This window comes from Leucopleurus acutus, assembly GCF_964270905.1.
Source record: "Leucopleurus acutus genome assembly, chromosome: 13".
NCBI lineage: Eukaryota > Metazoa > Chordata > Mammalia > Artiodactyla > Delphinidae > Leucopleurus > Leucopleurus acutus.
The window spans coordinates 40717698-40982347 of NC_139155.1; the positions used below are offsets into that span (position 1 = coordinate 40717698).

A 264650-nucleotide genomic window follows, 5' to 3' on the forward strand; every position below is an offset into this window, starting at 1 on the left:
ATCATCATTACAATCAAGATAATGAACATATCCATCACCTCCCAAAAGTTTCCGTATGACCCTTTGCAATCTCTCCCTCCTGAGAGATCTGAGGCAACCACGTTGATCTGTTTTCTGTCCCTGTAGATTAGTTTTCTAGCGTTTCATATAAATGGAATCATATTTTTTATATATATATATTTGTCTTTTTTTATTCAGCATAATTATTTTAAGATTCCTCCTTGTGTTACATGTATCATTACTTCATTCTTTTTATTTCTCAGGAATATTCCATCATATGGATATATTACAATTTGTTTAACAATTCACCTGTGAGTGTGCATCTGGGTTGTTTCCAGGTTTTGGTTATTACAAATAGAACTGCTATGAACATTTGTGTACAAATCTTTGGGTGGAATGGCTGGATCATATGGCAGGTGTATATTTTACTTTTTAAGATGTTAACAAATTGTTTTCCAAACTGGGTATACCATTCTACATTCTCACCAGCAGTGTATGAGTGTTTAAAGTTGCTCAGTTTACTGTCACCAACACTTGTTCCTGTGAATCTTCGTAATTTTAGCCATTCTAATAGGTGTGTAGTGGTGTCTCTTTGCTATTTTAATTTGTACTTCCCTAATTACTAATGATGTTGAGCATCCTTTCATGTACTTACTTGCTACTTGTATATCTTCTTTGATGATATCTGTTCACATCTTTTGTCTATATGTTTGTTGGATTGTTTGTGCTGTCATTTTGGAATTTTGAGAATTCTTTATATATTCTGGATACAAATCTTTTATAAGATAAATGCTTTGTAGGTATTTTCTTCCAGTCCGAGGACTGTCCTTTCATCTCTTAACAGGTTTTAGTTTTCATGAAGTCCAGTTTATCAATTTGTTTTCTTATGAATCATGCTTTTGACGTTGTAGCTAAGAAATCTTTGCCTAACCCAAGGTCATAAAGGTTTTCATATATGTTTTGTTTCTGAAGCTTTATCATTTTAGGTTTTACATTTAGGTCTGTGATACATTTAAAATTAACCTTTGTATATGGTGTGAAGTATTGATCTAAGTTCACTTTCTATGCATATTCTAGCACCATTTGTTGAAAAGATCCTTCCTCCACTGAATTGCTTTCACATCTTTGTTGAAAGTCAGTTGGCCATATATGTTTGGGCCTTTTTTATAAGCTCTTTAGGCATTTCCATCGATGCATTTGTTTATCTTCATGACAAAGCACACCATCTTTATTACTGTAGCTTTATAACACCTTTTTTTAAAATTTTTTTAAGGGAATTCCTTTATTTTTATTTTTTATTTATTTATTTTTGGCTGTGTTGGGTCTTCGTTTCTGTGCAAGGGCTTTCTCTAGTTGCGGCAAGCGGGGGCCACTCTTCATCGCGGTGCGCGGGCCTCTCACTGTTGTGGCCTCTCCCGTTGCGGAGCACAGGCTCCGGACGCGCAGGCTCAGCGGCCATGGCTCACGGGCCCAGCCGCTCCGCGGCATGTGGGATCTTCCCGGACCAGGGCTACGAACTCGTGTCCCCTGCATCGGCAGGCGGACTCCCAACCACTGCGCCACCAGAGAAGCCCTGTAACACCTTTTGAAATCAAGTAGTGTTAGTCCTTTAACTTTGTTCTTTAAAAACACTTCTTCTATTGTTATTCTGGATCCTTTGCAGTTCCATATGAATTTTATAATCATCTTGTCCTCGTCTGCAAAAAGTCAGCTGGGATTTTGATAGGAATTATGCTGAATCTATAGATCAATTTGGGGAGAGCTGCCTTCTGAATAGTATTGAGTCTTTTGACCCATAAACAATGAGCAGATTTCCAATCATTTAAGTGTTCTTTAATTTTTTCCAGCAATGTTTTATAGTTTCAGTGTATATATCTTTCAATGTATATCTTTTATCATTGTGTAAAAGATGTTTATATACATCTTTTTTCATATTTTTGATGCTATTGTAAATGATATTTTATTTCAATTTCCAATTATTCATCACTAGTCTATAGGTACATAGAAATACAATTGATTTTGTACATTGCTTGTATCCTGCAGTGTTGTTAAATTCACCTATTAATTCTTGTAGCTTTAAAAAGTATTCCTTAGGATTTTCTACATAGAAAATTATGTCATATGCAAATTTTTGCTTTTTAAGCCAGATGCCTTTTATTCCTTTTCTTGCCTTATTAAACTGGCCAACATCTCCTGGGACATCCCACAAATGGATTTCCACTTGGAATTTCCCCCAGTCAGTAAGCTAGGTAAATCATAGGGCTCACCTCATTTGTTTCCTATTTCTCAGGAATCACTGTCCACCACTGTGTGATATGCAGTATCTTGAAAACCATTGTTTCATACAATTTGTCTGTTTTTTGCTTTTATTTTTTAACCTTTCAGGTAGAAGGGTAAATCTGATCCTTGTTACTCTATGATGCTTGGAAGTGGAAGTTCTTATGTATTCTTCAAAAAAAAAGAAATTCATTTACAGGCTTTACTTTGACAGTAGAGTTCAGTGTTCAGTTTACTTAGCCTAAAATTTATCTTCTCTTTCACCCTTCAGACACCAGACCTGACATTACTTTCACTAAGAGAGAGAGTGTTGTAATTAAAAGCTCAGATTTTCTTCCTCTTCATGAGACTTATCAACTTTCTGATATACTATATAGTTTGGTTATTTATTTTATTTATTTACTTTCTGCCCCTCCCCCCCCCAAACAAGTGCTGTGAAGAAAAGGATTTTTGTCTGTTTGATTTCTGCTGAGAGTCAGATCCTAACTTTGCCACTTTTACTAACTGGACTATATACTTCACCTCTCTCTGCCTCAGAATCATCATTTATAAAGTGGGAATAACAGTGCCCATTCTCAATGTGTTGTTGTGAGGATTAAATGTGTTATGTATATCACTTAGAACAGCGCATGGAATATAGTAAGTCATTTTTCTTAGAGATGCTACTGAATATTCCTCGCTAGAGATTGGACAGGGTAACAGGAGGTGATAAATGCAAGCTCAGCTCTCTCAGGTCAGCCACCAGCCAGTAGCTCTTAACACAGTTTGGATGGGGGTGTATATTGGAATGATCCATTTACGTACGACTATTAGATTATGTGCAGACGTAATAGCTATTCTTTTCTGAATTAAAAAAATTGAACATTGACTATTAAATTAGTAAAAGGGCTCTGATGACCTAAAGGAAGTAAATAGTAAAATTGTGTTCTTTGTGACTCTCTGTTTCTCATCAGAAAAGTAGAGATATCTGAAATTCTTGTGTCTAGGTATGTTTTAGAATTCAGATATTTTTAGATTTTAGAAAGAAAAAGGTGCATATGTAGTCTATAATACATAGTATGTTACATCCCAGTAGAGCCTGGGACTGTGCCCTCAAATCCAACACATTAACTCATTTGGCAGCAAAATGTATGGACGTTCACACCAAGTGGATAAATAAAGACTGTAAAAACCCAGTTTTGGTTCACATTAGGTTTTGCCACAAAAAGAGTTTCCTGTATACTTAGGAAAATACATTTGGGTTTTCAGAACTTTTAAATTTTAGAATTGTGGATGTGAATTATGGACCTTTTATCATAAGATTTGGGAGAGGATTAAATATATAAAGCACCTGGAATATAATAGGAACTCAATCAGTTATTATTACCATTGTTATTCATTGCCTCAATATTATTAGTAGGAAAATGTTGTAGTAGGATAGTATTGTAGTAGTAATTATTTCAAGATTGTATAAGTATGCAAATATAAAGAAAAATAGACAAATGGGATCTAATTAAACTCAAAAGCTTTTACACAGCAAAGGAAACCATAAATAAAATGAAAAGACAACCCACAGAATGGGAGAAAATATTTGCAAATGATGCAACTGACAAAGGATTAGTCTTCAAAATTTACCAATGGCTTATGTGGCTCAATACCATAAAACAAACAACCTGGACTTCCCTGGTGGCGTAGTGGTTGAGAATCTGCCTGCCAATGCAGGGGACATGGGTTCGATCCCTGGTCGGGGAAGATCCCACATACTGTGGAGCAACTAAGCCCACGCACCACAACTAGTGGGCCTGCACTCTAGAGCCCGCGAGCCACAGCTACTGAAGCCCACGCGGATAGAGCCCGTGCTCCGCAACAAAAGAAGCCGCCGCAGTGAGAAGCCAGTGCACCACAACAAAGAGTAGCCCACACTCGCTGCAACTAGAAAGCCTGTGCGTGCAGCAACGAAGACCCAATGCAGCCAAAAAATTAATTAATTAATTTTAAAAAAAACCCTCATAAAAAACAAAAAACAACCCAATCAAAAAATGGGCAGAGTGGGGCTTCCCTGGTGGCAGAGTGGTTGAGAGTCTGCCTACCAATGCAGGGGACACGAGTTCGTGCCCCGGTCTGGGAAGATCCCACATGCCGCAGAGCGGCTGGGCCGGTGAGCCATGGCTGCTGAGCCTGCGCGTCCGGAGCCTGTGCTCCACAACGGAAGAGGCCATAGCAGTGAGAGGCCCGCATACCGCACAAAAAAAAAAAAAAAAAATGAAAGAAAAAAATGGGCAGAGGCCGTAAATAGACATTTCTCCAAAGAAGATATACAGATGGCCAAGAGGCACATGAAAAGATGTTCAACATCGCTAATTATTAGAGAAATGCAAATCAAAACTACAATAAGGTATCACCTCACACCAGTCAGAATGGTCATCATCAAAAAATCTACAAACAATAAATGCTGGAGAGGGTGTGGAAAAAAGGGAACCCTCCTACACTGTTGATGGGAATGTAAATTGGTGCAGTCACTATGGAGAACAGTGTGGAGGTTCCTTAAAGAACGAAAAATAGAGCTACCATATGATCCAGCAATCCTACTCCTGGGCATATATCTGGAGAAAAACTTGGTTCGAAAGTATGTATGCACCCCAAGGTTCATTGCAGCACTGTTTACAATAACCCAAGACATGGAAGCAACCTAAATGTCCATTGACAGATGAATATATAAAGAAGATGTGGTACATATATACAATGGAATATTACTCAGCCATTAAAAAGAATGAAATACTGCCATTTGCAGCAACATGGATGGACCTGGAGATTATCATACTAAGCGAAGTAAGTCACACAGAGAAAGACAGATATCATACAGTATCACTTATATGCAGAATCTGAAAAAAAATGATACAAATGAACTTATTTACAACACAGAAACAGATTCACAGAACCTAGGGAATGAATTTATGGTTACCAGGGGAAGGGTGGGGGGAAGAGATAGATTGGGAATTTGGGATTGATATGTATACACTGCTATATTTAAAATAGACCACCAACAAGGACCTACTGTATAGCGCGCACACACACACACACACACACACACACACACAAGACCATAAAAGTAAAGCCCTGTTAGAAATGTTACCCAGTTTCCTTGTTCATTCAAGCCAGGTTGAAACTATGGGTGGTGTTTTAGGGAGGGTTTAGATAGAAATAAAGGGACTGGGAAGCCCATTCTTCGTGGTCTTTCATACGTTTACTGGGGATGAGGCAGAGAGGCTGGTGATAAGTGTACATAGTGGAGGTGAGCAGGAGCTCTAGGTAGCATTGGTTCCCCAGATACTGGGAACTGCCTTTTTCCTCCTCCTCTTCCTCCTCCCCTTTCCCCTTCTCATTCTCCTTCTTTTATGTACTCAGTCTCATGACTGTCATCTCATGAGACAAAGCAAATTACTTTAGCCATGGGCTAGAGGTTGAGGTTCACATGTAGGTGATGGAAGCCTTGAACAAAGCGTTCTTGATCCTCTGAGAGTAAAGAGATCATTCATTATTGCCTGCATGGGGGAAGGTGAGACTCAAACTTAATATGAGTTTGCATATTAATGAGTCTGCATATTAATGAGTCTGCATATTAATGCTAACAGCTTTCCAGTTACATTTCGGTCATTCACTGATTCAGTAGCACCTTGTTTTGCTCTTCTTTCCTGGATTTAGGTAATGAACAAACTGACCAACTTGGGGATTGCTAGGTTGGGGTAGGTTCCTAAGGAAGCTGGTAGACTTACGATTTTTCTAGTAGTCATCTTGCCTTAACTGGAGGGTAGGGTGGTTTATGAAGGCTGATGCCTGGTGCCTCAGAAATATCATAGACTTTGGAGTACTTTGAATCCTACCTACCTCCTCCTTTGTAAGCATGGGCAAGTCATTTAGCCTCTCTGAGCCTCAGTTTCATGAGACATAAAAATAAAAAGAACAACAGCTTCCTTAGAGTTGTGAGAGTTAAATGTGCAAATACCTAGTATATTCTCCAGTGCATAAAAAGTAGCTACATTATCTGTATACTTTCTTAATTTTTATCTAGTAAGAACGTGCTAAGAATGATCATTTGAATTTTCTTTATAGTTAAAAAATGATGATGAATTGTAACAAATGTGTTACTCTGGTGAGGGATGTTGATAATGGGTGAGGCTATGCATGTGTGGGGACAGAGGGTATATGGGACATCTCTGTACTTTCTGCTCAGTTTTGCTGTGAACCTAAAACTGCTCGTAAAAAAATAAAGTCTATCAAACAGTAATAAAAATATGATGATGATGTGGTAACTGCAATAGCAGCTGTAGAGATATTCAGCATTATACAGTAAAACAGGTTATTTCTCAAATAATTTAGAACATGATGCTGCTGTGGAAAGAACCTGAGGTTCAGTAACAGAATACCTGGCTTCCAGCCTGAGTTTTACTGATTGTATGAACTTGAACAAATCACTTAATTGAATTTATCTTTACTGTCAGTAAAATGAGGATTATGATGTAGACTTTGTCTACCTCCCAGGGCTGATGTGAAGATCAAATGAGGGAATCTATATGGAAGCATTGTGTAACACTCTGATATGTCATAGAAGGGATAGGGTTTGGGTTTTGTAAACTTATTCTTTTCTTTGCCTTTTTGGCAAAAGGACCCCGGGTTCTGATCCAAGGGAGAAGGGTTAATCATAGGGTAATAGCCTGCATTCAAACGGAGTCTCCTCCTCCTCATTTCCTGCCAAAGCAACATTTTGGTTAGAAGCAGGGAATACTGTCACTGAACGCAGTGGGAAGAGGATAGGCAGGGAAGAGCCTTTAAAAATGAAGTAAAGTGAATAAAACACACAGAAATTCCCTATTTTGCCCTTTCTCATTTAATACCTAGCTCATTTCTGGCAATGTGTACCTGCTTCCCTCCTCCCGCTGGTGTTTTCATTTATGTAAATTTCCTTTTATATAAATCAAATTAACAGTGTCATTATTTGGAACATAGAGAATGCTTGCTGCTCTGTGCACTGAGTGGGCCAACTTGGCTATTGTAACCCCAGATCATAGTTTTTTCTTCCTGTACTATGTTGTCAAGTGGTTTTACTTTTATTCCAAGTGCTCTCCTTATTATAATAGCCCTTGAAAGGTAGCCTAGAGTTTCAGTGACACTGACTTAATTACTAAAAGGCCCTGGGAAAGGCGGCCTGGCACAGTGGCAGGAGCACGGGTTTGGAATCCTCAGACCTGGCTTTGAATCCTGGCTCTGCCACTTGATAGCTTTGTGACATGAAAAGTCAAGTGACCTGTCTGAACCTCACCTTCCTCACGTGGAAAGTGAGGATAATACCCCTCTGCTTTTTAGGGTGGTTTATAATGGTTATAAATATTGGTTTGGCCAAAAAGTTCATTTGGGTTTTATGGAAAAAACCCAATAGCTTAGGACAGTACTCAATACAGGGAAGTCTGGTTTTTTTTATCCAGCTATAGGCAAGTCACGTAATGTTCCTGAGTGTCAGTCCACTCAGGTGTGACAAGGGGATCACAGCAATTCCTATCTACCAGGGTTATTCTGAAAATTAAAGATAATGGAATTAAAGTTCTGGGAAGTGGTGGGAACTGGCTCTTCTTAATGCTGCTTGTTCAGTGGCTGAGTTTGCAGCCAGAAGGACCTGGGTTTAAATCCTAATTCTGCCACTTAGCTCCTTTGAACATCTTCCCCTTAGAAAAATGGAGATAACATCTTCCTTGCATAGTTTTTGTGACGATTAGAGATAATGTATAGAAAACGTCTGGCACTTTGGTAAAACAGCTCAATAGATGCTAGGGTTATATTGTAATATGCAGTATAAGTACATCACTAGGGTTTGATTTGCTAATTGTGATTCTTCCTTTACTGGAAAATATCCAGTAACTGACAGGAGTGTTTAAACTTTAACTCTTGTCTTTCTAGACCTGTGAGCATTGCAGCAATGGAAAAACCGAGTTCTTGATTTAGTTAAAGGAAGAAATGAGGCTGGGCAGATGGCATCTGGTCTGAAGGCGCAGTATGGGGAAAACAGTTCAAAGTTTTTCAGGCTCATGTGACAGTGGCCTCTGTTCTCACCCTCACACCTAGGAAAGGTCCAATAACCTGAGTCTCTCGGCCTCCAAGGGAATGAAGCTGAGTTTATTCCTGAAGTATAAACTTTCAAACAGTGGCTCTTTTTTTTTCCCCTTTTAGAATATGGTTTGGAACCTGATGCCAAAGCTAAAAGGTTGATTGTATATTGAACCAGAAAGCTAGATAGCTGGTCCAGGTAACTCAAACCAGACATTTTTCTAAAATCTGAACCAATGGATTAAATTTAGTCATATAATTTTAATGGTTTTCTAAACTGTTTTTCTCCCTGTGTGGATCCAATTCAAACATATAATTGCCAATTAATAGTGCAGCATGTTTTCTGACTTTCGGCTTTGTAGACCAGCTTGCCTGTAGAAATTACAAGGCCGTTGTGCGATCCTCCCTCGTACTCAAAAGAGAGGATCTTTTTGATTCTAGAGTAGAAAGATGATTCCCTTATCCCCAGTTGAGTATCTTATCAGTGGAATGATTGTAAAGTAATAATTACAAAGTTGCTCTGCCATCAAGACAATCGGTTAAAGAAACCTCAGTTTCGGGGCACATTGTTGCAACCTGAATAATTTGAAAATTTGGATATCTAACCAGATCTCAGCTCAATTTACTGCATCCAAATAATGGGTGCATTGGTTTCCTAGGGCTGTCATAACAACGTACCATAAACTGGGTGGCTTAAAGTAACAGAAATGTATCGCCTCAGAGTTCTGGAGACAAAAATCAAAGTGTTGGCAGGATCGTGTTCCCTCTGAAGGCGCTAGAGAAGAGTTTGTTCCAGGCCTGTCTCTTAACTTCTGGTAGCCTCAGGCATCCCTTGCCTCACAGATCATCACTCCAGTCCTCTGTCCTCACATGGTGTTTTTCCTGTGTGTCTTCACAACATTTTCCCTCTGTGTATATCTGTTTCTGTGTCCAGATTTCCCCTTTTTATAAGGACACCATTCACATTGGATTAGGGCCCACCCTAATGCCCTTGAGGTCACATTCTGAGGTACTAGGGGTGAGGACTTTGACATCTCTTTCCTGGGGGACATGATTCACCCTATAATGATGGGCTTGGGTTTCTCACCAAAGAAAGCTTGTGAACTTTTCAGTATTCACCCCGTGACTAAGGGACTCTCTGCTAATCTCTCCCTCTCCATCAGATGCATCTCTTAAAGGCATGAAACGTTCACAAATTCCAGGGGCTATAGTTCTTACAGAATTTCTTGTAAGATAAAGAACTGAGAGTTTAGCTGTATGTATATATGACTTAAAATTTACAGAGTTGGCAAACAGAGATGCTGATGCAAATTTTTTTGTTGACTAAGTACATAAAAATCCATCGTCAATAGAGCAGAGCTAATGTAGAAAAGATTTAAGAGGAGGAGGATTTAAATTGGAGCTTGAAGTGAGGAAAAGAGGAATTTATATTGCTAGAGAGGTTGGGAAAAGTCAGTCTAAAAAGGGAACTGTGACACAGATAAAACTTCAGAGAATAGAATGGGCAAGTTGGTGGTCTGGTGGACTTTAGTCAATTAATATTCACCCAGTGTGTCTATATTCTAGGCCCTTGGAATATCTCAGTGAACAAAATATAAAAATCACTGCCCTCATGGAGATTATACTCTTGGTGTGTATGTGTGTGTTGTGGGAAGAAACAAAATAAACAAGTAAGTAAATATTAGAAGGTGATAAGTACTTTAGAGAAAGAAAAAAAATGTACGGTAGGGGAAAGAGGATTGGGAGTTGGGGAGAGGGTGGCTGCAACTTTAAGCAGGCATTCAGAGTGGGCCTCACTAAGAAGGAAACTGTTGAGCAAAGACTTGAAGAAGGTGAGGGGACCCTATGGCTCTCTGAGGGAGGAACATTCTAGAAAGAGAGAAGCACCAGTGCAAAGGACCTAAGGGAGGAACGTGCCTGAGATGTTTAAGGAACAGCAGGTGGCCTTTGTGATCAGAGCAGGTTGCTCAAAGGGGAGAGGAAGGAAACCAGTCCATTCTGAGAACTTTTGTTTTTACCTGCGTGAAACAGGTAGCCTGGGTAGTCGTTACTGAGTTGATGCGGAGGAATGAAATGATATGACTGATGTTTAAAGAGGATCCCCTTGGCTATCCAGGGGACAAGGTTGGAAGCAGAGAGAGAATTTTGGAGGCCATTAGGTAACCCAGGTAAGAAATAATGGAGCCTGGATCAGGGTAGTACCTATGAAAGTGATAAGGAAACAGACTGGATCCTGGATATAAGGTTTTCTTGAGGGCTTTCTTACAGCCAATAGGATTTTTTGACAGATTGAATGTGGAGAGTGAGCGTCAAGTGTAACACTATAACTTGTCTTGAGCAACTGGAAGGATGGAGTTGTCATTAGCTGAGAACAGGAAGCCTTGTAGGGGCAGGATGTTTGTGGGATGGCGTAGGGAGAAACTGGGACTTCCATTTGGGACACAGAAGTTTGAGATGTCTATTAGACATCCAAATGGAGATATTAAACAGGCAGGTGTGTATGTAAGTCTGGAATTCAGCAGAGAGGTTGGAGCTGAAAATATAAATTTGAGAGTCTCTGGAATATGAAGACGGGATGAACTCTCCAAGGTTGTGAGTGATGATAGAAAAGACATCCAAGGACTGAGCCCTGGGACCTTCCGACGTTAAAAGGAGAAAGAGGAAAAAGAGACTGAGAAGGAGTAACCAGTGAGGTAGAAAGAACAGCAATAGGATTTGTTTGACTAGCTGAGGGTTAATAATCTGTTGAGACAGGACAAGGGATAAATTGGTAAAAGGACTTGAAGACCAAGCATAGTCCCTAGATTCTTTTAGAGGCTGAAACTAAGGCATAACTTGATAAAAGATTTGTCTAAAATGACTTCATGGTAAATATCTCCTTCTAATCCCAGTCCCTTGATTCAGTCAGAATCCTCATGGTTGAGGAAAATTTTGTAATGTGCAAGGTTTAGAGATATGTATCCCACTCTACCATGGAATTCGATAGGAGAGGCTGTTTCATTCTGAGTTGTTCAGAATAACAAATTCTTCATCTACTGGGTGTGTGTGTGTCTGTGTATGTATTTCTGATCAGTGGCATTTTAGAGAAGCATCCACAGAGCCACCAAAGTGAATAGGTCAGTATTACTTTCTTCAGACGTAGTTTTACTCACAAGCTTGATAAAGGCTAGAGGGTGCAGGCTCAAAAGCCAGACTTAAGGAAAGAGTTCCCTGCATCCTGTTTCTGGTCTCATGCTCTTTTGTTTTTGTTGAGATAATTTGTCTTGCTTGTTGATCTTTGACCTGAGACTTAGGGTTTTCTTTTTTGCAGGATGAAATTAAAGTTTGAAATTAAAGACCAGTAGATTCCAAAGGAGACTGAAATAATACCTTCGGAAGTTCAAGTGTGATGTAACAGTATACTAGAGAGGAAGATGTGGAAATTCAACAATATCACACAAGAGAGTTGAAGAATCAGAGGTGGTGGTTTGGCACCTCCTATGACACACAGATCCCAGGTGGGTCATCCCGAACTTGGAAAGAGAGCATGTAGTAGAATTTTCACTAATTTCTGTTTGTGGCTCTAGGGTAATTGCTGACTAAACTGATGCTTCAAATAAGTAACTAAGTGTTGGCATTTTATAGCCTTTGAAACTTGTTTTTAGACATTTTTTGGTCTGATTTCTCTGTTGCCTTTTTGATCTAAACTCTCAAACTCTTTCAGAACTGAAGCAGGAAATTTAGATTTAACCTCAAGAGTCAATGTTTTGTCTTGTGTCTCGTCTAATATAATACAGATGTGAGGATGGCTGTATTTTACTTGAACACTTATTGAGTTTCTGCCTTACTCCTTTCTCTTTCTAATGGGAAACAGTCTAACTCTAGTCCTCATTAAACTCAGAGAACCCAAGCTGTAATCTTGAGAATGTACATGGAGAGAAGATATATTTAGGTTATTTACTTAGGTTACAAAGCCTTAAACTGCTTCACTATTTGAGGAAAAAGATCTCCTGTCTATGAAAGACAATGAGAAACAAAGAAAAATGTTAAAGATTTAAAAAGTGTTAAAGAATTGAAAAAATGGCCCTTCAAAATGCTCTTTTCTGACTAGAATGAGTGTCAGTTCATTACCTGGGCAGTCTGTAATGTAGTGAGATGTCCCTTTTGAACACTCTACATTCTAGCTTGACAATGCCTATATTTTCTTTCTTTCTTTCTTTCTTTTTTTAAACATCTTTATTGCAGTATAATTGCTTTACAGTGTTGTGTTAGTTGCTGCTGTATAACAAAGTGAATCAACTATACGTATACATATATCCCCATATCCCTTCCCTCTTGCTTCTCCCTCCCGCCCTCCCTATTCCCACCCCTCTAGGTGGTCACAGAGCACGGAGCTGTTCTCCCTGTGCTATGCGGCTGCTTCCCACTAGCTACCTATTTTACATTTGGTAGTTCATATATGTCCATGCCACTCTCTCACTTTGTCCCAGCTTACCCTTCCCCCTCCCCATGTCCTCAAGTCCATTCTCTACATTTGTGTCTTTATTCCTGTCCTTTCCCTAGGTTCTTCAGAACCTTTTTTTTTTTTTTTTAGATTCCGTATATATGTGTTAGCATATGGTATTTGTTTTTCTCTTTCTGACTTACTTCACTCTGTACGACAGACTCTAGGTCCATCCACCTCACTACGAATAACTCAATTTCGTTTCGTTTTATGGCTGAGTAATATTCCATTGTATATACGTGCCACATCTCCTTTATCCGTTCATCTGTCGATGGACACAGGTTGCTTCCATGTCCTGGCTATTGTAAATAGTGCTGCAATGAACGTGGTGGTACATGACTCTATTTGAATTATGGTTTTCTTAGGGTATATGCCCAGTAGTGGGATTGCTGGGTCATATGGTAATTCTATTTTTAGTTTTTTAAGGAACCTCCATACTGTTCTCCATAGTGGCTGCATCAATTTACATTCCCACCGACAGTGCAAGACGGTTCCCTTTTCTCCACACCCTCTCCAGCATTTATTGTTTGTAGATTTTTTGAGGATGACAATGCCTATATTTTCTATCTACAAAGCTAGTTCTCCCAAATTGTGCTATTCCAGAGAACTGCGCAGACTGAATATTTCAGCAACTTTGAGGTCACCATCTCAGCTTCCTGTGGCATAAATCTTCTGTAGGTCAGTTGGGCAGAGAAGGGCCCAACTTGTCCAGCGACTGTGATACAGACAATGACACCCAGCTCCTTTGGCCAAAGTGCTACATTTATCTATCAGTACTGATCCAACAATCTGAATTTTTTTTTCAGGTTGGTGGCAAATGTATTTAAGAGGGAAAAAATACTTCATAGTGTAGACGTGTAATGTGAGCTCATTTATTTGGTTTAGGAATGATTTCTTCAGTGGCCCAGTGACCTGATCTGCTTCAACTAGTCTAAACATGTGTCACAATTATGTTTGTACCTCTCTTTGGATTTATTTGATTAGAGGCTTTCTTGTTGACTTGTGTTACAGGGGAAAATAAACACGTATCCCTGTCCTCAGACCAGTCACTGGTTTGTTTACTCTGATGGTTGCAACCAATCATGAAACAGAGCTCTCCAAAGATGGCATGGTGGCCTCTCCTAGGACATAGTGAGCTCTCGGTCGGTGTAACCAGGGACAGACACGACCCTGGCATGCAGCCAGGTGGCTTCATGGCTGGGGTCTTAGAAGGAGACTCATGACTGAAGGACCAGTTGGTCTAGATGGCTTCCACATCCCCTTCTCACTCCCAGCTGCTTTGATCAGTGCATTTGATTCAGTCCTTTCAGGACTGACAGTATCTGGAGAGCTTGGTTAGTAAATGAACAGTTTGGAGTCACGTTTACATCTGGTCCATTGGGTGCCAGTGAACCAGCTAATAATCACATGTGTACACTTGCCCATGGTGTGGAGAATCAGCATTCTGTGGGAGGAACATTTAAAATCACTTTTTGTTTTGGCATTGATATTTTCTTTGAAATTTACATTTTCTATCATGTCCTCATTAGAAATGCTGGGCATCTGATTTTAAAAAAAAACAAAAACCCCAAACAACCTATGTTAGCTGGCATTTCTAAAGTAATATATATTTATAAATATATAAGAGTATAATAATAAAACTAATGATCATGTCAGCAGTACCACTACTGTGGCAGAATGCAATTTGGTATATCTGGTCAAGAATTATATTATTTTCTAATAAGACAGTAAAATATTTCTATTGTTGTCACTATGGTACACCTTACCATTGTGGAATTATAACAAATCCTCATTTGTTCCCTCCTCCCGATCCTGCCATGTGTTCCTTGCTTTGCATAGACGTTGCATAACATTTACATGTAAGTTTAAACCTAGAAAGGTGAACTAGAAGGTACTAGAGGAAAGAGTACGGAGCTGTTGGTTCAGATTGTTCTGGGTTCGAAACTCCGCTGTGAAACTCATCAGCTGTGTTGCATAGTTTCCAACTTCTTCGATTCTTTGGAAAAAGACCCTGGGCTTCATGAAATTCTGCTTGATGTACATCCTGTGTCCAGAGGGACATCGTTCATAAGAGGGACCGTTATTCCCAGTTGGGCCTGGGGCATTAGCAGGAACAAGGCGCAACAAAGTAGTTGAGAAGTGACAGCATCCTTTTTCATCTGTGTTATTGGCTTGTCCCTTGTTCAGTGGTTGATTGGAGATCAAAGGTGGAAGGGAAACCAGGGTGTGCTCAACAACAAGGATCTTGATGTTCTTGAAAGACAGTATTTAGCTCAAATACTTCTGTGTGGCAAAGATGAATGCATATTAGAATTCTGAGAGTTTTTGTGATGACCAGGAAGTCTTCTAGTCAGTATTTGTTTGTTTTTCTTTATAGGGCGTATCTGAAGAAAGCCCCAAAGAAAGATGGTTTTTATGAAGCTTTGCTCCTTTTGGTGTTTCCTGCCTTGTTTTCCTTCCTTACTCCAAGGGCAGCCTTGCTCTATGTGACGTATGACCAGGCAGCCCAGACTTCTTTTTTTCTTTCTAAAGGGTTTGTTTGTTTATTTATTTATTTATGGCTGCGTTGGCTCTTCTTTGCTGCGTGCAGGCTTTCTCTAGTTGTGGCCAGTAGGGGGCTAGTCTTCAGTTGGGGTGCACAGGCTTCTCACTGTGGTGGCTTCTCTTGTTGCGGAGCACAGGTTCTAGGCATGCGGGCTTCAGTAGCTGTGGCTTGCGGGCTCTCTAGAGTGCAGGCTCAGTAGTTGTGGCTCATTGGCTTAGTTGCTCCACAGCATGTGGGATCTTCCTGGACCAGGGCTCGAACCCATGTCCCCTGCATTGGCAGGTGGATTCTTAACTGCTTTGCCACCAGGGAAACCCCAGACTTCTTATATTCATGTCTGGTGCTGCATTCTCCAGTGTGTCTGTAGAATCTCAAGGCCTTGCTAGTGTTGTTTCCCTGGCGAAGGCTCTTCCAAAGTGGAAGTGTGAGTTCTTGAACCAAGCTTGCTCTGACCAAGCCAGCCAGTATATACACTGCACATTTAGTAACGGCCTATCTTTTCAAAAGAGAGCTAGCTTCAGGCCTTCAGGTGCTGGGATGGCAAAAGTTATTTCAGGATGCCCTTCCCATATTTGATGATCCCACATCAAGACTTGGAATTTATATGGATTTATATATAGAAGATTCTCAAAACTAAAGTTCTTGGATGCGAGGAACTTGAATTTAAATCACGCGACTTATGTGTTTTGACATTCATACCTGCTGATGATCACCAGTTGTTGTGTAAGATGACTTACGGAGGATCTAGCAAAATATACTCTGAATCATGTGACATTGCTGTTCTAATTTACAATTACTTTATCATGGTATGAATGACAGATTTTAATTAGTTTGGTTAATACAGGGGATGAGAAGTCATATAGTTCAGTAGAAGCATCAGAAGGACCCTCATATATGTGATCGTTTTTGTCAGACACACTGAATCAGTGAATTCTTTCCTTCTCTTTGGGAAGATGTTGTACTTGGGTGACATAGCGGGAAGCTCAGTGATGTTGGAGAATGTCTGTAGATAAAACTGATCTGTGTCCAAACCATTCCACTTGATAGGCAAGTGGCTTGGAGTTGCAAAGACTGGGGCTCCTAGAGCTGGAGATGGGTTCAGAGGAAGGGCAGGGCTGGCCTGGCCCTTGGGCTGCAGAGCACAGAGCCTTAGGAGATTGAACAACAGCATCTAGACCAAAGCTCGAGTCGGGTGCCAGACTAGGTGAAGGAGCAAACCAGAGTAGAGAGAGGAAGACTGGGCATGAGGCTATATAGCAAGGTATCTGAGGCCACTAGACCAAGAAAGTGAGGGTACAGGGCAGGCAGGAGGCAGCACACAAGGGCCTGGGTCAGGGTCTTACAGCCTAGCTAATTGGAGAGCTATGTATAACCAGCTCACTCACTTGGCAGTGAACATGTCTTAAGGCAAATGCACTGTGCAGATCTGATCACTGGATACCCTAATTTTGGTTTCTTGGGATCCCCGGGCTTGCAGATCTGAGTCTTCTGGTTTTGGAAGAGTGAACTCTGGAAAGTGACTGGGTTATCCCCAAAGAAGCTGGGGAAATCTGACCCTTCCCTACTCTACCTTCCCTCACCAGTCAAAAAAAGTAGCAAACCTCATAGCAGGTCTCAGGAATGTTCATGGTTAATGGAAAATGCTGGAGAAGAGGTAGGAAATTTTGGTCCTTTATAACTGGTTTGAAGCTTTACATTCTGGCAGCTAAAGATGTATTGAGTCCTCATTCCCTGTCATCTGCTTTTACTATTTGGCCTGCAATATCATGCATTTAATGCATGTCTACTCTTGAATTTTTGTATGGGCCTATAAATATTAGAAGTTAACAGTGAAGGGGACAGGGACATTTTAGTGGAGTAAGCCGTTAGATGGTCTTGGTTTCCAGTTTCATTTCGTTAATTGATGGTCTGCTCATTTTAATCTGAAATACAAAGGAGCTATTGAAGTGGAGGAATGTTTTCATGTTCTCATATCAGAGCCACATGAGCAAAATATTAAAGAATAGTACTAGTTCAAATGGTTTCCAAATCAGTCACATTTCTCTATAATTTTCTCATTCTGATTCCTGTTTGTATTTTCTGTGGAGGCCAACTTGTGGTTGTCATAGCAATTCCTTTTTTCTACACGAATCTCTGATGTTTTGATTTTTATTATTTGTACCTCATAGCAAGTCAAGATCTATTAAAATCTAAATATTTTCTTTAAAATAACCAGAATAGATCTTTAACCTTCACCTCATTACTCTTAATGTCTTTTGACCTCTGATTTATAGGATTTCTTAGGATTCTCTTTTGATGTAATAAGAAATAGTCCCGTGAACAGGGTGGTTTGAAGACGATGAACGTCTGTGAGTCCTGGTACCCACCATTCTTCTCTTTGCTTTTAGCACTTTCAGCGGCTCTGAAGCCATTGGGTATTTCTGTCATGGCCGTACACAGGTGGTCCTGGCTTAAATACCAAGAGTCTTTGCTGGATTTTGTTCCCTTTTCTTTCTCCCATCCTTATTATTTCCTTCCGTATGCTTTTAGAATTTTTTCCATGCAGTTTTCATGTATTGTTTTGACTCCACTAAAATTTTTCTATTAAAAAGTTTTGTTTGAAGCTGGCAATGATCCGATTCTTGTCACATCCATAGCTTCTCAGAATTTACCATTGTACCTTTTCTGTGGCTTTGATATTGTTGACCAGCCAATCCTCCTTGAAGCTGTCTCCTCTGGGTTTTTTTTTTTTCCTCTTTTTTGTCTTTCCATCTTCCTACCCATCCAGTGGCTATGTCATGAATACCGTGCAGGGTCCTGCATTGTTCTGGTTATCTGGCTTGGCCTTTCCCAACATCTCCTAGGCTCTTCTTTAGTTCCTGCTCCAAAAAGGAGCCCCTCGTCCCAGGTTCTGCCTTGAACAGCTCCAGGTTCCACATGCACTTCCTGGGTGGGCTTATTCACCCTCTGGATGCCACCTGGCATGAGAGAAGGCTAACTAACCCTCAAATCCATATCCCTGGTTTGGACCGCTCACCTCCACTGCAGTTCTCTGTCTCCAAAGAGCGATTGAGACATTGCAGGACATCTCCACTTTCAGGACCTGCCATCTAACAGTGGGTTCATATCTTCTCTCCCAGTTCCAACCTGGCTATTCTCAACTACCAGAGGCACTAATTTCCTGCCAGTTGCCTAGCCTAAAAACCTTTAAATCTTTGACTCTTACTGTTTTGCATTTTCTATATCCAGTTTAATATGAATGGTCGCTACTATTGGGCTGGCCAAAAAGTTCGTTCGGACTTTTCCGTAAGATGCTACCCAAAACCCGAACGAACTTTTTGGCCAACCCAATAATTACTTCACAATACTTTTCCGATCCCAGCCTCTATGTTTACTGTCACCTTCTAATGTTACAGGTGAGGCCATGGAGCTTAGAGTGCTTCTTTTCCTCTTTATCAGTTACAGCATAGAAAAGCCAGGACCTGATTTCCTGATTCAAATGCAAATCCCTGGTTGAAGACCATGGGTTTAGAGCAGTGGTTCTCACACTTAATGGTCTCAGACCCTATTTAGACTCAAGAAATATTGAAGACTCCAAAGAACTTTTATTTATATGAGTTATAGTTATTGATATTTATCATTTTAGAAACTAAAACTGGGAAGTTAAAAATACTAATTCTTTTTAAAAAGCAATAATAAACATTATATATGAACAACGAATATTTTTACAAAAAATAACTTTTTTCAAAACAAAAACAGTGAGAAAAGTGATATTATTTTACATTTTTTTTGCAAATTTTCTTAAGGTCTGGTTTAGTAGAAGACAGTTGGACTGTTAAACCTGCTCTTGCTGTGATGTCATCCTGTAACCCTGGGAAAGATCCGCTGTACACTGACTGGTGAAAGGATGGGAGTGAGAAAGGCAGATAACATCTTAATATCATCATGGAAATGATTTGATTTCAAGGACTCCCTGAAGTGGTCTTGGAGATCTCCAAGGGTCTCAGGACCATATTTTGAGAATCACTGGCCTAGAGGGTTGCTAAGTCTTTTTCTGACTCAACATCTTCTTGTTCTTGTCATGACCTTTCCATTTTTGTTTTGAGGTTTATATAAGAAAAGTTCCAAGTCGAACATAATCATGTAATCAGAATCTAATATATATTGAGGAATTCAATCTCTAAAGCTTGAAAATACAGCATATGTTGAAGTGGTAGCTTTTTAAGAATCATGATGTTAAATTTCCATGCTCATGACCAAGAGGCCACACTTCATTGTTTTCTCCAATTCTGTGTTCTCATCTCTCTAGTTCTTCTGACCACCTGGATTGTAATTTTCTTTAATATAAAGCTAAATTTTTGTTATTTGTGTTAATGGAGAGCAAAATGGAGATATAGGAACTAACTCTAAACTCTATCACGGCGCCTTTCCCCTTCTTTATTTGGTAATCAATCATACACTGAGGTTTGCTCTGTGCTCAAACTGCTCAATGCTGGGATATTAAATTTGTAGCCACAGTGGTTCCATCCCTGAATTCATACCTTGGTATGAACACAGGCTTAAACACCAGTAATCACAATATAATGTGTTAAGAGAGAAGACCTAACTCCTTCGAGAGAAACCTGTGGTGACACCAAGCAAGGTCATTCTCTCTTTTAAGACACTGCTAGATGAACAATGATCTCCAGTCCCCTTTTGGTCAAAAGAAACTGTTTGGAACATGTAGATGCAACGGTTTCCAGTGTTTAGTGTTGATCAGAAAGCTTATCATCTATCAGTTAACTGTGGAAACTTTTTTTTTTTTTTTTTTGCGGTATGCGGGCCTCTCACTGTTGTGACCTCTCCCGTTGCGGAGCACAGGCTCCGGACACGCAGGCTCAGCGGCCATGGCTCACAGGCCCAGCCGCTTCGCGGCATGTGGGAACCTCCCAGACCGGGGCACGAACCCGTGTCCCCTGCATCGGCAGGCGGACTCTCAACCACTGCACCACCAGGGAAGCCCAACTGTAGAAACTTTTATTCTTCTAGAGACTGAACATAAGCCAGAAGAGTATACCATGGTGGGTAGATTGTGGAGAGAGGAGGCAGGAATTTAAAGCTAGAAATGAAAATGGTGGTAATGAGGATCTGAAAAAAGCAGTAGCGCAGGGACTGTCTCTGGATGGCTGCTTCCCTCTCTGGAGAACAGAGAGAGTATCACCTTTTCACACCACAATTCAGGCATGGATTGAGAGAAATAATACCACCACCACCACAACTGCTATTACTACTATTACTACACTACTAATTGTAGCAGGCAACAATGTACTGAGTACAGGCATACCTCAGAGATATTTTGGGTTTGCTTCTAGACCACTGCAATGAAGTAGATATAGCAATAAGGTGAGTCACACAAATGTTTTTGGTTTCCCAGGGCATATAAAAGTTATGGTTACACTACACTGTAGTCTATTAAGTGTGCAATAGCATTATGTCTAAAAAATGTACATGCTTTAAATAAAAATATTTTATTGCTAAAAAATGCTAACCGTCATCTGATAGGGTTGCCACACACCTTCAACTGTAAAATGCAATTATCTGCAAAGTGCAATAAATTGAATCACAATAAAACAAGGTATACCTGTACTGATTATGTGCCAGGCACAATGCTAAGCTCTTTGCATGTATTATTTTACTGATTGATTGAAGTATAGTTTATTTGCAATGTTGTATTAATTTCTGCTATACAGCAAAGTGATTCAATTATACATATATATATATATTCTTTTTTATATTCTTTTCCATTATGGCTTATCACAAAATACTGAATATACTTCCCTGTGCTATACAGTAGGACCTTATTCTGTATATAACAGTTTGCATCTGCTAACCCCAAACTCCCAATCCATCCCTCCCCCACACCCTCTCCCCCTTGGCAACCACAAGTCTGTTCTTTATGTCTGTGAGTCTGTTTCTGTTTTGTAGATATGTTCATTTGTGTCATATTTTAGATTCCACATATAAGTAATATCATATGGTATTTGTCTTTCTCTTTCTGACTTACTTCACTTAGTATGATAATCTCTAGGTCCATCCATGTTACTGCAAATGGCATTATTTCATTCTTTTTTATGGCTGAGTAATATTCCACTGTATATGTATACCACATCTTCTCTATCCATTCATCTGTCAATGGGCATTTAGGCTGTTTTCATGTCTTGGTTATTGTGAATAGTGCTGCTATGAACACAGGGGTGCATGTATCTTTTTGAATTATAGTTTAGTCCAGATACATGCCCAGGAGTGGGATTGCTGGATCATATGGCAACTCTATTATTAGTTTTTGAGGAACCTCCACACTGTTTTCCATAGTGGCTGCAACAACTTATATTCCCACCAACAGTGTAGGAGGGTTCCCTTTTCTCCATACCTTCCCCAGCATTTGTTATTTGTAGACTTTTTAATGATGGCCATTCTGACTGGTGTGAGGTGGTACCTCATTGGCATGCAGTATTTTATTAAATCTTCATAACAACCCTCTGTAGAGGCAGTTTTCACTCACCAATAGGTGTATTGTGCACCTCCTATGTAGCAGCTCAGGGGGCTAGATGCTAGGGCCGGAATGTTGAGCCATACAGATACAGTCTATGTGGCTATGGTGCATGGAATTTAGTAGCGATGACAAGATTAGAAATTAGCCAAATAATGACACTGATAAATATACATAGGTGATTATATACTGTGCTGAATGCTCACGTACGTAACTGTTATTTGTTGAGCACCTATGATGTGCTAGGCTGTGGCCATACAGCAGGGCTACCATTATTCTCCCTGTTCTAGATAAGCAAACTGAGTAAGTTTTAGCAAATGGCCAAAAAACTTGCCAGGCTTCAAAGATGGGTCCTTGTACACTGTTCTGGTAGATGAACCACTGAGCGCATGTTGGGGTGTCAGGGAACGGACCGCCTGCAGGGTCACCACCTTTGCCGTGGTTGTCATCAGACGTGGCTAAAGCAGAATGTGCTGGTGGGTCTCACTAGGCAGTTGGGAGCTAAGATCCTGATGAATGTGGCAAGGCTAGGTTTTCCCCCTGGACATTCAGAAGTTGGGAATACGGAGAAAGGTGGACAGTGTGATTTCTATGTTGAAAGCGAAGAGCCAGTCCAGGGAGGTATGTTTTTAAAATTATCTCTGAACTGTTTTAAAAATGTATCCAAGGGACTTCCCTGGTGGTGCAGTGGTTGAGTCCACCCGCCAATGCAGGGGACACGGGTTCAATCCCTGGTCCAGGAAGATCCCACATGCCATGGAGCAACTAAGCCCGTGCACCACAACTATTGAGCCTGTGCTCTAGAGCCCGCAAGCCACAACTACTGAGCCCGCATGCCACAACTACTGAGCCCATGTGCTGCAACTACTGAAGCCCCCACGCCTAGAGCCTGTGTTCCGCAACAAGAAAAGCCACTGCAATGAGAAGCCCATGCACCGCAACAAAGAGTAGCCCCCACTTGATGCAACTAGAGAAAGCCTGCGCACAGCAATGAAGACGCAACACAGCCAAAAATAAATAAATAAATAATAAAATTTTAAAAATCACTAAAATGTATCCAAAGTATTTCCCATAAATAGTCTTTTGGAAATAGCCCAGGTTTTCTCAGTATAAGGAAGGCAGTTTCAGGGAAAGGAAGTTTTGGGGAGAGAGCAGCACAGAAAGAACAGGAAACTTTTATAGATAATGGCGACTTTTAGCGTGCTTCCTTTAGCCATAGCTGCCTCGCTGGTTACCTGGACGTGTGCTTGTTTGTTATTTTGATAGTTAGTGATCATCACATCAGAGCCCTTTCACTGGCAATTTCTCCTGGCCCCATGGTCCTCTCTGCAGTTACAAGCCTTCTGGAAAGCCTAGAGGAATTGATACTTGTCCTGTTCACGGCGTCAAAAACTGTATCATGGGCTTCCCTGGTAGCGCAGTGGTTGAGAGTCCGCCTGCCGATGCAGGGGACGCGGGTTCGTGCCCCGGTCCAGGAAGATCCCACATGCCGCGGAGCGGCGGGGCCCCTGAGCCATGGCCGCTGAGCCTGCGCGTCCGGAGCCTGTGCTCCGCAACGGGAGAGGCCACAACAGTAAGAGGCCCGCGTACCGCAAAAAATAACAACAACAAAAAATACCTGTATCATGTCCACTGCAGAGGGTGGGATGAGTATATGATCATTTTTTTCTTCTTAGCAGTGAAAAGAGGTGCCCGAAATGAGGTGGGCGCAGGTGAGCCTCCATGTCCTTATTGTTGAGAGGGGGGTTTAGGAAGGTGGGTGTTGTATGTAAAGGGGACGTCCCTGTGGCCTCCACCTGCTCTCCTGCCCTGGGAGGGGATACCCTGAGTGGCCGCAGGTTGGGTAGATATGCCCGTTGGCTGGAAAGCTAGTAGAGGAGAGTGAAGGGAGAAAACAGAGATCATTGTTTAACTTGTGTTGAAAATTCACTTTGAACCTGTATGTATTTACTCTTCCTTATTTCATTTGCTCAGGAAGTGACCTCAGAGCATATAAGTGAGTGAGAGAAAACAAATTAAACCTAACTACCCATGAAAGTGACATTTCGATGCAAACAACATATGTTGAGCGCTGACAATGGGTAGAGGGTAGCAGCCTCTAAAAGCAGAGTTTTGTTTCACATTTGACTTTTCTCCAAATGCCTCCAAGGTAGGAACGCTAGGCCTCACTCAGGGAACTGTCCCTTCAGGGACTTGGGTTTTTGATTGTTATTTGTCGGGAGTCAGAATTTTTAAGCACCAGGTTGGTCTGGCTCGTGGTCAGGCCATGTGGTCACTGGCAACCATAGGTTGACTGCCCCTGGGTTAGACGTCCACTCTGGACCATCGGCTGTGGTGGAGAGGGGGCAGGATTCTGTGGTATAATATACGGCTGCTAGGGCTGCTCCTGCAGGGGTGATGGGAGCAGTGGGCAGTAGTGAGATGTCTAGTACCAGGGTTGGAGTAGTATAATAGCTATATTACCTCCCTCACAGGACTATCAAAGCCAAAACTAGTAACAGTAGCTACTATTTATTAACTACTATGTGTAAGGTACTTTATACATGTAATTTCATTTATTCTTCAAAACAAGTTTGCCAGGTAGGTTTTCTCTACATATTCAGAAGAGGAAATGGAGACTAAGAAATGGTATGTGGTCTGTTGAAAATCACACAGCTAGAAGTGGGGTGGCTGGGATTTGACTTCGGGTCAGAGCATTTTCAAAGCCTATTCTCTTTTTCCTCCACGCGATTATTTGGGAAACTATTTTGCAACCCGTAAAGGGTTTTATAGATACAGTTAAGATTTTTATTAAAATATTATCCCTTCTTTCCCTGCAGACTTAGGTTTGGACTTAGTCCACTGACAGATGGTGTTTCCTATCTCTAGGATAATTTTGAGGGTTATGGGAGTAACAGCCAGTAGTTTCACATTTGCAATCTACACTGAAAACTGCCTTATCGGTAAATTGCCAAGAATAATAGAAAAAACAGAAACTCACAAGTCAGATCTTACAATGCTCTGGGGAAAACTGTGACCCTGCGCATGGGCCTCCTGCCTTCTCCATGAGCGGTGGGGTGGCCTGCACTTCCAGCCGTGTCCCGGCCAGGCTCCTCAGCCTTCAGCATGAACTGCTGCCCCACACCCAAGGTGGGCTGACTGTCAGGAAAGGGACTGGGTCTTGATAGGTAGCCTTCAGTCCTAGAGCTGCCCTCTAGTGCCGGTCAGGTCACAGAAGGGCACACTCTCTGCCCTGCAGGGTCCACCTCAGCCTCCACGGCAAGGAGTTGAACCTGTAGCAGCCCCACCACGCACGCTGTTCCTCTGGATACTCTTCATCCTGGGATGAAGCCCGAAACTCCGGGGGCTAGTTCCATGCACAGACAGTTTTGGTCCCTGGTAGACTAGTCTTCACTGAACTGAGTCTTGGCATTATGTCATCAGGGATAGTACTGATGATTAATAGGGACAGGCCAGTTACACCGTTACTGTATTTGCTGTGAGATACTGTGAAAGTCAGGTTCCCTGCATCATTAATTTCTTAGGAGGAGGAGCCATGGAGAAATGTCTCTTAGGCCTAAGTATATGTACTCCTAAGCAACTGATTTGTTTTCAGCTTATGGACACTTTGGAGTGATGATTACTTCCTCTCTGTGCTGGCAAGTAGGAAGGTCAGAGATAATTTTTCCCCCTTGGTCCTTGTAAAGTCTAGAAGACCTTTAGGGCATGTGTGAGGCCACTGACATACTGCTGGCTTCATTGTTCCCTCCTTCTCTCTGATGTCCTCATTTATGTGTAATATACTGCTTTAAAAAATATGTGAACTGCTTCAGTTTCATTTCTATGGGCTGAAGCAGGTATGGATTCGGAGTGCCTCTTTAGAGTATCTGAGGGACAGTGATATGATGTTTTAGTAGCAAAAGGTCACTGGTGACTGCTGCGTTTGCCCATGCTTGGTGCTCAGCTTTTGAAAACAATTAAATTGGAGGAGAAAATGAAAACACTCTTCCCTTACCCCTGCCTTCTTTTTAGCTTAAACGTTTCTTATGGGTATATCTGAGGAAGAATTAGCAGCTTTCTTGGATATGTGTTTTACATATAAAGAGAGCTGTGTTAGGTAATTTTTTTCTCCCTCTATTTCTCTTGAGGAGACAGTTGAGTGAGCCTTTGAACATATACACCTTTCCATGTAAAAAATGTGCCCAGGAATAAACACCCTTTCTGTGAAGCAACAGCCACTTCCTGTTCTGGATTCCAGGGCATGGTTTCTCCCAAGGAGCAATGTTAATGGGCCAAATGACCAAAGGCCTTCATGGTTTTTGTTTTTTTTTTTTTAACATATGCAGATTACATTTATTTAGCACTTACTATGTGGCACATGTGATACGTGTTCTGCTTATATTTTCTTTCTTTTTTAACATCTTTATTGGACTATAATTGCTTTACAATGGTGTGTTAGTTTCTGCTTTATAACAAAGTGAGTCAGCTATACATATATCTATATCCCCATATCCCTCCCTCTTCCGTCTCCCTCTGACTCTCCCTATCCCACCCCACTAGGTGGACACAAAGCACCAAGCTGATCTCCGTTGTGCTATGCGGCTGCTTCCCACTAGCTATGTATTTTACATTTGGTAGTCTATATATGTCCATGCCACTCTCACACTTCGTCCCAGCTTACCCTTCCCCCTCGCCATGTCCTCAAGTCCGTTCTCTACATCTGTGTCTTTATTCCTGTCCTGCCCCTAGGTTTATGAGAACCTTTCTTTTTTTTTTTTTTAGATTCCATATATATGTGTTAGCATATGGTATTTTTCTCTTTCTGACTTACTTCACTCTATATGACAGTCTGTAGGTCCATCTACCTCACTACAAATAACTCAATTTCGTTTTTTTTTATGGCTGAGTAATATTCCATTGTATATATGTGCCACATCTTCTTTATCCATTCATCTGTCGATGGACACTTAGGTTGCTTCCATGTCCTGGCTATTGTAATACAGCTGCAGTGAACATTGTGGTACGTGACTCTTTTTGAATTATGGTTTTCTCAGGGTATATGCCCAGCAGTGGGATTCTTGGGTCATTTGGTAGTTCTATTTTTAGTTTTTTAAGGAACCTCCATACTGCTCTCCATAGTGGCTGTATCAGTTTACATTCCCACCAACAGTACAAGAGGGTTCCCTCTTCTCCACACCCTCTCCAGCATTTATTGTTTGTAGATTTTTTGATGATGGCCATGCTGACCAGTGTGAGGTGATACCTCATTGTAGTTTTGATTTGCATTTCTCTAATAATTAGTGATGTTGAGCATCCTTTCATGTGTTTGTTGGCAGTCTGTTTATCTTCTTTGGAGAAATGTCTATTTAGGTCTTCTGACCATTTTTGGATTGGGTTGTTTGTTTTTTTGGTATTGAGCTGCATGAGCTGCTTGTAAATTTTGGAGATTAATCCTTTGTCAGTTACTTCATTTGCAAATACTCTCTCCATTCTGAGGGTTGTCTTTTCATCTTGTTTATGGTTTCCTTTGCTGTGCAAAAGCTTTGAAGTTTCATTAGGTCCCATTTGTTTATTTTTGTTTTTATTTCCATTACTCTAGGAGGTGGGTCAAAAAGGAACTTGCTGTGATTTATGTCATAGAGTGTTCTGCCTATGTTATCCTCTAAGAGTTTTATAGTGTCTGGCCTTACATTTAAGTCTTTAATCCATTTTGAGTTTATTTTTGGGTATGTGTTAGAGAGTGTGCTAATTTCATTCTTTTACATGTAGCTGTCCAGTTTTCCTAGCACCACTTGTTGAAGAGGCTGTCTTTTCTCCATTTTATATTCTTGCCTCCTTTATCAAAAATAAGGTGACCATGTGTGGGTGGGTTTATCTCTGGGCTTTCTATCCTGTTCCATTGATCTATATTTCTGTTTTTGTGCCAGTACTACACAGTCTTGATGACTGTAGCTTTGTAGTATAGTCTGAAGTCAGGGAGCCTGATTCCTCCAGCTCTGGTTTTCTTTCTCAAGATTGCTTTGGCTATTCGGGGTCTTTTCTGTTTCCATGCAAATTGTGAAATTTTTTGTTCTAGTTGTGTGAAAAATGCCATTGGTAGTTTGATAGGGATTGCATTGAATCTGTAGATTGCTTTGGGTAGTACAGTCATTTTCATAATGTTGATTCCTCCAAGAACATGGTATATCTCTCCATGTGTTTGTATCTACTTTAATTTCTTTCATCAGTGTCTTATAGTTTTCTGCATACAGGTCTTTTGTCTCCCTAGATAGGTTTATTCCTAGGTATTTTATTATTTTTGTTGCAATGGTAAATGGGAGTGTTTCCTTAATTTCTCTTTCAGATTTTTCATCATTAGTGTATAGGATGCAAGAGATTTCTGTGCATTAATTTTATATCCTGCTACTTTACCAAATTCATTGATTAACTCTAGTAGTTTTCTGGTAGCATCTTTAGGATTCTCTATGTATAGTATCATGTCATCTGCAAACAGTGACAGTTTTACTTCTTCTATTCCAATTTGGATTCCTTTTATTTCTTTTTCTTCTCTGACTGCTGTGGCTAAAGCTTCCAAAAGTATGTTGAATAACAGTGGTGACAGTTGGCAACCTTGTCTTTTTCCTGATCTTAGTGGAAATGGTTTCAGTTTTTCACCATTGAGAACGATGTTGGCTGTGGGTTTGCCTTATATGGCCTTTATTTTGTTGCGGTAAGTTCCCTCTATGCCTACTTTCTGGAGAGTTTTTATCATAAATGGGTGTTGAATTTTGTCAAAAGCTTTTTCTGCATCTATTGAGGTGATCATATGGTTTTTCTCCTTCAATTTGTTAATATGGTTTTTCACACAGATTGATTTTCATACATTGAAGAATCCTTGCATTCCTGGGATAAACCCCACTTGATCATGGTGTATGATCCTTTTAATGTGCCGTTGGATTCTGTTTGCTAGTATTTTGTTGAGGATTTTTGCATCTATGTTCATCAGAGATATTGGCCTGTAGTTTTCTTTTTTTTGTGACATCTTTGTCTGGTTTTGGTATCAGGGTGATGGAGGCCTCATAGAATGAGTTTGGGAGTGTCCCTCCCTCTGCTATATTTTGGAAGAGTTTGAGAAGGATAGGTGTTAGCTCTTCTCTAAATGTTTGATAGAATTCGCCTGTGAAGCCATCTGGTCCTGGGCTTTTGTTTGTTGGAAAATTTTAAATCACAGTTTCAATTTCAGTGCTTGTGATTCGTCTGTTTATATTTTCTATTTCTTCCTGGTTCAGTCTCAGAAGGTTGTGCTTTTCTAAGAATGTGTCCATTTCTTCCAGGTTGTACATTTTATTGGCATATTGTTACTTGTAGTAATCTCTCATGATCCTTTGTATTTCTGCAATGTCAGTTTTTACTTCTCCTTTTTAATTTCTAATTCTGTTGATTTGAGTCTTCTCCCTTTTTTTCTTGATGAGTCTGGCTAGCGGTTTATCAATTTTGTTTATCTTCTCAAAGAACCAGCTGTTAGTTTTATTGATCTTAGCTATTGTTTTCTTCATTTCTTTTTTATTTATTCCTGATCTGATCTTTATGATTTCTTTCTTTCTGCTAACTTTGGGGGTTTTTTGTTCTTCTTTCTCTAATTGCTTTAGTTGTAAGGTTAGGTTGTTTATTTGAGATGTTTCTTGTTTGTTGAGGTAGGATTGTATTGCTATAAACTTCCCTCTTAGAACTGCTTTTGCTGCATCCCATAGGTTTTGGGTCATCGTGTTTTCATTGTCATTTGTTTTTAGATATTTTTTTGATTTCCTCTTTGATTTCTTCAGTGATCTGTTGGTTATTTAGTAGTGTATTGTTTATCCTTCATGTGTTTGTATTTTCACAGATGTTTTCCTGTAATTGATATCTAGTCTCATAGAGTTGTGGTCAGAAAAGATACTTGATACAATTTCAATTTTCTTAAATTTACCAAGGCTTGATTTGTGAACCAAGATATGATCTATCCTGGAGAATATTCCATGAGCGCCTGAGAAGAAAGTGTATTCTGTTGTTTTTGGATGGATGTCCTCTAAATATCAATTAAGTCCATCTTGTTTAATGTATCATTTAAAGCTTGTGTTTCCTTATTTATTTTCATTTTGGATGATCTGTCCGTTGGTGAAAGTGGGTCCCTTACTATGATTGTGTTACTGTCGATTTCCCCTTTTATGGCTGTTAGCGTTTGCCTTAAGTATTGAGGTGTTCCTATGTTGGGTGCATAAATATTTACAATTGTTATATATTCTTGGATTGATCCCTTGATCATTATGTAGTGTCCTTCTTTGTCTCTTGTAATAGTCTTTATTTTAAAGTCTGTTTTGTCTGACATGAGAATTGCTACTCCAGCTTTCTTTTGATTTCCATTTGCATGGAATATCTTTATCCATCCCCTCTCTTTCAGTCTGTATGTGTCCCTAGGTCTGAAGTGGGTCTCTTGAGACAGCATATATACAGGTCTTGTTTTTGTGTCCATTCAGCCAGTCTGTGTCTTTTTTTATAATTTCAGTTTTTCCTTTTCTTTTAATTCTTTTTTTTTAAACCCCACATTTGTCTATTTATTTATTTGTTTGGCTGTCTTGGGTCTTCGTTTCTGTGCGAGGGCTTTCTCTAGTTGTGGCAAGTGGGGGCCACTCTTCATCGCGGTGCGTGGGCCTCTCCCTATCACGGCCTCTCCTGTTGTGGAGCACAGGCTCCAGACACGCAGGCTCAGTAGTTGTGGCTCACGGGCCTAGTTACTCTGCAGCATGTGGGATCTTCCCAGACCAGGGCTCGAACCCGTGTCCGCTGCATTAGCAGGCAGATTCTCAACCACTGCACCACCAGGGAAGCCCCAGTCTGTGTCTTTTGGTTGGAGCATTTAATCCATTTACATTTAAGGTAGTTATTGATATGTATGTTCCTATTACCATTTTCTTAATTGTTTTGGGTTTGTTATTGTAGGTCTTTTCCTTCTCTCTGTTTCCTGCCTAGAGAAGTTCCTTTAGCATTTTTTGTAAAGCTGGTTTGGTGGTGCTGAATTCTCTTAGCTTTTGCTTGTCTGTAAAGGTTTTAATTTCTCTGTCAAATGTGAATGAGGGGCTTCCCTGGTGGCGCAGTGGTTGAGAGTAAGCCTGCCGATGCAGGGGACACGGGTTCGTGCCCTGGTCCGGGAAGATCCCACATGCCACGGAGCGGCTGGGCCCATGAGCCATGGCCGCTGAGCCTGCACGTCCGGAGCCTGTGCTCCGCCACAGGAGAGGCCACGACAGTGAGAGGCCTGCGTACCGCAAAAAAAAAAAAAAAGTGAATGAGATCCTTGCTGGGTAGAGTAATCTTGGTTGTAGGTTTTTCTCTTTTGTCACTTTGAACATGGTCCTGCCATTCCCTTCTGGCTTGCAGAGTTTCTGCTGAAAGATCAGCTCTTAACCTTATGGGGATTCCCTTGTATGTTATTTGTTGCTTTTCCCTTGCTGGTTTTAATATTCTTTCTTTGTATTTAATTTTTTTTTTTTTTTTTTTTTTGCGGTACGCGGGCCTCTCACTGTTGTGGCCTCTCCCGTTGCGGAGCACAGGCTCCGGACGCACAGGCCCAGCAGCCATGGCTCACGGGCCCAGCCGCTCCGCGGCATGTGGGATCTTCCCGGACGAGGGCACAAACCCATGTCCCCTGCATCGGCAGGGGGACTCTCAACCACTGCGCCACCAGGGAGGCCCTGTATTTAATTTTTGATAATTTGATTATTATGTGTTTTGGTGTGTTTCTCCTTGGATTTTTCCTGTATGGGACACTCTGTGTTTCCTGGACTTGATTGACTATTTCCTTTCCCATATTAGGGAAGTTTTCAACTATAATCTCTTCAAATATTTTCTCAGTCCCTTTCTTTTTCTCTTCTTCTTCTGGGACCCCTATAATTCGAATGTTGTTGTGTTTAATGTTTCCCCAGAGGTCTCTGAGACTGTCCTCAATTCTTTTCATTCTTTTTTCTTTGTTCTGCTCTGCAGTGGTTATTTCCACTATTTTACCTTCCAGGTCACTTATTCGTTCTTCTGCCTCAGTTATTCTGCTACTGTTTCCTTCTAGAGAATTTTAAGTTTCATTTATTGTGTTGTTCATCATTATTTGTTTGCTCTGTAGTTCTTGGTCCTTGTTAAATGTTTCTTGTAGTTTCTCCATTCTGTTTCCAAGGTTTTGGATCATCTTCACTATCATTACTCTGAATTCTGTTTCAGGTATCCTGCCTATTTCCTCTTCATTTGTTAGTTCTTGTGGGTTTTTACCTTGGTCTTTCATCTGCTATTTCTCTGTCTTCTCATTTTGATTAACTTACCGTGTTTGCAGTCTCCTTTCTGCAGGCTGCAGGTTCGTAGTTCCCATTGTTTTTGGTGTCTGCCCCCAGTGGGTAAGGTTGGTTCAGTGGGTTGTGTAGGCTTCTTGGTGGAGGGGACTTATGCCTGTGTTCTGGTGGATGAGGCTGGATCTTGTCTTTCTGGTGGGCAGGACTGCATCTGGTGGTGTGTTGGGGTGTCTGTAAACTTATTATGATTTTATGATTAGCAGAGATGCAGCCTCTCTGCTAATGGGTGGGGTTGTGTTCCTGTGTTGCTATTTATTTGGCATAGGGTGTCTAGCACTGTAGTTTGTTGGTCGTTGAGTGGAGCTGGGTCTTAGTGTTCAGATGGAGATCTCTGAGAGAGCTGTCGCCGTTTGATATTACGTGGGGCTGGGAGGACTCTGGTGGACCAATATCCTAAACTCGGCTCTCCCACCTCAGAGGCTCAGGCCTGACACCCGGCTGGAGCACCAAGACTGTCAGCCAGCCGGCTCAGAAGAAAAGGGAGAAAAAAAAGGAAAGAAAGAAAGAAAAAATAAAATAAAGTTATTAAAACATATATTATTAAAAATAAAAAGGTGGTTAAAAAAAAAAGGGAGAGCAACCAAACCAAAAGACAAGTCCACCAAAGTTAACAAGCGCTAAAAACTATACTAAAAAAAAAAGAGACAGAACCCTAGGATAAATGGTAAAAGCAAAGCTATATAGACAAAACCACACAAAGAAGCATACACATTCAGACCCTCAAAAGGAAAAAAAATATATATATAAAAGGAAGAGAGCCACCAAATCAATAAACAAATCTACCAATGATAATAAGCTCTAAATACTAAACGAAGGTAAACATAAAACCAGAAACAAATTAGATGCAGAAAGCAAACCCCAAGTCTACAGTTGATCCCAAAGCCCACTGCCTCAATTTTGGGATGATTCATTGTCTATTCAGGTATTCCACAGACGCAGGGTACATCGAGTTGATTGTGGAGATTTAATCCACTGCTCCTGAGGCTGCTGGGAGAAATTCCCTTTCTCTTCTTTGTTCACACAGCTCCTGGGGTTCAGCTTTGGATTTGGCCCCGCCTCTGCGTGTAGGTCGCCTTAGGGCATCTGTTACCCACCCAGACAGGGCGGGGTTAAAGTAGCAGCTGATTAGGGGGCTCTGGCTCACACAGGCTGGGGGGGGGGGCGGGGAGGGAGGGGTACGGGGTGCTGGGCGAGCCTGCAGCAGCAGAGGCTGGCGTGACATTGCAACAGCCTTAGGCACGCCATGTGTTCTCCCGGGGAAGTTGTCCCTGGAACACGGGACCCTGGCAGTGGCGGGCTGTACAGGCTCCCAGGAGGGGAGGTGTGGATAGTTACCTGTGCTCGCACACAGGCTTCTTGGTGGCGGCAGCAGCAGCCTTAGCGTCTCATGCCCGTCTCTGGGGTCCGCGCTGATAGCCGCGGCTCGCGCCCGTCTCTGGAGCTCCTTTAAGCAGTGCTCTTAATCCCTTCTCCTCGCGCACCAGGAAACAAAGAGGGAAGAGAAAGTCTCTTGCCTCTTCGGCAGGTCCAGACTTTTTCACAGACTCCCTCCTGCCTAGCTGTGGCGCACTAACCCCCCTTCAGGCTGTGTTCACGCAGCCAACTCCAGTCCTCTCCCTGGGATCCGCCCACCGAAGCCGGAGCCTCAGCTCCCAGCCCCGACCTGTCCTGGCCGGCGGGTGAGCAGACAAGCCTCTCAGGCTGGTGAGTGCTGGTCGGCACCGATCCTCTGTGCGGAATCTCTCCGCTTTGCCTTCCGCACCCCTGTTGCTGCGCTCTCCTCCGCGGCTCCGAAGATTACCCGCCCCCAGCCCACCTGCCGTCTCCGCCAGTGAAGGGGCTTCCTAGTGTGTGGAAGCTTTTCCTCCTTCACAGCTCCCTCCCAGAGGTGCAGGTCCCTTCTCTATTCTTTTGTCTCTGTTTATTCTTTTTTCTTTTGCCCTACCCAGGTACGTGGGGAGTTTCTTGCTTTTTGGGAAGTCTGAGGTCTTCTTACAGCTTTCAGTAGGTGTTCTGTAGGCGTTGTTCCATATGTAGATATATTTTTGATGTATTTGTGGGGAGGAAGTTGATCTCCGTGTCTTACTCCTCCGCCATCTTGAAGCTCTCTCTGCCTCATGGTTTTTTGTTTTAAGCTCAGGTGACTGGACAGTGTCTATGTCTACAGGACAGGAAGGTCCCTGAACCTGTCTTTGAGACGGCTTAGCTTATGAGACATTTTCTTTCTCTGACATAACTTTCATGCTGGTAAAAAACTGTTCCATTGGTAGGAGGCTACATTTCACCTGCATCATGAATGTATCAGACTGGAAGAGAGTGTCCTAGTAGTAAGCTGTGAACTTGAATTAGACTACAATTCTGAAATCATTTATGGGAACTTTTCATTACTTCTGTAATTTCTAAAGCCTCATTTAAATGGTCAGATTTGACCAATACATTTTAGTGAATAAGATAAATGTATCTTAAAAAAATTTTTTTTTATAATATACAGGTAACCTTCAAGACTGAAAGGAATACCATAGTGTAAAATATGAGGGGCTCTTGCTACACAGAAAGAAATGTGTACTTTATTTTCTGAAAAAGAATGCATTTAGGTACTGGGCTAGTTGGTTATGAATAGCATCAATTCAAAGGTACATTAATGTGCTCTTGCTCTTTAAAAACAATTTACACCCTGTCTTGATAAAATAGTTACAAAATATAAAAAGAAACCTGTTTAAGAAATTAAAACTTGGCAAAAGGTTCAACATTTTAGGTCAGTGGAAAGAGAGAAAAAGGCATTCAACAAGTAAGCTCCAGCTGGGCGTTCCATTTTTTTTGTTCCAATCCTAAACCCAACAGGAGGAGGCAAGGCCTTAGCAAATGCACCTTCTGTGTAAGCCCTACTGGGGTCCGGGTCACAGCCTGGGGGAAGGGTCTGCCCTTGGGCAGTCTTGTGAGCTGAAGTCCTGGTGCCATCTGAGGGTCAAGGGTTCAATGGATTTTACGCTTTGCCTTCTGTTAGGCAGTAAAGCCCGAGCTCTTCCGGTGAATGGAGAGTGTCTCATGAGTTCCCAGTTCAGCAAAACAGGAGCTGTTAGACATCCAGGGAGATGCTCTGTTCTCACACTTGGTGCTGTTTGGCGGCTCTGTGTTAGTGCTGAGAAGTTGGGTCAGTGACTATTTACTCATAATAGCAGCCTAAACGGTCACGGTGGCTGTGTTCTAGCCATTAAGAGGAAGCATAAGAAAGGTCAGAGAAATGAAGCTTGTGTTTAATTTTAGAGAACTGGCATCTTGTAACTCGAACTTAGTGTAACTATATTAACTTTTTTCCCTTCCCTCTGGACTCATGGGCCTACCCATAACACCAGTAGGAACACCTCAAATTTTTATCGATGATCTCAGATTTAATAAAATGGAGCAAACGTGTTATCTCACCACTTTTGAACTGTTTGTGATGTGTTTAGGGTCCACCAGTGTGCCTTTTAAGTAAAATGAATCACATGTATTCTTGAGTATTTGTGCACAAATGTCTAAGATCTAGTGTTTAAAACCCTAGGGTTGGTGAATTAAATGGAAACACGTGTGCTTTGAGTATGAGCTTTCCCAACCCAGGTAACGGCTCAGACTTCCATCACGAAAGTACCCTGTGGAGTAATGTGTAGGTGGAGAGCAGTGGTGGTAGCTTTATTTTCCTGCTTCTCTGCTTTTAAAAGGAAAGGGCCTAAAGGCAAATGAATGGAAAACAGTGGCCAGAGGACAGTATAGAAACAAAAGTGGGCTCTAGGTGGTGCTTGAAAGCAGGTTCAGTAAGGCTGGCATCCTTCAGGGTAAAAGGGTGTCCGCTGAACCTCAGTAACCTGGAGGCTCCTGGGCAAAGTCTTCAACAGACTGTCGTCACCTGTTCTACAGGGTCTCCAGGAGGGCAGTGGGCCAGTTCAAATACATTTTTTCAGTTATTCCTGTAAGGTTGGTATTCCATTTATGTCTATAAATCATCACTGTTAAAGTCAGCAAACTGGTAGGCGGGGAGGGAGGAGAATACACTTAATCAAACAGCTTTTGCCAATCACAGGTCGTTTTGCCACAAAGCTTTACATCGAAACACCTGCCTGCTTTTGCCCAGCCTTTGTGTTGTCCAGATGGAGCAGGTGAACCTGCAGGAGCGAGGCCTTTGTTTGCTTTGCAAGTGGAATGTTTCCTAAGGGAATGAATGGTGTATCTTTCTTTTTGGTAAGAAAATATTTTTGGCAGAGTTTTAGAAAGGTAGTACAGCTGCTACATCGGATATCAAATACTAACCTGTAATTCCTGTTAAAACATTTGCCGTCAATAAAAACAAGGCCCCCCACCATGTAAATCATAATAAAGTGTGGGATCTATGTGTGAATTTACATAAATAGCCAATTCGTATAACTGTGCTCACTCAAAAGGAAACCTTTAGCATAAACATTTAAGACTCTATAGATCCAGGCCGATTTTAACATATACCTTTTTTTTTATTAAATATGTAAAAAGATAAATGCAAGTCAAGTTATTCACATATTCAGAGACAAAAAACTATTCTACCATGCGACAGTAGGTGGGTAATGTAAAATGAATGTGATACATCTGAATAAGACTTTTTCATCTATTATGTCATTACTTATCTATATTTATAATTAACAATACATATGTTTACATTCCTTTCAGTTTACATTTAATATATAACAAAAGCTTTATGGTGTACTGTTTAGTAAAAGTAATTTGAATGCATATTAAACCTTAACGGAATAATGGGAATACTCACCAGGGAAGGGAGGAGTTCCTGGTTCCCTTCTGGAGTTTACTTCTCTCGGGTCAACAGGGTGTGTCTTTGTCTTTTCTTTTTCTGCTTTTCTGCTCTTTTCTCTTTACCCCCTGCTTCAATCACTTCCTACCTGATATGAGCAGTGGAAGTACTATAACCAGCTGCGGCGGGTGTGAAGGGGACTCCAAGACCGAAGTCTGGCTTCTGAGAGGGAGGAGCAGAGCACACACCAGGGGATGCGTCTCGGCCCAGCATGACGACACGTGACGGGGTCCACAGAGGAAAGCACGCACTGGCTGCCGAGATGAGAGAATGATGGGGTAAAGCCATCAGGGAGAAAGGAGCAGTCCTGGGAAATGAGAGGTGGTCTGCACAGAAGCTGGGGTGCAGCCGAAGAGGACCGGGATACTTAGCTGTCAAAGATTCCCCAAAGCATCAGTGAGGTCCCGTGCGATGCAGGGCAATGGAAGACGTTTCAGATGTTGACAGAAAGAGAAGTATATAGCTCCTCTCTAAATAAATGAATAGCCTGCCCCAAGACTCCGGGAAGGAGAAGGAAGGATGACTGGCGAAAGTTGTCTTTGCCAGATATATGGCCAGTGTGTTTGTAGCTGAGAAAGTTGGGGATTTGGGGAGGAACAGAGTGGCTGAGTGTCACTGGTGAGGCTTATGCACGTTACCCAGTAATCACGTGCACCCACATGATGGGAGTGTGGTTCCCGATCCACCTGGCACTGGGTATTACTGACATGTCCAAGGCAAGCAAAGAACTGCCCAGGAACCACTGAAGGATCACCTGCATGGAATTATTTATTGTGCCTCTTTACAAGAGCTGTTTAGAAAGAAGGAAACTCAGTGAGTGCAACAGGCTTGGCGGGGCGGGGGGGGGGGGGAGGGGGGAGGGGGAGGGAGGGGGTGGGGACGACACACTGTTAAGCACGATGCTGCGTATAGCACGACCACTCCCTGCGACCAGGTGTGGGAGGATGTCACCGCCGAGAGCCAGGCCGTATTCCAGCCTGAGAGAAACGAGCTGCCGCTGTAGTGCAGAGCAAGCAGCAGAGAGAAGAAAGGGAAACCAAACCCCATGAAACATCTGTCCAGTTCTGCACAGTGTCCTGTAATAACCTCAAAAATACAAGCAATCTTTTTCACATGTTACTCAGTAAATACCACTCTGCCACAGAAGATTTATTTTGAGAAGACTTCTTTTGGTGGAAAGCTTCAATGCTAGAATTTAGGATTAGTATGTCATCAGTTAATAAAGAAATGTCAAAGCTTTATGATACATAATTCAGAAATTTATTTTAAGCTTTTCAATTAAGAGGAAGGTGGGGTGGGCACACTTGTTTGCTGTTTTTGTTGTACCTGCTAAGTCAAATAACAAGTGAAAGAAAATCTAAAGTCAGAAACCGAGTGAAATGAATGATCCAGGAAGGGAAACCATCTGTCAAAGGGCGGGGTGGGGAAGAGGCAAAGATTTGGAAAGATACTAAGAAAATGTGCAAATATTAGTTAAAAAAAGTAAGGAATGCTTTTAATTCATTAATGTTTCCTCTGTTTATGAACTGCCACGATTTAGCGAAGGTCAATGACAAGGAGGGCCATAGTATTGAAGAGGGGGAATTCTTTATTCCACAAGGCATTGGGAGTCAGATTTTCCTGTGCTGTCATTCCAGTGTCAACAGCAGACTTCAGAACCAGGATTCTCCCTTGGGCTTACGCTCCTATTCATAAGGTCTTCACTCCCAGCCTTCCAGCATGATGCGGGACCCTGCCGCCCAGGGCTGCACACCGTGAAGTCATTCTTTAGTAGGAATCCCCTAGTGTGGATGAGAGGATCTGGGCTGAAACCCACAGGAGGAGGCAGGAGGACCTGTGCCCATGCACACCCCCTCTGACTGCAGACAACTGATGACAGCTTTTGAGGAGAGTGGCTCCCCACCAAAGAGGACCCTGAGAAAGAAAAGAGCATGAGAATCTGGGTGGGGGGGGAGGCGAGGGAAAGGGCAAGCAGTTAGTTAGAGGGCCAAGTCGAGATGGTGTTTTCCTTGAGTGAATGTCTTTCAAAACTAACAACATACTGTGTGGTTGTCTAACATGCCGATGTCTGAACACTGCTGGGCCCTGACGTCCTAGTTTTGATTCCTTTTTTTTTTTTTTTCCCTTTTGTTTGTGAGTAGAGGGAGAAACTGACTTGGTGTTTTTCCCCGTGAAATAAGTCACTGTCATATGGCTTTCATATCAAGTATCTCTTTCCCTTTGTTCCAATTTATTATCTGACCAAATTTATGTTCAGAGGTTAGACTTGCAAACATCAAAGCACCACAAATGTGTGTGACATCTAGTGACACTGGGTTGAGAAATGCCAATATAAATACCATATATCAAATTACCATTGTTTCACACCAGGATAAAAAGGGGGTGGGGTGGGGGTGGGGACAGTTGTTCTGGAAAGAAATGCAAAGAGCAGAACCAATCTCAAGCAGCCAGGTGGTGAAGTTGAAGGTATGTGACCCCGTGATGTCTTGGGGAGGCTGCCCACGGCCGCAGCTAGTGTGTCTTGGCGAAGGAAATGGGAACCGAGCGCGGTGGCTGGCATGGGCGCCGGCGCAGTGATGGGACAGCAGGCTGGGAACAACTGGTTTCTGATGAGCTTGAGGCCACAGGTGTTCCAATTCTCCAGAAGAAAAGTTCCCACCAGAACGGAAGTGTGGAGAGCTGCCGAGACGGTTCAGTACTCTTCCTGCTGCTGGGGCTGCTGTTCGTGGACTTGTTCCTCTGCTTCCGGCTCCTCCGGGTGGCCCTCCTGTGGGGCAGGGGGAGAGGTTTCAGCTGAAGCGGTTCACTGCCGGCAGCCCTGCAGCGTCCCCAGCCCCACCATCGCTGCACAGCACGGCATCGCCACGGCTTTTGCCACGCAAGTGCCTCCCCGCTCCCAGGAACGGCCCATTCTGGAGCGCGGCCAGCAGGCTTTAGGCACCACGTTTTCCTTCTGACCATTTTGGAAGGACGTCATCACAGAACATACGACATCCTTTCCCACCCGCTGTACGACAGTAAACCAGATGCAAAGACTCAAGAGCGTCACGATAACCACGAGTGAGCCTGCTGTGACACAGCACAGGGCCCCAGCCCCTGCAGTGTGTCTGATGGCTTCCTGTTTCCTGCCCTGCGGTCCTCCTCCTCACCTGGTAGCATGTCTGCTAAGCAGACTCCTTGTTATAATCTGTTACTCATCTGATGCAGAGAAGCAGCTCGTTAGAGTGGGTAGGTAAGGAAAGGACAATAACTATGGTTCTGGGTTGCCCCCAGCCAGACGGCGTCTCCAACAGGGGAGCTCAGGAGCTTGTGCTCAGGGACTTCGGGACATCTATTTTGGGTATGTGAGGACTTTTTTTGCTTACTTTCTGATGGTTGAGGTGTTCCTCTACTTGGCTTCAAATGACCTATTTACTCACTTGCGTATAACCCGGGGAAGCACATCATGAACACAAAACTCCAGGGAACATAAACCCTGGTCAGCTATATCTGCCAATTCTTTTTTTTTTTTTTAATCTCACAAAGGATAATTAGCTCTTTACTACCCAAGCAGAGGGAGCGTAGCTAATCAATAGGGCCGACTGCTCCCTCCAGAATGCACAATGCTTTTGCGATGCCGTTGGGAGCGTACGCTGGGACGTACAGACGTGCTTGCGTTCGCTTGCACTTTGCAAACCCCCCTTCTGTCTGGCCCGTATTCCCTTTAGCCAAGGACACACCCGTCAAGATCCAACTCAAATACAGCATCATGTCCCCCGATCCCTGAGCCAGGATTCTCTCCCTCCTCCTGCATTTTGCTTCTTCCTTGGCCTTAAAACTTTTGACTTGTAATCTTGTTTGTCTTGAACCTTGTGGCCTCATCCACTGGATCCTGAAGTCGGGATAGGGCCTCATCCATCTGTGTCAGACCTTGCTTACTGTACAACTCAATGACATCAGAGAGGGTGCACGAACAGATGACCGAGACTATCAGACAAGGTCACGTGCCGCTTGTCTTCTGAGAGGCAGCATAATGTCAAGGTTATAAGCATGGAACTGGAGTTCATCTCCCAGATCCATTATGTACAAGCTGGGTGACTTAACTGTTCTGTGCCTCGGTTTTCTCATCTGTACAAGTGGGAGATAGGACAAGAGTGCCCATTTACCAGAGTTTTCAATGAGTGCCATTGGTCAATGAATCAATCGATGGAGTCACTGAGTTCAACAGAGAGCCCTGAGTTAAAATAGGTGAAGTGCCTAGAACAGTGTTTGGCACATAATATAAGTGTGAGCTGTGATTCTTTTTTCTTGGTAACTCATTGGAATATGTTCTAGAAGTAAAAATAATTTTTTAAAAAATAGTCTTTTCTATGACAAGAGCAGAAAATGACATCGTATTGAAGACTTGGGCTCAAATCTAGCACCGTCCCTTACTGGCTGGGTGTCTTCAAGCAGCACATTATTTAATTTAATAAACATTAGCTCACCCCATGACCACACCCTGTCACATACCTAAAACTGCTCCACCTCTGAAATGTGAAGGCCCAAATCCTACTCTCCCTGCCCACATCCTGCTGCCCTTCGGGACACCTCGCTCCTTAATTCCTTAACCACGATGTCCTCTGACCTCAGAGCCCCAAGCCCCGCTTTGCTCCCGGCTCTGCCAGCTCGTCCCCGGGCCGGCCCTGCAGCGTCCCCCACAAGCCTCTTTGCCCACCGCTCAGCACACGTGAGGGTGGTCCTCTCGGCTCAGTTAGTGCCTCAGGGACAGAGGTGCCCTCCTGGGAGCAGGAGAGCACCTCTTGCTGGGATAGAACAAGCGAGGAAGAGCCACCAGCCTCCCTCTAGTCCAGGGGCAAAGAAGGAAAGTCACGCTCATGGGAATTGACCAGGATGGTGGACCAGGAGCTCCGGGTGTCTGCTCTGCCGCACGCTCCTCCCCACGCCTTTCTCACTGCCTTCACCCCAGAACGGATCACTCCTCTGAGCTGTACATCCTTGAGTCATGCTTCCATCCGGTTGCACACTGCAGCCCTGTGCGTGTATGGGCGCGTGCTCGTGTGTCCCCACCGGCTGGCTCCACGGCTGCCTCTTCAGCCAGGCTCTGAGCCTCTGAGTCCCTTAAGGGGTAGAGATGTTGTTGTATTCGTCATCCTAACCTTTTAATGCCAGTGTGGTGCCTTCCGTATCATATTGCCCAGACTTCAGCTGGTCTGAAGTGCACTTTTCTTACATAATCGTTTCTGTGAGTGTTAGGCTGCTGATGGGAAGATCGTCAGAAATGAGGATCTGTTTGACATTTTACAGAAAATCTTATTTGCTCACATCATGGACTGCGAGTTAACTGTGGGATAATGGATTTAATTCAGGACTGAAAGTCAGAAGATTTGGATTCAAGTAACTGTGAGCCTGTCAAACCAGCTGCGGGACGAGAAACGCACTAGATAAGGCTCCCCCCCTCAGGCCTCCTTTCCATACTTGATGAGCCAGGGGGTGGGTGTGGTGCCCTTGTCTCCAGCTGGCCAAGGGCAGCTCCCTCACTCACGGTGCACCGCTGTGAGGTCATGCATCTCATCTGCAGGAACTGTGGACCCCAGATCACTCTTATTGGGTACCGTGGCTATAAAGAACAAACGTCCTGGGTTACCAATGGATTGCTAATGCTTGGGGTTCAAATTAAGGTGCTCTGAAAGTCTGGCAGGACGCACCTGTAACTCTGAGGCAGCTGTAGCCCATCACCACTGGGAGCTCCCCACCCACACGTGGAGGCACTCACACACCAAAATGATCTTTCTCTTATGCCCCACGCAAGACTGAAGAAGAACTTAAACGCACAGGTGAGGAGGAGGCCAGGCGAAACCTAGGCCAAACATGTGACTAAAGCACTGGGGCGCCACCTACTTAATTAAGTCTAATATTTGCATATAAATCCACCCACAGCTGTGAGTGACGCTTTGGAGTTCCTTATTCTTATAAAAATCATTAGAAGGAGAAGCAAACAGGAAGACAGTACTGAAGAATGCTCTCGGCTACTGTGGGAGGAGAGCGGGGACAAAGGAGGGGAGGAGGGGGAGGGCCGTCAAGAAGCTGGGCTGCAGGGAGTGGGGAGGGGGCATGGCTCCCACCTTCCCAGATGTAGGAGGCAGCGCACAACAGGCTCATCTGCCGCCACTCACACCAGCGAGTCCGGCTGTTCTTTCCTCTCTGCTTTGTTCCTGCCATTTCCTCTGCTGAAAAGATACTCCCCCGTCTTACCTCTGTAACTGCTGACATTCCTAATCATCTTTCCACGGCCAACACAAATGTCATCTTCTCTGTGAAGTCCTTGCCTGTCCCTCCAGGCTGTCTTTATGTGCTCCTCACACAAGTTTATTTATGTCTCTATTACTGCGTTTATCACAACCTGACAAATTCCAGTTAGTGGTGTCCCTGTCTGTCTCAAGGGGACTGTGAGCTCTTCTAAGGCAGGGGCTGTGTCTGTTTTCTATAAACCCAATGCTGCGTCCAGTGACAGAAACGCAGGCTGAATTCAAAAGATGTGGGCTGAAGCGGGGAGTATCTTTAGGTCATTCGACAGTGGCTTCCGTGACAGGACCTCAGGAAACAAGTGTCTCTGTATTAGCAGGTGACCCTCAGCCTACAGATCCACAGGGCAGCAGCTAACCAACGACCTTAAGCCCAGACACCTGTGGCCCCTAGTTAAGTAGTAAAGATAATGAGAATCATAATGAGAGGCACTGGACGGCCAGCTGGCCATCTGCTCTGGAAACTTCCATTAGGTTTCTGTGACTGCAAACTGAACTGCCTCTGTTTACTTCCACACTCAAAACTCTCATCTGGATTTCTACATCTTCCAAACATGTTATCCTAGGATTGCTTGATCAAGAGAATCAAAGACCAGACATCACTAAATAAAGACTGAAGGAGGAGGCCTCTCAGCGAATGCCTCCACCTGAAGTGTCAACGTCGGGTCCATCTGTGGTGACCTGAAGAGCAGGCACTCACTGCAGCCTCTGATTCCTCAGCACCCCTCTCATCTCCAGAGGGAGGCAACCAACCAGAAATCTCTGCCTCTCAGATGTGCACAGAAGTCCGACCGGCGGCATCATGCATAAAGTACCGGCATTTTTTCCCAGACATCATGCCCCCTGTGGCTGCACGTCCACCTAGCACTGAAGTGTGTGAACGGCCTGAAAACAGGACACAGTGTCAGGGTCAAGCACAGCGAGGGAAAAAGGAGGCTCCGACAGCTTGCGGGTGGGTGCAGTGGCCCAGCAACCTCTGAGCACGTTTTTTCCCAAGTGATGCCTTTCCTAGGCAAGCATGGAAGCTTTTTAAAGGCTCACTGCCTCAATGGTAGAAGCTGGATAAGCTGGGAGGCTACCACAGAATCAGGACTCGCTACGCTTAGGGAGGGAGGCAAACGCTTGCGGCTCTAAGGTGTCTAGGATGGTTCCATGAACCTCCAGGAAGGGAAACAGAGAGCAGAGCAGGCCAGCCGCTCCTGAGCCTCTCGCCATCCGCCTCTGTAAGAAGTGTCATGTGTGTGCGTGTGCAGCATGGAAAATACCGTGCAGTGTCCAGGCACGTGGCAGACAGCCTTCGCCTTCTCTCTATAGAAACCGAAGTTTAAAAAAATGGGTCTTGTCACATTCTAAACAAGGACGCTTGGCATATTCCAGCTTATTCTCTATAGAAAACTCAGCATAGCCTGATGTGTTTCTTTTGGAGCTGTCCAGACACAGAGTTGCAATAGAAGTTATCCTGGAATGAGAAGAATTAAGGCAGCAGCTGCATTTGAAGACTTTGTACTGGTAACCCACACGTGTTACGTTTGTGTTAAGTCTGTTTTCCCTTCCAGATTCCAGTAGCCTGGTTACTGCCTCTGAATCTCTTCCTGGACTTTGGATACTCCTTAGCTTACACTCAACAGTGATGCCACTGTCTCTCTCTCCTCCCTGCCACGTTTCTCTCTATTTGATGACATCAGCACAGTGCCAGTCAGAACAACGAAGGTGGGTTTAGTGACACTACCCGCCAGAAAAAAACGGAGGTTCTTGCCGGATGCTGAATTAAACAGACTGCCCAGAGAAAGAGGCCAAGACAATACTTTTGAAGGTGTCAAACAACAAAACAAGGTGAAGGGAATTATTTGGAGAAAATCCAGGTAGGAATTTGACTGCTCCCTTCTTCACATACAGAACACGTGCAACTCAATACTGTCAATTAGACAAAGTCTGTCCTGCAGTTTCCCCCAAGAGGTACCGCCTTTACTTTTTCCCTTCCCCATGGCACCCAATATACTGAGAGGCAGGGAACATAGTCCTTAAGATTATGGGCTCTGAGTTAGAGAAACCTGGATGGTGACGGAGCTTATTAAAGATGGGTCATTGGGCTTCCCTGGTGGCGCAGTGGTTAAGAGTCCGCCTGCCAATGCAGGGGACACGGGTTCGTGACCCAGTCCGGGAAGATCCCACATGCCGCGGAGCGGCTGGGCCCGTGAGCCATGGCCGCTGAGCCTGCGTGTCCGCAGTCTGTGCTCCGCAACAGGAGAGGCCACAACAGTGAGAGGCCCGCGTACCGCAAAAATAAATAAATAAATAAATAAACGTGGGTCATTGCGCAAGTAATTTTTATCTGTAAAGCAGAGATAAGTAATAGTACACCACATAAGGATGTGGTGAGAAATATATATCTAGAACATAAACGTAATATCTAGCACATGCTAAATGCTCAAGGTTAGCTATTACTACTATCATGTTCCCCATTTAAAAGGTGGCTCAGGCTTGGAGAAGGGAGGGCACGAACTCAGGACTCGAGTTCAAATGCAAATTACGCTGCTTATTCACTCGGGAACGTTATTTAACCTCTCGGCTGCCTTAGTTTCTCTCATCTATAAATGCGCTAACACACATATCTACCTAATAGGATTCTCCAGACAATTAAAGGAGCTGATACATGTAAAGCCCTTGGCCTTCCCCCTCATCTCCCATCCCAAGAGTTCGAGGAAAGGACCTGCTAAACCCATTAGTCTTAATGACTGATGATACTCTGAAGTATTACTTCTTTGAGGGGCGTGTGCGTTAACTGCCCATACACTGCAAGAATGGCTCTCTGAATCCAGGCCGCGGTAAGCTGGTGCTGGTGTGTGTGCTGGGGGTGTCGGAGATATAAATGGTCTAACAGAAGCTGAATGTAGTCATCCAGGAAGACGCTCCTGAACTCTCAGGAGGCAAGAGCTCTTGCCGAAGGCCAGCCCCACTTGCCATTAGCTAGGAATTCAGTGGCCCTGCCAACGCTTAATTTGGAGTTCACCTAACGGCGCTACCTCACAACGACTCCTCCTTTGGGACAAGATCTGGCTCGAGGTTAGCACCAGAAGGCTAGAGGTTGGCATCAGCAGGGAGATTCCATCCTGCAAGCCGCCTTGCTCCCGCGAGCGGGCCCCGTCCCGGATGGGCAGCAGCACGGTTCACTCGGGCTCACGGGGCTGCTGCACAGACCTCATCGAATTCAGCCTCAAACAAGCTTGTGAAGAGAATAACCATAATTCGTCTAGCGCTTGACAGAGGACAAAGCACTCTCTACATACAGAACGTCATAAAAATGCCACTTTGGGTGGTGCAGATACACACACTACAAACCAACCTTTGGTTTCTTCCGTCAGATCTGAAAATATTGAGAATATTTTGTAAAGCCGTCGCTATCTCTGGGACCTGGGCAGGTGGGTCCCCAGGGCTTCAAGATCTATAGTGTGAGCTAACCGAGAAAGAGGTTTAAGAATATGTACATATCTGGGGGAAACCAAAAAAGTGCTGGAGAGTCCCCAAACTCCAGACAGTTTCTTACAGTTTAGGAAAATTTCAGGGCTAGGATTTTAATCTTACACGGAGTAAGCAACTGCCTGGTATTCGGCTGAAATAAGATAAAAGTAAACTTGCTGGTGGCTTCCTATGTTCTGTGGAAATACCAACACACGTGCAACTCGACCACAGAGCCCTCAGGGCACCTGCAGGCCTCCTAATCACACCTACCCAAACACTTCCTCAGCCCCAACCTGGCAGCAGGACGCCTGCAACCCTAGCCCGTGCTCTCCTGCCTTTCACCGCGCCGCCCTCATGAAAGTGAAGCCCCACGGGGCTCCCACTGCGGCTGCCAGGGCCTCTCCCTGCCTGTCTGGGTGGACTTGGGGTGACCTGCCTTGGGCCCTGCCGTGTATCCTGCCCCTTCCCCTCCTCGCTTCCTGAGACTCATGTTCCTCCGCTGCTCCTCACATTGGCTTTCCATGCGCGGACGGAGCCACATCCTGGGTCCCCCCTCGGCACATCCACTCGTGGGGAGCAACCCTGGTGGGCAGGGCCTCCACAGAGGAGGCCTTCCAGAAGTATTTTTCCACAAAGGGCTGTCACACAATGCTGCTCTGTACTGGCAAAGTGTAACCAAGACAACCAGCTATGAAGGAAAAAATAGTTGTGGGACTTCTGGGGATGGGAAAAGCATCTAGATTAATTTTTCCTTTAACCACATTCTGATCTGTGTGAAGAATCTTTGCACACATTCTTACTGCTCATTTGCTCAGAGAGCTGAAAACCACTTGAGATTTGGCTGTGTAAGCCTATTTTTCTCAATCGAAGCCCCCCGGTCCCCTGCCCCCAACAACTGGCAACCATCCGCGCATCTCTTCCCAGATTGATGAATGCAGGTCCCACAAGCATGGGTCAATGGATCACGACGATCGTGTTTATTCCTCTGGGAACATCACATGCACTGGCTGAGCTGCAAGCCTCACTAAGGTCCCAGGGCAGTATCTGAAGGCTCAGCGCCACTGCGCTCGGACCAAGAGCATCACTCTGGGACACAAGCCTCAGGGCTCTGCTCACACTCACGTGTTCTTCCGAAGCGTAGAGGACTTCCATGAGTCGCTGCACGAGGTCATCATTTTCCTGCCCGTGTTCCTGGCAGAGGAGCTCAATCTCTCTCAACTTTCCGAAGTAGAAATCCCTCTCCTTTTCCACGCCTTCAAGGGCAAGTTTTAATGAATGTACCTGTGAGGGAGGGAAGGTGGAAAAGAAAACCCTCAAACTACAGCATAAGAAATAAATGACCAACTGTGCCTGCGTATAAAGATGCGAAACATGAAAGACAGATGTGCAAAAATAACCAACGTGCAGGTCCGGGGAGAGACGAGGGGCTGCTGCTGGAGCTTGAGCCTGGGCCCGAATGCCCAGCTTCAACAGCACACTTGTCACTCCTGTCAACCGACCGTTTATACCCAGAGGCCCGGGGATCCTTCTGCCCGAGACAGTTCCACCCGGGCTCCGAGTCAGCCTTCCTCTCCTGGTAACTAACCTGGGCTGGGGCACATCTTTCCCCCAACTTGTTCATCCTCTACAGGGAGGGGAGAGGCGAGAGCGGGAGGAGGGAGGGGAGAGGAGGGAGGGGCTGGCACTGTGGTCCCTTCAGACGCGCTTTGCGGAACCTCCTTTCTTCATGTCACTTGAGAGCCGCCCTCGACTTTGGAGCCCTTCATACATGTTCCTGAACCAACCTAGACAAATGCTCCTACTGAGGGACTGGGGCGTGGCTGCACAAGGCAAACTGGGTGAGACTAAAAGCAGGCTGAGTGGATCTGCTTAATTCCTCTAGTTCTGCCTTCGAGCTCATCACGTGAAAGGCGGGAAGATGTGGAAGCTCCAGTCCCTCAGCAGAACAGCCCTCATTCCCTTTTTTCTCCCTTGATGCGGGTTCAAGGGCCTTGCAGCTTCTCACGGTGGTTACGGAGATGGCGCTGGTGAAGGGAAGAGGGCAAGGGTTGAGGCTGGCAGAGCCGTCACCTGGGCTGAAGAAACACCACAGGCAGTGTAGACAGATCTGGTCTCAAATTCCAGGCTGCAGGCCGAGCAGCTCCACACAGGCCCAAACCATCACCCCCTTCCTGCTCTCGGAGAATCCCTCAAGTTTTCTGAACCCTTTGATCATTTATATTTATGCAGAGAATATCTTTAGGAGGTGAATTAGGTCTCTCATGGTTCTCCTCAGGAGAAATCTCTCTTTCAGTATATGAAAAATCACCCTTCACAGTTTCCAAAGATTACATTTGGAGTGGAAAATCTCTCTTTCTAGTAACTCCGGGCCTTGGTACATGCTATTTATCTGTCTGGAGTTATTGACTCATTCAAACAGATACTCAGCACATGCAGTGTCCGTCTCCTTGTGCACCTGGCAAACTTGTGTCCATCCAGTAAGACTCAAGGATATGGTTCTTCCTCAGAGTTAACCTCACTGATGCCCTCATGTAGCTGGTTACAAAGCAAAGGAGGATCAGTCGCTAACTTTTTTTTTTTTTTGGCCATGCCTTGCGGCTTGCAGGATCTTAGTTCCCTGACGAGGCACTGAACCTATGCCCCACTGCAGTGGAAGCACGGAGTCTTTAACCAGTGGACTGCCAGGGAATTCCCTCAGTCACTAACTTTCAACTCTTATTTCTGATAATACTATGGCTTGGACTTTGTAAAAACTGAAGGCAACCCAGTTGGCTGAATTGTAGAGGAAAGAAAACTGTTTCTTCTAGAACCTCCCCCCCACCCCGCCCAGACTCGACCACAGACCCATCTCACGCCTGCACTGGTGCCACCAGCGGGTCTGTGGTAGTTTAGGTGTCTGCTGTCTGCCAGCTCCCCTTCCCTGTGTCGGGCAAGAAGGGTCTCTGGATGCCTCTGACCCACGGAAACCAGGCTTGTCAGCCTCTCAAGTGCTGTGGTCTGTACGGTGAACCAAGAGCTGAGGCTTTGTAGAAACACCCAGCCCAGGTTGGCCTGTGCTGCTATTCCAGATGCATGAGGGTAACAGATGCACAGCTATAAACTTTCCCTGGTAAAAACCAACAGGAGCTAAACTACTTGATGAAAGATCTGTTGGCAAATGGGATGCCATTTTCACAGTCCCACTCCGATGCCTCCTTGCTCCCGCACGTGTCAGAGCAGGAGCCTAAGCAGTGGAGGGGATGCTGGGGATGGACCCTTGAGAAAAGTCAAGGGGCAGTTCTCTTCTCCCAATTCTCTACCGCTCAGGTGTCCACACACTGTAGATCCGCCCAGCCTTCCAGTCCGAGCCACGGACAGTGTCTGTGCGGGCTAACCAGGCCCCACTCTTCAGCCCCCGTGGTCCCCGAGCACAAGCAGGGACCCCATCCCACCACCTGTTTGCTCACCTACTCTCCAGAAACAACCCGATTATTTTAGTCATGTCTTCTCCTCCCCTGTGTCTTTTGGTTCATTTCTATCATTGAAATTCTCTAACACAGTGGTGCTTTCATAGCATGTCATGGGAGACTGCCCAAATCAAGGCATGAGGCCAAGTGAATGAGAATTCTTAAAGTTTACGGCACTGGTCACTTTGTCTATTACCACTGTAATTCAGTCTTTGGTCCGGGCATTTTTACTTGGCCCTTCCTCGTCTTCGTGTCCTCAATTCCAACACAGTGATGACTGTGAGTGGCTCCCCCCAGTTTGGGGGAGCACCCTGTAGGCTTCGGGGACAGAAAATGGAGGGAGCATTAACATAGCCTTGGAAATACAGCTGAAGGAGGCGCTCAGTAAACAGCTGGTGAATGAAGGCTTACGATGTAGGATGGGTCCGACCTTCCCTCTGGGGGACAGATGGAGGTACAGGGACACTCTCCTCCACGTGAATGCATGGGGGGACAGCCCGGGAGTGAGGCCTTTGGAAGTAATGAAGGAATTACAACCAGGAGGAGGAAGGCCACTGGAATGTGCTTCTCCGTGTCTTCTCTAGAGTGGCATTTTGGATGGGACAGCAGTTTAGCTGAAGCATCGTAGAGGGCTGGGGCCCTTGGGGCTCTGTGTGTGACTGGAGAGCTACTGGGAGCCCAGAGCCAGCCCCAAGGAGAGGAAGTGGGGCTGGTTGGCGAAGGCCGTAAGCGAGAGAGGGGCAGGCAGGATCTCGAGGTTCCAGTGTGTTTCTACTTTGGGTTGGTGGTTTGGGAAACTGGGTGTGGTAGGGGTAGATGAAGAAACATTTGATAATAAAGATATCAAAAGAATTTGAGTCCTACGGAGAAAAGGGTTATAAATATAAAGTATTACAGACCCACACCCGACTCTCTTCAGGTCTACTTTGCTTAGCGCCTCAGGCATGTGGCCCAAGGCTAATTAGGGCTGTCCTAACTGCCTTTTTTTTTTTTTTTTTTTTTTATTTATTTTTGGCCGCGTTGGGTCTTTGTTGCTGCTTGCGGGCTTTCTCTAGTTGCGGTGAGTGGGGGCTACTCTTCATTGCGGTGAGCGGGCTTCTCATTGTGGTGGCTTCTCTTGTTGCGGAGCATGGGCTCTAGGCACACGGGCTTCAGTAGTTGCGGCACACGGGCTCAGCAGCTGTGGCTCGCGGGCTCTAGAGCTCAGTCTCAGTACTAACTGCCTTTCATTCTAGAAGAACTCATTGCTGGAAATTGTATAAGGGCTCAAACTGAGAATCAGCAGGTAATTAGAACATTCCACAGTTTCTAAATCAAAGTCCTACGCACCGGATGACTTAAGGTTTTACCTTTTTCGTTAAAGTGTTCAGAATTGTAAAGAAACACCCTAGTTAAGCAACTGCTTGCTTTTTAACTAGATTCTTGTTTGCAAATATACAACTATCTCAAAAACTGTTTCCAGACTCTTGCTGGCTCATCAAGAATCAGATTAATCACCGGGATCTGCCCATGCCCAGTGAGTAGCTGGGAACAGCCTGGGCACCTGGGATAATGGCTCTTCTCCCAGGGTTGGAAGTGGCCAGGATAAAAGACTCTCCTCCTGGGCTTCCCTGGTGGCGCAGTGGTTGAGAGTCCGCCTGCCGATGCAGGGGACACGGGTTCGTGCCCCCGGTCCGGGAAGATTCCACATGCCGCGGAGCGGCTGGGCCCGTGAGCCATGGCCGCTGAGCCTGCGCGTCCGGAGCCTGTGCTCCGCAACGGGAGAGGCCACAACAGTGAGAGGCCCGCGTACAGCAAAAAGACTCTCCTAACTCAGGGCAAGGGTGGGTGGTTTCTGCACTGGGCCCTATGCTACCAATTGTTTTATTACTTTTAAACTATGTATACTCTTGGGCAAAATTAGCTATTGTTAGTTAGAAAGCGTACCTAAGCTTTTATATTGAAAATTTCGAAGGCAGTAGACCTAGATTTACTGCAATCCTAGGGATATTAGATAAAAAGGAAAGTTCTATTTAACTGTGGCCTTTCTGATGCCCTATTCCTGGGTTCAGTTCTCCTGTGTACTTTCACTCTTGCGGGAAGTGTTCGGCCATTTGGCTTTTGCTTGTGTAATAGACAATGGTGTGTGGCTGCTATCTGTAAATTCTATGAGGGAAGGGAAGCTCTCTATCTTGCTGCCATTGTATTATCAGCATCAAGTATAGTGTCTGTCACATCGAACAGGCTTAACAGATAGCTGCTGAAAGAAAGGAAGGAAGGAGGGAGACAACCCCTGATGCCTTTAACACAATCTAGACTGGCTAGAAGTGGCCATGGTCTAGCCTGGAGCTCCTAACAGGCACTGAGGTGTACGGGAGGGCGAGGCTGGCCTGCATACCTGCATTTACCTAAAGCCGAGTCATCTGTCCCTCTGTCTCAATGTATAGCTTTGAGATTTGTGACTTAACATCTTTTATTCACAATGGGCCACTGATTATCTGCCCCAATAGTTCCTTTCATTCTTACTTGCTTGAAGCCACTGATTCCTGCCGCTTCCCTCCCCCTATCCCAAGCCCATAGGAGTTTGCTCATCTCACCCCCTGACACCTGTCACTGCTCCCAGAGACAGAGCTGGGGATGCCAAGTTACCTGTTCATTAAGCTGTATGACCTGTGTTTCTAAATCTCTATCAGATCTGGATGCTGAGCTGCTGGACGAAGCCCTTTTGGCTGATGAGGGACGAGAAGGTGTGGATCCTGGTTTAGACGCTGGACTTGATTTAGCCGCACCTGAAAGGACCCAGAATAAATTATGAATATTGGCAACATCAGAAATGCTTTTTAGGTATGTAGCAAAAGTGTGATATAAAAGGAATTTACTCAAACACAGAAGAGACACTGCCAGTGATCTCTTGCCAGCACAGAAGAAGCACAGATACGCTTAGAAAGAGTGTACTCGATAAAACGACAGAATCATCCTGGGCAACTTACTTAACCTTTCTGAGCACTGGTTGTTCTTCTCAAGTGACATGAGATTAATGCAGTTGTCCCGTCTCCCTCCAGAGAGATGAGAACAGATACAAAGGGATTTTAAGTTTGTTTGTTTTTTTTAAAGAGGAAAGGTTCTTTGATAAGCTCAGAGCATCACCATAATTGAATTTCTAACACAGACCTTATAAGAGAGTAACACTTTAGGAGAAATATCAATGCACATGTCTATTTTTTCCTCTTTTAATGTATTTCCTAGTTTTAGCCATTAAAAGAGTCTAGGAGCCATGATATCTCTGTAGCAACAGGCACTCCTGGTGCCCAAGTCCTGGTTTCTAAATGTTATTCTGCAATAAAAGGGCTTCTTGAGATATGATATGGCTGATTCCAGGGCTGGGGCAGGGAAAGGACAAGGTGGGCCTGGGACATCTCATGTCAAAAAGCAAGGATGTGCTCAAGGATTAATGAATGTCAGGGGCCAGCCCAAAGGGGCTCCCAACTGGCCAGACTTGGACCATTTGCATACCCAAAAGAGTGATGGCTGTAATGTATTACAATGCACTGAATAAATAAAAATCTAGTCCATAATGAGGGTAGGGGAGAGGGAGAATCCAAGTATCTCCACAGAACACTGACAGCCAGTAAATGCTAAAGAAATGCTAGAAAAATCACAGTTTTGCAATACACATAACTGATTCAGGAAAGTTTCATCAATTGACTCTAAAACACTGAGAAGTGTCTGGAGGACGGGATGTTTACACGTGTCAAGGTGTTACCCTATAAGTTGCTTATAAAGGGTGAAAGATATGCCTTTACAACAGGGAAGCCTGAGGATTGGGACCTTAACCAAGTTATTCAGTAGCATCACTAATAATGATAGAAATTGGCCAAAAAAAAAAAAAAAAAAAATAGGACCATTGATGTCAGGTAAGAACTCATCTACCTGAAGCTCAGCTCATGACAGGCTCTCACTATCTAGAACTTGACAGACACAGGAAGTGGCCTCTGCAGCCAAAACAGATGGCACAAGATATATGCAGTGAAGTTTATACACTCCATGGGTTTAGAAATTCAGGGTCATTACTGGGGCCCAGCTACTCCCTCTTACTCAGAACAGCTCAGTCTGGTGTAGGTGCTCCCGCTGGCCCAATTCTCCACCACAGTCCCGCCCACTCTGCTCCTCTGGTTCTTGGAGGGCATGGAACTCATCATACTCAGCTTTGCAACCTCAGTGCTTAGCACAGTACTTGGCGGAACACATATTTGGTGAAGGAACAAATGTTTAAATACACGAACAGGTAAATAAAACCTGGTTGTATGGTTTCCAATTTTACAGTTTACTGGTACTAAGAGATTAGAAAAAGGCAAGCACCCTGGCAGCAGTTACAAGTTTCAACCAATCTCCTAATTACAAAGTAGCAAGCAGGAAGACTATAAAATTCCTATCTGTATGTCTTCAGAGTCATGAGAGATGCAGAGTCATACACACCCTCAAGAAGCACTGACAGTAACATACTGTTTAAAATACATGCCTGTTATAAAGAAAAAAAGAATTCTTCTAAAACTACAGGGAAATGCCTAATATATGTAAAACTGAGGATGCTTAAATTAGGAATGACTTAAAAAGTTTGAGTATTCAAACCTTCAGTGACCTGGAAACCTCAGGTCATGAAACCTTATGCAGCGGAACTTCCCAAGTTGTCTAGAGAGCGGATGCTTCGCTTTGCTCAACAGCTGTGAGGAGGCTCATCTCTGGAAAAGCCCAGAAAACACACTCCTGGACATAGCTTCCGTGTCCCATTGGCCAGCTTCTCTAACTCCACGCTAAGCCAACAGGGTAAAGAACACAGCGTGGAAAACAGCAGGAGAGGCAGGGCGAGGACGTGCTGACCTGACAAACAGCCTTCTCCAAGGGTGGCCACCAGCCAGCCTCGCTGGGGAAGCAGCTTTTGAAAAATCAAGTTACTTCAGACCTTTTCATGAGCAATCTGTTGTATTTTGATATAAAAATAGTCTAACAGAAAGTGGCTCAAAGACTGTCTATGACCAACCCCTCTTATTTACTAAATACATATTAAGTGCCTACCATGAGCCCTGTACTGGAAGTCCCTGCTCTACAGGAGCTCATGACCTGGTGGGAGTGGGTCATTTAAGATGCCCACAGACAGAAAGACAAATACTCTATGTTATCACTTACATGTGGAATCTAAAAAATAAAGCAAATGAATGTATATTTAAAAAAAAAAAAAAAAAAGCCCAGGCATGGCCACACTCAACATTCTCAGGAAAAAGGCAATGTTCTAGACATGACCACAGATTGGGATCGGGCTGTGTTCCCTCTGCCTGAAATTCTTCCTCCCCTCCTTTGAGTGACTATGTCTAACAGCCTTCGGGTCTCAGCTTAAATGTGGTGGCTCACACACCCTTCACACAGCACCCATCAACGGTAATGGTACAGTGATTTATTTAATGCCTACTTCTCCCATTAGACTTAATCTCCACGAGGTAGGAGTTGAGTCTGTTTTACTATTTTATGTTCCCAAGGCCAAGTACAATGCCTGACCCAGAGGAGACACTCAATAATAAGTTTTTATAACTCATGAAAGGACGCCTAGGACAGGCATCTATCCAGGGTAAAGATCCCAGGGGAAGCTCGAGGAGCTGATGCCAACCTCAAAGTCACTGACAGCAGGAGCCAGCAACACCTGAAGGAAACGAAACAAAACCCACCAGCCTCCCAGAAAGAGATCTCTTACTTGGTTTCAAGTTCACCTTCCATTATTACTTAGGCCCTGTATAGATGGAGTCAAGACAGTAGTTCATGTGGGTAAATTTAAATTCAGTCAGTAAACAGTTAACTCTGAGTAGGGAGGAGCAAGATGGTTTGTGCTGGGCTGTCCTATCCAAGCCTCTGCCATGCTTCCGTCCATGCCTCTTCTGAAGAGAACAGCTCTGGGGAAGGGGCTTCCCTAGAGAGCAAGCGACCCACCCACCCAGCCTGGGCAGGCCTCCCTAAGCAGGTCAGCAGCTATGACGTGGCTGGTTGCAGGAGCTGAGCGAGGTCCACCAGACACACTCATGTTCTTATACTCTGCCTCACCCAGTCTCATGTAAATTTTCAAAGAAAAGCGTGGAAGGAATAGAAGCTGATTGCTTGTAAAACAAGGTTATCACTGATTATATTATCAGGACATCATCAAATGCAGCTTGGAAAAACCTGAAACGTTTGATATGAAGTTAAAGTAGAAGAGGTCATGGCAAGCCAAAGCCCCACGTAAGACCAAGTTATCAGGGAAAGAAAGCCTAAAAATACGCAGAGGAAGCTGGCTGGGAGGGAAATGGGGTCACGGGAGATGCCGGGTGGCTCACGGCAGAGAGGCCAGAGCTGCTGCAGTTACTGACGCTGTCCCAGTTCCAGCTTTTTCCTGAAGAAACACATCCCTTGCTACTGACAGAGTCCAACTTCACTGTGGTTCACAGGGTCTCGGCATTAAAGTGGCATCTGTGTTTCACGGATCCTGTAAAGGTCAGCTGGGGTGCAGAGCCCCAGGTCCTTCAAACTGGCTCACGTGCATGCAGGCTGTGGGTCTCTGAGACGAGAAAGATGAAAGCAGTGAGAGTCAGACCTGGCATCCCCCTGCTGCAGGGCAGGGAGGGGACAGTGGAGAAGAGGGGGTCTGGTCTACGCTCTACCCCCTATGCTCCCTACACGGGGGACAGAAGAAAAGCTTCTGCCCCCAGAATATGGACAAAGAAGGGAAAACAAATTTGAAAAATTTAATAGCTCAATTAAGTAATTAGAATTTGAAATTTAAAATGAGAGGAGTTTTGAAATTCTGATTAAGTTGTTTGGAAAGAAACTGATAATCGAGGGAAATGCATGTCTGATGAATGAGAATACAAGAGGTCAGCACCAAGTTAACTGTACATTTCTACCTTCTAACGAATAAACGCAAAGAAATGAAAGACCAGGAAAGACAGAGGGAGATCTTAGTATCTTCAGAGGTTAAAAGTTTTTAAAAACCACACAAAGCTCATTTTCAAAAGAATGTAAACTGAGCTCTTTAAATCCTCACAGGCTGCAATTTGATATGAAGGTAATTGACCACTCACGGCTATCACGTGATTAAGGCTAAAATACTAAAATGTATAAAGATGAAAATGCAACCTTTTGTTCATTGTGTTGAATGATTTCATGGTTTAACTTATTAGAATAAATAATGATAGACAATATCCTACATTATATCAAGCTCATTAGTCAGTTAAAAACTAGGTTTTTGTTTGTTTGTTTTACAAGCCTTGCTACCTTCTTTCAAAACACCATACCCTAAGGAGTACCCAGCTTCTGGGGTGACAGATATTCTTTTTTCACTTACCCAGGCTGCTATAATAAGGATGTTATCAGAAAACTGTACAATGTCAGTAAATTTAACACTGATATAATACTTTTATGTAAATTAACATTCATATTCCATTTTTGTGAAGTGACCCAATAATGTCCTCTATAGTGTCTAATCCTGGCTTTAGACACTGAGGATCTCAAAAGCTGCCTTCATGCTTCCCTAAATGCCTCCAAGTCCACTGGTGATTTCACTACTGGGCCTTCCCATGCCTCTCTGCTCAATGATGCTTACACGAAAAACATTTTACATAATAGCTTTTAAAGGCAGTACAGCTACTTTGGCAATAATAATAATAATACAGATAATAGATTTTTTTTTCCTGCAGCTATCAAACGTTTCAATTTTTTGTCGAGCTGCATTTAATGATGTCCCGAAAATATAATTAGTGGTAGTCCTGTTTTACAAGAATCATTTTTCCCTCAAGCTTTTCTCTCTCTCCACTAATTTCCCCTTTCAAAATAAAAAAGGAGTTTCAGAAGCAGCGGAAAGTAGACATAAATTCCTTGCAAGTCCCTATAATTCTCTGACTTTACCCATTGGATATGGACATGATTTACAATGCTAGTCTTTGAGCAGTTGTCTTAATTAATGCCTTCAGGAGTCAGGGTATAAATATGATGCTAAAACATTTTAAACCATAGTTGTAAAATACAAAGAGTGGCCTGATTCACTGCCTTAGTGAAGCCAGAGCACTGCTGTGTCTAATGTCAATAATTAGTAGCTTGCTTAATGTTTATGGAAAATGTGCCAACATTTTGGGCCTATGAGGCCCAATGAATTCATAACGATGAAGCAAATAAAAGTACTTTATCCTTTTTTATACTTGGCTTTATCCTTCGCAGCCAGGGCTCTGATGGAATTTAGAAATTCTTCTCACATAATCTGCCGTATTCTTTCTGCCAAAATCATAAACAGAGGAGCTAAAAATATGACATTAATACTGTTGACAAGAACCACAGAGACATTAAGAACACACACACACTCAGGAAGCAACCACGCTTCTGGTCGTCCCCAGCTTCTTCCCTACTTTGAGAGCATCCCCCCAGCCCCCCGCCACTGAATTAAAAATAAAAAGCCCATGGCGGGGAGTGGGAGGGATGAAATGGGTGAAGGGGATCAAAAGGTAAAGCTTCCAGTTATAAAATAAATAAGTCCTGGGATGTAATGTACAGCATGGCATTACACAGTTACAGTAATAATATAGTTAGTAATACTGTATTGCATATTTGAAAGTTGCTAAGAGAATAGAGCTTAAAAGTTCTCATCACAAGAGGAAAATAACTTGTAACTCTGTGTAGTGATGGCTGTTAACTAGATTTGTTGTGATGATCATTTTGTAATATATATAAACATTGAATCATTGTTGTACACCTGAAACTAATAATTTTTTTGTTTTTTTAAATTTATTTTTTATACAGCAGGTTCTTATTAGTTATCTACTTTATACATATTAGTGTATATATGTCAATCCCAATTTCCCAATTCATCCCACCACCACCCCCTACCCTGCTTTCCCCCCTTGGTGTCCATACGTTTGTTCTCTACATCTGTGTCTCTATTTCTGCCTTGCAAACTGTGAAACTAATATAAGGTTATATGTCAATTATATATCAATAAAAACAAACCTAAACCCCACAGAACTGAAACATGACAGAAGATACCTTCCACCTACACTGATTAATCATTTGTGGATGGACCTGACATCATTTCCTTATCCCCTTTACCTTGGCAAACAGGTTTTATTGTTTAACTGAGATATGAACCAGGTTAAAATAAATAAGTAAATAAGGCCACTGCTGGGGGAGAGGGTATGGGGTTGGACTGATGAAAAGAGACAATTCCCACAGGAAGAGGGTTTCCTAAGTGACTAAACTGACACCAGAGCTGTCACACTGCGGAATGACTAACAGCTCCCACACAACCCTGACCATCACAAATTCAAGATCTCACACTTTCCTTTGAAAATGCCTCCATACCTTCACTTTGTAGGTTCTGTAGTCTGCTCTGCCCTGAGAGCAAGAAAAACCCCACCTCAGGGCTTCCCTGGTGGCGCAGTGGTTGAGAGTCCGCCTGCCGATGCAGGGGACGCGGGTTCGTGCCCCGGTCCGGGAGGATCCCACGTGCCGCGGAGCGGCTGGGCCCGTGAGCCATGGCCGCTGAGCCTGCGCGTCCGGAGCCTGTGCTCCGCAACGGGAGAGGCCACAACACTGAGAGGCCCGCGTACCGCAATAAACCCCCCAAAAAACAAAACCCACCTCAGAGGCCAGTGTTGTGTCCAAATGGAACTTTAACAGGGGTTCCGGGATGCCCTGATGCATGAGGTCTTTAAGAGGGTGGCTCTTTTATTCTCAAATTGGTAGTTCAGAGCCCTTACAGCTTCTGTCCCACCAGAGCAGCCACTGGCAAAACTGGGCTCTTCCTTTTTGCCACTTTGGTGTCAGCTTATAAAAGGGGGCAGCTCCACTTCCGAGCAGCCTGGGGAGGGGCTCCACACAGCCGAGACTGAACCACATCAATCCTGTGGGAATGAAGACCTCGTATGAACTGGGTGTCCTTCGTCTTCCCCGAGGGAGGCAGTGGTTAAGAGCGGGGGCGCCCTGCAGCCTGCAGCCTTCGTAGGAATCCTGGCTCTGCTGCTTGCTTGGTGGCGTGACTTTTGCTGCCACCCGGATTTCTTTATGTTCTACAGAGTCAGTAGCAGTGCCTCCTTCCCAGAGCTGGGAAGAGTACCTGAGTGAATACGTGGAAAGTTCCTACACAAGAGCCTGGCACACAGTAAGTGTACCCGATCATTATTACTCAGCAAACGAGGCCTGATTCAACTAATGACAAGAAAGCACACGGGTTTCCCATTTCTAGACACTAGCAAGATAAAAACTAAACTGCTGAAATAATAAGGAAATGAGACTCATTTTATTTAAAGAAAATCTTTATAAAGAAAATCTTTATAAAGAAAATCTTTATAAAAACTGGTTAACTCATAACCCACCAGTGGGCTCCCAGGCTTTGGTTCCCCCATTCCGCACTCTCTGTCTTGAGAACTGGTGGACTGTCACCCAAGTCTCTGTGCGCCTTCTGAAATTTCCCCAATTCACTCATTCCTGCCGCAAGTATTTACTGCACCCCTACTGTGTACCTGGCAAGCTACAGGCACTTGGGATAGAACACTGAATGAAACACAAAAGACGCTGGGCCTTGTGGAATTTACATTCTAACAGGGAAATTAGATAATAAACGATAACAATAATAAATTAATAAGTGACATAATAAACTAGAAAGTAAATGCCATGGAGAGAGGCAGAGCAGGGCAGGGGTAAGGAGTGCTGGGTAGGGCTGGGTGAGTGGCGGTTTTAAACAGGAACTTCAGGGAAGGCCTGAGCACCCATCATGATCCCCTCCAGTCTCAACCCCTCACTCAGAAGGGTCCACCCAGACCCTGAGTCCACCCAGAAGGACAGGGGTCAAAATGCCCAAGTCCCCTTGGTGACAGTCGTGCAGCAGCCCAGCAGGGATGCAAGGAGGCGAGATCCACACCGGGTGTGCGTGGGGCTCACCCCAGCTCACAGCCTCGCTTCTCACAGAAGACGACGTGTGTTGTAACAGCTCCATAGGTGCAACTTCCAGGATCCCTGCAGGGGACATGCCATTTACAGGAGTTACCTTGACTTCTTCAAGGCCTCGTTGGGAAAGTGAGATCTGAGCGAAGACCTGAGAGAGGTGAAGCTGGCCTTCCGGACGGCCAGCAGCAGAATATTCCAGGGAGAGGAAAGGCCCAGCGCCAGTGCCAAGGCGTGGCCTCGCCTGCTCGGCAGCCAGTCCAGATGCTGTAGCGGAGGGAGCACGGGCGCCGCGGGAGGAGGGTGCAGGTCACCAGGGACCTCACGGGCTACTGCTGGAGGCTGGCTTTCATGATGATGGAAAAGGGCAGCCATGGCAGGGTCCTGAGCAGAGTGACATGATCTGACTTGGTTTTAGGAGGCCCCCTCTGCCAGCTGGGAGGCTACTGCAGTCATACCCCTGGGGACGAGCAGTGAGTGCTCAAGATGAGTTCTGGTTCTGGGAAACCGTTTACAATGCTACAGTTTAGAAAACCCTACGATATACCCTATAGAACAGGCACCAAATATCCAGGCATTTATCACAACTTAAGTTGTGCAACATCAACAGCAACGAAGAGACATTCTGGGATCAACAGCATCTGCTCTTGGTTCCAAGGGGACGGCTGAAGGAGGAGGAGGCGGTGACAAGAGCTGTGAGTCAGCCGGTGTCCCTCCCAGCCTACTCCCAGCTCGGGGTCATCACACAGTGTGCTGACCGGCTCTGCCCTGCAAAAATATGCCAGGGAGCAACACCGACAGCCAGGGCCCAGAGCCCCAGCGCCGGAGGCTTCCCTGACCGGTGGCCACTGAGATGGGCGAGTGGGCCTGACCCAGCCGAGCATGTCCAGCCAGTGTGAGCATTCAAGAACTGAGCTACTTCTGCCCTGGTTACTGTCCCTGCTGGAGATGATGTGCTTATTTTTAGCCATCATGTGATTCTCCAATATTTTCCAGGCTCTGCTTGAGTCACTCTGGTTTTGGAGAATTTTTCAGAGGGAAAAAAAAAATGCAGGAAAGAACTCCTCATCTTAAAATTAGCTCAAATATTAAAAATTCTGATGTGTAAGAAGTTACACGAACGTGGTATATATTTCTTTCGATAAGCTGACTTTTCACACCTCTCACACCCTGGTAGAGAATTAAGTGTGCTTTGAAACGCATTAGGTGCCAAACAATTACTATCTTAGTTCAAATTCCTGTTTTTAAATTGTTCTCAGAGCGATTTTTCTCTAGAAACGGTGAGGTTCCCTCACCCCCGTGAAAACAAGATGCACCAGAATCCTAACAATAATTGAGGGGAACACTCCCTTGCCTGTTTGCTGCAGCAGTAAGGAAAGCTGGTGATTGAAAGAGTCCAACAAACTGAGACAGCCTGCTGAGAATAAAGACACACAGGCATCACCATGACAACAACATCACTGTGTCATGCATTCCTGGCATACATCAGTCATTTAAGCAAAAAGCTTAGGAACGAAGACGGCCATTTCAGGGGAACACAACTATTTAGTTCCTTTACGATGTTCAGAGTCCTGCTGATTCCATTGGCAAGACCAAGTGTTTCAGGTTGTTTTGCTGACGGTGGGAAGTCTGCTGTGCTCCATTAACACTACCTTACCGGGACTCCCTTGCAAAGAGAGACAGTCTGAGGCCACAGAGCCGCTGGAGCTCGGGGAGGTGAGAATCAGAGCTGAGCCCCACTGGAATCATCCACTCTACTCTACTCCAGCTGGCTCCCGCTCCAGGTTTTCTGCTTCCCCCAACCACTGACCAAGCCAGAAACTGTGCATCATTTATCCTTGGCTTCCCCTGTCCTTCACCTCTCATATCCCATCACCATCAAGTTTTGTTGACTAAACCTGCTTAAAAGTCTCTATAACCCACATGGCCATGACCTTTATTCAGGCCACCCTCCACTCCTACATGTTTGGCTGCAACAGCTTCTTAGCTGTTGTACTTAAAACCTTTCAGTGGGCTTCCCTGGTGGCGCAGTGGTTGAGAGTCCGCCTGCCGATGCAGGGGATACGTGTTCGTGCCCCAGTCCGGGAAGATCCCACATGCCGCGGAGCGGCTAGGCCTGTGAGCCATGGCTGCTGAGCCTGTGCGTCCGCAGCCTGTGCTCTGCAACGGGAGAGGCCACAACAGTGAGAGGCCCGCGTACCGCAAAAAACAAAAACAAAAACAAAAAACCTTTCAGTGACTCCCCAGAGTCCCCATGGTAAACTGTAAACTTCTGTGACTACAGAACTTAAGGTGACTGCTACATCTTCACTTCCTGCTATTCCCACCTTTGTGCAGTCCTCTCCCCTGGAATGTGGGTGGGACCCGTGGCTTGCTTCTAACCAACAGAATATGGGAAAGGGGATGGGATGTGACTCCCCTCATACGGAACCCAATTCAAAGGGAGTATAGAAAATTCTTCAGGTCAAAACTCTTTGCTATTCCTGCCCAACATACCAAGGGACAAAAAAAGGCACCAATGATAAAGAAAAGTAGGCTCACTGGTGATCTGTGATGTTCTGCTCATGGAAACTGAACTAAATGGTAAGCTATGGCCTATTTGAGGTTTGACAAGTTTTATGGTGAGGCTGAGAAGCGAAATGCCAAGTTATTATATCTATGGAGAGAAAAGGAACGATCCGTCACAGGAACACGTGCGGTTGAGTTGCAGAACTGATTAATAGTTCGGCATGTAGAGGGAGCAGCTATATAAGAATGGCCCAGTGCTGGTTATGAAAGGACCCAGCAGTGTTTAAAAAAGGGCTAGGATGGCTTGCTTCCCAGGTGCAGCTGGGGCAACAGTGGAGGCCCTTACCCTCTTCTGCAAAGCCCGCTGTGAGGGCACAGAGTATGACATGCTGAAATTCGGGCCAGTTTTGTCTGAAGCACTTACTCTTCACTTTGTAATCACCCAGACCATTAACTCAGAGAATTATCTGAATTGAAGGATTAAGAAATCTGAGATAAGTAATCCCACTAACCTAGGGCTCAGTTTTCTGGGCCTTATACACATTTCTACTTCGGGGCTGATAAGAGGCCTGGAACAAGTGGCTTAACGTTTCCTGCATTTACAAACATATATCAAATATAGTGACTCTCACCCAAGAGCCTATTGCAAGGATGACGGGAATGTTTTTGAACATTTAAAAATTATTGCTCTTGGGACTTCCCTGGTGGTGCAGTGGTTAAGAATCTGCCTGTCAATGCAGGGGACACAGGTTTGATCCCTCGTCCGAGAAGATCCCACATGCCGCGGAGCAAGTAAGCCCGTGCGCCACAACTACTGAGCCTGTGCTCTAGAGCCTGCGAGCTACAACTACTGAAGCCGGTGTGCCTACAGCCCATGCTCCGCAACAAGAGAAGCCACCGCAATGAGAAGCCCATGCACCACAACGAAGAGTAGTCCCCGCTCACCGCAACTAGAGAAAGCCCATGTGCAGCAACAAAGACCCAACGCAGCCAAAAATAAATAAATAAATAAATTTATTTTTAAAAAACCCTTAAAAAAATAAAAAATAAATAAAAATTATTGCTCTTTAAAAAAATAAATGCCGTTTGAATAGAACAGCATGTGCTCTGTTTCAAACCTTTACAACAGTGGTCGCCAACTTTTTTGGCACCAGGGACCGGTTCCGTGGAAGACAATTTTTCCACGGACTGGGGGAGGGGGGGGATGGTTCAGCAGTAATGTGACACTGGGGAGCGATGGGGAGCGGCTGTAAATACAGATGAAACTTCGCCTGCCTGCCGCTCGCCTGCCGCTCACCTCCTGCTGTGCGGCCCGGTTCCTAACAGGCCACGGACTGCTACCAGTCCGTGGCCTGGGGGTTGGGGACCCCTGCTTTACAACACTGGAGAGCCTTTTATTTCCTCCATTCAGTATGCAATTTGAATTTCGTTTGTGAAAATTTACGCGGTTCAGTATAGTGTGGGGAGCAGATAAGAACATAACATAAGACCATATCCATGGTATTTGAGAGAGGCAATATAATAATATAATGGTTAAAGAGCATCAGGCTCTGGAATCACAGGGTTCCCTATTTCCAGTGTGTGACCCTGACAAGTTGCTGAACCTCTCTGTGCCTCAGTTTCCTCAACTTTAAAATAGGGGTGTAATGGGAACTCTCTACCATTGAGGATTGTTGTGACGCTAAACTGAGCTAACACAGGCTAAGTGTTTAGAACAATAGCTGGCATTTAGTATGTATTCAATACTTACTCCCTCTATATTTGATGACTCCCTCTACATTTTAAATGTTTTCCTTTTCCCTAACTTCCATTAAAAATTCTATTCATATTAGATTTAGATTTTGAGAGTTACACAACAATAACACCACAACATTTTGTAGGTTTTGATCTCCAAGCTTGAAAAAATTCCGGTTTTAAAAAAAACAAAACTGTGACATATTTTGATCCCCCAAAGCCAAAACAATTAAAAATTATAAACTGAATTAGCAAATTGTCTGTCAAAGGTGCTGTTTCCTTAAGCAAACACGTTGTGATGGAAATGAAAAATGCAGGGCTCTTCCTTGGAAGAAGCCCTTGGCCTCTTACACAGGCACTGCCAGAAGATTCCTATCTGAAGCTCCTGAATTCTTCATGACTCTTTGCTCCTCTCTGTGCCCAATATTCCAAACTCATAGATACTCAGTCTCCTGGCAAGGCAGAGCACTGCTCATATGTGATGCTGTGGTTTTATCAGTGTTATAGATACGGAAATGCCGTTTTAATTATTCTTCGAGGAGAAAAGTATCCCAACGCCTATCTTATATATTTCACATACGATAGATGTGTAACTGGAGGAACAAAACCACCAATACCCCTCTTCTCCTTCTAGGGAGTAGGGAATGTCAACTAAGAATTTAATTAATTGGACCATCATAATTTTTTCCCATTTTCTCCAGGCCTACTTGTAGCTAAGGGTGTAGCCATTAACTGGTATGCAGCTTAGCAATGGGATGGTTTCTCAACATGAACAGGCCAAGGGCATGCAATGCTGATATAGGGCAGGGACTGAGTGAAAGATACATTGTTCAAATAATAAGGAGAAGTGCTAACACTTATTTGAAAAGAAGTCTTGTTAATTACGGGACTGGTAAGAAAAATGCATTTCTTCCTTGTTATGAGTTGATATTGCATGATCTTTTAAAATTAACATTGGATCCTTGAAGTAAGTAGGTATAGGGATAGTACAGTATGTGGTTAGGTGACTGGGGACTGTGAGACAGCAGTACCAGGCAGATATACACTGGGAAGTTGTAAGAATAAATAGGCCTGACTTCTCTTTGATGGAGAGATCATGAAGGGACCAGAAAGGTGGCACTGCCTGTGCCTATCCTAATGGGGTTCTGGAAAGTAAATGCCATTATGGACTCCTTAAGTCTAAAGAGAAGACATGGGAAATATTCATTTCTTAGAGTAAATGATAGCTTTGGGGTGAGACTAACATTTATGTTTAAAGGGTGGAGTTTCTCAAAAGATAAATGAAGATTTGCATCCTGGCAATAATAAGGAAAAAGGTCTTGTATAATGGTACAGGCTTGAGGCCAAGGTTAGAACCCTTGAGTGAAATATAACTTTTTGAGTACTTTTTACTTGGACTCTGAGTTAATACCTGTTACATCAGAAACATCAACACTCTGCAGAGCAATATAACACAATCCAGAGTCTCCATAATATAACATCACAATGTCTAGGACACAATCCAAAATTACTCAACATATGAAGAGTCAGGAAATGGTGGAATTAGCAGACAAGAACTTTAAAGCAGCTATCATAACCATTCCCAGTCAGGTAAAGTATGCTCATAATAAATGAAAGATAGGCAATCTCAAGAGAGAAAGAAAAAAAATTAAAACTGAAAAAAAAAGGTTGAAATTTAAAAATTGCTCAGTAGTAGAATGTAGATGACAGAGGAAGAAGAGGGCTAACTTGAAGATACATTAATAGAAACCATCTAAAGAATAGAGAGAATACTGGGAAAAAATGAGCCTCAGGGACCTGAGGGATAATTTCAAAAGCTCTAACATATGGAAAAATGAAGAAATGAAAAATGAAAATGAAATGAAAAATGAAAAATAGGATAGAGAGAATGGAGCTGAAAAAAATTTGACAAAATAATGGCTGAAAATCTCCCAAATGTGGTAAAAGACATAATCTTACAGATTTAAGAAGTCTAATGAACTCCAAAACAAGATAAGTTCAAAGAGAACATCATAGCCACACTACTGAAACCCACAGATAAAGAGTCTTGACTGCATCCAGAGAAAAACAACTTATCATTATAGGGGAAGGTGATTAGAATGAGTATGCATTTCTTATCTTTAGCGGTCACAGATAGTGGAAAGATATCTTTAACAGGAGGGAGGGAGGAATAAAAGATCGGTCTGAATTCTTTACCTAGGAAAATTTTCTTTAAGAATGAAGGTGAGGGGCTTCCCTGGTGGCGCAGTGGTTGAGAGTCCGCCTGCCGATGCACGGGACACGGGTTCGTGCCCCGGTCCGGGAAGATCCCACATGCCGCGGAGCGGCTGCGCCCGTGAGCCATGGCCGCTGAGCCTGCGCGTCCGGAGCCTGTGCTCCGCAACAGGAGAGGCCGCAACAGTGAGAGGCCCGCGTACCACAAAAAAAAAAAAAAAAAAAAAAAAAAAAATTGAAGGTGAGGTCTTCCCTGGTGGCACAGTGGTTAAGAATCCATCTGCCAATGCAGGTGACACAGGTTCAAGCCCTGGTCCAGGAAGCTCCCACATGCCGCGGAGCAACTAAGCCTGCGCCTCACAACTGCTGAGCCTACGCTCTAGAGCCTGCGAGCCACAACTACTGAAGCCCGCGCTCTACAACAAGAGAAGCCACCGCAATGAGAGGCCCGTGCATTGCAACGAAGGGTAGCCCCCGCTCACCGCAACTAGAGAAAGCCCGCACACAGCAATGAAGACCCAACGCAGCCATAAATAAATAAATAAAAAATTAAATTAAAAAAAGAAGTGTACTTTGATGCACAGAAGTTTAAAAAACAAACGAATGAAGGTGAAATAAAGACATTCATAGAAAAAGGAAAACTAAAAGAATTTGTTGCCATTGCACCTGCTCTACAAGAAATGCTGAAGAAAGTTATTCAGTCTCAAGAGAAATTAAATTAGTAGGGAACTCAGATGTTCAGGAATGAATGAAGAACACTGGAAATGGTAAAAATATGAAAAATAAATAAGTTTTTTCTCTTAATATCTTTAAAATTCATATGACTATTTAAAGCAGCATTGCCTAATAGAAATATAATGGGAACCATGTAAGTAAACATTTTCTAGTAGCCACATTAAAAAAAAATCTTGAGATGAATTTTAATATATATGCAAAATGTATACAATATATGCAAATTATAATTTCTATGTGTAATCAATATAAAAATTATTAACTAGTTTTATATTTTTTCCCATACCAAGTCTTCTAAATTCAGCACGCATTGTATACCTGCAGCACATTTCAAGGCAGAATAAGCACACTTCAAGTGCTCACAAGCCACGATATCAGACAGTGTTGATTTAAAACAAAAGTTATAACACTGTCTCGTGGGGTTTATAATGTAATACATATGACAGCCAAAACAAATGACAGTGGAGGGAAGGGTTGCCAGGGTTCCACATTTTACATGAAATATTAAGTACACTGTGAAAAGGTAAGAATATATACGGTAATCGTTAGAACAGCCACTGGAAAAGAAAATCAATGCAAAGCGGTACCGTTAAAAAGGCAATGGATAAATTAAGATGGAATGCTAAAAAATATTTTTAAAATTCAGAAGACAACAGGAAAAAAGAAACGGAGAAACAAAAAACAAAGGGGACTAGCAGAAAACAAATGATAGATCTAAATCCAACCAAATCAATAATTACATTAACAATGGACTGTACGCTCCAATGTCCAGAGATTATCAGAATGAATAAAAAATGCAAGATCCAATTACATGCTGTTTATAAGAGACACACTTTAAATATAAAGACAAAGATAGGTGGAAATTTACCTGTTATGGAGAAAGATACACCGCGCAAACAGTAAGCATAAGAAAGCTGGAGTGGCTATATTAATAATTAGATAAAATAGACTTCAAGACAAAGAGTATTACCAAAGATAAAGAGGGAAGCCTTATAAAATACAAAGGTCAATTCATCAGCATGACTCAACAATCAGAAATATCTACGCATCTAACAACAGAGCCCTAAATACAGGAAACAAAAATTGAGAGAATTAAAGGGACAAACCGGTAATTCCACAATAAATGTTAACACTCTCTTTGCAGCAATTGTTAGAATGAGACAACAACAACAAATCAGTAAAAACAGAGATGATCTGAATAACACCATCCACTACCTTGATACCGATATTTCTAAAACACCATACGACCAACAACTGCAGAATGCATACTCTTTTCAAGTGACACTGACCAAGGGAGACCACATTCTGGGCCAGAAAATCAAGATCAGAACAAGGATAAAAAACCCCACTGTAAACTGCTACATTGCATTGCTTCTCCTAAAAAAAAACCCCCCAAAACCCCCAAACTTTTGGGGAAAGTAAAAGCAACTCTTCTTTCCGCAAAGGTGATAGGCGATGCTTACTTAGATTTCAGGTACTCAAAGAATATGCAAACACTGGTAAACAAAATCAATAAACATAATCCCTTTGTTAAGGTTGTACGAACAGCCTTAGAGAACCCAAAATTAAAGATAATTAAGAGTGTTATAATATTCATATACTCAATACAGTTTTTGAAAGTCGCTGTTAGGATTTATTTAAATCTCCATGTAGGAATTTAATTATGATCATTCAAATGCTTTATTCTATTCAATTCTAATTCTTAGGTTGCTTCCTTTTTGAAATCATTTTTCTAGTATTTCTACTAATCTTAGTTTGAGGCTACAATGTCTAAAGGAAAGTCCCTAAGGAAAAGAGAAAGCTCAGAATCAATTTCCATAGCAACTCTAAATCCATCACACTATATTTGTATATGGGAGTTTGATTTCAATGCATTAACATATGTGGATTTGCAACATGTCTAAGCTGTGGTTGCTATAGGAACCGCAACCTCAAATTTCGTTTTAAGTTTAGTTAAGTGCTCACACATAAAAACTGATCCCGCTGACAGCTATCTCGAGTTGCAGATATGGCTCAGAGCAATAAATTTATAAACATCATGACTCACGATGACATATGCACTTAATAGATATCTGTCATTATAAAAATGTGTATTTTAACACATGCTCCTTGTTGGGAGATCAAAAGCAATTCAAGATGCAATTCCTCAGGATGTAGATAGAATAAGACTTGCCAGGCAGCCATCCACCCTTAGCGACAGCCTCTGCTCATGCTGAAGCTTGTTACGGCCCAGGTAAGTCACCCAGACTTACACACAGACACGGGTTCTATGGCTTCCCTGAATCCACGGAACACTGGTGTCTATACTGAAATGGCAGAAAAATCTAGCAAGTTTTATAGTCAGGACATGCAAATTACTTTTGATATTAGTTTAAGGATATATTTGGAGAGAGATAAAGCCACTGCAAAATGAACCAAATATCCCAAAGCCAAAAGGAAAAAATAATTAAAGACCATCTCCTGTTTTCGATTACACCAGACGTTGCTTGTTTCCACTAATACAGATGATTAACGGCCAAGGCCTAGAGATGGGCACAGAAATTACTGCTGAATGCTACTGACTTGGCATCACTGGGAGATGACTGGCATAGATATGTGACTTTCCCAGACAGCTGACCCTCACCGCATCAAGCACTTTAATTTGTCTTAAATTTTGGATGGACACAATCAGACTTATGTACGACGAGGATGGTCTCGAATGGTTTCAGACCAGAGGCAGACAGGCTAGTTTAGAGACTGTAAAATAATTCATGGGAGAGATGATTATAAATAGAAAATTAAAATCTTAAGAATTAGAAGGGAACTCTGAGTGTATCGATTAGTACATGCTGGTGTCATACAGATCTTGAGGGCTACTGAGAGACACGGAGCTCTTTCATTCAGCAATAGAGATCTCCGGCTGCTGGACTATTTATAAGGTTTCATTAAGATTTTTTGGCTCTTCTTTGACTGATGTTCACGTTTTGTAGTGCTATCAGTATACTCCTTGCCCTAATAAGATACACGCTGAGAAACCGTATCCCCATGTTTGTTATAATTATATCCAAGTCAAGAAAGAGCAAACAAAGGGGGGTCGAGAAGTACAAGTTTCCAGTTATAAACTAAATAAGTCATGCGGGTGTAAAGTACAACATGGGGAATATAGTCAATAATATCGTATTAACTTTGTATGGTACAGATGGTAACTGGAATCATTGTGGTGATCATTTTGCAATGGGTACAAATGCCAAATCACTATGTTGTACACCTGAAACTAATACAATGTGGTGGGTCAATTAGATGTCAATTTTAAAAATAAATAAATATATATAAAAGAAAGAGCAAACAGGCTCTGGGTAAGTATTCTAGGAACTCTCCCTTGTGGAAAGAGTAAAGCATATGAATTTTATAGCACAGATTTTACAACACCTATTCTGACTTTTAGAAGACGTTCTGGCTCACACTTTCTTGGCTGTTTTCCCAAGAGTTGGATACATGACCTCTAGAAAAAAATGAGGTCTCATTGTATTTATAGGAGCCTTTCTCCTATTATAGCTTTTAAAACAATGTTCTACATGTGATGTATACCTCGCTAGAATTTTTTCATTATAGTTTTACTACCCCACCATGTCCAAGAGTCAGAACATGTCTCATAAAAAACCGTATGACTGGTTTGACTTCTGGAAATATCCTTCCTCCTTGATTAAGACCAATGAGGTAAACATGGTCGAGGTATCAGGAACACAAGCTTTGGCAATACTGTCTTCCAGAACATTAAAAACCAGATTTATGATCTGCTGACTTTAATGTGTTTCCTGAGCTTTGTCACCAGAGAAGTTAAGCTCTGGAAACAACGTATTTCTTTTCCAGGTTCATGGACATTCTTTCTATCAAAATGGCACAAGTTTCTCTGTGGCTTTTGTGAAAGACAGATGAGGGAATTCCTTGAAAATGAGGCCAAGGCAGCATAATGACAGTTCTGTTTGGGGGCGGGGTGGGGTTAGAATGGTTGGTGCCAATTTAAGGACACGTTATGACTGTAGAAGAAAAATGTTCTGAGGCCTGTCCGGTTCCACTGCTGAAAACTTGAAAAAGTAGCAGCTGAGTTTCAAGATGAATCTGTACATCATTAGCAGCTGCAGAAAAAGAGCTTGCGGTGAGAGCTACCAGCTGCTCTTGGTTTTCCTACCTTCCTGTCCCCCAACTCCATCTGCCTGTGTCTCCCCAGCTCTGAAGGAGACACACCACTCCCCTTCTCTATCCTGGTCCTGGAATAATGACACTTTCTGACAAAAGCTGAAGGCCTGTTTGAACTGCAATAAACTTTTGTTCCCCAAACTCCCTGTGGCTTCATTTTTACCCAAACTCTTCCCGGCACTTCTGTTCTGAAAAAGGTGAACATTCCCTTTCCTCGCCAAACCTCTTTCGATGCCCTTGACCCCATTTTTTCCCTCCAGCCCCAGGGTCATTGTTCCACCAGTTTCCCCTCCTTTTTCCTATTATTCCTTCTCACGGACCTTTCTCCCATCTTACAAACCTGCTCCTTGTGCCGTGTCCTAAAAGCAAACAAAATCAAATCGAGGACAATACCGTTCTCTCCCCAAGCTTACTTCCTAAAGCAACTGTCAGCTTCTTCCCCGACACCAACAAAATGTTTTTATTTCCTCCACTTATTCTCCTGATTTGGTGAAGGTGGAATCTCCTCTCGCATCACTTTCACGTTTGTGTGTCATGCCCTTGTTCATAAGCCGCTGCCATCTAGGTGTATGGATTCAGCATTTCTACAGACCAATTCTCTAAAGAACTCTTAATCACCTCCCAGGAGCCAGATTTCTTTCTTTGGCCTATTTTCAGGCTTCATCCTATCTGATCTCTCCAACAATTAATACTCAGCGCTGTTGGTGATCCCTCTTTCTAAAAATGTCCTACTGTTTGTTCTCTGATGTTGAGCTGGTTTTTCCCCTGATGTTCCTCCTTTTCTCAGCTTCCTCTTTCCTCTTGCCTCTTAAATGTATGTATTCCCAAAGATCTGTGCTTCGTTTATTTTGTTTAAGCGTATTTATTCTATGGCTTTGAAGTTGGATTTTTATGCTGTCTCAGTTTCCTTTCTCCAATTCCTCAGCCCCCTCCTGGACCCATCATTCCACTGAGTGATCCCAAAGGACCCTTCCAGTCCTCGTTGTACTTGACTCCTCAGCAGATTTAGACACTGGTGACCGTTCTGTTCCCTTCCTTCTATTTCCCTGACACGTCATTCCTTCATTTCTTTCAATCTTTCTGGTGTCTTCCCTGGTCCTATGTAAGCCCTTCCTTTTCTACCAAAACATTACATGTTCGAGTTCCTCAGGGACTCTACCCTTCTCACTGGGGACTCACTTCCAGCTTCAATTACCTGGATATGGAAGACTCACCAATGTTTACCTCTAGCCGACACTTCCTTGAGTTCCCGACACATGTCCACACAGTTTAGTATTAGTCTTGTTATAATCATTTCTAATAATTCTCATTGGAAGTTGGGCATAAATAAGGAATTTGCATTCTTACAGAATTAAGGCCGTTGACTTAACAAGTGTGAACACTGGTGTTCAGGATGGAAACACATGGTTTCTGAGGATTTCATCGTTTAACTCTGCAGTATCACAGCTGATGTTTATACTAATGACCCTCATTGGACAAGAACACATTCTGCTTGGTAAAGTCTGTTTTCTACACAAGAATGTTTGTAATGTATTTTAGAAAGATTTTTCTCTAAAATAGTTAAAACATTTTTTAAAGTTCTAGGTATTTATCCTCAGTGACTTCACTTTGGGATGAAGTTGGCTAAGTGAGGTCTTGCTGAATGTTGCCACATAGAAATTGGCACTGCCCACACAGGAGACAGGATGGATATTTCATGAATCTCCTCTGAAGGATTATAGATGATAATCCATATTTAAAAGTGTAAATCGGTTCACAGTACGGCGCAGGAGGGCCTGTGAAAGTGACTCTAGGATTTCATTGTTACGGTACCTGCTGTCGGGGAGTTTGCATGGTGAGACTTCTTGGGCAGGTTGAAGATCTGTTCGCCGGGGTCGGGAGGAGGAATTGCATCTTGCCCTTGTCGTGCTTCTACGGGGTCATACTCCTTGCCATCGTAGTTAGCATCATAGAACTTCTTAAACCACTGAATAAAATCCAGGTTGTCCTGGAAACGCCCTTTCACGAGCTTTTCCACTGGAATTACCTGCAATATAAAATCACCTGGTGAGTCACGACCCTCAGCCTTGTTTGTATTGAATACAACTGAAGTGTTCCCTAAATATAACCTTACATCTGCAATTCATGTCTGCTGGCCTCTCCCCCAGTGTCTTAGCCAGTGGTACTCCAGAATTCACATAATTTTTCATTATATTAAAGAAAAATTAAAATGTCGTAGTTGGTTCTCCTGGAATATTTAATACATCTGAACAAACCATATGAAACAAGGAATACCCTGAGCTGTCAAGAGGGGCTGACCCTCTTCGTAGAATGTTTATTGCCAAAGCATATCCCCCCCAAAACATGGGTCTGGGATGTTGTGCTGTTTCAAGGTTGAAAGGTTTTCCTTATTTCTTTGTAACACTTGGTCTAGCTGTGTTGGAATAAGCTCTTAAAAGGACTGTAGCTATTAGAGAGTACGAATGAATAAGACTCAAGTCAATGAAAACTCACACTAATCTAACGGTTCCTATGAAACAAAATGAGCTTTCATGGAGTGTCTTTACAATGTAGAGAGACAAGCATAAAATAAAAACAACTAACCACAATACAGGGCTCAGTAATTCATGGGTTACACTGGAGCACAGTTAATGTGCCAGGGGGGTACATGTCTTAAACAGGTTTCTTTTTGTATTTTGTAACTATCTTATCAAGACTGGGTGTAAATTAAGTGTTTTTAAAGGACAGTCTAAAGAGCCAATCAGTATTCCCTTTCGAGGTCTTTTCATTGTACTATTTAAGTATTTTCATGTTTTCTGACTTATAAGTTTTGTTTATGCTGGTACTGTGATTGTTTTAGAAAGTGCCTTCTTGGAGCATAAGGCCCTTTAATTAACATGCTACTATATTTTGCTCTCTGCCAAACGTGAACATTTATAAACAGTTTTAGATGATGATGATGCATTAGCCATTCAAAGCAGGCACTTAACTTCTGTTGACTTAACTTAGCAATTCCTATCAAAATGAAAGTTCCGGGGTCATAAGTTCAAAATCTGAGGTGGAGAGGAAATATTTGTACATGTGCTTCCCACGTGCTGTCACAGGCTATGACAAACATGAACAGGGATCACTGTCTCTATACCAGGATCTTTGGGTAGAATCATAGCATATTAAGCTAGAGAGGCCAACAAAGGTCATAAAGGTCAGTGTTCCTCCAGTACAAGAATTTTATCTTCAAATTTCTTTTTTTGGGCCACACCGTGGCTTGCAGGATCCTAGTTCCCTAACACAGGATTGAACCTGTGCCCTCGGCAGTGAAAGCTGGGAGTCCTAACCACTGGTCTGCCAGGGAATTCCCTATCTTCAAATTTCTTAACAATGGCTGACCCACTCTCTTGAGTGTACACTTCTACGGAGATATGGAGTCCCCAACTTTGTTACATAGCAAGTTCCGTCAATAAACCTATGAATGGGTGTTTCTTTCCTTTTTGATCTAGAAGCATGTATAGAAAAATGATACAGAAGTGTACAGAGAAGTGATGCTAATAAGGAAGAAGAATCTATATAACTCTGGTTTTGAATAAATACAGAAGGAGCTAATTGGAAATTAACCACAGCAAAGGATATCAAGTTGAAAAGGAGTCAAAAAATTAAAATGTTAAAGAGGATATATGTTTTGCAATAAAAATTGTGAGAAAATGAGAAGCCAAAATTTTCTTAATATTTTGATAAGAATGCTTTGATTTAGGAAGATATTAATTGCATAAATTAAAAAATATATACAGTTCAGCAAACTTTTCTTTCCTTTTTAACCTCTATCTCTTATAACCCAAAATTTAAAATTTTTTTTTTTTTTTTTTTTTTTTTTGCGGTACGCGGGCCTCTCACTGCTGTGGCCTCTCCCGTTGCGGAGCACAGGCTCCAGACGCGCAGGCTCAGTGGCCATGGCTCACGGGCCCAGCTGTTCCACGGCATGTGGGATCTTCTCGGACCGGGGCACGAACCCTTGCATCGGCAGGCAGACTCTCAACCACTGCGCCACCAGGGAAGCCCCCAAATTTAAATTTTTATTTCCACAGCCTATTTATTGCTACTATCTATGAAAAGAAAACTTTCTATTTCTCCCCTGCTGTTTTTTCTCTTTTCCCTTATTCAAAATTCATTTCTTTCCAAACTGTTCTCTCCAAGAGCTATATCCTAAATAAAGACTATGAACGTAATATGTACTTGAATAGCAGGAAACATGCAGAGCCTGAAGGGGCTTCAGCAATAGTCCTCTATGGGGGAAAAAGGACTCTAGTCTAACTTCATTTGTATCACTCTAGAATAAAATTATGAAGTTCAAAGTGGGTGAAAGAATATTTTATGGACATTGAGTGAGAATCTGAGTGTATATACTGGACACTTTAACATGCAGTCCTCGCTTTAATTTCATAACCACAGGGAATGGGGTTTTAGTCCCATTTTACAGATGGGTAAACTCAGACTCAAATAATTTAAATAACTTGCTCAAGTCATGGTGCTGGGATTCAAACCTGTGCCATTTCTACCGTACTATGCCATTTCTTTAAAGAAACAAAACACACAAAGAACCACAGTGGCATCTGGCAAACATAAAGATTTCTCATCTGCAATGCTAATACAGAATAACAACATTTCAGCACTCATAATTTCTGTTAGCGTTTTTAGTCTAATGGCTACAAGTTTAGAAATCTCCTCAAATAAAAACCTCATGCAAATATGGGAGGTGAGGGTTGGTGCTTTATGCTCAGTACAGGACCCAACCTACTCTAGTGATGTCAAGATATATCCCATTGACACATTCTTGGATTTTTGCATCTCTGCATAAAAACCATTTTAAGCAAAGACAATGCATTTTATGGAGGTACAAGTGTGTATCCTACCTTATCAACATTCATTCGCTTAAACGATGCTTGCAGAAGCTTAAAATTGTGAATGTACTCATGTTCCAACTTCGCTTGAAATTTTACTTTCTTCAAACTAATGCAGCCAGGGAAGAGCATGTCCATGAACTGGCAGTAGGCTGCTCCTGGGAAGAGACAAGAAAAGGACCAGTGTGAGTCTGACTGTACCACGTGCGACTGAGGGTTGCTGGGCAGGAGGGAGCTGGGAGCCCAGAGCCCTCAGCCCTCCTGCCGTGTGTGCTCCTCTCCTCATTGCACCCACATCTCCTCATCCACCAGGGGAGGGTGCTGGTGGGCAGGGACGTGCCTTGATGCAGCTCCTGCCACTTCCCCATCCCTAACCACTGTGGTACCGATGCTGTTCACCAGAGCATCACCAGATTCCACAAACAGTGAACAGAACTTCATTCTTCAACACCAAGGAAATCAGTGTATGAACAACTCTTCTTAGCTTCTATCAGAAAAAAAAGGAACATATTTTTCCTTCCATCTAGCTGCTACTGGCTCCAAATCATTAAAATACATAAGAGAAAAATAGCAGAAAATTTCAACATGAGCAAACTACATGAAATATGGAGCTCAAAAAAATATGCATACGCCGCCCGAGCTGTTTTACGTCCACCCTGAAAAATGACTGAGGTGAAACCGTTTAACGAAGCCAACTAATACCAAGAACAGTTGTATACCAATTTAATTTCAGTCCAGAGCAATGAGGTTCCTATATTAACGTGAAGGATGGAGACATGGAGACTCTGAAACTTACAGAAGTTCAGAGTCATGCCAGTTATGACTGAGAAATAAAAATAACAGACATGTTCAATGAGTTCCCTGAGGAAACAGTCATAGAAAAAAGGATATTAGTAAGTCTTTCATATATATATATATATATATATATATATATATACATTTTATGCAGAACTCTTAGATCATAACAATATCAACTAGAAAATCCCAGGAAGGTCATACATATTGACTCACAAAGGCTAAAGGCATTTAGAAATTCCAAGCCAGAATGATTATTTTTCTTTTACAAGTAGGAAAAGCAATTGAGTGGTGAGAATGGAAAAAATGGCCATTTCTGTGTTCTTTCTTTCTTTGCTTCTCCAGATCTCTTTGTCTGTTTCTGTAACGTGTCAACGATATGCCTTTCTGAACATAAAGGGTTCTCCTCCATCCTTTGGTATCAAGGTTTCTGTGGGGAGCCTTTCATTCTGTTTGGGCGACTCACCGTTACACAGGAAGAGCCCACTTGGTCTCTTATGTCAAATAGATGTTGAGCGTCCTTTACTGAGATAGGAATCCCAGGAAAGAGGGAACAAGATATTAAGAATCTAAAGGCTGCTACAACAGGAAATGGTGGGGCAACTCATTATTTGTAGGCAAGAGTATAAAGTGATGAAATAGAGGCCACAATAAACATTACCTCCAGAATCCTTATATCTGTGATGCTTTCCTTTAGATGCCAATACCCTAAGTACAAACTGGTACTTTTGTAGTCAAGCAGATGGGTTCTCTTAAAAACAAGACAAAATAAAACAAACCAAAACAAAAAACACTGGAGGAGGTGAGAGAAGCATCATAATCTTGGGGGGCATTCTTACAGCCATCATCCAATTATTCAGGTCCTCCTTTTGAAGCGCCACCAGATGGAGCCAATACCAAAAGCCATTCAACATGATTTTTATACAGATGGGGGTGTCTACACACAAGTGTCTCATTACCTGCTCTTTAAAGAGTTATTTTCACTTTTGTAGTGGTTAGCATAAAACTTACTTATGGAGACACCGGCATCTACGTGTTCGTACAAATCCAGCAAGCAAATCTTCCAAATTTAAAAAGCAATAACAGCTTTTGAAACAAACAAAAAAAACCCCACCAAACTTGAATACAGAGCATGAAGGAAGAAATGAAATATCATCTCTGGTCTCATCATCCAGAGAAAACCACTGTTAATATTCTGGCATATAACATTCTATTTTTTAAAAAATTTAACAGACCATGGTTCCCTTTCTGGATCATTAAATATTCGCTACTGACATTTTTAATGGCCTTCTGATTTTTATATCATGCTTAGCAACTTTCCCAAGCCAAGATTACATAAATATTCATGTGTATTTTCCTTAAGTACTTTTATGGTCTCAAGTTTCACATTTACATTCTGAATAGACGTGGAATTTATTTTGGCCTATGATATAAAGGACGGTTCTAATTTTAGTTATTCCAAATGTTAGTGGAAATTTTTGGCTCCCCAGCATTTGGACACCTTCGTATCTGACTTGATGCACCAGGGCCCTGCCTCTCACCACAGTACCGAAAGTGGGCAGATATCCCTTTCCCAACACCCAGGGTAAGATGCAGGCCTGTGACCTAGGCTCTGCCTTTGGATGCTCTTGCCCGGGTCTCAGAGTCTTAAGGGAGTGAGTGAAACATGCAGGGATCATTAGAATTTGGTCATGGTGGCAGCGGTGGGATCTAGCAGATGCTTCAGGAGCACAGCAGCATCCTAACCATCCTAGTCCAGCGGCTCAAGGGAGGATCTATTCCTAGTTTCTTCACATCTTTTGGATGCTGTCACCTTCTGAGCTTGGTTCCCCACTGACTGTGAGAGCTGCCCAATGTGATTTCTGTAAATCTGTCTCTGCTTAAACTTGCCAGAATTATTTTCTGCTATTTTCAACCACAATTGCTGACTGATAAAGTTAGCTAGGTGTTGAACACCATAATTTCATAGATAATCTACACTTTTCCCACTGAGGAATCACTAATTTTACTCTCTCTCTGACTTTCCAAATACATGCATTTAAAGTGTCTTCAAGGTTTTTTTTTGGGGGGGGGGCAGGTCCTGTCCCCATGATAGTTTCACAGTCTTCATTATTTAAATACATATATAATATGTATTACTATCTGTAGAATAATTTCTCCTCTCCTTTTTCTCAAAATTTTCTTAAATTCTGTCATGCATTCATTCTTTCCATTATAATTTTGAATTATAATGGCATGAAGAAACTAGATCTTCATTCATGGCATGAAGAAACTAGATCTTAAAAATTTAGTCATTTATTGAGATAGCCTCATCCACCAGAGGGCAGACAGCAGAAGCAAGAAGAACTACAATCCAGCAGCCTGTGGAAAGAAAACCACATTGACAGAAAGACAGACAAAATGAAAAGACAGAGGGCTACGTACCAGATGAAGGAACAAGATAAAATCCCAGAAAAACAATTAAACGAAGTGGAGATAAACAACCTTCCAGAAAAATAGTTCAGAATAATGATAGTAAAGATGATCCAGGACCTAGGGAAAAGAATGGAGGCAAAGATGGAGAAAATGAAAGAAAGGTTTAACAAAGACCTAGAAGAATTAAAGAACAAACAAAGAGAGATGAACAATACAATAACTGAAATGAAAGATACACTAGAAGGAATCAATAGCAGAATAACTGAGGCATAAGAATGGATAAGTGTCCTGGAAGACAGAAATGGTGGAATACACTGCCACAGAGCAGAAAAAGGAAAAATAATGAAATGAAATGAAGACAGCCTAAGAGACCTCTGGGACAATATTAAATGCACCAACATTCACATTGTAGGGGTCCCAGAAGGAGAAGAGACAGAGAAAGGACCAGAGGAAATATATGAAGAGATGATAGTTGAAAACATCACTAACATGGGAAAGGAAATAGCCACCCAAGTCCAGGCAGTGCAGAGTCCCAGGCAGGATAAAGCCAAGGAGAAATACAACGAGACACATAGTAATCAAATTGACAAAAATTAAAGACAAAGAAAAATTATTAAAAGCAACAAGGGAAAAACAACAAATAACATATAAGGGAACTCCCATAAGGTTAACAGCTGATTTCTCAGCAGAAATTCTGCAAGCCAGAAGGGAGTGGCATGATATATTTAAAGTGATGAAAGGGAAGAACCTACAACCAAGATTACTCTACCCAGCAAGGATCTCATTCAGGTTCAACAGAGAAATCAAAAGCTTTACAGACAAGCAAAAGCTAAGAGAATTCAGCACCACCAAACCAGCTCTACAACAAATGCTAAAGGAACTTCTCTAAGTGGGAAACACAAGAGAAGAAAAGGACCTACAAAAACTAACCCAAAACATTTAAGAAAATGGTAGCATGAATATACATATCGATAATTACCTTAAATGTGAATGAATTAAATGCTCCAACCAAAAGACACAGGCTCACTGAATGGATACAAAAACAAAACCCATATATATGCTGTCTATAAGACACCCACTTCGGACCTAGGGACAAATACAGACTGAAAGTGAGGGGATGGAAAAGATATTCCATGCAAATAGAAATGAAAAGAAAGCTGGAGTAGCAATACTCATATCAGATAAAATAGACTTTAAAATAAAGAATGTTACAAGAGACAAGGAAGGACACTACTAATGATCAAAGGATCAATTCAAGAAGAGGATAAAACAATTATAAATATATATGCACCCAACACAGGAGCCCCTCAATACATAAGGCAACTGCTAACAGCTATAAAAGAGGAAATTGACAGTAACACAATAATAGTGGGGGACTTTAACACCTCACTTACACCAACAGACAGATAATTCAGACAGAAAATTAATAAGGAAACACAAGCTTTAAATGACACAATGGACCAGATAGATTTAACTGATATTTATAGGACATTCCATCCAAAAACAGCAGATTACACTTTCTTCTCAAGTGCACATGTAACATTCTCTAGGAGAACGTACACACATCTTGGGTCACAAATCAAGTCTCAGTAAACTGAAGAAAACTGAAATCATATCAAGTATCTTTTCTGACCACAGCGCTATGAGGTTAGAAATCAATTACAGGGAAAAATAACATAAAAAACACAAACACATGGAGGCTAAACAATACGTTACTAAATAACCAAGAGATCACTAAAGAAATCAAAGAGGAAATAAAAAAATACCTAGAGACAAATGACAATGAAAACACGATGACCCAAAACCTATGGGATGCAGCAAAAGCAGTTCTAAGAGGGAAGTTTATAGCAATACAATCCTACCTCAAGAAAGAAGGAAAATCTCAAATAAACAATCTAACCTTACACCTAAAGGAACTAGAGAAAGAAGAGCAAACAAAACCCAAAGTTAGTAGAAGGAAAGAATCATAAAGATCAGAGCAGAAATAAATGAAATAGAAACAAAGAAAACAAGAGCAAAGATCAATAAAACTAAAAGCTGGTTCTTTGAGAAGATAAACAAAATTGATAAACCTTTAGCCAGACTCATCAAGAAAAAGAGGGAGAGGACTCAAATCAATAAACTTAGAAAAGAAAAAGGAGAAGTTACAACAGACAACACAGAAATACAAAGCATCATAAGAGACTACTATAAGCAACACTAAGCCAATAAAATGGACAACCTGGAAGACATGAACAAACTCTTAGAAAGGTATAACCTTGCAAGACTGAACCAGGAAGAAACAGAAAACATGAACAGACCAATCACAAGTAATGAAATTGAAGCATGATTAAAAACTTTCCAACAAACAAAACTCCAGTACGCGATGGCTCCACAGGTGAATTCTATCCAACATTTAGAGAAGAGCTAACACCCATCCTTCTCAAACTCTTCCAAAAAACTGCAGAGGAAGGAACACTCCCAAACTCATTCTACAAGGTCACCGTCACCCTGATATCAAAACCAGACAAAGATACTACAAAAAAAGAAAATTACAGGGCTTCCCTGGTGGCGCAGTGGTTGGGAGTCCGCCTGCCGATGCAGGGGACACGGGTTCGTGCCCCGGTCCGGGAGGGTCCCGCATGCCGTGGAGCGGCTGGGCCCGTGAGCCATGGCCGTTGAGCCTGCACATCCGGAGCCTGTGCTCCACAAAAGGGAGAGGCCACAACAGTGAGAGGCCCACATACCGCAAAAAAAAAAAAAAAAAAAAAAAAAAAGAAAATTACAGACCAATATCACTGATGAATATAGATGCAAAAATCCTCAACAAAATACCAGCAAACAGAATCCAAATACACATTAAAAGGATCATACACCATGAATAAGTGGGATTTATCCCAGGGATACAAGGATTCTTCAATATACGCAAATCAATCAATGTGATACACCATATTAACAAACTGAAGAATAAAAACCATATGATCATCTCAGTAGATGCAGAAAAAGCTTTTGACAAAATTCAACGCCCATTTATGATAATAACTCTCCAGAAAGTGGGCACAGAGGGAACCTACCTCAACATAATCAAGGCCATATATGACAAACCCACAGCAAACATCATTCTCAATGGTGAAAAACTGAAAGCATTTCCTCTAAGATCAGGTAAAGACAAGGATGTCCACTCTCACCACTACTATTCAACATAGTTTTGGAAGTCCTAGCCACAGCAATCAGAGAAGAAAAAGAAATAAAAGGAATACAAATTGGAAAAGAAGAAATAAAACTGTCACTGTTTGCACATGACATGATACTATACATAGACAATCCTAAAGATGCCACCAGAAAACTACTAGAGCTAATCAATGAATTTGGTAAAGTTGCAGGATACAAAATTAATGCACAGAAATCTCTTGCATTCCTATACACTGACACCAAAAGATCAGAAAGAGAAATTAAGGAAACAATCCCATTCACCATTGCAACAAAAAGAATAAAATACCTAGGAATAAATCCACCTAAGGAGGTAAAAGACCTCTACTCAGAAAACTATAAGACATTGATGAAAGAAATCAAAGATGACACAGATGGAGAGACACATACCATGTTCTTGCACTGGAAGAATCAATATTGTGAAAATGACTATACTACCCAAAGCAATCTACAGATTCAATGCAACCCCTATCAAATTACCAATGGCATTTTTTACAGAACTAGAACAAAAAATCTTAAAATTTGTATGGAGACACAAAAGACCCCGAAGAGCCAAAGCAGTCTTGAGGGGAAAAAACGGAGCCGGAGGAATCAGACTCCCTGACTTCAGACTATATTACAGAGCTACAGTAATCAAGACAATATGGTACTGGCAGAAAAACAGAAATGTAGATCAATGGAACAGGATTGAAAGCTCAAAATAAACTCATGCACATATGGTCACCTTATCTTTGATAAAAGAGGCAAGAATATACAATTGAGAAAAGACAGCCTCTTCAATAAGTAGTGCTGGAAAAACTGGACAGCTACACGTAAAAGAATTAAATCAGAACACTCCCTAACACCATACACAAAAATAAACTCAAAATGGATTCAAGACCTAAATATAAGACCGGACACTATAAAACTCTTAGAGGAAAACATAGGAAGAACACTCTGACATAAATCACAGCAAGATCTCTTTTGACCCACTTCCTAGACTAATGGAAATAAATACAAAAATAAACAAATGGGACCTAATGAAACTTAAAAGCTTTTGCACAGCAAAGGAAACTATAAACAAGATGAAAAGACAATGCTCAGAATGGGAGAAAATATTTGCAAATGAATCAACAGACAACGGATTAATCTCCAAAGTATATAAACAGCTCAGGAAGCTCAATATTAAAAAAACAAACAATGCAATCAATAAATGGGCAGAAGATCTACACAGACATTTCTCAAAAGAAGACATACAGATGGCCAAGAGGCACATGAAAAGATGCTCAACATCACTAATTATTAGAGAAATGCATATCCAAACTACAATGAGGTATCACCTCACAGCAGTTAGAATGGGCATCATAGAAAATCTACAAACAACAAATGCTGGAGAGGGTGTGGAGAAAAGGGAACCCTCTTGCACTGTTGGTGGGAATGTAAATTGATAGTAGCCATTATAGAGAACAGTATGGAGGTTCCTCAAAAAACTAAAATAGAATTATCGAATGACCCAGCAATCCCACTACTGGGCATATATCCTGAGAAAACCATAATTCAAAAAGACACATGCACCCCAGTGTTCATTGCAGCTCTATTTACAATAGCCAGGTCATGGAAGCAACCTAAATGCCCATCAACAGACAAATGGATAAAGATGTGGTACATATATACAATGGAATATTAGCCATGAAAAGGAATGAAATGGGGTCATTTGCAGAGATGTGGATGGACCTAGAGACTGTCATACAGATTGAAGTAAGTCAGAAAGAGAAAAAGAAATATCGAATATTAACACATGTATGTGAAATCTAGAAAAATGGTACAGATGAACCAGTTTACAAGGCAGAAATAGAGACAGAGATGTAGAGAACAAACGTATGGACACCAAGGCGGGGAAAGCGGGGTCGGCAGGGGGTGGTGGGATGAATTGTGAGGTTGGGATTGACATATATATACACTAATATGTATAAAATAGATAACTAATAAGAACCTGCTGTATAAAAAAATAAATTCCAAAAAAATTTAGTCATTTATTATTTAAGGATAGAGGTTTATTGAAATATAATTCATATACCATAAAGTTCAATCTTTTAAAGTTTATAATTCAGTGGTTTTTAATATATTCACAGAATCATGCACCTATCACCACTCTCTAATTCCAGAAGATTCTCATTAGCCCCCCCCCCTCCCCAAACAAACCCCATACATATTAGCAGCCACTCTTGATTCTCTCCTCCCACCAGACCCTGGTAACCACTAATCTATTTTCTGTCTCTACAGATTTACTTATTTTGGCCATTTCATATAAATGCAATCATAAAATACGTGGCCTTTGTGTCTAGTTTCACTCACTTAGCAAAATCTTTCCCAGGTTCATCCATGTTGTGGCACATATGAGAACGCCATATTCCTTTTTATGGCTGAATAATATTCCATTGTATGAATGTAACACATTTTATTGATTGAATCACCAGTTGATGAACATTTGAGTTGTTTTCACTCTGGGGCTATTATTAGCAATGCTGCTGTAAACATTCATGCAGATGATTTTGTGTGAACCTAATTTTCAATTCTCTTGGGATATACCTAGGAGTGGAAAATGGTACCACTGTGTTTTAACATTTTGAGGAAGTGCCAGACTGTTTTCCAAAGCAGGTGCTCCATTTCACACTCCCACCAGCAACATATGAGGGTTCAAGTTTCTCCAGATCTTCACCAACACTTGTGTTTTTGATTCTAGCCATCCTAGTGTGTGTAAATTTTGATTTGATTTCCCTAATGGCTAATGATGTTGAACGCCTTTTTCATATGCTTTTTTACTATTTGTATAACTTCTTTGGAGAAATGTTTATGCAAATCCTTTGCCCATTTTTAAAGTGGGTTAAATGCCTTTTTGTTGGTGAGTTATTAAGAGTTCTTTCTACATTTCGGATACAGGTCGCTTATCAGATATCTGATTCGCAAATATCTTCTCCTGTTCTGTGGATTGTGTTTTTCTTGATGGTATCCTTTGAAGCACAAAACTTTTTCATTTTGATGAAAAATTTATCCATTTTTTCTTTTGTTACTTGGCTTTCGTCACATCTAAGAAACCACCGCGTAATCCAAATGCATAATGATTTCACTTACATTTCTTCTATAAGTTGTATAGTTTAGTTCTTACATTAAGGTCAATGATCCATTTTCAGTTATTTCTTCTATATGGTGTGAGGTTTGGATCCAAACTTCATTATTTTGCATGTGACCATTCAGTTATCCCAGCACCATTTAATTATCTTGGCACTCTTGTTAAAATCAATTAATTATAAATATATGGGTTTATTTCTGGACTCTCAGTTCTATTCCATCTATACACCTATCCTTGGGCCAGTAACACTGTCTTGATTACTGCAGGTCTGTAGTCAGTTTTGAAATCAAAAGTAGAAGTCCTGGAACTTTGTTCTTCCATTTGAAGATTGTTTCAGCTATTCTGGGTCCCACGAATTTACCTATTAATCTCAGAATCAGCTTGTCAATTTGTGTAAAAAGGTAGTTGACTACGTCTGCATCTCTATTCCTGCCCTGCAAATAGGTTCATCTGTACCATTTTTCTAGATTCAACACGGACACGGGGTGGGAGGGAAGGGGCGAACGGGATGAATTGGGAGATAGGAATTGACATATATACACTACCATGTGTAAAACAGATAGCTAGTGGGAACCTGCGGTATAGCACAGGGAGCTCAGCTTGCTGCTCTGTGGTGACCTAGATGGCTGGGATGGGGGGTGGGGTGGGAGGGAGGTCCAAGAAGGAGAGGATATATGTATACATATAGCTGATTCACTTTGTTGTACAGCAGACACTAACACAACATTGTAAAGCAACTATACCCCAATTAAAAAAAGAAAAAGAAAAAAAACCACAGAATGTTCTTTGTGGGGAAAAAAAAAGTAGGTGAGATTTTGACAGGGACCGAATTGAAATCTAGAGATTAATCTGGAGAGTACTGCCCTCTTAACAACATAAAGTTTTCCAATCCACGAACAGGAGATACCTTTCCACTTAAGTTCCTCCAATGATATTTTAAAGTTTTTAGTATATAAGTCTTATACTTCTTTGTTAAATTTATTCCTATTGTATTCTCTTTAATGCTACTTTAAGTGGAATTGTACTCTTAATTTTATTTTTGGATAGTTAATTAATGTTAATAAGGTTGATTTTGGGGTACTGATCTTGTATCCACGAACCCTGCTTAACTGACTTATTAGTCGTAATAGTTTTTTGTTGGTTCCTTAGGATTTCTACATACAAGATCATGGCTCTGCAAACAGAGATAGTTTTACTTCTTTCTTTCTAAGCTGAATGCCTCATTTCTTTTTCTTGCCCAATTGCCCTGGCCAGAACCTCTAGTAAAATGTTGAATAGAAGTGCCAGGAGTGGACATCCTGTCCCATTCCTTGTCTTATTGGGGAAGCATCTATTCACTGCTAAGTATGATAATAGCTATGGGTTTTTCATAGATAGCATTATTATCACACTGAGGAAGTTTCCTTCTATTCCTAGTTTTAGTGTTTTTAATCATGAAAGGGTATTGAATTTTGTCAAATGCTTCTTTAAATATCCACTGAGAGTATCATGTGGCTTTTGTCCTTTATTCTATTAATATGGTGTATAACACTGATTGCTTTTCATATGTTAAGACAACCTTGCATTAATCCTATTTGATCATGGTGCATAATCCTTTTTATATGTTGCTGGATTTATTCTGCTAGTATTTTGTTGAGGATTTTTACGTCTATATTCATAAGAGATACTGGTCTATAGTTTTCTTGTGATGTCTTTGTTTGTTTGTTTGTTTTGGGCCACTCTGTGCCACATGTGGGATCTTAGTTCCCTAACCAGGGATCGAGCCCATGCCACCTGCATTGGAAGCACGGAGTCTTAACCAATGGACCGCCAGAGAAGTCCCTGGTTTTGTTATCAGGGTAATATTGGCCTCACAGAATGAGTTGTAAAGTGTTCCCCTCTCTTTTGCTTTTTGGAAGAGTTTTTAAAGGATTGGTGTTAGTTTTTCTTTAAATATTTGGTAGAATTCACCATTAAGTTATTTGGGCCTGGGCTTTTCTTTGTGGAAATTTGTATTGCAATTACTAATTCAATCTCTTGTTTTATAGGTCTATTCAGAATTTCTATTTAAGTAGTTTATGTCTTTCTAGGTATTTATCCATTTCATCTAGATTACTGAAAATTATTGATTTTTAAACATTTACTTCCATTGTTACAGAGTTATTACTCATGAGTGCTAATAAATTTTCAGTTATGTCTCTGGTTTTCTAGGGCGAAATCAATGCAGAAAGTAATGCCTTTGTTATACCATATATACATGTATATGGTATACAAAAAATATGTACCAACTACCTTTCCAACCACCATGGAGATAATAAAAATGGTTTCCTTCTTTGATTAATATGATCAGTCATAATCATTGATTTCCTAATGTTGAATCATCTTTGCATTCTTAGACTAAGTCCTACTTGGTAATGTTTACAAAGTCTTCATTACAGTGCTGGTTTAGATTTGCAAACTCATAAGTGAGACTGTGTGCAACATTTATTGTGTGCTTTTGTCTTATTTTCTTATGGCTCTTTTAAGTTTAAAAAATAAATATAAAATATGGGAGGGACTTCCCTGGTGGTGCAGTGGTTGGGAATCCGCCTGCCAATGCAGGGGACAAAGGTTCGAGCCCTGGTCGGGGAAGATCCCACATGCCGTGGAGCAACTAAGCCCATGTGCCACAACTACTGAGCCTGCGCTCTAGAGTCCACGAGCCACAACTACTGAGCCTGCATGCCACAACTACTGAAGCCCACGCGCCTAGAGCCCGTGCTCCGCAACAAGAAAAGCCACCACAATGAGAAGCCCACACACCGCAATGAAGAGTAGCCCCCACTCACCGCAACTAGAGAAAGCCTGCACTCAGCAACGAAGACCCAACGCAGCCAAAAATACATAAATAAGTAAATAAATAAATAAATTTTAAAAAATTAAATAAAAACTTGAGTGCTAAAGTTAAAAAAAATTTTGATTAGAATCCTAACTGCACAACTTGCTACCTGTATGTCCTGGGCTTTTCACACCTTCCCTATGCATTTCAGAGCCCCATGAGCATCAAAAGAGCTGACTAATTTTTTCAATAAACAATGAAGAAAGGGTGGATCACATTAAGATTTCCAGTAAATGGTATGTTATATGATCATTTAGGTATAATATCATATGCCATCTTCTAGAGTCAAAGGAGCCTCTGAGAATTTTTAAGAATTATCTTATTGAATTTGTGAACTATGCTAAAGATTTCTTGCTATTGCCTCTGGTTATGTCCATTTGGGTATTTTCAACTTCCATTCCTCCAATATCTAGTGCTTAAAGAGACATCAGGAAAAGGATACCTTGACATTAATTTTTGCTACTAAGAACATCATCAGTGGTTCTTGTAGAGCAGGAAACCACACTCAGGCATAACCTGAACAAGGCTGCCATGTTCTGATTCCCATCAAAGGTCGACCCGCCACCTCTTCTCTGGATCACGTCTCTCCTCCCGTTCTCGTTGATGTCATTCCTGCAACTATCCTCACTCTCTCTTGCAATGTCAATTTCTTTCCATATGGACTGTTCTTAACATGTGCAAACATGCTCTAGTATCATGTGACTTTGACAAAATAAGATAAAAAAGCTTCCTTAACTCCACATGATCCATTAGCTATTATGCTATTTATCTCCTCCTATACACAGCAAAACTTGACAAAATTGTCTACTTCCATTGTTTCATCTACCATTCAAATCAGTTCTGTTGCCTTCCAATCTTACCCTGTTCTGGTCAAGGGCATCAATAGCTTCTCTGTTACTGAATCTAACAGTCACTTCTCTTTCTTCATCCAACTCAACCTCTGAATAGTATTTGGCTCTGGTGACCACTCCCTCCTTGAAATTCTGTATTTTATTCCTTAATTAGACAAAATGGGTACCAACTAACTTGAAAATTCAGGAATCCCTGCCATTGTCCTGAAAGTCTAGCCAGCCACAAATTAGAATGTTCCTCATTGAGAGGTGTAGAGATCTTGGGGTCATTTCATTAATCTCGCAATAATGTGGGCCTACATTTTACACAGATCCCACTTTCATCGAATTATGCCAAGGCTGCCGTTATTCATGTACTGCCCCTTGCTAGGGATTCCACAGTGGTTCCTATGAAACCACTACAAAATCCAAACTCCTTCCCTGGCCTGCAGTGTCGACCAGGCCTCTGTCCACCTCTCCCTGGAAGCTCCTTTCACACTGGCTTCCTTGTTACTCCATGTTCTTGCTATTCAGATCAAGGCTTGGACGTCACTTCCTCAGAGAGGTCCTTCCTGACCATGCCATCTGAAGTCACCCTCCAGTTACTCTGCCACCTCATCCAGTTTTATGTCTGGTATTTTACTGTTAACTCATATGTTGGTTTGTGGTTTACTGCCCCCCTCACCGGAATGAATGTAGGTTTCAAGAGAGTCTGCACTTTAATCGATCTTGGTCCCCTCTGTATCCAAGCCTTTACTGCAGTACCTGCCATAGTGTGGGCTTCAATAAACATCCGGTTAATGAACGGAGGTCTACAAGTTGTGTAGCAGTTGAACCACAACAAGGGATGGTAAATGATAAAATTCTAATGTTACCAAAGTCCCAAATATGAGGTATTCCTGGAAGAGTTGCTACATATTCTTTTAAAAATTGATGGGGTATGAATACATTAAAAACAGAACAAAATAAAACAAGCAAACAAAAACCTAACCAAAACAAGAGCCACTCTGGAAATCAGTCTTCAGTAAAGTGAAAAATAAGCTTCAAAAGGCAAAATATTAGATATCACACCAAAGTAAAAGCATTCCAAATTGTAGGATGTTGTGTTCACCAAGAGATTAACTATGATGGGCTATGCTCTAAGCCTATCAGCTCAAGGTGCTACTGCAGTTATGAAGGTCAGCAAGATTCTGGAAATAATCAGGAAATGAGTAGAAAGAGGGAAAAGATTCTGTCTTTGTACAGTGCCGTGCTATGTCTGTGCCTATAGTCCCAAGGATGGTTTCAGTTGTTATATATCAAAAGTGACATAATGGAGCTGAACAACTTGGGGATAGGAATCTAAAAGGAACAGCTGGGGCACTGTATAAAGGCAGAACTCAAAAATGAATCTCCACACTCAAAAGATTTGAGGATGTATGATTTCAGTGAGTGTATGAAATCATGAAAAGCATGAGAAGACAAATCGTCTCATTTTTACCAGATCCCAGGACCTCAGGAGAAGAATATCAGGATAAACTGACATTTTTAAAAGGAAAATTTCAGATAACAAAAGGGAAAGGAAATCTTACTTTATAAGTTTGTGGACTGCATTATGCCAAGAAATATAAGAAATGAAAACACCTACATTTGTATAAAATCTATTAAAGCTTCCATATCTATTTTAAACATTCTGAACCCCACAGAGGTAAGTATTTTTAATTATCATCATCCTATTTTAGAGACTTGGGAACAGGCTCAGAAAGTCATTCAGCTAACAAAAGTAACAAAAGTAGAATTTACACTCTGTTCTGAACTCCAGTTAAAAATTTTTTTTCTTCTTCTCTATGCTGCTTCTAGGGATTATAAAATTTTAGGGTTCAAAGAGAGTTTAGAAAATTTGCTAGATTATAATTTTATAAGGAGTCACAAAGGAAACTGCAAGAGAACATATGAACCTTTCAGACTGACAGGAGGAGTGTCAGCCATGCGTTTCCTCTTCATAGAACAATCCTGGGCTAGACAGATAGCTCATTAATCTGCTCCAAGGTCATGGTTTTATATTTTAGTATATATACTCATAATAACTTTATTTTACATATATAGTGTATATATGTAAATATAATAAGCACATCCTTTCTCAATAATATATTACTATTCACTTTGTTGTACACCTGTAACTAATACAACATTGTAAGTCAACTATACGCCAATAAAAATTAAAATAAATAAATAAATAACATTCTATATTCCTTGAAAAAAAATATATTACTGCTGTCGAGATTTCACAGTACTCTCCCAGAAGCGGGACACAATCTGTGGAGAAGATATCAAGCTATTTTGGGTTCAGCCACGAACCGCTACTCAAATTGCCCATCTGATTTTCTCCCAGGCCAAATAAAACAAACAGCAGCCCTTATACAGAAAAGCCTATGTCACTGAGGTCTTCAGTTACTACTTTTCTACAATCTTACTTGGTACCGATGAAGGGTCAGAAGAAAAGAACGACAACATCTATTCACTGGACACATCTATGCCATTATACCTTTAATTACAGAAATCGTTACAGGCAAACAGCTTTTTAAAAAGCTTATTCTCTCAAACTAATATCAGTGAGGACCAGGGAGGGAGCGGGAAGGATAGAGAACCAGACTGTCGGAACTTGGATCTAAGCCTCAATCATCTTGAACGGACTGTGACATGTCATCACACCCTTCTAAGCCAACAGTATTTCTAGCTGCAAAATGTCTGGTCTGGACAGATCTCTAAGCTCTAAAATTAGATGATTCTCTAATTCAAAGTCCATCACCAACTTGTCTTTTAAGGGATACTTGATATTTCTGCTAATTAGGATGCAACAATGTCTTTCATCCTCCCATGACTAAGACTTTTGCCAGCGCGCCAGCTTGTAGCCATCACCGTCCTTTGCCACAGTTGCTGTAGGAGCCAGGAGTACACAGCTGCACCTGGAGGGGTGCTCCCAGGAGCACCCAGTCATGCCCTTCCCAGATTATATCTTCCAGGTACTCCTCTCTGAGCTCTTGATATTAATACACTCAGCAACATAACCATATTTTCTGTCATCTTCAGCAGCTGACTATTAAATATCTTTCCTGTTAGAATATTGTTTTTACACATAATCACAAAATCATTTCAGTTCTGTTTTCGCATTAAGCCCCGTCTTTCCTGGAACTGATCTCACTGCAGAACTGCATATGTTACCAAAGCCCAAACCTCATGCTGAAGGCAGTATTTCCCTTTGGGAAATCAGGGCTTCCTAACGAGGAAAGTGAGGCTGCAAAACGCAGGGTTACATATTTCCAACACATCAGCAGAAATCGCTCTACCTACACAAACAGAAGGCTTGAAGAGCTTAATGGCAACTGTGAGATAATAATGCTTTGAAACATTAACATTTTAAAGGAATTTAAAATCCCAAACTTCAACTGCATTTTTCTAATACAACAAAAATATGCTGAAATTGGTAGTAGCTCTGTGCTGTTTTTATAGGCATCTTTCACATTCCTGGCATGAACAGCAGCTTCATAGCTTCAGTTACCACAGTATTATTTAACTCTGTGAAAGTGAACTTAGAACACTGTCTACTTCACCTGCCCCAAGTCACAAATGCAAAAATAAAGATCTGCAGTTCAGAAACATGGTTTCAACTGAGCTTCTTGCCGGGAATTCCCACGGTCCTCAACTGGGCTTCCTACTTCCTCTCACTGCTTGGAGTTATGTCAGAAACTTTTAATTCAAATTTTAAATGAGTCTCAAAGACAAATAGCTTTCAAACCAATTCCTTGAAGAGGAAAAGGAGTTAGAACCAGCAGGAAGATTTCAACTCCCGCAGATCTAGAGACAGAAGGCTTCTGTGGCTTGTGCCGAGTGCTGAAAGCATGCTATCCGTGCCCTTCTCCACACTCAGAGGAAGCTGTCAAAGGACATTTTCATCACCTTTCTTTTATAGAAAAAGAAATAAGCCGGCAATCATTATTCCGGCAGATGGATTTTTAAGAGTATCAGCAGATATATTAAAAATCCTTGTTAAACCATGTGGCTGGGATTTCATCTGATACATGCCCTCAAGTTTTACTGATTCATATGATATCAAACCTTTTTAAGAATCTTATACGGCTGCAGCAAATTGCAGTTAAAGATGCCAATGTTCCCTGTTCACAACCTGCCTTCAAAACCCAGGAGTACTTTTTAAAAAGTAACATTACCTTTAAATCAGATTTTTATTAAGAGACTTGCAGAACAATGTTAAAAGGGACACCTTCCATAGAGATAATCGATCAGATATTAAGATCAATGTACTGAGTTGATTTAGTGCTTCTTCATCAAAAAATCATGGAAGAATGAAGACTGTTTTCCTCTACCTTTCAATAGGAAATTTCAATGTAGTAAAAATCTACATACCAAATAGCCCTTGATTATGATTTAGGTACCAATATTTTTATTTAAAAAGTAAATTTTAGAGAAATAATTAGATGATAACAGATAGAAATACATAATACTCAGAACAGAGCTGGTACTTTAAGAGTGGTATTTGTGAAAATAATTTTCATAGAAATTAACCGCAACTCTATCTGTGTTGAAAACTGGAATGCAAAGCACGCTAAAGTCTAACTGGACTGTTTACAGTTGTTTTATTCAACGAAATCATAATTACCCTGTAACTTATCATCTTGCATTTGAGTGCCTTAGGGAAAAATATAAAACTCCAAATGTGCCTGTGGATGCAGACAAAGATTCAGTCAATTGAAACAAGAAAGAAATGGCAGAAATACGAAATCATCGTATTGGTTTGAAAGATTTCTTTTTAGCTGCTAATTGACGACCCAGAGCTGGGTGTTTGGTTTCACTTCTAGTTTCTAACACCAGTGATTTCCTTTAGGGTAACGTGCTCATCAAATTTTACCCAAACAAGCTGCCTGACATATGCAGCTTCGTACCATAAGATCTGGCTTCTACGTGGGAATCATGAATGAAGGAAGGGGGAGAGGCACTTGGCGCGCAGGCAGGAATGGTGTGCAGGACAAAATGTCACTGGCTCCCAGGGAGTCTGATACCGAAACTGGCAGCGAGACATACCAAAGGCTGAAGGCCTAGAATAGAGCTGAAGTTAGAATTTGGCATTCCAGACAGAGAAGGACAAGGAGGCACCGAAAAGCCTTTATTGTGAAAAACAAGGAAGAAAGGTACATATGAAACCCATTCTGAAGGGGTCAGTTTTCTCATTAGGGTGATCAAAATAGAAAGTTCTATAAAGCTGTAGTATCAGAGGATATAAACAGTTTCTCTGTGTCTCCATTCAGGTATTTTCACACATTTGTTTGTATTACCTCCTCTACTTGAATGGACAAAAAGTTTTTTAAGTACTGAAATTACATGTGTGACTATGTAAAAATGCAAGATTTAAATTAAGAAAAGCTTGAGGAGAAGGTAAGAATCTGAAAAGATAGATTTCCTATCTAATTTCTGTGGTTACAGGCTAAAGAAACGCCCACCTTTAGGTGGCACAGAGGGATGTCACTTTGTTTATTAATCAATGAAAAACCAATAAACCAACAACTACTTATTGAGGAATATGATTTTACTCTTAAAGGACCAAGGAATTTAGTTTTGAGAGACCAGAGAAACACACACGGAAAAACTAGCAAAAGTACAAAACAACTCTAAGTGTTAACCTATGAAACACAGAAATACTAAAGGAGTTAGTTCAAAAATTCTGCCCAATAAACTCCCCCAAAAGAGTAATCAATATTAACAAATGAAGTCAAGTCAAACTTGCATGGTCATTTCCAGTCCTCAAGGACCTTGACCTCTAATGTTGAGGTTACAGGTACTCAATGACCTTAAGACTTGAAGAGGGAGCACACAGAGTTTGTTGAAGGAATGGGCTGGAAGGTGGCATTGGAGATGGTCCTCAAAGGAGGCATTCCAAGCAAAAATGGGGAATTACAACATCTGATGAAAGATGAGTTTGGGCAAATGCAGGCTATGGGTAGGGGAGTCATGGGGGTAGATGCTAGAAAGATGGTTGCAGCCAGACTGTTCAAGGCTTTAAAAGCAGCAGCTTAATTTAATTTGGTAGGTAGTGGGGAACCAATGCTTATTTCTTGGCACCAGTATCTTTAGAGAAGAATCCTAAATTGTGCCATTTTAAAGCTCCAATTGTAAGAACATATCTATTTTAGGGACAAATGAGATTACAGATAAGTAAACTAAAGCTGTCCATCTACAGGTGAATGGATAAAGAAAATGTACACACACACACACACACACACACACACACACACACACACACACAGGAATATTACTCAGCCATAAAAAAGAATGAAATAATGCCATTTGCAGTAACATGGATGGACCTAGAGATTATCATACTGAGGGAAGTAAGTCACAAAGATAAATATCATATGATATCACTTATATGTGGAATCTAAAATATGACACAAATGAACTTATTTATGAAACAGAAACAGAATCACAGACATAGAGAACAGACTTGTGGCTGCCAAGGGGGAGGGAAGGATTGGGAGTTTGGGATTAGCAGAGGCAGACTATTATATATAGGATGGATAAACAAGGTCCTACTGTATAGCAGGGAACTATATTCGACATCCTGTGATAAACCATAATGGAAAAGAATATGAAAAAGAATATATATAACTGATCACTTCATTGTACAGCAGAAATTAACAGAACACTGTAAGTCAACTATACTTCAATAAAGTTTTTAAAAAGATTCCTAAAGGTTATAAACTTTTCCCAATTTTTCAGGGAATTTCTACTGAATCATTGCTCATATCATTCTATCAACAGTTCTATATGCAGGCCACTATGTGAACTCTGGGTATCATAGCTGATGAAGAGGCTTTTAGTATAGTAGAAGATGCAGTGGTGTGAACTGACCAGCATAAACCCGCAGTCCATTTCTACACTATGGACCACTCGCTCAGGTTGCCTTTTGAATGGCTAAAGTCACTGTCCCTGGGACTAAGAGCTGCAGGGTTCTTCCCAGATCAAAGCCATTTCACCTGCTTTCCAAGGCTTGCAGGTGAGGGTTTCTTCTCTACTGCCACTCCCCATCACATCCAGTCTACTGGCTCTCACCAATACCAGTACCAATATCAATACCATCCCCTATTTTCCAGAGGTAAACACTCTTCCCCACGGCTCCCTGAGAAGAGGCCTAGAGGCCACAGAGAGCCCAGAAGGCCAGGGGTGGTACCAAAGGAAGCCCCCAGCAATTACAGAGGAACTACCACGCAACATTCATGCAGACTGTGATACCTAAGACAGTATTTTTCTATAAGAAATTGCTTTCTGTATATTTTGCTGGTTAACCCCAGAACACTTTGCTTTTCTAAGCACAATTCTAGTATTAGGAGGAACCCAAATTAGTATGAGGACTGTATAAGTATTTACTTCTGAGATTCAATCATATGATCACAGAATAAACAGAAAGGCTGGAATTTAACTTGAGTTAAAAAAAAAAGAACAAAAAAGGCAGGAAAGGAGTTTTTTTTAAACACTGAATTTAAACACAAATTATGTGTAATTTTAAAGTTGCCATACACCATGAATTGTCATACAAATGTAATCTAAAAGAAATCATAGTGGAGAAATGACCCTCCTTATGGAGGATGTCAAGAGGAACTGCAGGAAATTGTGCTGTCATGAGTTTCACATTTACATGCTTCTTATTGTCAAATAATTTGGTCATAAGAGCTTATGAGTGTTGATACTTGGATAAGAACAAACTTGCAAGGGAGGGGACAAATAAGGAGAGGTAACTTGCAATCGGCCTGAATTATGTAATGGTTACAGGGTGGAAAAAAATCCAATCTGCAGAGTGATGGTTATTTTAAGGGGTGCCAAGCAATTCAATTCTTCTGTTTCCAGGTATGTAATTCTAACATGCCCAAACATTTGACAGTGACTTCTGACACTCCTTTTTTAATAGTGTTTACATGGCTGATAAACTGTAAATTTAAAACACAATTTGGGAAAAAATAGGTTAGAAAAAATATTTCCTTTTGAAGAACAGCAGAACTCAAAGATGCTTGGCTTCATCATCTCAGTTGTGTAGAAACTGGACGGCCTACTACTGCTTCAGATATTCAGAGCACAGACTGCCCATTCGTGTTATAAGGCCATCTGATGGTGAGACAGGCTGGAGGACCAGGACTTTTTGTTCAGGGTCCTTGCTCCACCTTTGCTTTGCACTGGGGAAAGCTGAGAAAAAGGATCTTGAATGCTCTGGATACAAATGTGTCAAAGGAGAACTTTGGTAGTAAAGGAATGGGTCCTAACTCGGTATAGTCTGTATTGCTTTTCGTACCTAGCTGTATCCCCAGATCCTGGCCCGCCTTCTGACACACTGCAGGCACTCAATAAATATCTGCTGACTTTAGGAATACATAAAGCGATATGTTAGAACATCAAAAAAATATCTGAATAGTACCTTTACTTGAAATCCCCGACTTTCTCTTCTCAGCCTGAATCTTATCTGTATGAAAAACCTAGTTAGGAGAGCATTTCAATTAAACTCCATTTCATAAATATTTATTGACCATCCACTTTGGCCAAACAGCCAAAGACCCAAGAAGCTTTTCTAGGCTGACATCATTTCCCCTTTCTTCGAATACTACGGCATTTATTACCTGCCACTTCACTGCCCCCTCTTCTGCTGCCTTGAATCCTAACTTAGGTTTCAGAGTCTCATGTGTGCATGTACGTGCATAAAGTGCTGCACCTTCTCTCTGCCTTGATCAAACGTTTTCTGCCTAAAATGTCACCTAATTTTCTGCCTAAAATTTGCCACCTTTTACATTTGAACAGAAATTTCTCATTTGTTAAGTTTAGCCCAAACATCACCTCCTCTGTGGAGTTTTTCTGTTCCCAGTGCAGAATTAACTGTTTCACTATAATAGCTACAGAAGCCCTGCAGTAAGTTGGACTTGCATTTTAATTAGCGATCTCTCTTAGCTGACTGCTGGGTAACTCTTTAAGACCGGGGATGGGGTACAATTCATCTCTCTACTGGGCTGGCACAGTGTCCACTATGACTATAAACCACTGGCAGCTCTAGAATTTCCTCTATGGCAAACAGATACGGTAATAAGGGGACAGAACTGGATGGGAGACAGATGACTATTCTTAAATGTTGCACCAGCATGTCCCTTTGTACAAGACTGAGAAAACATCAACTTTTCATATGAAAGGAGGTGGAGAAGTACTGACAGAGGTGCTCAGCACAGCTACAGCAATCCAGGTTCACTGAACAGAATGAAATACGTGGGAAACAGTGATTCCTTGAGTCGTAAATCCTTTGGGGGACCAAGCTGACAACAACGTTATCCTAGAAGATGTTCTTTTTTCTCAGTAGCATAGATATTGAAGAAATGAGGATGTTAATTGTCCTCTAAGGTCCAAGCTTATTAAAATAAGCCTGGGTTCAGCGTGAGGAAAGGGCCACATTCTTGGGCTTCAAATGTGCACGTGTCTCCAAGGAGCCATTATTTTGGTTACTGTTCCACTGACCAGGGATTATCCTGAGAGAACTGAATCGCTCCAGGTGGCAAACTTTCAGAGCCCCCTCATCTTGCTTGGAGGGCAAGAGAGTTTAGAGCAGGAGAGGAAGCAAGAAGAACAGACAGAGAGAAGGGGAGCCTCTTCCCCCCCCCACTCTCAGCACGTAGAACTTGATAAGAGCGGGAGCAAATGTATGTTTCTACTAGCATCTCGGCTACCTTTGGTAAGAAAGTTCTTGATGATGATACTAGGTCACAGTGTGCAATCAGCCGAATTACCAGATGTGTCTCATTACCTCAATTAGTAATTTAAAGGGTGGGGATGTGGACTTCTAACTCCTCTGTTCCTAGAGATGTTCAGTGGGCTCCTGATAAGTGGATATGGAAAAAAATCAAAAACGTGCACACGCACACACCCCTCTTCCACATCTACAGCGGCTGCACACACGACGAACAAGGAGAGCGTAAGGCTGTGATCCAGGGAGGCCCCAGCTAGCATCAGCCGTGAACACTTGGCTTCTCTGGGCTTTTATCCTCTTATATAAAATAGGAATAAAAAAGTCCTATTCTTCTTCTGCACACAGTTGTTATAAGAATTAAAATAAATAATAAATATAAAAGCACAATGAAAATGCTAAAGGACGATACATAAAAGTTGAGGTCCTATGACATCATTTTGCCCCTAATGTACAAAACCATGTATTATGCGGCTGGTTAAAATAATTGGAGCTATAAAAATGAAGAGGATGGAATGGGATTGTTTCAGCTATGAAATATGAATCTCCAAAATGCATGTTTGAGATTCAAAGGGCAAAGAACCAAAGAACAAAATGAGGTCCTTGGCCTCTCCTGCCAGCAAAGAAAGGGGATGAACACATTCCTAAGATCCTCCAGTTTATCGACTGAAAAACATTTGAGGGCTTCTCCAGTCCTTAAGTCTTTTCCCCAGATAAACATATGAGGTGCTTAAGTAATCACAAATTCATTTATAAAAGGAAATGACTATTTTCCACCAATTTTCTACTCTTCCTGTTAAAGTCTTTAGATGATTTAAACTGAAGAGGAGAAAAGGGAAAGAAAAAAAATAGCAATATAAATACAAAATACTGTTTCATAAAGAATATATCCATCACATAAAGTAATAACATCTTTAGGAAAATCAAAATAACTTACAATGTGTTGGAACATACCTTTCTTTTTCCTTAAGATACTTGTTTTTAAAGATCTCGGTGAATGATTTCAAAATAAATGTATCATCATATGCTAAGCATCTTATCATAAAGCAAAGACAAAATCAGAGGAGAAGGAGCTCTAAAGGTTTCTGAAATTAGAATTATGAATCACAAAACCCAACATGTCCTTGGGCTCCAGCCCTATGATTCCCACACCCTTCACCAATATTTCTGGGGCCGTTGAGTCAGGGCTCCAGGCATAACACTAACGGAGTCAATGTTGGGGATTTGGAGATTCATTCCTTGGTCTAAGTCCTATACTCTCATCAGTATCATCTTCATCACCTGGACACACCCTACACTTCTTTTGATGACCTGCCCCCAGTACAACAATTCTCATTTCCAGACTCACAACCATGGACCCATTCATGGTTTTGGAGCAGGTGAAACCTGGCAGAGTCTTACTATAGTAGATTAGAAGAAAAAGAATCTGAACCCAAGGGGAGACTGCATGATAAAGATTTTGCGAATTAGTGATATACTTAAGAACCCTGAAGACAGGATTCATCTATGTCATCTGGGAATTTTCCCAGATAAGGGAAAACAGTAAAAGATGAAAGTCTAGGATTTAATTAAGGGTACTGCCTTGTATAAATTCCTGCAATTATTAAATTGTGTGACTTTATTGAGAATTCTCAAAGGCAATCATTAAAATTTCTAATAACATGTCACCAGTTTGCTTTGTTCCTGTTAAGACACAATGTTAAGCTCATAGTGATTACATGTTCCTTGATTTTTTGTTAGTATATAAACTGCCAGTCTTCATTCCAGGTGATCTGTTTTCCCTGTTTTCCTTCCCCTAGTTTATGGCGTTCATCTCTACTTAGGAGGGATTCCAGTAGAAATGGGTAAGAAAAGAAACGACACATCTGTAGGTCTGTGCCTCTGGAAAATACTAACGGAGTTGCCCGACACCTATTCAGTTAGAGGCCTGTCCAGTTATTGTATCACTGAGGACTGGCTTTACGGAACTGAAGATATTTGTTGCATTTCTTCCAAAGAACCGAGCAATTCTATGGTTTCCGAGAAAATCCCAGATGTACGCACAGTTTCTTCAAAGAAATAGAGAAAAAACAATTTTCACATACTCATATGATATCATCCGGAAAAACTCTACATTTCTCTTAGAGAAACAACATACTTCACGTATTTAAGGGCTGGACCTAATAAAACACACATTATCCTGCGTCCTGGTCACTCCATGTGACTCAAGAGGAGGATTTCTGAGGTGTTTCACAAACTTTGGCCATTCTTCAGCCATTCTAAGGCAGCACCCACTAACTCCCAAAGAATCTGAAGGCAGGTGTTTCTCCACAGACTCGCTGTGTTCCCCACCTCTCCTTTGTAAGCTCAAAGCTCTTCCAAATCAGCACTGGCCACAGGGTGCTTTCTAGTTTTCTGCAGGACAGTGCCCTGCCATACTGAACTCTTAGAGGACCACGACCCCATCTTATTAATCCAGATCCCCGGGGCCTAGGCCAAAGAAGGGCTCAAAACGTGTGTAAATAAAAGTAAATTGATTGTCAGAACTTAATACAGTAATGAGACAGATGAAGAGATGGCTGACTGCTTTCAGCATCAACACATATGTGTGTGTGTGTGTGTGTGTGTGTGTGTGTGTGTGTGTATCAATGCATATATCATCTATGTAAAAAAACAAAATTTATAGGGGCAGTTGGATAAATGGAGGTGAATGCATACATTTTTTTCCACTATGGTATTTAGCATTACAAAATGCAGTAAACCACAACAAAAACACCAATTTATGTTTACTTTTGGTAACAAAGTAGCAAATATCTATAAACAAACATGTTTAGAAGGAAAAATATACTACTGTATCCCATATTCTGCTCAAAAAATAAACTCCCTTTCGACAGGTACGTTCGTGGAGACACAGGAGTGTATTATCCACTGCAACAACTGAACCCAATGTTGGACTTCCCTCCCCACCTTTTTCCAGCTCACTTTTTTTCCCACCCCCCTGCCCCGCTCGCCAATTAGTTGGTTTGCTGAGACCAAGCAAACGGATTTTAAAATTAACTTCAGCAAAATAAAATCAGAGAAAACCTGTCAGCAAAACCCCTAAAACCCCACCTCTCTACATAGTACATCGCAACTATGAATAATAGTCCGCTATGATACAATTACATCTGTAACAACAGTAACACAATCCAAGATGACTTAACTTTCTGAAAGCAAATAACAGTCTATGATTTTATAAAGCTAAGTAAGCTCTGGAGCTACCAGACATCGACGAAATATCCTTACTTGGTTTTAGTTCAAGAGAGCCAACTCTCTTGAGAAGGTCTACTAAATTTAGACTCTGAGCTGATTTCATCACTAACCTGTCCTCCTGACAGAGGTCTCTGTGGACAGGAGGAAGAAGGCATAGGGGACCCCATACTAGGGTGAGATCAACCTATTTCACAGGCACAGATGGCAGCCAAAAACGTCACAAAGAACGCTCTGCTGGGCTTAGAGCACCTGTCCTACAGGTCCCAGGCACGGCTGACAACCACATCTCTGAATCTTGCAGTGTTACTGTAAAGCCTAGCCCCTTCTGGGAGCCATGAAGGACTGAGAATTGTCATTTTTGACCATGTGACCAGCTGTATTCAGGAACTTTCCTGGAAGAAGAAAACACCAAAAACTTGATCCAAGACAAAGCCTGAAACAATGTGGAGAAGCACAAAATGAAGCTGAATCGAATCCTGATTTTTCTTTTATAAAAAATTATTTATTTATTTAATTTATTTTGGCTGTGCCAGGTCTTAATTGTGGCACACGGACTCTTAGTTGCAGCACGCATGCGGGATCTAGTCCCCTGACCAGGGATCGAAGCCGGGCCCCCTACACTGGGAGCACAGAGTCTTACCCACTGGACCACCAGGGAAGTCCCTCTGTCTTTTTTTTTTTTTAATGCTAGTCAAGAAAAGATCTAAAAATTTCCATTATAAAAAAATGGTTTCATCCAAACCAAATTTTATTCAAATACTAAAATGAAAATCACTGAGCTGTTATAACTAGCCTAGTGACAGTACTGGAATCTGAGCATCAGTGGTTTGCTTGTGCTGTGGACAGAGCGGGGAGGAGGAAAGGAAGGTGGCACAGAGAGAAGGGCAGGCTGCCTCTCTAGCCTCTCTCTCCCATGCATGGGAGAGTCGCTCGTCAGGTGCCCACTGGCCAAGCTCTGGCAGCGACCCAGTGGACCAATGGCTCTGCTGCCTGCATCCCAGTTGAGGGGAGAGGGCTGGGACACAGAAAAATGGATGTCAGAAAAAAGTTTCCAAGGAAATTTGTATGTTAGAGCAGAGGATGGCGGGTGAAGAGGCAAAGGAAAGATACATTCCTTCCACTCCCAACCAACTCCCTGCCTCATTTCTTTTCACTCTTCTGCTCCAGATAGCTCACTACCTTTCTTATCATCTCCAATACGGTACTTCGAGTCACTAAAGTGGATTTATAACCATACTGCCCATTCTCTCTCTCTTTGAAAAAAATTTTTTATTTAAAAATTTTCATTTTTCTCTTAACTATATGTCCATTCTCTCTCTTGAATCCCTTATAAAATATCTAATAAACTGGTTTGAACCAGTACTAAAGTAAAACCAAAATGTGTCACCCCACAAAAAGCCCTAAACATTTTATTAGGCAATTGAACTAAACACATAAAATATTTTTAAGCCAAACAAATCTGGTATTTCATGTGGTTCAATCCCCCATCCCAACGTGGGAAATCCACAAATATTCATTGTCAAATCAAATGTAGATAAGCCGTATACTGTCATATTATTATAGGCAGTATTCATACCCATTGACAGCCTGTTCATTTATACAGTCCAGCTTTTCACTTGAAACGTAAAGGTTGCTGTTCACAAGAAATGAATGCGAACTAAATATGCATATGACTGTATGACCCAGATTTCATGTCCAAAGACAATTTCATAAGGTTACATCCTTGGGATAAAATTAAGAGGAGAAAAGAGTGAGTCAGCTTCATTCTTTTGCAACTTACTGCAACGTGTCTCTAAGTGTTAAACCTCATACCATCTCTCCTTTAAAAAGCTTTTAAAATGCTTAGATGGAAACAAATGAGATGTTATATAAAGGCAGAAATTTCTGCAGAAAAAGGCACACACACGTGAAGCAGTATTTCAGTTCTTTATGAGCTAAAGGAAGCTGATGTTAGTTTTAATATTAGCTGGAGGGCAATCTCTTAGCTGGAAATTTTAAAAAAAGAAATAGGAAATAATGCAAATGGGGGAAAAATGCCAAAGGGGGACTGCTAGGATTGGAACATAAACATTTAGGAAAAAGAGTAAGGAACAATTTTATTGAACAAGAAAAAAAATCAGTTTAATACGTGAAGGTATTTTGTGTATGTTTTTCCACAACACACTGCTAAAATAATATCACACAGAGTAAACTAAAGAAATTAAAATGAAACTGAAAGGAAAAGATATTTTCCAAGAAATCTGACTGACTACTCATTAAGTATGCTGAGGATAAATCATTTAGGTCACCAATATTTGGTTTTGTTCTTATCCTAATAGCATTGTCCTAGCTGCCTTCAATGTCTTCTAGAACAAAGAAGGGTATAAATAAATAAATTCATAAATAAATAAAAAGCTAGCACTTCCTGCTAAATGCAATTGCTGAAGGCAAGAGAAAAGTCACACACTAAATTATGAATGAGGACATCGTGCCAGATAAATTTTGGATGTTTTAACTTTACTTTTAGTGGTTTGGAGTTTCTCTAAGATGCACTGCAAGCTCTTGGCTGCAGCACAGAAGGACTTGGGATGCTTGTTAGAATGCACACTTTAGGCTTCACACATCCAGAGACACTGATTTAGAAGGTGAATGAACCCAGGAACCTGCATTCTTAAGCAGCTTCTCAGAAGATTATAAATGCACATGGGCCGCAGTTCACACTCTGATGAAACTACTGCCGAAAATAAAAGACATGTCTCTCTACTGTGGACACTGCCATGTTTTTGAGCCAAAAAAACCCACAGAAAAACAAAAAAATATCCAAAAAACCAAGACAAACAAACAAAAGAACGTATTTCAATAAAGAAAGGAACCTTTAAATATAATTTAAATAAATATATATTTAAATACTCTTCTGAACCATCAACTTTGTAACCTTAGGTAACTAGTGAGTTATCCTAATGGAAATTATCTATTCTCATGATCAAAATGGTTTCTACAGGTTTCATCAAGCCACGCTGGATAGCAACATAGCTACATACGACTATAAAATGCACACCAATGCTTTCTTTAAGGAAACTGTACACGAACTCTTCACAGATGCTACCAAAATTTTTGTTGGATTTGGCTTATGTGAAATTTGAAAGATATGCAAAGAAATTTTACATATTTATATAAATAATAGGTACATACACACACATACATATGCACACATACACTCCAGCATTTATTACTGCTGTATCTAAAAATTCGAATTTGCTTCTCATTTCATTTGTCAGCAAAAACTCCCCAAGTGCATTACATAGGAAGCTCCTCATGGGCTCCTTCAACACTTTAGACCCATGACTGGCGATTTTCTCTATGACTCTTTTTCTTATCTCCTTCCTTTCTGTGTCTCTTTTTCTTTGATAACCAACCCCATGACCCTTATCCACAGGTACATACAGCCACTTTATGGGAAAGATACACAGTTTTGTCTTTGCCCCACAGCAGTTTCCAACTGATTTTCATTCATCCCAATATGACCATTTCTGACGGAAGAGTATGTGTCAGGCCGTATGGAGAAACAGACCCACAAGTACAATATGAAGTGGTACTTGCTATTAACAGAAAAGGGATGGCTAATAACAGAAAACACTCTGGGTTGCATTTCCCTCCAGCAAATTAAAAATAACATATTAGAGAGCTCCAGAACGCACAGCAAGAATGGCACCAGAAAACTTGACTGCGTGGAGATTTGCAGTTGAGGAGCGTGCAACAGGGGCTGTTTCTGTCAGTAACTTTTAGAAGTCATTTCGAGAGGCCAACAACACATATCTGGGGTGTCATCATATTCTAAGTCAGCTTTTCTCTAGCTCGTACTGCAGGGCAAAGATCTGGCCCGTTAGCATCCATTATTGACCTCACAAATCACAGTATTGATATTAGAGGCCTGGGCGCAGAAAGGGTGGGTGAGGCAATGCCTAGGTTCTGGCCACCCTCACCGTCTTGCTCGTGAGAAAATGGTGATGGGAGAAGAGGTGTCAGCAGATGGGAAGTTTGTCCGCTAGTCGATTCTAATCCAGTCTAGATGTGGAGAACGGAGAGTGTATTCGCTGGGGGTTTGGATTCGGGCAGATCGGAGAGTGACTAGTGCGGGCGTTCCACATTCTGACGGCACCGCATGAAATCCTTCTACACGCGACCCACTGAGAAAGCCAGCAGAACGCCCTTCTGCTGCCCCAACACCACTGCACCAGCTCTACCTGATGACTATTTTGCACCTATCATGTCTCGTGGGATTTCACATGAATACATTTCAGTAATAGTTTCTAGTAACACCATATCCGGTCAGAGCCAGAGGCAGAGAGGAAATCTCTTACCTGTTAGTTCACAAGAAGAAAATACTTCCTGTTCCCAAAGGAAGACTATTTCTTTGATAAATACTCTAACCTAAGAATGAATTACTTTACTAGTGACATGTTCTTTAACAAGCCCCTACTTTATCATTAAAGTCAAATCTTTTTTTTTTTTTAAAACAAGTTTAGCTCAATACGCATTTCCTGCAGACCTACTTTATAGCAGGCAGGCAGGGTGCCACCGCAGACACATGACAAAGGATGAAACACAGTCCTGTCCTCAAGGGCTCTGGGTACCTTCGGGGGAGTAAGAGCTGGACCTTCCAACACAGTGTGGCATGCATTATTCTGCAAGGGTGGGCACAGCGCTCCATGAACACTGTGGAGCCGGGGAGATCTGGGGAACCTTGTGGGGGGGGTGACAACCGAGTTGGATTTTAAAGTGTGAATGAGATTTTACTGCAAATGAAAAGAAGGGCAAAGGGAGCCTGAAAAAAAGTTGTGGGACGCAAAAGGGAAGGAGTCTTTAGGGAACAAAGAGTATTTTGTGGGACTGAGGCACAGGGGAGAGAGACGTGGAGGATGATGACACCAAGGAGATGCGTTGCAGCCAGAACAGAAAGGACCTTATCAGCCACATCAAGGAGTGGCTTTTATCCTGTAGGAAGGACAGTGTGCAGCCTGGAAGGTTTTTAAGGAGAGGTGTTGCAGGACCCAATCTGCGTATTAGGAGGAGACATGTGGTGGCTGACAGCGGGTGACGGAGAAGAGGCTGGGAGACAAGTTACCGAGCTTAAGCGAGACCATTCATAACATGTGTCGTGGAGGCTCGATGCTCTTAGGTGGCCATCATTTTCCCCATATGTTCTTCAATTATATCTGGGCTTTCCCCCTTTAATTATATATCAATACGGATACATATATTTTTTCCTATCCAAAATACCTCCTCTGTGGTCCATAAAATCCCATTCCACACGATAGGGAGTAAACGTTGATGTAAATACTTAAAAGGGTCTCTTACCTGAACAAAGCTGTTCCACTTTCGTGTAGTTTAGAGACACTATGTCATTAACCCAGGCAATGATGTCATGTCGGCTCATAGTCTCCTGGGTTATCGAGGTAGAATACACGTTGACTGCCATTCCCCAGCTAGAAAAAACAAACAAAGTTTATTTACCTACAAGGAAAAAATTAACTCAGAAAGATGACAGACATCCGTTCAAGCTCTGGATCCCTGACAGAACTCTAAGGCTTGTAAAAGTCCTGCTCCGGCTAAGCCCTTTCTCTTCCCTTTGTCTCTGTTCTACGTGTTTGCTGTAATATGGTTAAATCTCATATATTGTTCGTGCAGGATCATTTTTGGTCTCCCTCAACTTGACTCAAATGTTCTTCAGGTTCTGAGATTCCTAAGCTCTCATGTAATTTAGTGAGTCACTTAGAAGGTAAGTTGGGGAATTCCCTGGTGGTCCAGTGGTTAGGACTCCACGCTCTGACTGCCAAGGGCCTGGGTTCTATCCCTGGATGGGGAACTAAGATCCCATGAGCCGTGCAGCCCAGGCAAAAAAAAAAAAAGAAAGTGAATATTTTTTATCAGCTTTAGAGAAAAGGAAATTCACTTTAGAAACAGGTTACAAATACACTCCATTAGAAAAAAAATCCTTGGGACTTCCCTGGTGGCACAGTGGTTAAGAATCCACCTGCCAATGCGGGGGACATGGGTTCTAGCCCTGGCCCGGGAAGATCCCACATGCCACGGAGCAGCTAAGCCCGTGCGCCACAACTACTGAGCCCACATGCCACAACTACAGAAGCCCGCGTGCCTAGAGCCCATGCTCCGCAACAAGAGAAGCCACCACAATGAGAAGCCCGCACACTCGCCGCAACTAGAGAAAGCCTGCATGCAGCAACGAAGACCAAACACAGCCAAAAATAAATAAATAAATTTATTTTAAAACAAAGAAGAAGAAAAGTCCTCACCTGATAGTCTCTATCAGTCTCTAAAAGCTTTGGATAAAGCCTTGAAAAAATATATATACAAAAAGTATTTGGATAATCTGGAAGTCCTGCCTGACTGCACAAGTCTTCCTTTCAGCTATGATTGTTAATATACTCCTTCTGACCATTTCATAACACTTACTATTTCCCCCAACTTTTCGCAGGAGGAGCACACATTGGCCATAGAAAAGGTAACAGAAAAGGTTTATTTTGCTTAAAATGCTTTGATAACTAGAGCTTGGTGTAACTGGTCTCCTTTTCTTAATTAATAAACTTTATTTTTTAGAGCAGCTTTAGGTTCACTGCAAAATTGAGTGGAATGTACAGAGTTTTCCCACATACCCCCCTGTCCTCCACTGCCCCCCTCCAATCTCCCCAACCGGCTGGTACGTGTTAAAATTGGAGAACCTACAATGATACATTATCACCCAGGTTCCATAGTTTACATTAGGTTCACTCTTGGTGTTATACATTGTGCAGGCTGTGACGAATGTACAGTGCCGTGTATCCACCACTGTAGTACCATACAGAATAGCTTCAGTGCCCTAAAGATCCTCTGTGCTCTGCTGATTCATCCCTCCCTCCCACCATTCCTGGAAAACACTGATTTCTTTTAATGTCTCCATAGTTTTACCTTTTCCAGAATGTCGCATAGTTGGAACCACAGACTGGCTTCCTTCAGTAATGCACATTTAAAGTGCCTCCATGCCTTTTCATGGCTTGAGAGCTCACTTCCTTTTAGCGCTGAATAATACTGCACTTTCTCAATGTACCACTCACCTACTGAAAGACATCTTGGTTGCCATCAAGTTTTGGCAATTATGAATAAAGCTGCTACAAATCTCCATGTGCAGGTTTTTATAAGTTTTCATTCATTTGGGTAAATACCAAACAGCATGACTAATGGGTTGCAATGGTAAGAGTATATTCAATTTTATAAGAAATTACCAAACTGTCTTGCAAAGTCGCTGCACCATTTTGCATTCCCAACAGCAATGAATGAAAGTTACTATAGACTAGTTTGCATTTTCTAGAATTTTCTATAAATAGAATCACATAGTATATACATTTGTATGGCTTCTTTCATAAAACCGTGAGATCCATGCTGCACTGTATATCAGTAGTTCACACCTTTTCATTGCTGAGCAGTGTTCCATTGTATGTATATATTGAGTTTGTTTATTCATTTACCTGTTGATGGACATTTGGGTTGTTTACAGTTTGGGGCTATTATAAATAAAGTCATTATGAACATTAAAAAAAAAAGAAAGTTCTGGGACTTCCCTGGTGGCGCAGTGGTTGAGAATCCGCCCGCCGGTGCACGGGACACAGGATCGATCCCTGGTCTGGGGGGGATCCCGCATGCCACGGAGCAACTAGGCCCGTGCGCCTGCGCTCTGAAGCCCGTGAGCCACGACTGCTGGGCCCGCGCACCTGGAGCCCGTGCTCTGCAGCAGGGGAGACCACCACGGTGGGAGGCCTGCGCACCAGCGGCGAAGGGTGGCCCCCACTCGTCTCAGCTGGAGGGGGCCCACGCGCAGTAGCGGGGACCCAACGCAGCCAAAAAATAAAATTAGATAAATAAATAAATAAATAAATAAATAAAGGAAAGTTCCTATTGCTTCATATCCTCACCAAAATTTGGTATTGTCGGTATTTTCGATTTTGGCCATTCTAATAGGTGTACAGTGGTAACAAATTCTTTTTAATATTTAAACCTGGTTGAAATTTTGCAATTTTACTAATTTTGTACAATTATACCACACATAATTTTTTATAAAATGTGTGTATATATATATACACTTCTATTTTGAAAGTTTTCTGATATATGCAAAAGGAGAGAGAACAGAATAACGTATCAGTTGTGTTCACTTCTTGGTTTCAACAATTATCTATACTTGGCCAATCTTGTTTCATTTATATTCCCATCAACACTCCCATCCTCCCACCCTCCATCTCCCAAGCCAGATTACTTTGAAGTAAATGCCAAGCATTATATGATCTCACCTCTAAGTATTTTTGTATGTGTCTCTAAAAGAGAAGGACATTAAAAAGAAAACAAAACAACAGCATTATCACACCTAAAAATAAAATTTCTTAATACCATCAAATATGCATTATAATTGTTTCAATTTGTTTGAATCTGAATTCAAATAAGATTCATACATTGTGATTCTTTGATATGTACTTTCTTTTATCTATAGGTTTCTTCTCCATTTCTAATATTTCCCTTGCATTTAAAAAAACTGTTGTTGAAGGAATGGGTTGTTTGTCTTGTAGAATTTCCACAATCTAGATTTTTCTCGCTGCATCCCATTGGTGCCTTTTAACATATTCCTCTCTCCCTTGTATTCCCAGAAACTGGTAATTTGACCCAGAAGCTTGCTCTGATTCAAGTTCTAATGGAGGAGAGGGGACAAGACTATTTCATGCAGTGTTTCAACTTCCATCAGGAGACACATACTGTCTGATTGACTCCTTAAATGATATAGTTAGCCATTGATGGTATCTGCCTAGGTCCAACAACTCTTTAGAGACTTCAAAGTGATATTCTATTATTCATTCTTTTTTCTTAAATTGAAGTATAGTTGATTTATAATGTTGTATACATCAAAGTGATTCAGTCATACATACATACATATATATCCCTATGTATTCTTTTCAGATTCTTTTCCATTATAGGTTATTTCAAGTTATTGAATATATTTCCCTGTGCTCTACAGTAGGTCCCTGTCGTTTATCTATTTTATACTTACTAGTGTGTACATGTTAATCCCAAACTCCTAATTTATCCCTCCCCTTGCCCCTTTTCCCTTTGATAACCATGAGTTTGTTTTCCATGTCTGTGAGTATGTTCCTGTTTTGTAAATAAGTTCAGTTGCATTTTTTTTTTTTAGATTCCACATGTAAGTGACATCATGTGATATTTGTCTTTCTCTGTCAGACTTACTCCACTTAGTGTGATAATCTCTAGATCCATCCATGTTGCTGCAAATGGCATTATTTCATTTTTATGGCTGAGTAATATTTCAATTTATACACACACACACACACACACACACCTGTCGATGGACACTTAGGTTGCTTCCATGTCTTGGCTATTATAAGTAGTGCTGCTATGAACAATGGGGTCCATGGATCTTTTCGAATTAGAGTTTTCCTCTTTCCTAGATATATGCCCAGGAGTGTTATTGCTGGATCATATGGTAACTTTATTTTTAGTTTTTTAAGGAACCTCCATATTGTTCTCCATAGTGGCTGCACCAATTTACATTCCCACCAACAGTGTAGGAGGGTTCCCTTTTCCCTACACCCTGTCCAGCATTTATTATTTGTAGACTTCTTGTTGATGGCCATTCTGACCAGTGTGAGGTGGTACCTAATTGTAGTTTTGACTTGCATTCCTCTAATAATGAACGATGTTGAACATCTTTTCATGTGCCTATTGGCCATCTATATGTCTTCTTTGGAGAAATGTCTATTTAGATCTTCTGCTCATTTTATATTGGGTTGTTTGTTTTTTGATATTGAGCTACATGAGCTGTTTGTATATTTAGGAAATTAAGCCCTTGTCAGTTGCATTGTTTGCAAATCTTTTCTCCCATTGTATTTTCGTTTTGTTTATGGTTTCCTTTGCTGTGCAAAAGCTTATAAGTTTGATTAGGTCCCATTTGTTTATTTTTGCTTTTACTTCTATTACCTTAGGAGACTGATCTAAGAAGGTATTGCTACGATTTATGTCAGAGAATGTTTTGCCTATGTTCTCTTCTAAGAGCTTTATAGTGTCACATCTTATATTTAAGTCTTTAAGCCATCTTGGGTTTATTTATTTTTTATAAATTTATTTATTTATTTTTGGCTGTGTTGGGTCTTTGTTGCTGTGTGTGGGCTTTTTCTAATTGTGGTGGGCGGGGCCTACTCTTCGTTGTGGTGCACGGGCTTCTCATCGCAGTGGCTTCTCTTGTTGCAAAGTACAGGCTCTAGGTGCATGGGCTTCAGTAGTTGTGGCACGTGGGCTCAGTAGTTGTGGCTCGCAGGCTCTAGAGCACAGGCTCAGTAGTGGTGGCGCACGGGCTTAGTTGCTCTGTGGCATGTGGGATCTTCCTGGACCAGGGCTTGAACCCATGTCCCCTGCATTGGCAGGCAGATTCTTAACCACTGCGCCACCAGGAAAGTCCGAGTTTATTTTTGCGTATGGTGTAAGAGAGTGTTCTAACTTCACTGATTTACATGCGGCTGTTCAGCTTTCCTAACACCACTTGCTGAAGAGACTGTCTTTTCTCCATTTTATATTCTTGCCCTCTTTGTTGAACACTAGTTAACCGCAGGTATGTGGGTTTATTTCTGGGCTCTCTATTCTGTTCCATTGATCTATATGTCTGTTTTTGTGCCAATACCACACTGTTTTGATTACTGTAGCTTTGTAGTATTGTCTGAAATCCATGAGGGTTATGCCTCCAGCTTTGTTCTTTTTCCTCAGGATTGCTTTGGCAATTCTGGGTCTTTTGTGGTTCCATGTAAGTTTTAGGATTATTTGTTCTAGTTGTGTGAAAAATGTCATGGGTAATTTGATAGGGATGGCATTAAATCTGTAGATTGCTTTGGGTAGTATGGCCATTTTAACAATATTAATTCTTCCAATCCAAGAGCATGAGCTACCTTTCCATTTCTTTGAATGATCTTCAATTTCCTTTATCAATGTTTTATAGCCCTTAGCCTGTAAGTCTCTAACCTCCTTGGTCAGTTTTATTCCTAAGTCTTTTTATTTTTGATGCAATTTTAAAGGGGATTTTTTTTTCTTTCTCTTTCTGATACTTCATTATTAGTGTAAAAAAGCACAACAGATTTCTGTATATAAATCTTGTATCCTGATACCTTGCTGAATTTGTTTATCAGTTCTAATAGTTTTTGTGTGGAGTCTTTAGGGTTTTCTATAGAGAGTTTCATGTCATCTGCATATAATGACAATTGTATCACTTCCCTTCCAATTTGGACTTTTATTTCTTTTTCTTGTCCAACTGCTGTGGCTAGGCCTTCCAATACTATGTTGAATAGAAGTGGTGAGAGTGGGCATCCTTGCCTTGTTCCAGAATTTAGTGGAAAGGTTTTCAGCTTTTCACTGTTGAGTATCATGTTGGCTGTGGGTTTGTCATAAATAGCTTCTATTATGTTGAAATACGTTCCCTCTATACCCATTTAGGTGAGAGTTTTTATCATGAATGGATGTTGAATTTCATCAAATACTTTCCCTGCATCTATTGAAATGATCATGTGGTTTTTGTCTTTTCTTTTGTTGATGTGGTGTATCACACTAATTGATTTGCACATGTTGAACCATCCTCATGACCCTAGGATGAATCCAACTTGATCATGGTGTATGATCCTTTTCATGTGTTGTTGGATCCAGTTTGCTAATATATTGTTGAGGATTTCTGCATCTACATTCATCAAAGATATTGGCCTGTAATTTTCTTTTTTGGTAGTGTCTTTGTCTGGTTTTGGCATCAGGGTGATGGTGGTTTCATAGAATGACTTAGGGAGTGTTCCTTCTTCTTCGGTCTTTTGGAAGAATCTGTGAAGGATCAGTATAAGTTCTTTTTTGCATGTTTGGTAGAATTCCCCAGTGAAGACATCTAGTCCTGGACTTGTGTTTTCAGGGAGTTTTTAAAATTATAGATTCTATTTAACTTCTAGTGATCGGTCTGTTCAAATTATCTACTTCTTCTTGATTCAGTTTGGGTGAGCTGTATGTTTCTAGAAACTTGTCCATTTCTTCTAGGTTGTCCAATCTGGTGGCATATAATTGTTCATACTATTCTCTTATGATTTTTTGTATTTCTGCAGTATTGGTTGTTATTTCTCCTCTTTCATTTCTTATTTTGTTTATTTGAATCCTCTCTCTTTTCTTCTATTTGTTCTTGATTTATTAGCTAGAATAATTCTACAAACAGAAATTTGCCCTTTGAGATACTGACCATATAGTAAAGGCAAGATAGATGCCCGATTCTTTCCTTTTATTTACAGATTTTCAAAACAATGAGGTAAGTTCCTAATATTCTCCAAACACGACCAATGAGGTTTTTATTTTTTAAGTGTAATTATGAACTCATGGATTTAAACACATTTGATACGTTTCAATCCAATGCAGTTTATGCCTTTATTCAAACTGGTTTCTAGGTTCTACTAGAAGATCCTAGTAGTCTTTGCTAACTTCCCTGCTTTCTGGTATGACAAAATGCTTCAGGCTTGACTTGTACCTTTGCTGCCTTAGACCTAAAACCAGTCATTTCTCCAAGGATTCCTTATTCCTTTGGTCACAAATGGTATTTAGAGATAATATTTTTAAGCACGACTATATAGGACAGAAAAATCTAGTCTTACGGGTTTTACACAAAAATCTATACATTTATGAAACAGTTGTGTTTGGAATTCTTGTTAATCCTAAAGCAACAAAAATCTGCTTTTTACTTAAAGTGCTAAGTAAAGATTTTATTATTTTTTTTTAATTGTTAACATGTTTTAATTTCTCCATTTTTCTACATATTGCTTTGCCTATTTTTTTTTTTAACATCTTTATTGGGGTATAATTGCTTTACAATGATGTGTTAGTTTCTGCTTTATAACAAAGTGAATCAGTTATACATATACATATGTTCCCATATCTCTTCCCTCTTGCGTCTCCCTCCCTCCCACCCTCCCTATCCCACCCCTCCAGGCGGTCACATATAGGTATAAAAATCAATATCCACCCATCCCCAGAAGCACCCTTGTCTCTAGATTCTCTTGCCCTGAAGATCTAAAAAAACTCATGTCACTGACATCCCAGATAATGTGACTACAGTAACTGCTTTTCCATAACATTATTAAAAGGTTTTTCATTTTTTGGTTAATAACTTCCACTGTTTTCTTTAGTCTATCACTTAGTAAACAAAACCATTTGCTTTTAGTTACTAGTCAATTTTTAAAATCAACTACGTATATTACATAAAACCTCAGAAAAAAATTCAAAATTTTAAGTGTTTTGGACAGTCTGGTATAATTTTCACACACTGGCATAACTTCTGGCAGTTCACGTACTTTTCTAATGGCTTTGCCTATAGGCAGTAGTGAGAAGCTTTTGCTTTACCAGGTGATGTATTGATGGAGGAGGAGGCACCAAGGCCCAGCATTGTGCCAGATGGCATTAAGCCAAGTTGGGATGAAATTTTTGCTCTAGATGACTTAAAAACAAAACTAAAGGCAAAGTGGGACAGACACAATCAGACCTGTGTTTTAGAAAGATAATCCATATATAAGTGAGTAAAGATGTTCTGTGGTTAAATAGAAAGAAATGTACAACCAAAGGGCAGGTAGAAGAGTTATGATAGCTTTTAAAAAATCCGTAAGAACAAGGAAGCAAGTCATTTGCTGCAGGTTCTGTCGATGAATCACACTCTTTTCTGCACCTTTATTGACAACGTTCACCAAAGGACAACAATCCTTTCATATCAAGACAGTCGGCTCACAACAGCAAGCAAAGCATTATCTGCCTTCAAGGAGCTCATTAAGATGACCAGGGAAACAGTGGAATAGCACCTGATTTTTGCCTTATTAATACTCCAGTTAATTAGTTACTAGACTCACCACTCGAACCTCTACCACATCCCCATCTCCATCTGACACAACTGCAATCCCTAGAAACCCTGCAGTAAAAACAACCATTGTTAAGGGATCTGTGGGAAAACTAGGATAGAGGACAGAGTAAGGGTGAATCAGTCAAGGTTAGGAACAGTTCCTTACATTTTCTAAAATAAAACATTAACAACACATTAAATAGATTTCCATACCGACTTCAAATTAACAGCAATGGACTCAACACAGTTAATTTCTATTTACCATCCATGCTGATTAGAATATTCTTATCATCGATCTTGCTCCGAATTTTACCAAGATACTTCTAAATTCATTTCACTTTGTGGTTATCTCTCACTCCCTTTATTAGTTCCCCATCCAAATGTGTGGCACCTTCAGATTTTAGGAGGGAGAGCTGAGTCCTGATTCTCTCTCTGCGGAGAGGGAAGTGCTCTTCCCAACCTCTAGTAAGTCAGGGGGCAGCTAACATGGAAGAAGAATTCTATTCCTGCTCTGCCCATCCACTTTTTTCTCCCCCTAATTCCTTCAGAAAAAAGAAAACTTTTTCTTTCTACAGGTGCAACTTCAATACCTTCAAGCCTAAATTATTCAAGTTGACTCAACAGTTTGTAGAAGAAAATTTATATTTTTCCAAATGTTAAACTCAGGGTTGGTGGAGTTTAACAGTCTTAGCTCTTCTGTAGATATCCACTAGAATCTGAAGACTTCCTTATAATTTCCTGGATGTCAACCTATATTACAATATAAAGGTGAAAGTACTGGTCCCTGCTTATTCTTCAGAAGTGTTGTGTGGATAACAAAAGGAAATTTTCTGTCATTTTAGAGTTAAAGTGATTCCATGCTTCCATTTTGATTCTTGAAAAAATCCCGTGAGGGGAGCCGGTCAGGAACTGTATTCTTCCCTGACAAATGTGGATTCCTAGTCCTTTTCAAGGTATGAATTAAAACAATATGAAATATTAATTTTTTAAAAATGTACTGAGTAATTTCCAGAGACTCAGGCAAGCAAAGTAAGTGGCTACGAAAGGTAAGGTAATACCAAATGCTACAGAATAAGGAGGCAATGCACTGTGCATGGTTTATTCTGTTTGGATCTTCAGCGTTATATCTTCCACAGAAATAACTGTTTATTCTTCGATGACCTGACATCTGTTCTTTAGAACAAGCATTTCTCTCATTGTCATCCTTGTAAAAAAGGAAGTCAAAGCACTGTCCTCTTATTTGTGGCTTTCAGTCGGAACTTTAACCAGATCACTATGTGTTTAAAACCTGGTAAGTACAAAAGCACTGAGAGCAGTAGGTAAGGGACAATTTTCTAGCATGTCAGTCTCTGGGTCACATATTTTGAAAATGGCATTGAAATTTTATTTTAAAATGAATTTGCACAGCAGAAATTAACACAACATTGTAAATCAACTATACTTCAATAAAATAAATTTTACAAAATGAATTTGCATCCATTGCTTCTTCTTGAAAGTAAACCAATAATCACCATATAGTTTACACAATTTCTGTGAATGTCCAAATGCCTTTCTGGGAAGCTGACACTCTCTCTCTCTCTCTCTCTCTCTCTCTCTCTCTCTCTCTCTCTCTCTCTCTCTCTCTCTCTCTCTCTATATATATATATATATATATATATATATATATATATATGTGTGTGTGTATATATATATGTATGTATATATATTTTAGTTTTACAAGTGAGAGGAACAAAAACCCAGAAAAATGAAAATCCCCTCATACCTCGAGCAGGTGAAGTCGTATTTCTGGCTTGTCTGTGGATAGTGGCCACTGACACATGTGACTTCAGAAAAAGGCCAGCCTCAGGCTGAGGGCCAGTGTGCTGATTTTGCCCCATTTCACTCTTGTATTCAGCACTTGGGGGTGCGGGCAGGAAACGTACGGCAAGTTTATGCCTTGCAGCAGTCGCTCAGCCACAGAAATGAGAAATTACATTTCTGCTACTGAAACAAAAGGAATTTTATGGACTGAGACTTGAGCTCGCCTACTGAACAAAGCCTGGATAAAGACTTGGCAAGCCCCGAACCGTGGAAACCAAAACATGGATTCTACCACCTTACTAGTCATGGGCCCCTAAACCAGTTACAAAATAGTCCACAGTTGTGTCCAAGAACGAACTGGGCAAGGTTTATTCATTATTCCAGAGGAGTGTCTCTTCAAAACGCAGCAAACACGTAAAATGTCATAGCTAGCATTATATGTGCCCTTCAACTGGAATTATTTCTTATGTAATTCATTTCGTCTCTCCGCCCCACCCTTACCAGTAGACCACAGCCACACTGTGTACATTTAGGGGGAAACGTGACTGATCACTCCATTTGGAGGAAAACGCAGTGTTTTTTCAGCAGGGCTCACGATAAACCAGGTGTCTCAGGATCCTGGCTCTCTGATGCTGTTTTGGGTACGTGGCTGTAAGGAGAGGGGCTTGAGAAATTAATTTTGGGAATGAGGCATATGGAACCTATTTTGATTTTGATTTTTTTTTTCACAACTATCGTCTGAGTTTGCCAGAATTCCCAAGTTTAGATACGACCATCTGCAGAAGAACTGCCTTCCGTAAGTGGTTGACTTCTGTCTGCTGCTCTGTAAGTAGCCTCTGTTTGGCTTTGATTTACCCCAAACGCATTTTGAAGCTGAACCTTTAAAAGCCACCCCCCCCCCCCGCTCCCCCGCCCCACCCCACACACCCTGACTTAAGTTACTTTCTTTATTTCATTCCCTAAAGGAGTCTATACACAACTGGAAATTTCATGTTCAATATAAAATGTTCTGTAAATTCACCGCCCCCCCCCCATGGCAATATACTCTGTTCACACAATTTTGCGCTGACAACTGACAACTATACTCATGTCTGTGACCATCTTTCTTCTCCCTCTCTCATAACAATCTGTATTTTCACTGGGGGAAGTAATCCACCTCCACCAGCCTAAGACCGACACATGCAATCCACCCTCTACCCAGTTACAAAACAAAGAACAGACTGGAAAAGAGGTATGAAGAATAATGGCATTTTTCTTTCACCTGGGAAACACGTCTTTGAGCTTGGGCACATAAGGATTTCTGAAGTCCATTAATAATCTATAATCTGAGTGGTTTCTTAAGTAACGTCTAAAGGTATCAATGCTTCGTAGGAAGCCATGTCCTGCTGACCAAAACGGCTCTGAAGTCTCCATATATGTCAAGGTGGAGAAGTACCTGTGAGTCCCAAGAACACTTTCTTTACCAATCACCGGACTTACACTTGGTCTAGGTCAAGGCCTCACCTTTAATTCCCTTCCCACAGGGCTGTCCTTTGGTTCATATTTTTTAGCATTGTCAAGGTTGGCCTGTTCCTACATACTAGGTAAAGGGAGGTGCATTATTTCAAACACACTTGTAAATGTGGCTTTTTACTCAGAAAGAATTTGGGGGGGGGGTGTCATCCTAATAGAAATAGCCATTTTGCAAACACTTCTATGGACTCACAAGTATTATGATAAGAGTTTAAAAAGAGATCAAGACAATCACTGATCTAAAAATGAATTATTTCCTTCTCTTACAAGTGGCATCTTTCTAAAGTAACCTGTAAATATACACCAAAGAAAAGACGTGTATATTTATACCCACCGATTAAATATGGAGACAAAGGAAGGAACTCCAAAAGTTGTTCATCAACCTGAGGGGGGATGAAGAGACTGGGTCCCAACGGCAGACATTCACTTAAATGTCAGAGTTTTCCTCTGCAAAGCTTTGTAAAAACAGAAATAGATTCTGCCTGAGTGTCTGCTTCCTGGCTCCCTCCTCACAAAAGGCTGATGTGAAATCCCTGTGGCTGTCCCTGATAATGAACTGCGCATCCGTTGGGAGTAACTGGTAAGTGTCCCCTGAACCAGAAACTTCTCCGCCTTTCAGCTGTGCATAATTCATTCTCCAGATTCAATACCGTGAGGGGGAGGATTTAAACATCTCACCAAAGAAAGAGTATCTCTAGATAATTCTCGATTCATCATTTGCTCTTTATTTGCGACCCAGAATATGGGGGCAGGGGGACAGTATTTGGTTGGGGAGGGAGATCAGGATGGAGGGAAGCTGGAGTCACAGAGGGTCTCTGAAAGACAAACACTGACAAGATGAAATCTCCCTGGAGAGACATTCTGGAAACTGTACTGAGTTTCATTGAAAATTGGGTATTAAGGCGTCCACTTAACTTGTGGAATAATTGATGGCTGCATGGACCTAGGGCTGGGAGGGGAATTTCAGGGGTCATTTATTGTCTTCAGGTAATAATAACACACTTAAGCCACCGTGGGCAGATGTGCATCTGTTTTATTTTTACAGGGCTCTACGACTGTCTTATGGGATGAGACAGGCAACGCAAAACGGACTCTTCCAGGCACCAACCCTCCCCAGAGAGCTCAGCGGGGGCAGAGGCCTGGGTGCAGTACTAACTTTAGACAAGGACAGCAGAGAAGCATCAAGATACACCCACAATTATAAAATGCATATATTTTATTAAAACACAGGATGTGAAATATACTCATTTTTCCTCGAAATTAGGCTAGTCACAATTTAGAGCTAGTGAAGAAAACCAGTGTAAAAGAACTTTAATACTAAGCTGCTTAGAGAAACATTGCATAAAATATGAGTTTTATCAGAGGGCACATTAGCCTGCTCTTTATTCCAGGCTCTTCCAAGCGGCCTACCATTGTGACTATTAACGTGCCCTTCGTTATCATCCACTGCTTGATGATAATGCTTTTAATTGTGGCGCAAAGCTCCATGTCGTCTCACAATCAGAGGTCCTGCCTCCAGCTAATCATTGCCATCTCCCAGAGAGAATGAACAGAAAATAATACCCTTTTGCAGGGGGTCCATCCCATCTACCATTAACTGTTCCTTTTAAAAACAGAGATCAAGCTCCTTCCTGCCATACCACCAAGTATTCCAAGGACTATTTTTTAAAAACAGAATATGATTACAACAGATTTCTCCAACCGCCTGCAAAAGGAGACTGTCTAACTAGCCTTGAAAATCAACCTCCACTTAACAGCCTTGTGGTTATCTGCGTGAACCCCACCAGGTACTATTCAGTAGGTGGCTCCTTAGCTTGGCTACCCCCAATATTGTAAGGAGATGAAACAGAAATGCAATTTTCAAGACAGCATACACATATAAGTATAACGGAGTCACTTTGCTGTACACCTGAAACTAACACAACATTGTAGATCAACTAGACTTCAATAAATTACAAAACAAAAAAACACTCCTGCATGGCTCCATCCCCTAAGGTCCAGAGAGTGGTTGTTTAGCTTGTCTGAGATTTTGAGGTCATGCTGAATGATGAAAGACATAGACGATTTGTGTTCATTTATTCAATGTGTTAAAATTGCCTGCTAAGTAAAATATTAATTGATTTGTTAAAAAAAAATACCCAGCATATAAAGGGTTTGGGTTTTTAAATTCAGAATTAACAGTCAATTGCTACGGCCCTGAAATGACTTGGAAACTTGGCTCTTATCCAAGGAGTGAAGAAATTTGGGAATTCTAAAAGTTTTCTGTGGCATTCATAACATTCACGGACATGAATGAAATTCAACTGCGTATAACGGAAGCAAAAAGTTTAAAGCCATAAGCACACATACACACACACACACACACACACACACACACACACACACACACACACACACGCCATATGGTCAGAAATGCAACTGATTATAACTGATTACATTTGCCTAAATGTCCATCTGTTTCAAACAGTGAGTGGCTTGGTCCATGCTCTGAAAATAACTTCAATGACCCAGAGCTCATTCCCATGCCACAGGCTTGGCTGGCCTCCTCAGGGCACCAACTTTTGCCCAGTCCCCCCGCCCCTCCTCAACTTGGCTCCGGGTACATCCACTCGATCTGGACCATATGTCTTCTGTTTAACTTTCCTAGCCCTACTTGGCCCTGTTCCTTCTCACCCTGACCTTAGCTCTCTCCCATGATCCTAAGTCATTTCCAGTCCCAAGCCTCCCCCACCCCGCATGACCTCGGGTCAACCCTTCAGGGCATGGGTGCTGCTGCCACCATGGTGGGCGGTCATGCTCAGTTGCTAATGCCCCCTGCATAAAACCAGGTGCGTAAGACGTAGCAGAAGAGTATGTGATGACTGCATGAACACACCGCCAATACCAGGCAAAGCCGGGTGGGGGGCAAATTTTGTTAGAAGTGCCCCCCACCTCCGGTTCTGAACTATTTTGTGCTCTTGGTGGTGCTGATTCCTCCTCAGGTACTTCTCATCCTCAGCTGTGTGACTTCCTGAAAACTTCGCGTAATAAAAAACAAATGAGGGACGACAGCTTCAACGTTGATCCTTAGGGATAATTGGGGCTCAAGGTCTTACGCGAAGGAAGGGGTCATTCCCAGCACTTGGCACCATGGGTTACATCTCATGCTTCAGGTTCAGCTCAAATGTCACCTTCTCAGCAAGCCCTCCCTGACCACACTCTAAAGTGGCCTCCTCCAGGTACTCCTCCACCACCTGTTCTTTCCTCCGTGATACTAACACAAGCTGTGATTATCCCGTTAGTTTACTGTCTGTCCGCTACCTCTTGCCCTAATGAAGTTAGCTCTATGAAGGCAGGTTCTTTATAGAATACATTTTGTTACCGTGTGTCTCCTATGTCTAGAGCAGTGCCTGGCACATAGTGGGTGCACAGTAAATAAAACCCGAATGGATGCATGTGAGGGAGAATTTCGTGGGGAGGAGAAAGTTACAGGGTTCCCGAAATCATGCCATGTAAGCCAACTGTCAATACACGTCTCTAGTGCTGTGTGAGATGGTCAGGTGAGGATAAATTAGGGTTGAGTGAACTAAAGGACTCTGGTGTCTGCTGTCTAAAAGAAAGAAGGGAGTAAAGAAACATGCCATTCTTCACGTCTCCAACACCAGGATGAAAAGCGCACTCACTATTTGTACACATTTCAGCTTCATGAGACCGCTGATCTGGCTTCTAACCCCAGAGCTACCACCAACCAGCTAGGCGAACTTGGGCACATGTGCCTAACCTCTTGGGATCTCCTTTCCTTCCCAGGAGTACGTAGTTAACACTCATCTTCTCATTTAGTCTTCACGACAATGCTATGCGACAGCTACTGCATTTCTGCCATGATGGAGGAGAAGGTACACAGACTCGGGGAGGGTTAGGCACTCGCCCAGTCACAGTTATTAAATGCAAGAGCTGGGATCTGGACCCAGGGCTGATTCCAGGAATCCTGCCCTCAACCAAGTCCCTTTCTGCTCTCGGGTTTTATGATGTCACGAGAGTAAGTGAGAAGAAGACAGACCTCCAAGTGTGAATACCACTGTGGCCTTGAATAAAAACAATTTTTCCTTTTTTAGTCCTCATTGTACATTTTCCCTTTAACCAAGATGACCTTTTAACATAAGTTTTCCTGAAGAAGAGCCTGAAACGGAGAGATTTGGGTAACTAGTTTTACTCAGTTTAATGCTGGGAATGAGTTTTGGCTCAAAAACCTGCCAGCTGTAACATATAAGCCATGCTAATATTTTAGGAATCACCACATTTTGCATTTCTAGTTACTACGTATCTTGGACTCAAGTCTCTCAATTTTCTTTCTGTGGTAGCTTAGTCAAAATGGACAGAGACCACGTACACTATTACTGCTTATAATTTCTTTCAACTAATAAAAGGCTTCAGATTGATGTCTTGACTATGTGTTTAAAAAAACCAATTTCTTAAAAAACAAATACCAAACACAGATCTCTGGGTATCTCACTCTTAGAGACTGGTGCCTATCCAAAGGTCTGTATTTACACTGTGGCAAAATTCAGTTTTAAATTTACGAGAACATTCTGAAACGGAAATGGAAACTGAAGTACCAATAAAATTAAGCCCAAAAGAAAAAGGGAAGTACAGGCCAGTGTTAAAATATGTCCCAGTGAATTTAACTCTAAAATGGATGATATACACCCACATACCCCCAGCCCTGTCCATGCCACCCACTCTTCTTAATTCTTTCCTTAAACTTCTTAAATACCACCTTTAGTTGACAAGGTACTGATTGGCTTTGGACCTCAAACCCACTCCCCAACCCCAGAGGACATCCTGTGAATTACATCCAAGATGGCTGCAAGTCATGAGCACAGGAAATGGAAATTTCTGTCTAAGATTAGTCACGTTCAGCCAAACTGGTGTAGCAGTGAGGAAATACCATCAAAACCTGGAGCACTATTTCATCACCAGTTCCCCAGGCCATCATTCCCCACACTTCCTTTCCCAGGTGAAATGATTCATTTAGGCCAGAGCATAAACTCCCCGCTATCTGCCTACAGTTCCACCCCAGAGTCAGTGTTCATCCTTCTTTCCCCTTCCCTAGTTTCCTGCTACTCTTGTCTGGGGAACCAAACACCAATCCTATCTGCCTTGTATTGGAGTAGAAAAGTTCTGTTTGTTTGTCTGTTTTAAGCCAATAAACTCATTTACTATTTATTTATGGGAATGAAGAAAGGGCTGATAGACTTGCATCAAAATACCCAACAGCCCCTGACAAAAATCAGTTCACACACACACACACACTCACTCACTCTTAACCTGCAGTATCTCTCCGCTCTCCTATCTGCTGCCTTTTCACAGGTCAAAAGTTAAAACATTTCCAGCCATCAGTGTAAGAACACTATGATTCTCAAAAGGAAGTGCAGGTACTGAGCATGTGAGGAAAAAGTGGATAAGAACTGTGCCATGTTCAAACTGAATCAGGTACAGAAATACCAGAGGGGCAGATACACAGTCAGACCCTTGGGTTTAGGAAAGAGTTGGATGTATAGCAGTTACTTGAATTGAAGCCTCCTGTTTTGATTCTGCAGTTCTACGGTATGAGGCCCCCCAGGAGCAAAGGACAAAATTTAATATACTGTTGTAGTTTAACAAACGTGGGGGATTGTGGTCCCTGCTGAATTCGGAATGTTTTGTTAAACGTGGGATAAAGACAGAAAAATAACAGTTGATTGATGAGCACTCAGAAATTATTAAGGGAAAGGAAATTACTAATGAGAAGACTTTATGAACAACTTGACTAAATAGAGGTGTTACTAGAGACAGGAAAGTCTAAAGGTATTTGGGGAGTAAATGATGTGAGTTCCAGAGTGAATGTGTATGTTAAAAACTGACCAGTATTTGAGTCAATTTGAATGAATGAAATTTGGCAAAGTGCCTCCCCATCCTGTCCCCATGCCTAGTTTCTAGGTTCCTAAGATTAATTTAACTTAGAGACTTTAAAACATATTTTAAAAATGAATTTGAATTCAGCGACTGAGTATAATTATAACTTTTTTTTTTTTTTGCGGTACGCGGGCCTCTCACTGTTGTCGCCTCTCCCGTTGCGGAGCACAGGCTCCGGACATGCAGGCTCAGCGGCCATGGCTCACAGGCCCAGCCACTCCGCGGCATGTGGGATCTTCCCGGACCGGGGCACGAACCCGTGTCCCCTGCATCAGCAGGTGGGCTCTCAACCACTGCGCCACCAGGGAAGCCCAATTGTAACTTTGTGTGTGTGTGTGTGTGTGTGTGTGTGTGTGTGTGTGTGTGTGTGTGTGTGTGTGTGTGTGTGGTTCCCCAGACTTAAACCAAAGGTCTGATATTATACTGGTTGACCCAAAGTCGCAAAGACCTAGTTTACTTTACTTCAGTGTTAGTTATTGTTATACTAAGCATAATAAACACAATTAATACCATAAAAATATGAGTTGACACTATATATTTTTGTGTATATATGCTACAAAGGATTAATTTCTATTTTAAATTAAGGTTAAAAAATCTCATAATAGTGTGATGAAGCAAAGAAAACAATTTCAAGGTAGAATGCTAGTTTAAAAAAACTACTATTTTTAAAAAGTAGATGTCAAAGTGCTATTTTTTTATTTTTAAAAATATTTTATATTAAAAATCAGTACATTTTCACTAGAGAAAAAGTAGAAAATAAAGATAAAAATAAAATTAAAAACCTCTTTTATATGAGTGTGTGGGGTGTGTGTGTATTTTATACATGTACATTTATAAAAACAGTTACACACACACACACACAAATACGTACACTAGATTTAATAGTGTGCCCCCTGGAATTCACGTCCACTCGAAACCTCAGAATACGATCTTATTAGGAAAGAGAGTCTTTGCAGGTGTAATTAGATAAGATGAGGTTAGGGCCCGAAATTCAATGACTGGTGTCCTTATGAGAAGACCGTTTAGAGACCCAGAGAGACACAGATACACAGGGAAGGAAGTCATGTGATAAGAGAGCAGAGATTGAAGTGATGCGGCTACAAGCCAAGGGACACAGAGGGCGACCACGCAGAAGAGGAAAAGAATGAATTCCCTTCAGAGCCTTCAGAGGGAGCAGAGCTCTTCCATCACCTTCATTTCAGACTTCCAGCCTCCACAACTGTGAGAGAATATGTATCACGCCACCTAGTTTGTGGAAATTTGTTATGGCAGCCCTAGGAAACCAATACAATGCACACGTATTTCTGTACTAATCAGCTTACTTCTCTTAACATATTTTGAACATTTTCCATATCTTCTTCATGTGTAGTACTCGCACTACATTTCATTGTTCAGATATACCATAATATACCCGATTCCAGATTTTATGTTAACATATTTAATTCCTAGAACTTCTAGTTTGGTCTAGTTTCCTCCCTTTTTCAGTTATTATTTCAGGACAACAGAACCAGCAGTCACTTAAATGCAAACAATGACCAAATCATTGTTGGCTCACATAAAAAGACCTGGACGTTCGTCTATGTCCTATAATTCTTTTTTTTTTTTTTGCGGTATGCGGATCTCTCACTGTTGTGGCCTCTCCCACCGCGGAGCACAGGCTCCGGACGCGCAGGCTCAGCGGCCATGGCTCACGGGCCCAGCTGCTCCGCGGCATGTGGGATCCTCCCGGACCGGGGCACGAACCCGTGTCCCCTGCATCGGCAGGCGGACTCTCAACCACTGCACCACCAGGGAAGCCCATGTCCTATAATTCTTTAGGTGATTTTGGAGCGAGGTTTAGTTGTTTGCTAGTTATTGTCCTTAAAGCCAAATGGACACCATCGGTTCTGGGCTCCCTTGTTAACAGGAAAGGAAGCAAGCAATCATCTTATAAAAAAAAAAGTCATGTTCTTGGCCATCGTAAACTAAGGGAATCACAGGATGTCCTGTTGAGTGGTATTTGGCTTCCTTTCATGGAACAACCTCAATTAAAGCAAAAAGAACACTTTCAACTCTCAACTGATCCTCGAGTGGCTGTAACTTGCTCAGTCCTAAACAGAACACAGAAAATAATCATCCATGACCTAGACAGCAAGAGATTACTGCCATCATAGAAGCAGTAATTCAGCTGAAATCTGGCCTCACGGTTTTGCAATGAAATGAATAAGTGACAGATGAAAGAAGCTGCACTCGAAATCTACTAGTAGACCTATGGCATTTGTGAAGTCACAAGTGACCTTTATTTTATAGTATCTTTGGGTTTTGAAACATATGTGGTTAAGAAATTTGGTTTTCAGCTGCAAAGATTCTGGAAGCCAAGCATTCCTACCCTTTCAAAAATCACAAGGGCCCTCAGCAGATCCTTTCAGGTAAACCTAGGACCTTACTGAGCTTTTGCTTCCCAGTTTCTAAACTCTACTTGAGGCAATTTCTCCTTAGGGGTTTTGAGAAGTCAGGAGCCAAACTGGCAACAACAACAGAAGTGCCAGATTAGACAGAATGAAAAGGAGTGAGTAAGATTAAAAAAAAAAAAAAAAAAAAGGGCGGGGGAGGCATGTAATGCTTTGATTATCCTGGGCAAAATTTCGAAAGTATGAAAACGGCTCCTTGCTCTCTTTAAAGAAGAAAACGTTTCTACACACATTTTCCTTTTAAATTCAATAGCAGAAAGTTTCATACAGCGTTAAGGGAACACTCAATAGAAAGAAAAGAGTATCTGCAGAATTACAGGGTTCTTCCCCACAGAGTTAAAAGAGCATCTCATATCTATCAAGGCCCCAAAGAAAACACAGCTCCAAAATTTAACTCTTTAATATAACTTTTTAAGTGGATTTAGTGGTTTTTCCCTGAGTTAATACAATGATCCTGTTATTATTTTGCAGTCTTTTTTGATAGAATCATTTAATATATATTTACTAAGAGCTGGACCTAATTGCTAGGAAAGGCAGTGGGGATAAAGAACATGTAGAAAAAACTATTCTTTTTCTTGAGAGGTATTATATTCAGGTTAAAAACACAAGACTCAAACCCATTAAAATCTAAGTCAAGACTATATTACAGTATCTAGGTTATACTTTTTATAATCCTCTTATAACAATAAACCAACTAATTTTTTTAAACAGGCAAAGCATCTGAACACACACTCCACTAAAGAATATACACAAATGGCCAATAAACACATAAAAGACACTGAACATCATTAATCATCAAAAAAACATAACTTAAAATCTCAACAGTATACCTGTACACATCTGTAAGGATGGCCAAATTGAAAAGACTGACAATACCAAGTGCTGACAAGGATGTGAAGCAACTGGAACTCTCCTACGCTTCTGGTAGAAATGTGAAATGGTACAACCACATTGGACAACTATTTGCAGTTTCTTAAGTTTCTTAAACACCAATGATATTACCCAAACATTCCACTCCTAGATATTTACCTCAGAGAAATGAAAACATTTGCTCCACAAAGATTTATACATGAATATTCATAGAAGTTGTATTCATAATTGCCAAGAACTGGAATCAACCCAAATGTTCACAAGCTGGTAACTGATAAAATATGGTATAGCCATACAGTGGAATACTACTCAGCTACAAAAAGTAACGATGTGCTGGTAAACCCAACGTGGATGAATCTCAAAATCATTACGCCGAGTAAAAGAAGTCAGACACTAAAGAGTACAATTTGTATGATTCCATTTATATAAAATGTAGTCTAATTTACAGTGACAGAAAGCAGAGCAGTGGTTGCCTGGGGCTGTGGACAGAAGACATATGAACTGCAAAGGATACCAGGAATCTTTTGGGAGTGATGGCTTCAAAGGCATACATACCACCAATACTCATGGAATCATATACTTTAAATGGATACAGTTTACGGTATGTAAAATTAATTCTTAATAGAGTTGGTAAGGTGGGGGACAGCACAGTATAATTTGTTTGAATTTTTCCCAGACTGAATTTGAACTTTTAATGAACATCTGCTATGTGCCAAGTATTGTAACACGTACCGATGACACAAAGGTCATAGCTTATTATAAAGACAGGGTAAAAGGGTACATTGAAATTACAAGCAACAGTACTAGCTAACATTTTTAAAGGCATTTACTTTTGCACCATTCACTGCTTGGTATACTTTATATTCCGTATCTCATTTAAGTCCTCATTAAGAACTGTGAGGTTGATGCTATTATTATTTCCATTAGCACATTAAGAAAATGAGGCTTAGAGAGGCTAAAAAATTCACCCTGGACGAAATGGTTAGAAAGGGGTGGCAGAGTGTCTCAGGCCAGAGACCAAGCTTTGCCTGCTACCGCTCCCTGCTTCTCTGAGCAGCAATCTGGGACTTTGAGAGCCCCAGTTGGTCTTACTGGGGGGTAGACTAAGTTTTGAATGGGAGGTGAGGTAGCAGTGACACTCATCACACAGCCTGCAATGCATGTTCACACTGACATCTTAAAGTCGGTGATATGACAATGCTATCTGCCCGTCAGAAATTCCAGGGAAAGACAAACCGGCTTCCCAAACACCAAACCTGCTTTTCCGTTTATTGTGTGTTGCCAGCCCCTCTAAGGGGTGTTGGAAAGACTTACAGGTCCCCATGCCTTCCTGTCCTCAGCCCCCTGCCTAGGCTGCTGATGACTCTCATCTCTTTTTCCTTCTCCCTGGAGAATACGTGCTGGAGGGACAGATGTACTAGGCCCCCAGAAACAGAAAGAGATGGGAAGCCAGGGGGGAAGGGGAGGGGCTGACACATCCACCCCAAGAAGCCCTCATCCTGCGCTCCCCTCTCCACCCCACGGCACCCACCAATCACTCCCTCTTCCGCTTCCTCCTTTTCTAGCAGAGACCTTGGCTCCCGAGCTTCGCAAGCTTTCTATTTCGTGGCTGCCGCCGGTGAGCAGCAGGTCCCTATAGCTGGGATAATGTATTCAAAGCTCTCCTATTGTTTCTTCTTAATTGGTCAGTCTCCATGGGATCCACTCAGCCTTCACCCAGACGGGCGGGGGAGGGGCTGGTGAATGCAGATGGCCTGTTTCCTAGCTGGTGTCTAGCACGACCGCGGGGGGTCCCATCAAGGCCAGATATTGCTCAATAACTTCCATAAGGGGGCGAGTCAGACTCAGAGCTGGGGGCGGGAGGTGGGGCTTGGGGCAGAGGACAGCAGCAGAGTGGCTAAGAAATGGCCATAACCCGCAATCTCACATTTTTAAGGGCCCCTGCACAATACCTGACACACACCAGGTGCTCAATAAATGAGCAGAGAAACACCCAAAGCGGATACTGACAAAGAATCCTCACAGAAGATTATTTTGCAGTTAGTGCAAGATTCCTGTTGCATACTAAGCAGGCTGGCCGCATCACAAAAAAAGAGCGATACTGATCACGCTCCGATGGCCTCTGGGGGAAAGGAAACAAAACATGGACTATGCATTGCTATGTGTGAAACCTCAAGGGGCGGATGCTGTGCGAGCACGTTTCATCTGTGATTTGCGACGTTTTAAAGGGCGGTACTTGCGTTAGGCAAATCTTTAATATCATCCATGTGACTTCAACAAGTCCATGATATTTTGAGATGCTTCCCAACACACTTCAGCACGTACAACTCACTGTTAAAAATCAAAACTCATTTAATTTTTAAAATGCTACTAAGGTGTTAAATGAAACACCATTGATTGATTAGGTAGTGCATTTACACAGTCGTAAGCTTTTTTGTTAAACAAAGAAAGGTACCCAGGGACGGTCTGTACAGTTCCACTGCGATTAGTCTATATTCCTTCAGTTTCTCCATGCACATCAAGGAAATATGAATAATATAAATTTTCTTTACATAAAAGTTAGAATACATAGTGATGGTCAGTACAAATATAAAACTTGGCGGATCAAAAGAGATAAGCCTTTTACTTTTCCCCAAGTGACTACCTTCCCACCACGTAGGTCACTCAACAATGCTCAAACCTGTGCCTTGGGGCTGTATAAAAACTTATACACAGAGGTCGTGGTAGGGAACACACACACTCAAACATAGCTTTTATTTACATGCGCCATTTCTAACAGCTTCTGAAAATTACAGGAGTGGTAATTTTGCCCTGGCCGAGTATCAGCACAAGAATCACAGAATTACTTTCTTGGGGTCAGAGGTACCTCTTCACCTCAGAGTTCTTCCGTCAAGCACTGCCTTCCTGCCTGCTGTCCCCAATACTAGAGGCTTTTCAAGAAGGGGCTTTGCATGATTTATCTCTGAATTCAAGTGCCTGGCATGGAGCCTGGCGTACAGAAGGAACCCCGTAAGTTTGCTGAAAGAACAGATTCTTAGACTGCCGGAATTCTCGCTTAAATTTTGTTGTTGTTGCTGTTGTTTGCAATACGCGGGCCTCTCACTGTTGTGGCCTCTCCCGTTGCGGAGCACAGGCTCCGGACGCGCAGGCTCAGCGGCCATGGCTCACGGGTCCAGCCGCTCCGCGGCATGTGGGATCTTCCCGGACCGGGGCACGAACCCGTGTCCTCTGCATCGGCAGGCGGACTCTCAACCACTGCGCCACCAGGGAAGCCCTGGCTTAAATTTTAATACAACAATAACTGTGTAATTATTTAAAGAGTGGAAATTTAAAAGATTTTATTATTAATAACCTGAAAACACGTTTTGGCTTTCCAAAATGACAAAATGGAAGTAGACTGGGGTGGGGGAGGAGGAGCCCATGTTAGTGGCTGCGCCTTCTCCTGATTTCCTGAGCACCAAATGCAAACCTTGCGTGGAACCAGGCGGGCTCTTGCATGCGGGGAGACTACTGTTTGTAACCAAAGTAGAATTGTGAACCCAAGAACGACGCCCTGAGATGTCAATGCCGCTGGCATTTTTGACAAATTACCTCTCAGGGCTTTGCCAGGGTAGGCTCTCTTAAGAACAAAGAATTATGTGTTATAAAAGAAAAATAAACACTACTTCTAGGAAAAATAAAACAGTGTGCCTCATAGGAAGAGCACTGTCATGTTACGGATGATGTAACAAGCACTGGCTATAAACCTCGGGACCAATTCTGTACGCAAGATCCCAAGTTGTACAGACTTCTGCCAATGCACACTCTATAACGCGCGCTCTTCATTTTCAAGTCTCTTGCCCTACTCCTCTTCTGTTCCACGCCATAACCCAAATCTGGCTCTTTGGGCACATTTTACCTGCCCGAAGCAAATGAGGTCTAGAGAAAAGACAAAGGCTGAGCTCTAGTTACACTTCCTTTACTAGACACATTACACAAAAGCATCCATCACTAAAAGCAGCCATCAACTTGACCATCCCATGCATCTATCACCACCTTCCGCTCCTTTAGAAAAAACAAGATAACGCTTTAAGTAAGTCCTGGTTCAAGTGAGTAAAATTCGAATTAGCCTGGGGAGTTTGGGAGGATCAAAATAGTGTAAACTCTACACAACAGCCATCTCTTTAGCCCGGTAACTATGAAGTGGGCATCTGTAAATACAGAAGCCACCATCTGACCTAAGTACCAAACCCGTTATGGGAAGAAGTTGCCCTGATTGGTTCTACTGAGGGAAAGATGACTTGAGCCAGGAACATATACCTACACTAGAGCTGGAGAGTTCTCTCTACTAGAGCAAGCTAAGTATTCGCTAGGAATTCTGGGCTCTGCAGGGTGGGGCACTGGAGGATTCCATTTTCCTTTCAACTCTCACTGCAAAACGGGAGATCAATTCCAGCACGCACCTCTGTTTTTACTATGTTGTCTTCCAATTAATGTGCTTTCAGTGGCTTTCTATTTTCAAGTTCTGGTCACCTGCCTGCCTTCCAATGCTCCTGCCCTGCTCTCCGCTTCTGCCCAATATGTGCCTTGCCAGGCCCATGAAAATTCTGATTCTAAAGTCTGCACTCTCTTTTCACCCAAATTGTTGGTCTCCACCAATGTCTCTTAGCTTCCTACAGCACATGGCCTGGAGGGTGTCTTTTTCTACTTTGAGTCACTGTGGGCTCAGGAAGTGCAATCCACTTTTGCTATCAGACCAAGCCAAACATTCACAACAAAGTAAACCTGTTACAAAATGAACAGCTCACACATCTGACTTTGAAATAGAACTCAAGGTCCTTGAAGGCACATCTGGCAGAGAGCTTGGCCAGAGTAAGACTCTCAAGCGTTTGTCAAATTAATTCTCCAAGCCAGACGGAATATTTAGATTAGTCCTGATATTTCCCCCTCTGCTGACCTAAGGGATGATTCATTGCAGCTTCAAGAGGTCTCTGTATATATAGGAAAGATACTGCGTATGGAAATCAACCTCCTAAATTCAGAGGACCATCTCTGTACCGTAAAGAGATAAGACCAGTGACAACCACTGCTGAGCAGGGGTGAGCCTCTCACCAAGGGCACCAGGAAGACCATCCCCTTAGCAGACGCCCTGACAAAGGACCCTGAAAAGAAGTTCAAAAATTGGGCACCTAATAATCAAAGCATCAAGTACCCTTTAAAAATACTAAGAAAAATGTAAAGGACAAAAATCACTTTTTCAAAAACCTCCTATGACAGTAGTAAACCCAGATGATACTAATATATACATAATGGGAGATGTATGAAGGAGACTTCTGCTGTCTGCAGCTCCTATTCAGGGGAATGTGATCTGAAGTCTACATTCTGGTTAAAGTGAGGCGTGTTGCAATAGCTTCTATTAAACAGAACACGCTTTCACAACTATCTTTTGTGCACATGCGTGTGCACACACACACACACATTATTTCTTTTTGTTTTCCTTACCACGAGTTCATTTTTCAAAACTGGCAAAGTTGGATGTCAGAGCCAATGTTTTAGGCTTAAGTTTTCGTTGTGCTTTTCTTTACAGTCCATTGCCTGGGGCCAAGTAATTTATTATTATTTTTTTAAGTATTCAGAAACACATGCTACTGTAGTTGCGTGTTCTAACACCCATGTGGAACCAGTCCTCTGGACTTATACATTCATTCTTAAAAGCCTGGAGTATGCAAACAAAGATGCAGTGGGCAGAGGGCCAGTTAATAAATTTCATTTCCTACGAGCATCTGCATGAAACAGAGCTATAGAGAGTCGCCCCTCCCAGCAGAGCAAGAGCTCGACTTGTTTGCTCTGTGAATTAAACAGTCACCTCAGATGGCCCACACCACATTTATTTTTTAGGCAGCTCTTAAAATATATGGATTTCTATCGCTCATAAATGCAGTGAGGAAGCTGGGGCTGAGAAGGCGATCACACAGGAGTGGACGTGAGCCATGGAAACACGTCCAGTCAGCTCTGCTGAGCCATTCTTGCACTTGCTCTTTTCAATTGAAATTGCTAATGGAAGGGTAATTTTCTAAAGGAAATTTGCTCTGCTAATCGAAGTGCACTCTGTTTCAATAATGATGTACCACCCCCTCTAGTCCAGTCTGTAAAAATGGGTTCTGTTTATACCAAGAGATACCTGGATCAAGATATCTGGGTTGTGAACCATATTTGATCCTTATTTATAAACAATCTCGTGCAAATATTATGACAATAATGTCTCCTCCTGGGAAGAGTGACCACTTGCCCCCAGATGGAGCTGGAAAGAACAGTCTTGTTCTCTGAGTGTCTGCTTCTCCTCTCACCTGCGCTCCCAGCCAGTGTTCTTGTCCTGCAGTACCTGGAAGAGTCCCCTTTCAGTAATAACTGCGCTCTTCTTATATTACATACCTCTTAAGATGGTGTTTGTTTTAAATATTTGAAGTTAACTTCACAAAAACTTTTATAAGAATGTGATGAGAGAGTCTATATGTAGTAAGAAAAGGTAGAAAATAAAGCCAAAGATTGAAGGACCTGCTGCGGCCCTACCTAGAAGTCAGTAAAGGAACCACAAAGAGAATTCCCTGTGATACTCCCAGGGCTCTCGGCTGACTCAGGCCCCTCCGTGGCACTCCAACAGAATTCTCAAGCTCACCTCATCGTTGGGGGCCAAAATGAACCTACAGCCAAAGTAAAACTTATGTGGTTAAATCTCTCCTCTGGCTTTCAAATTGCCTTCCAAGTTTCCTCAGCAATTAAACGGCAATATTACTCCAGCCTCAGGACGCCAAAATAATTACGGAACACTTCCTGGATAGAAAAACGTGTCACATTTTTCCTTCCCCTCCACCCCTCCAAAAAAATAAGTGGTAGTTATACTACGTTGGTCATCCACTTTGAAAGAAAAACAGACCAAGGAAAATATCAAGTGTGTCTGTCTCCATGTGCACTCTTTACATAACACAATACAAATGTAATTTTGGAGTCTTCTTTCTTCATTTAACCTATGACGTCTCTCACTGTAGCATCCAATACTCCTATTATATTAAATACAAAGGTGATGATGCTCTTAGTGACTTAAGATTTTGCTCAGTCAGATCTTTATTCAAATTCAGTTTTGTTTTTCACGTAATTTCAGGTACCATACAGGGACTCAGACAGCAAACTGGAAATAGTTCAGGAAATGGAAATAATAACTTGGACTGAATTTAAAAGGTGAATAAATTTTTATTTTAAAGCAATAATTCATCAACAAAAGGTAGCATTTAACTTTCTACCAAATGATTTTTCCACTGCCATTGCAAGTTCGCTCATATGACTAATAAAACCCAACCAGGCGACTGCCTTCGTTCGGCCCATGTGGTAAAATTCGAACTCTGTCTTAAAAACAACTGCTACCTAAGTGCCAGAGGTGAAATCACTGAAGAAATATGGGCTTCAAATTTATCACCTATAAGAGCAGTTTAAATAAGTGCGGTTTAAAAGCAACTCAGAGTTTTTGTTTTTGTTTTTGTTTTTAAATTCTACTTTAAGCTTTGGAATGTCCAGAGAAAGGTGGAGAGAAGTAAAGGAGAGAAGGGACCCAAAGTTCCAGTCTCATGGGTCTCCAAAAGGAGAGTCCCAGAGGTTGTGGACCAATTTTGGTTTATATTAAGCAAATTTATATTAACCAATTTTGGTTTATATTAAGTGCTTGGTTTAACCAGCACTTGGAATCTCTAAGGATGCCATGTCAACATATTACTTGGAACCATAGGCATGAGATTTTGGTGACCTCATGGGCACAGCCAAAATTAACTCCCACTATTTATGTAACTGCCAGAGATGACAAGGCAAAGATTGCTTGTAATTTTTTTTTTTTTCAGTCAGCTCATAGCATTTCTTTGGTCAAAGAGAGAGGATGTGGGGGTACTTTTGGCTCTATTTTTAAAATATGCAATATTTACACACACACAGACTAGTCTGCCCATAATACCATTTGAATGTTTAGATGAAGGCATTAAAAAAAAAAGTTATTTCCTGTTGCTCGCTGAGAGGATGCATTTCAGAGGTATGTGCGCTCTGCCTCAAAGCAAAAGCATTGTTAGCAGTTATCAAGGTAACATTTAAAAATAACTACCCCAGTACAAAAGAACTTCAGAGGAAATATGAGTGAAGCTATCAGTCTCCCTTAAAGTCTGGCCTTGAGTTGCATTAGACTCTAGCTGCATTCTCCATTACATTGTTATCCTTATCAAACAATGCAAACAATTTTAATGAGCTTATCTACTAGAACATATTGCCAGATATGCTAATGTAAAAATGATGCCAACCGTACAGGCTGCCTCATTAATCAAAAGGCTCACAACACAATGACCAAGATCAGTCCCATCCTCAAATCAGACCTCAGCAAAATACCAGGAATTACCTTCCTACTGTAAATAAGAAGGGCGGGCTCCCCCACCCATGCGGAGGCCATAAACTCCTAAGAAAATGCATAACGGCACCCAGTTCTTTTCAGGTCCATTGCAGTCCAGTCTCTTTCTAATAAACCTTGGGTTCTATGGAGAAAATTTTGATGAATGTCTGACACCGTGACCTCTGCTGTCAATCCTTGCACCAATCAGCGAGCAGAATTCTTACAAAGCTCCATCAATCTGGCGGTTCAACATCACAGACTGCAGCTTAATCTAGAGGATTCCATCTTTCCTGCACACACGCACACCAGGGCAAGCGCAAACCTTTTCCTCACCATCCTCCTGGTTCCCTGTCTTCAGGCACAGCCTACCTCATGGTTCCTTTAAAATCTAAAAAGGAAGGAGGAAAGGAAGTGCTCCAGCCTGTCTCCCTTTGGAGAGGGGGAGAAAATTGCTTGCATTTTGAAATCAATTTGGAAGGAAAGAGATGGAGGGAGACCCCTTGCAGGCAGCAAACCTATTCACAAAATGCTTTCCATCTGCAATCGGGAAGCCTCCGTGCACACCCAACATGACACATGGAAACAGATAGCAAATAATCACAACCGCCTTTACAAACACCCGTCTGCAGCCGGGTCCGGGGGCAGCGTCTGCTCCATTATATAACGGGCGGACTTCCGCGCGCCCGCCCGCCGCGGTCCCCCGCCCGGCGCCGCTCCCGTGCCAGCCCCATTACCTGTAGGAACGCTCCCCGCGCACTGTGTGCTTCCGGAAAGGAATGATGGTCCCGTTATCCTGGATGATGTCGTTGTTGTTCTCGCCATTTGGGGACAGGGTTTGGGTCGGCCCGGGCATTGGCGCACTCCCGAGGATGGAAACAAACCGCTGTGGGCTGGCTGGTGAGGAAGGTGGCTGCGTCTCGCCTTCCCGCTCGCCTGCTCCTCGCGCAGACCGCGCCTGCCGCCTGCTCGCTGCTCGCAGCTCCCTTCTCCTCTTCGGATCCCGCCCCGCCCTCTCGAGGCCCGCCCTCCCGGCTGCTGACGTCAAAGCGCCGGCAGCAGCACCCTGGTCACGTGGCCCGGCCCATCCCCATAGCAACCCGCTAACTCATCACCTCGTCTTGATTAGCGCTGGGCCCCGGCGTGACCACGCCAGCGGCTCCAAGCAGGCACCCGGGCAGGCCTACATCTGGCATGTAAAACCCCAGGCCACCCCCGGCCCCCCTCGCAGACTCGCCTGGGTCTGAAAACCAGCTCTTCCTCTAACCATTTCCTTTCCAACCCGAGCTCCCACTGCAGCTGTGTACACAAAAGAACGATTCAGACAGAGGGGTGTGGGAGACCCTTTAACTCCTTCAATACCAAGTTCTTGTGTCAGGAAAATTAAACTCCGTCTGGTTTCAGAAAAATATAAGACGACCTGGTAGCCTCCTTCTAGAAAGTATATCAGACTAAGGGGTTAAAACTTCCAGGTTCCTCCCCCATTCTCCAAACAGCAGCAGCCGCCTCCCCGAAAGTAGCCCCAAACCTGAAAAGCTAAGAGGAAGCTGCATTTCCTTCTAATCAATATACCTTTACGTTAATAATGAGATCAAAGATTGCAAATTAAGAGATTTTCTGCACAAAAGAAGCCCCAGAGTTAAAAAAAAAAAAAAGATAACCACCATTTTAGAACATCATGATTACACACGACCTCCCAATTCAAATTCTTATACTGTCTCCTGATACACATAATTAAATCCTTGTCATGTATTTTATTTCCTTTGAATTAAACACGTGAACATCCAATTTAGTATTTGGAGGCTCTCAACATTCAAGCTGTTCTGTATCAATGCAATGGAGCTTTCAAATACATTGGCTAGGAGCCAGGTACTATTATTATTACCATCCCTATTTTAAAGATGAGTAAACTAGTGAGATTAAGCAACATGCTCAAGGTCACACAGCCAGGAAGTAGTGAACTGGAACTTCAAAATGACATGCTTTTATCAATGTGATTGGACAGTGGTGGTCTATGTTTAATGTGAACTCATAAATGTTATAGATCAAGGTAAGAATCGAGTACTTTATGTACTTCTCAACATGACCACTGTGAAAAGAGAGCCGTGAATAGAATTGCTAGTACTGTGCAAAGTGTATGGATTAGATTATAAATTCTGAACAGATTCCAGATGTGTCCAGTGCTTTCCTTCAGAAAGAAGAAGGGAGTTTGAAGGATTCTCTGCTTATCAAAAGTGGTCTCTGACCCTTTGTGGGGTGGGAAAGGAAGGAGAATTGGAATGTAAAAGACAGAATAAATATATGTCGCAGAAAGTACTAGGCTCATGCCTTCACATCATTGTATGGCTTACCAGCTTTATCATTTTGTGATACAGATGTTAAAACAAGTAAAAAAATTTGTCATTCCTGACAATTCTCCAGCATATTTCCCTGGTAATAAGTTATTTCTGGCATCAAGCTCCTAGAATTAGAGTCAAATGGTTTACAACCCAGATGGTAATGATAATCTTAAATAAGGGGGCATTTTTTCCTATTCTGAATTCTCCTTTTGAACTATATTTTAATAATTTTATTTTCTACTTTCTCCAGTGAATTCACAGTGCACAAGTTGATTCCTTCATCCATATCTCAACTGACATGAGAATGTTTTTTTGTACAATAAGGATCCAATTCTGACCTAAGACTTCACAAGGTACAACAGACAAATATCTGAGTACAAGAGATACACAGCAAGCCTCACATTGCACAGTGAGCTAAAGGGGCATGAGAGTGTAGTTACTGCTACAAAGATCAACACTTCCTCTTACTATTTCTGTTACTTGACCCATGGCTGTTAATTTCCTTACTAATTTGTTCCTCTTCACAAAAGCTTCCCCTTTCTTTGGGAACAGTCTGAAGTTAAAAGGCACAGTCTACAAATCAAATATTTAATGTTTTCCGCATACATTCTCTCATTTGGGGCTCTTTTGAATAGCTTTCTTTTCCATGATCCCATATTTAAGTAATAGGTTACATAACTGGTGTTATCCTAGGGACTATGTTTGTCAGAATTTGAATGTATATATAGATCATTGGTTATACCAACTAATTTTGTGGAGAGAATACTCCCACTGTTTCTGGGCTGTCCATGAAAAAGAGGACTATGGCCAGGAATTTGGGTGAATGGGCTGAAAGGGGAGGGGTAGTGAGGCAGGTGGAGGAGGTACCTAAGAGCCTTGTAAGTCTTCCTCCAGGACTGCTCTGAACCACACCACTCTAAAGGGACCCAGAGAGCCCCCAGGGACTTGTGATTACCCTCCGAGATGCAGGGGTAACAGGGGTAATAATTTGAAAATATTAAACAGATGTGTTTTCATTCCTCTGCCCATAAATCAGGTTACCTGGCAGCCATTCTCCAGTTTAGCCCTGGGGAAAAGGGGAAGGCACATTCCACTTTGGGAAGGAGGATGCTAGGACAGAGAGAAACGCCAAACAGGCAGGAAGAGGGCGGGGAGAGTGCCCTTTCCAACCCCAAGGTTGGAAAGAAGCAGGCGGAAGTGGGAAAAAGCAGAATCTCCCACCTCCGGGTCCCTGAAGGGAGACGTTAGAGAGGTTTTGGCTTTGTTCTCAGCCTAAGGGAATTTCTTTTGCCTAATGAGGCAGAAGTCCCATTTGAGACTCTGGGAAGAGATGGCTTTCAAAGAATGTCTCCCCAACACCTTCCTCCCCAGTCAAGGTGCAGCCTCATCACACTAAAATCAGTGGCTTGGTACAGTTAGGCAGAGAACCCAGGGAGAGAGGAGGACATCTAAAAGACTGAATATTCACGCAAGAGATTGAGCGCTCCAAAGACAGTCTAAACTGGAAGAGGCTGTAATACTGTGAACTTTTTAAAACCTTTCATTTCCCGTCCCCCTCAGCGGGGCCAAGAGAGTCGCACAGATCACATACACACAAATAAGCTAAAATGTCTCGTGTACATCTGACTGTAGGTTAAGGTTTGTCTTATGTACACAGACGTATCTAAAATAAAGTATATCCAGACCATCATCCTACATCTCCAACTGCCCCACAGAGAAATGGCTCCTCTTACGAAGCATCATGGATTGAAGCTGGGGCTCTGGCATCAGGCAGACTTGGGTCTCTGGCTTGGTTTCACCACCTGCGGGCTATGTGACCCTAGCAAGTTACTCTGCATCTCTAAGATTTAGTTTCCTCATCTATGAAGTAGGTGTAATAATACTGGTTTCATAGTGTTGCCGTGAAGATTAAATTACATAATACAGTTGAAGCAACTGACATAGTCTCTGGCCTATAGCAAATGGTCTTTAGTGGTAGATGCTATTTTTAAACAATAAGTTAAGCATCCTCTGAAATGTTCATTCACTCATTCACTTGACACATATAGCTGGATTTCTTGTGTACTACAAGCTGGTAACATAAGAAGAAAAGTCCCAGGCTCTGTCCTCAAGGAAGTCAGAGCTGTAGACGAGCAAGAGGAAAATATTGGCAATTATGACACAACATGATGCTGTGATAACGGCACCATACAGTGTGATATAGAGCCATAGAAGATGAGCACCTAATTCAGAATGGAAACTGGGACATAGGTCTGAAAAGTTTCCCCAAGGAGCTGTTACTTAAGCCTTGGGTGAGTAATAATTATAACCTTTTCTGTTCACTTTCTCTGTGCTAAACAGAATACAAGATCCCTTAGGGAGGGGCTTCCACTGCTTTGCCCACGGCTATATCTTTGGTTCTCAGCATAAGGGCTGGCAGGTAGTAGGCACTACATGAATACATAATTCACTGATTCAACAAATATCTGATTTGATTCTTACAATGACCCTAATGATGAAATTGAGGCTCAAAGAGCAAAAGCAACTTGTCCAGCATGTCTTGGCCCCAAAGCTGACATGCTTCTCCACTAGGCTCTACTGTCATTTAAAAGAGGAACGGTAGTGTAGAGGGGAGACAAAAGGCTTCTCAAGCAGATATACTTAGGTACAGAGGTACGAAAGGGTGTGATATCCCTGGGAGACAGCAAGTTGTTTAGTATGGATGGAGAACAGAATGCACGATGGCAGAGGACAGGGCCAGGACCAGGTGCAGGAGGGGCTGTGGCCAAGCTATGAAGCTTGACCTTCACTCTGAAGGTGTTTTGGAACCATGAAGTGCTTTAGGAAGGGAAATTCATGGTGAAATTTGCATATCAAGAAGGTCTGATGCTGCAGTAGCATAGAAGACGTGTTGGAGTATTTATTTATTTGTTTGTTTATTTTTGGCTTTGTCGGGTCTTCGTTGCTTGCTGCGCACAGGCCCTCTCCAGCTGCAGCGAGCGGGGGCCACTTTTCATTGCGGTGCGTGGACGTCTCATTGTGGTGGCTTCTCTTGTTGTGGAGTACGGGCTCTAGGTGCACGGGCTTCAGTAGCTGTGTCACGTGGACTCAGTAGTTGTGGCTCTCGGGGTCTAGAGAGCAGGCTCAGTAGTTGTGGCGCACGGGCCTAGTTGCTCCACCGCATGTGGGATCTTCCCAGACCAGGGCTCGAATCTGCGTCCCCCACGCTGGCAGGTGGATTCTTAACCACTGCGCCACCCAGGAAGTCCCATGTTGGAGATCAAAATGCATCAAACAGGGATGAAGGCCTAAACTTAGACAGGAGCCAAGGGGTTGTAGGAGCAAGCACAGATCTGAGATATTCAGAGGGAATAACTGCTATGATTTGTTGGACTAAATGGATGTGGGCACGATGTTGATGGGGATTAAGGGTGGGCAGTGAAGGAGAAAGATATTTCAAGTGAATCCTAAGTTTGTGGCTTGGGTGACCAAGGGGATAACGATATCATTCATCAAGATGGGAAATACATGGGCTTCCCTGGTGGCGCAGTGGTTGAGAGTCCGCCTGCCGATGCAGGGGACACGGGTTCGTGCCTTGGTCCGGGAAGATCCCACATGCTGCGGAGCGGCTGGGCCCATGAGCCATGACCGCTGAGCCTGTGCGTCCGGAGCCTGTGCTCCGCAGCGGGAGAGGCCACAACAGTGAGAGGCCCGCGTACCACAAAAAAAAAAAAAAAAAAAAGATGGGAAATACAGATTGAATTGTCCTTCTGGAAGAGAGATTCTCATAGCATGTTTTGGACATAGAGAAGTACCTACAGGACATCCTAGTGGTGACAATGATTGGTCACCAGGCTTCACACACAGTGGGTGTTCGTTAAGTATTTGTTGAATAAGGGAACATGTGGGTCTTTGAACATATATGTTTCACTTGGAGATACATATGATTAGGAGGAAATTGTCTCATGGGTGATCATTGAAGCTGAGGGTGTGGATGCCCTCACTCAAGGAGAAAGAGAAGGCCTGGGATGGAACTCTCTAAAAGCTGAGTGATAAAAAAGAAGCCTGCAAAGAGACGGCAAAGGATTTGGCCCGATGGGGCCAATCACAAGAGGGAGTGGTTTCACTGGGCCCAGGGGAGAAGTGAGTATCAGAGAGGAGGGAGGTGTCTCTTGGGCCAGATGTGTTTGAATCAGATAAGGGCAGAGAATGGGACTTCCCTGGCGGTCCCGTGGTTAGGGCTCCACGCTTCCACTGCAGGGGGCACGGGTTCAATCCCAGGTTGGGGAACTAAGATCCTGCATGCTGCGAGGAGCGCCCAAAAAAACAAACAAAAAACAGATGAGGGCACAGAAGTGTTGACTGGATTTGATAAGGTGCTCTCAAAGGTATTTTTAAGAGATTGAATTTCAGATCAGACCCATCAGTAATTACTGAAGAAAATAAAGAAATCTTCGATAAGTAGGGAAACTGTAATTCTTAGCAAGATCACTAGTATTCTGACCTAACAAATACACTGAAGGAATGAGGTGACATTAAATTACAGGTCATGTATATATTGTCAGCAACTAACTAGCATCCACAAGTATTTGCACTAAAAAGCTCTCGGCAGTATTGGAGGAGCCGATATGTTCATTAACGAGCACTTGTTAGGCACCAGATGTGTCCCCTTCTATGGGGTCAAGACCCACCCTTCCCCCCAAAAGTCAAACGAATATTTACAATGTGTGTTTGGAGAGCAGGATTATTAAGGCAGACCCAGCAGACACAGAGCCAGAGCAACGAGCGAAAAAGGAGACCAGCCGCCGCCCCAGTCCACAGGCCCAATCAAGGAAGATGGAACTGGGCACCAACCCAGATCTTAATTTTCCAGGTTCCTAGGTTATAGCACAGTCCTGTTTCTCTTGAGGTTTAGGCCAGAGAGCACCGATAATTGCATCCTGGCAGAAATCATTGTCTACTTCTCCAACGTGAGGTTTGTCTAAAACAGGGATTTTGCATTGCCTTGGATTTGAGAAATCCAAAATACAACAGTAGAGAAGATGTGAAATCATCAGCCAGGAATGGATGCTAATCCTGATTCCATCCCAGCAGTACCTGCTCCTCACGAATGCCTTTTCCAAGTTAAAATGTGTTCACTGAAGCTGATAATCACTGCTGTCAAAGGCATTCACAGCTGTCACACCACCTTAGATGGAGGGAGGGGAGCTTCCTTAGATTGTTATCGCCTCTGAATGCAGACAGAAGATTCCACTTAGCAGTCACCACTGCTGCCCTGGGACAAGCAATTTTCCCATGCATATGTCTTGGTATTTTCCAGCAGGGAATGGCAGGGACAGGTTATCAATCAGTGGCTTAAAATATGCTCCACACCCAAAATGACAGCAGTGAATAAATACATGATTGGCCAGCCAGCGGCGTTGGCTCTGAAATCACATCGGTGGCGTAGAGATGTACTTGAGAGTGGTCCTTGCTCGCTACTTTCACCCTGAGGCATAGAAGATTTTATTAGTTCTTTCTTTAGATCTGATGAGAATTCTATAATATGTATATGCCTCCTGGCTTTTAGTAATAGCGTTTTATTTAGGAAAAATTGGTAAATGTTTTCCCCCAGATGAAGAATGCCCTCCTTCAAAACCAACCTGAGCAGGTGGACTCTTCCAGGATTGACTTTTGAGATTACTTGTATTTGAAGATTATTTATCAGCCACAATTATAGCTCTGCCGATACGTCCACAAGGCAGAGTTTTGCAAGCCTCCTTCCTATTTGCTAGTAAAAAAGCGAGGTTTCTGTAATGTCGAAATATAGAACGTGCCATTGCTTAAGGGAAGATTTCTCTGTGTGTTGGAATTTGCTTTCTAATTCGCTTTTTCTTGGATTTTCTCAAGGTTGGACTTAATCTTGTGGAATAACTCACAGAACATGATGGGAACGCAATTCACAAACTTGCAGAACATTATGATTTCTGTAACCAATCAAATCTGTGCAATTTAAGGTTTCACTCTATTAAGTAAAAATGTGCTTCTGAATTATACCATCTTGTTAAACTGAAGAACTTTAAATATGTTTTCCATAAAAATACAATGTGATAAATGTTATAATTGAAGAATGTATTAAGTAGCACAGGAATATAGAAAAGAAAGCAACCATGACTGGAGAGACAGGAAAAGCTTCACCAAGGCCATGATATTTGTACTGGGGCTCGGTCATTCACTCAACACGCATTTACTGAACACCTACTACATGCTAGGAATAACGGGTGCTGGAGAGCCAGAAATGAGCAAAACAGGCAAAATTCTCTGCCCTCGTGAATCTCATACTTGAGTGTGTGATGTGTGTGTTGTTGGGTAGGAGGGTGGTTGTAGGAGGTGAGGGTAGAAAAGATTGCAGTGACCAGAATGTACAGGGCTTTGAACGGCCATTGTGAGGACTTTGGCTTAAAACCAAAGTTAGGAGCCATCACTCTGCAGCAGGCTTCACAGTATCTATTGGTCCAGATGCAGAATCCTCTCCAGCAACAAAGACAACGATAACAGCAACACCTAATATTTACTGGGTACTTTTTAGGGACCAAGTGCTCTGTTTCAATTGGGTAGGTATTTTTAATCCTCACAGAAACTTGTGAGGAAAGGGGGATTTTAAGTCCTGTTTGTCAGAGGAGGCAGCTAGTTAAATAACTTAGCCAGTTCATCAGCCAGGAAGTGGCAAAGCTGGGCGTGAACACACCCGCCAGGCATCAAAGCTGTCATCCTTGTTCACTAGCTCAGGCTGCCTTCCACTAGGGTCTGATAAAACCTGGGTGCAAGAATGCAGAATCTAGGGCTGGGGAGCAGCAGGGTTGAGACGGCAGGACATGGAAGCAAGAGAAGGTAGACCGCTGCCCTGAAGGCAATTCAGTCTAGGGAGTGAGGAAGTAACGCCAGGAAAAGGGTGGAGAAAGAGAGAATAAGATGGGTGGGGATGAGAGGTAGGATAAGAGAGCAGTATTCATGGCAGTAAGGGATGGAGACTGGAAGGATAGGAGTTGTAAATTAGGTTAAGGAGGACTTCCCTGGTGGCGCAGTGGTTAAGAATCTGCCCGCTAACGCAGGGACACGGGTTCGAGCCCTGGTCCAGGAAGATCCCACATGCCGCGGAGCAACTAAGCCCGTGTGCCACAGCTACTGAGCCTGCGCGCCTAGTGCCCGTGCTCTGCAACTAGAGAAGCCACCGCAATGAGAAACCCGCGCACCGCAACGAAGAGCAGCCCTCACTTGCCGCAACTAGAGAAAGCCCGCCCACAGCAACGAAAACCCAACATAGTCAAAATAAATAAATAAGTAATAAAATAAAAGATACTAAAAAAAAAATTATGGTTAAGGGAGAGGGAGGGAGGAGGAGATACCACGACTGGGGGTTAACGGTATATGTGATTAGTAGGGAAAATTAATTTTCTTACCCTTATTTATAGCGATTAACTATTTTCTTTTTCTGAGTAAGCCTCAACCATCAATATACATTTCTTTGATATCTTCTGGAGGGGAGAGGAGACCACAGGCATTTTTTGGTATTTGTTTTCAAAGCTGAAATCTGCTTTCATTTTCACTATGCTAAGACTGTGACAATTCAACCCTCCAACGCTAGACATGCCTAGTCGAACGTTCTTCCTGAAATGTGTCCATGCCCAAGTTCATGAAATTCCTTTACCTCTTTCCCCTATTTTATTTCCACGTTTAAACAAAACAGGTCTTGATGAACGGGCTGGGTAGGACAACGGAGAAAGAATAAAAGGCACCTTGGGCTCGGTTGAGGGGCAAAGGAAAGGAAGGGGCAAATGTTACCATTAACAAGTAAATTATCTTCCAGAAGCCTCACAAGCTTTCAAGAGACAATTTCCTTAGGGCTATCAAAAGTTAACTAGCCCACTGGACTTTATTTCCGATTTTGATATTAAAAAGTACCAACTGAGTAAAGAGACTCCTTAATATAAATTCAAAGCCAAGGTGGAGGGATGGGAAGACAGGAGTTCTAACAGGTACCAGTGGCCTCTAGAGTTTCAGAGCTACTCAGGACCTAGGCCACCCATGGCAGGGACACTGGGAGGGAGGGTGTTCCTGAGCCTGGGGCTTCTCTGACAAGGCTGGTGTGTGGGGGGCAGAACTACGGCTCACGGGTGGCTCCTCAACAGCGTGTCAAGTGAACATGAGGCCAGCAGCTGGGAAGCAGTGTGAGTAATGGAAGAGAAATTCCCCAATTTCTGACCTCATCCAGATAAAATTTTTAAAAAGAAAATTAAAAAAGCTTACTTCATTAAAAAAGAGAGGGAGAGAATGCAACTGGAAATCATGAATTAAGATCTAAGTCTCCATAAGAAATGTTTTAATTAGCACTTACGTTTTGTTTACTCAAGAGCTTATAATGCCAAGTATCTTTTCTCAATTCACACTCGCTATAGGGCATGAGCATGAGGGGTCCAACTACAGAGTATAGCACATAAAAGCATGAAGCCTTACCTTCAAGTAGCTTCCACTTAATTTCTATGTGAAGGAATAAGACTCCTAGGAAATCCAAAGGGATCTTAACATATAGGGAACCACGATGAGTTAACAGTCAGCTGAGAGAGCGAGATCAATTCTTGGGATTAACTCCTCACACAGCCTGCCTTTTATACCCTCCCCCAAAGGCCCATCTCCAGTCTCTTCAATGAGGATGTCATAAGCCTTCAAAGAGGCAGCAATGGAATCAATATGAATGAGACATAATGGCATGTAGTGCAAAAAGCATGTCTAGTGCATTTCTATTATTTTTGTCTTCCCCTCCTTCTTCTGGGAACTATTCCTTCAAACCTTGTGATTCTAGTAAAGCTTGCCAATTATAATATTCCATCCTCCCAGACTTAAAGATTGGTTCAAGGTTAGGTCTGTGACCCAAGCCAGGCCACTGAATATTTCTCTAGGATTAAAAAAAATTAGAACTGCAGTAGGTGTGTTTTCGAGGTGGGATGTGGGAGACAGTATCTTCCTTACTGAAGATAGCACTTTAGAATTAATATAGTATACTGTTAGGCAATAAAAATAAATAACAGGCATCCAAATCAGAAAGGAAGAAGTAAAACTGTCACTATTTGCAGATAGCATGATATAGTACATAGAAAACCCCAAAGACTCCACCAAAAAACTGTTAGAACTAATAAATGCAGTAAAGTTGCAGGATACAAAACCAATATACAAAAACCTGTTGCATTTTTACACACTAATAGTGAACTGTTAAGAAAACAATCCCACTACAATTGCATTAAAAATAATAAAGGAATAAATCTAACAAAGTAGGTGAAAGACGTGTACATTGGAAAGTATGATGAAAGAAACTGAAAGAATTAAAGAATACGCAAATAAATGTAAAGATATTCCACGCTCGTGGATTGGAAGAATATTGTTAAAACGTCTATATTATCCAAAGCAATCTGCAGATGCAATGTAATCCCTATCAAACTACCCATGGCATTTTTCCCAGAAATAAATAAACAATCCTAAAATTTGTATGAAACCACAAAAAATCCCAAATAACCAAAGCAGCTTGAGAAAGAGGAACAAAGCTGGAGGTACGTGCCCCAATTTCAAACAAGATTACAAAGCTATAGTAATCAAGACAGTATGGTATTGGCATAAAAACAGATTCAAAGATCAGTGGAACAGAATATATAGTCCAGAAATAAACCCATAAATACATGGTCAATTAATTTATCCAAGGGAGCCAAGAATACACAATAGGGAAAGACACTCTCTTCAATAAATGGTGTTGGGAAAACTGGACAGCCACATGCAAGAGAATGAAACTGGACCACTATCTTATGCTATAAACAAAAATTAACTTAAAATGGTTTAAAGGGACTTCCCTGGTGGCGCAGTGGTTAAGAATCCGCCTGCCAATGCAGGGGATATGGGAAGATCCCACATGCCACGGAGCAAATAAGCCTGTGCGCTACAACTACTGAGCCTGTGCTCTAGAGACCGCGAGCCACAACTACTGAAGCCCGCGTGCCTAGAGCCCATGCTCTGCAGCAAGAGAAGCCACCACAATGACAAGACTGTGCGCCTCAACGAAGACTAGCCACCACTCGCCGCAACTAGAGAAAGCCCGCGTGCAGTAACCAAGACCCAATGCAGGCACACACATACACACACAAAATTAATTAATCAATTAATTTAAAGAAATGGATTAAAGACTTGAACATAAGACCTGAAACTATAAAACTCTCAGAAGAAAACATAGTTAGTAAGCTCCTTGACATCAGTCTTGGTGGTGATTTTTTGAATTTGACTCCAAAAACAAAGGTAACAAAAGCACAAATAAGTGGGACTGCATCAAACTAAAAAACTTCTGCACAGGAGAGGAAACCATGCACAAAATGAAAAGGCAACCTACCAAATGGGAGAAAATACTTGCAAATCATACATCTGATAGGGGTTAATAACCAAAATATATAGGGAACTCATACAACTCAATAGGAAAAAAACCAGCAACATGGTTTTTTAAAAATGGGCAGAGGATCTGAATAGACATTTTTCCAAAGAAGACATCCAGATGACCAACAGGTACATGAAAAGCTGCTCAATATCACTAATCATCAGGGAAATGCAAATCAAAATCACAGTGAGATATCACCTCACACCTGTTAGAATGGCTATTATAAAAAAATAAGCGTTGGTGAGACTGGAGAAAAGGGAATGCTCACGCACCGTTGGCGGGAAAGTAAGACTGGTGCAGCCACTATGGAAAACAGTACGGAGTTTCCTCAAAAAATTAAAAATAGAATCACCATATGATCTAGCAATTACACTCTGGGTATTTACCTGAATATTTTTTTTGAATTTTATTTTATTTTTTTTGAATTTTATTTTATTTACTTTTTATACAGCAGGTTCTTATTAGGTATCTATTTTATACATATTACTTTATATATGTCAATCCCAATCTCCCAATTCATCCCACCACCACCAACCTCCCAGCCACTTTCCCCCGTTGGTGTCCATACATTTGTTCTCTACATCTGTGTCTCTATTTCTGCCCTGCGAACCAGTTCATCTGTACCGTTTTTCTAGGTTCCACATATATGTGTTAATATACGATATTTGTTTTTCTCTTTCTGACTTACTTCACTCTGTATGACAGTTTCTAGATCCATCCACGTCTCTACAAATGACCCAATTTTGTTTGTTTTCACGGCTGAGTAATATTCCATTGTATATATGTACCACAACTTCTTTATCCATTCATCTGTCGATGAGCATTTAGATTGCTTCCATGACCTGGCTACTGTAAATAGTGCTGCAATGAACATTGGGGTGCGTGTGTCTTTTTGAATTATGGTTTTCTCAGGGTATATGCCCAGTAGTGGGATTGCTGGGTCATATGGTAATTCTATTAGTTTTTTAAGGAACCTCCATACTGTTCTCCATAGTGACTGTATCAATTTACATTCCCACCAACAGTGCAAGAGGGTTCCCTTTTCTCCACACCCTCTCCAGCATTTGTTGTTTGTAGATTTTCTGATGATGATCATTCTAACTGGTGTGAGGTGATACCTCATTGTAGTTTTGATTTGCATTTCTCTAATAATTAGTGATGTTGAGCAGCTTTTCATGTGCTTCTTGGTCATCTGTATGTCTTTGGAGAAATGTGTATTTAGGTCTCCTGCCCAATTTTTTTTTTTTTTTTTTTTTTTTTTTGTGATACGCGGGCCTCTCACAGTTGTGGCCTCTCCTGCCGTGGAGCACAGGCTCCGGACGCGCAGGCTCAGCGGGCATGGCCCACGGGCCCAGCCACTCCGCGGCATGTGGGATCCTCCCAGACAGGGGCACGAACCCGTGTCCCCTGCAGGCGGACTCCCAACCACCGCGCCACCAGGGAAGCCCTCCTGCCCATTTTTTGATTCGGTTGTTTGTTCTTTTAATATTGAGCTACTTGAACTGTTTATATATTTTTGAGATTAATCCTTTGTCCATTGATTCACTTGCAAATATTTTCTCCCATTCTGAGGGTTGTCTTTTCGTCTTGTTTATGGTTTCCTTTGCTGTACAAAAGCTTTGAAGTTTCATCAGGTCCCATTTGTTTATTTTTGTTTTTATTTCCATTACTCTAGGAGGTGGATCAAAAAAGGTCTTGCTGTGATTTATGTCACAGTGTTCTTCCTATGTTTTCCTTGAAGAGTTTTATAGTGTCTGGCCTTACATTTAGGTCTCGAATCTATTTTGAGTTTATTTTTGTGTATGGTGTTAGGGAGTGTTCTAATTTCATTCTTTTACATGTAGCTGTCCAGTTTTCCCAGCACCACTTATTGAAGAGACTGTCTTTTCTCCATTGTATATCCTTCCCTCCTTTGTCATAGATTAGTTGACCATAGGTGCATGGGTTTATCCCTGGGCTTTCTATCCTGTTCCATTGATCTATATTTCTGTTTTTATGCCAGTACCATATTGTCTTGATTAAAGTAGCTTTGTAGTATAGTCTGAAGTCAGGGAGTCTGATTCCTCCAGCTCAGTTTTTTTTCCCTCAAGACTGCTTTGGCTATTCAGGGGCTTTTTGTGTCTCCATACAAATTTTAAGATTTTTTGTTCTAGTTCTGTAAAAAATACCACTGGTAATTTGATAGGGAATGCATTGAATCTGTAGATTGCTTTGGGTAGTATAGTCACTTTCACAATATTGATTCTTCCAATCCAAGAACATGGTATATCTCTCCATCTGTTTGTGTCATCTTTGATTTCTTTCATCAGTGTCTTATAGTTTTCTGAGTATAGGTCTTTTACCTCCTTAGGTAGGTTTATTCCTAGGTATTTTATTCTTTTTGTTGCAATGGTGAATGGGATTGTTTCCCTAATTTCTCTTTCTGATCTTTTGTTATTAGTGTATAGGAATGCAAGAGATTTCTGTGCATTAATTTTGTATCCTGCAACTTTACCAAACTCATTGATTAGCTCTAGCAGTTTTCTGGTGGCATCTTTAGGATTCTCTACGTATAGTATCATGTCATCTGCAAACAGTGACAGTTCTAGTTCTTCTTTTCCAATTTGTAACAGCAATCATTTTGTTATCTCTTGTTATTCTGGAGGCTGACTGGGCTCAGCTAGGTGGTTGTCACTTATCTCTCACACAATTGTAATTAGAAGGTGGCTGACTACTGAAGTCATCTTAATGCTTCCTCAGTCTCACAACTGGTGGTTGATGTTGCCTTTTGGTTGGGACCTCAGCTGGGGCTCTGGCAGAACACCTACACAGACCACTCCTTGTGGCCTGGGCTCCCTCATAGCATGGTGGCTGGGTTCCCAGCACTCTGATCCCTAAAGAGAGGGCAGAAGTGCATGGCAGTTTTAAATCTAGTCTTAGAAGTCACAGACCATAACTTCTGTCATACTTTGCTGGTCAAGGCAACCACTGAAGTCCATCAAGATTCAAGAGGGGGCTTCCCTGGTGGCGCAGTGGTTGAGAGTCTGCCTGCCGATGCAGGGGACACGGGTTCGTGCCCCGGTCTGGGAAGATCCCACATGCTGCGGAGCAGCTAGGCCCGTGAGCCATGGTCGCTAAGCCTGCGCGTCCGGAGCCTGTGCTCCACAACGGGAGAGGCCACAACAGTGAGAGGCCCGCGTACCGCAAAAAAAAAAAAAAAAAAAAAAGATTCAAGAGGAAGGGATATTGACTTCATTGATATGCTCAGTGGGAGGAATATCAACATTACACTGTAAGGGAAACATGTGGATGTACTGTGGCAGCCAGCTTTGGGAAATGCATTCTGCCACACACACCCTGCTTCACCTTCTTCTCCCTATTTCTTCAGCATGGGGTTGTTACAGCAGGAATTCCAGGGAAGAAAAGAATCAGGGCTGAAGCGCTAATTTTCAAAATAGACTTTTAATCCCACGGCAAATAGGATAAGCTGAAGACATTAGTGAGCCTCAGAAGTCTGATTTACAATGATGAAAGGCTTAAGACCCTTGAATGACTCAGAACCTAAAGTTCATGCCATCAGTCATAGGACTCCATGACTAGTTGGAGACAATTGAGGTAGAGGTTGGTGAGTATCCCTGAGAGGAATCCTGCCCTATGTCCAGCCACACCCCAAGCTGGCTTGGGAATTTACAAATAGAGGGAACCTGTCCTTTTTCATACCTGGAGCCCTGAGGGATGGGAAAGCCACACAGAAGTTCCTGACTCACCGCAGCACAAGGAAAGGAGGGGACAGATGTTGGTGAAGGGTTTCGGGTGACACCAATTTTTCTTCAAAGCTGCCCAATATTTCTGGGGAGGGAGGGAGAACACACCTGACCCCGTGCAGTAGTGACAGAAACGTCAGCAGCAAAGAATAGGCCTGTGTACTGACGAGCCAGTTTTCCTGATGGACAGCTGTCATGAGAGCAACTCAAAAAATCAAATCTCCACTCAGGTTTCCAGAAGTACCTCGTAAAAATGTGGTGTGATGTCTACAGTCATCGCCGCCTTCTCTCACTTACTGAAGAAGCAGACCAGAGGCAGAAGCAGAAATTAGGTTGGCGCCATTGGTTTGGACAATTCACAGTGCATTTAACGAGGAAGATTCTCCCCTACTTGGCTCCCTCTCTTTCCGCATCTCCTGCTTGAACAGACTCAAATCCAGCAATCAGTTTTGAATCCTCAGCTTTTTGCCCACCCTTCCTCCCCATCTCTCTGATTCGGTCACTTACCTGTTCATTTCACAATGTGGCATTTAGGCCCCTCCCACTTCTGACACCCCTACTGTGGACGTTATGCCTGGCTTGAGAGACTCCGGAGGGGTTTCCTTGCTTCCTGATGCTCCTCTCCGTGCTTCTGACGTATCGACACGACATCTACCTTTTCTCCCTTCTTTTCCAAAAGTCTTCAATGGCTCCCTATCACTTTCAGGATGAAAATTCCACGTTTTACTTTTGGCGCTCAAGGCCCTACACAATCTAACTACCCTTAGAAACGTAACCTCCACCACATGTGGTAAGAGAGGAATTTAACCTGGTTAACTCTTAACCAGGAATGCTAGTTCTGCCTCCTGGTATCAGCAGAAGAAAAGACTTCCTCTACACGTAATTAGCGGAGAGAAGCACGTAACCGTTCCGATTGCGAGTCCTTTACAAATTTTCCTGTAGAAATAGATTCTTCCATGTGATTATTGTATTGGACTAGGTTCAGTGGGACTGCGAGACCTCTAAGCTACCACTTTAAAATAACTCAGCTTGCTTCATCATAGAGCTCGGAAGACGAGATAAACTTGGTCAGATGAATTATGATGTAAATGTAACAGTATCTGAGTTGTCCTCGCAGCGTCCCTGTCCATCCAGGACGAGGAGAGAGAGCCAGGAACATTCAGCTACTGCCATCTCATCCTTACAATTGTTCTGACTAATCAGATTACATCACTGAAGTCCAAATCACTCTGCTTTCAGCAAATTAAAATATCAGCTGAAAAATTCATAAGGCGATTATTGCTTAGAAGAAATAAAGAATTGTAGGGTTGCTATTTCCTACTGCTGGTTAGAACACTCAAAGTTCCTCAGAGGCTGGATGACAGGTCCAAAGAAAAGGCTCTCCGGCCGGTCACTTACATTTGGACACAACCCGTTAAACAGCAGCCTCACATTCTGCATGCAAAACACTCAACTCAGGGTGAAGGAAATCATTCCACAAACGGCCTCCTCCCACATTTGCAATATTTGAGGAGAGTTCCTGAAGTCTGGACACAGTGCTGTGGAGCTGAGCCAATAAACTTCACAGCGGTTACGAAACAGCTGCAAATCCATGCTTATGTCATGCTTTGTACAAATACTATATAAAGGACACATTCAGATCAAGAGAAGAAATATGGCTTTGCTAGTGTTAAAGCAAGATGCTCGATTTCACTAGGAAGATTTAAGAAGAACCTCCAATGTTTCCTAATTATGTGGTTCTAAAATGTATAGTTAACCTGGATTACTTTTATTTTATTTTCTCCGTTTCCCCTCCTCCAAGCCAAAGAATCATTTACTTCCACCCTTTAAATTCATCACTCTAGCCATCGACAACATGGAGGGAAAAAACCCAACCACAACCCCAAACAAAAAGAATCTGTCCAAACTCTCAGAGCCTCTTCACACTGACTTTACCTGGCAAAAGACAGTGCCTTATAGTGATGAGAGATGCTGCTGTCCATAATATTGTCTGTGGTATAAAGGTACTAAATTTACTGAAAAGACATTTTCTTGATTCCTTTCGAATGTCAGGCAAATGTAAGAGCCAAATTTTCTGCATAATTTTACACACGATTATAATTCTTTCCAAAATGGGAAATGGAGGTTAAGTGAACTTTTGGATCCTGTTTCACAGATCTTAGTAAATTTTATTAATCTTGAGATTCTTATTTTCATTTGCTGACGAAAAGCAAGTTATGTAGTTATCAGAAAATATGTTTGTTTGTATAAAATGCTTTGTTCTACTGCAGTCTAAAAAAAGTGGTATTTATAGCCAAAAGCTTTCAACAAAGGATATTCCACGAGTGAGGGATGAGGTCAGGGTGTGAATGAAGGAAGAGGGACGTGAAGAGTTCGTAATTTACGTAAAAACCTTTAGTGAATAGGATCAAGCCCAGGAAGATGCTAAAATTCCAGCTCATGGTAGCAGAGGAAGATTAGAAGCTTATTGAAAACTCAACAAATATTCTGAGCCCTGGGACTCTGAGAACTTCTAATGTAATAAAATGTGAGCACTTTCCCTCTGCCACAGATCAAATCATTGAAAGAGATCTGATCTAACGGTATATACAGTTAGCCTGAAGCATCAATTCTTGGTTATATATATGAAAGTTTTGACCAAAAAATGATGTTATTAACTTATTCTTTACTGTAACCTATAGTGGTTCTTTAGTGTAATATATTTGGCATTTATGATTAAATAAAAAATATTTGGGTTATCATATTCTTATTATGACAAATATTCGACCATATTATAAATATCACCTAATAAAATGCTACATTTTCACCTTTCAACTAGCCTGGAGACATACCACTGGGTAAGAAACAGCAAGGTAATGATAAGTTTAAAAATAAGTATATTATCCTGGGTATCATTTTGTCAGTAGCTTCAGTGTAGATTACCTTGTAAAGATATTCACAAAGTGTGAAAATATCATATATCTTTGCTTCACCCTTTTTTAAAAAATCTGTCCTATTCAAATATCTGCACAACCACCAAATGCTATCAATTCTTCTCAAATTGCCTCAACATTTTTTGTTTGTTTGTTTTGGATTTTTGTTTTGTTTTTTGTTTTTTTTGTTTCCATCAAATCTGTGTCCCCTGAGAGGCAGAGAAATGTGATAGCTTCTGGGAGTCTTCCTGGCTAAACTTGTTCCTTCCAATCCATTCTATATATATGAATAGTTATTTGTAGTTTATAAAAGTAATATGCACACGTTAAGCATCGGAGGACTACAGAATGTATAATATTAAATGTGTAGTTAATGTTTTTTTAAACTATGTTTAGCTCTTGTGAGGTTACAATTGTATCTCTAAAAATTCAGCCGTTTTTATTCTTGATTTATCAACATAGTATCTATTTTCTACTATAAAAGAAATTCGACATACTTCTATTAACTTTCTCCTCTCAATTATTGTTAATATTTAAAGTTGTTCCAGTGGTTACCTTTACAACTTCAAGCAATATCCTTAAAATTTCTTGACTCATTCCAAGGAATATTACTTATTAACTCTTCATTTTATATGTTTCTTCTCAACTTTCCACTTTTATTTTTACTTATTTATTTATTTATTTATTTGCGATACTTACTACAAGTATCTTACTTGTAGTAAGATACAAGGCATTGTATCTTAATTTTTCCATAGAGTATTGCATCATGTTCAATATTTCCTACTATCTAAAATGTAAAGTTTAAATAACAGTCTGGTATTTGGGAATTGGTGTGGTTAGAGCCCAGCTTGTCTTTCTTCTTAACCCTCCATTTATCACATTAAAGAATCAGTCATCCCCTTACCCCATTGAGAGGGGTTATGCTCTGTTCCCTGTATCTTCTGACTGTTGCCTGCAGTGTCCTTTTTCCTTTTTTTTTATTTCAATGTAATCATATTTTACACAGGTAGGCTCAGCTCAAAGTCTGCCTCTTCTGAAGTCTTTATGAGCATCCTAAGATGGCCAACATTCTGTATTACTTAAAAACATTTGAGTTCTGTACAAATGATTGTTCTTTGAGCCAGCAATGTCAGTTTTTTCAACCAAAATTTTATCTACTATTGATATTTTTTGGACCCTAAAGTCCGAAATAATTTTACCTAAGTGGGATTAACTTTTAAAAGCAAATGTTTCATGTTTTGATATCTTACTATACAATAAAAATATCAATGTTTTGATGAGATGCAGCTTAAAAAATAGTGCGCCTGAGTTAGGCAATTTTTATTATACATTGTTTTCTTGATCAGGTGGTAAGAGTAGTTGGATATTCTTCTTTCAAGACACCTGTATAGCATTGCTACGGTGTAATTACACAATGTTCCAAGCACTCAGTTCATTTTTTTTTTTTTTTTTTTTTTTTTGCCGTACGCGGGCCACTCACTGTTGTGGTCTCTCCCATTGCGGAGCACAGGATCCGGACGCGCAGGCTCAGCGGCCATGGCTCATGGGCCCAGCCCCACCGCGGCATGTGGGATCTTCCCGGACTGGGGTACGAACCCGTGTCCCCTGCATCGGCAGGCGGACTCTCAACCACTGTGCCACCAGTGAAGCCCATCAGTTCATATTTTTTGACAGACCAAGCAAAGTTTCTAAGCCAGGCACGGGAAAAAGATGCTAATGATTCAATCCAGCTTATAAGCCAAAGTAATGCTGCGTGCGTGGCATTACCTCACACAAATCTGAAACATATCTCTCCCCAAGAGCAAAAGTAAAGTTAGAGACACAAGAATCCCATGAGAGAAACTCTACCAGGCAGGTATTATATAGCCTAGTCACTGCCTTGAAAAATAACAGAACAACACCTCAGCAGTTTGAAACGTCACGGTCCAGTAAAGGTTTAACACCGTATTCCAAAGCAGAAGTATGAAGTACTGGAAAATAAAAAATCCTCATGGCCTAGAATTTAGTCCTCTAGGGAGGCACTCTGAGGCTTATTCTAGCCTTGACTGTTCATGTTCCCTAATATAGTTTGATATCAACTTGATCACCTGTGATTCATTTGAAAGGATTTCTTGAAGACTCAAACATGACTAACTTTAGAACAGAGACAAACACGTCAGTGCATGCATTTTAGGCAGAATGATATTTGAGGTAAGGGATGCTGAAAATCTGTTATCCGCAAGTCACTGGGCAACCTGATTCCAAGCCAGTTTTATAGACTATACAGAATTCAAGAAGCATATATTACGTAACTAATGTCTGGGAGAGGGGGTGGTAATTAAAATAGAATGCATCATCTGTTGCTCTTGAGAATATCACGTTTTAGAAGTTAAAAATTACATATGTGAAAAATTTGTTTAAAATCCAAGGTAATATCCAATTAGGAATTCCACAGTATAATAACTCTTCACAGGGGATGTGGAAACACACAGATAGGAGACTTCCAGCCAGGGGTATTAACCAACCAATTATGATCTATAGGTTTAAAACCTGCCGAAGTTAGTTTTTCAACAGACTCTACACATCAGACAATGGAAGGTTGGAATAATAATGGTAAGTCGACTCTAAATACTATTGTATAGATATTAACACTGTGATCATGAGTATGTGTGGCAGCATGGAAACTGCTCATGACAAAGTGAAATAAAAAGCAGTGTCCTAAAGTATGCACAAGGTATGCTTATAACTATGTCAAATTATATGAAGGGGGGCATTTGTTAGGGTAGGATCATAGGTGTTTGCTTTTCATGATTTCCACCATTATTTTCAATAGTGGACATTTTGGAAATGCCATAGAAGTAGAAGAAAATATACACGTAAGAGACATGTGAGAAGGCAGGCAGCATTTGAACTCTGGGAGATGTTTGATTAGATGACTGTAGATAATCTAACCTACCTCTCGTAAGATATATCATAAATATATAGAAGTACCAGGAAGCCTTGAGACTTTGCTGTGATGGTAACTAAGCTGTTGGGATCTGTCTTTATTTCTCGAGTCAGTCCGAATGACTGTACATCTATGACACTAATAGTTGTATTTCTATGGGGGGCGTAAGCTACAATCAACATAACTGAAGTGGTAGGGGGTAGGGAGGGCAGGGAGGAGAGGTGGCACACAGGTACAACTTCCGAGATAATTGGATTAAACACACACACACACACACACACACACACACACACACACGGAATTAAAGTCTGTGAGTACTGCTTGTGGAAATAACTTTGGATTCACACCTGCTTGGATTCGCATCCTGTCTCTACCACTTACTATGTGCCTTGAACAAGCCAGTCATCTCTCTGAAAACTCAATTTTCTCATTTCTAAAAAAGCAGAAACAAGGTTCACAGCGGACATATATGATAACCGAGACATTAATGTGTGAAGTTGCTAGCCGGGTATTTGTACACAGTAGGCATTAAGTTTGTTCTCTCTCCCACACTTTTCTTTGTACACAGGACTCCAGTGTTCAGGTATCAGAGACAAAATTCAGGTAGAAATGAAGGTGACTCTCCCCTAGCAGTAGGTTGTTTTCAGATCTTGCCCCCTCCCCCATGCTTACCCTCACATGGGCCAGCGTCCCTAGGCTATAACCAACTTGATGGCAGGATGAGGCCAGGCCAGAATTGTTTGGCCATCAAAGACCAGAGTGAGTTTCCTGGGTTAGCTCTGCTTGTATGCTGCATTTAAATTTTCTGTACTGTCTAATCTGGCTTCTAGAAATGGACGGTCCAATACAGTACCACTGGCCACATGTGGCTATTTGCATTGAATTAAAATAAAATAAAATAAAATAATAAAGTCTTCCTTAATCACATAGCCACATCTCAAATATTCAATGGGCACATATGCCTAGTGGCTCCCCAAATAGTTGGTATAGATAGAACATTTTTATCACTGCAGAACATTTAGAACTCTGCTCTGAAGCTGTGGGGTATCAGTGGGAATAAGAAATATCATAGGCTTCGTACTCATCATCTTTGTTCATTAATTCTTTGATTTTTTAATGACTTTCAGGCCAGAAAAATAAACTTAGAGAGTGAAGCCAGGTAGAAGAAACATATTTCCTGATTAGGGGGCCTCAGTATATACAAGCATTCCAGGCACCAGCCTATGAGACATCAATAGCATTCTTTCCACATACCACAGCCCACTTGTAAAGAAAATTGTGATAAGATATGTCAACCTCAGAGTAATTTAAGTGACACTTTTGCTAGCAAAAATGAGTATTTCTTAACCCGATCCTGGTGCTCTATGCATAAGGCAGAAATCTCCTCTAGGGATATACAATCTATGAACGGTTTGCCAAGCAGTTCGGCAGTTTTATTTCTTCACACAATGCAATGGTTGCCTGTGGCGCCACCAATGACAGGCAATACAGGTTTGTGAATGGGAGATGTGACACCAAACTACTCAATAAGCCGTTCAAAGTTTCATTCTGAACCAATCGATTGTAAATTACGGGTGGCCCCCAACAATCTATTCTGTCGGCAGGGCGCCCTCGTGAGTTAGTTACAATCCCTGTACAAATATCGAACTCATAAACCAAACAATCAAGAGCTCTTAACCCAGTCATTTGGCTCTTGCAACGTTTTAAAAAGAAAGAATAAAGCATTTGCCCACTTGAAAGTAAACATATTGTCCTTGAGATCAATTTCATGTTTCCCCAAAAAGGAACCCTTATAAAGTTTTCATCTACTCACGTACATATGCCTTGTTTGAACTGTTGAACCCTGCTGGGGGGCAGGGGGAAGAGGCACCCTGCCTAGAAGATCAGCACAACTATAAATTCATGCCCTCCACACCTGAGTGGGTGTCAATGCTTCCAGGTCATCCTTCTGCTTCCCTACTCAGCACTCTGTCATTATTCACAAACCAGCAATTTCAATACTTTTTCAGTTTCTTTAGATCTCTGACCTTTCCACCTTCCCTCCCTCAGCAGATAGCCTTGTCCTTGACTTCAGAGGGTAATTGAAGCCATTAGACAAGAATTTAAGTTTCCTGCCCCCAAACCTACACATTTACCTGCACGGTAGTCATCTTATTCTGTTTCGGGCTTATTTAAAGCTGCCCTCTCCACGCCTCCATTTCCCCCTCACTCCTCAGCTTCCATGCTGGGTTCCACATTGACCACGAGATTGAAATCGTCATCACCAAGATCACTAACAACCTTTCGCTTGCTAAACCAATAGGCACTTTTAGTCATTATCTTACTTAACCTCTGTGGAACATGTGGGTTTATCAATCCTTGGCTTTTGTTCAGTCTTGAAATGCTATTTTCCCTTGGCTTCCATGAGAGCATATACAACTGGCCTTTTTCCCATGTTTCTGGCTAATCATTATCAGTCTCTCTCTCTCACTGTAGTAAAACACATATAACATAGAACTTACCATTTTAACCACTTAAGTGTAGAGTTCAGGGAAGTGGCTACTCTAGGTACCTCATATAAGTGGAATCATACAGTACTTGTTTTTTTGTGACTGATGTTTCACCTAACATAACGTCCTCAAGGTTCATCCGTGTTGTAGCATGTAGCAGAATTACCTTCCTTTTTTAAGGCTGAATAATATTCCATATTTGGTTTATCCATTCATCTGTCGATGGACACCTTGGTTGCCTTTGGCTATTGTGAATAATGCTGCTATAATCTACCCCTTAAATATGGGTGATCTTCAAGGTTCTGTTCTCCTTGGACAGTTTTACCTAGATTCACAGCTTACTGCTTACATGCTAGTGACTCCAAAAATTATACTTGTGGTTCATTTTTCCCTCTTTTGGGATTCAGATCCCAAATCTCTATATACATACTCTTGGATGTCATGGGCACCCTCAACTCAACATATTTAATACCGAGTTTCTGATTCTTGCCATCGCACTTTCAGTGTTCCCTCAACCCTGTGTTTCCTATCTCAGTAAATACCACTAGAGCTCCCACTTACTTATATCAGGCACCTGGGCATCATCCTCTGCAAACCGCAGCACTGCCATTGGCGGAGCTCCCAGGGAAGCCCACTGAACTCCACGGTTGCCAGGTGACTACTTCTTACTTTGACATCCCTGAAGGGGGTCCCGAAGGATAATGAGTGCTTTGGCGAAAGACCCCTCTCCATTAGTCCCCTCTATACACACCCTGTATTCCCTATAGCCCTTACCTGACTTTTCCTTCTCAGCGCTGAAATAGGCTTACCACATAGCAAGCACTCAATACACGTGTTGAATGAATGAATTAGACCTTGACCTCTCCCTTACCCATGCTGGCTATTTTGCTTTCTAAACTATACTCAAACCCACCTACTTCTCTCTACCCCAGCTGCCACCATCAGCTAATCTAGATGCTCATCAACATCCTCCACTTTGTGTCTCCACTTCTAATCTTATCCCCTCCCGATCACTTTCATACAGTTGCCAGAGTGACCATCCTAAGATAAAAATGATAGAAGTTTTACTTCTCTACTTAAAACACCTCAACCATCACTTTCAGGATAACAACTCAAAGTTCTTCACTGGCCTCACAAGGCCCTTCCTGATCTGCTTGTCCATCCAACCCTCCTTCTGACTACTACCTTGATGCTGCAGCTCGTTACTGAATGTCTTTCAGTTTTGCTAAAATGTCATATGCTTCTCTTATCTTCTTTCCAGGTCTTTGAAGATGCTACTCTTTCTGCCCAAACAATCCCTCATTCCCTGCAGTCCCCCTCTCCCCAACACCTGCTAGCTCCTCCTTTTTCTTTGGGTCTTAGATGAGATGTCACTCCCTCTTGGAAGCCCCATCTGACCTCCCTGCACCCGTTGTGGCTTTGCTGTCACTGCTAGGAGGATCACAGGATGCCATGGGAGCCCCTACCATTGCCGTTAGCACCCTGTAGAGGAAGTTGCCTGTCTTATTAGTGTCCGCTATGGTGGGCCATAGCTCCATCAGTGTTGAGACCCTGACTTTCTTGCCCAAAACATACCCTCGGCACCTTGCATGGTGATGGGGCCATGGTAGAAGCTTCATATTTAATATGTAATCCTCCAAAAATAATTTGACTTGGGACATTTCAAACATCCAGAAAAGTAGAAAAAATTGTATAATAGCATAATGTACACCATACCCACCAGCTATGTTCTGTAGTTAACATTTAGCCATATTTGCTTCATCTAATCATCTTTCTCTCTTTGACAAATCATTTTGAAATAAGTCATGGAGAAAATGAATGAATTCTAAGTCTCACCAACATGTTCACAGACCATATAAAATAAGCTACTGAAGAAAAGGAGAAAGAACCACGAATAAAAACCTTTAAATCTCTACTTAACTGTAGTCCAGTGAAATTCAGAAATGAGAACATTGAGCTGTGCACCAGATACCTTTTTATGAATGTACTCTCACTCCATCATTTAATTCTCATGAGTCTTACAAGGTCACCTCATTAATAAACAAAAGGAAATCTGTCAAGAACCTGTAGCTCCAGGAGGTAAAGGAGAAAGAAAATAAACATTTGCTGAGTGCCCATAATGTATCCAACACTTAATGTTACTGCCAATTATTCTCACAACAAACTCAAGATGTAAAAACTCAGTGAGGTCAAGTTATTTGCCCAGAATCTAAGGGAGGTAAATGGCTGATGCAGGAATTTGTTCCAAGTTCCCTCTCTTTCTACCACTATTCATTACTTTTAAAATTAAAAATATTTACTTTAACATTATTTTTTGCTGCGGTCCGAGAGGGGTAAAACACATATTGCTTCTACAGGCACAAGGAATGCTTAGGCTAACACTTTTTAGTTCTTTTTACTTCGGTGGTATAGATGTGGCAGAAGAAATGACAGCAGTGAATATGGCACAAGAGCATGTGAGAGTCAGAAGCCAGGGTTCTGGTGCCGTGGCATTGTCACCAAATGTCTGACACTAGGCTAGTCACCCAACTCTCTTCACAAAGAACGTGCATCTGTCAGATGAGTGAGTTGGATTAGATTATTACTGAGGTTCCTTCCAGCTGTTAGAAAACAAAACACCCATGAAACCCTGTACTTCTTAGTGCTTTGCTTCAGTCATCAGCTGGTGAGGGCCAGGATGTAGGTCTTGCTGATCCCAGCCTTAGGCTCTGTGCATTCTCAGTTAATATGCCCACTGGGGGAACCAGCTGTAAATGTAGGCCAATTTTAATTGGAATGTTGGTCAGTACAACTAGAGTAACCTTCAAACTTCCAGAAGCAGATCTCCCACAGATTCTGACCCAATAACTGATGATGAAGACAGTGCCAAAAGAGGAGCCAGGGAAAAGCTCCTCTTCAAAGAAAACCCTGGTTTCATCCCTACCTCCATGTGTATCCTCTGCTAGATAAGCCATCCCACCGATCACACTTACAATTTTATTTTTAAAGGCTGTCTACTCCACTAGAGAGTAAGCTTTGAGAGCTCTGTCTGTTCCCCTTTATATCCCGAGCTTGTAGCACAGGACTTGGCATGTAGTTGTCAATCAAGACATACTTATGGAATGAAGGGCAAATCTCACCATCTCCAAGCATCCCAATCCAATTTACCTTCAAAGTTTGGCTCAGATGCCATTTCTACCTCCCCTCACCCCTCCCAAACGCCTTCATATTTTAACTATATTTCTCCTATGGTGTGTCGCATCTCGTGTATTTTATTACAGTTATTTACTAGGTATCTTAGCTCCCCAGTAAGGTAAACTCAGACAGAAGCTATCTTCTGCTCACCATTAAAATCTTACAATACACAGTTCATAGTAGGCACTCAATAAATGTTTCTGGAAGGAGCACATCATTTATATATTGATACATATATGTTTACATATACACACACACACAAAGTAATTGGCACAGTTCTTTACATATAGAAGACATTCAATAAATATTATTGAATAAATTAAGTGCTACGTCTCACAAAGTTGTGGTGAGCCTAATACCCTCAAACTGTAAACACTTATAAAGTACCCCAAACCTTTTAAGAAAAGATGTGGGGGGCTTCCCTGGTGATACCCAGGTGGTTGGGAATCCACCTGCCAATGCCAGGGGACACAGGTTCGAGCCCTGGTCCGGAAAGATCCCACATGCCATGGAGCAACAAAAGCCTGTGTGCCACAACTACTGAAGCCCACGTGCCTAGAGCCTGTGCTCTGCAACAAGAGAAGCCATTGCAATGAGAAGCCTGCGCACCGCAATGAAGAGTAGCCCCGGCTAACCGTAACTAGAGAAAGCCCGCGCACAGCAACAAAGACCCAATGCAGCCAAAAATAAAGTAAATTAAAAAAAAAAAAAACATGTGGTAAACTAGATTAAAAGTCATACAAATGGTCATAGCCTTGGATAATAATCTTCTGGGATTTTGTCCTAAGGAAATAAACAAAACCAAAGAAAAAACAAACAACTAAACTGAACCAACCAAAACAATAACAAAGTCTACAAAAAATTTAGTATAGCATTTTTTAGTGAAAAATTAGAAGATATTTTATGGCACATTGATACAACATAATACTATTCTAATGATTGTTCTGATGACTCATGAAAGATGCTTGTGATTAATATCAAATAAAACACAAAATTCACATGTGCTATGTTATCCACTATAGAAAAACAGGAATACTTAAGGGAATAGCAAATATGCAAAAAAAAAAAAAAAAAAAAAGAAAAGAAAGAAAGAAAAATAGTTATTTTGGGGTGGTATTGTTATGGGCGATTTTTTCCCCCTAAAGTTTCCTTTAAATTTATTATTTTTATAATAAAAATTCTGGTAGAATCAACATAAAAGTTTCCTTAATGTGGCTGTATTTCCTATAGACAGTTATTTAGTGAGGACCAAAGCATAAATTACAATGTCTGTTAATAGCTATCGCTCCAGTATTTGACACTAGGACTCAAGTGATACCTGAGTAGGGATGCTATTCTGTGTCATGAGGTACAAAGCACAGGCACGGTGTGCAGGTGCAGGAACAGATTTGGACGAGAAGAAAGCAGTTAGATCCAGCAAAGGAATCTTGGGAACCACACAACTGATGATGAAATTGCTCACTCAAGGAAACTATTAATACTAGCTTCCGAGAGGGTTAAATGAGGAGGCTGCAACCCAGAAGGGATATGAAGAGAAGGGAGAAGAATGAAGGATGGCCGTCTTCTTGGTTCTCCACCATCTCCTGTTTCCTTACTGTCTACTATCTCAGACAAGGCTGTATACCCTGCCAGCCAAATGCTGCTGGCTGCCTGTTTTTTGTAAATAAAGTTTTATTGGAAGCCAGCCAAACCCATTCATTTATGTTTATTATGTTTTCACGCTACAATGAATTGAATAGCTGTGACAGAGACTGTACGACCAACAAAGCAGAAAACTGTTTACTATGTGGCTCTTTACAGAAAAAGAATTTGTCCCATAGCCTCATATATATAAGGAGGTTTATACACAGACACCTAATTTAGATATCAGGCCATCTTTTTCTATTACTTTTTCTTCAAACATGCCAGCTTGGAAGATAAATTATACAATCACCTTATTATCCAGACAGAATTTTGAGGGTGAAAGGGGGTGGTAAAGATGATATTCCAGGACAGCAGAAGTTAACTAGGACTGTCCTGGACACCAGGTATATAGGCCCCCTCCTAGGGCACATGAGTGGGTTTCAAAGGGCACTCAGTGCCTGTCCAGGGACTGCTTTTTTTTTTTTTAATGAAGTATAGTTGATTTACAGTGTTGTGTTAATTTCTGTTGTACATCAAAATGAATAAATTATACATATATATATACGCATCCTTTTTCAAAAATATTCTTTTGCATTATGGTTCATCATAGGATTTTTTTTTTTTTTTTTTTTTTTGCGGTACGCGGGCCTCTCATTGTTGTGGCCTCTCCCGTTGCGGAGCACAGGCTCCAGACGTGCAGGCCCAGCGGCCATGGCTCACGGGCCCAGCCGCTCCGCGGCATGTGGGATCTTCCCGGACTGGGGCACGAACCCGTGTCCCCTGCATCGGCAGGTGGACTCTCAACCACTGAGCTACCAGGGAAGCCCCATCATAGGATATTGAATATAGTTTCTCATGCTATATAGTAGGACCTTGTTTATCCATTCTGTATATAATAGCTTACATCTGCTAATCCCAACCTCCCACTCCATCCCTCCCCCAACCCCCTCCCCCTTGGCAACCACAAGTCTGTTCTCTATATCCATGAGTCTGTTTCTGTTTCATAGATAGGTTCATTTGTGTCATATTTTAGATTCCACATATAAGTGATATCATATGGTATTCATCTTTCTCTTTCTGACTTACTTCACTTAGTATGATAATCTCTAGTTGCATCCATGTTGCTGCAAATGGCATTATTTCATTCTTTTTATGGCTGAGTAGTATTCCATTGTAAATATAATACGTACTACATCTTCTTTATCCATTCATCTGACGATGGACATTTAGGTTGTCTCCATGTCCTGGTTATTGTGAACAGTGCTGCTATGAACTTAGGGGCTCATGTATCTTTCTGAATTATAGTTTTGTCTGGAAGTATGCCCAGGAGTGGGATTGCTGGATCATATGGTAATTCTGTTTTTAGTTTTCTGAGGAACCTTCATACTGTTTTCCATAGTGCAGCCACTTACATTCCCATCAACAGTTTCTGTTCAGGGACTGCTTTTACGTGCACATGGAAAGCTCAGGCGGCTCCTCTTATTGGTTCTTCCTCTTTCAATTGCCCTCAGATGCCTTTCTACTTCCCTCCCTCTGTCCCAGCTCTGTCCTAGAGCCAGTTCTGATTGTTGAAGAGGGCAGCTCTTTGGGCACCACTCAGGGTACATACAGCATCTCTACTTTCATTAGAGCAAAAGGGGCAAAGTTTACTCATCCTATTTAAATAAACCTTAATTATTTCAAATCATTACAAATAAGAATTTTGTACCTGTAAATTTCACTTGGTTTACTATCTAGGCAGCTCCTTAAAATTCTACACTTCTTTAGAATTTTCTGTTTCTCTTCTCAAATAATTCATTTAAAAATGACCATCAATCATAGCATTTATCACAAAGAGACCCCAAGACAAATATGGTCTATTACCCATTGATTTGAGCTTTTAAGACTCACCAATACTGTTTGGAGAATTATTGAAGAATGAAGTTTCTAATTTTATCCTTCCAGAATGATAAACAAAAGAAAACAACACATACGCCCCACACACCTATTTTCCCCCTAGTAAAAATTTCGATGCTGTGGGCAAAAAGTAAAACAAAAGATGTTTAGAGCACCCTTAACGAAATCTAGGACTTTACACTTTGTGAGACTATTCTCGGTGTGAACAATTAAAAGCTCAAATCTTTGAAACCCCACTGGATGGCTTTCCAAATATTGCCATCTGGTGGAATTTCAGTTAATTGTTCCTTTGTTCTAGTGAGCTCCTGGAATAGTAGATGGAACAGCAGTGGGAAACAACAGAAGGTCAAATGATTTTGTCTCAAACACAAATCCCAAACTGAAAAACTGAGGCTTCCCGAGCTTTCATCTCCGTTAAGATGCCCACCTCTACTGTGAAGTCAACAGAGCAGTTGCCTGGATTTTTAACAAATAATCCCTTCTTCATAATCAGAAATGTCATGAGGTCATTTGACGATATCTTAAAATTCTCTCACTTCACTTCTCACCAATAAGATCTCCAAAGTTCAACTTTAACTGGCTTGAGCATTTTTAGAGGAATTGCGGATAACAGTTAATTAGCCCTTAGTACATACGGGAAATGGAATGTAGTTTGAAAAACAATGTTTTAATGAAGCATGTTTACTCGAATACTCGCTTTAACTGTATAATGGAATTTTGAAAATAAATTTGTTACAAAGGCATTAATAATACGCACTCCAATTTAATCTGTAAACAGGGAGTCATGCAACATAATTTACGTTGAAATCTTACCTTGAGCATCCAGGCTCTCTCCCTGGCTGTCGAGAAGAAATGTTCCTCTGAGAAACAGGATACTGGGATCATAAAAATGAAAAGAAAAAAAGCATTTACTGTGCTGAAAACATCAGAGCAAAGGGTTGTTTAGTTCATTGGGTGTGGCCAGCAATGGAAGAGAAAATTAAAAAGCACACATCCAAATTCGGTTGACTTTATCATATAAGGGAGTAACTCAGCCAAACAATAGGGCTGTCAGCTACATTATTATATCAGTTCTTGGGTTGATTAATCATAGTTTGAGAGTATTTAGATAATGTCAGTCCTATGAAGAGAATTTTTTTTACCCTCCCCCCCATAACCTCATGTGATGAGAATCATGTGTTAGCAGATAACCCAAGGAACCAGTGCCCCCAGTGAGGTATCAAATGCCAACGTCAATTAAAGTATTGACTTTCCCAAACTTGGGTTAATCTGCAGACTTTATATCTAGTATCAACACAGGCTTATTTTTCTAGTTAAAAGATGTGTTTAGGGACTTCCCTGGTGGCACAGTCGTTAAGACTCCGTGCTCCCAAGGTGGGGGGCCTGGGTTTGATGCCTGGTCAGGGAACTTGGTCCCACATGCATGCTGCAACTAAGGAGCCCACGTACCGCAACTAAGGAGGCTGCATGGCCCAACTAAGACCCGGCGCAACCAAATAAATATGTTAAAAAAGATGTGCTTAATTTTTAACAGGACAAGCATTGCCAGGATCAAACTTCAAAATATATACACCATCAAGGAATTATTTACTTTCTTTATATGAATTTGCTATTTATCTTCAAAACATGCTCTGACTAAATGATAAGTCAATAAATTGATGAAGGACAGGTCCAGTTCCAGAGGTTGAGACATGTGTGTGAGCTGTGGGTTTTGAGGGGCCCAGGTTGGGGGTGGGGCGGATGACAACTGGGGAGGCTGCTTGTGGCTCAAGCAGTTGTTCCTAAAAGGGACCCAAGATGCAGATGTGTGTGAGCCTTAGTGGTCTTCCCAGCACACCCAAGAAACAGACTAGAAAGGACCCCTCTCCACCTGCCACCTAAGCCCTCACCCTGCACATTGCTCTTCCGTGTTTTCTGTAAATGGCCATTTCAGAAATGCCTTTGGTGCTTGTTTAGTTTAACATCAATTGTATAAAAATAAAGTATTTGTGGCAGATCCAACACAATGTGATTAATCCCAGACACAGTTCTGGAGATGCCACTGGGAGAAAGATTTTAAGAAAGGGAAGAGGGAGGCATTTTTTATATATATATATATATTTTTTTTTCTTTTAATAAGAGAAAGAGGAGATGGTGAAAGGAAATAAATGCAAATAACAAAATGTAAGTGCTGAGAGAATAAACAAAGGTGACAGCTGAATTTTCAATGTTATACCATTCAATAAGGGAGTTCAAAAGTAATTCATAGAATTTGGCTTGTATAAAAATCAGAAAATTTAACGTGGATGGTTCCAAGAACTGACCTCGGATAAGCTGACAATTTATTCCCTTCAGATAGAACAGGTAGAATTTCTTCACATATTTTACAGAATTTAATTTTATGAGTGTTTCACATTTTTCCCATAATTCAATGAGTTGATAATACTAAAAAAATCAGGTTTAAAAGAATCTGTTCCCATCCATGTCAGTTTCTTTTCCTAAGTCCATCTTTGAGATATTTTAACTGAATCAGAATAAAATTTTCATTTGCCCTCTTTATTTAACTAGTACCAGTAGCTACGTTACTAGGCGAAGTATTGGCTACCAAGCTAGGAAGCAAGAGTATAAGTTTCCTAGTTTATCTGTAAACCAGATAATTAGCCCTTAGAAAATTCGGGACCAGCTGTATACAACTGGTCTTTTCTGTTCTGACAACAAGAGCCCGTTGCTAACATTCTCAACAGCTGCGATGGATCAGTTTGGAGAAGAATGAGACCATTTATTGAATACCCCTGCACAAGTCATTTGACATATTTTATCTAATTTAATACTCAAAACCATCTTATTACAAATGAAAAAACAGAGGCTCAGAGCAGTGGAGCAGTTTCCCAATATCATGCAGCTCAACTAACAAGTTCTAATGGAGTCTGACAGACTCTGCTGTTTTGTCCACACAACACCACGTTAAAAGCCAGGCCTCTGACATTGATTCGAGACACCTGGAGAGCTCTTGGTCTACTCCTGGGATGTGGTAGTTGCTCAATAATGCACGGCCTTGTGAGTGTGGAGGTCCAGGGTCCCCACTGGTGGGGATGGCAGGGAAGGCAAACAGTGTTTTCTGTGCTGCCTGCCATAAGCAGAGCAGTTATTGGCTCTAAGTTTCACACTTTTTAAAAAGATGAACTCAAAATAGGTCACTATGTACATGTGACATGCAGAACTATGAAACTTTTAGAAAAAATTAAAACAGGAGAAAAGCTTTGGGATCTAGGGCCTGACAAAGAGTTTTAAGTTTTTGACAACAAAAAAACACAATTCATACAAGGAAAAAATGGATAAATTGGACTTCATCAAAATTAAGAACTGTTGTCCATTGGGTGTAAATATAAGGTGTAATTAGGAGAAAATATTTGCAGACCACATATCTGACAAAGGACAAGTACCTAGAATAAGTTAAGAACCCTCAAAACTCAGCTAAAAAAACCAAACAATTAGGAAATGGGCAAAAGACACTGACAGACATTTCACTGAGGAGGATATACAGATAGCAGATGAAATGATATTCAATGTCATCAGCCATTAGGTAAGTGAAAAAAACAAAACCATAATGAGATACCACTAGACATTTATCAGAAGGGCCAAAATAAGGACAAGTAACAATCTGAAATTCTGATGAGGATGAGAAGAAACTAGACCATTCAGATATTGCTTGTGAGAATATAAAATGGTTCAGCTACCCTAGAAAACATTTGACTGTTGTAAAAAACAAAAGAAAACAAAACCAAAAATGAAACGTGCAACTACCATACAACCCACCAACGATACTCTTGGCATTTTTCCAGAAAATTTAAAACTTTTCTTTATTAGCAGATTTATTCATAGTAGCCAAAATTGAGACAACACTGATGTCCTTTCACAGGTTAATGGTCAAACAAACCAGTATATCCATAAAATGGAATGCTACTAATCAATTAAAAAAAGAACTACTGATACATGCAAAATCCTGGATCAATCGCCAGAGAATTACGCTGAGTGAAAAAAGCCAGTCCATAGGTTAGATACTGTATGATTCCATTTAGCTAACGTTCTTGAAATTAGAAAACCACAGAAAGGGAGCAGAGACTAGTGGTTGCCAGGGGTTGAGGAGGGAGTCGGGGCTGGAGGGAAGAGGCTGTGATTATAAAAGGGCAACACTAGGTACCTTTGTGGTGACAGAAACATTCTGTACCTTGCACATGTATCAATGTCAATTACCTGGTTGTGACCCTGTACATAGAGCTTCCAGATGTTACCATCGAGGGAGAAACTGAGCAGAGGGTACAGAGGTCTCTCTGTATTGTTTCTTACAGCTACACGTTAACGTACAATTGTTTCAAATTAAAAAGTTTAACTTAAAAATCAGGAGATTGGACAGCAACTAGAATTGAGCAAGATACCTCCTTTCTTTTTGGTTTTTTTTTTTAACCTTTTCAGAGAAGAACAAAAGCCCCAAGGCAGCGGACCAGTTGGGTCAGGAATTTGTTCCATGTTGCGCAGATCCGAGAAAAATAACCTCTCACCCACAACTTTAGCATTCAGAACTCATGCCAAGCATTCGCTGTCCAGTCTTGGCTGTCTTGGAATCTTCTCTGCTGTTATGCTCTCTTGCTCCTACATTTACCTTCCCAACCTTAAAATTCAAAATACTGACACAAATACACACACCCAAAACCAGAAATGACTTCTAAATGGCAGTGTGATACGCTCTGCATTTTGGAAACCATCTCTTATACTTTCGAGTTCATGCTTTCCATAAATTTTCAAAATTCCCACATCTTATTGGCACAGGAATAGAATTTCATCCTTTGTGGTTCGTTGATGACAAGGCAGGTGTTCTCTATTCTAACTTGGGCCACACACTAAATAAGGCTCTAACTGTAATCACCCCACGAAGAGGAGCTGGCGGACTTTCCCTTCACCTTAGGAGAGACCCCATTGACTTTTCCCATTTTGAGCACTAGGCAGCCCTCAGAAATGAACAGCCATAAGCCAGCTGCCTTCCCCTGGCCTGTCTGTTGGATTTGTTTTCCTTAAAAAGACCAAATAGCTTTGTTAGGATAAGAGTCATGACATGGTCGGACTCTTTTAACAAAGCACATTTTGTTTTCCCTCAACCTCTGGAAATTTCAAATCCTCTTTCTTTGAACAAACTCAGAATTCTGGCATCCCATGTGTGGGGCACAGCAGAACTTCTGTCCTAGCTCCAAAATCACCCCCAAAGGCTGCTTCCTTGTCTGGCCATAAAACCGCAGGCACATAACGAATACATCAGAATGAAAACAGAGTTGTAAAAATATTGCCAATCATGCCATACCATTGAAAGGAAGAGTTCTTTTTTCAATGCTACGTATCTAGCCAATGAGGCATCTGCTCAATGCAAGGTTAAAGCATTCTCCTTGCAAAGAGCCACGAATTATAGCCTCCTGCCAGCTGCTCCTAGCTTTTCGGAGAAGAGAACGCTGCTGGGATCTGAACCTAGGTTTTCCTACCAGGAGTTAACTCAGCTATCTTTGGATCTTCAGAATGAGCTGTATCTTGAATTCCAAACTCCCCGTAGCAGCTTGGAGATACTGAATCACTCCAGTTGTAGATCACAGTCTTTAGTGTGGGAGGTCCACAGCTTTCTAGGAATAAAGCAGCTTGTAAGCAGCTTGGGAGCAGAAGGTCACAGAGGATGACTCCTTACACAGATCCTACTTGATGTCAGCCTTCAGAGTGCCCTCCACCAACCACTGCCTCAATTAGGGGTCTCCAGTTGGGCTCAGGGCCTTCCCAGAGGCACCGGAGAGAGGCCAAGAGCCTGCCCAGTTCAACTCCCTCAGGGGACCAGAGGCATGACTGCCGGGAAGCAAAGAGCTGAGCACACACCAGGGAAACCAAACCCAAATGAGGTTATCTGGCAAGAAAATGTCAAACTGCACCGAATCTTGGGTATTGGATACGGTACAACGCATTCCTTGACTTAAGAAAGGCAGACTACAAATGACCCATAATGTATATAAAAGGGCTTTTGAAAAATTGTAGTTGGCTGATAAAGGGATTTTGGGGGGATATATTAAGAATGGTAATGATGTTATAGACTTCTTATGGTCGTGTGATTTGGGCTTCTATAAAAATAAGAGAATCCCAAGAGACTATTTTATAATTAAATAAAAATTCAGTTCTTTTCATACAAACTGGGCCTAACCCTCTCTTCTAGAATTCTCCTTGATCCATCTGCTACTACCTACAGAAGTAGACAGATTGACCTTTCTATTCTAGAATAGTCATAGTGTTAATGTATAAAAGAAATTTTAAAAAATGACATGAGACAAACTACATGAGAAATACCACATTCACTGTACTTCTGTGAAATATTTTTGATAACTATTTTTCACTTATCCTTTTATCCACTTTAAATCAGATATCCTTGAAAATAGAGTAGCTGGAGTAGAAGAACGGCTCCTTTGCTCATAAGTATGAACGATAATGAAATGTAGCAGAATGTTCATGAAGCAGGAAAGCAGCACAGAGAATGGTATCAGATTCACTTAGAGTCCAGGGTTCGAGCTTATTGCTTAGATCACACTGAAAACTGGAACCCTGCTTTACACGTGTCCTGGCTGTAGTTTGTTATTCCTTTGACCACCCAAAGAAGGAACGCAGTAACATGTTAAAAGTGTAAAAAGGGTAATATGAAATCTAAATAAGACTTCGGCAATGGCAAGAGCGTTGCTAAGATCTCCCTCAAAAGATGGATAGTCATTGTCTAACGTGTGCGGAAATCTTCTCAAACTCTAACATTTTCAGCAGAGTCTGTTAGAAGTCTTGGTAAGTGGACAGAACTTGTTAAAATGTGCAGGAATTTTTGCATAGCCTTTGCCCATGAGTTTTCTGTTTGAGCCATGTGGTCCCTAGAATGCTGATCTGGCAACAACTAACACTGCTCGTGGGATCCCAGCTGTGGGGTTTGGTTTACAGAGGAGTCCACTTATGAACCGTTTGGGGGCTGTCTTAGTAACTAGATTCCTTGATGGAGAAATTCATGCTGAATTCCACTCACCTGGGAAATAACCTAGTGAAGTTCTACAGCAGAAGCTAATTTTCTTCATAATTGTTTTTTCCCTAACCAATCTATTATGGGCAATAAATCCAGGTAAAATATCCAACTTGAAAATATAGTTGGACTATTTGCAGATGATGATACCATACACAGAATTCTAAAGATGCTACCAGAAAACTACTAGAGCTAATCAATGAATTTGGTAAAGTAGCAGGATACACAATTAATGCACAGAAATCTCTTGCATTCCTATACACTAATGATGAAAAATCTGAAACAGAAAGTAAGGAAATACTTCCATTTACCATTGCAACAAAAAGAATAAAATACCTAGGAATAAACCTACCTAAGGAGACAAAAGACCTGTATGCAGAAAACTATAAGACACTGATGAAAGAATTTAAAGACGATACAAACAGACAGAGAGATATACCATGTTCTTGGATTGGAAGAATCAACATTGTGAAAATGACCATATTGCCCAAAGCAATCTACAGATTCAATACAATCCCTATCAAACTACCAATGGCATTTTTCAAGTAACTACAACAAAAAATTTCACAATTTGTATGGAAACACAAAAGACCCCGAATAGCAAAAGCAATCTTGAGAAAGAAAAACAGAGCTGGACGAATCAGGCTCCCAGACTTCAGACTATACTACAAAGCTACAGTAATCAAGACAGTGTGGTACTGGCACAAAAACAGAAATATAGATCAATGGAACAGGATAGAAAGCCCAGAGATAAATCCATGCACATATGGTCACCTTATCTTTGATAAAGGAGGCAAGAATATACAATGGAGAAAAGACAGTCTCTTCAATAAGTGGTGCTGGGAAAACTGGATAGCTACGTGTAAAAGAATGAAATTAGAATACTCTCTAACACTGTATACTCAAAATGGGTTAAAGACCTAAATGTAAGGCCAGAAACTATCAAACTCTTACAGGAAAACATAGGCAGAACACTCTGTGACATACATCACAGCAAGATCCTTTTTGACCCACCTCCTAGGGAAATGAAAATAAAAACAAAAATGAACAAATGGGACCTAATGAAACTTAAAAGCTTTTGCACAGCAAAGGAAACTATAAACAAGATGAAAAGACAACCCTCAGAATGGGAGAAAATATTTGCAAACGAAGCAACTGACAAAGGACTAATCTCCAAAATATATAAACAGCTCAAGCAGCTCAATATTAATAAAAACAAACAACCCAATCCAAAAATGGGCAAAAGACCTAAATTGACATTTCTCCAAAGAAGATATACAGATTGCCAATAAACACATGAAAAGATGCTCAACATCACTAATCATTAGAGAAATGCAAATCAAAAGTACAATGAGGTATCACCTCACACTGGTCATGATGGCCATCATCAAAAAATCTACAAACAATAAATGCTGGAGAGGGTGTGGAGAAAAAGCGAACCCTCTTGCACTGTTGGTGGGAATGTAAACTGATAGAGCCACTATGGAGAACAGTACGGAGGTTCTTCAAAAAACTAAAAATAGAACTACCATATGACCCAGCAACCGCACTACTGGGCATATACCCTGAGAAAACCATAATTAAAAAAGAGTCATGCACCACAGTGTTCATTGCAGCTCTATTTACAATAGCCAGGACATGGAAGCAACCTAAGTGTCCATCGACAGATGAATGGATAAAGAAGATGTGGCACATATATACAATGGAATATTACTCAGCCATAAAAAGAAATGAAATTGGGTTATTTGTAATGAGGTGGATGGACCTAGAGTCTGTCATACAGAGTGAAGTAAGTCAGAAAGAGAAAAACAAATACCATATGCTAACATATATATATGGAATCTAAAAGAAAAAAAAAGGTTATGAAGAACCTAGGGGCAGGACAGGAATAAAGACGCAGATGTAGAGAATGGACTTGAGGTTACAGGGGGGCATGGGTGGAGGGTAAGCTGGGACGAAGTGAGATAGTGGCATGGACATATATACACTACCAAACGTAAGGTAGATAGCTAGTGGGAAGCAGCTGCATAGCACAGGGAGATCAGCTTTGTGCTGTGTGACCATCTAGAGGGGTGGGATAGAGAGGGTGGGAGAGAGATGCAAGAGGAAGGGGATATGGGGATACATGTATACATATAGCTGATTCACTTTGTTATACAGCAGAAACTAACACAACATTGTAAAGCAATTATACTCCAATAAAGATGTTAAAAATATAAAGGGAAATAATAATAAAAATATGTATATAGTCAGTTCCAGGAAAATACAATACGGTTCCAGGACCGTCCATGGATACCCAAATCCACAGATGCTCAAGTCCCTTATACAAAATGGTGCAGTTGGCCTTCCGTATCTGCAGGTTCTGCAACCGTGGATTCAATCAACCGTGTATTGAATTTGATCCAGAGGCTGACTATTCCTTAAAGCCTTTTCTTTTCTTTTCATCGTTATACATGTCTATAGCTCTTAATCTTGCAAGATTCTTTCACATATACCAGGGGTGTCCAACCCCCGGGCCGCAGACTGCTACCGGTGTGCGGTCTGCTAGGAACAGGGTGGTACAGCAGGAGGTGAGTGGCGAGTGAGCAAGTGAAGCTTCATCTGCCGTTCCCCGTGGCTCACATTACTGCCTGAACCAAGCACCCCTGCCCCGTGGAAAAATTGTCGTCCACAAAACCGGTCCCTAGTGCCAAAAATGTTGGGGACCACTGACATATACCATCTCCCCTAGATCTTGAAATCATAATTCTTCTACTGCTAGAGGTTCACTCTGCTTGCTTTTCGGCCAGCTGCTTTTCTCTCCTTTGTATCTTTCCTTAGGAACTCTCATCTGGTACCAAGTTGCAGAGCCAAACTTCTAATTCAGAGTTTTTTCATTATTGTCTCCCTCCCTCACCACCTGTCCACAGGGAGGTTTGAAAGATTTTTTCTGTGCCATACTACCCCTTACCGTAAGGAAATTAAATACAGAGGAATAGAATTTTGTTAGGGTTGCGTTTTGGAGGGCCACAGTCCATTCTAATACCCAATTGTCATCCCGTTGACATTGCATGCTCTGATTCAATTGAGCAAACATCCATTATGGGGCATCTCCTAAGTGCCAGGGCCGTGCTGAGAGGTAGGGATACTTTGTCAGTGACAAAACTTTTTTTTGCATAAGCCGAGAAAAAAAAAGAGGACCGCTGATCCCATTCTTCAGATGAAGAAACTGAGGCTCAGCGAGCTTGTGTGTTGTAGGAGATCACACAGCTCGTAAAGGACAGAGCTGGGATCCAAACTCTGGTCTGGATCCAAATCGCATGCTTTCCTATAAATCCATTCTGACCCATTCTACCTTTTCCTTCTCTTACGTGAGGCGTCCTTTGCATATTGTTTTAAAATTCAATTTCATATATTTGAAGCAACAGGGCACCAAGTATTGACCATCTTTCAGTTTTTTGCTTTCCACATGAAGTTCCTATTCATTCATTTGTTCAACACTTATTGAGCCCATAACAACAGCTACTACTTACACACAGCAAGTGTGCATCAGGTGCTGCGCTACATATGTCACATGCCTCAGCTCATTTACTCCCAATAACCCTGTGCAGGGTGCTATTTTTATTCCTATCTTATAGGTACGTGAACTGAGCTTTGTGGCGGGGCTGGGATTCAAACTCAGATTTGTGGATCTCAGAGCTGGAGCTCTTGAGTGCCACCTATACACCTATTTTATCCCAGGTATTATGCAAGGTGCTGAGGCTCTAATACACAGTGCAGCCCCCAAGGCACTTACAGACACAATAATTATATCATGGGGCTGTGAACGCAATGATTGACAGGGCGCATGGAACAAAGGGGAAAAACGTACGACTGCTGTCCTCTTGGATATTATGTAGTTTGAGTTTTTCAAGAGTCACCTGGAAATCCTGTTAAAGTTCCGATTATGTTTTGATAGATCTTGGGTAAGGTCTGAGGCTACCTTTCTAAAAACCTCTAGGTGATGCTGCTGCTGCTGATCTGGGGGCCACACTTTGAGTTGCAAGGTCTCTCCACCTCTGAGCTCTTTTCACAATCTGCTGGGTGGTAATCTAACCTGTGCTTAGTCGGATGGGCCACTCAGTCTATTTCAACTGGGATCATCTGAACAACTTACAGCTCAGACCTTGTCATCCAGGACAGATCAAAGCAAAATTAAGGAGGTAAATTCCTTCCTTGGGGTACCCCATCATTTTCCTCTTGCTTCTCCTCTCTCTTCACATCCCTAACCTCCCAGGGGTCATGTACACATCCAGAGTTTTAGGTCTTTAGAGAAAGCGCTCTCCTTTCCAAGATGATACATACTTAATTGAATAATGAATGTGTGTAAATGGGTTACAGTGTGATAATAACAGACATTTGTTATTTCTTCTCTGCTGATCTGAATGGCTGGTTCTGAATCTTGTTACATGAGCAGCCTCAATGAAGCCACTGTTATTTTTCTCGTGTGTAGACCATTGATTCAGGGGAAGCCACCACACATACATCCAGTGTGCTGGAGAGTCAGGATGACGCTCGGATGACCTGCCAAACACTGGCAGAAGTATACAAGGAGCTAAAAGCTTATTTGCAAATACTAAGGATCTCCACAACACTACAGTGTACCTGGACCATCGTTCTGCCTCAAAGTGTCAGGTTCAAAGGGATTTTTTTTTAAAATGTCTTTATTGGAGTATAACTGCTTTACAATGCTGTGTTACAAAGTGACTTCTGAGATTGCCAGCACTCTCTAACAACACTCCTGGACGAATCAGGGCCTTGCTAGCTGCACTTGCATTTTCAAACTGAGGGAAAAGAAGTGACCATCGAGGTCTGAGTATCGGGAGACTTCATTTGCGGTCGACTGTGTACTAAAAATGGATTTGTCAACCAATTTTTTGGAAACCCCATGCATCTTTCCATGGGAAATACAAAGAGGCTAGAGGTTAAGATGTTGTTATAATTCAGTACCTTTATGGGTTAAAGGGACCACTGAGGGCTACTCAGAGAATCCGACTATCATTTGTAAATCTGCCTGGTGGAAGGAACATTGGACCTGGGATAACATTCCCTGAGGTTGAGGTTTTCCCAATTGTGTGGCTTTGGGCACGCCATTTAAACTCTGGGCCCTAAGTTTTATGGTTTTCTGTAAAGTGCAGCTACTGAGAGTGTTGCTGCTATGCGTAAAACTTCTTTAGCAACTGTAAATTTCTAGGTAAATGGAAAATACTTATGTTTATCATTATTACTGTTAAATAACTGAATTTGAACACATATCCCTCATCAACTGGGTCTGAGTATTAATTAGATTGTCAGGAAATATCAAAATAATGTAGACTCTAGGGAAACCCACTAGCTTAAACAGAATGGGAGAGAAAGCCTGAATGAAAGAGATCTTGTAGACGTGGCCTGGATGAAAGGGACCCGAAGGAATCCTTTCAGCAGGACCCTTACTGGCCCTTCTGACACGTATTTTGCTGCCTTTTTTGGAGGGGGCTGTAGTCTGTCACCTCAGCAAACCCCACATTTTGACTATCACCTCTCTAAGGTTGGCAGCCAAGGAAAAAACAAAACTTTATCTTTTGACCCCAAGTGGAACTTTTCTTGTAGAACCCTAGCTCATAAGACTGTTGGAGGGGTTTCAGGCTTTGTAGATATCACTTCATTTCATGCAGTGCTCATTTAATAGTCTCATTTCTTTCAAGTCTTTTGGATCCTGAGAGGCTTATTTTTCTGCCTATTGTTCCTCCCCACCCCACAAAGTCCTTCCTGTCTGCTCCTCAAGGGGACTGCCAATGCTGAGCTGTTAGCTGAGCACCTTAACGAGGACCGTGTGCTCAAGAACCAGGAGGATGCTTAGATGACCCGCCAAACACTGTCAACACAAACAATGAGCTGAAAAAAAAAAACTAACTTTAAGACTCTGAAATTACTAAGTTTTTAGTAGGAAAAGTCTCCATGTCTCAGTTTTTCATCTAGAAAAATAATGGGATTTAAATGAGATGACTGCCAAGGCTACGTGTGGCTCTAAAAATAGAGTTGACCCTTGAACAAGGTGGGTATTAATCCGAGTATAACTTACAGTCGGCCCTCTGTATCCAAGGTTCCTCTACATCCGGGGAGTCAACCAGCCAGGGACCACGCAGTACCGTAGTATTTACTGTTGCAAAATCTCCAAGTATAAGTGGACCCATACGGTTCAAACCCACATTGTTCAAGGGTCAACTGTACTTGGCATAATGAAGGGTCAATCCAACTTGGCATAATGAAAAGCATACAGAGAGTTAGGTACCGATTTTGTGAGACCATCTCTGCCAGAACACACTGATGATGCCAGGCCTCCAAGATGGGTGGAACACACCTGCTGTGTTTATTCCCACCAGGAGTGGGAAGGCATCCAACGGCCGTGTCTCCAGAGTCCGGCATGCAGTGACATTATGGGCCGGTCAGGGGAAGGCTTTGATCATCACAAACCTCTCCTCAAGCACCATCTGGCATTAATGATGGTACCATAAGACAACAGTGGCAATGATTTTTACCTCTGGCCACAAATGTTGACGTTTGGCCTATCTACTTTTTCTAGCACACAACGGCAGTCTTATAAAAGGGAACGCCCTTTGTACCATGGGATGCAGGCTTTTTTGTCTTTGCCTGTATCTGGGGGCAGCACAATATAACTCAATGCTAGACTGAGTCTGTGTCTCTGCTTTACCCGTGTCCTCCCTTCCCTCTAACAGGATGTGATTATATGACATCTCCATATCTCAGCCCAAGCTGATTGGTGGAGAGATGACCCAATGCCAATTATCACATGCACAGGGAAAAGTGAGCGCGGGAGGGTGTCCGAGTGGATGCTTTATAAAATGCATCTGCTCTGCTAGAAATCCCATTGCTTTCCTATTTTGGCGAGCTGCAATGGCATTCTCTGTATGTTAAGTGGAAGTTTGAATCTTACCACTGCATCTGCCTGTTACTACTTAACTCGATCATTCGATGTGCTAGTGGATTATCAAAACTATTTTCCTCATGTTTTGAACAATGTGTAGATTCTCCAGAGGAAAAAGAAAATACAGTCCTCAGTGCATTTTCTACGGTATTATATTCTAAGAAAGCTGGATTAACAACAACCTTTCAGAGCACTGGGATATCTTGTGGGGAAAGGATAAGTTAAAGACAAGAGCCCCTCTTTACTGATGAGTTGGGGCCACAGGTGAGTTGAGCTGTTTTGGATTGCCCTTTGAGCAGAACTAGGACGAGAACCAGGTCCTCTGACAATCAGTTTAAACTGACTTATTGTTAATAATAAAAACAATAAGGACAGGGCTTCCCTGGTGGCGCAGTGGTTGAGAGTCCGCCTGCCGATGCAGGGGACGCGGGTTCGTGCCCTGGTCTGGGAAGATCCCACATGCCACGGAGCGGCTGGGCCCGTGAGCCATGGCCGCTGAGCCTGCACGTCCGGAGCCTGTGCTCCGCAACGGGAGAGGCCACAACAGTGAGAGGCCCGCGTACCGCAAAAAAACAATAAGGACAAAGTTATGCCTAACTTGCAAAGATTTTAAGAGAAGAGCCTTGTTTGAATAGGAGGTTAATTAGAGACAACCATTTTTTTGGTCTTAACTCAGGTTTACTTTTCTTTTGAATATTTTGGTAGCTGTTGCTGCTGCTTCTTTGTTTATCATCTTTCTGGTTCTTCATATCTGGAATAATTTTAACTTACTCTTTTAATATTTTAATCTCTAGAGTCTCTACCCATGATCATTAGTAACAAACATTTGTATCGTTTTTCGGATAGAGAAATCAAGGTGTAAAACTCTCTCAACCAAATTCCTACAAAATTATTAACATAATCAAAGTCCAAGGTTAATAACAAGGTTATTTAACATTTTAAAACAAACCCCCCAAATGTGAAAAACAAACAAAAAATGCACATAGCTTTCAGAATCCAAGAGCAACCCTTAAAACACCACCAAGCCTCACAAGGATATGTTAAAAATCGCTTTCCTCTGGGATGGGCCACAACTACCACGGGAAAATATGACTCAAATGGACCTAGGCTTGATGTTACAGCATGTAGAACACACGATTGTTCTGCCCATCCTGCATGGCTCACCTGCGTCAGATTACTCAACAAGGTACACTCTGAAGGCATCAGATGACTTACAAACCCCACCCAAGGTCCAAAGTCTGGGCAAATTACCATGAATAGTATCATCACAGACACTCAGGTAAGCAGTTTGGGACAGAAAGACAACCTCATACACTCTTCCACAAGGGATAAACCTAACTCAGATTCACCATTCCTCTGGAGTTGGTGTCCGTGGTGATGCGTAAGTACAGGGGGGGGGGGGGGGGGGCGGGGCAAGCCACACATTCTTTTCTTTTTTTTAATAAACATTTATTTTTGGCTGCATTGGGTCTTTGTTTCTGCGCGCAGGCTTTTCTCTAGTTGTGGCAAGCGGGGGCTACTCTTTGTTGCAGTGCGCAACGCTTCAGTAGTTGTGGCACACGGGCTCAGTAGTTGTGGTTTGCAGGCTCTAGAGCACAGGCTCAGTAGTTGTGGCGCACAATTGCTCCACGGCATGTGGGCTCTTCCCGGACCAGGGCTCGAACCCGTGTCCCCTGCATTGGCAGGTCGATTCTTAACCACTGCGCCACCAGGGAAGTCCCACACATTCTTGGACATAATTATACTCCTTGTGGTCTGTGTGGCTAATTGTGAGAGCTGTTGGTAAGCAGTACCAGGAGCCTCTCGTTCCTTTCAAATATGACGAACAATAGCCCTGCAAGACAGATGCTCCTTGTTTCTGGGTACAGTTTGATTCCAAAGCCTTAATCAGTTTCCTGCTACTTCAAAACAGCAGCCTCCAGGGCTGAGCCTCCCTCCATCAGACTGTCCATCCCCAGGTTCACGAAACACTCCTTCCACAATGAAAAGACTTAGTGGTTCACGAATACAGTGAAAGCTCCCCATGCTTCAGGTGTTGCTTAGTTTGAATGTGAGTTTAGAAACATCGGTATAGATGTACCTGCACTTTGTCTACAATTTAAAAACAAACATTTGAAAAGAAAAATCGCCAGGGTAGCAGTTTAGTTTTGCTCTGAATGTAGGGGGTGGATGAAATTTGTCATAGATGAGATGCAGGATGGGGGAGAAAAGTCCAACCTGAGATTTTTTTTTTTTTTTTTTGGCTGCACCTCGCGGCACGCAGAACTTCCTCCACCAGGGATCCAACCCGCGCCCCCTACAGAGGAAGCACGGAGTCCTAACACCTGAACCACCAGGGAAGCCCCATCCTGAGTTTTTTTTTTTTTTTTTTTTTTTTGTGGTACGCGGGCCTCTCACTGCTGTGGCCTCTCCCGTTGCGGAGCACAGGCTCCAGACGAGCAGGCTCAGCGGCCATGGCTCACGGGCCCAGCCGCTCCGCGGCATGTGGGATCTTCCCGGACCGGGGCACGAACCCGTGTCCCCTGCATCGGCAGGCGGACTCTCAACCACTGCGCCACCAGGGAAGCCCCTGAGATTTTTATAGATTAAAAAATGTGATTTTTTTAAAATGGAAAAGCGTATGATTCAAGACAAAACTATTGTAACATCTGTCAGAATTAGACGTTGTTTTGCAGCATTCCACTATCTTTTCTATCACCTACTAGTGTTCCGTATCTTTTCCCATCAGATAACCAGTATCTGTCTCTCGCTAAACACTTACCCAGACCTGCCAGCTGCTCCACCTTCAAACCGAGGGTAAAGCGCGATTCCTCTCAGAGGTGTTGGTATTTAATAGATATTAATATTTTAAGTAAAAGAAATAAAGTTCCAGCAGTGGACTTTCAGAAATTACTTGCAGACAGAGAATCATCACCCACCCCATAAGCTTTCCATAATAAAGACTGCAACAAACGGGACCCCCAAACTGCAGGCCAATGGCCAAGAGAGCCCTACCTGAGTACCCCATTTCCCAGTAGGAAGAAAAACTTACTTCTGCATTTCTTCATCTGCGAAAGTAGTGGTGTTGGAAAACAATGAAACAATTCCAAATATAAAACTCTTACATGTCAAGTGCTGCACCAGGACCCGGGGATGTGGCGATGACTACGCATCCATCACCATCTCCAACCAGTTTATGTGCTGGGGAGGCCCACGTGGGGGGAATTAAAGGGCAACCGCAAGGATCCACCTAACTTGTCCTGGATGGGAGGACCAGTGGGAGGTGGTGAGAAGCAACGGTTAGGAGCTTAGGAAATTGTTCCAGAACAATGTTTCTCAAATTTAACCCACAACGACACCTGTGGATCTTATTAAAGGAAAGATTCTGATGGAGAATGTCTGGGGTGGAGCCTGAGCTTGGGCATTTATAAGATGCTCCACTGGCCCCGGGAGAACACTTTGAGGGGTGGGGACCTAAAAGGTTTAACACCTGTGGTAAGACAAAGGCTGGAAAACGCATCCCAGGCAAGGCATCCCAGGCAGAGGAATGTGCCAAGACACTGAAGCTAGAAACACTGTTGAATATGGGAAACAACATTCAACATGCTAAGGAAAATTTCAGGCGAAATATGGTTGAATGCGAACACAGACAATAAGAGCTTTGCACAAAAATAAAAATAGATTTGTGATAGTTGCATGAAGGTGGTAAGATGCGAAGCGCTTCGCCTCACGCCCCTACCTCATCTTCTTCAGACCCTCACTAATGAATTTGTTTCTGTAATGAATTTATTGAAACAACAACAAAACAAATGAGTTTCTCCTCCATGGGCTGCGGGGGGTGGGCAGAATTCTGCACTGGGGTTCCTTTAACAAAATGACCAGGCAGCTTCTTCCAATCTTGGATTATGTGATTGTTTGACACCAAGCTACTTAATAACTGATTACAACAATTATATAGCGATGTGCTTATGATGACAACATAAAAACGTGTTTTCAAAGGACTAATATTTTATTTTAAAAGTTAATTAAAAATACTGAAATGCGTTTTTATAACCCATTAGAAAATTTTTCCTGGGAAAAAAAATGCAGGAGGAATTGTATAGAATTCTGGCAGCAAAAAGCCTTGTGTCATTTGACTTCACAGAGCCATGAGTGGTACCCTGATAAGGAATTCATTGCTTGGTTCCCCAGGACACGTCGCTGTCCCCAGCCAGGAGGAGAACTTTAAGTTTCTGTGGCGAAGAAGGGAGAGTTGTGCTGGCCATGGACATCAAGCTGCATGTCTATGAGATATGTGCTCGATGGTTCCATAGATGGCGCCGTTAAAATGACCACCACCTTTCTTCCAGATCAGGCGTGTTGCAGGAAACCACATCATGTAGTATTTAGTCAACGGCCAGCCGTGTCTGAAGCGGGTCACTAAACAAATCATACGACCACAGCACCATACACAATACAGTCATCACGAAAACCCACACATAGAATTATCTAATTTGATCCTTACAAGAATCTTGTGCGGCTTCCCTGGGGGCGCAGTGGTTGAGAATCCGCCTGCCAATGCAGGGGACACGGGTTCGATCCCTGGTCCGGGAAGATCCCACATGCGGCGGAGCAACAAAGCCTGTGCCTCACAACTACTGAGCCTGTGCTCTACAGCCCGCGAGCCACAACTACTGAGCCCGCATGCCACAACTACTGAAGCCCACACGCCTAGAGCCCGTGCTCCACAACAAGAGAAGCCACCACAATGAGAAGCCCACGCACCGCAATGAAGAGCAGTCCTCGCTCGCCACAACTAGAGAAAGCCTGCGTGCAGCAATGAAGACCCAAGGCAGCCAAAAATAAATAAATAAATTTATATATAAAAAAAAGAATCTCGTGAGACAATTTCAGACCCCACAGTCTCTATTTGACAGACGAGGAACAGTTTGAGGGATGGTGATGAAGGATGTTAAGGTCTCCAAAATCACCAAGTCCCGTCAGCTGCAGAACTGGTTATAAACATCAGGCCTTCTGATGTTCTCGCTCCAACATCTCTAATTCTTCCTATGATACAACCCTATGACATCTAAAAAACAAGCAGGCAAGCATAGAGAAGGAAGGTTTTTGAACTCAAAAGGGATTAAGATCTATGGGACCTTTTAAATTACTTTTTAAAACTTAGAATTTCATAAGTGTAGTTTGGAATTTGCCATAGCTCCAAACTGTATGTCCTTTGTTCAGCTTTAGGGGAACCTAGGGATACCATGAATGTGTGGTGTTGGATTACAAATATTCTTATGTAAGTTGCAATAAATGAAGTAAAAAAGCACGAAAAAGATTTATTGGTGATTTGAGGGCCAGGAACTATTTGTCACCTAATTCATTCAAGGGCAACCCAGACTGTTTTAATAGGCTGTTGAATTAGTTCTAGTGAGTCTTTTTTAAACTTACATTTGTCTTATTTTATTACATATGCTCATTATGAAACAATATTAGAAATGGTCATTTAGAACTTTCATATGAATAAAATAGAAATACAATAGTTGCCTATCTTGAAGATATTTGATCAAAATAAACCATTCCTTCCTGTGTGTTAAAAGAAACAGTTTCTTAAGGATTATTGCAACGTGATATTAAACATAAAGACCAATTTATGGTGAAAAAGTGGATCCTTTAGTTCAGGGCTTCTCAAACTTTAAGGTGTATACGAATCACTTATGGATCTTGTTAAAGTGAAGATTCTGATTGAGAAGGTCTGGGGTGGAGCCCAAAATTCTGCATTTCAAGGCATCCCAGGAGATGCTGATGCTACAGGTCCCAGGACCTCGCTTGACTAGCAAGGCATCATTGGAATCACCTGAGATTGAACTTCAATCAGCAATGTCCTGTGGACATGGTTAATGGGTTTCTCACGTTACCCCAATTGAGCTAATAATTTACCCATTAAAGTATCTACTTTATTAAAAGGTCTGTGAAAGAATAGAAAGTACCTTAAGATATCTTACAAATAAAAAATTGCTAATTTTCGAGATCTGGCTTTACTTTTTATTTCCCTTCTTAATTAAGCAAAATGTGCAGAAAACTTCCGATAATGGCTTGAGTTTTCTCTTTAGTAGGTGAAGGCAGCTCAGATATTTTATTAACCCAGAAATAAAATCTCGGATCAGATATTTTACAGACCAGGAAAGCTAGTCATTTTGAGATTATGAGATAAAAGTAGGATTGTGAAATTTAGCAAAAACAAAAAGAGAAAACAAAAATAAAACAAAACTTCAATCAACCACCATCAAAAAGATGGGATGCCCAGTTAAATTTGAAATTTAGATAAAAGATTAATTTTTTCAGTATGAGAATACCCCATGCAATATATGGGACATACTTATACTAGAAAAAAAAATCACTGTTAAACTGAAATTCAGATTTAACTGGGCGTCCTGTGTTTTATGCAGCAACCATTGCTAAAAACATACCCTGGATTCTAACTTACATTTAGGTGTTAAGGGAGCAGATGCTGGGATGAAGAATTAACAGACCCACTGCCAGTGTTGCTTAAACATTCCAGCTGCACAGAGAATTGCTTTCTGGACTTGGCAATACCACATGCAGTACTTGGCTATTACAGCCGTTGATTCATGGAAATTCCTTTTAAGAGATTTGTGCCCAAAAGACCACACTTAAAAAAAATCATGATAGAGGGCAAGCTGGAAGTGAAGCTAACAGGAGTCTTATATCAATAGCTTCCTTTCTGGGGAAGGACCAGGTGGTGCAAAGCAGGAAAGTGTTTCTTCTAGTTGCCTGCCTTTTCCACTTCTAGAGAACTGAAGATGCTCAGTGGGAAAATGGAGATCATGGTTTCTTACACTCATGAGAAGTTCTTAATACATCACATTTTGGCAGGGTGGTTAGATTTAACATTATTTTCGAAGGAAGGAAAGTGTAAGGTGATTGCAGGCACTCTCTCCCTTCTTGCTTATCAGTTGCTGAAAGCCGACTTAACCAGCTTTTAAAGACGGTAATTTAGTCCTCTGATTTCACTTTTAAGTATGACAGCCAATAAAAAGTTTCAGATACTTTAGCAAAAAAAACAGGAATTACCTCATTTTCCAGCTGCCTTTTCTTGCTTATTTTCCCTTCTACTGACTTTAAATATCAATAGCATTCCTGCCATGATGTTTATGATTAACTCCAAGTTAGAACCAAGGTTTGTGTGTTAGCAAAATGCTTTTGAGTGTTTTGCCCCTGCTTAAGCAATTGACAATTATGAATTCCCTATTCTGGTAAAAATACAGTCAATCCAATTAGTTCCTAATTTTAGGAACAACTTTGGAGAGAACTATGAGTGATATATGTACGGCAGACACTATATCAAACAAAATGTATTTCATAAAAAAATTTAGTGAAATCTAAATGATGATAAGGGTGGAAAGTTAATTTCACTTGGACTAGTTCCTTACCCAGTCAGCACAGGAGTTAGACAATCTGTCTTCTGTTGTCTCCCTCCTCCCCTTCCACAATTACTCCTGTCAGGAACACTAGTGGGTTAAGTTACCTTGGAAGTTAGTTGCCTACAAGCCATTACTACCAATAGCCCTAGGATGGGATTAAATACACTTACAATCTGTTTTAGTTTTCAGAAATGATTTACCTGACCTCAGGCACCTCAAAATTTACATTACTTATAATGCAATGTTTGATTTTTTTTGGTCTCTAAATTGCAGGTGTACTGATTCTGGAAGGAATGAAGAGGACACAAATTATATATAACCCTTAAAATTGCTCTATTAATCTAAGTGAAACTCACTTGCAAATAGCCTGTGACATTAACAAGTCATCAAAAAGAGGAAGTTCTCTTAACTGAAGGAAATTTTGTGAGAGGCAACACTTACAGTAAAAAATTAAGACAAGTTCCTATCAATGTAGTTGTCCTTTCCAATATTCCTTCTAGAATCTTAAGAGTAATCTGTCCAGCCTTGAGCAGAAGGCATATAATTTGAATTTCTGGATCATAATTGATCTGTTTTTGAATTTAGAAATTTCAAACTAAATTGTCCATGGCATACTGTCAGCCTTTAGTGATATAAGTGACTATATGTATATCTGCTTATTACCTAATGATCATTGCCTTTGTAAGTAGCAAGCAATTTACCTTAAATGTATACTTTAGAAGAGTGGTGCTATTTCCCAAAGCAGCAAGTTTCCACATCATGTTTTAAGTGTATGAAGTGACAGTCAATGAAAAACATCTAAATCTGAATAGATCCTCAAATTATGCATTAATATACTAAACCAAATAAGAATATAAACGCCCTCCTAAGGTGGAAGAAAAGGAAGTTTCTATGGCTAAAGAATTGAGGCAAGTGTGACCACGGGCTTGTTGTCAAGGGTATGTTTTCCTATTTTCTAGAGTTCTGGAAACAGTGATGTAGCTCAGTGTAAGTTAGTATTGCACTGTTTGGGCTGTTTAGGTTCAGAAGTTTTACAGCTGACCACATCACTAAAACTCACATATTATTTAGAAATGTACTGCTTTTGCAAATATACTCAACAGGGGAATAAATACACAGAAAAGGGGAATGTGAAACTAAACTATCTTTGGAGATTAGTTGACCTATGTTTGGAAACAAAATTTTTCTCCTTCTCTAAAGGGGAAAAAACTGAAAAAATACCAAGGTTTTCAGTGAGCAAATTCTCATTTAAAACAGAAGTATATTGAGTTGGAATAAACCCAGGGTCTGCAAACCTTGACTGTAAATACTCAGTAAATATTTCAGGTGTTGTGGCCCATACAGTCTTCGGTGCAACTATTCTATTTCACTGCAGCAGGACAAAAGCAGCCACGGGCAACATGTATGTGAGTAAGTATGACTGTAGTCCAACAAAACTATTTTGGACACTTAATTTTGAATGTCACATGATTTTCAAGGGTCCACAAATGTTTTTCTTCTTTTGCTCTATTTTCAACCATTAAAAAATACAAAAACCAATCTTAATTCATAGGCTATACAAAAAGAGACATTGGGTCATAGGTGGCTGATCCCTGATCGAGTTTGCTGATCTGTTGATGGACTCATGGGTTTCAACTCAACCTAAGCTTAATGCCATTGCATGAAGTTTGTCAGTAGTCATTTCTGAAGTGCGTAGATTATTAGGTTTGTTGGAAGCAAATTTACCGATAATTCTATTCTATGAGGCTCTGATGTAACAAACCACAGTTTTGAATACTTCTCTTAAAATGTGTGGTTATAGATTTGGAGCAAAAATCTTGTGCAATTAACAGATTTGAAATACTTTAGCCAGATTGTCCTGATTAAGGAGAATCAATTCACTTTAAACACTTAGGATGGTTGCAGGTGAACATGTAAAAGGGTTGGGTGTGTTCTTTGTGGTCTCCAGTAAGTGAATGCTGCTGAGAGCCTCCTGTGAATGGAATGTGCTGCCAGGAAGACAGTGAAGCATCCGTTGAAGGACTATTTAGTAAAGATGCTGTACCGGGCATTTACGCTTTTGCTGGATGATACGACTAACATTTAAGAACCCTCATACAAGTTAGAAATTCTTACTTTGCTTCTCTGGATAAGAAGCCAACGATGTGCCTCCAATTGTTTGGGGTTGGCCTAGTTCAAAGGTTGATAATTTGAGAATAAATGAGAGCATGATATAGGTGAAGAGTTTCTCCTACTTTAAGAAGGGATGATATAATTAGAACTGAGCTTGCCTACCCAAAACCTCCAGACAAGATTACATCAAAGCTAGTCAAGAAATAGCAGGATGATAGACCAGACCCTGGAAAAGGAGTGAAGGCTCCAGATTTCTCCCCACTTTGAAGATCATTTAATTTCTGGACCTGTGCTGTTTGGTACATGGGAATACTATCTACCCAACTGTGTTTAGGCCCTGATAGGTTAATAAGATCAATGGGCTGTATAAATTTAAGGTAATAAGACTGAGTGGTTCTCATCTGTTCTCAAAAACTTCAGAGCTTCTAAAGTTGAGGCTATACCCTTTCTTTGTACCTCGCCCTCTTGGGCTACTTGGAAATATCACAGAGCTAGGTTTGTACTATCCTCTCATGAACAGTTTCTGATTTATCTGAATTAGTCCCATTTTTCTAGACTATGTTTCAGCCTTTCAGTATCTTACACCTTCCCTAAAAGGAGTTGAAATTTCAGAAGTGCATTCCCAGAGAATTTTCTCAGCTACACAGAAATGAGAACGGGTCCATTTACATCATTTTGGCTTTTGGAAATTCTTATTAACATTTATTTTTGCTGGTATCCAGCAAGGAATACATCCAAATTTCCATTTTTAAATATGCTGGATATTTAAATATATTTGTGCTATTTTTAATGTAGGTAGAAGACAATAAAAGCTGTCTAACTATTAATCTGCCATTTATCCTACTCTGAAATAACTCTCCTAGCTTAATTAGTTCCTTTTGGGAAAAATACGTGTTTTTTCCATAATAATGGGTAGAGAGTGAAATTTTCATGAAGTGAATCTTGGATCCATGAGACTGTAGTTAAGTATTATAACAATTATTAGTTATTCTCAGGATGCTAAATTGTTTTATGTAAAAATGTAAGCAAACAAATGAGCTACCATTTTATGGCTCTTAAGAACGGTAACAGAACTTTGGCTCCTACATATCCAGAATGTCTGTCTTGGAAAAAAATAAAAATGAATGTACTCAGGATGCTTTGCTTATAAATATTCTCCCCACCTTCTGATAATGTTCAGTACAAACACAAAAGGCCTGTGCTCTGTGCTATAGGGGCTGTAGACATTAAAGACCCCTTCTAGGTAACAGAATACCAAGCAGGGTACATAGGTGTTATGAGGGGTTCAAATACAGTTCAACAGCTGATGATATTGAATGCTTGCTATGTGATAGGCGTGGTTGTTCCCCCTTAAAGAACCTGAGAATGCAGAAGAAAGCGTTTAGGCAAGCGAGTTATGATGATATAAAGAATAATGAGGAAAAGAGAGATAACTGAAGTTAATAGTAATAAAAATAAGTATTTCATAAACTGTGTACATCTATAAATAGGCTATCTTATTAGGATCATGCCTGAGGATGATTTTTTTTTAAGCAAGAAATTTTGGTTAATAACATAAGATTCCTCGTAAAATGTTAGATGTAACCATTTCTATTTAAATAGATCCTTTAATTTACCTCTGAATGTGTAATCAGTTATGTGACTTTTTTGTATTCAAAATTTGTTTTGCAAATTCATCCTCTCTGTTTCACATAATTGAAATAACCCAAACTACTTTCCAACATTTTTTTTTCTACATGCCTCTCACCAAGGAAATTACAAGACGTCTATCTAGTTGGCTTCGTGTTTTACAGTGCTGGAAAAGGGAGCGGCTCAAACAAGCAAACAGATCCTGATCACATATTCAAAAGTGCTTTCAAAGGAGTGGAGTAGTGGGTGTCAATAAGCTACTCCATGTAATTACTTCCTATTCTCAGGATCCGCCTTTGAGTGCAGGCTTCTGACTCACCAGGCTGCTCCAAGTTAGTTTCTGCTGGGTTTCCCCACTGCCTGCTACACGTGAATCACCTCTGGAATGAAGTTTCTCCCGTATCCTTAACAACCGTGCAGAAACCAGGCACTGACAGTGAACTTCGATCTTTCCACTAAGAACCAGACCCTAGGCTGAGAGGGTGAAAAATGATGTGGCAGGTACCACCGCCAGCCAAGCTGCCAGATGACAGTCCCCGCGACCCCAGGCATTGGTCAGCAGCACTCCAGTTTCAGTGTGGTTTTCCCCACCCACCCAGGTGGTTAAACTGGCGTCTTGTCTTGCAGCTTGCAGCTGCCGGCCACTGAACTCTGCCCTTGCCTCACTGGTTCTCAAATTTGGCTGCACAATGGAATCACCTGGAGATTAACACGCACACACAAACACACACCACAACACACCACAATAACAACCCCAAACCTCACTGTCATCTCAAAACAGTCTAATTATGGTTTGGGATGAGATATGGACATCAGGATTTTTCAAAGTTCCCCAGGCAGCAAAATTTGGGAACCTTTGCGTTGAAGAAGCATTGTTCTTCCCACGCAAGTGAAACTTGCCAGTTGAGCTTACCTAACGACCACTCGGTGGGCTCCCAACCCCCATATCTTGGAGATCTATCGACAGCCCCTAACCGGTATCTTAATTAATTTGGCAGCAAAGAACGCTAGCAAAGCAAGGGTCATTTCCAGAATGGAAGGTTGGCAAGGACCCCTGCCCCTGCCCCCCACCCTTGCTAAAAACTAAGCTAAATTTAGTGCTTAAGCGAAGCATCTCAAACGTTGCTATTCTTTCGGTTACCTTCTGATCTCTGTTCTGTTTCATTCCACAGTGTATTGTTCGGCAAAGTTGGAAGGCTCGGGTCCTTCAGATTGGGAGCAGGTGCTGCGTCAAACCTCAATCGAGAGGGGACTGCACTCTTCACCTCGCTGGGACCGACCCGCCGCGTCGCAGTGAGGCCCCCAGGGCAGATACTATGCTAATCAAGAAAGTTCTTCCGTCTCCTCGCGGGCGGGCGGGTGCAGGTTTGAACACTTAACCCTTGATTTTACGTGACTGCACTACAGTGCGTTTAGTAACCTCCTCTTGCCTAGCGGGTCTGGACCACATTCCATGTTTTTGGAAAAGAAGAGGATGTGCGCAAGAGATGGAGAAACCCACAGGGAGGGTACAGCAGTGTTGGCTGGTGCCCGGGCGAAGGGACGGCTAATGTTTGGAATATTAATTACTCTACGCGCTACTGACCCAGCGAGGACTAGCAGAAGGGGTCTGGGGGTTAAGACAAAGGCTCCTCCTGAGCTGCAGCGCCCCTGCCTCCGAGGTTACAGCTCTGCCCTCTGCACTGGGCGGCCCTTGGCACGGGACTGGCAAAGTGACTCAAGGGGTGACCTAGTCCACTGGCCCTTTCGGGGTCTCAAAGTCTGCATGACCGAGCGCTCCGGGTTCAGAAGGGAGGGTCTTTCTGTGCCCACCCCTCCTGCTCGCCCTTTGTGGGATTTGTGGTCACTGCCCAGTCCTTTGAAGGGTGGACTGAAGAATTTCTTACTTAAACAGAATGGGTTGTCGCTGAGTTGCTCCCGCCCTGAGCGCAGGGTGCTCCTTGCAGAAAACCACTTGCGATCAGAATAATAACCCGCTCTCTTTCCCACCCATCCGGCTCCCGCGTCCCGGGCGCCGGGAGCACAGGCGGGAACCGGAGTCGGAATGGAGAGGTGGGGCTGCTTTTCTCTGGAGAAGTCCCGGGGGAGGCAGCTGGGCTGGGGGGGGCGGTCCAAGGTTTGATCCCCAGCCGGCTGTCGCCCGTGCGCTGCACTTCCTGGTCTGCCCCGAAGCGCACAGCCCCTGCCAGCGCCCCTAGTTCTCAGTCCCCGCGCCCCAACTCCGTCGCCTTGAGGTCCGCGCGCTACGGGCGCGCACTCGCAAGACCCCCTCCTTCTCCAGCGCCAAGAGTCCTGGCCAGCCCGGCTCTCAACCCCCGAGCCGGTCCACTTTGCCTCTGCCAGCGTGGCAGCCCTGATTCCCTCCCCTTTCCCGGGGTGCGCAGCTCTGGGACCCCGAAGGAGGGATGTGGCCCGCAGGAGCGCAGCGGATGTACACCCAGGGGCCCCGGCGCCAACCCCTGCACAACTTCTTGCTGGGCTTGGAGACCCCCGGTCCCGCCGGCTGAGCGACTGGCGGACTGCAGCCCCCAGGCGGCGGAAGGAGGCGCGGCCAGCGTCTGACCTGGGAGGGACTGCGCCAGGCCTGGGGGTGTCCGGGTGCGCCAGGGCGGTACCGCTTTAAATGCACTTGACTCACCTGCTCCGGCGCCGTCGCCTCCTTCCTCTACTGACAGCTGGGGGCTTTGTTTTCTCCACCCACCCGGCCGGTCGCGCTCCGCCCCCTCCGCCACACGTGACTCGCCGTCTGCCAACGCCGCCGCCCGGCGGGGCCACCCGTGACAGCCCGGCCAGGGCCACCCCTTCCCGGGGGGTGCGGGGTGCAGGTGGGGACGGCCGCCGCCGACAGGCCTGGGCAGGTCGGAGGCGACCCGCCGGCGGGTCAGTCCCTAACGCTGGTTAGGGCCCTAGGAAGCCAGGGTGAGTTGGTGACAAGGAATAAAGTGGTAGCCGGTGAAAGGAGCCGAACTGTTGGGCCCCAGCCGAGAGGGAGGAGGCCGGCGCGGCTCAGAAAGGGGACTTAAGAGGCGACCCCACACCCTGAATCAAGTACCTGTAACTGGGGGCCTGCACACCAACCGACTTGCATCTGCTTTTTACACCAAGTGTTTGTACTCATACCTGGGGAACAATGGATACTGCAGAGCAAACTAGTTTTGTCCTGAACATTATTAATTAAACTAGGCAATTCTAAGCTGAACAATATGATAAACAATGTAATAAGTAATAGCAAGTTCTACTGAGGTTTGAAATCTGCTTGTTGGTGCTGGTTGAGATCTGGACTCTGTTTGGGAAATGGAATCAGGCTGGAGGCGCTAACTCCAGATTATCGATGTGGGCACTTGTCCACCTGGAAGAGCACACGGAGTTTTAATGAAATGAATTGAGAAAATGTTCTGGCTTCAGCACCCAGCTCAGTATCTGCTGCTTTTGGAAATGGTCCTGACTGTTGCTGATCTCCAGTGTTTGAAACTGCAAGAACCTGTTGTCTGAATCCTTCCTTTTGCCCTTGGAGAACACACATATACCTTTGTTCTCCCCCAAATTGCAACTCAGCAGAAAGCTTGTCCCCATCTCCCCAGCATCCATTAAAGTGAAGTCTGCAGAGTGGAGTGACTTTGCTCTGTGCTTCCCAAACTTTAATGTGCAGAGGGATCATCTGGGGGCCTTGTTAAAACCAAATTCTGTTTCAATGGGTCTGAGGTTGGACCTGAGAGTCTGTATTTTTGCAAACTCTTAGGTAACATCAGTGTTGCTGGTTTGAGGACCACACTTTGAGTAGCAAGGTTCAGAGCACCCTTTTGGCGTTGGCCAGCGTATTTTGAGTCATGACTGCACCACTTAATAGCTTTGTGACTTTAGGCAAGTTTCTTTTTTTCCTTCCTTCCTTCCTTCCTTCCTTCCTTCCTTCCTTCCTTCCTTCCTTCCTTCCTTCCTTCCTTCCTCCCTCCCTCCCTCCCTCCCTCCCTCCCTTCCTTTAAAAATATTTATTTATTTATTTGGCTGTGTCAGGTCTTAGTTGCAGCATGCGGGATCTTCAGTTGCGACATTTGAACTCTTAGTTGCGGCATGCATGTGGGATCCCTGACCAGGGATGGAAGCCGGGCTCCCTGCATGGGGAGTGCGGAATCTTACCCACTGGACCACCACAGAAGTCCCTAGGCAATTTCTTAACACTTAAGCCTCCACAGCTGTAAAATAGGGATGCTCCAACTCAATCTTGAAGATTAAGTGAGAAAACCCATTTAAAGCACCTAGTGTAGTGCCTGGCCCACAAACCTAGGGTTTAACAAACGTTAGCTAATTAGCTCTTGGGGGCATCCTTGCGGGAGCAAAGCTGGCACGAAGTCCAACATACCAGCAGGGGAAGCAGTGTGTGAAATGGGCTCAGGGGATGAGGCAGCCTGCCCGAGGCTAAGTACTCTATGCCCAAGGGCACCTAACACCACCAGATGTGTAGAATAAGTTTGTTAAATAAATGAACAACCATAATGCAGAGCAAATCACACATGTTTAAAAGTTCTTCTGTTTCTTCTGAAAAACTCTAAATCTTGATAAATTAGTTCTGGGACATTGAATTAAAAAATCATTTTGCTTTTTATTACAGATAATGTCCAGGTGCCTGTCGGATGGGTAATCTATTTTAATCTCCGAGGGAGTAAATGGATTATTACGGAGTAGTACATTTTTTATCCTCATTAAAAACCTTGAAATTTAACTGGAAATGAATTTATTAATGAAGATATGGTATTCTTAGCTTTCAAAATGAATGGGTATTGTCATCATAGTTCCCATATTTCCCTTCTTTGCTTCTCCTCTCTCTGCCCGTCCCCATATCACTGTTTCCTAAGACTCTTTTCTTGGCTTTTTATTTTTCTCACTTTCTGCTATTTCCCTTGGAAATTTTATTTCTATCTTATTTTCACCTTTCAAGTGTGTGGAGATTACTTCTGAATCTATACCCACATTCTTGACCCATTTCCAAGCTCCATTTCTGGATTACCAATTACTTGCTAGGCATTTCCACTGATTTTCCCCACTAGCCTAGAAGTTTCAGCGTGTTCTAAATTAAACTCCTCTCTCCTCTCATAAAATGGATACCTCCTCAGTAATAAATCAAGATGATCATTTGCATTGGAAAGCCCTCAGTGCTAATTCATGGACCTGTCAGGGGTGTGGCTCACACAGTATGATTGCTCCAGCCACCTTCTTGCTGCTACCAGATATTTCTGTGAGACTCTCCTTCAATAATGACTGGGGCCAACTCATGTGTAAACACAACTCGCTAGTATAACAGCCACATATGCTGCTGTGGGCTGCTGCATAAATGGCGATCAAGGTGAACTGATCGGGTGGGAGACTGCACCCTTCAGAGTAGCCTAGATTATGCTGCTGTGACAGACACCACCAAAATCTCAGTGGCTTTGCTTCATATGACAAAAATTAATTTCCCGCTCAATGCAAAGTCTCCAGGGCAGCTCTCAGGGTGAATCACCATCTAGCCTGCTTCATTCCTGTGACCTCTCCATGAGCACCACGGTAAGGGAAGAGAATATGGAAAACTGTGCACCAAACCTTAAATGCTTTCACCCAGTCAAAGGAAGGGGCATGGTCATTACCTAACTTTAAGAGGGTATGTGCTCAGAAGGAATGGGGAAGTAGAAATCTTGGGGGGCATGAGTAGTGTCTACCATAGGAATCCACTCTACTACTACATAGGAGGGTTAGGGATAAAATTAAACTGAAAACAGCCTAGTTATAGTAGAGGGTGAGTGTAGATGACCAGTTTGAGGAAGCTGCATGTGGAGCCTTTGGGAAAACAACACCATTGCTGTTATGATACAATATTGATATTATGTAGACAGACACTTATAAGTGAGAAATTCTGTCTCTCTGCCTGTCAGGGTCACCTTATGATTCAGTCAAGGTCAGTCTTTCCAGGAATTGATCATCCAAACTCCTCTGTCACACAAGAGCGGGGAAGTATCTTACATCTTGATTATACCCTGAGGAACACACCAACCATTAAATAAGTAAGCTTACATTGACACAAGCAAATGTGCTAATTTTGCTGACTTTGTTGGTCATTCTCTACTTGAGGAATGAATGTGTATCTCAAGAAGGAAATATTTTAACAGTTGCAAATTGTCCCATATTTCTCCTATGATTGACTGAGACAAATTATGCCCTTGACAAAGAATGTTCTTGTCTTCAAGAGAATGTTGAAATGTAGCCCTGAGTATAAAAATCAGTCCATAAGCAAGGGGAATAAAATCACTTATCATTGGGAGTAAAATAAAATCATGGTTTTCAATAAGCTTTCAGGCTTCTTTCCCTAAAGAGCAGAGATGCTGTCAACTAAACTTGCTCCCTACATCTCCCAACGCTTCACGTGCCTAAAAAGGATAAAGCATTGATGAATGCTGTAAACTCTAAGACGCTGTACAGATATAGGATATTATAATATGTTGTTGGGCACTAAAATAGTGCCTTTGATCACAACAATTTTATATTGTCTCTGTCCACATCCATCAGTGATACCCCTTTTGAAACATTTACCTCTCATAAAACAGTTCCCAAATAAATATTTTTATATAACACCAGTATCTTCCTAAGGCTATATTCTGAAAGCTTCAATCCCACATTTCCACAAATATCTAACATGGGAGATTAAAAAGGAGAGGCAGAGTTTATCAATTAATATTTTAAATTGTTTGCTCAAATCCTTTTCATTTTATCTGATTTATTTTTAACTCTGAGTCTTTGCTAAGCTGTAATAGTGCTCTAAGTATAAATCATAACCTCAAGAGATATGCTGCAGTGAACCCCTTACAAATGTATCAGTAATACCATGTAAGATGGAGATGGATGTGTTCATTACCAAGATATGATAGCATTTATCAAGATGAGCAGTAAAGGTGGCATAAGAGGACAGCTTCACAGGGATCACTGCCTTGTGATGACTCTAGTGTCTAGTTACAGAGTAAATGTTGGAATAAAAATCAATGCCACCTTCAAAACAATGTGTGAGCTCTTATGAGTAAATATTTGTGAGATAGCTAAAAAGCATTGTTATTTCATAGATGACGTTAAAGAGAGAACTTAAATGACTGATCCAAGTCCTAATTTCTAGCTATGTCTACTGGCAAAAAGTGCTGCCTCCATAAGATACTACAGAATGGCAGAGAGGAAATATGCTTATTATATACTACATATTGGTGTATACATCATAAGCTATGTTTAATGTACATCAAAAGGAACAAAATGTTACCTTGGCTCATAAAAAGCTATTGTGGCATAGAGGTCTATGTTTATACCACACTGAAAAAAACTCATATACAAAGAAATAAGTTGGACATATATTTCTATATGCTGCTTAGAACACAGTAGAACAATTGTAGGAGAATCAATTGTATTCAGTATTTTTATCACAGCACATTTCGACAGCAGCTGATATACTTAATTAATTTGTTGATTAGTAATTATCTCTTAAAGGATGAAGTCTGAGGCCAAGAGATGAAACCTGTTTAAGTTTTCTATGGCAGTTCCGTGGAGCTTCTAGGGACCAGTGGGATCATCACTGTCTCACTTTGGGATCCCTTGGGAGACAATTCAGTCAATTTTTGTTGACTTGAAAGCTAGTTTTGATTTATTAAAGACTATCTTGCCAATTGCATTTTCTTTTTGATTCTCCTATGTTCTGTCCGTGGGTTGGTCAACCAGTGTGAGAATAATAGGTAATTGATTCCTTGTGTCTTCTCAGAACCTCCTAGAAAGAAGTCTTTGATTCTTCAAAAGAAGTTTGCTCTTCTTCAGCTTTTCTAATTTTAAAATTGCTTAACTCTTGCTAAGTTGTAATTTATCCAACAAACAGTTTTGTGATGCCTTTTACTGGGCAGTCACCAAGTTAGGTGCCTGTGGTTGCCCAAATGGTCTTTGGTCTCAAGGGACTTACAGGATAGGGAAACATGGAGTGTGCATAGTGTGGCTTGAGGGGTATTAAAGGTATGAATAATATGTTAAGAGAATACTGGACAGTGAGGAAGAACATCAGAGAAGGGCTCACAGTTGGGTTGAGTCTTGAAGGATGAAGAAGAGAGTACCAGGCGAGGATGATTTGAGGTGAGACAGAGTGTGTGGGCAGAGTATTCCAGAGGCGGAATGGGAAAGCAAAGATCTGATCAGAGATTGACCAGAGATACGATCAAAGAATGATGAGAAGTTCCATGTGGCTGAAGGATAGGGTGTTGGAAGGGTGACCCCAGTGGGGTAGACTAGGAAGGGCCTAGCTGAGATGTCTGGATGTAATATACTGGCCAGTGGTCTCCTACGTGGGGTAAGAACACACTAGGGTTGTGTGAGCTGATACACTGGAGTGTGGGAAGGAAGTGTGAAAACTGAAAATATGAGAAAGGACTTAGTAACATATGGATTGACATTGGTGCCCTTGTGTGTTTGTAATGTCAGACAGACAGAGGGACTTATCAGGTGCAAAGAATACTGAAGGAAGTGTTGGGATCCACAACATTGAAGAGGTGTCCCTATCCTCCTTCCTAACTCTGAAAACAACTGCAATTAATTAACATTTTATGTGTGCTTGGTTAAGTGGATCTATGTGTATTACCTCGGTTGACTAATCTAAGCCTCGTGGAATGGATAAATGACTTTAAAAGGTTGAAGATAGCATGAATAACACAAGCATTAGTCAATTTTCACAAAAGTCCTTGCAAAATTGGTGGATGATTATGAAAAATGAGTATCACAATCTCATCCAATGATACACTTCCTCCGTTTGTATATGGGGCTCTTTGTAAAATGTATGCTGCAGCCCTGACAGCCATGAAAGTAAACATTGAAATAAACTGCACTTAGAACCAGATTTTAAGTTGCTTTATCACAAGGCAATAAATCTTTATAGAAATTACGAAGCATATTCAACCACATTACTCTCACTAAATAACATTTTAATGATAGCAAAATATTTTATCTACCATTAACAAATAGAATATAAAATAACATATATTTTATCTTGCCCTTTAAAATTTCAAGTTTTATGATACGTTTTCTTATGTGTACAATATGTTAATGCAGTAGTTGTGTATCTATATTATTTACAAATGAATATGTATATGTGAGATAAGAAATGTTTTACCTATAGTAATGTGTAGGCAGAAGGGAGCCAATAAAGGTATTAGAGCAAAGGTGCCTATGGTCAGGTTCGTTTTTAGGAAGATGACTTAGGCAACAGTGTGGAATGGAGAATGAGAGACCAGTGTTCAGAAGATCAGCCAGAAGGCTAGTATTGTGATCCAGAGGAAAGCTGATGATCAAGAAGAAAAATGATGATGGTGATGGAGAGATCATTGAAGAATGTGGTCTTCAGTTAAAGTGTGTGTGTGTGTGTGTGAGAGAGAGAGAGAGAGAGAGAGAGAAAGAGAGAGAGAGAGAGGGATTCCCAGGTTTGTAGCTTGCTAGTCTGAGTGAATGGTGGAACTGTTACTTGAGATGAAGAAATGGGATATTGAACAAGATAAAGAGTTCAGTTTAGGATGTGTTAAGTCAGAGGTGCCCAAAGGATTCCCTGGAGATTGACTAATGGATGTTTTAAATATAATTCTGAAGCTAAGGAAAGCTTATACAGATTTTATATACCTTTAATTTCTCAATCTGTAGCCCTTTCTACAACTGCTGGTCCTAAAAATATTCCTCCACCTAGAGACAAAGTAACACAACAGTTTAACATCTGTAATTATTTATAATGAAATGAAAATGATTAAGAATCAGCATACCATTGCGTAAGGGTAAGACATCATCACTAAACAGACAATCTTAGAATTTTAATTTGACATTTAGGCTAGTTCTGCATTCTACTAAGCTCTTTAAAAGTATATTGTCCTTTGGTGAATTTCCATGTTTACTCTTTTTACTATTTTGTTATTTCTCAAGTGTCACTGAGGCTATAGTTTACTGTAAGGTAGTCACTCTCTCTTACACCCATTTTGCTTTTGTGGGGTAAGGTGAGCTCCATGTCTCCTACTCCGCCATCTTGATCTCCCCTTAGTCTGCGCCACATTCTGTCTTTCCACACCTAAAACCCTGTTGTTCACATCAGCCAGTTCTTTTATTATACTGTAGAAATTGTGAGTGTTTTCTGATTCTGCTGTACATATATCCCTTCTTCAGGAATCTCGAACATTGTGAAACTCTGGTGTGATATCCTCCATCCTCTCCATGTTGTTTATTGACCAACCTGTCAAAGCATGTTTTTGCTCAGTTATAAGGATGCCTTTCATATAATGCCATTTCCCCCAGTTCCTTACCTTATAATGGGTTGGCCGAAAGGTTCGTTTGTTTTTTCTCTGTAAGATGGCTCTAGTAGCACTTAGTTGGCTTTAACTTCATTAGAAACAATTTTCTTAGATTGTATTGTGACAGCTGTCATATCAGCGTGCATTAAAACAAAGACATCAAAATCGGTGAATTTTTGTGTAGCCATTTTAATATTGAAGATGGAAGAAAAAAGGAACATTTTCATCATATTACGTTTTATTATTTCAAGAAAGGTAAAAACGCAACTGAAACAAAAAAAAAAAGGTTTGTGCAGTGTATGGAGAAGGTGCTGTGACTGATCGAACGTGTCCAGAGTGGTTTGCAAAGTTTCATGCTGGAGGTTTCTCACTGGACAATTCTCCATGGTCGGGTAGACCAGTTGAAGTCGATAGTGATCAAATCAAGACATTAACTGAGAACAATCAATGTTATACCACGTGGGAGATAGACGACATACTCAAAATATCCAAATCAAGTGCTGAAAATCATTTGCACAAGCTTGGTTATGTGAATTGCTTTGATGTTTGGGTTCCACATAAGTTAAGCGAAAAAAACCTTCTTGACTGTATTTCCGCATGTGATTCCCTACTTAAATGCAATGAAAATGTTCCGTTTTTAAAACAAATTGTGACGGGCAATGAAAAGTGCATACTGTACAATAAAAGAGATTGTGGGGCAAGCGAAATGAACCACCACCAATCACACGGAAGGCCGGTCTTTAGAACCAAAATGGTGATGTTGTGTATATGGTGGGATTGGAAGGGAGTCCTCTATGATGAGCTCCTTCTGGAAAACCAAACAATTAATTCCAACAAGTACCTCTCAATTAGACCAACTGAAAACAGCTCTCGATGAAAAGCGTCTGGAATTAGTCAACAGAAAACGCATAATCTTCCATCAGGATAACTCAAGACCGCATGTTTCTTTTTTCTTTCTTTTTTTTTTTTTGCCGTACGCGGGCCTCCCACGGCTGTGGCCTCTCCCGTTGCGGAGCACAGGCTCAGGACGTGCAGGCTCAGCGGCCATGGCTCACGGGCCCAGCCGCTCCGCGGCAATGTGGGATCTTCCTGGACCGGGGCACGAACCTGCGTCCCCTGCATCTGCAGGCGGACTCTCAACCACTACGCCACCAGGGAAGCTCAAGACCGCATGTTTCTTTGATGACCAGGCAAAAACTGTAACAGCTTGGCTGGGAAGTTCTGATTCATCCGCTGTATTCACCAGACACTGCACCTTCGGATTTCCATTTATTTCGGTCTTTCCAGAATTCTCTTAATGGAAAAAAATTTCATTCCCTGGAAGACTGTAAAAGGCACCTGGAATAGTTCTTTGCTCAAAAAGATAGAAAGTTTTGGGAAGGTGGAATTATGAAGTTGCCTGAAAAATGGCAGAAGGTAGTGGAACAAAAGGGTGAATACATTGTTTAATAAAGTTCTTGGTGAAAATGAAAAATGTCTTTTATTTTTACTTAAAAACCGAAGGCACTTTTTGGCCAACCCAATACTTACTAAGAATCTGTGGATAATTTAGCAGTTTAATTTTCAGGTTTCATACAATTCTATTTTTAACCTCATAAATAAGATGTTATAAGTAAATAATGCCAAATAAGCATTTATTTAAAATTTGAAATTTCTTATATCATGGTTTTGTGGCATTTTTATTATTTAACATCTCAAGCACTTATGCACTGTCATCGTCATTAAATTGGAATTTAATTCAGGGGCACATCTCTCTCCACTAGAGCGTAAGCCCCATGAGGGCAAGAATTTTTGTCTGTTTTGTTTACTGTTCTGTGTCCAGTGTGCTGAACTGTGCCTGGGACATGATAGATGATAACTAAATATTTTTGAATGATTGAATGAATATATAAATAAATAAAGGAACAGAGTAGACTGATAAATTTGTGTTGATTTGAATTATTTCCCTTCCTTAAAAAAATTTAAATCTTCTTTATCATATTGTATTATTTATCTATAATTTAGCCACTCCACTAATGTTTTTTAAAACTCAGTTTAGCATAAGTTTATTGTGAGGTCATTCCTTTCACACGTACAACAACTTTAATCTTTCAGCACCTGGGAGTTTTTTCAATCTTCTTTCAGCTTGCAGATATTCTAAAGACCTCAAATACATTTTACATGAGTTTCCCAGTGATATTTAGGTAGGACGGTTAAATATAGTCTTAAAAATAAAACCCAGCATTGAAAAGCAAAGTTATCTCTAAAATATGACAAATAAGTAAATAAATAAAAAGGAAATTCATAAAATATATTAAAATACTAGAACAGGAGACCTAGAAATCCGTTTCTTGAAGAAACGCTATAATCATATGCTACATTTCAATGTCTTGCTAAAATTGCATTTCACCACAGCCGCAAATTAATTGTTGTCATTAGTCTCACCATTTCACAAAATGTTTTTTTCCCTCCATCTAAAGTCTGAGAAGAGTAATTGGGAAAAAATGCCACTTAACTGTTTCAGAGAAATCCAGCTGCTGGGAGCTGTATGTTGTCTCTGGGGACTTGCATCAGGCCCTCTGTCAATGAAGGTAATGGATGGAGAGTGAAATCTGCAGTGGCAGGGGTGTCAGGTCCAGAAACCCCCCAGGCAATTGTGCTTCGGAGAAATGCTGGTGTGGTCTGCCAGGCGGCCATATGTTTCTTTGTTCTTCAAGAATGTCCATTCTGTTCACCACTCATGAGCGCACATTCAGTTTTCTCTCATAATTAGGAGTGTGAATCAGTAAATATAGGATACAGAATATGTTCCTACTGAGATTCCATACAGGCCCATTCATAACTCGTCTTCCTCCTTTTATTTTCCTTGGTGTTGTTGTTTTAATTCTTTTGAGGATCTTGCAAGAGTAAACACATTTTTGGACAAGTCACAAACATTACTATGTTACTTGAAAACAAATGTATGCCCTTAAAGTGATGATGACTTAGGAGCAGGGACCAGAGGTCTACGTCACTGCCCCAAAGACCTTCATGGTAGGTGCAGATCTTCGTGGTTATCTCCAGAAGAGTGATATGTTTTTGATGCCAGGTCAGATCATTCTGGCTAAACCCTGCATTGGCAACACACTCTTTATTCATAATAAGCTCTAGCCAGCCCCAAGTGCAACACTTTTCTCTGACATATAAAAAGCTGTACGTACTTAATTTATACAGGTTGATGAGTCAGGAGATGAGCGTATACCTGCCAAGTGCAACCCTTTTGGTCCTGACCTCTGGAGGCCTCAGATTCCAGAAGTGGCTCCTAACTGGCTTTTCACATCAGGAGAGAGGGCTGTGTATTTAGAGAATAAAATGAAATCATCCAAAAGCCCAGAAACAGTCAAACGGATTATAGTTCAGTTATGTAATGGATTATTTGGTAACTGCTAAAAAAAAATCACGTTAAAATATTTAAGGGCATGGAAAAATGATCACCTTAACAAATAAAGGGACAAAACCAAAATTCAAAAGTTCTGAGTCTTCAAATCAATAGAATTAGAAATGAAAAAGGAGAGGTAACAACTGACACTGCAGAGATAAAAGAGATCATGAGAGATTACTACAAGCAACTCTATGCCAATAAAATGGACAATCTGGAAGAAATGGACAAATTCTTAGAAATGCACAACCTGCCAAGACTGAATCACGAAGAAATAGAAAATATGAACAGACCAATCACAAGCACTGAAATTGAAACTGTGATTAAAAACCTTCCAACAAAGAAAAGCCCAGGACCAGATGGCTTTACAGGCGAATTCTATCAAACATTTAGAGAAGAGCTAACACCTATCCTTCTCAAACTCTTCCAAAATATAGCAGAGGGAGGACCACTCCCAAACTCCTTCTACGAGGCCACCATCACCTTGATACCAAAACCAGACAAGGATGTCACAAAGAAAGAAAACTACAGGCCAATATCACTGATGAACATAGATGCAAAAATCCTCAACAAAATACTAGCAAACAGAATCCAACAGCACATTAAAAGGATCATACAGCATGATCAAGTGGGGTTTATTCCAGGAATGCAAGGATTCTTCAATATACGCAAATCTATCAATGTGATAAACCATATTAACAAATTGAAGGAGAAAAACCATATGATCATCTCAATAGATGCAGAGAAAGCTTTTGACAAAATTCAACACCCATTTATGATAAAAACCCTGCAGAAAGTAGGCATAGAGGGAACTTTCCTCAACATAATAAAGGCCATATATGACAAGCCCACAGCAAACATCGTCCTCAATGGTGAAAAACTGAAAGCATTTCCACTAAGATCAGGAACAAGACAAGGTTGCCCACTCTCACCACTATTATTCAACATTGTTTTGGAAGTTTTAGCCACAGCAATCAGAGAAGAAAAGGAAATAAAAGGAATCCAAATCGGAAAAGAAGAAGTAAAGCTGTCACTGTTTGCAGATGACATGATCCTATACATAGAGAACCCTAAAGATGCTACCAGAAAACTACTAGAGATAATCAATGAATTTGGTAAAGTGGCAGGATACAAAATTAATGCACAGAAATCTCTGGCATTCCTATATACTAATGATGAAAAATCTGAAAGTGAAATCAAGAAAACACTCCCATTTACCATTGCAACAAAAAGAATAAAATATCTAGGAATAAACCTACCTAAGGAGACAAAAGACCTGTATGCAGAAAATTATAAGACACTGATGAAAGAAATTAAAGATGATACAAATAGATGGAGAGATATACCATGTTCTTGGATTGGAAGAATCAACATTGTGAAAATGACTCTACTACCCAAAGCAATCTATAGATTCAATGCAATCCCTATCAAACTACCACTGGCATTTTTCACAGAACTAGAACAAAAAATTTCACAATTTGTATGGAAACACAAAAGACCCCGAATAGCCAAAGCAATCTTGAGAACGAAAGAAGGAACTGGAGGAATCAGGCTCCCTGACTTCAGACTATACTACAAAGCTACAGTTATCAAGACGGTATGGTACTGGCACAAAAACAGAAAGATAGATCAATGGAACAGGATAGAAAGCCCAGAGATAAACCCATGCACATATGGACACCTTATCTTTGATAAAGGTGGTAGTAATGTACAATGGAGAAAGGACAGCCTCTTCAATAAGTGGTGCTGGGAAAACTGGACAGGTACATGTAAAAGTATGAGATTAGATCACTCCCTAACACCATACACAAAAATAAGCTCAAAATGGATTAAAGACCTAAATGTAAGGCCAGAAACTATCAAACTCTTAGAGGAAAACATAGGCAGAACACTCTATGACATAAATCACAGCAAGATCCTTTCTGACCCACCTCCTAGAGTAATGGAAATAAAAACAAAAATAAACAAATGGGACCTAATGAAACTTCAAAGCTTTTGCACAGCAAAGGAAACCATAAACAGGACCAAAAGACAACCCTCAGAATGGGAGAAAATATTTGCAAATGAAGCAACCGACAAAGGATTAATCTCCAAAATTTACAAGCAGCTCATGCAGCTCAATAACAAGAAAACAAACAACCCAATCCAAAAATGGGCAGAAGACCTAAATAGACATTTCTCCAAAGAAGATATACAGACTGCCAACAAACACATGAAAGAATGCTCAACATCATTAATCATTAGAGAAATGCAAATCAAAACTACAATGAGATATCATCTCACACCAGTCAGAATGGCCATCATCAAAAAATCTACAAACAATAAATGCTGGAGAGGGTGTGGAGAAAAGGGAACCCTCTTGCACTGCTGGTGGGAATGTGAATTGGTTCAGCCACTATGGAGAACAGTATGGAGGTTCCTTAAAAAACTACAAATAGAACTACCATATGACCCAGCAATCCCACTACTGGGCATATACCCTGAGAAAACCAAAATTCAAAAAGAGTCATGTACCAAAATGTTCATTGCAGCTCTATTTACAATAGCCTGGAGATGGAAACAACCTAAGTGCCCGTCATCGGATGAATGGATAAAGAAGATGTGGCACATATATACAATGGAATATTACTCAGCCATAAAAAGAAACGAAATTGAGCTATTTGTAATGAGGTGGATAGACCTAGAGTCTGTCATTCAGAGTGAAGTAAGTCAGAAAGAAAAAGACAAATACCGTATGCTAACACATATATATGGAATTTAAGAAAAAAAATGTCATGAAGAACCTAGGGGTAAAGCAGGAATAAAGATGCAGACCTCCTAGAGAACGTACTTGAGGTTATGGGGAGGGGGAAGGGTGAGCTGTGACAGAGCGAGAGAGAGTCATGGGCATATACACACTAACAAACGTAGTAAGGTAGATAGCTAGTGGGAAGCAGCCACATGGCACAGGGATATTGGCTCGGTGCTTTGTGACAGCCTGGAGGGGTGGGATAGAGAGGGTGGGAGGGAGGGAGACGCAACAGGGAAGACATATGGGAACATATGTTTATGTATGACTGATTCACTTTGTTATAAAGCAGAAACTAACACACCATTGTAGAGCAATTATACCCCAATAAAGATGTTAAAAAAAAAAACAAAAAACAAAAAGGAGCGATCCAAGAAGAAGGTATTAACAACTGTAAGTATTTATGCACCCAACATAGGGGCACCTCAATATATAAGGCAAATACTAACAGTCATAAAAGGGGAAATTGACAGTAACACAATAATAGTAGGGGATTTTAACACCACACTTTCACCAATAGACAGATCATCCAAAATGAAAATAAATAAGGAAACAAATACTGTATGCTAACACATATATATGGAATCTAAAAAAAGAAAAAAAATGGTCAGAAGAACCTAGGGGCAAGACGGGAATAAAGATGCAGACCTACTAGACAACGGACTTGAGGATACGGGGAGGGGGAAGGGTAAGCTGGGACAAAGTGAGAGAGTGGCATGGACATATATACACTGCCAAACGTAAAAAAGAGAGCTAGTGGGAAGCATCCACATAGCACAGGGAGATCAGCTCAGTGCTTTGTGACGGCCTAGAGGGGTGGGATAGGGAGGGTGGGAGGGAGGGAGATAAGGGGGAAGAGATATGGGGACATATGCATATGTATAACTGATTCACTTTGTTATAAAGCAGAAACTAGCACACCACTGTAAAGCAACTGTACTCTAATAAAGATGTTATAAAAAAAAAAAGTTCTGAGTCTTGCATATCCAGTATGATGTCATTTGAGTAAAATGTTTCCATATGTTTTTATGCATAGAAAAATAAATAAATAAAGTTGGAGAAAATATTTTAAAATGGTATTCCTGGGGGTTAGGGTGGGGAGAGTGAGAGAATGAGAGAGATTAAGGAATTGGCTCCCACAATTGTAGGATGATTGAGGGGGCTGGCAAGTCCGAAATCTGTAGGGCAGGCCAGGAGGCTGAAGACGCAGATAAGCGTTGATGTTGCATTCTTGAGGAGAATTCCTTATTCTGTGGAAAAGCTCAGTCATTTTTGAGGCCCACCCACATTATGGAGGGTAATCTAATTACGTCTTAAAAATACCCTCACAGCAACATCTAGACTAGCGTTTGGCCAAGCAACTGGGCACCAGAGCCTAGCCAAGTTGACGCATAAAATTAACCATCACAGATTTCAAGCAATTCCCCCCCTTCCCCATTGTTTTTTGTTTTTTTGGTTTTTTTCTAGCAATAGGCAGATTTTCTGGTTGGGTATTACTCCCTTCCCCATGCAGTCCGTGTACTTTTCACGTACATTTGCATTTTCTAAGCAGCAGTTACAGCTCAGGTGAGGTGAGATGATGGAGATGATCTTAAGAGTACAGGTGAATTTCAGAATTCTTGCTTGGAGTGCCAGGATAGAAGCCCTATCTTCAGTGTGGATTGAGGTGCAGATGGGACACCTGGAACCCATACCATGAAAGAAGTTTGTCTCAGGAAGGCTGACACCATGGAAGGCAGATCAGAGAGTGGAAAGAAACTTCTTTTGAGATAGCCTTCAGGCCCTGAATGAAACCAACCCTAACCTCTGTCCTTCCAATGGATTTCCAGTTACGCAAACTCTTATTTAATCTAGTTTTTCTGTTGCTTGCAACCATGTTTCTGCTAATACACAGTCTTTGGCAATTTTTCAAGAAATATGGATTCCTTTTATAATAAGACAGTAATTATTATATTCATTGATTCTAAGACATAATTTTTTTTTTCATTTTAAAATCTCTGGAATTGGGATGTGTCATGGCATGCCATAGTTTAGTAGAACTTCCTTTTGTAGTGTATATTAAAAAAATGGTGTATCTTATATTCAATAATAATTTAGACTTGATGAAAAAATATGATGTTTTACATTTGATAAAAGTTATTTTTAAGAAAGATGGAATGTAAATTCTCAGGACACTTGGAAGGATATGGCTCATACTCCTAGGACTATACAGTGAGCTGGATGTCCCTGTAGTTTTGGAATGGTTCAAGAAGAAATTTAAAAACCTAGGAGTTGGTTTTGCTGTACTGCTTAAAACTGATATAAACTAGACTGATACAGAACACTTAGTTCCACATATTGGAAATGGGAGCAAATCTTTTCCTTTCAAGGGATCTGTAGATCACTGCTTGGAATGGCCTAGCAATAGATGACTTTTCAATGTCTATTTTTCTTTTTCTTGGACTCTATCATTTTTTATTACTTTAGTTTCAAATGGTTTCAAAATCTACCCCACCAATTTTACTATTTCAGGCTCTTCCACACATGAGTATTAATAATAATAATATCATACATTTTCTCCTCTATGTAGTATTTTGTAAAAACTTTGAAACATATTTTTGGATCTATTATGTGATATGAATCCCATAATATTTATGTGAGTTAGGCAGGTTATTATGATTCTTTTAGTGTTCAAGAGACTTACGTGCTGTCATGGAGTAGTTAGTGGTAGAGGTGGACTTCCACTGGACTAGAAAGAAAGGGCTGAAATGAAATGAAGTTTTATTGCATGAAGTTATGATCTGTGTCATTAGCAAAGACAGAATACAATTTTAGAGTTTTTGAACCCTGGTTCAAGGTTATGGTCATCAATTCATGACATCTTTCTGTTCACATATATATTCCTGTCACTAAAAATGGTCATTGGTGACCTGAGGTCATTGTGATTCACTGGTTTTTAAAAAGCCCTATTTATTTTGCGCTCACATCATGCTGTAAATAATTCAGCAATGCACTATCCTAGGAACTAAGGTCTTAAGCACTATTATAATTTATTAGACTGATTTGAATTTTAAAAATGATTTGGAATGTGTCTTACATTTACATTTTTCTAAAAGGGATCCAGCAGAAGTTAAAGATAGGAGAATGATCATAAATTAGAAATTAGGAAATAGTTAGAATGAATTCAGGGAAAAACCCCAGGTAACTACATTTTTTACTTCCAGTTGTTTTTATAAAACTGTGAATGACAGTCCCATCTCACTCAGCTACACTTACTATCTTTTGTTTAAATTATTTTTTCCCACATCCTCCTCTTCACTAGGCAATGCTTTTCTGGAAGGCAGAGACTGAATCTTACTTTTCTCTAGGTATATTCTTTCTAGCATACTGCCTAGTGCTTCAAGACATGTTAGCTGGATGGCTGTGCAAGGAAAGATAAGGGATAGTCTTTATTTTCTTGGTGAAGTTAGTGGTTTCATCTGCTGAGAGTTGAGTAGGATCAGACTTGGGAACTTGAAAGCATGAAAGCAAAATTTCTAAGTTTTAGTCACAGGATTTCCAAGCAACACAGAGATTCCAGATGAGGTTGGCAGCCACAGGATTTGGGCTTGGACTTGGGGTGGGGCAGATTGGGAATTCTCAACTGCCTGCTGCTTGCATTTTATATAAGAGTGGCAGTGAATCAGACAGATGGAATATTTGGGTCTTTTAGCCTCACCTTCTGACGGATTTATGGCAGTGAACAGTAACCAACACTTTTAAAAGTTTAAGTATTTTACTTATCTTTTTTTGAGAAGCCCATTACGTAAAGCAAATACAACCATTACTATTCAGAACTCCCTAGAAAAACAGGGCAATGCAGTGCTTTGTTTTATTTCCCTGGACAATGCCCTGTAACCTTCTAGGAAATTCACTGAAATAAAGATTCCTTCTAATAAGGAAAGAAAATGTTTTAGCTAAGTCATTAAAGTAAAACAAAGAAAACAAATTTAAAAATCCCCACATACACCCCAAATCCTGAACATAAAACAGTTTCATTTATTTAAAGGAATTGATACTTTCCCCTCATATAATTGTAAAAATTCAGTTAATCAGGATAACAGACATAGACAATGACATTATTCTGATCATTTTAAGGAGGCGGAAAAGAAGTAAAGGAGATACAAAGTTCCCATGTGATTTAACTTGTGGATGGTTGAGGTGTAGAGAATGTCATTAGCATGGCTGTTTATAGGGTTGATCACAGTTGCAGAGTGCAATTGGAGGTCCTTTTACTATCTCTGAGACTGTGGCCTGGAGAGGAAGACTATGAAAATAATTCCAAAAAGAATCAGGCAGTAGATAGAGGAAATTCAGACAAGAGGGTGAGAGGGTTGAAAATGCAAATCATTGAGAACTTGTAATTCAGGGAACTTGGGGGCTCTAGACTGCCCCCTTTTAAGATACAAAATCCATAGTGGTTATAAACATGGTTTCACGGCATCCCACTCTTGAAAGGGTGAGTCTTTTGGTTGTCTTTGAGAGCAGGACAATTTATACTTGCTTTGATTTGTAAAACTTAATATTTGATTTATGAAAGTTGCAAATTCAAACCCCAGTTTTTCCTTCATTTTAAAATTTGAACTTATAAATACAATTATTCTGCTTATAAATCTAGTCTATTTAAAAAATTAATTTTAAGGAGTATACATAAATTTAATATATTTAATTTTTTAAAATCAGTTAAATTATCAGAACAAACACCTTCCCAGGCATTTAAATTATTCTTAAAATCTATTAAATTATATTTATAAACATGAGGATTCTAAACATATTACTTATTCTGAATGTTACAATACTACTTAAAAGTCCATAATTCTTTTATATATTTCTATTTAAAATCACAAGTCTGAATGAATTACCTAACTGCACGTTTAAAATAGGAATCACAAGATTCATTTGACTGATCCTTTATTTTCCATTATTACACTCAATGCCAATTACACATATGTTTTTTCTAACATTTAGCACAAGCATATTATATATTGAATTTACCTTTTCACCTTCTTCCCTTAATCTAAAAGTTTTTCCTGGGGCGGTGGGTGGGGAACAAAGAGAAAAATTTCAAGCCAGTAAATTGAGGTTACTCTACTAAGACTTTCTTAGATGGACAAGGTTGCATATCTGATGTAATTTTGTTTGGATCATAGGATGTTTGTTGTCCTGAGACACTGCCAAGGCCTTGGGGCAGCATGAGCCCTGTGTATAGTGGCTTTAACAGGTCCTGACAAGAGTAATATCTCAGCCCACTCAAGTCCCAATTCAGTTTATACAAAATCCAATTCTTCCTCCTTGCAGTTGCTTTACCAATTAATAGGAGTCAACTAATCTCTTTATCCCTTGAGTCTATTCTGAATTTGTCTCCTATTTTTCTAAACTGATAGGGCCCAAACTTTTATAAATATTTAAATAATATCTGATTGGATTCTGCATATTCCTCATGGCTTTGCCTGGTTCTTTAGGTGCAACACTGAAGTCATATTAATGATGGATAAGACCATTTGATTTAATCTGGATGTCCCCCAAAGCAGACCCTGAGACTAGGACTGGAGATTAAGTAGGATGTAAAGCAAACTGGGAAGGGAGACAGAGAATGAAGTCAACTATTAAGAAGTGTATCATCAATCCAGTTATCACTGTGGGCTACTGGAGTTTAATGCCAATGAGGAAACTCTGGGAACCAGTGTAGAACATGCATCTCAGAGTCATCTATTCTAAGGGTGAGGGAGCTGGGGTATTTATACACCAATACCTGTTGCTCATGGGTTGAATGCTGTTCCTGGAGGTCATTAATTCCCAGCACTTTAAGTCTACTGCACACAAGGGCAAAATGGCTTCAGTGGCCAAGAATGCTCTCAGGCAAAGGAATACAGGAGCTGAGTTGGTAGGAGCATGAGTCTGCCTGTCTTTTTCTTCCTTCAGAGCTTCAATTGCACTTAACAACAACAAGCCGATTTCGTCATTCTTAATCACTGTTACCCTCAAATATTCTAAATGCTGGAGTTACTGCATCATCCAATACATCCTCTTCCATCTGTATCATGCCCCAGTTCATTCTTGCTGAGTGGCTTATTAATTGGGTTGCCACAACATGTCTGGGATTGTTATCACTCCACTTGCCACAAGAAATGGACCCCTCATTGTCTTTTGGCCGGTAAGTCATTCAGTTCTAGAGTCCCAGCCTGAGGATCTGCTTCTCAGGACCTCTTATCTCACTAACTGTCTTAATTTAAGCTTTCACAGAAGTAGACTATTAGAAAAAGATTGAATGCAAAAAGTTTACTTGGGAGGTGATGCAAACCTCAGTAGGAGAATTGGGCAGTAAGACAGGGAGGGATGACAGCCAATAAAAAGGGACATTGTCCGGCCAGGTACCACTGTGGGCTACTGGGTGCAATCCCACCGGGCAGGGGGGGGTGTCCTTTGGGAGCTTATGTAGAACACACACCTCCGTGTTATCTGCTCCCCTCCAGTGTAAGGGATCTGGAGTATTTATTTACTAATTCCCTTCCACATTAGTGGAGAGCTCCTGTAGAGGGAGGCTGATTCCCTGGCATTTTTGACCTGTTGCATAGTGGCTAGAAAAAGCCCTTAGGGAAAGGAACACAGGTGCTGGACACATGCACAAAGCAGTAAGGTCGAGGGATATTAATGGGGTACTCACTAGCATCCCTTATGCTATTTTTTCCCACTTAAGATATTTGCTCTAATTTAATGTTAGGTATTTATATAAATAAGAATAGTTAAAGATCAAAAAAACTAATTAAAATTTCCAAAATTGCCAAACCTTTTAAAATAACTATGAGGCATTTTCAGAGTGCTGGATAGTAACTGTGAATTTGCAGGAGAGGGCAGATTTGCTAAGCTAAGTTATTTATTTTTACTTCTACTAATAAGACTCCCAGATGTAGATGTAAAGGAATAGAATAAACATGTTTCTTGGATCACTAGAGAAAGGAAAGAATATGAGTCATGTGTATATAGACAGATGGTGATTTGTTCAGAGAGGATTAGCACTGCTGGGCATTAATACACTTATTTTAGAATAAGTAAATGAACTAGCACTGAGGGTTGAGACCCTTCTGGTACCATGTGATTGTAACAATGGAAATAGGAAAGTTTTAGTTTAATATTTAGCATTATTGAATTAAGTTTTTTTTTAAGGAACATGTTTGGTAGAGATTAAAGCAAATTATTACCGATAATACATGAGCCAGGGCTGGTCTTGTGTTAAGGTGATGACCATAATGAAACTTCTGGTTATCTAAAATTTTGTAAACACCTGGTTATCTAAAATTTTGTAAACCCCAAAGTCGAAAGTGAGGAACATAATATCAGTTGTCAATAAAACTTTTTAAAACAACATTTTCTGTCCGAGCCACTTTCTAATTACATACATATTCTGAAGATATCATAAGGAAGTGTAATTATTTGCAGTTAGGTATTTGGATAAAGTAATAGCCCTAACAATACAAATAATTTTTCTGTGTGTAGGAAAAGCAGAACCGGTTCTTCTGATTTCCAAAATCACTTAGCAATTTGCACTCTTCCATGTCAAGCATTAGGTTTTTAATTTACTGAAATCTATAACGTCAGTTGGCATCTGTTGTGTGCCAAGCCTTCTTCTGGGCACTATGGGTAATACAAAGTCAAGTTCCATAGCTGCTGCCTACAGCATGCTTATGGGCCAATATGAGACAAAACTCAACTCAGTTAGTTATAAAACGATGGGGATCCTTCAGACCTTTGTAGAGAGACTTCAAAGATGGGGCTAGTGACTCTACCATAAAACTAGGTCCTGAATGAAACTATTGGCTGCTGAAAGAAATTATAGGCCACACATGGTTATAAGAGTGAATGGTAACCCCTGAGAAGAGTTTCTGAGTGGTCCTGTACAATGTGAAGGCTGCTAGAAAGATTCATCCCAAATGGAATCCTCTTAGGCAGGGAGTGCTCCCATTTGGAAGAAAGCTGGTCTCCTCTTCACAGCTTCTCTACGTGGCTGCAGGTATGGGGTGGAGATCCCTACGAACACTCGATACACAGTATATTTTGGCAAAATAAATTCTAGGAAAGGAGTTGAGTTTCTGCTAGATCCTTGGTCTGCATGATCCAATTTATGTGAGCCATTAGCTGTGATTACAGTTGATTGTCCTGGTCTAGTTGCCTAGTAGTCAGTAAATAGAGTTGCTTCATTATCCACTTTGTGGAATCACTGGAGAGTCAGTAGTCCTGTCCAGCTCTGTGTGTCATGGTATTAAGTAGGCGGGCAGCCAGCCTGGAGGAACTTCTCTGCACTGTCACCACAGCCTCCCTAAACCCTCTCCTGAACGGAAGCCGGATCTGAGGCTTACCCACTCTGTCATCCTCCATAGAACTGCTTAGAAAGTAGGGAGCAAATGAGTCCTGTGTAATATGCTTTCAAAAGAGCAATAAACAAAGCTCAACGTGATCTGGCAGAAAAGCTAACATTTCTTTCAGTTACCTTGCTTGGTGTGAACTTTTTTTAAGGCAGAAGCAAAACCCAGACCATAATCTGTATTTGTGCCTTGACTGCCTGTTAGAAGAAAACGGGTCAATCAGCACATTCAGGGCAGGAGAGAGACAAACTGTTTGATTGATGAGTCTGTTATTCAGAGTAGAATAAATTGGTTGGAGTGAAAAAAAGTACCTAATGTTGGACAACACAACAGTCACTGATAAAGAGAATCAATAAGTATTTATATTTTAAAAGTAATTTGTCTTAAGCTTTTTTTTTAAGGAAAAACTTTTTATTTAAACATGAGGTTCTACAAGCTCAATACCACATTTTTAGATTGGAAAGGGATCTGATTTGCAAGATAACCTGATAGACATTCTTTAATATGCTGTATTTTCCTTCCAGACAGTAGCAGCAGCCCCTGGACTTATTCATCCAAGCCCCAAACATTGAGGAGTAGTGAATTCACTTAAGGAGAATAAAAGGCTTTATCCATACATCTTTCAATAATCTCCAGAGTTGGTCTGCTTGAGTGGCTGGTAGCTCTGCGGTAATGTTCTTGAGGTCAGTTGAGATCATAGTTAATCTTCCCTGAAGAGATGAAAGATCATTTTATAAAACCAGCCCATGTTTTGGAACAGCTAGTTATTTTTGCTTAAGAGAAGAAGGTGGCAATGAAGAAATTCTACAAGGTATGAGGAAAAGTACAACGTGACGATATGCTGCTGTCTTTTCATATTGTATGCATATTTCAGGGCATCTGTCATTTGGAATGTGGTCTTCTCCAGGTCAAAGATCAAAAGCTTTAAATATGTGTGACTCAGCATCTTACATACTCATGGCTTTTAATGTTGATTTAAAATAAACACTTATACAATATAAGGCATGTATGACAGACTTTCTTGTGTATAAAGCATTATATTAATTAAAGGTCATAGCCACATCATTCTGTACTTTAGGAATTTAGATAATGATTCTCCTCTCATTTCTTTTGTCTGCTACCAATTTTAATGTAGTCCAGTGATAAATGTTTAAGAATATGTGCTTGCAGTGTTCTGATAAAAATGACTATCAAATGTGAATACACTCCACACGTCCTTCATATTCCATCACTCATTATTGGAGGAAAAAATGTGAATAGTTTATTGGTAAAAAGTTCGAATTAATCTGCTGACAACTTAAATCATGCTTAATGGTTCCTAAGGATGGGGCTTTGGGGAAAAAAAGGCATGCTCTTTGTTAATAAGAAGAGTGACTCCCTGAAGGACCAAGAAAATAATTTCACCTCCTACAGAAAAAGTCAGCACACAATTATCAAATCTGTTTCCTCGCAGTGTAATTATCTCAGGTAAACATTTCTTCTTTCATTACATTTATAACTGTTTGGTAACTCTAAATGTACCAGTTTTATGTGGATTCATCCACAGATATGTAATAAAGTAATATAGTTTGTTTAAAATTCTCTGTTAGGGCACCTTCAAGATGGAGGAGGAGTAAGATATGGAGATCATCTTCCTCTCCACAAATACATCAGATATACATCTACATGTGGAACAACTCCTACAGAACACCTACTGAACGCTGGCAGAAGACCTCAGGCTTCCCAAAATATGCCCTCAGGCAACCTACACGCAGAGGCAGGGCCAAATCCAAAGCTGAACCCCGGGAGCTGTGCGAACAAAGAAGAGAAAGGGAAATTTCTCCCAGCAGCCTCAGGAGCAGCAGATTAAATCTCCACAATCAACTTAAGGTACCCTGAATTTGTGGAATACCTGAATAGACAACGAATCATCCCAAAATTGAGGTGGTGGACTTTGGGAGCAACTGTAGAATTGGGTTTGCTTTCTGCATCTAATTTGTTTCTGGTTTTATGTTTATCTTAGTTTAGTATTTAGAGCTTATTATCATTGGTAGATTTGGTTGCTCTCTTCCTTTGTTTATCTTTATATATATACATATTTTCCTTTTTCTCTTTTTGTGAGTGTGTATGTATATGCTTCTTTGTGTGATTTTGTCTGTATAGCTTTGCTTTTGCCATTTGCCTGGGGTTCAGTCTGTCCATTTTTTTTCTTTTTGTATAGTTTTTAGCACTTGTTATCACTGGTGGATTTGTTTTTTGGTTTGGTTGCTCTCTTCTTTCTTTCACTCTTTTTTAAATTACTTTTTAATTTTTTATTCTTAGTAATTTTTTCTATTTTAATAACTTTATTTTATTTATATTTCTTCATTCCTTCCCTCCTTCCTTTCCTTCCTTCCTTCCTTCCTTCCTTCCTTTCTTTCTTTCTTTCTTTCTTTCTTTCTTTCTTTCTTTCTTTCTTTCTTTCTTTCTTTCTTTTTCTTTCTTTCCTCCCTTTTCTTCTGAGCCATGTGGCTCACACGGTCTCAGTGCTCTGGCTGGGTGTCAGGCCTGAGCCTCTGAGGTGGGAGAGCTGAGTTCAGGACATTGGTCCACCAGGGACTTCCCAGCCCCATGTAATATCAAATGGCAAAAGCTCTCCCAGAGATCTCCACCTCAACACTAAGACCCAGCTCCACTCAACAACCAGCAAGCTACAGTGCTGTACACCCTATGCCAAACAACTAGCAAGACAAGAACACAACACCACCCATTAGCAGAGAGGCTGCCTAAAATCATAATAAGTTCACAGACACCCCAAAACACACCACTGGACGTGGTCCTGCCCACCAGAAAGACAAGATCCAGCCTCATCCACCAGAACACAGGCACCAGTCCCCTCCACCAGGAAGCCTACACAACCCACTGAACCAACCTTAGCTACTGGGAGCAGACACGAAATACAACGGGAACTACAAACCTGCAGCCTGCAAAACGGAGACACCAAACACAGTAAGTTAAGCAAAATGAGAAGACAGAGAAATACACAGCAGATGAAGGAGCAAGGTAAAAACCCACCAGACCAAACAAATGAAGAAGAAATAGGCAGTCTACCTGAAAAAGAATTCAGAGTAATGATAGTGAAGATGATTCAAAATCTTGGAAACAGAATGGAGAAAACACAAGAAATGTTTAACAAGGACCTAGAAGAACTAAAGAGCAAACAAACAATGATGAACAACACAATAAATGAAATAAAAAATTCTCTAGAAGGAATCAATAGCAGAATAACTGAGGCAGAAGAATGGATAAGTGACCTGGAAGATAAAATAGTGGAAATAACTACTGCAGAGCAGAATAAAGAAAAAAGAATGAAAAGAATTGAGGACAATCTCAGAGACATCTGGGACAACATTAAACACACCAACATTTGAAATATAGGGGTCCCAGAAGAAGAAGAGAAAAAGAAAAGGACTGAGAAAATATTTGAAGAGATTATTGTTGAAAACTTCCCTAATATGGGTAAGGAAATGTCAGTCAAGTCCGGGAAGTGCAGAAAGTCCCATACAGGATAAATCCAAGGAGAAACACGCCAAGACACATATTAATCAAACTATCAAAAATTAAATACAGGGCTTCCCTGGTGGCGCAGTGGTTGAGAGTCTGCCTGCAGATGCAGGGGACACGGATTTGTGGCCCAGTCCGGGAAGATCTCACATGCCGCAGAGCAGCTGGGCCTGTGAGCCATGGCCACTGGGCCTGTGCATCCAGGGCCTGTGCTCCGCAATGGGAGAGGCCACAACAGTGAGAGGCATGCGTATCGCAAAAATAAATAAATAAATAAATACAAAGAAAAAATATTAAAAGCAGCAAGGGAAAAGCAACAATTAACATACAAGGGAATCCCCATAAGGTTAACAGCTGATCTTTCAGCAGAAACTCTGCAAGCCAGAAAGGAGTGGCAGGACATATTTAAAGTGATGAAAGGGAAAAAGCTACAACCAAGATAACTCTACCCAGCAAGGATCTCATTCAGATTTGACAGAGAAATCAAAAGCTTTACAGACAAGCAAAAGCTAAGAGAACTCAGTACCACCAAACCAGCTCTAAAACAAATGCTAAAGGAACTTCTCCAGGCAGGAAACACAAGAGAAGGAAAAGATTACAATAACAAACCCAAAACAATTAAGAAATGGTAATAGGAACATATATATCGATAACTACCTTAAATGTAAATGGATTAAATGCTCCAACCAAGAGACAAAGACTGGCTGAATGGATACCAAACAAGACCCATACATATGCTGTCTACAAGAGACCCACTTCAGACCTAGGGACACATACAGACTGAAAGTGAGGGGATGGAAAAAGATATTCCATGCAAATGGAAATCAAAAGAAAGTTGGAGTGGGCACTCCAGCCCTGCCCCACTCCACCAGGGCCACACTCCCAGAAGTGCAGTGGGGTCATGTGTAGGATCTCCTGGAGCAGATGGTCAGCATCGGTTCACAGCATGTGGCTCAGCATGTAGCCGAGTGTCTGGCACCAGGCACCCTGGAGCCAGCCTGACTCAGTTGCTGAGGTGGTGTCGTCCCTCACCATTGCTGATGTGGTCCTTGTGGCCAGTGAGAGCCTACCCTGGAGCTCCCGGAGCCCCCTCAGTGGTTCATCTGCTCCTTCCCCGACTGCAGCGCCAATTACAACAAGGCCCGGAAATTAGACGTGCACCTGTGCAAGTACACGGGGAAGAAACCGTTTGTTTGTGACCATGAAGGTTGTGCCAAGGCCTTCATCAGGGATTACGACCTCAGCTCCCATGCCCTGTTCACACTGGAAAAAAGCCCTTTGTTTGTACAGCTAGTGGCTGTGATCAAAAATTCAACACAAAATCAAACTTGAAGAAACATTTGGAAAGCAAACATGAAAACCAGCACAAACAATATGTATGCAGTTTTAAGGTTGTAAGAAGACCTTTAAGAAGCATCAGCAGCTGAAAATCCATCAGTGCCAGCACACCAATGAACCGCTGTTCAGGTGTACCCACAAAGGATGTGGAAAAAACTTTGCTTCCCCCAGCAGTCTGAAGTGACATGGGAAGGTCCACGAGGGCTATATAGGTCAAAAAGAATGTTCTTTTGTGGCACAAACATGGACAGAGCTTCTGGAACATGTGAGAGAAACCCATAAAGAGGACATAACATGTGACGTGTGCCAGAAAATATTTAAACACAAGGATTTCCTGAAGCAGCACATGAGAATTCATGCTCCAGAGAGGGATGTGTGTCGGTGCCCCATGGAAGGCTGTGGCTGCACCTAAACCACCGTGTTCAACCTCCAGAGCCACATCCTCTTGTTCCACGAGGAGTAGCACCTGTTTGAGTGTGAGCACACTGGCTGTGGCAAGACATCTGCCAGGAAGCAGAGCCTCAGCAGGCAAGTTGCTGTGCATGACCCTGAAAAGAAGAAAATGAAGCTCAAAGTGAGACCATCTCGTGAAAAATGGAGTCTGGCCTCTCGGCTCAGTGGGTACACCCCTCCTAAAAGGAAACAGGGCTGGGTGTATCTGTGCCCAGACATGGGGAGTCGCTGAACTGCACTGAGAGCAATGTGCCCTACACCGCGGTGACACTGGCCCCAGCTACACACCAGACTGCCTTGTTTGAAGGACTGCAGACCAGCCAGCTCAGATATTTTCTCTCAGAAGCACGTTTTTATTAAAATCACTGGTGCAGAGCATTGGGGGAAAAAAAAGTAGAGTAGCAATTGTCATATCAGACAAAATAGACTTCAAAATAAAGACTATTACAAGAGACGAAAAAGGAAACTACGTAATGATCAAGGGATAAATCCAAGAAGAAGATATAACAATTGTAAATATTTATGCACCCAACATAGGAGCACCTAAATACATAAGGCAAATGCTAACAGCCATAAAAGGGGAAATCGACAGTAACACAATTGTAGTAGGGGACTTTAACACCCCACTTTCACCAATGGACAGATCATCCAAAATGAAAATAAGTAAGGAAACACAAGCTTTAAATGATACATTAAAGAAGATGAACTTAATTGATATTTATAGGACATTCCATCCAAAAACAACAGAATACACTTTCTTCTCAAGTGCTCATGGAACATTCTCCAGGATAGATCACATCTTGGGTCACAAATCAAGCCTTGGTTAATTTAAGAAAATTGAAATCATATCAAGTATCTTTTCTGATCACAATGCTATGAGATTAGAAATCAGTTACATGGAAAAAAACATAAAAAACACAAACACATGAAGGCTAAACAATATGCTACTAAACAACCAAGAGATCACTGAAGAAGTCAAAGAGGAAATCAAAAAATACCTAGAAACAAATGACAATGAAAACACGACGACCCAAAACCTATGGGATGCAGCAAAAGCAGTTCTAAGAGGGAAGTTTATAGCAATACAATCCTATCTCAAGAAACAAGAAACATCTCAAATAAACAACCTAAACTTACGCCTAAAGCAATTAGAGAAAGAAGAACAAAAAACCCCAAAGTTAGCAGAAGGAAAGAAATAATAAAGATCAGATCAGAAATAAATGAAAAAGAAATGAAGGAAACAATAGCTAAGATCAATAAAACTAAAAGCTGGCTCTTTGAGAAGATAAGCAAAATTGATAAACCATTAGCTAGACTCACGAAGAAAAAAGGGAGAAGACTCAGATCAATAGAATTAGAAATGAAAAAGGAGAAGTAACAACTGACATTGCAGCAATACAAAGGATCATGAGAGATTACTACAAGCAACTATATGCCAATAAAATGGACAACCTGGAAGAAATGGACAAATTTTTAGAAAAGCACAACCTTCTGAGACTGAACCAGGAAGAAATAGAAAATATAAACAGACCAATCACAAGCACTGAAATTGAAACTGTGATTTAAAATCTTCCAACAAACAAAAGCCCAGGACTAGATGGCTTCACAGGCGAATTCTATCAAATATTTAGAGAAGAGAAAACAGCTATTCTTCTCAAGCTCTTCCAAAATATAGCAGAGGGAGGGACACTCCCAAACTCATTCTACAAGACCACCATCATCCTGATACCAAAACCAGACAAAGATGCCACAAAAAAAGAAAACTACAGGCCAATATCTCTGATGAAAATTGATGCAAAAATCCTCAACAAAATACTAGAAAACAGAACCCAAAGCACATTAAAATGATCATACAGCATGATCAAGTGAGGTTTATCCCAGGAATGCAAGGATTCTTCAATATATGCAAATCAATCAATGTGATAAACCATATTAACAAATTGAAGGAGAAAAACCATATGATCATCTCGATAGATGCAGAAATAGCTTTTGACAAAATTCAACAATGATTTATGATAAAAAGCCTCCAGAAAGTAGGCATAGAGGGAACTTACCTCAACATAAAAAAGGCCATATATGACAAATCCACAGCCAACATCATTCTCAATGGTGAAAAACAGAAACCATTTCCACTAAGATCAGGAATAAGACAAGGTTGCTCACTCTCACCACTATTATTCAACATAGTCTTGGAAGTTTTTGCTACAGCAATCAGAGAAGAAAAAGAAATAAAAGGAATCCAAATCGGAAAAGAAGTAAAACTGTCACTGTTTGCAGATGACATGATACTACAGATAGAGATTCCTAAAGATGCTACCAGAAAACTACTAGAGCTAATCAATGAATTTGGTAAAGTAGCAGGATACAAAATTAATGCACAGAAATCTCTTGCATTCCTGTACACTAATAATGAAAGATCAGAAAGAGAAATTAAGGAAACAATCCCATTCACCATTGCAACAAAAAGAATAAAATAACTAGGAATAAACCTACCTAAGGAGACAAAAGACCTGTATGCAGAAAACTATAAGACACTGATGAAAGAAATTAAAGATGATACCAACAGATGGAGATATATACCATGTTCTTGGATTGGAAGAATCAATATTGTGAAAATGACTATACTACCCAAAGCAATCTACATATTCAGTACAATCCCTGTCAAACTACCAATGGCATTTTTCACAGAACTAGAACAAAAAATTTCACAATTTGTATGGAAACACAAAAGACCGCAAATAGTGAAAGCAGTCTTGAGAAAGAAAAATGGAGCTGAAGGAATCAGGCTCCCTTACTTCAGACTATACTACAAAGCTACAGGAATCAAGACAGTATGGTACTGGCACAAAAACAGAAATATAGATCAATGGAACAGGATAGAAAGCCCAGAGATAAACCCATACACCTATGGTCACCTTATCTTTGATAAAGGAGGCAACAATATACAATGGAGAAAAGACAGCCTCTTCAATAAGTGGTGCTGAGAAAACTGGACAGCTACATGTAAAAGAATGAAATTAGAACACTCCCTAACACCATACATAAAAATAAATTCAAAATAGATTCAAGACCTAAATGTAAGGCCAGACGCTGTAAAACTCTTAGAGTAAAATATAGGCAGAGCACTCTATGACATAAATCACAGTAAGATCCTTTTTGACCCACCTCCTAAGGAAATGGAAATAAAAACAAAAATAAACAAATGATACCTAATGAAACTTTAAAGCTTTTGCATAGCAAAGGAAACCATAAACAAGGCGAAAAGACAACCCTCAGAATGGGAGAAAATATTTGCAAACGAACCAACTGACAAAGGACTAATCTCCAAAATATACAAGCAGCTCATGCAGCTCAATATCAAAAAGACAAGCAACCCAATCCAAAAATGGGCAAAAGACCTAAATAGACGTTTCTCCAAAGAAGATATACAGATTACCAAGAAACACGAAAGGATGCTCAACATCACTAATCATCAGAGAAATGCAAATCAAAATTACAGTTAGGTATCACCTCACCCAAGTCAGAATGGCCATTATCCAAAAATCTACAAACAATAAATGCTGTAGAGGGTGTGGAGAAAAGGGAACCCTCTTGCAGTGTTGGTGAGAATGTAAATTGATACAGCCACTATGGAGAACAGTATGGAAGTTCCTCAAAAAACTAAAAATAGAACTACCAGACGACACAGCAACCACACTACTGGGCATATACCCTGAGAAAAACCATAATTAAAAAAAGAGTCATGTACCACAATGTTCATTGCAGCTCTATTTACAATAGCCAGGACATGGAAGCAACATAAGTGTCCATGGACAGATGAATGGTTAAAGAACATGTGACACATATATACAATGGAATATTATTCAGCCATAAAAAGAAATGAAATTGAGTTATTTGTAGTGAGGTGTATGGACCTACAGACTGTCATACAGAGTGAAGTAAGTCAGAAAGAGAAAAACAAATACCATATGCTAACACAAAATATGGAATCTAAAAAAAAAAAAAAGGTTCTGAAAAACCTAGGGGCAGGAGAGGAGTAAAGACACAGACATAGTGAATGGACTTGAGGACACGGGGAGAGGGAAGGGTAAGCTGGGATGAAGTGAGAGAGTGGCATGGACATATATACACTATCAAATGTAAAATAGATAGCTAGTGGGAAGTAGCCACATAGCACAGGGAGAAGAGCTTGGTGCTTTGTGTCCCCCTAGAGGGGTGGGATAGGGAGGGTGGGAGGGAGACTCAAGAGGGAAGCGATATGGGGTTAGGTATATGTATAGCTGATTCACTTTGTTATGCAACAGAAACTAACACACCATTGTAAATTATACTCCAATTATACTCCAATAAAGATGTTAAAAAAATAAAATAAAATTCTTATTTATTTATTTATTTTGCGGTACGTGGGCCTCTCACTGCTGTGGCCTCTCCCATTGTGGAGCACAGGCTCAGCGGCCATGGCTCATGGGCCCAGCCACTCTGTGGCATGTGGGATCTTAGCTCCCCAACCAGGGATCAAACCTGCACCCCTTTCAGTTGAAGGCAAAGTCCTAACCACTGGATCACCAGGGAAGTCCCAAAAGATCCATTTTAGATCATTACATTTGAAAAAATTAAAAATACTTAAATTTAGAATGAAAAAATCAATATCATTAAAAAGCACAAATTATATAGAATAGCAGTCTTCACAGAGAAGGCAGGTGGGAAGAGGGATTGAAATGTAGTAAGAGAAGACTTTTGACAATAAGGGGTAGGAGAAGAGAAAATAAATGAATTAAGATACTTTGAGAATTGCCAATTTTAGGCAAAATTTAGGTGAATTATAATAACAATTAAAAATGTAAAGTGTTATATGTGTAATGTTTTCCATTTAATTCTCAAAATGATCCCTCAAAATGGATGCTATGGTTTTTCCTGTTTTCAGATGAGGAAACTGAGGCACAGATTTGTTTCTTAAGATCATAGAGCTTTTAAACTTTTGAGTCTGTGTCAGCCTGAAGAAGTTGGGGTTCATGTTCTTGAAGACTCTGTTCTGCTGTTCGGGCTGCCGCTCTTCTACCTCTGTGTTTGCCTGCCAATGTTCCGCTCTGCAGGGCCATGTTCCATGGAGATAGCTGGTCAGATACTTTTCCAGAATGATGTTCACTCACTGACTCCACTTCCTCACCTCCGTTTGCCTGATCAACCCTGCAATCTCACCACTTTTTATAAAATAACTTTGTATTTTGAAATAATTTGACTCACTCTGGTGGTGCAGTGATTAAGAATCCGCCTGCCAATGCAAGGGACATGGGTTCGAGCCCTGGTCCGGGAAGATCCCACATGCCATAGAGCAACTAACCCCATGTGCCACAACTATTGAGCCTGCACTCTAAAGCCTGCGAGGCACAACTACTGAGCCCATGTGCCACAGCTACTGAGCCCATGTGCCACAACTACTGAAGCCCATGCACCTAGAGCCCGTGCTCTTCAACAAGGGAAGCCCCTACTCACCACAACTAGAGAAAGTCCGCGCACAGCCATGAAGACCCAACGCAGCCAAAATAAATAAATAAGTAAATGAAATAGTTTGACTCACAAGAAGTAACAAAAATAATCGGTATTATAAGTATTTTTTAAATTTTAGCCATTCTAATAGGTGTGTAGAGGTATCTCCCTGTAGCTTTAATTTGCATTTCCCTAATGGCTAAAGATATTGAGGATTTTTTCATGTCCTTACTTGCCATTTATATATGCCTGGCAAAATATCCCTTCATCTTTCATCTATTTTCTAACTGGATTGTTTGTTTACTGCTGAGTTTAGAGAGTTCTTTACACATTCTGAATACAAGTCCACTGTGAGGTACATGATTTGTGGCTTATCTTTTCATCAGAGCAAAAGTTTTAATTTTGATGAAGTCCAATTTATGGATTTTATTCTCTTAGGGATCATGTCTTTGGTGTCATGCCTAAGAACTCTCCTCCTAACTCCACATCATGAAGTTTTCCTCTTACGCTTTCATCAAAGAGTTCTAGGTTTTGCATTTCATATTTAGATCCATGAGTTATTTTAAGTTTTTATAAGGTGTGAAGTTTAGGCCAAGGTCCTTTTTACTCTTTTTCCTGTGATTGTCTGATTGTTCCAACACCATTTGTTGACAAGACTATCTTTCCTCCCCACCAATTTTAAAAAACTACTCTCACCATGGCTGCCAACCGTGTCCTATTTTCCTAATCAAAGGAACAGTGGCCTGTACTGAATTTTAGCAATGTAGTATTGACGTAGACGGTGTGCTTCATAACAGAGTGACGCCAGGAGTTCACTCACCTGGATGTTGAGAGGATGGAGGGGAGTGCTGGTCCCAGCCACCACCAATGGAGGAATGACACACATTCAGGGATGGCGGGAGTAGCCCTGCTTCTGTACATGCCCTGCTCAGGTAGAACAAACCAGGTCTGTCCACACATCCTTTTCCAAACTGTGATAGAATACAATCTTTCCAGAATATTTTCCACCTTTACTTCTTGAAATAAGACAATGTTGTAGTTTTAATTTCTACTTTTACAATGATTTTTTTCCCATTGCAAAAGTTATATATGTTCATTGTAATACATCTGAAAAATATTAAAATACCTCCTCCTCTTCTTTTTGCACTATCTCCTCCTTCCCTCCTGTTCTCCCTCTTCCAGCTCCTTCTCTTCTATTTTCTTCTTCTCCTCATTCATGGGGATGATACACAAAGACCTTGCAATGGTGTCTACTTCTGTGGAAGAAGAGGAAATAAGAGTGAGTGGCTGAGGTACATCGATGGATAGATACAGAAGTTGGAGCGAATATGTAAGAAGTTAACATGTTTAATCTTGGTAGTAGGGATACAGGACTCTCTGTTCTATTCTGGTCTGTAGGCTTGAAATGTTTCAGGAATAAAATGAATGTGAATAAAAACCCTCAAGGCATTCACTTTCAGATGAAAAGACACTAAACATTTATCACCTTTTTTATTAAAATACACTGACAGGATGTCAGAAGCAAAGTAGCCCCACCATCCCAGAGATGGTTGAATGCTGCTCTTTACTGTTTAAAATGCACCAGTACTGTTATTAAATGACATGAAAAATAAGAGAATATAATCTATTCTGGATGTTTGGGGAGGTGATGGATAGGAGATGGACGATATTTTCTCTTGCTCTTTTTATAGGCATGCTATTTCTTGGCAAATGTGACAGAATGAATAAATGACCTGTATGGCAATTTTGGGAAATTTCCCGATGTGTTAAGGTAATAAGAACAGGCAAGTGAGCTGACTGCAAGCTATTAGCTCTGCAGGTCAGAATTGCCCTTCAGAGTCAAGTCACAAATTTTATAGAAGGTTTTCTAGGTTTAGTTTGCTGGTGGGTCTGTTACATTCAAATATGTTCCTTTCTGCCCCCCCCCCATCTGCCACCTGATTAGGCTCCAGAGACTTAATATTGAAGTATAAATATTAATAGTTTCTAAAGATGGAGGTGTCTATCTAAAAGGTGTAGCATTTTAAATTTGTACTGTATAGTGGTGTCCATGTATTAAAGTGAAGCAGAGAATTAGGGCAATCATTTAGATGATTGAAGAAAAAAAATTTACAAGTCTCCAGTTACCTGGACATTTCCAGCTAAATCTATTTTTGGTACAAAATATTCAGAAAGTTACTTAATCTATATATGTCTATGCAAAATGATGTCAGACGAGACTTGTTTGCCTGTTCCTGAACACATCATTTTACACATATGCTTTTTTTTTCCCCTTGGAAAAATGAGAGCAATGCTTTTGCTTGGAAAATTTTCCTGATGTTGGAATCTTTTCTCACCTTGGACAAGTCTCTTACTCCCTCTGGACCTCCCTTTCCTTGGCTATAGATTGTAGGGTTTGGTCTTTATGAACTTTAAGCTACCTTTTATCTTCATGCTTGTAAATAAAAACCCTTAGGAGTCCCCCCTCCTATTTTTTAAAATAAAAACACTAAAAAAAAATTTTTATGGTCCTAACTAGATCTGTGAATTTGGGGATTAAATCAGCATCTAGATGGGGTTTAAAGCCAAGACTGACTGAGACTTCATGAAATCCCCAGAGAAGAGAGGTAGAACAAAGAGGGCAAAGGACAGAGCCCTGGGGCACTCCAGTGATTAGAGGTTAGAAAAAGGAGCAGGAACCAGCAAAGCAGACTGATGGAGCAGCCAGAAAGGGAGAAGGAAAACCAGGAAAGAGTGATGTGAAGCCAAGGGAAGAAAGTGTCAGAGAAGAGGGAGTCACCAGCTGTGCCAGACCCTGGGAGGGGTGGGGGGTAAAGGGAGGACTGAGAATTGATCATTGGACTCAGCAAGTCCAAGTCCCTGGTGACCTTGACAAGAGCAGTAAGAGTGGATTCGAGAAGAGAAATCGAATACAGAAGTATTGACACTCTTTGAGTTTTCTTGTAAAAGGAAGGAAAGAAATGAGTAGTATTTAGAGGAATAAGTGGAATTGAGAAAGGATAAAACCACTTTTTTTAAGAGCAGTTTTAGGCTCACAGGAAAATTAAGAAGAAGGTACAGGGATTACCCCGTCCTCATGCATGTATGCATAGCCTTTCCCAGTATCAACATCCCCCACCAGAGGTGGGGTTATAGGCTCAAGGAGTGCACGTTGTTACAGCTGATGGACCTGTATCTACACATCATGATCACTCAAAGTCCATAGTTTACATTAGGGCTCACTCTTTGTGTTATATATTCTATGGGTTTGGACAAATGTCTAATGACAAGTATCCATCATCATAGTATCCTATAGAGTATTGTACATATAGTACCATACAGAGTATTTTCGCTGCTCTAAAACTCCTCTGTGCTCCACTGATTTATCCTTCTTCCTCCTCTCTGCTCCACAAAATCCCTGGCAACCACTGATCTTTCCACTGTCTCCAGAGGTTTGCCTTTTCCAGAATGTTGTATGGTGGGAATCATGCAATATGTATGTAGCCTTTTTCAGATTGGCTTCTTTCACTTACTAATATGCATTTAAGTTTTCTTCATGTCTTTTCATGGTTTGGTAACTCGTTTCATTTTAGCACTGAATAATATCCTTTGTCTGAATGTACCAGTTTGTTTACTGAAGGACATCTTGGTTGCTTCCAAGTTTTGGCAATTATGAATAAAGCTGCTGTAAACATCTGTGTGCAGGTTTTTGTGTGGACATAAGTTTTCAACTCTTTGAGTAAATACCAAGGAGTGCAACTGCTGGATCATATGGTAAGAGTATGTTCAGTTTTGTAAGAAACCACCAAACCATCTTCCAAAATGGCTGTATCATTTTGCATTCCCGCCAGCAATGAATGAGTGTTCCTGTTGCTCCATATACTCTTCAGGATTTGGTGCTGTCAGAGTTCCAGATTTTGTCCATTCCAATAGGTGTGTAGTGGCATCTCATTGTCATTTAAATTTACATTTCTCTGATGGCATATGATGTAAAGCATCTTTTCATGCTTATTTTTCACCTGTACACATTCTTTGGTGAAGTGTCTAAGTCTTTGCCTCATTTTTTAATTGGGTTCTTGGGTTGCTTTCTGTTGAATTTTAAGACTTCTTTGCATATTTTAGATAACAGTCCTTTATTAGATGCACCTTTTGCAAATATTTTCTCGCAGTCTATGGCTTGTCTTTTCATTCTCTTGACTCTGTCTTTCACAGAGCAGTTTTTAATTTTAATGAAATTCAGCTTATTATTTCTTTTATGGATTGTGCCTTTGGTATTATATCTAAAAAAGTTATCACAATACCTAAAGTCATCTAGGTTTTCTCCTATGTTATCTTCTAGGAGTTTTATGGTCTTGTGTTTACATTTGCATTTTGCATTAGGTCTATGATATATTTATAATTAATTTTTGTGAAAATGATATAAGAACTGTGTCGAGTCTTTTTTTTTTTTTTTGGTATGTGGATATCCAGTTGTTCCAGTCCAATTTGTTGAAAAAACTATCTGTTCTCCACTATATTGCTTTTACTACTTTGTCAAAGATCAGTTGACTCTACGTGGTCCTATTTCTGGGCTTTCAATTCTTTTGTGTTGATCTGTTTGTCTATTCTTTCACAAATACCACATTGTCTTGATTACTGTAGCTTTATACTAAGTCTTTTTTTTAAATGTTTTTTAAAAAATTAATTTAATTTAATTTATTTTATTTTTTGCTGTGTTGGGTCTTCACTGCTGCATGCAGGCTTTCTCTAGCTGTGGTGAGCAGGGGTTACTCTTTGTTGCGGTGTGCAGGCTTCTCATTGTGGTGGCTTCTCTTGTTGCGGAGCATGGGCTCTAGGTACCCTGGCTTCAGTAGTTGTGGCACACAGCCTCAGTAGTTGTGACTCCCGGGGTCTAGAGTGCAGGCTCAATAGCTATGGTGCACAGTCTTAGTTGCCCCGTGGCATGTGAGATCTTCCTAGACAAGAGCTCAAATCCATGTCCTCTGCATTGGCAGGCGGATTCTTAACCACTGTATCACCAGGGAAGCCCTATACTAAGTCTTGAAGTTGAGTAGTGTTGAGCCTCCAGCTTTGTTCTATTCTTCAGTATTGTGTTGTCTATTCTGATTCTCTTGCCTCTCCATATAAACTTTAGAATCAGTTTGTCTATATCCACAAAATAACTTGCTGGGATTTTGATTGGCCTTGCCTTGAATCTATAGATCGAAATGGGAAGAACTGACACCTTGACAATATTTAGCCTTCCTATCCATGAACATGGAATATCTCTCCATTTATTTAGTTATTCCCTGATTTTGTTCATCAGAGTTTTGTAGTTTTCCTCATAATGGATCTTGTACATATTTTGTTAAATTTGTACCTATTTTGTATTGCATTTTTGGGGGTGTTAATATAAGTGGAGATATGTTTTTAATTTCAAATTCCACTTATTCATTGTTGGTATATAAGAAAGTAATTGACTTTTGTATATTGACCTTATATCCAGAAACAAGTACAGGAGGTGGGTTGTCTTTTCATCTTTGACTGGAGGAAAGGAGATAAGGGAGTAATCACATGAAGAAAATTTGAGGGGATGATGGGGATGGGAAGAGTTGAAGAAGGTTAAATTCAAGAAGGAGTTGAGGTCATCTCCTGAAGATGATGTGAGCATTAGCAGAGAACTCAAGAAGAATGACAGAGTTTTAGAATAGCCACTGAGAGGAACTCAGGCTGAAAAACAAAATGTTATTTACAGTGGAAGAACAGGCACCATAATTTTAGGTTGTGACTATTTTCAACTAAGGCAACATAGAAATTGGGGGTTTATAAGCAGATTTCATGAGAACTATTATATAGCTTGTTTAAAAGGGTAGAATGGTCTCAAAATAATATTGTTTTCCCCAAGCCTTTAGCCCAGCATCCAAATTGGATGTGTGGTGGCAGAACTATATTTTCAATTGAAAAGTATGTGTTCCTGATGCTAAAACAAATTGTTTATATGATTTTCAAGCACCAGTCCTTACTTTGTATTTTGGGGGTCATCTATTTAGCAGTAAATGACAATTATTTATTGAGCACATTTTAGGTGATAGCAGCATAAAATACATAATAACAACATAATACTATGTGGTCACTGACATCAAGAACCTTTCAGCTAGTGTTATATACTGACAAGTGAAGAGGAAATTATGTTTCATCATGATGAGTACTGCAGTGAGATTGGCATAAGGAGCTTCACACCAAATCCTGGAGGTTACATGGATAAGAGAACTTGGCTGGACTTCCCTGGTGGTCCAGTGGTTAAGAATATGCCTTCCAATGCAGGGGACACAGGTTCGATCCCTGGTGGGGGGATTAAGATCCCACATGCCATGGGGCAACTAAGCCCATGTGCCACAGTTAGCCTGTGCGCTCTGTAGCCCATGCACCGCAACGAAAGATCTTGCATGCTGCAACTAAGACCCGATGCAGTCAAATAAATAAATTAAAAAAAAAAGAGAACTTGGCTGTCACAACCTCCCTGGAAACAGCTGGCTGGGAGGGGGATTCTAGGTGGTGCAAAGACCCAGATATAAAAACTAGATAAAATTCTTGCCAAAATTAACATCAAAATATCTATTCTATTCTATGTTGCCTTTTTTTTGTTTTGTTTTGTTTGCGGTACGCGGGCCTCTCACTGTTGTGTCCTCTCCCGTTGCGGAGCACAGGCTCGGGACGCGCAGGCTCAGCGGCCATGGCTCACGGGCCCAGCCGCTCCGCGGCATGTGAGATCTTCCCGGACCGGGGCACGAACCCGTGTCCCCTGCATCGGCAGGCAGACTCTCAACCACTGCACCACCAGGGAAGCCCTTGCGTTGTATTTTTAAGACCAGTGCTTGGGATGATTGCTCTTATATTCATCCTGTGTGAAGTTTTATGGCACAATTAGCATAACTGTCATTAAAATTTTAATGTCAATACTTCTACAAATTGCATTTGTTATTCATTCTTTTAAACTATTACATGTTCCCCCACTTTTTTTTTTTTTAAAGAAGATGTTGGGGGTAGGAGTTTATTAATTAATTTATTTTTACTGTGTTGCGTCTTCGTTTCTGTGCGAGGGCTTTCTCTAGTTGTGGCAAGTGGGGGCCAGTCTTCATCGCGGTGCGCGGGCCTCTCACTATGGTGGCCTCTCTTGTTGCAGAGTACAGGCTCAGTAGTTGTGGCTCATAGGCCTAGTTGCTCTGTGGCATGTGGGATCCTCCCAGACCAGGGCTCGAACCCGTATCCCCTGCATTAGCAGGCAGATTCTCAACCACTGCACCACCAGGGAAGCCCATTCCCCCACTTTTGAATGCGATTAATTCTATTTAAGTTTTGAATGGTCATAAAACAGAAATAAGTTGCTATAATTTATGAATGTTTTGGGCAGAAAAATAGAGGCAGTTTTCTACTGTGAAAATATGTTGGAAACTCACAAAGATGATTTAAGAATATATTTTGTCAGAGGAAAAGGATTTGGGGTAAATTTTTCACTTAACATCTTTACTTTTCTAAAGTGATTTTTTAATAATCCTTGGGCATTTTTTATAAGCCAATATTTTTGTCCCAAGCAAATTTGTTAGAAAACTTTCATGAAATAGCCTTAAGCTTAAGGATTCTGGCCAAGTTTGACATTATAAACACATATATTTTTTGAGGAATAGAGATTTTCTATAAATATTCACTCTGGATGAATACTCTTCCTTGGAAATATTCTTTATTTCAACTCAAATAAATTTTACATTGGTTTATGTGTTTTTGTTTATTGAATAGGCGATATAAGTAGTTTCAGATGTGATGGGATTTTTATTTTTCAACTGACTTTTATTTAAACACTATCTATAAAATACTTATTTACAACTAGAGTCTTTTTTGCTTTAGGACAGTTTAAAATTGCTTAAATGTTTTTTTCACACACAGACTCATTGCTTGAAAGCAGTTTGAGACTTTTTAGAGAAATGCACATGAGTTGCAGGTCATATATTTCATATTAAATTATCCATTTTCTCAGACCCATGGACTGGAAGTATGTTGCTATGAACAAACAGAGAACAGTATTTTAAATATATGGCCAAAATATATTTGTCAGTTACAGGAGCTTGCTAAGGGATCTTGCATAATATTAGCTGTCTTTGAGAATTTATTGCTGGCTTAAGGAATATCATTGTGAGATTTTTTTTAAAAAGACAAACTCTTTGAATTCTTAGAACTTCTGCATAATGGTGTCATAATCATAAAAAAGTGTTATGTATGTCAGTTATTTTCACAATGCCTCTGTGGTTTCAATTTGATGACATAACAGTCATAAATGAGCATTTGGGATAATATTTCTTAAAGTCATTCAACTGATACATTTGAACTGAAATACTGTCTCTTTTTCTGTTTGCTCTTTGAAGTGGATGCAAATATTTGAGCTGCTGGTAGAGAGCACAGAGTTACTTAGTTTCAAGGGGGTGAGTGGGATGTACTTTAGTGAAATAAACTATGTTAAAAAATGGTTTCAGTAGAGGAGAAACACTACCAGGTTATCAACTTGATATTTTAGATGTGAATTAAGTGTCTGAATATGGAAACTTTATACCACAGAATTATAGCCAAGAGAAAAATTATATTTGCTTTAGACCAAATGTAGCAGAAAATGAGTTTCAGGAATATTCACCAAGGCCTACCCAGAACAGTAATTCCCAACCTTTTCTCTGTTGTAATATCCTTGACATTCACATATGTGAAATATGTGAATGTCAAGGATGTGAATGTCTTGGAAATACCCAGATGTTGAAGAAATTCTCAGTATTTTTTTCACACACCATAGTGTATAATTGCTAAAACTACTAACATTTACTGGCATCGTGTTAAACTGTGGACTGCTATTCAGAATAAACTGCAGTTATACACAGTTCTCATATATTCAAAGTAAATGAATGAGAAAGACATTAGGACATGCTTGAGTTCACCAGTATCACATTTTAAAAAAGAAAATAATTTAAAAATGTTGCTACTTTATTGTTTTCAGCAAACACACTACAGCATACCTCATGCTTGGTCATCGTACACTAGTCTATTCTGATAGCCTATTTGATGACTGTTGGTCTAGAGGATCCTGGCTGTGGAGAATACCCAAGCATTATGAGTTATCAAGATTTCACTATTACTGTTGGGTAGAGGAATTCAAGACCTGAATTAATTGCAACATACTGATTTTATTGAAGGGAGCTGTTCACCAACAGCATTTATTGACTATGTTTCTAAGAGAAATGCTTTCAGGGAATTTTGAAATAGATATGTGTATTTCCATTAGGACTTCAAATCAATTGTCGTTTTTATGGAGATGATGGTGACCAATCTGGGCATATAATTTGATGAGTTAGGGATAAGAATAATGAATGGACTTCATTTACATCAATCGTGATTTTTCAGAATCTCTGGTTGGGTATCATTTCTGGAGAGTTTGGAGAATTAGAACTCGAACATATTTGAATAAATATTATATGCCTGGTGCTGTGCTTGGCCAGGCCCCATATTTCTTTGTTAGAATTAAGAGGATTGTTTTTCTTTGACAACTAAGATGCTGTTTAAATGTTGTAAAGGCATAGGTGAATGCAATGACATCACTTACAAGGTCTGTAAAATAGAGAAGTTGAAGATACGAAGAACAGTGGCTTTCAAGCTTTTCTCCACTGGAGAAATAAGAAATTAAACAACAACTAAAATATGTAAGGAATATTTTGACAAAGAAAATATTTGAAGTGGAAGAATGCTATTTTTCTCTTAAGAACAGCTGAATTAAATATTTTCCTTTAATATGAATTAAAATTTTATACAAGCAGAAAACAATAAACCAAGATAGTAATATATAGAAAAAATAATGTAAACTTTATTTCTTTTTTCCTTATAAAACATCTCGAGGGCAGAAGGAAGCTTTAATGAGACACTAAGAAGGAGAAAGGAAAACCCTTATGTGGATAAAATGGCAAGTGATGGGTTAGGTAGTTGAATGCAGACTGGAGAGACTTGTAGTACTGGCTTGTTTTTGTAAACAATGAAAGAATTGAGTCAATTTGATTACTGTTCCCGCAGGTAACTCCTCAAATAATGAAACGAATTAACTACATTACTACTAATAAAATCAGTTTAATCACCAGAATAAGTTGTGGTAGCTGACTTCTGGATACAGTTTTGGCAACAACATGGATAATCTATACTGGCTTTATCTAAAGAATCTATCTATCTATTTACTTATTCAACACCTATTATTGTCAGCAGTGGTACTAAGTCCTAGGGAGCACAATTAAAAGAAAATCTATGATTTTTCAGTCTACTGAGAAAAGTGAATCTAACTAGTAGAAAACTATTCATAAGGGAAAAAAGCAGCAAAAGCATTCTCCCCAATCTCTACCTCTGCAAAAAATAAAATTATAATATAGCTGAGCCAAAATTGTGCAGAAACTCCGTTCTCCAAATACCCACATACTCCCACAAATTCTCTAATACTCACATAGTTAAATAAGGTCATGCGGCTAGTTATGGTGAATGAGTTGTGAGTAGAAGCAGAATTGATGTGGGTCACTTCTGTCAAAGCATTTATTAACAGGTGTGTCACTCTCCGGTTCTCTCTTCCCTATTGTGGTGACCTGGAAGCCCTGTGTTCCAGATGGCATAGCTATAAGGGGGAATTAGACGGGGTCCCCAAATAGCACTTTGAAGGGAGCGGTCCCGAAGAGCCTCTAGACTCATGGCAGACTTGCTGTGTGTTAACCCACTGAGAGATCATCCTTGTTGATTTTGCAGCAGAGCTTACCCTATACTGACTAATCAACAGCCAGTATCTCACATTCCGTTGCTAGTGCCATTCAATGTCCTACGATGAAACTCTTAAGCACATTGACTTTGTTCTAAGAAAAGTGAGCCCCCTTACCTTTCCCCTCTACTCTCCAATGCCTTTGTTTATAAATTAAATATAGAGTTTTGACCTTAATCTCTTCTATCTATTCCCTTTCCTTATTACAAAGTTTGTATTTATGGCCCATTGTTTTTAGCTGGATAAAGAAAGCGTGCCAGACTGGAGTAGGCTAGGTGGTTAGTATTCATGCTTTACCTTGGTGTTGCTGGACTTTTATTAAATAGAACCTTTGGAACTTGAACCTGTTGAAGGTGAGAGTGATGTCAGCACAGAAAATCACAACTAAGAAAGACCAGAGCTGGTGAGCACCCTGATGGTTCCTGTTGTTTAGACAATGATGATGGTGATGCTAACACTAATATTAGCTAGCATCTCAGTGGCACTGTACCACCGTACCAATCAGTGGTCTCAATCCTTTCTATATATCAACTCATTTAGGTATTTAATTTATAATTAATGATTTTCTCCCTATTTTCTACCTGTCTTCTAATCTTTGTGAATACCTATCTTATTTCATCACTTTGTGAAATCTCTTCCAACTCCTGAAGAAAAAAAAAATGCCACTTTTTCTTCTGAGCTTCCTTACCTCTTGGTACATATTTTTATTAAAGCCCTGATAACATTACAATGATTTGTTGATATGTCTGTATGAATATATACTTCACAAAGGCTGTTTCTTGTTCAATTTTGTATTCCCAAAGCTTAAACATTGTCTGTAATATCAATAAATGTATGATGAATGGTTGAATAAATAAATGAACAAATGAGTGTATAAATGAATGAAATTGTATGAGGCTTTTGTTTCCTATGATCAAGAGAGAACAGCTAACTAAGAGACTAGAGAAAAATTTTTACAGTTAAAACAAATTTTTTACAGCTTTTGGATAACCATGAAATTTTATGAAAATAATTCTAGGCTTCATCTTTAATGCCACTTTTAACCAGATGTCTTCTATGGCCTGGATACTCAGATGTGACCCAAGGGGGGGTGACACAAGAGCATTTAGAAGGGTTTATCTTCAAGAAGGATTCTCCTTTGTGCCTAGAAAATGCTATTTCAGACCCTTGGAACAAGGGTAGAAAATGGCCTAGGGCTCTTAGTAAGGAGCTAAGGACCTAATTTTTCATAATAAGGAGACATTGGATCTCTTATGTAACTTGAAGGCAAGGATGTAGAAGTTTAAAACCTAGTAGCAAAACAAAAGATTCACTAGGATTACTAGTTTACATTGTTATTATATACTATTCTTACTATCAGAAAGAAACAGATAATGCAGCTGAAGGTTTTCTTTAGGTTTAGGGAATACCAGGAACTCTTTTCTGAAAGTGCTTTTATCACAAGTTGTTGGATCATAGTTTTTTTTTCAGCAGCTCTTAGGTGCCCATAAAGAACTAAATCATTATAGAGATTTCATCTTTGTGGAACTCTAAAACTCTGAGTGGAGATTTGTATCAATAATCATAAAAACAGATTATGTTTAGTAACTGAATTTTGATAATATTTACATAATTTATGAAGTATTTTACTAGTATATTATTCAATATATAGAAACAGTTTGTGAGTTACATCCAGTGGGTGTTCTTATCCATTCTTTATGGATGATAGGAAACAGATTCTTGGTAGATTACATGACTTGACCAAGACATAGGGGGGATACACATTTTATGTCCTGACTTAGATCTCGTAGCCCCAGCACGATAGCACTTGATCCTCTTTCTCCCACCCAGATCCGCGGCCAGCCTCATTATGAGCTGGAGGAGAGTGGAAGGAAGAGGAGACGGGGGCTAAGTAATGTTTCATAGATTATTGAAAGTTTACTCATGGGACCTGGAAACATCATGTCGGAAGCAGAACTGACGTCAGAGCTTATGGTGTGGTTGTTAAGTTCTACTCATCTGTCCCAGTGACTGAGGGTTTTAGAGTTCTCTGTCTCTCTCTGTATTCATCTGTCTTTCTCTGTCTCTTACTTTCTGGAATTTGTTTAGCTACAGAGACTTATGATTCATTCAATAAATATTTACAGTGCTCTAATCCACTACCCTGGAAAATTTTCTTCCCCCAATGTCTACCCGGTCCCATTGGAGTCTTACAGTAGCTTCTGAAAGGAAGAATTACAGTTTTGGGTGTATCATTGTCAGTTCAGTACTGCCTGGCTCCTTTGCTTACTTAATTGGCATTATAATTGGGAGCAAAAAATCACATAATTGTACACATGCTGTGGGTAAGGGCCCATGCAAGATATTTGGGGTAAGCAGAAAATGAAAATGCAATAAAACACTCCTTCAGGAGTTTTTAATGTAGTAAAATAGTTTCTAGGCCTAAAAATCATGTGCCAATTCATGTTTTTTCCTCTCTTAAGTGACATAGATTATTCAGTATTCAAGACTTAGTGCAACTAGGAAAAAAGAAGTATGCATTTATTTAATAAACAGTGGGTGGCTACTATGATAAGGCAACATCCCAGGCTCCGTGGGTGCAATGGAGCCTGAGACCACCTTATCCCCTGCCTTTACTCAAATGGGGAACAATTTTGGAAGGAAGTAAACATACAAATAAGTGAAATGATGCAAGTTGTGTTAAGTGTGATGAGGCAAAACAAAACAAAAACAAAACCAAAAAACCAGAGGGCTAAGAAATGGAAAAACATCTGAAATGGGAGACCTTTAAGTAGGATATTCAGGAAAGGCGTCTCAGAGGAGGTGATATCTATACTGAGACGGAGGCGGGAAAGGAGCCAGTCTAACAGAGAGAGAAGGGAAGGGCATTCTGGGCAAAGGGAACAGCACATCCAGGAACTCACACTCAAACTAGTGCAAGCAAAAGGGAGTTTTTGGCTGTGTGAGCAGAAAGTCCAGGGGTAGATCTCATTTCAGGACAGGCTGGAGTCAAAGCCTCAAATGATGCAGTCAGGATTTGGTCCCGCTTTTACCTGGCACCTTTGCTTTCTGTGTATTAGCGTTATTCTCAGGGGTGCCCTCAGCAGCTCACAGCCCACCTGGAGTTCAGGGTGTGGGCAGTGCTGATCCCTCTGAACCCCGTGGACTGATGGTGGGTGGGTGGGGTTTACCCCGAGGGGAAAGGGATTCTGGATCAGTATAAACAGCAGCCGCCTAAATGTGAAAAGCCTCGAAACCGGAAAGAGTTCAGAACGGAAGAGAGAAGATGAGTATGGCTGGTGCTGGGGTGGGGCAGGAGAGGTGGAGATTGGGCGGGGTGTGTAGCCAGGCATGCATCACGCAGGTGTTAGGGAGAGCACCTTGACTTGTGTTCTCAGGGCACTGGGAAGCTGTTTGAGGGTTTGAAATGGGAGTGATATAATTTGATTTGCCTTATTTCACAATTTCTAAGATATTTCTTTATACGTAAACTACTTTTAAATTGGAAATAATTTCAATTTATAAAAATGTTGCAAGAATAAGGATAGCACGTAGGTATATCAATTATTTTATTTTATTATTCTCTATAAAACTGAAAAAACAAGGGGGAAAAAGGAATAGTACATAGGACACCTATGTACCACTTTTGCACCCAGGTACCACTATGTTAACATTTGGTCTCATTTGCATTGCTGTTTGCCTCCTCTGGCTGTCTGTCTGTCTGTCTCTCCCCTCCCCCCACAACCACATAGAAAATGCACAAAACACACACACATATATATAAAACATATAGTATATGTAATATTTCTGAGCCATTTTAGAGAAAGTTGCATGTATCATGGTGCTTTACCCCTAAAAACTTTAGTGTGTATTTCTTAATAAGAATAAAAGACCACAGTGCAGTTAGCAAGTTGAGTAAATTTGATATTAATACAATATTTTAGTCTCATCTACCATCTGTATTCTAACTTTGTCAGTTGACCCAATAATGTCCTTTATAGATTTCTCCTCTCTAGCCCAGGACACAGTAGAAGATCACATACTGTAACTAATTATCATATCTCTCTCTTTTTTAAAAAAAAATATTTTATTGAAGTATAGTTGATTTGCAATGTTGTGTTAATTTCTGCTGTATAGCAAAGTGATTCAGTTATACATTCTTTTTCATATTCTTTCCCATTATGGTTTATCTCAGTATACTGAGTATAGTTCCCTGTCCTATACAATAGGACCTTGTTGTTTATCCATTCTATATATAATATTTGCATCTGCTAACCCCGAACTCCCAATCCATCCCCCACCCCTCTGGCAACCACAAGTCTGTTCTCTATGTCAGTGACTCTGTTTCTGTTTTGTAGATATGTTCATTTGTGTTATATTTTAGATTCCACATATAAGTGATATCATATGGTATTTGTCTTTCTCTTTCTGACTTACTTCACTTAGTATAATCTCTAGGTCCATCTGTGTTGCTGTAAATGGCATTATTTTGTTCTTTTTTATGGATGAGTAATATTCCATTGTATCTATATACCACATCTTCCTTTTCCATTGAATGGCTGTAATACTTTTGATTTATACCCTCATTCCTTAAGTTTTTTGAAAATACTGGTCTGCTGTTGCCTTACTTTGTTTTTGAGATGTTTGATGCCATTCTATTTCTCTTGTAAAGATAAATGAAATCTCTCAGGTTTTGTTTATCTGGGAATATCTTTATTTCATCTTTATTTTTGAAAGATAGTTTTGCTAGATATAAGACTCTTGATCTACAGTTTCTTTCAGCACTTTGGATATTTATCCTACTGTTTCTGGTCTCCATCTTTTCTGAAGAGAAGTCATCTGTTAATCTCATTGGAGATTAACATGTGACAAGTCATTTTTCTCTGATTTTCTCTCTGTATTTTACTTTCAACAAAGATGTGTTAGACTGTGAATCTCTTTGTGTTTATCCGTTTAGATTTCATTTTTACTTCTTTACCTCAGTTTTTTTTCTCTTGATTGTTTTCTTTCTTCTCCTAAATTTTCATTTGAATCTTCTCTTGAGTACCTGATGATTTAGTCTTCATTTCTGATATGATTTGTGACTTTTTTTCTTCTGTTTCTTTCCTGAGTTCAATCAACTCTTATTTCATGTCTCCCTCACTCCTTCCATTTCTGTTTTTAGTTTTTGTATTTCTGATTCAAGGTATTTCTTCACAGTTACAAATGTTTATGTGAAAATACTCAATTCAGTTTGAGTGTTGTTTAAAATTTCTTTGGCATTATGGTTGATTTTGGGGGGAGAATTCTTATCAACTGAAATGCCTTAATTCACATTTTCTGAATTTTTATAATAGTTTTGCCTGGATGTGGTCCACTTTTTCCATTCCTATGCATTTTGTAGTCAGTGCTCTTAGCTTGATAATTCTCTGTTCTGCCCTCTCCTGTGTTGCTCTTATAGTGTTGTTGATGGTGTCAGGAAGGCAAGGGGTGGCTGTGTTTTGTTTCTCTATTGTTTCCTTTGCTATTTTATTTGATTTAATATAAAGTATTTAATCTTCCTTTCTTACTTCCTTCTTTTCCTTCACTGCTATATTTCCAAGGATTACATCTTCTTCCCCTGAGCAATGCTTCTCAGAGACTTCTGCTTCTAGTCCCACCACCTACAAGCCCTGTAGCTGGTGCTATTAATTACCAAGTTCTAACCTGTGATCAGTGTTTACTATTGGATTTTTTCTTCCTGGAGATGATTTCATCTATACTATAAGTCTTCTGCACCCCTTCAATATTTTCATGGTGTCTATTAAACTCCCCTCCCCCCACACCCTGCACCCACAGGCTTACAGTGGTGGGTGCACAATCAGAGTTCTTCTGGAATTTGGTTATTTCTTAACAACAGATAACTTGCATGCCATGATATTCCCTATCACAAAGTATTACTAAAGCAGTGAATTATGTATAATTTTATTTGCTCCCTTTGTTGGCTTTATGCTTTATCAGAGGGTGGAGGGTGAGTGGGTAGATAAAAAATCAACCAGTTGCCATTACTTTTTTTTCAAATTTTAACATGTCTGACATAAAAAATGTACTTACAACTGATGTAATAAGAAAGTATCATGTCACAGTCCAAGTGGTATGATTTTTCCTTTATATGTAAGTTGTGTTTAAAAAGTGAGGGCTTCAGAGATTTGCTAAAATGTAGTACATCTTAAAAAGGTGAGTCTTGCTGCTTGGATGAGAATGGGTTGTAGGGGGCAAGTGTGGAATTAGCTAACCTAGTTAAGAAATTTCTACAGCAATCAGGGTGAGATAAGATAGTTGTTGGTATTAGGGAAACAGCAGGTAGATAGAAGTGGACAGAAAGAAGACGTTTTTGGGGGAGGCTATGGTAAAGCCAACAGGATTTATCAATGTGAAGTGAGGGAAAGAAAGGAGTAAAAATGATTCTAAGGTTTTGAATTTGAGCAATTGATGCCATTTGCTAAGATGGGAAAGTTATATAAAGGAAAATTAGCAAAGGAACAGGTGTAGGGAGGGAAAATCAGGAGTTCTGTTTTGACCATGTGAAGTCTGAGCTATGTATGGAGCTTTCAGATGGAACTGTCGTGAAGGCTGTGGTATGTGGGAGTCTGAAGCCCGGAAGAGCAGCTTGGACTCAAGATACCATTTCAGGATCCTCAGCATAGAACCATAGGAAAGGATAAAATTGTCTAGAGAGTGAGAGTAGTGAGAGATAAGGTTTAGGACAGAGTCCTGAGGTGTTGCAGTAAGAGGGTAGAGGGTAGAGGGTGAGAACTCAGCAAAGTGGACTGAGAAGGGGCAGTGAGAAAGTGGGAAGGCCAGGAGAATGCCATGATGTGGAAGCCAAGAAAATATATAGTTTCATGGGCTCAGGGGTAAGGCTTTGTCAAAAGCTGCTAGAGGGTGAGAATGGTGGACACAGAGACGCGGAGATATGTGCTCTTACAACACTATCTGTTGAAGATGGATTCCAATACTAGAAAGCACAAATAAGTGGGTAGATAGGAGGGAAAATAATATCTTGTGGACCTCTGATTCTCTTGAGCCCGTTTCAAAGCTTGTTAACATTTGTTACTGTTTCCTCTACCATATCTCTGTGGGGTGGCAGGTCAGTTATTATTATTATCATTTCACAGACGAATAAATAGAGGTTTGATGTGGCAGAAATGTTTATAGCTGTGCATGCAAAATTCATGCTCTCCGTGGCTGGACCGTATTTTTCAGTCTTTGGCCCCTGTCCTTGCAGACAGGCATGGGCAAATGACTAGTTCTTGATGTTGGAATGAGAGGGAGGTGAGATGTGTCATTTGTAGGCCAGACTATTACAAAGGGGGTGGGACTTTTCGATATTGTCTCTCCCTTTCCACTAGCATGAAGCAGAGGACTTTGCTGTCCTCATGAATGGGGGAGTTTTAGGACCCCTGAATCATTATGGGAAAGAAAGCTGCCTGCTGACTAGGAATATCTGCATTGAATTGTCCTCAGGGCAAGAAACAATCTTTTATCACCAATGACATTTTTGTGTTTTGTTACACAGCTAGTGTTATCAACTAATATAGTGGGGAATATTAAATGTCTTGTGCAACATCCCGTAGAAAGTTAATGGTAGAGTGATGACTAGAACCCAGATCTCTTAACTCCTTGTTACGTTTTCTGATGGTCTCCATTGCATAAGGCATCATGGGATCTGGGAACAGAGGATGCATTTTCTAGAAAACTCTAAAAGCTGGTAAGTAGATAGTTGCACCAAATGCTCATTTAAAAAATGATGTTTTAGATTTTTGAAATAGGTAAAACTAATACACCCATCCTGGGTTCCTTATATATCTGTGATTTATTGAGAAATAGTTTCTATTAGCTGCATAATATCATATTTTTTGTGGTAAAAAACTAAACTACACTTCCAACAGTGAGACACCAACAATGTGGATAACATTTATCCCAGATGGCTCTCTCTTTTGCCAATTTTTATGTGGAAATCAACAGCTTGTCTGGGAGAGTGCCTAAATACCCTTTCCAGGTCAAAGTTCTCCTCCCGTGACCACACATTGATGTGTTTTTCTCTAAGAAGAGAGATGCGTTGTAAGGCTAGAATCATTCTAGACTAAAGTGTAATTAGGACTTAAAAAAAATCCCCATTCTAACAAAAGTATTAGATTTCATTATCCAGGGGCTGGTGATCCCATTCACAGATAATGATCAAGAATTTATTGCTACCAGGATTTTGGTTAGTACTATTTTGGTTAGTACTATTTCTAGTATTTTCTTCTTAAATAATTATCAGTCATTGGAGGAAATGATGCCAAAACTTCCACAAGTGGTTTGTCATTTTTTAAAAATACTTTTCCTGTTGGCCGTTCTCTGTCCATATCGACAGTTTGCAGCTCTCTTGTACACAGCACGGAACTGTTTCTATCTTGAACGTGTTTCCAGAAAATGAATTTGGAGTTTTTCCTTTTAACTTGAAAAACCTCTCAGTGGGTTTTCCAGGGTAAATTTGGTGACCTGTGGTGCTCGTAACAGCACAGAGAATGGGTGGGTGTATAGGGTGAGGCAGAAAAGCCAATGCAGTGCCTGGGGCAACTTCCAGAAATGTTCTTGTTCATTACTATACAGAGACAGGCTGGCTGTTCCTCCTGGACTAGTCACTCCTCTGTGGTTATAGGTTCTTCTAAGTGCAAAAGCACATCTTCTCTTTGTTGTATGAGGCAAGGTCTTCTTGCACCCGGAAGGGTCATGAGTGCTGGGCAGTATGTATCACACAACACTCCCCGCCCCCCCAGGGGTGGAGGGACACTGACGCAGAGCATATTGGGTTCTGGTATATTTGGGTGTCTGTGAGGTTAGAAGTGGTAGCATGGAGGGCAGGAGAGTTTGTTGGGACTAAAGGGACAGGGCAAGTTAGAGAGGGTCCAGGAAAGTTTAGAAGGAAGCTAAGATCAAAGATCAGCATTGACGTTAACTGTACAAAACAAGTGCTCAGAGGAGGATACTGAATAAGAAGAGCAGAGTCAAGACCTAAGCCATTGCTTAATTACCAAAGTTAACTGTTGCCTATTTTGGGGAACACTATTTTCTTTTAAAAAAACCCTTAGAGTTCCCAATTCTCTTTAAACATTTCAAGTTTTAGTTTATTGTGTGTGTAGATATATTTCCCTGTAGAGAGATGCTTTCAAGGTTCCAGTGTGAGATGCCAGAAAACACTCTCCCTGCTGCAAACAGGGCCAGAATCTGCTTTTTGCTTCTTACTCTAGGCAGTGGGACCAGCTTGGGCAGCTGTAAAGCAAAGCACCAGGGATTTGGGAATGTGGAGCCAGGTGGTAGCTGAACCCAAATTCTGATCAAAGGAATGCTTTCTGCACATGAAGAAGTCCTAGGAAATTAGGGTGTAAGAATCTCTCTGCAATAGAGAGACTGTTAAAACAGGCAGGTAGTAAGATATGAGCAGAGAGAGGGGGGCACTGGCCAGGTGGAAGGAAACCACATCTCTTATAAACAGTGGGGGGTCCTTGGGCAGTTAAAGAAAAGCAGGAACCTCCAGACTGACAGGGAACCACACATTGTGGGACGGTGAGTGTCCTAGAAGCAAAGAAAGGTGGGAAAAGGTGGGAATCTCTTGCATCTGAATGTAACCTTTTGCTCATTATGCTCTCATTACAATAAAATTAGCCTTGCAGATGCAGAAATAGGGACACAGATGTAGAGAACATACATATGGATGCCAAGGGGGGAAAGTGGTGGTGGGGGGTAAGGGGGGGTGAGGGGTGAGGTGGGTTGTGGTGGGATGAACTAGGAGACTGGGATTCACATATATACACTAATATGTATAAAATAGATAACTAATCAGAACCTGCTGTATAAATAAATTAATTAAATTAAATTAAAAAAAATTAGCCTTGCAGATAAGAAGTTCCCATAATGCACGAGCGCCATGACGTTTCCCATCAAGACTAAATCAGGACGAAAAGCCCTCCTCTCCTTGGGAAGATAGAGCTGGAATGAAAATCAGGGAATACGAAGCCCAAACCCTCCCTCCCCAGTGGATATTCTGCCCCTTCATTTCTACACCCCACATAACTGGCTTGCCAAAGAAACTCAGCGCAGCTACTCACCTGAGACTGCCAGCTCAACCTTTGTGAGAGACTATTGCTTAAATAAATCCTTGCTTCACTTTCTTTTCTTTTCTTTTTTTTTTTTTTTTGCGGTACGCTGGCGTCTCACCGCTGTGGCCTCTCCCGCTGCGGAGCACAGGCTCCGGATGCGCAGGCTCAGCAGCCACGGCTCACAGGCCCAGCCGCTCCGCGGCATGTGGGATCTTCCCGGACTGGGGCACAGACCCGTGTCCCCTGCATCGGCAGGCGGACTCTCAACCACTGCGCCACCAGGGAAGCCCCTTGCTTCACTTTCTCGACTTCTCTGTCTCTGAATTCTTTCCGTGACAAGAGACAAGAACCCACCCTCCAGGAGCATCTTTGGCGAGCAGTAGCCAGGAGAATTCAGTAAGCCTCAGCCTCTGTCCTCCCTGGCACTTGGGAAGTGCTGCCTGACTTCCCGTGACCCTCGCTCTGTCTCTCCTATGCTTTTCTTGGTCCTCTCTCACTCTTACTTTCCACTCTTACTTTCGGCCTTACTTTGCCGGAAGTGGGGAAAAAGAAACCTGCCAGGCATCTTCCAACCTCACCGCTAGGTTTTCCTCTTGTCACTGTTACATATGTTCAAGGCCATGTCAGGACAAGTTTCCAGCCATTCTTACAGGCAGCTGGGGATCCGAACCATAGGAGCTTTGCCCTCTAGGTTTGCCCTACCCACCATTTAATTAACTGTCATCACGTCCAATTGTATGGAAATATAAAATGTAGCCTTACCTAGAGAGAGTTCTAGATGGCTGCGGCCACTGCGGCCCGTTCAGGAGCTCCCTCTCGCCTTGGGTGGTCTGTGTGCGGATCCCACATGTTGGGAAGGGGCACAGTCCCAGGCCGCGCCTTTGGGGCCCATAGCGGTGGGACCGCGTCAGAGCTGCCATTCTTCGCCGCCCAGCATTTGGCCCGCCCCTCCACGTTCTACGGAGCGTCCTCCCTCGCCTTGCGCTGTCAGGCTGGGGTAGCCGGGGATTCATGTCAGGGCAGCGACCCGCGTTAGCAGTGCTTGCCTGCCTGGCTCATTCGATTGGCAGTGTCGTTGCAGAGTCGCTGGGCCCTTTGTACCCACCAAGTGCAGACACGGTGCCGTATCCTCTCCCACCAACCCTTGGCCCCCGCCAACCACTGGACGAGTGGGTATGTGAAAGGGTAGGGGGAAGGAGGCACTGGGCGAGGGGGCACCACCCAGAAAAGGGAAGGAAAAAGAGAGGCTTTTTCACAAACTATTTCCCTTAATGGGCAGTGCCTGTGTTCAGAAACTTAATACTCTTTTAGAGAAAAAAGCTGGGACTTAAATAGGTTCTGGAACCATGAGGATGTCTGCTGCAGGGGAACATACCTGGGAACACAGGGATTCATTGGTGGCCACAGAACCTACAGAGAAGGCTTCAGGAAAGTCACTCATCCTAGGTACCGCAGATGCCAGGACAGAGAGCGGGGGCCAGCAGGACTGCCCCATGGGGGACTAGCTGACCCCCACCATGACTAGGGTCGACGGGACCAGGTGGACAGGGATGCCTGGAACCAGTCCCGTCTTAGGGAGCCTGCATGGGACCTCCTAAAAAAAAAAAAAAAAAAAAAAAGAAAAATCATCTTAAAGGAGGCTAATAATTTCCCTTCCAAGCGTCAATACCCTCTGTTTCCAGTAAACTCTTCATTTCTCTGTTCTTTTGCGTCTCGTGAAGTCATGTCTCCTTTAACCACACCCGCCCTAACAGTCCTCCTGGTTATTCACGTTGTTACAGCTCCAGCTTACAGATATCTGCTATCCGACAACATGAACACCAGTGCTAAAGTTACTGACTCATATGACTGTTGGATCTGCCCCTGTAGCCACGCCTCCCCAGAAGACCTAAGTCTTTCAGGGCTCCCTGCCTCCTTGGGGGACAAGATGGGGTTAACAGCAAAACATGAATATAGTCAGGTATACTCCAATTTCTGCCTGTTAGATCTGCTGTATCAAAACCTGAGGTGCCAAGGGAAAAAAACCCCATGACTTCAAAAACAAAAACAAAAACACAACACAACAAAAAAACCCCCAAAGCTCCAACTTCAGATGATACTACGCCTGGGATTTCAACCCACCCCACTTGAAGAGGGGGGCCATCAACACCCACTGGAGAAGGTTGCTGCTTTCTTGTACCCTCCACTCTCCATCTCCACCACTATAAACAACCCCAAGACCCCTATCTCTGACAGGTAGCAAGGAGATCTGGACCCACTGGTAGGGACAATGCCCATGCTCACCTTGAAGCAGTTACAGCAGATGGACTGTTGACCCTTTGCCCCTTAGAAGATTTTAAGGGTCCAGACTTCTTGAGGTTGGGGGGAATGTTAAAGGAGGCAGGTAGTTAGATATGAGCAGAGAAAGGGGGGGTACCGGCCAGATGGCAGGAAACCACGCATCTTGTAAACAGCAAGTGTCCCTGGGCAGACAAAGAAAAGCAGGAACCTCTAGACTGACAGGAAACCACACGTTTTGGGTTGATAAGTGTCCTGGAGGAAGACAAAGAAAAGGTGGGAAAAGGTGGGAATCTCCAGCATCTGAATGTAACTTTTTGCTCATTATGCTCTCATTAAATAAAATTAGCCTCACAGGTAAGAAGTTCCCATCATGCACCAATGCCATGACACTTCCCATCAAGACTAAATAAGGACAAAAATCCCTCTTCCCCTCAGGAAGGTGGAGCTGGGATGAAAATCAGGGAATAGGATCCCAAACCCTCCCTCCCTGATGAATATTCTGCCCCTTCATTTCTACACCCCACATAACTGGCCTGCCAAAGAAACTCAGCGCAGCTACTCACCTGAGACTGCCTGCTCTCCCCTTGAGTGTAGTATTGCTTAAATCTTCACTTTACTTTCTTGGCCTCCCCATCTCATCTCTGAATCCTTTCTGCCCCGAGACGAGAACCTCCCCTCTGGGAACAAGACTACAACCTGCTAGGTTAGGGAACACGAGAGATTTTGAGCTTAAGATTTGAGAGTGTTTTGCTGGGGATGGTGTTTAGGGAAGGAAATGTAATTAAAAGAGCACAGTCTTAAAACAAAAAAGAAAGAGCATAGTCTTAATCAGTTTAAGTCTCTTATATGGCTATCCAGAGAGAAAAATTTTGTCTTATTTAACTAAAGAAAAAAAAAATCAAAGCTCTATCAGTTTCTCCCAGATTTTTGCCTAAAAAAATTCATTAACTGGTAGTACCTGACACAGCAGCCCAGAGCAAAAGCAGAGGCTCACTTCAAAGATGATGGTACCTACAAGTTGGGCGCATAGACCAAGGGGGCGTGGGGGGATGGGACATGTAGGGATTTCTAAAGAGAGTTTCTAAGAAAAGAAAGGAAGAAAGACAATAGGAAACTGTTGGTGGCATCAAATACAAGTGCGCAGCAGGGAACTTTGGGAAGTTTGTGTTCATCACCACTCTTCCCCTCCCTTGGTTTTTGAAACTATTTACAGTCAAGTTTAATTTTACTAGAATTTAGGTTATTGTGGAAAAAAAGAGGTTAGTTGTATAGGGCTCTGATTTTCCTTTTTTGCATGAACATTATTCATACAAACAACACAAATAAACTGGATTTACACATTAGGTCTGTGGGAACGATTTTGGAAGAGCTACATGTTGACTTTCTAGGGTATTTTTTTACCTCAAAATGATACTTCAGTGATATTTCTAGAATTCCTAAGTGAATGCTGTTCTCCTTAAAAGTATCCTTTATTCTTTGTTTGCTTTTTTTTTTTTTTTTTTTTTTGCGGTACGCGGGCCTCTCACTGCTGTGGCCTCTCCCGTTGCGGAGCACAGGCTCCGGACGCGCAGGCCCAGCGGCCATGGCTCACGGGCCCAGCCGCTCCGCGGCATGTGGGATCTTCCCGGACCGGGGCACGAACCCGTGTCCCCTGCATCGGCAGGCGGACACTCAACCACTGCACCACCAGGGAAGTCCCTGCATTTTTATATTTTCTTGTAAGTGCAAAAGTCAGTGTCCCAGAAGTGGACAAAATTAGGCTGAGTGTGAAAGAAAGTGTTTAGGAAAAGAAGAATTCTAATAAAAAAGAAAATTATGGTCTCATCATTTTTTCCTCCTTCAGATTGTTGACGTCAGGGCTTGAGTTGTGCGTGGTCACCCCACCCTCCTGTTAATTACAGGCCATGCCTAAGGAAAATTTTGTTGACTTATTAAAGTTTTCTAGGCCCAAATATGTATTAAACCTGTACCACCGGTGATGACAAGTCTAGCAAACATTCAGATTTTTTTTTCTCTCGTCCTCTCCTGACATTTTGTTTGGAAAACTGGAGTGTTGTACAACGTGAAGTTTATCTACAAGTAATCACTTGCTCTTGCTCAGGCCTCTGAGCACATTGAAAGCTGAGGAATCCGAGCTCATGGCTATGGTTTGGGGCCTGCTGTTTTCTTTTGTTCCGAAAACACTGTCTGGGGAACAACTCATAGAGTATTTGTAAAGCATACACAGCAGAAGTATTTGGTTGTCTATGAAACTTCCGGTCCATAGTTCATCAGATTCATGTAGAAACTACAGTTTTCTTTTAATCCATCAGATCCAGAGTTTAGTTTGGGTTTGCACAGAAAAGGTATAGAATGTATAGACAGAGAATGCATATCTTTTAATAACAGCAGCTTCTATTTTCTCTCTTTGCCTTCATGAATTAATGTATGGACATTAAGAACTTCTGATAGTAAACGATCTCCCTAATGAATCCTTCATTGAAGGATATAATGAACTGAGTTTTAGTTATGCAGAATGCTGTTCGTTTTTAAAAAAATATTCAGTGTAATTTTGATGCACAGAACTCTGCATAGGTGAAATGAATTATTATGATTCTACCACAAATGCTGAATGAATTGGTAGAATTATAAAGAGTGCCTTCTTTAGAATGCACTTAGCTTCTTTAGAGCTAGTGAAATTTGATTTGGAAATAGATTAACATGAGAAGGACAGATATGTTCCATTGAAACAAGCTATGGATGTCTGTAAAATTGCTTAGAACAATGTGGTTGCTGAGTGTCATATTAATTTTTGTTAGCTATCCTTCACAACATCCTTGAGAAATGGCTGCATTACTGTTTCTTGTACTTTAAGTGTTAGACTGTTTTATCAAGTTTTCCAAGACTGATAGTGCAAGTAAGAGAGAAAAAAAAAATGCTCCTCCTCTAAATAAGTGAATAAATAAGCAAATAAGTAAAAAAAGTGAATGAATAAATGAATGAGTGAATACTTAAATAGAAGGTATGCTGAGAATGACCTCTTCAGATAATTCTTATGGTGACTCAATTCTCATACTGTGAAAGAGAAGGAGCTATAATTTGGCACAAAATAGCTGTTTGAACTTGAAGAAGAATAAATGTGTTCTTTTTGAGCTTCAATAAGACAATACTATGTCCAGCTCTACCAAGTGGTTTACAAACACTGTATTATTTCTTTTTATCTTTTTTTTGCGGTACGCGGGCCTCTCACTGCTGTGGCCTCTCCCGTTGCGGAGCAACAGGCTCCGGACGCGCAGGCTCAGCGGCCATGGCTCACGGGCCCAGCCGCTCCGCGGCATGTGGGATCTTCCCGGACTGGGGCACGAACCCGTGTCCCCTGCATCGGCCGGCGGACTCTCAACAACTGCGCCACCAGGGAAGCCCTGTATTATTTCTTTTTCCTGTTACTCCCAACCGAATTTATCCCTCTGCCCCCCATTTCCTCTTTGGTAACCATAAGTGTGTTTTCTGTGTCTATGAGTCTATTATTTTATCATTGTCACAGATTTGGAGGCGATAGAAACCTTGTAACGTGTGTCACTGTGTTTATGCTGAAATCATTTCTCTTAATAACTTGCTAAACTTATCTAAGCAAATAATGAGAGTGAGAAATTAACTATGTTATAGAAATAATAATAAGTAAAATATTAGTGGACCATTTTGAATCCAGTTCTCCCCTTTGAGGTTAAAAATCAGCAAAGAGAATCCTTTGTGAGATTATAAGGAAAGAGTAAGAAGTAAGTGCCCTCAGTATTCAAGTGTTTCTGCTACACGACTTTGAAATCCTGATGTGGAGCCTCAGAAAACGGCAATGTTTGGGAAGGAGGTGACATACATGACTTGACAGCTTCTTATTTGGGTGGCCAACATGTCTGCACTGAGATACATACCTGTGTAAATACCTGAAGCTTTTACTCAGCCATGGAAGAGAAGTTGGAGGTTGTTTTAACTGCTGGATGGGAAAGAGAGTAAAAAGCCCACTGGTTCCATCTACTTAAGTCAACTATTGCTACCCCTAAGTGACATAAAGGCAAAATGATGAACACCAGTTAAAAAAAAGTTAAACCTGCAATGAACTAACGAAGTGGATAAATCCTCAACTCTCTCCAGCTGAGTCCATTGCAGAACTCACGATTAAGCTACTGTTTCCCAAACAAGTAGAAACCACTGAGCACCTCCCTCATCAAACTACCCTGGGCCTCGGTCTGCAAATCCAAGTTTCAGATACCGCTCCTCTTTCGTTTCAATAAACAAATCCTTCTGCAGCAGTGGGCCAGGAGGGGAGAGATGGCTCGCTGTCAAACCCAAAGGGGACATCAGCCCTGCCTGCGGAGTGAACTGGGTTGGGGTGCGGCAAGGAGGGCTCTGCTCAGAGTTCCAGGATCTGGCTCAGAAACACTGAGACCATTGTCTTCAGAGGCAACAAAAAGGGCTGTTGAAAAAAACCAAACTTTAATAGAAAGCCAAAAATCTGTGCTTGTCATTTTGTGTTTATTTGGCATTCAAGAACGGCAGTCGTTCTCAGCTCTTGCCGCTGTTTGTGTTTAAAGGAAGGCCCGTAGCCATGGAATGGGAGCCAGCCCTCAATACCTCACTCTGAAAAACACAAAAACAAAAAACCCCTCGATCATGTCTACTCAGACGTCCTCTGAGTTCCTGTTGAAACTTCGCGGCTGGTGAGTGACAGGCCAGCAGGCTCCTTACCTGCTAACCATTCTGGGCCATTCTTTCATAACGAGATACACATTTGTGTTAACTTGGAGGAGGGGGACAACATTCCTTTGCCATTGGGTCAGATTTTCCTGTGTGTTCGCGTGCACTCTCTCTCTCTTTTTTTTGTTGTTCTAGTTGAGCAGTTCCTGTCAAATCACAGGAGGAGGGGGAGTGTAATCACTGTGCAGTATATTTCAGCTACTTGGTTAACAGTGACATTGGTTCCCCGGTTTATGGGAAGCCAAGGTAACCTAATCTGGAACGTTAGAGGAAACTGCTGCAATTCTGTAACCTTTACCCTAACTGCCTGACTGAGTGAGGACTGGAAGGGAGAGTGAGGGGGCGGGGCCGGTAACTCGCCAGTAGGCAAGGGGCACTACCTGTTGATTGGTGTCTGCAGAACAGACCCGTTTTTCTACGGTGATCAGTTGAAGAATATCGTCATTTGTTGAATTGAACCAGTGCCCTTGACTTCTTAGAAGAGGTGAAGGGAATTGATCATAGTAAGTTCTCAGAATGTAAAAAATTAAGATAAACTGCCGGAACTGATGTGTTTTTTCATAATGCTTTTCATTCATATTGCTATAAATTACTATATGATTATATTTATATTTTATAATATGACTGTATTTGATCACACAATAAATCTGTAAAGAAATGAAAATAGGCATCCGTACCCTCAGTGAGAATTTGGGTTGGGAATGAGACGGTAAGTGACCTGCATAGGATCAAATACCCCAGCCTACCATCCCGTTCTCTTGATTCCCAGAACCACGTTATTTTTCAGTGTATCACCTGACTTCACGAAATGTTCACAGATAGCCAAAACATAGTGATTCAACAGTTGGAATACAATGAAATGATTACATGTCATCCCGAGAAAGATCTGTAAGGTAGATCCTGGTTCTTCAACTCACCCAGTTCTGACTTAGGAAAAGAACAAATGCTGGGAGAATCATCACTTCTTCCTGTGGATCCCAGCAGTGACACAGGCTGCATTCCTCTCTATCCGCCCCCTCCTCCCTCTTTGTTTTTGGCCTTTAAGACTGATTTTCACTTGACTTCAGTGAAGCGTTTTGCTTAATTCTGTTTTGAATTAACTTTGGGTAAAGTCTGTCTTATCCGTGAAACCTTAATTTCAAAGTTACTTTTCCTTAAGCCACTGTTTTGTAGGTGACAACCAAACCCAAATGTTATCTCCTTCCATCCATATTAAAAATGTTCACGGTGGTAATGAGTCATCTCATTCAAAAGTGGTTATTGGAATTCCTGGCCCAGGTAGCTCACTCAAAATCCTTTCTTAACCAAATTTCTGAAGACTCAGTGGAAGCTGGTGACTGTAGAATCCTGTGAAATCCCAGTTAGCCAATGAGGTGTCTGAAGTATAACTATTCCGTGAATAACGTGGACCTGCTTTGGGCCATAAAAAGTCTGGTGGCTCCTCACACTTCAAGGGAGTTATTCAGCAAATATTTGTAGATGGTAAAGAGCATGACTGGAAATGTTTCTCTTTGGAATTTTATTTTATTTTCCCAAACATCTTTCCAAATGGATATTTTGTGGGACGTTGAGTATAAATATTTAAGAGACTCAGTGAAATAAATGCTAGTTCTGAGCACTTCCGGCTTCCAACCTTTTGTTTGTCTTCCAGTGAGAATGTACAGTAATCCATTTCAAACTCTGGCTTTCGTGGATTTAGACCAGGCTCCCCCAGAGGTAGGAATACCAGGGCAAGAATTAACCAGATTGTAATCTTTGTGCCTGCCAGTCTGACGTCACTTGTAGACTCTGCCAAACTTCCTTTGGAAGCAGATGTTCCTAGAGGGGGAATGCTAATCACTTATCCTCTTATGTTTGTTCAGTAACTGCTGATTCGTGGGAAATACAAGGATTTAGGTTATGGTTACAAATAATTCACAAGGGATATACGTTTTCAGAGAGAATAAACATGATTATTCCAACACATTTTTTCCTCTTTCCTGGCATTTCTCATGTTTTAATTCAAGCTTTCCCATCGCCTTCCAGTCAGGGAGGACTTGTCATATATTGTCCTTCCCCAGTGCAATAGCTCCCATGTCAATCTGTGGGTAATTTACAGATCTTAGTAATATTTTCTAATCGCCAGTCTAACATTGAAATATAAACGTCAAGCCCTCATCCTTGTATTTGTAAATGCTCTCTTTTAGCCAAAAAGAGTGGAATTAAAACAGAAAAACCCCAAAGGGTCAGATCTGTTGATGATTTACGAACAAGGAAAACAGTGGGTCCCACCCATGTCAGCATTGTGATAACAGTGGCCTTTGGTTGCTATAATGAATGGGTATGTATTGATACATGTATTAGGAGAATATTGCCACTGATACAAAAATATCAAGATTTTTAATATATATATAGTTTGCATTCAAAGAATACACACTACTTGCAACATAAAGCTAAGTGATATGACTGATTTATACTTGTGTAAGTCTACAGCCCCAGATTCCTTTATTGGCAATTACTATTGAACTGAATGAGTAATTCTGGTAAGGATGAAAGTTCAGTCAGAGGTGAACCTGAGGCAACTGCTGAAGCATCTCTCCCAGGAGGTGGTGGGGACCTTTCATGTAATTTGTGGTGTGTTCTGTAGTTTCTTTGGGTCACCAGAATTTGCTTATTATGTATTTCAAACTTTCAATTATTTAGAGAATTAAGAAGAAAATATGTTAGAACAAGTTTCTTCCGGAAATTGCACGATAGGGACGTTCTATAATGATATACAAATCCTACTATATGTTAGTAGCTATTCCAGAAATATCGAGGCGGTGCTTTTTATTATTATTTATTACTATTATTTTTTACCTGAACTACAGTTGATTTATAATGTTGTGTTAGTTTCTGGCGTACAGCAAAGTGATTCAGTTATACGTATGAAGTGGTGCTTTTTATTTTTTAAATTTTTTATTTAGTTATTTTTTACATCATGAAGTGGTGCTTTCTAAATGGAGAACACAAGCTTTTACAGAATGTATTTGATTCAATAAACGGAAAAATCTCTAAGAGGCAGATTGCAGGTTTCCTCTGTAGAGTCCAAGCTTATATGGTTATTTCCAGAGTCTGTTCCAACACCCCATTGAGATTACAGTGGAGAGAAAGGATAGAACAAAGAAATGGCGAAAACAGGGCTATCTTAGGCCCCTCCCTCTGATCTCATGTCTAAAGAATTTGATTCTGCTCTTAGATGAACTGAAAAATGTCCCTCTTCAAAGAAATGGGAGGGCAAGTTAATGACCTGGTCAAAATTTCTGAGGTAGCCTCAAGAATATGTGGATTCACAAAGTCCATCAGTGCCTTAAAAAAACAAAAGCAGCTCACTATCAGCTATGCCAAAATTCAACTTGATTTTTGCAGATTCTCCTTAGCATCTAGATGTCTGAACAAGTCTTATCCATAGGTCATCTCATTTCAGAAACCCCCAAAGTGAACAAACCCACAGATGTTCTCATTTTAGTGAATTCTGCAGCTAATATCATTCTGGAGGGACATCAGGCATCAGAATACAGTCCTGCTAAACATTAAACTTTTGACTAGAAAGGTACCTTCATGGTAGAATAAGCATTTTCTGTTCTCTAAATGTCGCACTGTAGGAGAATATCTTACTTGCTTTACGATGCAGAATTCACCCGAGACTTATTCCTGCCTGATGCTGGAGTGTCTCTTTGCTTGCTTTCTTGGGCGATCAGTCCCTCTGATTTGACTGGGACTGAGGCATTTCTCAGGACTCTTGGCTTTCAGTGCAAAACTGGGTCAGTCTCAGGCAAACTGCTGACTCACTTTCTGAGAGGAGTCCTGGCTCTGTTATCAGGTCTTTTGCAGCCCGGAGATCAACATACAAATCCGCGTCTCCGCTTCTCAGAAGGAGCATCACTTCCGTCTGGCTGTGGAGCACAGGTGTGCCCTGCAACTTCCTACTTCCGGTGCTTACCAGAGTCTATTCCAGATAGACTTTCACCTCTTCCAAAGCTTCCATTAAAAGTCCTGGCTGTGACTACTGATATTTAGGAGAGTAGCCTGAGGAATGGTGTGTCTTCCTTATTTTTCAATATCTTCTATATTTATTGCTCAACTACTTTGTACGAGGCATTGGGTTCGGTGATGTTCTACATGAATGCGGACCCTGCTCACCACCAGCGTGGAGTCTGGTAAGACAAGTAACCAAGCAATTATTTACAAAGCTTAATCCTTTCATCAGGCCAGGCCAGGATGAGGCTACAGTGTTGGAATAAATTCTGTTAGTTTTATACTATTCACCATCACAGATTTGCAATTTAGCTTCATGCTAAGTAAAACAACTTTGCCCTTAAAAATTTGTTTTTAAAGGTTATACTCCATTTACAGTTATTACAAAACATTGGCTATATTCCCTGTGTTGCACAGTATACCTTGTAGCCTATTTTATACAAGTCTGTACCTCCCACACCTCCACATTGCCCTCCCCCCACTCCTCACTGGTCACCACTAGTTTGTTCTCTATATCTGCGAGTCTGCTTCTTTTTTGTTATATTCTCTTGTTTGTTGTATTTTCTAGGTTCCACATGTAAATGATATCATACAGTATTTGTCTTTGTCTGACTTATCTCTCTTGGCATAATGCCAAGTCCATCCATGTTGCTGCCAATGGCAAAATTTCATTCTTTTTTTATGGCTGAGTAGTATTCCATTGTATATATAGAGATATATACCACATCTTTATCCATTCATCTGTTGATGGACACTCAGGTTGCTTCCATATCTTGGCTATTGTAAATAGTATTGCTGTGAACTTTGGGGTGCATGTGTCTTTTCGAATTAATGTTTTTGTTTTTTTCCAGCTATATGCCCAGGAGTGGAATTGCTGGGTCATATGGTAGTTCTGGTTTTTTAAGGAACCTCCTTAATGTTTTCCATAGTGGTTGCACCAGCTTACATTCCCACCAACAGTGTATGAGGGTTCCCTTTTCTCCACCTCCTGACTTCGTGCTTTTTTAGAAAAAGAAAAAAATTGAAGACTATCCCTTACACCACTCAATGTTTACAGTATGTACAGAGACCCTGTACGTACTGTACAGTGTACAGTACCTGTACTGTACAGTACTGTACAATGTACTGTACCCTGTACAATGGCTGGAAAAACGTGTCTTTGCTGTTGAACAAGTATGCTCGTCTGTAGTGGACAGTAAGAATTAGGAAGTTATGTTTTACATGTGGTTTTCAGTATCTTTTCTTAGCTTTGGTTTAGGTTTTCTGGTAAAATTATACTCTTCTTATTATCCTGTTAAAATATTTGAATCCTTCTACAACAAAGAGGCTTCTCGGATCTGTTTGCAGTAGAGGGGAAATAATACTCTTTTCTCTTGCACTAACTCCCCAAAGCCAGCATTTTTTTTTTTTTTTTGCGATACGCGGGCCTCTCACTGTTGTGGCCTCTCCCGTTGCGGAGCACAGGCTCCGACGCGCAGGCTCAGCGGTCATGGCTCACGGGCCCAGCCGCTCCGTGGCATGTGGGATCTTCCCAGACCGGGGCACGAACCCGCGTCCCCTGCATCAGCAGGCAGACTCTCAACCACTGTGCCACCAGGGAAGCCCGAAAGCCAGCATTTTTAAAAGGAGTATAAAGTATTTTGTTTTTCAGAGGACCATTGTTCCCAAGTTGGCTACAAAACCAGGAAAAGGTTCTTGCCGTAAGCTGCTCCAGTGTTGGACAACCAGACCTGCCCCATTACTCCTGACTATGCTAGTGAAATCTTAGGGGAATGTTTTGGGCTGTGCTGGTTCTTGGTGTCTATCACAGTCTTGCTTCAGGATCTGATGTCAGAAAAAAATTTGATACTGAAAATCTCTTTTCATCTTTCCATTGCCTCCCAGTTCTCCTTTACTAGCTCAGATAATGTTTAGAACAAAAAATTCGCAAACTATAATATGTGTTGCTAAGGCAACCAGAAGACAGCAGTAGGACTTAAACCAAAGCCAAGG

General features: G+C 41.2%; 1 protein-coding gene and 1 pseudogene across 4 annotated transcripts; one reads left to right on the top strand and one right to left on the bottom strand.

Moving 5' to 3' along the window:
- Nucleotides 1-39355: 39355 nt before the first annotated feature.
- Nucleotides 39356-197815, bottom strand: MAPRE2 (microtubule associated protein RP/EB family member 2). Of its 3 annotated transcripts, XM_082853681.1 has the most exons (8): nt 197761-197815; nt 170792-170853; nt 108903-109030; nt 77392-77537; nt 74321-74534; nt 52847-52986; nt 47895-48053; nt 39362-39796 (listed from the first exon to the last, which is right to left on the bottom strand). In XM_082853681.1, exons 3-8 carry the CDS (start codon nt 109021-109023, stop codon nt 39722-39724), a joined length of 855 nt encoding a protein of 284 aa, XP_082709807.1. In that variant the 5' UTR covers nt 109024-109030; nt 170792-170853; nt 197761-197815; the 3' UTR covers nt 39362-39721. The 3 variants fall into 3 exon arrangements, with proteins under 3 accessions (XP_082709808.1, XP_082709806.1, XP_082709807.1); XM_082853680.1 differs by lacking the exons at nt 170792-170853; nt 197761-197815 and adding an exon at nt 139188-139391 and having other exon boundaries at nt 39358-39796; XM_082853682.1 differs by lacking the exons at nt 108903-109030; nt 170792-170853; nt 197761-197815 and adding an exon at nt 139188-139341 and having other exon boundaries at nt 39356-39796.
- LOC309970588 (transcription factor IIIA-like) lies at nt 197746-225537 on the top strand (annotated as a pseudogene). Its single transcript has 2 exons — nt 197746-198019; nt 224578-225537. The product of its transcript is annotated as a transcription factor IIIA-like (transcript).
- Nucleotides 225538-264650: the final 39113 nt, after the last annotated feature.

Bases quoted from the DNA above. Each gene is read 5' to 3' on its own strand.
- MAPRE2 (XM_082853680.1), bottom strand. From the start codon at position 139,306: ATGCCCGGGCCGACCCAAACCCTGTCCCCAAATGGCGAGAACAACAAC. The intron at 74,535-77,391 runs GTAGGATACACA...TTTATATTGCAG, and splicing joins AGCGAATGAATGTTGATAAG to GTAATTCCAGTGGAAAAGCT. The intron at 48,054-52,846 runs GTAACTTGGCAT...CCTCCCTCACAG, and splicing joins TCATACAGCTTAATGAACAG to GTACATTCATTAAAACTTGC.